This window comes from Pezoporus wallicus, unplaced genomic scaffold (assembly GCF_028554395.1).
Source record: "Pezoporus wallicus isolate ANWC-B61680 ecotype Strahan unplaced genomic scaffold, APGP_CSIRO_Pwel_v1 scaffold_2584, whole genome shotgun sequence".
In the NCBI taxonomy this organism is placed as follows: Eukaryota; Metazoa; Chordata; class Aves; order Psittaciformes; family Psittacidae; genus Pezoporus; species Pezoporus wallicus.
The window spans coordinates 1,737,952-2,013,837 of NW_026642851.1; the positions used below are offsets into that span (position 1 = coordinate 1,737,952).

General features: G+C 39.8%; 4 protein-coding genes across 17 annotated transcripts; 2 read left to right on the top strand and 2 right to left on the bottom strand.

The window, feature by feature from the left end:
- The first annotated feature begins 12,241 nt into the window (after positions 1 to 12,241).
- LOC130611647 (serum paraoxonase/arylesterase 2) lies at positions 12,242 to 36,172 on the top strand. Of its 5 annotated transcripts, none has more exons than XM_057432606.1 (10): positions 12,242 to 12,352; positions 16,294 to 16,364; positions 21,031 to 21,086; positions 21,970 to 22,135; positions 23,290 to 23,416; positions 24,220 to 24,420; positions 25,077 to 25,158; positions 25,688 to 25,816; positions 26,745 to 26,912; positions 34,802 to 36,172. In XM_057432606.1, exons 1-9 carry the CDS (start codon positions 12,279 to 12,281, stop codon positions 26,901 to 26,903), a joined length of 1,065 nt encoding a protein of 354 aa, XP_057288589.1. In that variant the 5' UTR covers positions 12,242 to 12,278; the 3' UTR covers positions 26,904 to 26,912; positions 34,802 to 36,172. The 5 variants fall into 5 exon arrangements, with proteins under 5 accessions (XP_057288589.1, XP_057288591.1, XP_057288593.1 ...); XM_057432608.1 differs by lacking the exon at positions 34,802 to 36,172 and adding an exon at positions 30,632 to 31,375; XM_057432610.1 differs by lacking the exon at positions 34,802 to 36,172 and adding an exon at positions 30,259 to 30,469.
- Positions 36,173 to 36,589: 417 nt separating this feature from the next.
- PPP1R9A (protein phosphatase 1 regulatory subunit 9A) lies at positions 36,590 to 170,450 on the bottom strand. 4 transcript variants are annotated; one of them, XM_057432583.1, is made up of 19 exons: positions 168,835 to 170,450; positions 98,669 to 98,801; positions 98,064 to 98,184; positions 93,093 to 93,197; positions 78,849 to 78,984; positions 70,557 to 70,712; positions 65,230 to 65,283; positions 62,670 to 62,899; positions 61,156 to 61,252; positions 60,855 to 61,023; positions 53,764 to 53,921; positions 52,908 to 53,208; positions 48,588 to 48,675; positions 48,410 to 48,487; positions 45,098 to 45,296; positions 42,430 to 42,549; positions 40,570 to 40,593; positions 39,202 to 39,384; positions 36,590 to 38,279 (listed from the first exon to the last, which is right to left on the bottom strand). In XM_057432583.1, the coding sequence occupies exons 1-19, from the start codon at positions 170,299 to 170,301 to the stop codon at positions 38,067 to 38,069; spliced, it is 4,032 nt and encodes a 1,343-aa protein (XP_057288566.1). In that variant the 5' UTR covers positions 170,302 to 170,450; the 3' UTR covers positions 36,590 to 38,066. The 4 variants fall into 4 exon arrangements, with proteins under 4 accessions (XP_057288566.1, XP_057288567.1, XP_057288568.1 ...); XM_057432584.1 differs by lacking the exon at positions 40,570 to 40,593; XM_057432585.1 differs by lacking the exons at positions 45,098 to 45,296; positions 48,410 to 48,487; positions 48,588 to 48,675; positions 52,908 to 53,208.
- A 39,686-nt stretch (positions 170,451 to 210,136) lies between these two features.
- On the top strand, positions 210,137 to 237,229 carry SGCE (sarcoglycan epsilon). 7 transcript variants are annotated; one of them, XM_057432575.1, is made up of 13 exons: positions 210,137 to 210,259; positions 217,319 to 217,423; positions 221,380 to 221,502; positions 223,934 to 224,091; positions 226,773 to 226,845; positions 227,520 to 227,718; positions 228,381 to 228,543; positions 230,860 to 231,071; positions 231,818 to 231,844; positions 232,554 to 232,742; positions 234,373 to 234,416; positions 235,250 to 235,284; positions 236,923 to 237,229. In XM_057432575.1, the coding sequence occupies exons 1-13, from the start codon at positions 210,145 to 210,147 to the stop codon at positions 236,971 to 236,973; spliced, it is 1,494 nt and encodes a 497-aa protein (XP_057288558.1). In that variant the 5' UTR covers positions 210,137 to 210,144; the 3' UTR covers positions 236,974 to 237,229. The 7 variants fall into 7 exon arrangements, with proteins under 7 accessions (XP_057288558.1, XP_057288560.1, XP_057288559.1 ...); XM_057432577.1 differs by lacking the exon at positions 235,250 to 235,284; XM_057432576.1 differs by lacking the exon at positions 231,818 to 231,844.
- A 3,979-nt stretch (positions 237,230 to 241,208) lies between these two features.
- Positions 241,209 to 270,716, bottom strand: CASD1 (CAS1 domain containing 1). The gene is made up of 18 exons (XM_057432620.1): positions 270,436 to 270,716; positions 262,202 to 262,298; positions 261,398 to 261,518; positions 259,858 to 259,902; positions 257,852 to 257,914; positions 256,172 to 256,216; positions 255,171 to 255,294; positions 253,478 to 253,692; positions 252,077 to 252,502; positions 251,583 to 251,672; positions 250,871 to 250,990; positions 249,762 to 249,918; positions 248,185 to 248,264; positions 247,215 to 247,316; positions 245,720 to 245,860; positions 245,050 to 245,127; positions 243,998 to 244,090; positions 241,209 to 242,956 (listed from the first exon to the last, which is right to left on the bottom strand). Exons 1-18 carry the CDS (start codon positions 270,566 to 270,568, stop codon positions 242,690 to 242,692), a joined length of 2,397 nt encoding a protein of 798 aa, XP_057288603.1. The 5' UTR covers positions 270,569 to 270,716; the 3' UTR covers positions 241,209 to 242,689.
- Between the last annotated feature and the right edge of the window lie 5,170 nt (positions 270,717 to 275,886).

A 275,886-nucleotide genomic window follows, 5' to 3' on the forward strand; every position in this document is an offset into this window, starting at 1 on the left:
ACCAGTTATTACTCCAGGGAAAAAAAATAACTAATGTTACCGTTTACCTCCTGAGCTTTTGAATGACTGAACCAGTAATATATGGTAAAAAAATCAACATCTTACAGCTATTTATATTTTGTTTCTCTGCATATCAGTGTTTTTAACATTATAGAGAATACCTATTGTACAATTATATTCACCTTAATAAGGTCTGAGTTCATTTACTAGAACTGTATAGAAAAACGTGCCTGCAGTATCAAAAGCATTTTCTTTCCATTTAAAAATCTGTTGCCATAGTGACCAATCACAACTTTCTCAGTAGCTTTGTCTAGGAATTGGATGTAAGCTTAATTTTTGCTGGTTTGCTTTTTCTCCTACATTCTCTAGCCAAGTCCTCATTTAACTCATTTTTGTTCTTTTTATAGCCTGTCCTTTTCCAACCATACTCTCAATTAAATCAGTAAGAGTTCTGACTGAGTTTAAAATAAAGATCATGACTTGGGCTCTTCCTTTTAAGTATGTAAGAAACAAGAAAATAAAATGCTGCACACTTTGGGCTTTCTTTATCATCAACAGATCACCCTGACCTAATACAAGAAAGCATCCTGAAGTATAAGAAGCCATGGAAATCTGATACCTTTTAGTATCAACTTAAAAGTCATGTCAAACGTAAAGTGACTTGCTTCTTAAACTGAAAAGCACTTGGAGAAAAGCCTTGATATTTCAAGAAGACTCTTTAAAACCAAATCTTTAAAGAAAATTCAACTCACTTGTCACTCCGTTGCAGCCCAAATCTTAGAATCATAGAATAGTTAGGGTTGGAAAGGACCTTAGGATCACCTAATTCCAACCCCCCTGTCATGGGCAGGGACACCTCACACTAAACCATGTCACCCAAGGCTCTGTCCAACCTGGCCTTGAACACTGCCAGGGATGGAGCATTCACAACTTCCTTGGGCAACCCACTCCAGTGCCTCACCAACCAACAGGAAAGAATTTCCTCCTTATATCCAATCTAAACTCCCCCTGTTTAAGTTTGAACCCGTTACCCCTTGTCCTGTCACTACAGTCCCTAATGAAGAGTCCCTCCCCAGCATCCCTATAGCCCCCCTTCAGATACTGGAAGGGGTCTCCAAGCAGCCTTCTCTTCTGCAGGCTGAGCAGCCCCAACCAAATCTTGTTAATAATGTACCTCCTTCTAAGAAATGATAATTTAAAGTGGTGGTTTTATTCCTGCTTGAATTATGCTACCTTCTCCAAGAGAACAGGCTAAAGCGCCTGCACATCATTGTATCTTCTTGAGGCTGGTGGAAGATTACTGCATAAGGAGACGCATAAGAACATTTCTGAAGCAAGTATAAGTAGACAGGGGAGATGTAGTTACTCATTTTGCCATCATCTTTCCCAAGACCAGATTTTTGCTTCCTTCAGAGGCACAGAGAAGATAGTTTGGAAGATGATGTGGCTCTTGAGCATGACAGCAACTCAGATCAGACAAGAGAATATTCTTCCTCCTTTGTCCAAACATCAATACCTACAGTGTAGATACCTGACTCTTGAGTTTGTCCCATTGTCTCCTGGGAGAATCTGTGGAGATGCCTGTAGGGTGCAGCTTCACTTGTCTGAAGATGGAATTCAAAACCAGATCAGAAATACTCTAGAAATATTAATTTTCCTCCAGGAAGTATACAGTAAGCCAAATATAATCTGGGTTCCTTATAACCCTCTGTAGGAGGGTACTTTTAAAAGTAAATTATAGATGCTTGTCAAAGGCAGAATTTAATCAATATTTAGTTCAAACAGCTGATTTTTAAAACATGTTTAGTAAAATTATGCAGAAAGAAAAGTTAATCAGCAAATAGGGTATGCGCCATGGTGATATTAAAAAATGAATTTCAAATACTATGAAGAAATAGAACATTATTGTTTCTTCTTATATTAGTTAAATTTTGCTTATCTAACACTTGAATCAAACTTCCAAAATCAAACAAAATCTGTTGTACTATTCAGCAGGCTACATTTTTTCCTTAATCTATCTAACTGCTCATCACTGAGCCAATGGAAAGTACACTGAAAGAACAAGTCACCATACAAATATGCCTGATTCCTGGAGGAGAGGTCTGCAGAAGAAATCAGACAATTCTCTTGTGTAAAAAAAAAAATAAATCTTACTTTTCCTTCTAAGACCATTCACTTTTGGTCTTATTTAAAATGACCCAGTAAAATCCCTGCACCATCCCCATAAAACATGAGACTTCAAGGGGTTGTAGGACTCAGAGCAAGACTAACTCTCGACACAAAACTTCAAGGAAGCAGCAAGCAAGAGCCAGTTCTGCGAGTATCCAGCTGAGGATGTTTTCTGTGCTCTGGCTGGGACAGCCTAAGTGCCCATGGTTGCATCTGACCTGCTGTGCAGAGAAGCCCTTAGGCTAGCCGGATGCTGGCTGTCTCATCTGTCCATACTTCCTTTTCAGCTTTGCAAAGCACTTACTTCATCAATGAAAACACTGCATAACTCTTAAAGCCCCACCTCTGCCTTAAGGAAGAATGCTGAAAATTTCAACCATGCGCAGTTTTATTGAATTACAAAATTATGACACTAGATTACAAGAGAACATTCAGTCAACAACTTTTGAAGCTACTAGTATGAAAAAAAAACACCAAAACTAAACCAAAACAGAACACCCAAACCCACTTATATGAATAATAGAATTAAAAAAATCAGAATGTACATATTGGGATGAGACCTCAGTAGTAGATCACAATAATGTTTTATAACAGGTGGTACTGGAGTACTCTACAGCCTTCTGATCTTTGTATGCAAGGTTTCTGAAAGATGAAGGTAAATTAATTTATTTCTTGTTCATTGTGCTGATATTTATAAGTCAAATTAATGTGGTAAAAATTTAGAATACAACATGTTCTGTACTGTGTGTACCTTCATATTGGGATCAGAAAGTTTAAACTTCCCTCAAAGATGCTAATAAAAGGTTTAAAATACATTTGTTGCTTCTTTCTTCATATTAAATAGGAATTTGACTTTTTGCTTTTAGAATTCAAATTTATGCTTGCGGTAGAGCAAAAGGTGAACCATAGAAAGAAACTCATGTAATGTCTCCTAAAACCTGTTGGCAGCCAGAATATAATAGTAGCAATACCACATAGCTCAAGCTGTCTACCTGCTGGAAGGCTGCTGGGACCAGACACCCAGGGCACTCCAAGGAGATGAGGAGAAATGTTGGTGTCTCTGGGTGCCAAGTGCACAACACTCTGCTCTGGGCATCTTCTAGGTCCTCTTTGTGTTTTTCTTGTGATTAAATTAGGCAGAAAAGACACATCTAGCTTCTTTTCTATAAGGTCCATCACAGCCTAATAGGATTCATGTACAACCTGCTCTTCAGCTGAACTAGGTTGAGAGCAAGGTGAATGTCTACACCTGGCCATGCTCTACAGCATCCCATGGGTGCCTTCTCTATCTACCACTCACATGTTGCTTCCTCCACAGAAGAGTGCAAAAACAGGAGGAATGAGGGGGTGGGGGGTGGTTTTGGATGCTACAAAGGCTCTGGATCCACCAAGGCCACATTCTTTGCTCTTTGGCGCATGTTTGCAGAGAAGGAGCTATGAAGCAGCAACTCCCAGTGATTTCAGCGAGTGCTGGACTAGTTCCTAGAGTCTTTTTAACGTTATCTGTTTGCAGTTTATGCTTAACAGTAAAACAGCTTATGAATCCACATAAATTATATATTTTATATATTTATATAAATTATACCTATAAATACGAATTGTATCTATGAATACGAATTATACCTTTTTTGTCAGCAACATCGATTGAGTGCGCCCTCAGCAAGTTTGCCGATGACACCAAGCTGTGTGGTTCAGTTGATACACTGGAGGGAAGGAATGCCATCCAGAGGGACCTTGACACGCTTGAGAGTTGGGCCAATGCCAGCCTCATGAAGTTCAACCATGCCAAGTGCAAAGTCCTACACCTGGGTTCGGGCAATCCCAGGCACAGCTACAGGTTGGGCAGAGAAGAGATTCAGAGCAGCCCTGCGGAGAAGGACTTGGAGGTGTTGGCTGATGAGAAAATGAACATGAGCCAGCTTCAGTGTGCGCTTGCAGCCCAGAAAGCCAACCGTATCCTGGGCTGCATCAAAAGGAGTGTGACCAGCAGGTCGAAGGAGGTGATCCTGCCCCTGTACTCTGCTCTCATGAAACCTCACCTGGAGTATTGTGTGCATAAAATGACAACATAAAATGACACAGAACTGTTGGAACAAGTCCAGAGGAGGGCCACGAGGATGATCAGGGGACTGGAGCACCTCCTGTATGAAGACAGGCTGAGAAAGTTGGGGCTGTTCAGCCTGGAGAAGAGAAGGTTGCATGGAGACCTCATAGCAGCCTTCCAGTATCTGAAGGGGGCCTATAGGGATGCTGGGGATGGACTCTTCAGTAGGGACTGTAGTGATAGGACAAGGGGTAATGGGTTAAAACTTAAACAGGGGAAGTTTAGATTGGATATAAGGAAGAAGTTCTTTACTGTAAGGGTGGTGAGGCACTGGAATGGGTTGCCCAAGAAAGTTGGGCATGTGAATGCTCCATCCCTGGTAGTGCTCAAGGCCAGGTTGGACAGAGCCTTGGGTAACATGGTCTAGGGTGAAGCGTCCCGGCCCATGGCAGGGGGGTTGGAACTTGATGATCCTAAGGTCCTTTCCAACACTAACCATTCTATGTTTCTAGGACTGTATAAGGTTATATGTTGTTATAACAGTGTATACCCATGTATATACTGTTATACCTGAATGAAAGTATTTTTAAAGGTAAATACTAAGAACATAACTGCAAATAGGTGAACTGTCTCTACTTAGCTGTATAACTGCAGGAATTTCTTGGCTTTTTCAGACTTACTGTGACTATAATTTAGACAGCCTCTTCTAGCACGATATTGTTTTCAGTTCACTTTTATAAAGTGAAACTTAGTGGAAAGATTTTACACTTTATTTGGATCTTACTTCCAGTGGAAGGTGGATAATCATACTCTGTGTAGGGATCAGACCTTAGGTTCATACTCTGTATTATTCAGTTGTCCATCCCACCCAATATACCCAAAGGATTAGATAATAGCGGTTTTTGTATGTATATTTTGGGGGTGGGGGTTTGTACAGTATATTTAGTTTTCACATCAGTTTTACCAGAGCAGTTTGAAAATTCAGAAAACAAATCCAGACACAGACAAAAACAATCAAACACCACCTATGTAAAGTTCTCCCCACTGAAAGCAATGATAAGGGTATGTTATTCCCCTTGCTTGTGTTTACACAGGCTCATGGGCTGGGTTTGCAATAACCCAGTTTAACTGCCAAACATCTTTCAAGACTGCAATTGCTCAAAGCTGCCAGAAAATGTGAGCAAATTTGATTCTGTTATTCCTCACGCACTGACTCTTCTGTCTCACTGTCTTGGCCTCCAAACTACTTCCCCTGCTAGGGATAATTCGCCTGCTAAAGTAAATGGCTGTTAGTTGCAAGGCTGCTCTCAGATTTGTACACACCTTGCTCTGTACACTGGTAATAAAACGAATGGTGTGGATGCATGTCTCATTTTATCTGCATATATGATCTCCTGACCACAGCAACTTTGGCTTCTCTCTGCATCTGTGATTGCCACGCTGGTGGCCTCAGTTCAACCTCCCTGACCACGTTATAATACCCCTTACTTCTTCCTATGGGACCACAGCTGAACGTGAAGCTGAGTGTGAAGCTGAACATGAAGCAACCTACACAATACGAGCGTGGCTCAACTACCTACATGAACACAGGGTGATCAGGCCAAATGGAACTATTGAAACCCTGATGCCATGTCACCTGGAGATAAGGATGTTAATTTGGGTATCTCTGCTGCTCCTCTGAAACCCAAATATTCCCGACACATGTTGCATATAGTCCCAGTCCACTCGTACAGTTTCAGGCTATGGCCAGCATCCCTCCAAAGAAAAAGTAGGAAGTGCTTTCCACAGCATTAGAATTGATGATCAGTCTACTAGAACAGTGATTTGAAGGTCTTCTTACCTTTGAGTCATGTAAGAGCCTCCATAGCCAACATCTACACTCATGTATTTGAAGCAACTCAGCACCGGTACCAGGACTTGGAGCTATGAGATAAGGTTGAATTAATCCTGTTAGACTGGATTTACACTAATGTAAATCTGAACATAGGCTGGGGTGTACATGTAGGATATTCCAGAAAGTGAGAAACGAGGTGTAGGAAACATACTTAATGAAGAAATGTGCACTTCTCTGTTGGTTCTAGACTTCCATTTCCTCTTGTTTTCTTTATGCTTCATGGTGCTAATACAATTCGAGAAGCCCACATTTTATTTACAAATAAAATCTTAATCACACTTGAATTTTGTGTAGCACAATACTTCATAGCATAGTATGTCCAGAAGTTTTGCTTGCTTGTTACTGTATTTATGTATTTATGTTACTGTATTTATTTCCTCCCTATCTTTGTGTTAAATTATTTTGAAAGCTATTGAAGTTCTAAATCTCACTTTGTATCTTTTTACTGAGATATTGTATCCTGAAAATTCAGCTTTTGATGTTTCTTTTCTGAGAAATATTTGCAATACATACATAACTAGGGATAGCACTGAGTAATGCTTTATTGGGCATTTCCCTCTTAGTCCTTTTTCGTGTTACTGGGTTGTTCCACTTCAGTGAGAGGCTGTCATGGCATCAGTATGTCCTCCCTACCACAGCAGCCAGCAATGAGCATTCTGTGTTGTGAAACTAATGCCACAATTGAAAATCACTGCTGGATACCTGCTTGTGTAAGCATGTGTTGGACTGCACTTCACCTTCCACCCCACAACACAACTATGCACAATGTTTTGCCTCATATATGCGCCAGTGCTCCCAGCAGTGGAGCTAAGCCTGCAGGAGTCTTTGGCAGTGGTTAGTGCTTGAGAGTGGTTCAAATCTCAGCATTGAGGATGTTGCCCTGACTTTTATTTTATCTGCAAGGGCACTAAAGTTGCGCACACAGGCTGGTCTGAGACTTGGAGAAATTGTTGTGTATCACCTGAGAGACCTACTGTACAGAAGAGTGGTGTTGACAGGAACACGGCTCTCCTTTACTTGTGTTTGAAGTCAGGAACCTCCTTCATTTCATACACAGATTTAACCTTTCAAAAGCCACATGGCTCTCTCCCTCCATAGAATGACCATGATCAGTCATGGTGTTTGATATGAAGAATTTCACCTGCAAGACTTAAGCATTTTATTGCCAAGGCACACCACTGGCTCAGCATACTTCTGGAAAAAGTCAGTGTTATTTGCTTTATGCTTGTGACAAGGCTGAGCCATGACAGTGCAACCAAAGCCATCAGTAATATTCTGCACACCCAGCACACTGTCAGCAGCAAAGGGAACATTAGCCGAGAGGACCTCCCTGACTTTCGATTTAGCCTGGCATCTCTCCAGGTTAGCAATTCTGCCACCTACAAAATAATTAAAGCAGCTCCCTTCACTTCTGCTTCCGGATGCAGCAAGCAGCACTGCTGCATAAAGGGCAATAAACAAGAGCTGAGCTAGGACATAGCCTTGCTTGGGGCTGTTTTTGACAGTGACATATTCTGGCATCTTGTCATCACTGAGAACTTTTGCATTACCTCACACCATCATGAAATAACCAAAATATGCTTACAGACTTACTTGGACACCCAAATTTATGCAGATGCCTCTGGGCTGCTCACGGCTGACAGTGATGGGGTTTTTAGTTAGCTCTGCAAAGGCCAGCTAGAGACATTTGCTCACTTTGAAGCAGGACAAGCCTGAAAGACAGACTGCTTCTGCAAAAGCCTTTTCAACACCCTCACCAACAAATCTATTGATGTCATTTTGACACAGATTTTTCTCAGCAGTTGAGAAAATCAATATACCTTGCTGTGTCTGCAGGAACGTTTTTACCTTTCCTTTGTAAAAGGCACTCTGCATCTGTATTCTTGAACCCCTTGAAATACTATCTCTTTATTTGGCAATTGTGGTGAACTCCAGTTTTCCAGCTAGATGGTGACACTGTATTTATGTATAGTAGTAGGGCGTGAGCAGGGACTTTGCCTTGCCTTGCAGCAGCTGCTCAGCAGCTGTAGAATCTCTGCTCCCTGCTTTTGAACATGGAGCTGAGAAATGGTTTTTAACTCTAGCAGAGCTGAAGAATGAAGGGTTTAAGAAATTGCTGAGGTCTTTGAGAAAGCCATCTGCAATTTCCCTTTGATCAGATAATAGTTAAAGTGGTTTTGGGCCACAGCCTTTGTAGACAATCTTGTAATTTCTATGATTGGCAGCTGGTGAAGCTTTTTTCCCCCATCTTTCAGTATGCAAACCACAGGCTTTGCTTGTGATTCTGCCTTCTTTTGTGGTAAGCAGCTTTCTTGCCTGCCAGTTTTTATTTTTACCTGAAGCTGATGCAGCACCTGCATGTCAGCAGCAATCTGAGGGATGTGCCCTTTTCATTAAGCCAGTCCTAAGATGTGCACTTGGTAAGACTGATGAATTTGGTTTAAGATCTCATCGGACTCTCTTTGAAACTGTCCACACTGTGTTGACAACTTCTCCTTGTTTCTGCAGTTAAACTATAGCAACACCAATGTTGGTCTCTAGATGCTTCCACACGCCTGCTTTGTCTTATTGCCCGCATGTCCTTTTCTGAATCTGATTCAGGTTTGTCAGGCAGGTCTGGGTCAATGAGTGCTGTTTGACTCCTTGCCAGTTGTTGATCAGATTTGCCCTCAATGCCCTCCCTAGTTTGAGTCCCACAATGCCCTCCATGGGCTGAAGGGTCTAGTAAATACTATCATGTCTGTATTGTAGGCTTCTGCATTTAGCAGGCCAGCCACCCCAGAGTGCTCTAGAGTAGTGATCTGATCTTTAATCTTCAGTGTAGATACATAGTAAATACCCTGGCAATGCAGATATTGGTGAATTTACTTCAGATTCACATTGGTATAAGAGAGAGAAAAATCTGGATTAAAAGAGAGTTCCAGCTTTTTCGAAGTTTGTTTGGTAAAATACATTGTGTCTCATTAATGCCTCAAGCATGATGTATTTTGAAATAGTTTGCTGTGAAATCCAAACCTGTGTGTACATATCTTCTGTATCTTATCTCTTAAAAAAAAAGATCCTGATACATGATAGAAAAGCACATGTAAGTGGCGCACATTTCACAAGAGACAGATATAAAAGTTTTTAGTAGGAAAAATCCCCTTTACCTTCAGTCATTTAAATGTTACCTTTTATTTTCCCAGCAGGTTGTCTCTCTTCCCTTTATATGAGCTGGGAGAGAGGGAGGGAGACTAGGCATCTACAGAATGCTATTTGTCCTATTTCACCATGCTTCCCCAGATGCAATAAATCCCCCCCTTGTACATGTTTACAGAAGGCTTCTTTTCTTTCTTTGCCTGTAGAGGAGTCTAAATAGCTAAATGAGAATAAGACTTACCCTGTCTCCCCCCCCCTCTGCTCACTCACTCTGCTCCCAGACTTTGTACATCTCCCTCCACAGCTGATTATGTGCACACAACCTGTTCCTGCTTTTAGTCATTATTCTATATGGCAGAAAGTAATTCCCAGGTCTCTCCTGAGTGCCCCAAAGGCAAAAAGCTCAGGAGAATTCGTAACAGACCTCACTGCAGCCAGTGGGTTGTTTTCCAGCATTGCTGCAGCCACTCAGCCAGGCCATGGGGTGCTGGGGAGGGGAAACCTCAGCAGATGCTAACAGCGCCAATGGGCAGGCCCCAGGCTGGCTGGGATTGTGCTGAGGAGGTAAGCTGCTGAGAAACCCAGGCTCTTTCTTCAGTCAAGGGTGACTTGATGAGCTGAGACTTCAAGGGAGATTCACTCCATCTACCTTCAGGCATCCACACAGCAGATTTCTGCACTTGAATTAGTCACTGCAGGTTCCTTTACAGTGAAATGGCCACTTCTTAGGGAAGATTTCTCCATCTATTTTAGGCACCTTTCATGTGAATTGCTATCTTAAAGGAACTTTTCCTGCCCTGACTATACAGGGTGCCTAGGTAGCTTGACTTCAGTGAAACTATCGTAAAGCACAACTCACTTCAAGGGAAGATAGGAAAGTACTTGGAAGATAAATCTGTTAAGTGTTACTAAATATGTAAAGATCATACTGAGCTGAAAATAATTAGTAGCTGGGAAAGAAACTTGGGGATTTATGCAACTTCACCCCCATTTCTTTACTCTTCCCTATGCTCCTGTCTACTGCATCTGTTGGCTGTTGAGCTAGATGAACCCTTGGTCTGACACAGTAGGGGCATTCTTGCAATCTTATGACTAGCTCTGATTTCTCCATCTTCTTTGTAGACATTTACATTTTAATAGGTAACTGCATCCACCTCATGCCAAAATTGAGACCCAGACAGTAAGCAGTATGTGCTCTTGCAAATTAAACTGTGGTGTAAATAAGTGAAAAATGTTATGCCAGCAAAGCAGTGCTGCAGCAAGCTGAGATAAGAAATCATCCTTGTGTAAGCTGGCAGAATTTTGGGGTATTTGATCATGGGTCAGTTTACACAACACCAAGCTGGCTGGTGACAGACAGGGTACCCTTGTCTCAAAGAGGGGGAAGGATCTTTGCGCAGGAGTTAGCCAGGTTCATTGAAAGAGCTTTAAACTAGATTTGAAGGGGGAAAGGGATAAGACCAAGCTGGCTACAGACAAGCCTGGGGGCAGCATGTGGATGTTTGATGGACATCATGCTAGAGAGGCCCTTTGTTCTGCCGTCTCTGTGGAAGTAGGGCATGGAAATCCACGTGGCAGCAAAGACAAAAGGGTTATTGATTTGTTAGAAACAACAGAAGAACCTGAGAATGGTCATGTAGGAATTAGGTCTTCTTCCCCTCTTCATCCCCCCCCACAGGGAAACATAGTGACAAAGGATGAGGAAAAGGTTGTGGTACGTAATGCCAGGAAGGTTATGGAACAGATGAGTGCCATCATGCAGCATGTACACAACCACCAGTCAGGATGGGTTTATGAAAGGCCTGTCCTACTTGACTAACCTGATCTGTGACAAGGTTATCCACTTGCTGAACGAGGGAAAGGTTGTGGATGTTCTCCACCAAGACTTTAGCAAAGCCTTTGAGACTATTTCCCACAGCGCTGTTACGGAGAAACTGGCTGCTCAAGGCTTGGATGCGTGTACTCTCCACTGAGTAACAAAACAGGCTGGATGACTACACCCAGAGTGCTGGTGAATGGAGATAAACGCAGTCGATGCGGTGTTCCTCAGGGCTCAGGACTGGGGCCAGTTGTGATTAATATCTTTATCAATGACCTGGGCAAGGAGAACAGATGGACCCTCAGTAAATTTGCAGATGACACCAAGTTTTACAAGTGTTCGTAGAGAAGGCAAAGCCCATGGCTACAGGAGGATTGGCAGCATTATAAAATGCTAGCATCTGAGCAGTGGCTACTGGACTTTATCATCCCAAATATCCCCAAACTTTGAACACTGCTACCCACTCACCCCGCCACATACTTCTAGGATTGAAGCAGACTTCATTAGTAAGATTTGTACGCACAGGCAAAACAAACAGAGAAACTAACTCCCTTCCCCCAAGAAAACTCTCAGCTACCTAATATTCTAAAATAATCAAGGACCAGAAAGAAGAAAAGAGGTATTCCAAAACTGACGGGGAATGGCATTTTAGAGTGCCTCCTCTTCCACAACACACCTTACTTGACATGTTACCGAGTGTGGAGAATCTGCCTGGTCCCAAGAACAAGCACAAGAAGAGCAAAGCACTTTTTAGTGATTTCTCAGTCTTTCAGAAAAGCTCAAAGCAATGTGAGCCTTGCAGGTGTGGGCATTCACTGTGCAGAAGAGGGAAAGATAACTGCTGAGGGAGGGTATCAACCCACCAAGTCGTGCTCCCCCGAAAAGCAGAAAGCACATGGAGGCCAGTGCTGCAGCTGATGCAAACGCAGCTTGCTGCATGGAGGAACCCCAGAGCCCCGAAGGTGGGCTCCGTAGCTCTGTTCCTGCACGGAGAGGAAAGCTGTTCGTAGGAGCGTGACAGTGAGAGCAAGCATCATGTCCAAAGGGGCCCCAAGCCGACAGAGCCGGCTTCGCAGAGTACGCTACGCGCTCTTGCCGGCGGCGCGGGCGGGCCGGGCGGCTGTGCTCGGGGGGCGGGCTGGGGGCGGTGTTTGCAGCGCCGTGCCCCCGCGGCGGAGGGGGCAGCGCGGCGCGGCGCGAAGCTGCGGGCGGCCATGGGGAAGCTGCTGGCGGTGGCTCTCGCCGGGATAGCGGCGGCCTTGGCGGTGGAGCGGCTGCTGGCCTTTCGGTGAGCCGGAGCGGGAGCGGCGGGGGCGAGCTGCGGTGCCCGGGTGAAGCGGTCGATCACGGGGGTGCGGGCAGCCGGGACCGGACCCCGAGCGGTTTGGGCTGCGGGGTGTTGGAGCTGCGGGCCCCGGTGCCAGCGGCGCGGGATGCCCGCACGGGTGCACCGCTTCTCGGCACTTCGGCTCCGTATCTGGGAATTAACTTCAACGAGTTGCTGCTCTTGCACAAACATGGTTATGGCCAGAGGAAAAGGGTTCGTCGTCGGCATCATTGCCATCACTGTTGGGATGAAGGGAAACGGCGCTCTCCAGAGAAAACTAGGCACTTGCTCAGCAGTGCTCTTCTCGTCCTCTGTCAGGCATAAACTGACTTCAGGAGCGTTTGTCCAGTGGAAATGCCTATTGTGGTAACAGGCATGTGAAATCCTCCCCAGGAAGATGGTGGTGAGAGGGTGCCCTGGGGCAGGGGGGCTGATACCTCTGTTTTTGCAGAGGTCTGTGCCAAACCTTGTATCCGCAAGTTGACCTCATCTCCTGCCGCCTGGCGAAACAGTATGTGGAAATCAGATTGACAGAAACCTATTTTCTCTCAAAGCTGACCTCTGGATAACAATAGCCCCTGTGTACATGAGGTTTCCTCTGGAGGAGCATGGAATTCTGTGATTGTGAGTTGGGACCTCACTCCCTGTGAGCTAAAATACCCAGCCATATCATGCTCCATATCGTACACCTCCTATCATGAGGTGTGAATGTGAACATTGTTAGAGCAGCTTCTCTCCTGAAAGCTACTAAATACATCGCTGGTTGTTTCAGGCCAGAAAAGTGATGATGAGTTATTGTGTTGCAAGGCAGCTATGCCATTATAATTTTGCTTATGTCCACAAGGACTCCAAATGCCTGACTTCAAAGCAGTGACATCCAGTTAATTGGTTTTTGGGTAGATAGTAGTTACAGCTAATTACAGAGGTAGGGCTGTACTCCTTGGACCCAGGTACCTGGCATGGATGTGTCCACATCTTGCATGAAATCCACCTCAAGCATTAGTGATAACCACGGTGGTAACGGGACCCTCCTGCTCTGGAGTTCCACAAGCTGGAAAACACACCCCAAGCTGTAGTGGTGTGAGCCATTTCAAAGCTCTGTGAGGAGCAGGGACCCCACATCCCCTCCAAATCAAATGAAAAAATGCAATATTGGGAATCTGGTAAAGCAGGTAGAAAGAGAATCCCCATGCCTCAGTAGCTCTTTGAGTTTTTACTGTGTTGTGTTTTCAGCAAACTGCAGCATCGCAGCAGTCTTCAGGCGGTTGCAGAGTTTGGAAACACACAACTTCAGATCACACAGTACTCTATGATCATTTAACACAGTCTTGGGAGGAGAAACTGTGGGTAGTGTTAACTCCTGCCAGGCCTCTCTGTTACCCATCCCCCAGAAGGCAGGAAGCCAGCAAAGCCTCCTTGCTGTTCCTTCTGAGGTTGGTATGTTTGGTCTGTATAGTATGACATGAATCCCTGAAATGAAAAAAAAGCTCGAAGAATTGATACAGATCTCTTACAAACTTAGCTCTTCCTATATTGGGTCAGTTTATGCACCTATTATACTGTTGATAGCTATCAGATGTACTGGAGTAGGGTGCGTGCAGCAGAAAACAAGTGAAATTCTGTGAGTTACAAACTGAAACTGCACTGATTCCTCCTTGGGCATTTTATATTTCTAATTCTTTGAAGAAAGGTCCAAGCTAATTTGTAAATCTTGAATGTGAATTACACTGTGTTTCTGTTTTTCAGTGTGCACATGGTGTTATTGTTCATATCTGTGTGTGTATATTTACGCACACAATGTTACCGTTTCATAACACTGTGTACCGATACAGCTCAGCTTGCATGCTAGGTTCAAAACTGCAACGTGCTTCCAGAAAGATGCTGACGGTTTGAAAAGAGTTGGGAGCAAAAACAAAAGTAGGAGGTGATTTTCATTCCTGTCAGGGGAGAAACCCCTCAGAGATTCCAGGACTGGTTAGGCTAGAGGAGAGGAAAGCTGAAAGATAACGAGGTCTTTGAATATGCAACAGGTTGCAGCTGAAGGGAAGGGAATGGCTGTGGTCTGTGCCCCACGAAGCAGGACAGCCAGTGGAGGACTGAAACTGGAAAGAGAAGCTGAGTGGGAAAAGGTGCCGTGCACTGGGGTGGCACCAAGTAGCAAAATTCCTGCTTTTTTTGGAGTTGCATGCCCCACAGTTTGCAGGTTCGCTGTGTTTTTAGCATGGCCAGTTAGTTATCTAGGCCATCTGGCTTAGGAGCTGAGGCTGGCTGAGCTAGATAAACTGTCACATTTTGGAAAAGCCTCTCTATATGCTCCAGGCTTGTGACCAGCGTCCTTTTGAATAACTCTCATTCCAGCCCATAAAGTGTTTTGCTGGGAATGCTGTTGGGATATCATCATCCCTTGTTGGCTGCTGGCTGAGTTCCTGCTGTGCTTTTGGCTCTGCGTGGCTTGCAGTCTGCCCAGGAAAAGCTGGAGCAAATAGGAAAGGGAAAAGCCCTAAGCAGGCAGCGGTGCAAACTCAGGGCGTGATCACCCCAAGCCACCCTTGAGGCCCAGTAGATTTGACTGTGCCAGACGGGGGTGAGGGGGGCAGCTGAGATCCCCTCTGTGCTGCCTGTGGGCTGGGAGCCAGTGTACTTCTCTGTCGGGGCTCCTGAGCTGCGGGAGAGGGCTTGGGAGAGTTTAACTTGGCTCCTTTCCCTTGCTGTCCTCTGCCCTTTTTACCCTTTTTCTTCCTTTTTTTGTGGCCTTATGTTAGAGAACCTATGTCCGTGGTACAGCACTGAAGCAATTTACAATTCATAATTAAGTGATTAAAAACCATTCAGGGCTGACATACCATACAGTGCTCAGCTGTATCACATATTTTTCATACCACAGACTGATACTGCTGTTTAGTTTATGTTTATGCCTAAAACTATAATATAAACATGGCTATGTTTTGCTATGGGATCTTTGCATTCAGAATTTCCTGTGGTTGGAGCAAGTACAGCCTCAACACGTGTGTATGATAGGCATGTGAAGGAACAATTGTTCCATGCTTTCTTTTGGGGAAAAAAAAAGGAAGAAATGTTCTAGTATGCTAGCTTGACATTTTTGCATAGAAACACGTTTTCTTATGGCACTGCAGACCAGCATGGTCAAACACCGCAATCCTGGTGGTGAGGTGCCTTTCATGTAGAATTGTATATGATTTGGAATGAAGGAGGTGGAGAAATAGAAACTCATGTGTAGTTACCTGTCTGTATCTGCTTGTCTAGTAAAGGGTGAGCCAGCGGTCAGATTTTGTGGGCATTTAGCACTGCTGAAGGTTGATGCTCTGGGTGGGTACCAGGAGAGAAAAGAATGGGACAGGGTTAATTGCTGAAAGTCGTACTATCAACCAAGTCCTACCTGTGGTTGCTGCCTTGCAGCAATGCTATCGTTGCATTTGAATGTGGACTAAGAAATGAAGAAAGCACAACTGCTGGTGGCCTGGCCACCAAAAATAGCTGGTGGGTTGGGGTAGAAGGTCGCCTTCTCGTCATCTGAAATGCTGGTTCTAACTGTGGGGTGCTGCTATATTTAGGTGGCTGAAACCTGAAGAAAGAGTGGCTATGTTATTTTATCATTTGAACCACAGCGGGTCTTGAAAGACTGTTTGTGAAGCTCACGAACAAAGTCAAGTTCCTGAAGTTACTCAGTGTAGGAGAACCACTTAATCCCTGCACATGTGTAGCCATCACAGTGATTTGGAGCAATTGCTGTTGTCAGTTCTGGGTTTTGCTTATTCAGTGTTTTACTGGCTGTTTTGTCGCTGTGATATGGCAGACATTAAAACTAGGTTAAAGCTATGCTAGGAATGTTACCTGTTCTAAAACTGGCTGTGTGCTGTTAACCCCGCTCTTTCCTCTTGCAGGAACAGGCTCAATGCTTCACGGGAAATAGCCCCAGTAACCCTCCCGAACTGCCGGCTCATTAAAGGGATTGGTACGTGCTGAAAATAACCGAGTGCATTGCTTTTGTCCAGCCTTATTTTGCAACTGCTTCTGAAAGCCAGCTTCCAAGCCTGATCCTCAAAAGAAAGCGCAAATTTGGCTTTCATTTGTTACTTGGACTTTGAGGTAGGGAGAAACTGCGGGAAGAAAACTGTATTGAAAACCTAGCTAGTTCGGTATAGCACTTCTTGCCCTTGGTATTTGCATTTCTGCTCCATGTCTTTGCAAATGAGTACCTTGCACACACCTGTCCTTTGCTAAGGCACTCAGGAAATTATTTGGCTTTAGGTGAGGGTGTGCTAGCTCTTCAGGCGGGCACCTACAGGTGGCTGTCAGCTAGTGACAGATTGAAGCCAGGACATGCTGCAAGGGTGGAAGCTTTCGGAAGTGGACTCACGCATGTGCCAAAGGAGAGGCTGGTAAATGCCGACCAGGATCCCCTGCCTTAGCGCCTCATTTTGCAGAGATTTAGGAGCGGACTGGTGCCACCCCATGCAAACAGCAGGCAGGAGCTCGGTGCAGTTGTGCAATGCAGCTGCGTGGTTTCCAAGAGCAAGGGGTCATATTTGACTTCTTAGTATGGTTTGCGAAGAGGTTTAACACAGTGGCTGAAATGTTGACTTTGTACTGTGGGTCATGTGTTCAGCACACAGCGATGTTTCTAGTTTGGATTTTTTTTTCCTTTAGGATAACCAGAGTATCAAATGGATAGTTTCACAATTCATAACTTATTTGTGTCTCCCTTTCCTCCAAATTTTAATTTTTGAGCTTAACACAGGTTTAATAGCTGGGGGTTTTCTCTTCCTTAATATTTTCTCAAATGTCTTGAACTCTGTTGAAATTTGCCTGGATTTTGCATGTGTCATGGGGTGAGATTTGCCTTTGAGTTTGCTGAGTACTGTGTTGATTTCATAAATCTTGCTTCTTCTTTATGTCAGGTATCAAACATCTTTGCAAAGTCAAATTACTGCTGTGAATGAGCATGAGTAGAGTTCCTTTGCCTGAGGTTGTGCGATGAAGAAACTGCATTTGAAAAAACTTTCCAGGTCTTCTGGATTGAGCTATAATTTACCCGTACAAGAGACTGAACAGTGATGGTGATTAATATAAAAATAATTTCTGAGTAATTCGCTTAAGCATCTCACTATTGCAGTCTTTACAAGACTTTTTGCAACATGATTGCCCTGTTGAGGAAAGAAGGAAAGCTGGGAATCACTAATACAGTCGTGTTTAATTTCCAGACTGTATCTCATTTTTGGTGGCTGACATTTACATGGAGAGGAGGTGAATTCTGAGAACCCGGCTGTGCTCAGAGGTGGCAGTGGATCAATTTACAGAGCTTCATTTCTGCTTCCCGCTGGGCTCTCGTAGCAGTGTCCCTTCATATGGAGCTCTGCACCTTGCCTTGCCTTTGCTCTGTTGTTTGCTGCTCCTCAGAAAAGTTAAAATGCCAAAAAATAATTCAGTGGAAAGACAAATAACAAAGGATTTGTGGAAACTTAAGAGTTGCGTGTTCATGCAAATGTCTTCCAAAATTCATTTACTGTGGGTAAAGGGGTTATATTACCCAGGGAGACCAAGAAGCCCTAAAGTCTGGATCCTGCCTAGGTAGCACTATTCAGATGAGGGGGTTTGCTGTACTCAGCTATGTAAGGTTGCTCCTGTGGGTGACTTTATGTAAAGATATCTTTCTACATGGATATCTTGGCCTCCTGGGCCTTTTTCTTGAATAAAGAAATCTGTTTTTATGTTTAAAACAGTCCTTCTGAACTGTTAAGTGGGACATAGGTAATGAGCTCGATCAGCTCTGAACAAAATAATCTTGGAGTATCCATTTTGTATATAAAAGAACAGGAATCTGGTGCAGCCGAGTACAATTATGTTAAAAGCAATGCATCCATAGTAAAGCAAGCAAACTCAGAGTAGGTAGGAAAATTCTCTAGTGTACCCTTTTCCATCCTTTCTGTATCACTATTTATTAAGACTTTGATCTCTTCTGCTTTTTGAATATTGTGCAGTGTAAGCACAGATGCAAACACTGAACAAACCAATAAAAAAGTGCAGCTTGTCCTAACCCTCATTTCACAAATAGGTAGGAAAGTCTGTATTTGTAGAATGAACAGTATCTTCTGATTTTACTGGTGTCTAACCATGTTACTGGTTTATGATAAAATAACCATACTAACTCCGAAAGTTGAAGAAGCTGCTCTAAAAATTGCTGGAAATACTTGCATCTTAGGGTAATTCATGGCATATAGGTGAAAGTCATTTACTTTTGGACATGAAATCTAGGTTGGTTTATTGTCAGATGCACCTGTGGAATACATCATACTAAGATAAAATACAGAAGAGGAGAAAAGCCCCAGACATTTCTGTGGTAGGCAGTAATTTTTCTTGGTATCTTTATTTTTTAAAACATCTCAGATAATCCCATGGATTGTATCTCAGTGGTACAATTTCTCAGTACAGTGTAGATAAGGGATACCTCATAAATCAGGTCTTAGTTCTCCTGTCCCATATAGTGCCTAAAACAGCAGCTGAGAGCCCTCCCAAAATGGGGCCCACAGGGAGAGCCCGGGAGCTTCCCTGTGTCCGACTGTGTGTCTCCCTCCCCTCCTTGCTGCCTCGGCAGTGCCAGCTCACTAGGATGGAGCTGAATCAGCATTTCACTGCTCTTCCAACAGTGCTTGCTCTCTTTCCCGCAGACAAGGACGTGGCTGAGAAGTGGCCAAAATGTACTTTACTGGGCGGTTTCTTTCAGAGTATTTGGGTGCAGGGCTCTGGTTATCCCTCTTCCACCAGAAACTTGTGGGTTTTAAGTATCTGCTCCCAATTAGCCTGCTCATCCTTCCGCTTGGAGCCTCACTAATTCAGTAGCCATAAATGATTATATCTCTTTTATATCTCTGTTTATTCAGTCACCAGAGTGCTCTGCTAGTAAATGCTGTCTGTCCAGCTTATGTCACCGTGGCAGTTGAGCATCTCAGCATTTATTGATACTGTTATCTTTGCAGCAGTCCTGAGAAGTGGGGAATTGCTGCTGATCCTGTATTATAAATGAGCCCAGACTTGGAGAGACCAAGAGCTGGGGCAAAGAAAAGGAGCTCTTTGCTGAAGCCAGGGTGTGAGCTAAGCTGAAAAAAAACCAACCCAAATTCAAAATTTTAGTTGGAAAATGCAGGTTCTGAGTGTCTCTTGGCACGTCAGTGCATGTGTCTGCCTCCTGCCTGAGCCCAGGCACAATTCAGGACACAAACCCGGGTCAGCTCCCACTCAAAATGCATCTTCAGACCTTTGCTCTTCCAAAGGCAGAGATGCTCTGCTTTTTAGTGTAGTGGGGTGGAGTAGGGGTTTGCTGAGGCTGAGGGGGAGTTAGCCCTGTCCCCTCTCCGTACAGCAAAAGTCATGACACCATGTGTCACCAGAGTTGAGCTGGGGAAGGACTTGCCTGGGTGGGCAAATTTGGGGATCTGGTTCCTCTGCACAAGGGCTGTTTGGTGTCCCCAGGATGAATTACAGCCTAGCAGAATTAGCCTGGGATAAGTAAGGGCTTCATAAGAGCTAATAGTAAACCAGCTCGAATTTGAAGGCACTTCCTTGGGAGGAGGTGCCGAGGTGCTCTATGACCAAGCAAGAGAGGATGCGAAGAGATGGGACAGGCTGGGTGGAAAACCTTTGTGCTGGCAGCTCTGTTAAAGAAAACAGGCAGAACAGTTTTATTTCCTCCTTTAAGCAAATGCTCTGGTTGGATTTAATCCAGCCGTTGTCTGGAAGGTGGCTTGTGGGGAATGCTGTTTGTGTTGGTGATTTGGAGAAGAAAGGGTAGGCTTCTCAGGAGAGTGGCAAAAATGTAGGATGGCAAATGTACTTCAGCACCAGACTAAAAGCTCTGTGTAGTATGTGTATGGTTGGTCAAGGCCTAAAGTTGTTCTAGTGTTCTTACTAAAGAATTTTATATTTCATAGTCTATATTTTATAGTTCTTAGTTTATATTTTATATTTTGTTTTATTTTATAAATTTAATTTAATTTTTAAAATTTGGTTTACTTTTATTTTCTTTATTTTATAATTCCTAGCAGGGAAAACTATTACAGGAACTACAGGAACTGACAATACTGGAAATTACTACCTGCAATTAAAAGTGTGGTCTAATTGTTAAAGCCCTTAGCTGTTAAAGATATAGTAGGTTCTGAGTCACTTGAGAGCTTTAACTAAATATTTGGCAATCCATCTTAGTGAAATTTCTCAGCTGAGCTGGAAGAATTAGTGTGTGCAATTCCCAGAGCTGCCTTATGCAAGCATGTAGGCTGAGTGATGGGTATGGTCCTGCCCTGGAAATCTCATCCTCTGCACTGCTTGCTGCAGAACACTATTGTCAGAAGGGGGTGATTCATCCCACACTGCCACAGGGCACGCGGAGCTGGCTGAGAGACTGGGCACCGTGGGGGCACCCTTAAGCCCCAGAAAGAGGTGAACCCCAGTACTGTTTCCTAATCTGTGTGCTGCTGCCTTCTGCTGCCAGTTCTTATGCAATGTGATCTTTTCTGCTGAGCTTCATCACGATGTTCATGAGAGCTGGAATTGTACTATAACGGTGTTTTTTTCAATGGGAAATACTTAATGTTGTCTGAAAAATCCTGCTTATCCCTGTCTTGCAGAAAGTGGTTCTGAAGACATTGACATACTTCCCAATGGACTGGCTTTCATCAGCTCCGTAAGTGCCCGTGCCCCCTCCCCACGCAGGGATTTGCCTGCTTCCTTATCTACAGAAGCTGTAGGTGAAAACTGCAGATAGACTCTTTCTTCTACAGGACTGTCTGGCTCCGTAGGAACAGCCCAAATCTGCCTGACCTTAGGTGGCATTTCGTGACTCAGTTTAGCTTGGCCTCTGCTTGAGCAAGTCCACTTCTTGACACAAGTGGTGGTGATGGCTCTGACACATGTAGCCTATTGTGCTGGCTTAATTGTCCGTGTAACCTTGAATTCCTTCCACGTTGCTTCCTTGAAGTATCCCTTGTTAGGGTGTGTTAACTCGCTACCTTTAAAAAAAATTGGATTATGTGTATTGATTTGGTTGTTCCCGATGTTTTCTTTTTAGCCTCTGGGAAGTAGGTTTTCAAGCTTTTCTTTGCAATCAGGATGGCTAGCGGTTACTTTCTAAAACAAAAGCTGATGTTTTGAGCTACATGTTCCAGGGATAACCCAGGGAATTATAATGTTCCAAATTCATGTCAGAAATTGTGAGCTGTCACACTGCTACTGTTCCTCCATGGCTTTACCACGCTGGACACAGTTGGTGGTGCCGTACTTCCAGTTTGTCCCTGCCGTCTGGTCGGCACACAGGAGCACCCACGCAGGTGCTTGGTGGTGCATTGGGCATGGCACACTGTGCTCCCCACACAGCCTGCTCCCTCTGGGCTGCAGTTCAGGGCTCGCCAAAGGGAGCAGAGCCAGTCCCTCTATCTCCATCACGGCATGGTGTGCTGAAGCAGAGGGACATCCTGGTGCGTGCTTGCATGCCCAAACAAGGCTCCAGCGTTTTCAGCCCTGTGATGCTTCCCGTTACCTTTGATCCAGGAATTATATTGATTTTACAGGGCTTGAAATACCCAGGAATAAAGAGCTTTGCACCAGACAAGCCAGGTGAAATATTTTTGATGGATTTGAATGAAGACAATCCCAGAGCAGCGGAACTGAGAATCAGCCGAGGGTTTGATCTGGCATCCTTTAACCCTCATGGAATCAGCACCTACGTAGACAAAGGTAAAGAGATCTTTAGCTTGAGGTGGTGGCAAATCTCAGCCTAAAGAGCACAAGCAGAAATCCCTTTGCAGCCTTGCATTGCACTCCAATATCCTGTGCTTGCTGGGAGAGAAGAAGGTTTTGGGGTTTTTATCTTTGTTGGGCTCTTTTCTAGATGTTGGCTACCAAAGCAAACACCTTCAAACGTAATCTAAGGCTGTCTGAGACAGAAGGATGTTCTGTATACTAAAAGGAAAGAAAATGTGGGTTAAGTTTGAGGACTTGAAAGCAGCTCAAACCAGTTTACATCTGTCGTACCCTGGGGGCAAGGGTTTTGTGGAGACATGTGCTTCACTGATGAGTAGTGACCAGAATGAAGACTTCTGTGGCTAAACAGTAAATTATCAATTCTCTGTACATGACCAAAATCCCTGGTACTCTGTTGCTAAGCCACGTTCTCCTCTCCAAGACATGTTTTCCTATGGCAGGCTCTGACTGCCAGTAAGATATCTCCTTCATGCTCTCCTTCTTCTCTTTTCCCCTGCCCTGTTCTTCACTGGGTATTTTAGCAGAGCAACTAGAAGTCTGCAGACTTTAAGAGATTAAAGAGAACCATTGCTGCAGCTTTACCTGTGTCCCTGTACAGTCACCCTTTCAGGGAAGGTGTTGGAGAAATCAGTGGTGGCTTATCTAGAAGGGCGGGGCAGAAGAACTACAGCTTTACACAGGGTATGGGAGCAGGATGCTCCTTCAGCATTCTCAAGAGATGAGGTAAATAAACCAAAGGGCCCAAAGGGTCTGGGCTACAAGCCCTCCTTCCCAGCTGACTGCTGCTATTTCATGCAGCCACTCACTGTAGTGCGTCAGGTTACAAAACCTAGTGGCTTGGGCACAAGGAGGAAGCCATGATTTCTTTCTTCCTTGGTAGAAATAGCAAACATAGTTTACACAGCAGTTCCCGCTAGAGTGAGCCCAGAGGAAGAGTATCTGGACATCTGGACCCAGTTGCAGAGGCATCCTGCATTACTTTGGTACTTGTCCTTCCTTTGAAGAGCCCTGAGACAAGTGCACCAAACCCAACATGTGCTGTGTATGAGAGTCTGCTTCAGGGCTCTGTGTGCCCAGCCATACAAACTGTTGCAGAGAATTCAGCTGTTTCCATTTCTTTCTTTAAGATGACACCGTGTACCTCTTTGTTGTGAACCATCCCCATCAGAAGAGCACAATAGAGTTGTTTAAATATGTGGAAGATGACAATTCTCTTGTGCACCTGAAGACCATTCGACATGACCTTCTGACAAGGTACTGGAGCCAAATACTATCTTCGCCCAGAAGAACAAGGCTGCTTTGGTAAAACCCAAAGCAGGATGATTTTGGTCTTAGGGTATTATTAATATGAGGTGCTTTCTCTTTAACCAGCTTTCCTGTTTCTCTCATTGATTGCTTCTTATCTGTGTAATCAAAAAATGTGTTTCTCCAATCTCTTCTGTAAATGAGATTTTTACTAGTTGTATCACTAAATCAGACTTAAGTGCCACTGTGATTGATGCAGTGAATTAGCTTGGCATCCATTTCTCCTTCTGTCATGTAACCCAGTCTCAGGTCATTGCAGATGTGACTCTTCAGATATTCTATTATACTGAATTTGCCACACTGTGAAAACAAACATACTTTTATCTTCTTGTTTTGTGGCACACAAAATTTTCTTGGTCTGTACTACTGCAAAATGATTTTAAAATAAACAGAGCCCAGTAGGTGAAGTTGTCACAACTCCTACCTGTTCTCTGGTTCCCAGTTGAATGTAATCAAAAGAGAGAAGAATTTCCATGGATTTATGGACAGGTAGCCAAATTTCTAGCTGACGCCCTATAGTCCTGTTCAGGTCTTAGCCCTGCAGAGTCCTGGGTCATCTAAAAAGAAAATAGAAGTAAAAAGGATGTAAATATATATATGTCTGTATAAAGCGTCTGTAATTACAGCCCCTTTACGTTTATAGGATGACCATGTCTTCCATGGTTGGATTCTGGGCAATCCTAAAACACTCCTTCGTACCTCTCACTTCATTCTTTTATTGATTTTTCTCCCTCCCTTCTTATTTCTTTTAGCGTGAATGATGTGGTAGCTGTGGGACCAGACAGCTTCTATGCTACCAATGACCACTATTTCTCCGACTTCGTCTTGATGTTCTTGGAGATGTTCTTGGGTTTAACTTGGTCAAATGTTGTTTACTACAGTCCTAAAGAAGTGAAAGAAGTAGCAGCTGGGTTTTATTCAGCCAATGGAATTAACATTTCACCTGACAGAAAGTAAGTGTCTCCTTACCTTAGGTTTTGCTTGATCACACAAAAGAATCCTTAAATCCTAGTTTGTACACACAGTACCTCTGTGGTCAAGTGTATCAAGTGGCTCATGTAAGGCAAGGGGCTGCCTGTACAATGTAAGTGATACGGAGGGTTTGTAGGACAGAAGTCATGTGTCTCAGGCTTCAACTAACGGCAATGTTTGCTGCTTTGCGAGGTGGTTTATATGCAGTAAGGTCAAAGGTTGCTGCATTTGAACCAGCCAGTACAGCAGTTTGTGTATATTGCTTGCAAGGATTAACAAAGCAGGGTTTGTGCCAAGTGGGGAACTCCGCAGTGTTGAAGTCTGCATGACTGAGAAGTACCCAGTGCTGAGGTGCAGATAGATGATTGGAATTAAAACCCCAGCATATTTGTGGATCTCACAGTCCAAGGTCTGCTTCAGAGTTGTAATGGAAGAACTGGTACCGTCTGAAGCTACAGTAGTGTCTCAGCAGGTTGGCTTCAGTTCAGTGCCCTGTGGCCTGCTTGCAATATCTGTTGCTGCAGGGAGCTGTGAGCTGGCATTCCTCATGGGAAGAGCTGGGCTTGCACAGGAGGATCTGGCTGGTTTTGGTGTCTCCTTACTCATACACATTGCTAAGAGGTGCTTTCTTTTGAAGGTTCATCTACATTGCAGATATATTTGATCATAATGTCCATGTTATGGAAAAACATGCAAATTGGAGTTTAACCTATGTGAAGGTAAGGTGCTGCTGTTCCATTAATAAAAAGGCACATGTAAATTTTGGACAGATTAGTCCCCATGAGCGCTTTCAACCTGGTCCGTGTGCAGTTCCAGTCTGGGTGGCTCCTGCTGTGGGTTTGCAGAGGTGCTGTGTGCCCCGTTAAACAGCTTCAGGTCTTCCTGAAGTCACACCAGCAACCAGAGAGGGATCTTCGGATGTGCTTATAGATCTGCAGAGGGAGTCTGGCTAAGCCAGTGTGGGTCAAAACACAAAGCTCTGACTGAAGTAATCAACACAAGTGTGGGTGTGAATGAGGCGTTGGGCGAGCAGCAAGCAGGTTTCTCATGGCACAGAAAGGGGGATGAAGCACCCAGGGGGAAAAGAAATGTAGCACTTGGTGGGGGGAGAAAATATTTCTTAAAAACTCAGTCTAAGCTATGTCAGATGAGAGTCTTGGACGAGTCTATTGGTCATGTTGTAGTTTGCTTCCAGGACCTCTGATAGCTTTAACTCCCCTTTTCTTGTTTTGCCTCTGTGCTCGATAGAAGCTGCAGCTGGACACTCTGGTCGATAATTTGTCTGTTGACCCCTCCACTGGAGACATCTGGACAGGATGTCATCCCAATGGGATGAAGCTCCTCTACTACGATCCTGAAAATCTGCCTGCTTCTGAGGTGCCTTTTGTGAAACGTCGCTGGTCTCTTGGCTATGTCTGTGCCAGAAAGTTGCTCTGTTCAAATCACCCTGGTATAACTTAACTCTGCATTACGCAGAGAAGTGCCTGCCCAGCCTTTGTGAAAGCAAAGACCAAGCTGTCCTCCAGCTTACAGCTTCTGCTCTCAAATGGAAAGCCGGAACAACGTTTATCCACTAACAAACACCTATTCAGATCCTCAGGAGACAACTGAATAATTTCCACACAGTAGCTGAGTCATTCTGGACTCCTCGGGCTGCTTTATGTGCGGCTTTGGCTGTGCAATCACATTTAGATGAGCAGTAATTACCGAGCCAGCACCTCTTTCCAAACAAAAAGTAGTTGACTGAGTACAAAGCGTGACCAGAAATACTCACACTGGAATGATTTATCTGTGCAAGTGTGGCTCATCAGTAGGTGACACTGTAATTCTTTCCTTCTGAAATCAGTGAGGTACTGGTATCAGAGTGCTCTTACAGGTGGCTGGTTGGTACCTGTTTGATTTCAGCCTTGGCTGAGGCTTCCCGTAAGACACGTTTCAAAACTATCATGTTCCATAGCAGTAGATTTATGGTACCAGGCAGTTGTTTACTCTCTGAAAAAAGCATGAAAATAAGAAGGTATTAAGTAACTCTTAGGCTGGAAAAACAGCGCATTCCTAGTGTCTTGCTTACATACCGAGGTGGAGTCTCTGTTGTTGCGCAACCACTTAAAATAATAATCAGTGTTCAGGGACCATGCTTCACTGGAGCAGAACTGTATCCCTGTAACAGGGATCTCGTGGCTGCAGTTAGCAGCAGCTGATCAACGTAACCCGTGTCTTTAAGTTAACATACCAATGTGCCCTCCATCCATGGAGAATTCTCACCTGCGGCTGTCTCAGCAGCTGTATCCCCCTCCTCCGGCAGGTCCTGCGCATCCAGAACATCCTCTCAGAAGAGCCTGTGGTGACACGCGTCTATGCCGACAATGGCTCCGTGCTGCAGGGAAGCTCCGTGGCATCCATCTACGAGGGAAAACTGCTCATCGGCACAGTCTTCCACAGAGCTCTCTACTGTGAGCTATAGCTCGCTGCGGTAAGATCTGCTGAAGCGGGAAGGATTTAGTTCCTTGGGAACTCACTTAGTCTCTGATAGACTTGCTAACAAGAAGACTGTTCCAATAAAGGTAACTAGAGTCATGGAAATGTATCTTAGTCTTCCTCTCCAAAATAAGAGTTCTATGCAATAGTCAAGAAAATTGAAGGTGAGGAATTAGCTTATTTGTGCAATGGGAAGGACCCCATGCCGGTAACAAAGGGTAACCTAGAAATTCAAGTTCAGAGTACAGATGGCTAGACTATCAGACACTGAATTATCTGTTGCTACTGGAGTTGTGGATTTTGTTTGTTGTTTTTTTTTCCCCCAGAGAAAACTTGATTTTGTAAATGAGAATTGCTGACTACCAGTGTGGTATGCTTTCTTGTCACCGACCGCTGGCCTGGCACTGTGCTGAGGGTTCTTCTTCCAGATCCTCCTGTCAGCTTTCCCTAATGCTTCTGAAATAATTGAAAGGAGAATAAATGTTACTTCAGTCTCATTTCTTCCCTCTTCCCCCTTCAAGGTATTTTCCACCATCACTTCAGTTCCATAAATCTGTCTTAATCCGACTGCGAAAGAAAAGGGTGCCACTTGGGAGTGGTTTCTTACTGAGTTGCCCAAAGGGAGTTTAAAAAAGCCCTTTTTTTCTTAAAGAGTGGGGAACAACTCCCAGGCACCTTCAGTGAAAAGTGCATTCGCAGTTACTGGTGTCTGTCACAGCACAGGGAGCATTTCTGGGTGCTTTGCCACAGCGACAACCCCCGAGTGTTGGTTACACATGTTCTGTTTAACCTCCCATCCGCATGGAGCCCCCTGTGCTTCTGTGCATCAGGTACCCACTGCATGTTTATCCAGCAGCAGTTACTGATAGTGTTGTGCACTGCTAGAAGACCTCACCAGGATTCCATCAGCTGGTGATTGTAGAATGGTGTTAGTTAGCAATCACTTGCAATAGACTGAATTGTGTAGTTTTGAAGTTGGAAATAGGTTTTGTGCTGTCCAGTACGCACAGCAAGACTCCAGTCTGGCCAAAGCCCTTGTTTGAGCCACCACTTGGTTTCCTTGCATTAGTATAGACACCCTTACCCACAGAGTAGCTCCTGCTGCTCTTGTTCATCCTCTGAGTTCGCAGCTCTGGTTTTGTGAGACGCCATAGAATCATAGAATGGTCTAGGTTGGAAAGGACCTTAAGATCGTCAAGTTCCAACCTCCCTGCCATGGGCTGGGACACCTCACACTAAACCATCTCATCTCAGCCTGGCCTTGAACAGCACCAGGGATGGAGCATTCACAACGTCCCTGGGCAACCCATTCCAGTGCCTCACCACCCTTACAGTAAAGAACTTCTTCCTTATATCCAATCTGAACTTCCCCTGTTTAAGTTTTAACCCGTTACCCCTTGTCCTATCACTACAGTCCCTAATGAAGAGTCCCTCCCCAGTGTTCTCATAGGCCCTCTTCAGATACTGGAAGGCTGCTATGATGCTGACATCTAGCTAAAGTCTTGGTGTCATTGGTGGTGGCCCCCCTGCTGGGGTTGTTGCTGTGCTGCCTGCGCTGTCACCTCTCAGAGGCTTGGCTGCCTCTCTGAATGATGTCACTGGACAGACCTTCCCTGGGAGCCACCATTCCCTCTGCATCCTTCCTCTCTGCTGTCCTTTCACTCCTGCGTGGAGAAAAAAGGCAGGCTGCTTGTGAAGTGTGAGCTCAGGAGGAGAAAGAGCCAGTTCCTGGGTGCTGATTGATGTTCTAGCTTTGCAGTTCCCTCCTGCAATGTGCTTCACCATCAGCCACAGCACCTTCTAATCTGAAGAGTACATGGGAAGTCCAGTATTTGGAAAACTCAGGAGTGCTTCTGCCTGCAAGATAAATAACCTGCAAATAACCTGTTCTGTAGCAGCTTGAACATGGAGACAGGAACCAGAGTATGTGCAAACCATCGCCTGTGTTTGGGTCTTCTGGCTGAGAGGAGGCATGACTGCGGGCTAAGGTTTGGGTGAGCAGTAGCCCTGAACAGTGTGTGCTGGCACCTTTTGGCTCCTACACCGTGCCTTTCGAATACAAGCCTAATGCCTTTCATCCACTGGTATAAGGAGTTCCTGCTCATTCTGCTAGGCAAAGGGACAGCTCTAACCAGAGCAAGGAGTCAGTGCCAGAGCTCGTGGCTGGGGCTGCATTTCTGTGTGAGAGGGACAGTGCCATCCCCCTTCCTCTGCACAGCTGCAGTGAGCTGCGGGTCTTGCCACATCACCTCCCGTCCCTGGAGAGTATCTGCTCCAGGCAGAGCCCCCGCGCGCTGCTGGCTCACAGGCACAGACACTGGTGTAAGGCACGTCCCTTGTTCTGAGAGGTTCAAGAACTGGGCCAGCGGCACGTCAGCTTGATCACTGCGTCCTTCCTGATGGCGGCAGCTTCCCACTGCTGCCGCGCCAGGCAGCTCTCACCGTGCACAAGAGTGGTGCTGGTATTTGTGATGTTCTGACTACAAATAGCACATGCTGCAGGGGTCTAGTGCTGGCTAGAGGGGCAGACTTGAGCATTAGGGTTAACCATGCAGCCAGGTGAGCCAAGTGACCTTGTATCTTGGGCAAGGCCCTGCATTGGCAGGTCTGTATACAAACTCTGTTTGTAGCTCCCTTCCAAAATGCCCACAGTCATCGTGGGGACCTGAGGGCTGCCCAGGGTTCACTGTGTGCCTATGAAGATTCTGGTGACAGGGACTCATCTGTTCAGATTGTGGTTTCAAGTCTTTTGCTAACCATGACATGCAGACAGCCCTTCCACAGAGCTGAGCTGGCCCTGAATGAGGGCGTCTTTTGTCTCGTGGCTTTGCTGGACCTGCTTTTGGCATCAGCTGAGTGCACCAAGCACTTGAGAACAGAATTTACCGTAGCTCTGGCTTTGCTGCTCCTTCCTTAGCAACTTCTCTCCCTGCAGGACATTTTCAGCTTCCCTGAGAAGTGATGCGCTTTCCTACAGGAACTTGTAATCCGTGTTCAGCCTCGAGGAGCAGATCTTATTCCTAGAGCCCAAGCAGAAAAGCTGCCCTGAAGGAAGCTCTCACAATAAGGAGAGAATGGACTATTAACTTGTTTGTGATTAGCCATCCTATACTAGCATTTTAGAATAACCATTAGGCTGTTGCCACTATTTGTTCTCAAGTAAATCAAGTGCCACCTGCTAAAGAACTGGAGTTTTGCAGCAGTGGCAGTAACAGCTGAAATACCAGCCGGTCACTCCGCTGGTCCTGGGTTTACTCTGTGGTTGTGGAAACATAACAACCAGCATTTCCCTCAGCAGTGGTAGAAGTAACCCATCAAAGCATTAATTTCACATTTTCCAGTAGCTTCGAACATCTTCAGGAGAGCAAATCTACACATTGTTGGATCTTTCAACCTTCTACTTTTTTGTTGGGTTTTGGCCTTTCAGAAAATCATGTTTTCACTTGTCACTGGATTTTTATTTTTCCCCTCTTTTTTAAACCATTCCTGTAGTGGAGGTTTTCCCAGCAGTCTGCCTGCAGACAGAAACATATGCAAGCGATTGGCCTTTTCCTAAAGCGTTTGAGAAGAGAGAGATCATAGGTAGGACTTAGTACCTGCTGCCACTGTGATTTTTACTAATAGCAAAATTTTTAATAGTATTTTTAAAATTATTTTGATAATTTTAATAGTAATAATTGTTGCTAATGGTAAAATTTTGAATTTTAACCTGAGGCAAGTAGCTTGGAAGCCTGTTGTCAACCTTTAAGGGTGTCCCAGCCTCGCAGTGCAGAACTGGGAGTTGAAGCTGAGCCAGCATGCATGAAGATGGTACTGGGCAGGACACAGACAGCAAGCATGCATTCTGCAGCAAAATCAGTGCTGGGCAGAGCTTCTACCCCTGAGCATGAAATCACCACTTGATGAAACTCACCATCAATCAGTCTCAGTGTGGAAACAGCAATGGAGGAAGATGCGCCTCAAGCCTGGCCTCACAATGACAAGGTGACCTGCACAGGGCAAATGTGGGTTTGCAGCCTGGAGGAAAGCATAACCCATCATCTTTTACGAACTGTAGAGCCTGGAGCAGTTCTGGCCATTTCAGACACCAAACTGCAGGAATCTGAGACCACTTTGCACACACAACGGGGACATATGTATAGACAGCTCCAGGCTTAGGAAGCTGCTGAGCAGACACACTTTACAAGCCAGTCATGGACTTAACAGCCCTTAACATACCTATTTTAATTAAGATAATAATTAAGGTGGTACCCATATTAGCAGAATGTAAGCTTTATGGCTCCGCTGCTGGGAAGCACAGACTGGGTTAGAGAGATTAAGTGCAGACGAGTATTTGGCCTAGATTCTGCCAGATGCAAAGCCACTGAAATGACTACACAAATTGGACAATCTGTGCCCTCTGCTTTCTCCAAGTTAATGCTTTAATAAAATAAAATAAACAAAGACGTATTAAACATGCTTAGCAGAAGAACTGCTGTTCTTTGAACGTATAAAATGGCCATTATACCTAACCTACATTTAAGTGTAAAACTGTAAAATGTTTTAATATACCATAACTAATCCAGGTCTTTTGAACAGACAAACATGGACCAGCATCTGTGTGAAGGCAGCCTATTTTTACTGCACACTACTTTTTATCTGCAGATGAAGAGAGAAGGCCATTCCCTTTCCCTACTGTATTGTCTTTTTTACTACTTTTTACATAATTACAGATTGTAAATGAGACCCACTTGGAGGCCTGTGAATGGTGCCAATTTAGCCAAGAGCTGGGATTAAACTAATCTTCAGCACTGAGCAGAAGGAAGGAAAGAACGAGCAGGGCAAGGTCCATATCCCCCTTCACCCCCCCTTATAACCCATGCAGCAACAGCTGTCCAGTTGTGCTCACCAGTGTTATTTCTCCTGGTATGCCCAGGGGCAGGAAAGTGAGGACTCAATACAAATTCTAATAAAGATTCTGGATTTCTCATTTTATTGCATTCGTTGTCTAACAACAACACTCATTGGCAAGAAATTTATTTACACTAACAAATTAACTTGAAACCACAAGGCTTTGTTGTTTGTATTTAAACCGTAAGAAAACAAAGGGCCACCACGATGGTTTGCTTTGATGTGTCCCAATAACTAAATATTAACCAAGGTTATTTTGGGGAAAACGCAACAATCTAGAGAAGTTCATATCAACCAAGCACAAGAGAACAAGCTCAGACATGGCACTACTGTGTCTTCCATGCAGATGATCAGACACCAAGATGTACAAAGAAAAAGTTCAGGATAACATGCACCTCTATACACCTGGCCTCTTTAAAAAGACAAATGAAAAAGGAAAATATCTGAAGCGCAACCACTTCTTCAACCATGTAAAAAGAAACAATATAAGAAGCCATTTTTTACAGTGAGCACAGTGCATGTGAGTCTTTTAGCTGCCTGGTCTCCTAGCAGTATGTCTAACGCTTCAGACCAGTGAGTTACCATTGCAATGAGACTGGAAAATAGGAAAGCAGTTGTTCAGATGGAAAGTGTGTATGGAAGAGTATAGTCAGAAGAGATTCACCATGCACTCCCCACTTCCAAATGGGCTGGTGGCTCTTTACGTCTGGTACTCTGGGATCCCCTTTCCTTCAGGTGCTTCTGCACTGGTACCTGAACCCGCTCCACTGGTGTCAGTGGGAAAGGTCCCACTGAAAACCTGGCAGGAGGCTGAGGGTCCTGGGTTATGTGGGTTGGACCCAGCCTCAGGAGCTGTGAGCCCTCCTCACCCCGCTCTGTAAGAAGCAGCCTAACTCAGCAGACCCTATGGCTTGTTCTTAACACAGTCCAAACTTCCCAAAGAAACAGGCAGCTCAAGGCACCACCGCCAAGCCTTGCAGCAAGAGGTGCATTTTTTAAACCATCACTTCATGTCGACAGCAAAAGCACCAGTTAGTACTGCTGGTAAGTAACAGAAAACTCGTTTTATAATGAGGGACTGACTGGAGGGCTCAGTGTCATGCTGAAGATGTCACAGCTTTGAAAAATCAGTTTTACAGGTGGAAAAAGTTCTGCAAGATCCATACAGGAGGTTAACAAGAGGGGCTGTGTGATGTGCATATGACCCACACTCCATTGTGGTGAATGTGTAAGTCACCTCAGGTGTCACTCACAATCCTGTTCAAAAACGAGCTGTCGAAAGAGCTCCAAGAGAAATCAAAAGTTAGGGCTTCAATTATAAAAAAGGGTTTCCTTCCTAGAATACTGGCACTCCAATGAATCAGTCCTGCCAACCTCCCACCCCCCAAAACCAGCCCAAAGCCAACACACAGGACTTGCAGAGGACCATCCTGTGCGTGCTCTTGGCAAACCTTTAAAATCCTCTCATATGCAAAATACATAAAACCCCACGAGTGAGCAAAACTGCCAGCACAGAGAGGGGTGAGAAAAATCGTGAGACTGAGGGGGGAGTGCTTTGCTTCTCCAAGCTTGCAGATGGTCCCAGGGCCCACCTTATCCTGCAAGGACCTACGTCCCCCATGACACACAGCTGCCCATGTGTTAACTGCTACTAGTGCAGTGGGAATCTGTGTGAATATCCATGTATATGCCTTTGTGTGGACACACACAAAAGCATACATAGTTAGTTAAAGAGGGAATGAAGCCACAAATCACTTAAAGATCTCTAGAAGGCCTGAGTTCATTATTTTCAATTACTAATTTAATAAAACTAAGCCAACACCATCTAACTGCGGTATGCACTCTGCCCATTTCGACTGTTAAAGACTGACAACTTAATTAAATACATGCTGCTTTTCCAAACGTCTGTTTTTTCAGTGTTTTGGACCGTGACAGCTTTCCTGAAGTTTTCAAGTGACGGACAGCACAGAATGAGGGAAATGCTAGTAAAACCTTCCAGCCCCTCTATCATTTATTTAACTTGATGATATTGCGGGGGACAAGGCCACACCTAAAGAGAGCAAGATCAGGTTTTACTTTTGCCTTGACAGTGTTTTATCTCTGTAAACACACGGCTAAGAAATCAACACAAGAGTTAATCCTTGCAAACTTCCCCTAAATTTCAGCACTGACAAACAGTACAGGGTGCAATGCAAATGCTGTAAAGAACTACAGCTGTAGGTGTGCAACCCTTTCCTTTTGATTTTCACTGTTGGTACCTGGAGTACTGGGTACTTGTTGGTTGTACCCAACTAAATTATAACTCTTGTCCTTCCTACTGCAGAACTGGATTCTGCGCTGTTAACAACAGTGGCATTTCTTTCTCTGATTTAAAAGTGGGACACCATTCATTCTCAGAAATCACACATTTTTTATCTCTTACTTGCTAGCATGTGAGCCAGGAGGTGACAGTGGAGCAGCTCAGGAGGAGAAGAGGCTTTGATGGAAGCAATGAAGTATGAGAAACCCAATGCTCAGTGTTGAGCACCTCTGAATGTCAATGAGAGTCGAGGACTGGCAAGCTTCAGAGGAAAGCTGCTCAGTAATTCTAGTGACAGCTTGATTCTTGTGGTATTCCTGCAGCAGACCACAGTCATAGCACAGCAGATGCCTTTGCAACAGTGGGCAATACTCTGTGCACTGCAATAAACAGGTTCAGCTCCTTCCTCACACCCTGGTTCTGATCTGCTTGGGCTGACTGAAACCGAATTGAGAGTTTTAACACGGGAAAGTCACATAGGTGCAGCACCCCAATGTATGGGAAAATACGAGCTGGAAGCGAGTAATGTCAGTATGTCTAGCTGACTTGGACAGAGCAAGCAGCCACCGCTCTTGCCATGATTTCAGTATAAACACTAGGATTTTTAGGTCTAAAGTAACCGGCAGTGTTGTATCTTCTATTTACTATTTTTCAGAGTTCCAATTTTGCTAACTCTTCTTTCTTCACCCTTTCAGAAGCTCGATATATTCACAACCTGGCAACACCGCAGCAATGGGCAGGAGTAGAGCTTACAGAACTGGCCTGCCATTGTAACCAGGGTGGTGTTACTTTCCTGTGCACAGCTGGGTGTAAAAGGTGACACAGACACATGTAGAAACACCACAGTGCCTGCACAGCTGCTTAAAGGTGGCCAGGCAAGCCAGCATACTCAAAATCGCTTTAGCTCCACAAATAAATACACAAAAGTAGCCAACAGTTACATCTGCAGGTGAGCCAAAAGAGAAAGTCCTTCCAGTCATTTAGTACAGAATATTTGTTTCTTCTTATTACATCAAAACCCCACATTAGTCTGACTTAACAATGGTCTACCAAAAGAATGACGAGGCATCCATATATTTTGTTTCATATATGTCATTACACAATACAAAGGGGAAAAATGCAACACAACTTTAAAGGTCCTATAGAACAGTAATAAAGGTTTCAAACTGAGCTTTGTATCTGTTATGCAGCGACATTTCTGCATGTTCCAACGAGTTACCATACTTAATAAAAGAAACCACATAAATCTCTTTTATCACAGAAAGAAGAGCAAAACTCCTGACACTGCTTGGCTTGCTCAGTTTATGTGTTGGTCTAAACGCATTTTATGGTTTTATATTAAATTTAAGCCACTAGGTTTGTGGGTATTTTTTTTAGGTTAGGTTTTTGTTGTTTGGATGGTTGTTTTATTTTTGTCTGAGAATAACCAAATAACATTACCACAAAGCAATTAAAACCCCCTGGATACATAAAGGACTTAAGTCGAATTACTTATTCTGTAGAGCAAGAACATGATTTACAAAGAGATTAACGACGTCCTGTTCTAAGCAGCAAGAATGAAAACTGAATGTATAATGCCAAGTAGTCTGCTCAGGTTTCTAAGAAAACAAAGAACATAAAACAGGGTCACCACCTTAGATACTATATACAAGCACTTAAACATTACGACAATGTAAACATAATTTAAAAAGAAAATCACCATTGAATGCTTTTATCAACATTGTACTTAAAATATTAGATTTCCAGTTTCTTCCAGATAACTTCTCTTACTCAAATATGAATTGGTAACCTCCTAAAATAACAGAATGCTAGTTTTAGCAGGCTATTAAACAGTTGTACAACTTGTCTCCTATAGAGTGCAAAGAGATTCATTGCAATGTGGAATTCTTGTTAGAAAGTATACTTTTTTGCTGGTGGTCTATCTCATCTCAAGAAATATATCATAAGCCTTAGAAATATCAGGAAGTTATCTTTTCTGGCAATTTAATTTTTAGCTCTGAATAAAATATACATCAGAAACTTGCAGAAATTTGATTTGGAAGGCAAAATAAAGCTAATGTTAAGTAGATCTGTTGTGTATTAATTTTGAATGAACTAGGCTCTCTCGGTTTACAGACCATTTTACACATCAAAGAAATTATTAGGCTCAAAAGAAACTTAACTATAAACATTGCACCCCAACTGTTTCAAATCTGATCTTCAGAGAACTTTACAGACACAAATCTGAACGCCTTAAAGTACAGAGCAGAAGGGAAGCCAAGCCAAACTAAACCAAACATTTTCTTCAAACGAATTCAGTATTTGCATTTTTCAGGCCGGAAGACAAAATTTTAAGTCCAAGATTCTAACTTTGCATCAATATCTTCAACAACTTAAGGGTTGGCATGACTAGGTGAAGACTGCAACATCCAGGATGCATGAAAGGGAGGTGACTGTATTCCCAACTGTAAATGCTGTGACATAGTCAGCTTCCACTATAACATAATACCTCTAGCTTTTCATTGTGGATATTTGCCTGTTGTCTGTCTATTCTTCTGAAGAAATATTGCGTATTTTAATACTGTTCTTAAGAGGCAGTAACTCCATGCAGTGTGAGTTATACACTGCTTCTGTCATAGCCAAAACTACAGCAGGCTTTGCCGCTGTCCTCATATACCAGGAAAACAGGAAACGCTGAAAGATGTAATATGACCACTGCTAAGCCATCAAAACATTCTACAGCCTATGCCCATAAATTCAGGTTTTGGTGGGAAAATTCTTTAAACACATCAATCAAAACAGTAATATATGGCAGGCTTTGGATTTAGTAACCATCACCTCCATGGCAGCGTTGATCTTAACAGCAATGTACTACATTTAATTTTAACCTGAATCCCTCGTCTTCCTCTTCTTAAAGTGCACTTCTGTAAAAACTGAGTATCTTCAGCAGACTTGTTTGATAATAATTTCCAACAACAGCTTCATAACAGCACAGCACAAAGCTTATTCTCCCAATGCTTGTTGGAGAATGAATCTGAACATGTGGTGTTTTTTCTGGAAAAAGACAAACCTGAAACAAAATAAGCCCAGTTTCCCATTCAAAACACATGAAAAAGAAAGCAGAGTGTGCTATAAGAAAGTTGCCTACACACTGGGAGCACAATGAAATTTATACAGATATATGAGCTGTGCTCTAGTTAGAAATTCATCCTTGCTCAGATATCTAAAGGATAAATGTTATCCTCAGATTTCTGTGTAAACCCACATAATCATTTAAGGCTTTGCCTCCTTCCTGGATTAACTATAGTACAGTTAACAGAAAGAGTTTCACCTCCTGTCTTTTACCCAGGGGGAATATTGACTCTCCTGTCTTTATCTCCAGTGTATAAGAAGTTACTGAACAGTTGCGTTTCCAGAGCAGTGTCACTTCAAGGTACTGACACAAGACGGAACTTACTCCAGTAGACGGAACTGAGTATCCAACCGCTGTAAAGAAGCTGAACTTCCAGTTAGAAAGTTAAATCAACTCTTATCAGACAGAGCACAACTCCTTTTACCCAGCTGAAGCAACGGTCACCAATCGTTTTGACTGGCCATCCTATTCAGAAGAGGTGAAGCAGTGGACCATGCTCCTCGGCATCATGCTGGTTACTGAAGTGACCAAACACATAGAGCTCAATAGAGTAGTTTGGAAGGGAACACCGCCACACAAATATGAAATCTGTTAGCTGTGAACAACAACAAAACAAACTGAGGGGCTGGGGTCGTTTCACATGGCAACAGCAACGAGCGTGAACTGGATATGCAGGAAAATAAAACTACACAATATAAATTTCCCAAGTCATTCTATGTATAGCCCCATTTCTCTGTACACACTGTTGGGTAATGAATACAAGAATGCTGAAGGGGCACCAGCGTGGATGTGAGTTTCTCTTCCCTTGAAGCGCCTCCACTTTCCTAACACAGCAGCACTTCTGCTTATCACTGCTCATTAGTGCCCTCTGTTGCATCTGATGAAGCCTTGTCTGTTTTCTTCGATTTCCTCTGCAGTTGCTCTTGTTCCTTCTTTCGAAGCTTCTCCCTTTGCTTTTCCATTTTCTCTTGAGCTTTGCGAGCTTTTTCCAAGGATGTTTTAATTTCCTTCAGCTTTTTCTTAATGATTGCTCTATCCTGGGAAGATGTCATACCAAGAGCCTGAGGTCGGGAAAATCAACAAAGACAAATAATTTAATATGGATTAATCTATCACATTTTTTCCCATATTCTAAGAATAACCTTTCTTAGGTAGAAGACTGTAACAACTAAGCGAATTTGAGACAGACTCAGATACATTACTGATGTGTAAGACACTTCCATACTGCTTTTTACCCATGTCTTTCACTTCTAGAATATCGAAGAATCCTATCTCATTGCCACCACAAATTTTATTGATCAAATGAGACAAATAAGGGTTAAACTATCTGCCTGAGGTCATCTAAGCCTACACAGAACAAGACTTCCTGATTCTCACTGCTCTGCCTTAGTCAAAATTTCACTTGCTGTCTTCTAAAACCCCCTAGTTAGTGAAATGCCAGCAAAACAATTCTGAAAGGAAACACTGAACCTGGACCTTCAGAGCTGATGTGCTTCCCACAACTCCTTCCTGTATTTATTTTTGACAAAAGTAGGGTCATATTTTCACTACATGAAACAAAACTGGTTTTAATTCTAACATAGTACAATAGGTGTCCCCTTATGCCCCCAGTCTCCCACTAATCCACTCTGCAGTTGCTACTTCTGATGTATGCCCATTTACTATCTTCTCTGAATCACCCATTTACAAAACAGCTGGAAGAAAAATACATGCATGCAAATACCACTTCTACACATGCAGATAATGGGTACTTTATATACACCCAGGGTTTTGACAAAACGTCCTCTACTCCTGAAGCTTCTGAATCCGTATGGGAATTTCTTAAAGTGTTGCTGTGGCTTTATGCTGTGTTTATTATTCTAGTCTATCAGCACTCCACACAAAGGGATTCACTGCTTTCTGGCTGAATAGTTACTCCCTGTAAGATAAACTGAAGAGACAACAAACACTACAGTTAGCCTTGCAGTCCAGCCAGTCAATTACCTTGAGCTTACTCCCATCCAGCTGAAGAAGATGCTCCCCGTTAATGTTTTGGGCGCTGAATTCTGAAACATACTGCTCAAGGTTCAGGCTCATTAACCAGTGGGACACCTGCTGCACGCTCCACTCCTGAACAGCACGACTCTGATACTGACTGTGCTTAGGAGACTGGCCATCGTCAAGGATCTGTGACAAAAACATGCTGCATTATTACTGAAAGGCAACACAATGAGTATCAACTTTTCTGTGTACAAACCGCCAGCATCACAGCAGAGGTATCTGCGCTATCTTTATGCCACAATAACTATCTCACACTGCTTTATCACATCTGTATCTAACCAGCCATCTAAGAATTGGTACAATGTACCCCAAAAGTCTTCCATCTATAAATAGAAGAAGATAAAGGAACTGGCATTCCTTTTAACCAACAGGAACTGAAATGGCCAGGTGGCACAATTCAAAACAGGTATGCTTCCTCACAAGATTTTTATCCTTCAAATTAGAACATTTCTAAAGGATGCATTGATTTCTGCATTCCACTGCCTGGGCTCATTCACAGACCTTTATGATGTTTTTAAGCTATAAAGCAAGAAATTCAGGGATGGGGAACCTCAGAAACCCACTCTACAGTTCAAAGTGATGACATCAAACAGCCAGTGAGACTGATACTATCTATGGAAGACTATGAGATGACACAGAGGAGTGGTAAGGAACACAAAGCAATTCCACAGCCCTGGCCCTGCTCTCATCATGTTGTGCCACTGCTGCTGCAGAGGAGAGCATGAACACAGCACCAAGAGGGGCAGGTGGGGCATCAGCTGCTGGGGCAGCCCCACGTTCCTGATCTGCCACTTTATTTCACCCAGAGGTATGTCAGTGAGGTCTGAAACAAAAGCTACTGTGTCCCAGCCATGGTCAGAAAGCAGCTGTTATGGGCTGCAGCAGCTGCCTGCTGTTAGAGCAGCTTTTACACTGGGTTAGATGATCTGGGAGTTCTATCAGTTTCTGGCTGACCAGTTCTCAGGGCTGGGGAAAAGATGGTTCAAGCACTATCTTTTCCTTCTCTTATTGCCAGCAGGAACTCGGTGCAGCTGATGCTTGGCCTGGTGGATTTGCTTTGACACAAACCCTCCTCCCCCTTCCAACATAACTGCAAAATCTGCAATTTGCTATGGCCTTGAAACCTCCTAGCAGGAAGGAGAGGGGAACTCAAGACAAGCAGAGAGGAGCCAGTGACATCTGCATGTTCTGCTCGAACAAGGGGGTTTGCCACACAACACCGTAAAACAAGGAAAGTGAATCTGCAAATGATGTGGTATATTGGCACGCGATGGTCACACGATTCACCACAACAGCACACTAGTATCTCACCTCATCATCAATCATATCCAGGCTCTGAGTGAGGGAGCAACAAAGAAATGGGAAAGAAAAGCATTATAGAAACAAAATACAGAACATGTAACAGCATGTAAAAGTTCAGGCAAGGGCAGCACCAAGATTTGCAAACAGATATGGCTACTCAAAACCAAAGAGATTTCTTTAAAAAAAAATACTTCCAGAAGCAGAGAGGTTATGTTGAAAGCTCAGCACAAATGATTTGGCAGCCAAACCTGAGACTGTGTCAGTGAAACCCCTTTAGAGTTTCTACGCTTGACACCCTAGAAGCAGTGGGAATCTTCCTGATAGCTCCATTTCCAAGGAGCAAAAGCTCCTTAATTAGAGGAGAAAAACCCTTTCATTTTTTTTTCATCTCCTTCAAATAATTATGATCTGCCAGAGAAGCCTGAGCAAAGGAGTGCTTGCAGCAATAGGCTAGGAAAGGCTGAGGGGCAATGCTGGCCTAATCCCCTGCCAGAGTGGTTGTGGAAGCTCCCACTGCAGCTCTTGCTGAACACACTGCCTGATTCAGAGGCTGCAATTTGGCACAGCATAGGATGGGGAAAACACATTCATTTTTATAGACCTGTTCCGGCTCAGTATTTTAGAAGTGATAAAGTAGAGAGCTGAACAAGCAAAATGAAAGCATTTTCAAGCTTTTAGTTCAATACCACTGGGAGCAGAGCACTGTCACATTAAAATACTTAAGGAGAATGAAACATGGTAAGAGAATGAAATGTACTACTGAGATAGTATTAACACTAAATAAAGTCTAAAAGACAACTTCGTAGTTTTCAGCTATTCATAGAATACAGAATTCATAGAATTCACTCTATATAGGAGTGTCTACATTCTCCTATGATTGTTATAAATTTTGCCCCTTTACTACCTGCAGGAAGTAACCTCTGAAGAATGGTTGGGTTTATAGACTTGCATGTTGTCAAACGGTGTTGCATGGAGCAGCTCTCATTCTTTAAACCCATGCAAAACATGTAGGCACTAATAGAACAAACCTATCTATCATACAAAAAAAAAACATATGCACTTCAAGTTCCTCCTCTCTAGTAAAAAACCCTGACTGCAACCTCACATGAAAATGTAAAGCTCTTAAGGAGTACAAGGAGAAAGACACAGGTTTCCTGAGTCCAAAGGACATGTCAACTACTGTCAAATTGTGCAACTTCACCAACAACCAAGCTACAAAACTAGTATCTTAAGAAAAATATTTTCAGTATATTATATTCAGCTCAATTATGTCACCAATTTCCAGGGTTTGGAATGCTTTTTCACATTAGCATTCTTTGAAAAAACTCTGGTTTGAAGTAACTGAAGTCAAATCCACTGTGCAAAGCAAGCACGAAGAATGCAAAGTGGATTAACACATATACATTCTAACCAATGTACATACATTCAGGTACAGTAACACACATGTTATTTTAATGTATCAGGGTAAAAATTAGCCTAGGTGAAAGTGCCTGACATCTCAACTATATTTACCAAACTATACTGTATGTTTATTATCTCAAAACTGTCTCAACTATATCTAGTGTACGTTTATATCTATCTGTGGGTCCACATGTACATACTTTGAATGTAGGGAAAACATACTGAAATGTGTGAGGATATAGCATCTCTTAGGAAACAAACACATTCTACTTTCCTACAGTAATATCATAGGACCTTTATTTCAAATCATAATTATACGAACAAGAAAAATAATAATCTAGAAACCAACATTAATTTTCTTCTCCCTTCTATTGCCTAGAAAATATTCCTTTATTATTTGAGTAATTAGGAAGCAAAATGCTAGTGGAAAGGAAACAACTATTTCACACCTTAATTTCATTAGCATACCTCATCTGATGACAGTGCTAAGGAGTGTGAGAAACCTGGGGGTTTAGGTTCTGCTCCTAAACCACTCAAATCAGCTGAACTTGTGCTGCTGGGACTGAAGTCATCGTTGAATGTGAAATTCTGTGGAGAAAAACATAAATGAGTTTGAATGAATGAACAGTCTCATATGCATATCTAAAAGGGAAATTTGCTTTCTGCCTTCCAGGTTGGCATAGCTCAGGAGGGATTTCATTTACCAGACCAGTTATAATACACATGAGGAAGCCTAATCTTTAGTATTGTTAATATTTATAGAATACACTGTACTTTTACCACTGTATACTTCAAGACATTGCCAGTTTAATGAGTCAATGAATAGCAAAGGAGTCTGAAAGCAATTTCCAGACTCCCTCTTTAAGATGCTGGCTCTCATCCTGGAACTGAATTACTGCTTCCGCAGGTTAATCACTAACATTTTACTGTCCTCCAAATATTTAGGACAAGTGTAGCACAGGCAGTAGCACAAAGAATAGGACAGAGGATTAATTAGCTGAGAGAAGTGAAAACTGCTACTGAGAGAACAAAGAGAATATCCTGTGAATCCATTTCTGAGTCCAAATAACCACCTAGAAAAGTGAAAGGAACCTCCCTCTTTGCCTATTCCTTTAGAAAAACTGAAATTGAAAGTATAAGAGATCTTTGGACATTGAGTGTTATTTACTGAACTAACAGCCATAAAACAAACATCACACCTTACAGCAAAGAACAGCAAAATAATGTATGTATTTTCCAGCAATGCAGCAAAATTACCATCAGAAGAAGACAAAAATTAACAAGTATTTCATATTAGAGTGAGAACCATAAAGAAACCCAAATCTCTGTATCTAAAAAAATAATGACACCATTCTTTTTAACTTGAACACACACTTTATGACAGAGAGACCTCTAATGTCCACTCTAGTCTAACAGCTAAATGAATAAAAAATTCAATTCACCTTTGATATTCAATTTCAACAAAAAAAGGATCCAAACATCAAAACCAAAAACAACACTAAAAATATTATCTTTCTATCCCCCCCAAGATACTTCCTGAAAACCAGAAGTCTTTTAAAAATATCAAGTGCTGGTCCTTATAATGTTGATGGAAATCCAACCAAATACTGGTACCATGCTGTGCTTTAAAAATCTGAATGGCAGTAGAGGAACTGTTAATTTAAGAGCCTGCAAACTTTACAGAGAACATCAAAATATTTTTGTAATCAGTTTTCTCACACCTACATTGAGAATTCCTGTTCTGTTTTTCTGAACTCTTTATAGAGGAGAAGAAAATCAGAGCGGCTTCCTTAATATGCAAACTTTTAGCCCCCACAGTGTTCTTAGGCCAGGAGTTCACCAGCTCTACCTCCTGTTGTGTGAAGAACATCTTTTTCTAAGTACTTCGATTTTTCTTTCACCTCTATTTTGTGCAAGCTTCAGCTTTATGATGAATTTAAGTCTTTAAAATTTAATTTTCTATATGATAGCAGGACAATCCCCACAAAACCACCCAACCTAATAGTAACAGTAAAAGGAGGTGTTTTTCCCCATTTGAAAATTGGTGAAATTTGAAAGTTACTTTTATGCAATACTTGTTTAAAGGCACAAATAGGATTTACATGTCTAATCCTCATCTTTCTTTTTCAAAAGAAACTGGGTAACTGATTAGTTTCTCCTTAAACTTCAGAGATTTCACCTGTGGCCTTCTGTATCAGTCTGACTTGGACTGGTCAGCCCTGTGTTGCTCTCCCCACCAGATAACGTAAGCACAACTATGACCTTGCGCACCTTGGTGGACAGCAGAAGTTAAGGTATCAACAGCTTCTAGTATCATAAGAGTAAGAAATGCCTGTGCAAATTACTATTATGTACATGCATGTATTGGCAGAAGACAGAGAAATTAGTTTTCTGATTCATATTCCTCTACATAAAGTTGAGAACCACATCTGTTTCTTTTTACCAGACCAATATAAAAAGTCAACTCCTGCAAGTTATAAGAAGATAAAGGCAGGGAAGTATTTTCCAGAAGTGAAAATAAACATGAAAAAGCTAAGGATATTACTAGAACTAAGGGTTATTTGAGTTATCATGCTGAAACATTCATGCACATAGAAAGGAATCACACAGATGTATTAAATTGCGATAGTTCATGTTTACAGTTCAAGCATCTTCATATAGAGAATTAAACCCAACATCCAGCATGCATGACAAACAGATTACATTACTGGGGGAAAAAAGGCAGATGACTGACGGCATAGAGCATTTCTTCACTTGCAAACATCTCATTTGAACATGGGTAGGTACTCCCACAATCAGTCCTGAAGAATGCAGAAAATACCCGTAACTGAATACACAAATCTAGCATTTGTTCAGTGGATCCAAATGCTAATTTCCACTGGCACCACTTGCTTTCGTTACGGTACAGCACACCACAGTTAGTTTACTGAATTAATGTACATTAAGACAGAGTAAAAAGGTAGAATGGGGAATGGTACAATGACAGAGATGTTCTGTTTGGATGCGCTTTTACCGTACAATGAACATCATGCTCTGTTTATTGTAGTAGTCACATATTGGCTTGTTCTTTTTCCAGGAACATGAAGCCAATTATGCCACTCAACACAGTGGGAATAAGGTAGTTTTTATTTTCTACCTTTGACCCTTTTTTAGCTGGACTTATATTTTCAGAAGAAGGCTCAGTTGAGCTGGCGGATGATGGCAGGTTGCTAGAAGAATGGGATCCCTTGCCACTCTCTCCATACCATGTGAATGGTACACAGTGTGGGAGAGAGGAGGATCGATCTGCTACAGATCTAGTGTTTGCTGATTTCTGCAGCATCTCTCTGATGGTCCTGTTTAAGAGAAAGGAGCAGGAATATGTGTTAGATTATAAAATAAAATAAAACAAAATGCTAGAAGCAGTTAATTGTGAAAAGGGTGACATTCCTAGTAACTGTGACTAAAGAACTGAGTGGCACACGGCTGGTAGAGGGATGCCTGAAATCCCTCTTTTAGCAGAAGAAAAATGTGGGTTCTTTTGATTCCGTTTTTTAACTTAAGCTCTCTTAGACAGCATGCACACAGCAAATGGAGACCAACACCAGCTGAAAATGCCTGTACTCCCACTGCTCAGATGTGAACCGGCTCCACTCAAAAAGCCACATGTTATGTTGGTACTTTTCTGAGCCCCAGCGGTAAATCAGCATGATTAGATGAGACTCAGCACTGACCCAAGTGGGCTCTGGCTCCCAGAGAATGTCTGGCTTGGATTTTGAGCACAGGCAGAATGAATCAGGTGCTTCTCTATCCATCTATGGGGATGTGCCTTTGTTACAATAGCTAAATACTGATAAAAATACTATTATCTTGAATTTATAGTTATTAAATATTAAAAATATTAATACAGAAAAAATTAAAGAAACACCTTTGTGATATTATCAGTTCCTCTGCAGTAACAAGGATTGCAGTGGATAATGTGATCAAGGCAAAGGTAACAGTTATAAAATAAAATAAATGCCAAAATTATTCACTACATATATGTCAACAGTACAGTATGTAAATTAAAAATAACTATGCAAAATATCTGCCTCAAAGAACTTCTGCATATGTCATATTCTCCTTCTTTTATTTATATTAACATATCTATTACTGTTTCACAGCATTGTACTTCTACTGCTCTTATCAGCCACCAGTAAACTGCAAGTATGTAAATCTCCCCTCAACTTCTACCTTCTGGAAGCTTCTAAATCATTATTATCACAATCACTAGACCTCTTTATATTGTGATGCCTCTTTTTTGAATGGATGAAACTGAGGCTGTCAAAGGGCCCTCACCCATGGAAGCATAAGGATTCTTCCTCCCTTTCAGCTACATAAGGAAAGGTAGATGCATCTGACCCAGTCCCGTACTCCTTCCTCATCCGCTAATCTTGCTTAAAAGTAGAAAGAAAAAACAAATGATGTTGCCCAAATCACCTAGCTTCAGACAGGGGAATATATGTTTCTTACTTGAATGGGGAATTTTCTATATATGCAACATCAGTGTTAGTCTTAGGAAGTAACTGAGGATTTTATTCACAGATCGTGAGTGCTACTTTTTGGCAATGGCAAAATAACACATGCAACATCCATCTGACAGTGTGATTAATTCTACCTCAATCAGTCACTGTAATGGACATAATTATAACAGGATGCTGTCTTTTGATCATCACTATCCTTCTTTCAAAGAGCTCGTACAGCACTGGACTGTAAAGAAAACATCCTCACATTTCTTCTGAGGCAAATTCTGTGGAGTTACTAACAAAGGAAGTGACAACGGGTGTTTAAAAAGCTGTACTGAAATAATAACATTCCAGTTTACAGAGGCACAGTGAGAATTACAAATGCTTATGAATTTTGACTTTGAAAACAGTATTAAAGTTTGCTTTTAGTGACTGTATCCAAATACAGAAATATTAACAAACAATATAAATTACTGGTTTATTAAATGGTCTACTAAGCAACTGACCTCTACACTGAGATCTGCTTTCTCTAAGTAATATACCTATGCAGTCTCACAAACGTCTATTACACGCTATATTGCTACAAGGAATATAATCAAGTTCAAGTATACAAACACGTATACATTCCTTTTCCCCACCCTGTAGCTTAGTATTTAAATGCTGCATGATATGTAATACCCTGCTAAGGGCACTAGCTGCCTTACAGCTACACAGCAGGGGAGAGAATTTGCTTTAACAAATCTCTCCCTATCACTAGGGACATCCAGCAGCAAACATTAGTAACTCCAGGTCACGCTGCAAGCAGACACACCAGTGGAACCAAATGGAACAGGTTTTCTGACACGAGCACAGAGGCAATGACTGCTGACTAAGATCACTGAAGGTCCTGCCAGATATTTGCAGGATACAAATGTACAGATGTATGCTGAGGCAGAACATGGCACTTCAGTAGTGTGCCTGAGGGACTAAATTGGAAGTTTAAGGCTTCTTTGCTTTTCTGATTTTCCGGAGCTATGCAATGTACTTGTCACTGTGTCTCCATATATGAGACTGTCAGCAAAACTCTACAAATTGCTACATACTGGCTTTCTAGCACAATGATTTCCTGAGTAGCATTCAGAGTTTGCTTTCTTCTGATAGCTCTTTTATCACTAGGTGTTATTTTGATTGTTTTATGTGCAAACTGTTTCTGAGTTGCTCTGTTCTTTCTAGACTTTCAGAATGTATTAAGTTAGTGCTCCTGACACTAACTTGTATTTCATACCTGGAACCAGCTATCAACCCTGTAGCTATGATCTTGTTAAATTCACCAGTATGTGAGGAGAGTAAAAATTTACATTAGCTTTTGCAGAGAAGAGTGCTTCCTGCCAGTATGAACATTCATTTATTCAGAGTCCAGTTGCTGGTGATGTGGTCTCATCAGATTTCACAAGGTATTAAAAATTCCTTTCCTGAGAGCTGGTGATGTGACAAATGCATTCAGCATTTTTTCCTATCTATTTTCACTTCATGATGTTCACTTCCAGAACCAAGCCCTCCTGAAAGCATGCCTGATGTGGGTGCTGTGAAGCTGCGGTGAACAGCTGCTGCCCAACCTTGCTCTGGGGGCTTTTAGAAAAAATATGTGGATTTGTGTCAACATTTCTGGTTCATGGGTATTATTAACTGAATGTTTGTGCATCTTGTGGGTCAGCTCCGATAACCTATTTCTGCAAATCCCATTAGCGAATGCAACAGCAGTAGCGACGCCACGATATTATAATCCTCCAAGTATTTTTAGATTAAATGTTAGCCTTTTGTTAGTTAAGAAATATGGGTTTGTAAGCTCAGAAGGTCATCACGAAGCTTAACACTTATTTATATGAAGTCAGTGGGACTGTTAGTGTTCCCATCTGCTAGGATGATTAGGTTTTTTCAGTGTTACTGGCATATCATTTCATGCATCCTCAGTGTTTTACCCATACCTACTGCAGTAGGTCACCCTAATAGCTTCTTTCTCTTTCCGCTTCTTGCCCTTGTTTGAACTCCTTCTCAAGGGAGCCCTACAACAATATTAGAAGACATCAGGAAACTTCTTTGAAATTTTACTTTCAACCCTTTTAATGAAAAAAAAAGAAACATTTGAAATAAAAAGATGCTTACCCAAGATCTGCAAGTTTTCGCTTTAGTTTCTCTGTATGCCCTAGAATAGGGCTAGTTGTTCTTGCTGCCTGAGCACATGTGGCACCATCTAGGATACATTTGTACACGGAAGAATGTACATTATTATTTTTAATTGCTACTGATAGCAATTCCATTTTTCATCCAGAACAGTTGTGTATTTTTTCATAATTAGATATGCATACATGTACACAGATGTGTGGGTACGATTTAATTAGGTGAATTATTCTCATGTTTAAGAAGATAGTGTGAAGTGGAATAAAAATAAATATTTTCAGAATTTGAAAATGCACACAAAGAAATCTTATTTTCATTGAAGAAAATGAAAAGTTAATTTTGGTTGAGTTTGAATGAATATGTAGGAAGTCAAACAATATAAAAGATGTACAGGCAAATATTACAGTGAATCCATTCTGAAACTCAGCTGTAGCCACTTAAGTTTCCTTTTATAGAATTCATTTGGTATGTATGATTTACTTCCAAAATGACTCCTGAAACCCTTTCTTGAACTTTGGAGCCAAGAGTACCTTTTAGGATGGACACGTTAGGTAACAGTTATCTGTTTAGCTTGAACATCTTTGTTAAAATAAACATCTAACTTGAAATTCAACCATTCTGAATTACAAAAGCATTAAAAGTAGATTAGTTAATAAATTTGCCCTGAGATATCTAGCAATTTTTGATCTCTTTTGCAAACACTTAACAGCCTAAAGAGGAAACAGCCTGCAGTACCTATAAAGTCAAAACAATGAATCTGAGTCTGCAAAACATCCTGTGAAATCTATATGGCAGCAAAAAGAAAACACAGCAGCTGAAAAATTCAGACACAGTTTCTGTGATTCTTAAACACTGAGTGTCCCCAGATACTCTAGAGGAAGCAAATGAAGGTCAGTCACTCATGTCACTTGCAGTTTGGTGACTTTTACAATGTGACCTCAGATGTACAGTGACTTTGAACTGAAAGCACTGCTGGGTTTGTGGATTTATCCTACTGTAGCTGACGTAAATTGAGCCTTCAGAATTAACCCAAAATCCTGGAGCACTATCGCATAGTCAACTATGTGTACAGAACTTCGTATGTTGCTTTGTGAATAATATTTGGCCAAGTTTTCATTCAAGTAAAAAATTCGATGTGCAACTGCTTCATACATCCCAGGACAAGCAGGAAAATAAGGCTATACCCACACTCTAAAAGCCACACTGTTTCTACCAACTCCTTATATTAAAAAAAAAAACATTTAAGAACAACTGACAAGTAACCTCATGCCAAAAGAGAGAACAAAAAAAAGGGTAATATGAAGAGTGACAAAAGCAAGGCAAAGTCTCCAGAGAAGAAACCCATTCCCCAGGAAGGCTGAGGAACTCACTTTGCATCAGCCCTGCACTTTGCTTAATGTTTATTTTCACACTAACTATTCACAGGGAAGTGGGGCTTGGGGGTCAGGAGGCAGTGGGCTTTTTTGAGAAACTTCTTAAGGACAGTAAATGAAACTCCAAGGTCTGCTGCTTTTGTGGTGGGCAAATAATGAAAGCATTTAGTAGCTGGAGGTTTTGCTGCTGTAGTAGAAGAAACAGTCTGGAAAGCTCAGAAGGGACACGTACTGCTACCTGGTATGGCAAATTTCTATTTGGGCTCTTGTATCACTCTGCTCCCAGTCATACACAGCTTGGCCCAGCTGGGTCCTTTGAATAATGACAATTTGCTAGGGAAAACATTCATGCTGGCTATGGGATATAGTGGAAGATGGATAGGCTGGGTCCCAAAATCAGCTTCAGTGGCAGAATAGATTTGAATCTACAGGGTCTTGCACACAGAATCATAGAATGGTTTGCGTTGGAAGGGACCTTAAAAATCATCTAGTCCCAACCTCCCAGACATGGGCACACATTCCACTAGACCAGGTTGTTCAAAGCCACATCCAACTTGGTCTTGAACACTGCCAGGGATGGGACAGCCACAGCTTCTCTGGGCAACCTGTGTCAGCATCTCACCACCTTTACAGTAAAGAATTTCTTCCTAATGTTTAACCTAAATCTACCCTCCTTCTGTTTAAAGCCATTCCCCCTAGTTCTATTTCTACATGCCCTTGTAAAAAGTCCCTCTCCAGATTTCTGTGCCCACCCTGGATGGGCACATCTTCCCTGATTCCTTCTAGTTCTTCCAAGAAGGTGAGGGAGAGTCAATTCCTCACAACAAATGATGAAGAAGCTGTTTAATACATCGCTTTCAGGCTCACAGAGCTGCTGTAAGCAATCTGTGGCTCATGGATGCGAAAGGAGACTAGACATAACTTTCTACCCCAGTGTCACAAGAGTTGCAGTCAGCCTCAGATCAGCACAGCATTGCCCATAGGGGTCACCTCAGCTGCCTTGACAAAGGTGCTGCTGCACCAAAGAGGCAGAACTGAAGAAAATAATTACACACATACATGAAAAAGTTGTGCTTAAAAGACAAATAAGCAAAATTCCTCATCATTTTGGAATGAAACTTATCACATGCCACTTCAGCTCTTCCTACAACACTGCAGGATTTCATAAGAAAAATACAACAGAGAAGTGTGAGCTCGCTAACACTCACTTTTGCTAATGAGAGATTAATCAGTGGACACACACATGTCCACAGATATTCTCTCTTTCCATGTCAAAAAAATCCCTTCCTGAACACGCAGAACAAACACAATAGCCCTTTTTATTTTCTGACCTGTTATGAGATTGACAGCCAAATTAATAATCAATTAAAACCGCATCGCTACAACACTTGTTGCCACACAACTGCTTGTAGGATATTTCTTTTTGTAGGGCATACTGAATGCAAATTTTCCTTTAGAAACTAAATTGGTCTGGTTAATTTTCATGTACTCATCAGAATCTGATACACCCAAAAGCACTGGCTGTTTACTTAACAGTCACAGTGGGGAAAGCATGAAGTGATATTTAGACAGAGATTATTTTTCAAACCTAAAATGGAAAGAGTTATACAGTGGGTGGACTATAATACGCTATTCCTTACACTACAAGGCTGGGCTCCACTAAATTGTTATCAAGATATTTTTCATACACCAGTTGGAAATGGAGGATTTACAACTCCACTGATAAACCAATCATACACTCAAGTTGACGTTTGGAAAGTCACATTCTTATGTTCACACCCTTATTTTTACTTGCAAAACTCAAATACTGACTTTAACTTTGATTCATTAAGAATTATACAGTTGAGTACAGTTAGAGTAGCAATTTCAGAAACCATGGACTAGCCTGTATTAACCTACCCCAAATTCAAAAAACTTGATTAATCTGTACTTTAAGAATCTGTGTGAAAGCCATGTATGAAGGTGAAGAAAAAAAAGTTGTAAATCAATGGCAAGTCTTTTCAGACACACAGACAAACAAAAATCCTCAATAAATTGTTCTTTTCAGTTAATTTAAGTAAGGCAAAGTCTGTTATGAACCTATCCAGAGGTATTCCCACAGTCCTCACTCATAAACAATTTTTATCACATATTTTAACGTATGTGACAGTTTGAGAATACAAGGTGCATAGCTAAGAATGCTGAAGCTGTGTAAAACGCTATTTTTCACTTCAGAAGGCATCTGAAAAGGAGGGCTCAGTATTCTGTGCTGTATCTTATTGTTAATGCCTCTAATAAACAGTGTCTGAGACGTGCACCTGAGCTGGCTACGATTGCATGATGTTTTATGCATCTTAAGCTGAATTAAATAAATAACAATGCGGCCAAGCTCCCCCAACAAATTACTTCGTATTTTTTTCTGTGAACAAAAAGTCTCCAGACATTAACCTCTTGTTTGATCTCAGACTACGCTGCCTCTCAGCAATTAAGAGCCACAATCTGTTATTCTTGCTTTACACTCCTTTCCCCACCCTTCAAAAAAATCACCTAGTAGTGCCAAAATCACGTAATTCGAGCTAAATACACTGTGTTAAGCATGTTTATAATACAGAAAGGTTCCAAGGTCCAATAATTGTGTTGGTTTGGGTTATTTTTTAAATGAAATATGAGATTTTCTTAAAGGCAACTTCCCCCTAGCTTTTTCAGCAATTTCTAACAAAGACAAAACAAAACAAAACAAAAGAGGAAGGAAGCAGTTCCCGATCCCATTTTAAACTTTGTTCTCTTCTTTTACCATCATACAAGGTCATTTGTAATTTTCTGACCTCCAGATAGGCAACAGAAGTTACAAGATGATGGCCCTCTATTTGCTAAGGTCCTACCACACAACAAAAGTTCATAAAGTAGATTGGAGCAAAATGATGCATCAATTTATTGTAAAAAACAGTAATACCTTTTTCCTGCATAATATTCCTGCCAGGTGGGTGATGCAAAGGAGATGCTTCAGAGCTGTGCCCAGATATTGAAGGAGAGGAAAGTGGAGTGTCCCCCCGAGCATGTGGGGAAAGAGCACCTCCTTTGTGGTGCTGTCCTTCTTCTTGGTTTTCAGTTAGGTTGTCAAGTGAGATTGTTGCACTGCTAGCCACGGGGGAGAGGGAGGAAGCACCAGAATCTGATGCTGGTGAGGATGCTCTCATACATAAGGGCAGTGGTGATTTTGAAATGTGCATGGGACTACTGTAACTGTTTGATGGCTGTTGGTATAAGAGATTATAAAGCAGGTTATACCATTTAGCAACCAATCAGAGCAAGGTTTACTTTGAACATGCAATTATTTTATTCATTATTTAGCCTTCTATTTGTACGAAACGCTTTAGCAATTCATGTCGTTACCTTTCGATACCACACACTGTTGTTTATTGGTATTTGCTTTCAGACAGAAGTCAGAATAGGACAAAACAGCAAGCAAAGTGTTAACAAATTAACAAGTAGAGAAATGCAAGATTCAAGTTCCTTTCACCTCCTCCATACATGAAAAGACTCACTCTGTATTATAAAGCACACATGAATCAGAAAGCCCAGGATTCCTGTTGAAGAAACCAACACAACAAAACCCAAAAACCAGGTGTGCTAACTCAAAGGAGACCAGACTCACACATCACCCAAGGACATTCAGACCGTACTGGCCACAGAGGAATTAAATATTGCCTGTGCTACAATGAAAGGACAAAGACAGAGGATGAAATGACTTACAGGGGCAATCTAGCACTCCATAGGAAGCCTGAAAGAGCAGGTAGAGTCCTTCTCACCTTTCGTTCAAGGCTGTCCTCTCCATCAGTTGAACTGATGCTATCATACAGCCTCGTTCTAGAAGGCCTCTGCCGCTTGTTCTTCACTGAAAGCTGAGCTCGAGTCTTCAGAGCTTTGGAGTCCAGTCTCTCAGTTTCTGGCACTGCTTCATTGAAATCTGTATGGAAACAAGATTTGAAGCTATTTAACAGAAGAGTCTTTGACAACTTTTTTCCTAATGCAGGACCAACAGCAAATATTTAAAAATTCAAGAAATGATTCCCACTGTTATATGAAGGACCACACAAAACCAGCTGTGCTAGCCCAGAAAGCAGGTCCACTTGGATTCCCACAGACGAACTCGCATGTGCGTGGCCTGCAGTTCTCCTCTATAAAGCAAAGGAAGCCTCATCTTACTGCTCTTTGATGGACATTTCCCAGTATGTGGATGAAGATACCAATTTAAACTCAGGGGACTAATTCATTTATCCCCAATCCTGCCCTTTTAAGCCACGTGAGGTGGAGGGACTGGATGGCCATTTTTCCCCACAGATGCCCTACAGAGAATTTTCCTTATTACTTCACCAGTTTTGTTGCTATTCCTCAAATCACAGAATAAATATCTAGAGCAGTCCTCAGGCTGCTCTACTTTTTAACACAATCGGAATGGCTTACAGATTTAAAGAACATGACTTGTTCTCTCCTGTACTTACTGTCCCCAGAAATAACATTGTCCAATACACGCAAAAGATGAACAAGCGTATCTGCAGTCAGTAGCACACAGAGAGTGACACAGGTAGTACCAAAATAATCAGATAACCATTTGTGATCAGACTGATTTACAGGCAGCCTTTCACAGGATTACAAAATGTGTGTTAAATTCATTCCTTTGGACCTACAGTGAAACAGGTTGCTTACCCTATCAATCTGTCCCCCTCAGGAAGGGGAGAAAGTCCAATCCTCCACTGGATTCTGAGGTCTGCTGTTTAAAGGTCTACATGACCTCAATTGTTCACCCCAATCCTTCTGCAAGTAAAAGTATCTTTTCATTAGCACCTGACACTCATTTCTTACTTCCTCCCTTGCCACACTGTCCTCAGAACCTCTTATTTTCTCTTGTAGATTCTTCTCTCATTCATGCAGTTCCTTCAAACTCTCAAAATTTATGTAAACCCTGGTAAACTTAAGTAAAACAACTCTGTCAGCACCAACCATCGTGGTCCCTCATACAAACAGATTGATCTAAGTGACCTAACACAAATAGGTCACTGAGCTCAATCAGATCACTCAGGGCACTCAGTTGCCTCCCTGCACTCAGATGACATCAGAAGACACTCTGCCAAGCCCCCTTCCTTAAGCAGGAGTCTAGAGAACACGATCATTACTGTGATTATCACCATCCACTACAGTTGTCTGGTTTCAGCTTTCCAACAGCAACATGTTTTGGTAAAATCATTAGCAAGGAAGAACCTGCAAGTACTGAAAAAAATTTGCAATGCAACCAGCTGTAAGTGATGCTGCATAAAGTTTATGATGACAGTGAAAATGAAATGAAAGTATCCATCCAGAAGGTTTATGAAAGGCATTCCAAATCACTGCTGTTCAAGGCCATCATCTGTACAGGAGCGAAGGGACTCTGGTTCTCCCTGCTTAGAAAAATTACTGTACTGTGGACATGGACTGTTAGATCTGTCATTATCCTGGTCTAATCGTTTAAAAACTGTCTGAGAGATATGCAGTAAGGCAGCAGTAATTATCACAACAAAATCCAACAAAATGTCACCAGAAGTTTTGGATGAAAGCCAGGAGATGCGCTCTTCTTAACTTCTGTACTTTCTGAACATCTGGGGTTTGCACGGATGTTGTTTTCTACCATATATAGTTAACAGAACGAAATGGGGAAAAAACAAGCAAAATGCCAGTGCTCCAGTATTTTTATATATCATCAGCAAAGAGCTGGACACTGTCACTCTCATGCTTACTCACTGCTGCCTTTGTACGTATAACTTTCTGCTAGAAAAATTGCAAAAACCTATTTCTTTGGTTTTCAAGGGAAAGCGGTTTCAGATCTTTCCCCTTTCATCTACTGCCCAAATACTGTTATGCCATTCATGAAAACTGGAGAAATATTTCACATAAAAAATAGAACAATGAAATCACCTTACTTGCCTAAATTCAAAGCCACCCTATTTTCGAATTCTTGTGAGCAAACCCTTCGTATATGGCTTGTCTCTACAAACAGAGCTAATGTAACTTCACTTTACTTAGCCATCAATCATCCACTCACATGAAATCTGAGTATTTCAGCAAGTTTAGCATTGTACAAAGCTGGAGTAAGACAAAACATATTTTAAAAGGTGTTTTTGCAGTTTACAGCACACAAGGAATAGATTCTTTATGGTTTTCACTTTTTTTCTTTTAATCCTCATAGTACAAATCAAACCAGAATCCATTAAACTTACTTACTTGTCTGGAGGACTGCATTCACAACACACTAATTAATTAGAAGCCGATCTTACAGGCATTTTTGCTTTAAACAAATACAACCAGAGTAATCTCAGCCTCACTGAAGTCAGTGAAAAAACACTGACCCACTTGAGCAAACCTGGAATTTTTCTCACTGCTTCCCACACCATCCTGACCTTCAGGCTCAGAAAATGTCATTTCACCAAGAGTGGAAGCAACTCAGTGACTTTCCACACCCAAATGAAGAGCTCTTGCTCTTCCTCTTGCTGTCACAAACCACGGGCTCAGAGTGCCCCAGGATTTGGACTGCAGTTTGCTGATTCAAATGACTGACCCAACAGACACGATCCAGTTTTAGTCTGACACTCTGACCTCTTCCCCTGTTGGTCATTTTCTACTGTTCCAGTCAGTCAGTGTGCACAGACAGAAGTGTGTAAGTACTCAAACAGGAAAATGTAAGAAGCAGACCCAGATGGCTGGACAAAGGCATGGATGGTGTGGGGTCTGCTGTATCAGCAGCAATGACCTGTCAGTTCAGCTCAAACTGTCTCGATATCACAGCCACAGGTTGAGTTAGTATGCCTGCAAATAACTGAGGGGTAAGACTTCTTCAAGCCCATTTTTATTTTTGCAGATTTCTGTTGTCTTAAAGCACTGCAAAGACTTCCAGTACCATGTTCTGCTTTTCTTCCTTGTGTATGAGTTAAATTCTACATTCATATGACACTACAGAATCATTAGCATTATCTGACTTGTAATTATGCTTCTACTGCAAGTACTCCATAGGATAACTGCATGCTGTTGTGACTTGAACTGCTTGTATTTACTCTTTCAGATGTACACACTTCCACACATCCCTTCCTTTCACTTCTGAAATTATGCAAACTACCGACACAGCACTGCAAATGGTTATTCACAAAAGTGGTCAAAGCAAAATACCACCTGGGCTCCCTTCTCCCCTGAGCTGGGCTGCTTGCACTCCGTGGTTGCTCTCTGTTGTGCTACAAGTACCTGACCATGGTTTGACCTGTTGCAAAATGGAGCTCACTCAGCATCAGCAGGGGTTTCCTGCCTTCACACATCACAGCTGCATTTAAACTGGGCTCTCATTGTTGGGTCATGTGGATCTGGACTCGAGCCACAGCCCATGGACAGACTTCCCTGCTTGCCCTCAGAGCTGCCTCACCACGAGTTTGCCTTGGATCCCAGCTGACCCTGGTTTCCACCATTGGACCTGGCCTGCTTGCTGCGCTCGGGTGCACTGGGACTGGGCTGCTTTTGGGTGGTCTCCTCAAAAGCCACGTGTTGTCACCCTCAGTCCCAGCTCCCTCTTTTGCAGAGAGCTGCTGGCCCTCACTGCTTCCCAGCACAAACATGCACCCTGCATGTTTCCCTAGGAATATTGCAACCCACTGGGAAGCCTTACAAATCTCTCACATAAAGTCTTAACAGGTTTTATTTTGCTCTCAGAGATGAGATAATCACACTTCCTTTCAGCAGGCATTTAACCACTTGACTCCAATGGGCTTCCATCTGAATTATTTCAGTACCATCGTGGAGCAGGAAACAGCTCACCTGTCCTCCTACTGTTTTTCCATTACACAGGCTGATAGACTTTAAAATCTCCTTCTGTGAACTGATGCATCCCTGGGTTTCCTGAGGCACCCAGAAAGTATAGCCATCAGAGCAGCCTGAACAGGCATTTACACAGAGATGAGCAAATACCGTCAAAGTCAGCATCAGCACTGCGCTATTTAGATTTCAGACCACTGACTTCTTCCAGTAAATAGCTTGATTCTCTATTGCAGACACAGCTCATGACCACTAAACCAGAAAACTACAATGACTTCATTTATTTTTTTTGAATCTCAGAATAAATCATGTATTTGTAAAAGAAACACAATCCTTAAGCTTCTAGCATTCTCTAGAAAAGGAAAGGAAGAACTCTGTGTGCCACAATGGTTTTGATTTTCTAACTTCCACTGACGTTACTGGCAACCCCTCAAACTCAGTATGAGGTTACATTACAGCCTGAGGAGTCATAGAGTCTGGCACGATGCTAAACACGGCTGGAGCACCTGCAGCATCAGGGACAGCTATGCTCATACATAAGCAACTGTCAAGCCATATCCTTTATTTCTTCCCAAAATTTATTACCATGCAAGAATGTAATAAACACCTCAGATCACACCGAAGTAAAAAGCATACCTGGTATCATTTTAATTAAAATACATGTTTATTATATAACCTGATTTTTTTGAGGGAAGACAGACATGCAAACTTCAGAACAAAAATTAGGGCATGGGGCTGTGTACATGCAGTCCCTCCCCACAATCCTAATTCCAAGGCCTGATAAAGCAGTGTGTGTTACACTCGATAGACAAAAGCCAGTAAAGAGACTGGAGCACTTGTGCGGATGTCACAGAGTGCACAACACATTGCACCTCGAGGAACTCTGCTCACCCTCCAAAGACATCATGGACATCTCCCCTGCCCTTTATAGCACCTCTGCAAACATCCATGGGTTGATCAGTAAACACACGAACTGTTAGTCATTGGTATTATAAGACAATGGTAAGTTGTCTTCTTAAAAGGCTCACACAAAGGTGATATGGAGACACAGGCTCTTTGTCTGCAAAACACTGCATTACAGCCTGATACAGACTTCAGAGACTCTGACAGAGAATTTACTGGGAAAGGTATATGGAAGTCAAATACTGCTACAGCATATTTAGGGATCTCTTTGTTTTAAAAACTTACTTTTTTCTCATGTTAAAAATACAAATCCAGCCTGGAATCTAAGGTCTAATTATGCTTTTTCTGCGTTCAAAAAATCACTGCTGATTGTTTATTTTCCTAGCAAATGATTTGTGTTTGTATTCAGGTGGTTAAACTTGGGCATTTAAATTCACAGACCATCTACTCTAACTCTCAGAAGTACTGAACACCGGTAACATTTCTCCAGGGGAACATTTTTGCAATGAAAAATGGCAGCTCTTGGAAAATGAGAGTTTTCATGCAAATATATTAATGAAAAAATATAATTTGAAAGTAGGAGCATGCAGAGATGTAATGCTGTACAAAGAATTTCCAAAGTTTGAGAAATAATGTTACAATTTATTATTATTTCTATTTTTTTTACATGTAGAAATTCCTGGATTTCAGCTCTTGAGCCACAGATGTGTGTTGACATTGTTACAACGGTAAGTGTAAACATGGGTTTTGTGAGTCAGGTAAAGAAAACACACTTTCCTCTCCTGATGAAAATTAATGAAAGGGTTTTTGTTAATAGCATTGCCGAATATTAAATATTTTGTAACAATTACTGAGTTTCTCTGTGGCAGAAATAAAGACTTTCTTGTCATCCTGACCATTCAGGAGGTTTTAGTGTAATAAAGACTCGCTAGAAAGAAAGAGCTCTTGGAAATCAACTCAAGGTCTGCAGATCACCTAAATACTGTTTCAGCAGGACTAGTTCTTTTTTTTACACATATTTTGTTGAAAATGTAATTCATATCCATTTGTTTGCAGAGTGATATTGTTTGGGTCCACACATGAAATAACTGCTAAAACATCAATTTTATTAAAACACCTCTGTGCTTGATAGAAATTAATTTTGTTGTTAATGTAATGCCTTTTTTATTTTAACCAGAGAAATAAGTAATATTATTGTTTATTTAAAATTAAACCTGTATAGGAATAGAGTCTGGTGGTTCCTTGTCAGAATCCCAACACCTCCGATACCTGATTCCAGAGATGATACTAAACAGACAGTAAGTACTGCTCTTGTTCCAAACAATTTTATTTCATAGCTGTGGACCTAAAATTGGCTTCAATTCTGCAAATACTTTCAAAGTGAGGAGCTACTCACAATTTTCAGGCACAGCCTGAAACACGGGAACGATCTTTCCTATGCAATACAAGTAAAGATTACAGTCACTCTACTGACAGCATCTCTCCAGATCTCACTGCTGCAACAAACTGCTTTGGCTCTTTGGTAATGTAGAATGAAGTCTTACAAGTCTTAATATGTAAATCAGGCTGTGCTATAGCTGAATAAGACTTTTAAATCTTATTCAGATTATTTAATAGTTTATGCACTACCAAATAATTTTCATTTTATTCACAGAAGGCTCCATCCTGAGAAATGATGAGTGCCACCCACATGGTTTCTTCTGATGTTTGTACCAAGGTGAGATCAGAACCTGCAGAGATCTGCTCAAAATGGTGGATTCAACATTGTTTTTCTCATTCTGGTAACTTTGCTCTTTTGAGATCTTTGGTGGTTAAGTAATTAAGGACAGATTCAGGAACACAGGAGAAAACCAGTTTTCTCCTACTTTATTAACATAACGGAAGTGTCAAACTAAACCTAAATGTTGATGGCATCCCACTGGAAGCCTTAAGGAATAAATAATGCTCTTTGCTTTATTAGCACTTAGTCATTTCCATTTCTGTAAGAATATGCAATGTACAGCTATTCTGGGACACTATATTGGCATGATTTGGTATAATCCTGCTATAGATGTCACTAGATAATGAATTTTGGAAAAAATCCCTGCGTTTTTGTTTCTTCTAAATCCTAAATGGTAACCATGCTATTTACATATGTATTAATAAGAGTTACAGCTTGGTTCAAACAAACCTTGACTTAAGCCATCCAGGCACACTTGCTTAGTATCCAGATTTTCCACCGGATCTCCTCTAGAAACTTCTCCAAAAGATGTCTGCCTTTCAAAAATGTTGTTGTTATTGTTAACCTGGCTCCCATTTTGCTTCATTAGCCTGAAAACTTCTGATTCCAAGTCTCGTATCTGAAAGAAATACAACACAATGTTACCCATAACACACACACACACATATCCATTAGAGATGGTTCCAGCACGACCCAGGAATATCAGACAGAATTGTCTCATTGTTCAAACATGAGAGTAAATACTACTCACACGAGCTTGTAAGCCTTGAACCTCTGCAAGATGTGCTTTCTCCAAATCTTCTATTTTCTTTCGTTCAGCTTCCTGGCGTTTGATGAAGTCAAGTTCTCTTGGGGGAAAAAAAAAAAAGATACATTTGCTGTCATCAAAGCAATCAGATTCAAACAGAAAACAAAATGATCTGATGTATCTTATGCTATGCATCAGAAAAATCTGTCCTTAACAAATAATTTATTACTAACCTAGTAATGAGTATGAAACTGCTATTAGGAAAAAACTGGACAATTACTTAGTTGAAGTGAATACACTAGGTGAAGATATTAAAATGGTAAGAGGAATTCTGTGGGGAGAAAAACCTCAGTTGTTCTAATTGATAATCAAAACAGTTAAAAACCAAACTTATTTTCATAATCTGTATTTACAAATGAAAACTGCTAGCTAGGTTTGTGCTGTTTTCTGTTGTAGGAAATGGAGAAAACCTGTTTTGTTAGGGTATGACTGCGTTTCTTCACAGAAAGGACATCCATAAGTTTCCAGGTACAAATCTAGTTTTCTAGTAAGCTCTAAGGAGATCTGTAGGGGATTTTAGGAGTCTGAGAAAGTTAAAAACAACTGACTAGACCTTTTACTAATATAAAGCAGAATAACAACAGAAAGGCTATCCAAGCTCATTCTTGCTGTTTTCCATATTTCTTTTTATTTTGAAAATCTAAGATGTTTGTGACAGAAAGCACACAATATGCCAGATGGTTCTGCAACAGTCACAAAATTCCAAGCTGTGTGATGACATTTTAACTATTTAAACCCCTTTTTAATGGGACAGTATATTCCAGTCTGCACTCCCAGTTGTCACTTGACAGTGCTGTATGGTTTTGAGTTTTCTTCTTTAAATGAGCACATTTCAGCAGAAAATGGAAACGCTCCTGCAAAAAAAAAACCACCAAAAAACAACAACTGCGGGGAATGTAAGCTGTTATAGAAATATAAGATGTTATTGCTCTTGCTAGCCAACAGGGAGAGGGGACCATATGAAACAGAGGGGCCAGGTAATCATCAGTTAGCTCAACTCAGCTCAAATATTCTTGGCATCTATGAGAAGAAAAATAAAACGTAAAATGTAACAGAACAATTTTCTTCCTGATGTTACATGAGAACATAGCAGGAGTGAATCCAGCTGACACAATACCAGTATAAATTGCTGCAACCTTGACAATCAAATGCTTTATTATGATTACTCTTTGTCGCTTGCTATCACATCATTGAGTTATTTAGTAACTTTCCAAGCTGGAATACTACAGACTAAGTCTTTAGTTATAGTATTTTTTGTCAGTAATACTAAATTAATACTTGAGCACTACTAACATTCTGCCATAATAAAGAGCTTATCTTTTTCATTAAGAAAAGGTGAAAAAATAGTGTTTACCTTTCAGGTGTTTAATAGTGAGTTTCATATTTCAAAATACATCACATATATGTTTCTTATCTGACCACTAAGTCATTTGCTGACCCTGGTGTAGACTGCTTACTTTTGCTGAAAATCCTTGATTAATTTCTTTGCCTTGTTATATTTCTTCTCCAGAGCCTGATACTGGCTTTGCGTCTCCTTGAGGTGCTCATTCACCGTGTGACACAGGGTTTGTGCCTCAATCCAGTAACTCTCTAATTTCATCATCCTTTCCTTATTCTCCTCAATGTTCTGCTGGAGCTGGGTCTTCTCCAATTCCCACCTCACCTTCTCATTCTCAGCAGTCTGCAGCTGAACAAAAGAGTGGAGATGCAGTCAGTAAAAAGCTGCAAAGCAGAGCCTAATAGTTCAGCATTAATTCAAACAACACAAACGGTGAAAATCCATGAATTAATAACTATAATAGTAATATGCTAGTAGTGGAAAGAGAAGAAAAGAGGCTGATACATATATAGGAAGGAAATAGAACCTTTGCTCTGTGTTCCAGTGCAGCCCTTATGCTTCTCTGCATTATACTAACACACTTCAAAATGTCAATAGTGGAGTATTCAGGCAAATTGTGGCATTAATCAGTAAGCACTGGGGATGCATTCTGCTCTGAGCATGTGGCTCAGGTGTTACAAAGCATTCACACACTTAAATAAAATGATGAAATTTTTATTTTGGGGAGAATCTGATTTCAAGGTTCTGTATTTGATTTAAGAACAATTTAGAAAGCAACAGGAGAGAAAGCCAATTGCAACTAATCTATCTGCTTTTTTACCCAAGTTAGAAATCCTACTGAATTCTTACAATGTCTGCTTTCCTGTCATAATCTTGCTTAATCTAGAAAGCCAGATAAAAGATGGAGCATAATTCAGAATTTAACATTGGGTCACAACTTAGAGTCTTTTTTCACTTAAGCGAGCGAGAGTTTTGCATCCAGTACTGAAACTATGCCAGAACTATTACGAGGACAAAGAGAATCTGTTACAAATATATTACTTTTGTTTTCTTTAAACTTGCTTAATGAGTTGTAAGGAGCCAATGTGAAAGGGGAAAACATGTCCTTGCTGTTGAAGATTTCAGGTGCTAATTCTGCCAAACACAGCCCTGTGTAACTCTATGACCAGCGCAGTTCCACTGATAGTTCCACTCTTTGGAACCAATGGAGCCTTATGACCTCTTCCAAGTGACCTCAGAGAAGTCTGAATTTTACTGCTGAGTTTATAGTAAATATTGTCTCCTTCACTAGATTGTTTTGTTACATTTTTTCATGTTAGGCTTCTCACTTCCCAAATGAAGCTAGCTATGGGTTTCAATGTTTGGTACTGGATAAAGGTAGGGTTGTTCAGCAGCTTCTATATTTTAGCTCCAGAATGTTTAGAAAAGAAAAAATGACTTAACATCACTGTTTACTGATCAAGACTGTTTAATTTGCTCTTGGCAGTTCTGCTAGCATCATGAATGATATGCACACAAAGAAAATAACTTGTTTTGCAGTTTTATCAGTAATATACCTAAACTAGCCACATCTTCTTCAGCTCTACTGAAAACACTAGGGAAAGAAGTCCAACATAAAAAGGTACAATAACCCGAGTCTTGCAAATGGATTTGCACAGATGAATGTTTACACCCACACATCATTGCCATCAAGTCAGTGGGGCTCGGCACAATCCCAAAGGATTCACCGTGTGGCTCCGATTCCTAGACAGGAACTGGAAAGAAAGATTTCTGACTTTCTGAACTGGAACAATACAACAGAAATTGTCCTTACAGAAAATAGTTGCACTTTGAATTTGTTTTTAATGATAATTTATACAGATTTGACAAACACTATGCAAATACATGGTGGGTGCAAATGTTGCTAGTAACAATCTAAAATCTTTTTCTGAAGTACAATTTTCTCTTCTTTTTATTTCCTTTATAATAAGAGAAAGATGTCATTATAAAACCTAATATTACTCAACAACTGAATTATCAGTTGACTTCTCATAAAGGTTATCCTAGTACAGAAAATACTATTCCTTTTTATTGCTATAGCAAATTCAATCTAACAACTAGCAACCGATTGTGAGATAATGTTTTCTGTTAAATTGGGAAGGTTTTTCCTTTCTAGAGTATCTTTTAAAGAATACTGCAACAATATGAAACAGCACCTTTTCGTTCTGTGCATAAAAAGCAATTTCTATTAAATACCTTTAAATAATTTAGAGAGTTTTTTCAAATGTCAAAAAAAGGAAACTACCATAAACAGGAAACTTTAACATCGCTGGTAAATAAATAACCTACTAACTTAGACTTGAATATTCAATCCAAATATAATTTAAAAACCTGAGAAAATGCATTAGAATTGTAAAATTATAAATCTGCCATTTAGTCATTATGATACCCCTTAAAACGTACGTTTAATCGAAGCTACATAAGTTGGCAGTTTCTCTGAATAGCAGCACTTAAGATTTTTGTTGAAACTTGGAATAAAGAATATACACTGAGACAAGGTTTAGCTGAGCTCCTGTGCTTCTTAAGCAGCCTTTAATAAAAATGTTGACTTCTCCATCCACATAAAGATACACATGTTCAGATCTGATTTTGCACAAGAGGAAAAAAAAAGCATGTATGAACCATATATTGATTCTTACCTTTGTCTTCAGCTTCTGAATTTCAGCTTCTGTAACTGCATGTTTGATTTGCAACTAAAATTGAAAATATAAAATAAACAAGTCACAGACAGTACTCCAATATTTTTAAAGCCTGTGCTGCAAGTTGAATACCTTTTACATAGCAGAAGGCCTTGAAGAGTGCTGCACTGCAGTAGATTGTAAATTAAAATGTCTAGCTTGCAAAATGACTCAGTCTGTGCAACCTAATTAAAGTTAGGATGCCGTCTAACCACTCATAATTTCAAATCAGAACATCCAATCTGTTTAGAAAAACCAAATGTCTTCTGCTTATAAAAAAAAAAGGAAAAAGATGTTATCCTGCTGGGCTTTGCTCTCCTCTGATGTGAATGTGAAATACGTCCCAGTGCTGCCAGGAAGTCCCATCGCATTGATAAAAGCAGGCACAGTACAAAAAAGCAAATATGGAAATAAGCGATTTAACAACTCAGGAAGTCAGGAAAACCTTGAGGGAAAATTCCACACATTTATTTCATGCAAGAAAAATGATAAACTGATGCTATCCTTCTCCACCATTAGTTGGAATTATCTGCTCAAGCTAGCTAATCTCAATTGAGAGCGGTTACATGGGGAAACCGTAAAAACCAGCAAACAGTATTCAAGCACACAAAATGATTGCAAGTAGATTAACAGACCAGGCAGGGCACTAAAGGTTGTAGTTACATTATAAAGCAGCGTGCCACAACAGCAGTGGATCTGTACAGTGAAAGGGTCAGTGTTGAGGACTTTGCATCCACCTGCACACTTTCCAGGGGAATTTCTTTTGGACTAACCTACATTAGCCTGATCCTGTGGAGCGAATACTCCTTAGCTCTTTGTACGTATTAGGAAAAGCCGAAATCTTTAGTTTTACCCCAAAGGTCTGCATTCACAGGCTTCAAGAACACTCTGAAGAACAAATCAGACCACAGCATAACCCTAATACAAGTGGAAATGAAGATGCACACGCACCCAATCCTGCTCTGCACCCAAATCCCTGCTGCTCTATTTTTTAAAGCAGGCAGCATGGACAAACTTCTGACAGGCCTCAAAACCATTATCTAATACACTGTTTAATCTGAATCAGTGACTTTGGGTGTTGTTGGGTAAGGAGTTGACGGCAAGGGCAAAACCTGAATTACAGCCTTAGCTGTCAGTGACAAAGTCTTTGTCCATTATTTATGAATACCAGGAATAGCTATGCAAACACATGCTTTACATGGGGGTTACTTCTTTTACAAGACTAATGGGAGCCTTTGGGAATAGTGTATATTGAGCTAATGGAGTACGTGAGGCAGCTGTACTGAACCAGAAGTTATCATCTGTGGTGAAGCAATGGTCACGTTCTTGAAAACCAGGCTGTTAGTGAAAAAACATAAAAATAATTCAAAAGAGAAGTTCTTCTGCAGGAGAAAAGTAATTTTCAAAATGGCAGAAGCCATCACAGAACTGATCAATAAAAGAATCTTTGAGAAAAGCAAAGCTGCTTTTGGAATTCCCTTTTCATGGAGCCTCTTGCATGCACTTCTTGTGGCATGTGAAATGCCCATTCTCAGATGCAGTCGGGTTTGCAAGTCAGTCTTACCTGAGCTAGTGAATAAACCTAGTCCTTTCTTGTGGAGAATTACTGAATTTATGCTGGAAGGAATTAAGGAGACACTGATACAACCAGTTCCACCTCAGGAACAGTTTAGGAACACTGTCTCCAGAGGAGACTATAATAACTTCTAGTCCCCAGGATCATCTGCTACTTACACTCATTTTTTGACTTTGCATTGAAGATTTCTATCAATCTTCACATGCTCAGTGAGGGTAGATACAAGATTTCTTTTCAAATGAAGCCAGTCATTGAGTGGTGTTAATGGCAAGAAGCGGGTGGTGGTGCTACTCCACCCAGTAAACCGGGAAGCTAAGAAGGATATATACATTTCTGTAACTAACTAAACACAGTAGAGGAAACTAAGGAGATACTTCGATGAACATTTGCAAGAGGTTACTTGCAATTTTTGAGCTCCCTCATTCCAACCTCTGATCGACAATTTTCAGAGCTGAGGACTATTTTCTCCTAACATTCCATTTCTTTTGGCAGTGAAAAATTACAAAAGAATCACCTCAAAATGTATGGTGTGTATAAAGTGCCCAGGCCTTAATTCTGCTACCTCATTGTACTGGAGTGAGATGAAATCAGAGAAAGGATGGATGAGCTAGACTTTGCCCTTTGCAGAGTTAATAATGAAATCAAAAAGCCAAGACTCAGAGCCTCAGGCTACCTGCTTACAATCCATTCCCATCTCTTCTAAAAGCCCACACACCCATAAGCAGCACTTAAACAGCTTATTATTACATACAAATAATCTCCAAATTGTTGCATAAATGACAATCTGCTCAGGTACAGATGGTTTTAACAGTTATTTTTATACTCTGTTATTAAGTTAAAAAATGAATACTGAGCACCCAGTCAGATCATTGAATCAGTGCACAGCAGAGCAGATCCCACTGAGGCAGAAGAAAAAAGACACTTCCCCGCTGAACAGACAAACGTGTAGCTGGTCATCTACTTTCGTCTTTTCCTTTTTTAAAGAACTATTTATGCTTGCATAATACTAACACATTTATTGGTTAGACTGAACAACAGGCAAGGTCAACTGTTTGGCAATCAAATCTGGGCACTATAATTAAAAATTTTCAATCAAGTTTACTAATAGGGGTGCAGAAATACCTTACTCCATGTCCCACACGACAAATTCTTGGCAGTTACTCTTTTGCATTGTTATGGGGTTTAGTCAATGAAGCTGAAATCAAAGTGAATGAAGCTTCATTTTAACGAAGACATTTTGACTCATTTTTGGCACATTTCCTTCTGAAATATATATTGAAAAGCTGACTAATTTTTTTCAACACTATAAAACGTTTTATAAAAAATTGAGAAAATCATATAAAAATAGAGAAAATTAACTGAATTCACCTAATACCAAAAGGCAGGATGGAAAGTAAAGCTAGCAAATGTTAATATATCCAGAGTACACTGGGGAAAAAAGTACTCAATGGAATTTAATAATCTCCATGGCAATTTTAATGTATTCATTACATATTTTTGCATAATAATCCATTTTTCATATATTTCATTACAATATGAAATGTACACTTAATTCTTATATATGATGTCCCTTCTCCCCACAGATCTTGTCTCTCTTCAAACATCACAGCTAAAATAAAGCTTCTAGCTCTTTCTCTCAAAGCAGTTAGGGAAAAAATTAGGCCCATTTTCTGGTTTTAAAGCCAGGAAAACAAGACTTGCAGAAGTACTGCAATTCACCCATGTCCTGGGCTGCTTAAACCATGACACCCAGAAAAGCCCATCTCTCTTTTGACTTTCATTCCAGAACCAAGGCATTTCAAACAAGCGAGCTCTCAGAGCATGTGAGCACGTTTTTCATTGCAAAGACTGAATTCAACTAATTAGGTCAAACTATTATGCGTAAAGATTACGTCCAACCCACTTGTTTAATACTTTCCTTAATCTCTGGAGTAAGAACACGAAAGAACAGTTATTCTTTAAATACAATTCCAGAAAACACTGTGTGGGCTTTTGCAGCGTGATCATGAACAAGTCCTCTAGTGTTGAAAGAATTCGGGGCAAATACCAGGAAAAATACACACTCTCACTCTGTAGCAGCCAACAAAATGCAGCTGTGTACTGTTAAATACAGTTATTGAAACAAAAGTGGCATATTCCTAACAGCAGTAACTGTGTGGGTTACTGAAGAAGTCTGCTCTTCTGCAGCAGCGTTTTATGTTCTCAGGCTCTTGTCTGCACTTGACTTGGAGGACCCAAAGTCCCTCCACCTGATCTCTACACCAGTGGTTTTAGGCCATTACATAAGACAGGTCAGCAAAAGAGCTTCAAGACAGTTTGGACATGCTGAAATATGGCAACAGCCCAAGGTGATGGAAACTCTATTCAGGCATAGTTTGACAGGTAATCTAGTCAAAGGTGAGGGTTCTGCCCATCACTGTATCTATGGTTTGCACAGCCCTGGTACACTGGCATAATCAGAATGGTAGTGTTTGAGAAAGTATCACTATGTATGATGCACAGTATTAGAAAATGAAGTTAACTGTTCTGCTAATTTGCTTAAGAGCCTGGAACTTGAAATACAGAGCGAGAAAATTATTGGTAAAATAAAAAACTTTCAGGAAACAACAATGAATAACAGTACGCATCCAAAGGCTGCAAAAGGTATCTGCACAAAAGGGTTAAGACTGGTTGCTCATTGACTGATTCCTTTTCATACATTACTCCCACTAGAGAGTAAGATATACTTACAGAAGATAAAATATCTGGTTTGAATGGAGGGAAGGGGGGAGGACAGGGGAAGAAGGATAAAATGGGCAAAGGTTCTGCTGCTCAAATCTCCTATTAGGTTCTGGATACTTTCCATATTCCTGTATTTAAAATGTTCTTTGTTGTCATTACCCAGCCCATCACTGTGGGCTTAGAAAAAGCCAACTGTTTCATGTCTTTATTTGCATCAGAATTCAGGAAAGCTCACAAATAAAGCACATCAAAAGCACAACCTAAAATATGGAAGAAATATTTCTCAGTACTTTGTCATGTTAAGTTATATGAATTCAACGACTGCAATGAACACCAGTGACTCAAGCTCCAGACAGTACCGGTGGATGCTATACAAACTCTGTAAGCGCAGAATTTAATACAACACCAGCTTGAAATATGCCAGCTTCCCCAATACAGCATCTTTCTAAACACATGGCCAAACATATGATGCTGTTGTACACTGACAAGTCGCTACGTAATGGTACAGGATGAGCTCCACATGTCCCTTTTCACTGAAATTTAGATTTGATCTTTGGTTTTCCTGATCACTTTTGACTGGAATCTTACAAAACAAGAAAAAAGAAAAAAACAAACAAAAAAACCCCAAATAAATAACAAAAAAAACCACCCCAAAAGCAGCAGTCTGTGAACAGTGAATTAACTTGTACTCTGTCTTCCTGGTCACAAAATGCAAACTAAGTGCTGAAGGCAGACTAACTTCTCTACCGAAAACTAATTATCAATTACCCTCCATCAACACAGTAGTCACCTGAAATCTGATGCTAAAAAAATCTGAACAGTTCCATTTCTTTTAAGCAGAACTTTTGAAGTCATTCAAAAGTACTGAATATACGAACAGCTAGAAATCAACTCTCATTTTCAAGAGAAAAGACAAGCACTGAGCAATGGGATAACTAGAAATCTAATTCCAGTGAGATATTTCAGGAATATTTTCTGGTCTATAGCTTACCTCTTTGAATTTGTGAGCAAGCTTGCTGGTGTCCACGTCACTCGGGGAGAACATGTCATCATTTTCAGGGAGATCGAACACTTCAATAGCCATGTCACCTCCTGGAAGGACAGGTCCCATGTCGTCATCTTCTTCATCTGTGGCATATTCCCCTGTCTTAATTTTATAGCATTTAAGAAATTCCAGTTATCCTCTTATTAGGCAGAGACTGTTCAAAAAGTAATTAAGCTACCGTGCAAACACAGTACACTGCATACAAAAAAGGTTATCTATTTCTCTGGCTATAATCCCAGTGCTTATGAATTCTACCAGACAAAATACAACTCCACAGTAGCTATTTCAGAATAGTAAGAGAGAGAAGACAGGGTCTTAAGCATGACTGTCTCTGTATTCAATGGTTTTCACCCTTTTACAAGTGAGGCCTGTTTTCCATAGGAAGACCTCTCCAAATTCATCTCAGAGTTAGCAATGAATCTCTTCCAAACAGAAATAAAAGCAGAGCAGGACTGACAGGATCTTGATTAGTCTTTTGCAGTTTGGAGGAAGTAACTCTTCAGTGATATCCCATGGTGAATTTGAAAATCAACTGGTTTGTTCTTTATAAACAAATCAACAATAGAAAAGTCACATTCTCACAGACAACAGCAGGAAAAAGAAAACTCGAGTGCCAGAGACAAGTTCAGAGACTGATGTCAGTTTTTACTGAATTTTTAAGCTGAATAAGGAGCTGCTTCTAGCTAGTTTTAAACAGCAAATGCAGGTGTTTCTTGGGCTCTTAAACCATGAGATGTGAACAATTTGTTGACAAAACAGGATTTTAAAAAATCATAATTTAAAATCAGTATCTCAAGATAAAATAAAAAGATAATATTGAAAAGAAAAAGCCTGCAATATTAATCCCCAAGTTGCCTAGACAATCATTTGCACAGACACCTGTGCTCATCTCTGCCCATGCCGAACGTGGCTGGGTACCACTTCACTTCAGCAGGGCTCCCTCTGGAAGCCAGAGTACATCATGTACAGATCACAAACAGCCTGCTGGCTGTGCAAAAATAGTATAAAGCAAACACTTCCCTCAGGGCCACATCTGGATTTATAAAGCTTGGGACTCAATAAATACATGGAAAAGGAAGGGCGGGGGAAGGGGTGCAGTCCTTCTCATGTTTAGACAGTAATAACACCAAAATTTGACAAAGCTACTCAAGTTTTTGTTTCAGTTCCCAAGATGACACGTAATATCGTTATCAGAAGTATATTCCCAATAGCACCAGGATTATCTATTAGTGTCATTTTTTGTCAAAAGAACTTTTAAAAACAACATTTAAGAACTCAAATGTCCGAACAACAGTTTGAATCTCAACTTCCTACCTTAATTTAGTTTCCCAGCTGTTGTTTAGACTTATGTGAATCTCCCCCAACTAAAAAGCAGTGCATGGAAGCATGTAAGCCCAGGTGCACAAGTAGACATAGAGAAGTTATATGTATGCACCCAATAGGATGGTATACTTGCAATAAACCAGCACCATTTCTTGGACAAATAGCATATAAATCATAAACAGTTTGGGTTGGAAGGGACCTTTAGAGATCATGAAAAATCTATATTCTCCTCACTAAAGTTTTAAAAAGCAAAGAAAGGCAAACCGCACAGAAAGCACAGAATGAGTTAGTAAAATCTTCTGATGTTAAAAGAACCATCAAAAAGAAGGAAGTCACCAACATGCACAACTTCCATATATAAACATCACTGTTAAGGTGAGCCACTTCTTAGGACAGCTATCTCTATCTCTATTCTATATTCTCCAATGACATATACAGTTACAATTTATTTTACATACTTCACATCTACCAAAACTAAGAGCCTGAGTAGCCTTCAGCAAAAAAAAAAAAAAAGTTAACAGCTGATTTTGCTTCTTCTTTCCTTATTTGAAACAGAAGCAAAAGAACACACAATCCATCTCACTGGAGTTTTCAGGCATGTTAGCGTACAACTAAACACTGAAATTAAATTGATCATTCGGTATGTGTAGATCTCACACACACAAATTTCTTCTGTTATGTTACACTTGTAGTAACTTCTGTTCCTATTTTATTTCCCATGGCTATGTGCAGTTACTGTCTAAATGGAAAATTAGGCTGCTAACTCTCCTGGCTTTTTCCAGGAGCACGTATCACTGTCTTCACACACCATCAGGGCGGTGAAAAGCGGAACAACTAACTCAAAAATCCCAGTGAGATTTCAATGAAATGAATTATTGTGGGGACAAAATACTAGCCCAATCCATGTACTGCCAATTTTACAGTCACTTCTCTGAAAAAAAACAACCTATTTAGGTGGTACACAACTATCATTTCTACATGAAAAAAATCATCTTGGCAGGTCCATCAGCAGTGGCAAGGAAATCTCTGAAGTATGCGAAAGGAGGCAAAATAGGGTCATTAACTAGCAAACTTATACCCGGCTTATGTAAAAAAACAAGATCAGCTACATGTGCATTTAAAAAGAATAAATTAGTATAATTAAAAATTCTAATTAGATTTTCCACTTTTGGTAAAAAATAAATCAGATGAATTTAGTTAAAACTGTTCAACATCTTTGTCAGTGACACGGACAGTGGGATTGAGTGCGCCTTCAGCAAGTTTGCCGATGACACCAAGCTGTGTGGTTCGGTTGATACACTGGAGGGAAGGAATGCCATCCAGAGGGACCTTGACATGCTTGTGAGGTGGGTTGATGCCAGCCTCATGAAGTTTAACCATGCCAAGTGCAAGGTTCTACACCTGGGTCGGAGCAATCCCAGGCACAGCTACAGGTTGGGCAGGGAAGAGATTCAGAGCAGCCCTAAAGAGAAGGACTTGGGGGTGTTGGTCAATGAGAAAATGAGCATGAGGTGGCTTCAGTGTGCACTCACAGCCCAGAAAGCCAACCGTATCCTGGGCTGCATCAAAAGGAGCGTGACCAGCAGGTCAAAGGAGGTGATCCTGCCCCTCTACTCTGCTCTCATGATATCTCACTTGGAGTATTGCGCGCAATTCTGGTGTCCTCAACATAAAAAGGACATGGAACTGTTGGAACAAGTCCAGAGGAGGGCCACGAGGATGATCAGGGGACTGGAGCACCTCCTGTATGAAGACAGGCTGAGGAAGTTGGGGCTGTTCAGCCTGGAGAAGAGAAGGCTGCATGGAGACCTCATAGCAGCCTTCCAGTATCTGAAGGGGGGGCTATAGGGGTGCTGGGGAGGGACTATTCATTAGAGACTGTAGTGATAGGACAAGGGGTAACAGGTTAAAACTTAAACAGGGGAAGTTTAGATTGGATATAAGCAGGAAGTTCTTTACTGTTAGGGTGGTGAGGCACTGGAATGGGATGCCCAGGGAAGTTGCGAATGCTCCATCCCTGGTAGTGTTCAAGGCCAGGCTGGACAGAGCCTTGGGTGACATGGTTTAGTGTGAGGTGTTCCTGCCCATGGCAGGGGGGGTTGGAACTTGATGATCCTAAGGTCCTTTCCAACCCTAACTATTCTATGATTCTATGATCCCTCTAAAGACTTACACTAAAGAAAAGTACAGCATACAAAAAGAAAACCAAACACATATGAAGGAATAGGTTATACTGGGGAAAAATTCAAGAGCCGGCAATACTCTCCTGGCCTCCAGAGCCTAACTGTTTGAAGACAGTCATCAGGCAGCCAAAAATGAACACAAAGGAAAATCTTGCTTCAAATTGTACATAATGTGTGTCCGTGGGCACAGTCATTTTTGCTTCAATTAATGCAAAAAGTAGTCATCAAAGCAAAGCACTGCAGTTTGCTCAGGTAAACAAGACAGCAGGATTACACAAACACATTACAGAACACGGAAATAAATGGGACTTTTGCTCTCGTTTTCAAAAGAAAGCGATCTGATCTTGCAATCACATGAAAGACAAATTACAGGTTCAAAAGAACCAGTCTGTGCTTTAAGGAAATATATGTCATAAACTACATGAAACACGCTTTCCCTGAAAAAATTCTCTGCTGACTTTTGTTTCACCAGAAACTACGAAAAGGTTGCTCACACCCTGCACCAGTAAGCTTAGAATGGGAAGGTCAGTGTTTTACTAGGAGCAGCAAGGCACAGACAAGAGTTATTTTGTTTCAAAACAACAAAGCCTTGTGAGGTGAGTTGTTATTGTAGCTGCCTGAGGTTCCTTGCAATACATTTTGCTTTCTCGGGTGACAACAACAGTAACACTTTTTTTACTCGAAAGTCAGTGAAAACTTACATGTTCCTGAAGGAAAACCTCGGACTCTTCAGTCTGTATTGGTGAACAAAATTCATCCATGCAAAAGATCTATTTCTCCTTTCAGTAGTACCTAGGGCTTAAGCTCATCCAACCCACAGCAATAACTTCTGTTATTAGCCATTCAATTTTCCTATATGCTATTACAGCTAATAGCATGAAATTATCTTTATTAGCACAAAATGCAATTCCCCACTTTAAAGGCAAAATGGGTAACTCACATTGTTTAGCTGCCTTGTAAATTCTTGAAATGGGCCTAACACACCCAAGCGGAAAGAATGAGCACCAGCACCAGTCAGAATAATGCAGACAGACCTCCCCCAAATCACCATAACAAAGACTGCATCAAGATAAATGCTTTGTTTGTGCTGAAACTCTCCAAAATCAGGGAACACCACTGCAAGAACTATAGAAATAACTCAAGCCTGCATCTTCATTCGATTTTTTTCATGGCTTTTACTTAATATAGTGGTAAAAATTATATCAACCATCACTTTTACAAGAGTGCTTCATATTAATGATGTTGGAAAAGTACTCTCTGAGAGATTTTGTTTAACAAATGTATTCTTTGGGGTTAGATGTTCAAACAAATTGCAACGTGTGTGTCAAGATTTTCTTGAGTGGTTCTAATGTTGCTTTGGTCTAAGAATATCCTGATAAATAACAATGAAGAGTTAGAAAATATTCAAATTACTATTAGTGATATTAAAATACATTAAAATGTCACTTGCATAAAACTGCTTGTCTGTGGCCACAGAGTGAATAGAATTCTGTGATACATTACTAATTTCACACCCTGCAACAGTGTGCAGCCTGCAGGGTAACAGGTCATCTGCTTTATGTGGCTTCTTCCATTCACTGTAGAACATGGAGAAGATAATACCACATTCAAATCAGAATTCCAAGGAATGGCAGAATTTGACTAAAATGTGCCCAGAACACTGTGTTAACACAGGGGTGTCAAAGGTTTCTGTCAAGGATACAGATTTAGGTCATACTTAATACACTAAGTAGGAAATACAAAGATAGTACCTACTTCAAAGCCTTTTTGTTTTCTGACAGAATACTATAAATTAAAAAAAATGTGGGATTTCAGGAGCTGGTGATGAGCAAACTCTGCAGCAGGTTATCTAGGGGTAGTACCTGAAACAACATACTGTCCAGCTTTACTGTAGTTAGCACAAACTCATCTGGAAATGCCAACGCTGCCTACCCTAAGTAGTACTTGAGAAATAAGTGATACTCTGGGCTCTGTGTGTTCTGTGGGAGCTCAAGAGCACATTGTGAGCTATTGCACATTTACCCTGCTTGTCTTTGCCCACTGTGGGCATCTCTTTAGTGTTTGTCAGTTCTATACAAGGTTCTTTTGTTTGTTTGCAAAGATTTAAATGAAAGAGCATCTGAAAGCATCCTGCAACCCTGTGAAAATCTGCAGCCCATGCTAACAGCAGACTCTGAAGTGCAAGGATGCAGGGCATTTATATAGTAAATAATGTTTCTTTCGGGATCACTTATGTAGCAAATGATGTATTTTTCTGGAAACACTATCTGTATTAGTATGAAATTTCCCCAACAAAGAACTGTCATGTAACATTCCTGCAAGGAAATAGAATGAGGAGTTACAGCAGGCTAACAAGTTTTTCTTAGTGTCTGACTCAAGTCCAGAGCACACTGGCTCGCAGAAGTCAAAATTGTTTCAATAATGCTGCTATTTTAAAGAACACAGATCCTTCTCAAATAGCTAGACCCTGCTTGGGCTATGATGAAGACTGTTCTAAGTTTCAAAACAGAGGTAATCCAGCCAGCTGGTGGCACAGCAAAATAAAACACCAGGACTTGCAAATGCCTGGCACATGTTCTCTGGCTGTGATTTGACCAGCTCTACCAAACACAGTCAGATGAAGTGACTGCAGGACACAAACACAGATCACGGATTTCCTGCTCTGGAAACCTGGTATGCTATTGCTGTCTTCGTGGTAAAGCCTCTGAGGCTCGACAGCCTCAATGGAGGGTTGAATAAAGATCATTTTCTTGTTTATTTATGCAGCTCTGTAGCTGGAAATCTATGTTACCATATTTTAAAAGCTGCCTGCAAATGAATAGGACAGTTTGATAGCTCTGAGACTAAGCAACTCCTGTATAATTCTGTGCCACTCAGCAATCCAAATATTCCTGAATTTCATGCACTCAGAATCACTATCACCTCGAGGAAATGGACTTGAAAGAGTAGGGGATTTTGTACATTTGTGGATATTCATTCAGATACTGTAAACTGAGATTTTCTTGCCCAAAAGATGCCCTGCCTACCAGAGTCAAAGAACACGGGGCTGGCAGTGGTGTGTGTTGTACAGCAACACAAACCCAGCCATGTTTGCCCCCACAGAGCAAGGTGAGCACAAAGTGTAATGCTCCTATTTGACAGTAAATGGAGTAGAAGTGCTTGTGGTGACCAAAATGTTTTTGAACTGCATCTAATGTGCATTAGATTATAGCTTCCATTATATCAATTGCCTGGGAATGGTGCAAGTTATGTGAGTTTACTTGGATGGCAGGAGACAAAAAGAAAAAAAATCCAAATCTGTGATGAGTTGTGAGAATTCTCTTGTCCCAAAGGCTAGAGGGGGTTGTCTCTTCTTGGTAGAATTCCTTCAAGAAATTAGTTAAGATTTTTAATTTTAATTCTAGACTCAACAGAAGCTAGAAGACTTGCATGCTTGTATGGTTTAAGGAAGGAACAGAGAGGATATGGATTTTCTGGCCTTCATGGTTTTGCACAGCACATACACATATGCATCCCTAACACAGACAAGTATGATTTTATTTATATGAATTAAATATGCACCTATGACAGGATTTATTTTAAAACATATAATATTTTTATTTTTAGCATCAGTAATATTATTAATATTAAAGTAAGTGAAAGCACCACTGGGGCTAGATAGGACTTTTACTTAGTCTTCTGGGACACCTGTTCTGACCAATTGCTAGTTCAAACTCTGAGTGTATGCTGATTTTATCCCAGAGTATCGCTTTTCCTATTTCACTGCTTAGAAGCCTTGTCTCAGTACCTAATGGAAAATGAAACTGAAATAAATGCATAGCATAAATTCTCTATCATCATCCCTTCTCTATTGCCTCCTTCCATAAAAAAAAACACAAAGTCTGCCCCAGGACAAAAGCACACCAATACATGGAGTCTGGCAATTTGCATAAAATTATGTAAGATAATGAAAAATGAAGGTGGTATGTTTGGTCTATGTGGAAGGGGTTTGTTACAACACCTGCCTTTTACCTTAACCCAGCAGATAATTGAGGGTATAACACAGACAGTAGTCTCTGAAAAAGTTCTCTCATGAATCTTTTCAACTATCTTGGTATTTAGGTATATTGGGAGTTTTCAGAGAACAGAAAGAAATAATAGAATATTTACTGTATAAAGTTGATAGTTTCAAAACCTTTGTACTGGGACATCAGACACTAATTGTGAACATCAATCTATCCTGTGGAGTATCTGTTCACCCAGAAGTAAAAAGCAAGAGTGTGGAAGGAGGGCTCTTACCTGGATTTCTTGGAGTATTTCTTAATGTTCTGAATTAAGAAGAACATAAGTTCTTCCAGGAAAAAAAAAAAAGGCCTAAAACTTCCTCAACCCTTTAAAAGTTAGAAGTGACTTTTACCAGCTTTCACAAAAACTACTGTTTCAGAAGCCAACTTTATTCCCTTATTTCAGAAAAGCATATGCCTTGAGAGGAAGAGCAATGATTACAGCAGCACTGACCAATTTGCTATTTGCTCTTCCGTAACAAAACAAGTATTTTAAGTTCATGTGGAAAACTTCTCAGTAACTTTGTTCTTCAAATAAGATTCACCATCAAAATCTGTAAAAATCAGCAGCAGAGGTAATGGAGAGGGCCAGAAGCTGACCTCTGAGTGACAATTAAAAAGAAGGAATTAGGAACAGAAAATAAAACATTAAAAAAAGAAGAAATAGTGAAGTGTTAATAGTCTGTTACCTCATCATCATCTGCATCATACTGTGCATAATGCTGCTCCAGCAGCTCTCTCTGGCGGCGTTCTTGTTCTAGAGTTTGGCTGATCAGCTGCGCAACCTCACTCACTTGTCCTGGTTTTTCCCTTCCGATTACAAACCTATACAAAATAGTAGTAAAAAAAAATTAGTCCTGTTGTTTTACCAAAGTTCTAGACATTTAGCTGTGTCTTGTACAGAGGGTGGCCTTTTCCTCCAAAGCTGTGATTGTTTTAAATGTGTTCTGTGGATGACATTCAAAAGAAAGGCACTACGTGCAAGACAAAGAGGGATCAGGCCATTAACAGTATTTACAGGAGGGTGAAAAAAGCAGTCAATACTAAAACCTTCACTCCAAATTTCAATAAAAAATATTCTCTGAACTTTACAGACACAGACCTAGAGCTGGGTCATTTTTAAAAAATATATCATCAATTCCATTCCCTTTAGAGCAATGCACTTCCTAGAAGACCTAACAGCATGGACATACGTCTGGCAGCTTGTAGCGAAAGGAATTATGTACCAGAGTGCACTCCTTTCCCTATCTTGACTTAGAAGATGTTTCTGAGCTTTTATATTTGCCTTCCTCCTGTCTGTAACAGAGAATCTATTTCCACATTTTTAAATCTGACAGACGCTATTTCCCTAATTTTAAGCTGCATTTAAATCCCTCTTTTATTTCATGAACTTCTGTTGCTAAGGAGCATTTTTCTTCACTGTTAGCTATTGCTGAACACTGTGAGCACATTTTTTTTTGCTTAACAAAAGGCAAGGGAAGTGCTTCTTCCTTGGTTGGGGTGTACAAGACTGCTTCCTAGTCTTGCTTTCAGCAACTGCAATTCAGACTTGGCTTGGATTGTAACAATTCTTTTCAGCACAGTGGCATAACCATAATTAGATATTTTGCTATCTATAGTATGAATGATAAACACCCATTATACAGTACCAACATACTGTAAACTACTGAACAAAAGCACAATTTAAAGACATCAAAATGAAGGAATATTTTCTTAGCAGGCTAGAAAGACAATTAGGTAATTACCGGTGAAAAAAGCATTATGCGGAGCTGAAAAAAAAAGATGACACTGAGATACTGCATATGGTAGATTATTTGTCTCCACAACATTTGGTTCAAATTGTGAATTTAATTTATTATTGGAATGAGAGGTAGAAATGTGCATTATATCCCATCTAAGAAAATGATTTTCATTAGTACTGCTTATCGCTGTTGAAGTCATTTGGGATTTGGCATTCATGTGTAAACCAGCTTCCCATGAGTGGATGACCCTTGAGTCCATTTCCTATGCCAAACAATTTGTCAGACTCTACAGAACACAATTCGGAGATTATTTCAACATCATCAAAATACCCAAGTCAATAATTACTTCCAAAAGGATAAGAAAGGTGACAGTGAGTGACTGCATTTGATATAACAACACAAAGTGCTCTGAAAATATTTGCAAGGAAGTCTCTTAGCTTAAACGCATTTATAGAAAATACAGCAGAAATTAGAACTAAATCAAGGAAATAACATCAGCATTTTAATCCTGATCAAAACAGATCATGGTCTGGCACTCACATCCTACTATTATGCAATATGACATTGATTCTCAATAATGATAAAGACCTTGGGCTGAAAGAAAAAGAATGTTTCTTCATGGCCCCTATCCTTCACTGTTCTGCATACTGACTCATAGTCGGATCCTGTTTCCTCTGAATTTTAATTTTAGAGCCAAGTATTACAAAGATTAAATGAGCCATGTTTTCAGTCTCAGCTGGGAGGAACAATGAACTTTTGATATTACCACATGAAGTTAAAAAGGATTCAATCCATATTTCCTATGTATTTGTCTCCTGTAATGTAAAAAACAAATTAGAAGAAAATATGGAAAAAAAATAACTTCTAATTAAACTTCTATTTTAAACAAACACTTTAAGCAACATTATGCATGAGTGTATTATTTATACATGTACTATTTATACACAGTAGAAAGAGAATCACATCTGTAAACTCATGAGGGAGATCACCTACATGGTAAATTATGGAACCACACAAAGTAGTGTAAATATCACATCCCCTCTTGCCCACTGCCTAATAGTTCACTGTCCTTAGAAAATAAGACTCAAAATACCTCATATACTAATTTTTGTATGCTGAAAACCTAGAATACCCAGTATGTAATGCATCTGAAGTCTGGTAACTCTTGACTATTTAGGAGTGGTTTTGACACATTAGACTGTAATGAAATAATGTTTTCATACAGACAAACAAGATTAGGTAGGATGTAAAAATGCAAAAACTTATTGATTTTTTATTCTCATGCCAGACCACTCACAGGCTATTGTAATTTTCAAGGCTTGCATCATAAGTCAAAATGAAGTTCCTCAATGATACCTGAAGCTGTTACATGATAGACGAATAAAAGCCTCAGAGCAATGACAAAGTTTAAAGCAAATGTTTCCAGAAGAGAAATACACAAGGAATGTTTTATTTTCCCACAGTTTACCACTTTAAAGTGAGACATTTCCAAAGCAAAAGTAAATATTTAGAAGCATTCAATCTATGACTGATGTCAGTTCTAGGGAAAGAATTGCAGTTGTAAAATGGAATACTCCATTGACAACAATTACAGCTTTTACAAACTAAACTAAACCAAAAGCCATGTCACGTTCCATGACCTGAAGAATACCATGCTACGTATAATCATGTTTAACTTGTAACTAAAATAAGCCATAGATTATAAGTTTATAGAGATGAACATTTGTCTCTTAGAAAACCATAAAGCAGAGGCAGTTATTAAAACGCTAAGCACGAATTAGATCTTTACACCTAGAATAACTTTAAATGCAAGAACTATCATAATGTGAAGTGTTTAGATATGAAAAAGAGTCGTAAGGTTGTCATTCACTGACCAGAAAATCAGGCACTGTACCACAATATGCACACTTCAACGAAGTGGCTAATTACGTATTTCACATCACTCTGGCTCACCAAATTAAGCCCATGCATTTAAGACGTGATTAATTAGACTCAAGGGCCAAAAGTACTATAATGGAGAATTGTAAGTTCTATCAGCAGTAATATTTTTAAGAAGCTGGTCATGTTTCTGGATATGAGACAAATGAGGGTTTTGAAGCCTTTAAACCTCATTGTGATATTCCCCTTAATTATTAAAGCCAGCAACTGCAAAATAAACCCAGCAAATCTATGATGCTGTACCACAAGCAGTCACTGTACTAAATCTCAGGCCATTACTGATTATTTCTGATGTCCACAAAAAGAAGAGAAGAGAGAACATCACAGAAAAGCAAGGCATAAACTGACCTTGATATTCAGATACACATAGCAGCATTACCAGCTGTGAAATATTCTCTTTGGTGGTTAAAATAAACAGAAACAGAGTTAAAAATATTGTTAGTATTTGACTCTATCATGGATTTAAAAAGATCTAAAAGAATCTGCAGAAGTTGAAAATTAAACTACAGTAATGGTGGCTAAGAAAAGAAGTCTACTGAAATTGGCAGCAACTCCTACATCTCCTGCAATGCAGTTATGATTTAATGTTTTTAAAGCACACCTGATATATGGCTTTCTGAGTATTTCCAGCTTTTATTAAATGAGGATCTGCAGACCTATGCCTCTTGTAAAAACAAAAAAGTTTTTTACCAACTATGAGAACCAGAAACATTATTATAAGAACTGATAAAACATATTTCCATTTTGAACAGAACTTTTGTATTAGAAAAATGTACAAAGGCACCAACTCTGTGAAACAGAACTGAAGTTCTACAGTGTAGATTTTTAGTGACAAGAGTGGATGCTTTCACCTGAAAATACCTCAGGCATTAAGTGCTCAGTTAAAAATAATTAGCATGGATTCCTTAAACTGAAGAAAAATCAAGTAAGAATACAGCAGACTCATCCTAAGAAATAAAGAATAATGGGTTTGAGGCAACAGGATTCACAACTTTATCTTCTAACCTTTCCTAAAATACAGTTTGGTCAGTAAAAGTGCACAGTAAATTTCATTGTATTTGGGGGATTTTACAGTTGGATTTTAAAAATGGTTTTCCTCTGAGCTTTAAGCACAAAGCTTCTTGGTACTTTAGAAAATAGATTTATCTAATTTATTTCAAGATGTCTTCAATCACCTACTCTGGCTGCTCCTATTAGGCTAATGGTCATATAACTAATCCAAAATGCTAACAGTGGTGTGAACCTGTAAGCAGGCAGTCTTATTTAGTTACAGCAATGTGAGCTGGAATTTGTCAGGTTTTCACAAACAAGATCAAGCTCTCTTAAAGGACAGCAGCCTCAGATGCAGAAGTCACTGACTGGACATAAGGAATTCACAACCTATGAGCTTCCATTACACTTCTGCATAATTATTTGAAATTTAAGAGTCATAAAGACTCTGAATCATTCAATAATTTAAGTTGGAATAACTGGGTTGGAAGATCCTCTGGTCCATCCCAAGCCACCCACTTTAAAGCAGGCTAACTTTATCATGTCCTTGATCACTTATAAATCTCTCTCATGATGGGATGCAGCCTGCTCCAATGTTTGAGAAACCTCATAGTATATTTTTCTTTCACGTGTGTGAAAATATCTAGTCAGAATTTCCCTTGCTGCAGTTTCACTGCCTGTTATCTTGTCCATCTACCAAGATGGTTCATAAAAAACAGTGCCCACACTGCAACATCAACTGCAGAACCAGGGCCCGTCCGGCATCAATCCTACCTGACTGGCATTATCAAGAAGAATACCTTTATGCCTTTCCACTCTACCCCCTAGAGTCCTGTGACACACAATCATAACACAGTTCAGGTTGAAGGAACCTTTAAACATCATCTAGCCCAAACCCCCTGCAATGAGCAGCAACATCTTCAACTAGATCATAGAAACATAGAATAATTAGGGTTGGAAAGGACCTTAAGATCATCAAGTTCCAACCCCCCTGACATGGGTGGGGACACCTTACGCTAAATCATGTCACCCAAGGCCTTGTCCAACCTGGCCTTGAACACTGCCAGGGATGGAGCTGGAAACTTCCCTGGGCAACCCATTCCAGTGCCTCACCACCCTAACAGGAAAGAATTTCCTCCTTATATCCAATCTAAACTTCCCCTGTTTAATTTTGAACCCGTTACCCCTTGTCCTATCACTACAGTCCCTAATGAAGAGTCCCTCCCCAGCATTCTTGTAAGTCCCCTTCAGATATTGGATGGCTGCTATGAGGTCTCCATGCAGCCTTCTCTTCTCCAGCCCCCTCTTCTCCAGCCCCAACTTTCTCAGCCTATCTTCATACAGGAGTTGCTCCAGTCCCCTGATCATCCTCGTGGCCCTCCTCTGGACTTGTTCCAACAGTTCCATGTCCTTTTTATGTTGAGGACACCAGAACTGCACACAATACCCCAGGTGAGGTCTCATGAGAGCAGAGTACAGGGGCAGGATCACCTCCTTTGCCCTGCTGGTCACGCTCCTTGTGATGCAGCCCAGGATACGGTTGGCTTTCTGGGCTGTGAGCGCACACTGAAGCCGCCCCATGTTCATTTTCTCATCAAGCAACACCCCCAAGTCCTTCTCTTTAGGGCTGCTCTGAATCTCTTCTCTGCCCAACCTGTAGCTGTGCCTGGGATTGCTCCGACCCAGGTGTAGGACCCTGAACTTGGCATGGTTAAACTTCATGAGGCTGGCATCAACCCACCTCACAAGCATGTCGAGGTCCCTCTGGATGGCATTCCTTCCCTCCAGTGTATCAACTGAACCACACAGCTTGGTGTCATCGGCAAACTTGCTGAGGGTGCACTCAATCCCACTGTCCAGGTTATTCAGAGCCCTGTTCAACCTGACCTTGAATGTCACCAGGGATAGGGAAACTACCACTTCCCTGGGCAACCTGCTCTGGTGTTTCACCTGCCTCATTGTTACAAAATTTCTTCCTTATATCCAGGAAAATCTACCCTCTTTTAGTTAAAAGTCATTACCCTGTGGCCTATCACAACAAGCCCTGCTAAAAAACTTGCCCCGATTTCTCTTCTAATCCCCTTTAAGTACTTAGCCCTCTTCTGGACCTGCTCCAACAGATCTATGTCTTTCTGTACTGTGGACTCGAGAGCTGCATGCAGTACTCCAGGTGGGGTCGCACAAGAGCAGAGGGGCAATTGAAATTTGTATGCTCCCCTCCATTCGGCAGCCTGTAGTAAGACACCAACCACAAGGTTCCCTTTCTTGCTTTGGTCTCTACTTCCTACCCATAAGCTTTCAACCTGCCTGAGGCTATTCTTCAGAGGCATACTCAAGACTTTCCTTTAATGGCAGTGGTACACAATCAGCAAAGTAATAGCTGAAGTGCCTCAGTCGACTCTCCATAGCATTTTGGATACAAGGCCTTGGAAAGCTATGCTACTATCAACACTAAATGGATACTGAATCAGACGATTAGGAAGTCATGTAAAAAACCCACACACCAATATCAATGCACTTAGATTAATTATTCCCACAGAAATCCATTGCAGCCTAGGGCCTCACTGACACATTAGCTTTATTCAAGAGTACTTCAAAATTAGCCAAGGGTTTCAATATTTTGGCATCTCTCCAGGTTCTGCTCCTTACATTGCTCTCCTCCTATGACAGCAGGTAGAGAATCTATTCCATCTCTTTCAGACAGCCTGACAGTATCCGAACACAATGCTTGTGTAAAAGGTTTCCTTCAAAACATGATGATCATTTAATTAGCATTAACTATAGCACCACGCAATTCTTATGGGAATGGCCAGCTCAAACCCATTCGTATATGCTTTAACATACCTCAGTGCAAGTGAAGTACATACGGCAGCTCTGTTCAGAAGGTGCAAGTGCTACCTAGGAATGTTTCTAAAACCTGACTGCATTTTGAGGTGACATCTGCCTTCCTTCACCCTTGCTGCCATCCATGGGAATGAAATCCAGGAAGAAAGTACAGATGGGCTACAAGTAAACTGCTAAATTCAGACCATGTCCTTAATCTGGATTATCAGGTGATCCAGATACTAGGCTAGCTGGACCATCCTCACAGCACAGGCCAGGAGTAGCTAAATGCTTTTAGAGCACCTCTGCTGTGGCTTGGTGAGTTATCCTGCAAGGATGAATGGTGGCGGCTACTGCTGCCCAGCTGTCACAATGTTCTATCACATTAACCAAGGTGCACCAAAACTGGGTGGGAGCTTCCACAACATAACATTATGTACTTTGTAAGAGTGAAAAAAAAATAGCTAAATAAACATGTGTGATGATATTTTAGTTACAGGGGTAGGAGTTTATGTTTAGATGAAGTGATTCAAAACCTGTCAAGTTGTTCCTTGTTCCAGGAAAGAAAAAGGACTCCTAATGAAATCCAGCTCTACTGAAACTTATTAATTCATGTTACAGTTAATTTAAAAAAAAACAACTCTAGATACCTAGCAAAATGGCTTATAATTCAGCCAAAATCTTTTAAATGAAGATTTCTCTCTATATTTCATATGCAAACTGTCCAAATGCGAAAATATTTTGAGGAATAACTTGCCATAAAGTTCAGATTAGCAAGATCTCAGGACATAGGGGCTATGTTTATGCCAGTAAATTAAGCAGTGCCAGGGAATGCTCCCAAGCACTAGTAATTGATCATCTACACCATTAAATCTGAAATGCTCTCTGGAACAGTTTAGCCCAAATTAACTAATTTCTACCAAATAATACTCAGACACAGTCCAGGAGTTAGCAAACCTAGGAGTTAGCTTGGATGTTTCCAATGGACAACTTGGATATGGCCACTCTGCTCTGAAAGGTAAGAAAGTTCAACAGGATGAGCCCTGATCCCTCAGTGCCAGCTGGCCTCAGCACCAAAGAACAGTCCGAGGAACAGTTCATGTACTACAACAGCCACAGCCAAGGAACACAAACCAGTGAAGCAGTGATGAATGGAGTCTTACCTCACCACTGCTAAACGGGTCACAGTACTTGTGAGTAATTTTTCAGTGTTCAGCAAGCTACTCCTGGTAGTGTCACAGCACAATTACTAGCATTTGTTCTTTGCAAGAGACCAGAAAGAAAACAGCTGACCTTACGGACTCTTTAGTATAACCACAGAGGAATAAACAGGAGAAATTTACACTATTTTGGCACATGGCATGACATATTTAGTTTCTCCTGGGTCCATGATTCAGGTTTATCAAAGAAGCAGAAAGTGCACCAAGCACACATAGCTTCTTCAGCAGCCCTTTCGAAGTCCCAGCTCAGCCATCAGCACTGCAGAGCAAAGGGCTTTTCTTTCTTCTTTTTCTCTCCTTGGCACTTGGATTCAAGGAAAAAAAAAAAACAAAACCCAAGAAGAAAAAAAAGACAACATAAAAATGGACTGTGCTATCTTTTACTTTTGGGTCCTTTCTCATAACCCAGGATTCAGAAGAACTACAAATCTCTCCTGCCTCTTCCACAATGTGGATCTGCAGTATGGAGAATGCCTGCGAATGTTTAAAGGATACAGCTGTTTCACAGCATAAAAACATAGGCAGGGAAAGTAAGACGGAGCAGGAGAAAATCTGTACACGTATGTGCACTGGAAGAAGAGAAGATGAATAGGGGAAGGAATCACAAAAATAAAGTGATGCTGTTCACTGTCACTGTGAGCAAACAGCATTCCCACAGTGCTATACTACTGCTGGCTAGATCCCGCGGATGATTTCATCTGTCCTCTATACTGTCTTAGTGCTTGCAAAGACATGACTGTATAAATGACCTTTCCAGATGTTGTGATGTTAAACAAAACTAACAGCAGGAATGTAAGTACTGTTTTCTGAGACAGCATATTTTCCATAAGAAAATCAGCTCAAGATGGGGTGTCAACTGAAGAAAGCATAAATGCTCTATCAAGTTGGTGTTAATTAGGAAGTGAGTATTTTCACTTTTCACTCTTTAATTGCTCCTTGTATCACAGTTATGTAACAGAAAAGTAAAGACTTGATTTCTGTCTGAAAGACTGCATTGGCAGTACAGTAAGAGATTAAGAAATTAAGCTGTGAACTGGAAGCTGAGACAAAACTCTGCTTTGAACTAAAACTGTCCAGGTAAGAAAAACAAAAAAAAATGGTAGTAAATGATTCTTTACTGGAACAGAGAATAGTTCATAGTGGAAAGCCCCAGGGTTTAACAGTTATAATTCTATTGTTGAAACCTACTCTTCAATGCTCTAGAAGACTAATTAAACATGGCAAAATTTGCGACTTATTTATAATCTTTATTAAGATGGGAAGAGTTTGACACATTTCAGCAAAACTTAATTAAACAAAACCTGGTAAACTCATCAGTTTAGAATTAATGCCTTTCATTACTTTCAAGGTGGTGCAAATCATGAGAAACCAAACAGGTTTTGCACAGGTTCTGTGTGGTTCTCTAAGAACTCAAAAACAGCCTCAGAAAGCACCATGAGAGCATCCGTTCAGTGCCTAGCAACCGTTTGGAAAGCTGAGAAAATGCTTAGTCACATTCATAGAACAGGATACGGAAGGAGGACATGGAATTTAAAATTCGTCTCTCCAGTAAAACACTGAATTTGGTTAACTTCTTTAAAAGAAACCTTTCAGAGGAAAGCAGTAATAATAAAAGCATATACGCAGCTTACGAAGGACTGGGATTTTCTGATGACTCTCTCTCATGAAAGACCCTCTTTACTTATCAACACAGTAAGTCTTCCCAGGACCATGTCCTCCTTTCTTGGGACCAAGCCTCTCCCAGAGCTGCATGGGCACAAATCTTTGTATCTGGTAAGGCAGAGAAGTGCAGTCCCCACTGAAAGCTCCTGTATTTGTCCTAGGAGTGACAGAGACTAGGTAGAGATGGTAAAAGGACAAAGTTTTCTCTGTAAAAGAACTAGATGTTCTCTCTTGTGGGCGTGTTCAAGAAAAAATAGAATTCCCTAAACACATACAACTCTCTAAGTGAGCTTTCTCTGGGAAAGACATCCCCTAGCACCCCTTCATTATGGTTAAGAAGACGGAGAAAGAGTGGGAGCACAGAGGCTTAACATCACTCAAACAACTCAAAAACTGCAGATCTGCTACTCAGCACCACAGGAGGTTCTAATGAGCTCATGGGGAGACTACAAGCAAAATAACATAGGAGAAGCTCTATGACAGATTAGGATTCCCACTGTCAAGCTGCCTCCTTATCCTATTGCTTATGACTGTAGCCACCACTCACAAGTTTCAAGTTGATGGATTACATCTCAAATGGGATCAGAAGAAGAATAGAACATTTAGAGATATTAGTCTGGTGCTGCCCTCTGACTGATCCATTAATCTTAGAGCAGGGGCAAGACTCAACAATACTGAAAAAGAACACCCATTTCACAGGAAAATCCCTCCTGTAAACAATCAAATTCCACAATCCACTAATATATTAGTAAATTAAATTGTTAAGCAAATCATAAAGAAGACTTGACATTTTCAGCAATTGAAATAGCATTCACAGTCATATTTGCCAAATTAGAGTCACGAGGACACTAATTCTCATCCTTAAAAAACAGAAGCCAGCTGGGATTATGAAAGAATTCCCTGATTTTCCCTTGTCACATAGGCTACCACAGTACATATGGCGGGTGCTGATTACTTTCCTATAAAATATCATAAGAAAGAATAATTGAATTTATTATAAGTGGAGAAGACAAATTGATTGGGTCAGTGATCTTCTATTATGGTATGATGACTCTTTTGAATAGTCCAATACTTCAAACAATCGATAAAATAATCATAGATGCCTCTATTTGCTCGTTTTCCTCCCTCACCATAACAGTTCAAAAGGTAAAAGCCATGTCATTTTCACAACTTCTTTGCTGCATCAGCTACAGACAGTCTGGATATATTTTTCTGGCAGAAGCACTGCAAAAATCTATTCCAGGTCAACGACTTCCTTTGTCAGGATCATTCAAAGTGTTGAGAAGGCTCAAAAGAGAAAAATAAATCACTAAGTATTGGTACTTCAGCTTTCAGCTCCCTGAAGAGGTATTGACTGCATTTATTGCAAAGAATTAAGAAGTAGCTTTAATGTTGTTCTGTTCATGAATGTCCTCTCTTTGTACCTGATCTCACGTAATAAACCCTATTACAAAATCTTGCATTCACTTTGACTATATTAAGGGCAAAACGATTGTCTATATGTAATGCTGTGGGTTATATATGTGAAGCAATGTTAGTGAGATGCACATAAATCTCTGTGTGTACAGGACACCCGGCAGAAGAAAGGTGCACAGAAATGCTATAATCACAAAGAGAACTATGCTTATTAAAGCAGTTCTATTAAATCCATTAAACTGACACTATTAATTAGCAGATGTGTTAGCATGTATGTGATTTCTCTCATGAGAGAAAGATTCATGAAGTTGCCTTGCCTTGAATTAGGCTAGGTGTGTGACTGAACATTGCCTATACACTTGAAGTTCAGCCGGGTCCCCCGCTGCAGGAACTGCATAAGGTATTTATATAGCAACAACGTTTTCCACTGCTCCTGCCTCCCTCAGTGACATGGATCATTAATGGCAGCTGCCTGGGGAATGGCACACTCAAACATCAGTAGCATCACTCCCTGCACCGCCAAGAGGCAGGAGCTGACGGCTGGGGGCAAGCAAGGAAGATCCTCTTATGCTGTCCCTAAGGTTCTAGAGCAGTTCAGGTGCAGAGGTGAGCACTGCCTGCCAAAGAGGGTGGAAATGAGGGATTTCTCCATCCCATCCCCAACAAATGTGTAAGTGGGAAAGAGGATCTGTCAGAAGACAACTGTTGTCTGCACAAAACAAGCAGCAGGCAGGGCTGTTTTGTCATGTAGCACAAGGAAAACAGCCAGCAAAATAAAAAAGTCATTTTCTCTCACAGCTAAATGCATCAGTATTTTACAAGCAAATGTTTAAACGTACAACAAAGCCAAAATGTCAAGCATCCTGAAATCTCTATCTCCAAAGTACAGCTTTCTGGAAGCACTTCTGATTTGGAGTAGCTAAAACCAATACAGTTCATCAGCGCCAGCAGAGCAATGCTGATGAAACTCAACATTTGCTGGGACAACTCACCAGCTGAGACAACACAAGAGTCCAGGACCTGACCAGAAGCCAGGCAAGAGCCTATGTCACACAATGAAGTGTGTGACTTCTCATGAAGTCTTGCTCCCAGCCTACCACACCCCAGGAAAAAAAAAACATGCATTTCTCAGCTGGCCTGTGTAAAGCAGAAGAGTATTTCTGAGGGTTTTTTCTATAAAATTTTAAGTGAAATAAAACTAAGGGGAGTTGCACTGAATTCTACCCATTCCTTTCATCTAATTACGACACACACATTAGTAAGATGCTGCTAACCACACAGTATGCCAGTGTGTATATAGATTCTTATATATCTGTTTTATTCAGTAATATTTTATATTAAAATTCCTATTTTAATTTTTTAAATTTTATTTTTAATTTAGTATTATTTTATGAGTTTTTTAATCTAGTTGTGACACTAACACACTGAGTCATTTATCCAGTGGAAGCTCAGTATCTTAAGCTGAATGCAGAAACTCCCGTATCTCTCCAGCAATCCCAGTGCACAGGATACGTAGTACACTTGACAATATGAGCTCAACAACAATGAAGAAATACTTCTTACAGTTCAGACAAACCGGTCTAGATTGCAACCAGTCTGACTGTAATTTGCTTCCCAAGAAAAGATTCTGGGAGCATTCTGTGTGAAAATTGTTTTATATTTCTTCCTTCCTCTAAACCCATTAGTTTTCCATGGAAACATATGCTATTCTGTAACTTATGCAATAATAATTACACAAGCTAAGCTGATTATAAATATATATAATCGCATATTTATCTCAGTGCTTTCTTTTGGCTAAAACATCAAACACAAAATACACATAGCATTTTAGGCTTGGATTTTATGTTCTAAGATCCCAACTGAAAGAAATCTAATAAAATATATACTATTTTTTATAGTTAACTCAGTAGGAATACTTACAGCATGTGAGAGTCTTTGCAGAAATAGTACTGATGAAACTAAAATTGCAAATGTTACACAAAAATACATTAACCTGTAATTACGCTACAATTTCTGATAACATTTTTCCTAAATAACCTCTTTCAAATCAGACCTTGATCAACCACCCCAAGATTCTCTGCAGAATCCACATTCCAACATTATTCTTTAATGTCATGCGAGAACAGCTATGGAATTAGAGTGGAAATGTGCATGCCAGCATATAGTACCACCACCTGAGGGGGACTGCATATACAACCACCAGTAGCTTAGTTATGGTTCACAAGAAGTCAGCTCATTAATTAAAGAATTCAGCTGTATTTCCTAGAGAGAACTTTGAGAGAGAACCCAAGGGTGACTACAGAATAGCTGTTACTTTGCAATATGCAAACGATATTTATGGATTTATTTTGCAGAGTTAAATCTTTACTGAAATTAATAAGCTATTAAACAGAAAAGCTATGTGACTGCACAGGTTTTTAAATAGCAAACCAGTTCATTTCTAGGGAAATACTGTTCTTATTAATTTACAAACGTTTTACAGACTTTATTTATGTAAGTAAGTTCAGAATTTTGTTTGCACTGTATGTCACTTTTTCTAGCTTATTCTTTATTGTGTAGATTTTTTCTGTGATGACTTTCAGCGAACCACAGCACAGGAACAGAGAGAAACCCAGAGATGGTGCAGGTACTTGGGGAGCTGAGTGAATTAATGCTACTCTCCTCAACTTGGTAGCTGTTAACACTTCTGCATCCAGTACTCTCCTCTCCTGTGTGCCGAGGTGGCATCTGTGAAAACCAGAGTGTTCATGACCTTACCCCTCCAAACCTGGGGCAGTAACACAGCCAGTCTCTCCACTGAGAGAGTAGGGAGGAGATCAGTGGCAGCAGTTTCCATCTGATTAACACCCATGACCTTCACCATTCTAGCTACTACAAACAGTCTGAGGTCCATGCAGATCCTGACCAGTGAAGAGTCATCTTCTGTGTGCAATGTCAGGTTGTTCCATTGGTCATATTTTAAGAATCTAAGTCAAAACAAAAGTCTGTAATACCACAGCTCATTCCAGTCTTGGAATAAAAGGAGGGAAGACACAGAGAGGCCAAAAAAGCTGACTCTGCTTGGTTGTACTGATACTCCTGTGAAAAAGGCCAGGTAATCTTAAGTACTCAATCACATCTTTTTTTCCTCTAAGATACTCACCTGACTTTCCCTTTGGTGTTTCTAAGAACAGTTGCAGCAAAATTTTGTGTAACACCAACCAGGCTGATTCCATCCACTTCCACAATTTGGTCATTCACTTGGATCCTTTACAGGGAAAACACAAGTATATAAATAAATGTGTGAATTGTTGGTGAATTTTCAGCAAAACTCAGCACAGAGAGATCATTTTAGTTTATTTTAAACAAAGACTTTAAACAAAAAGTCAGTCATAAAACATTTGAGGTAAATATGAAAAATTCATCCTTCCTTGCACAAGTACATCTCATAAATCCAGCTTCAAAGTTACCATTACAATTAAAAGCATCAATCATCCAATCACTTCCCTTGTATATAAAAACAGCAATACAAACTCTTAAATTTGTCATATGACTTAAATTAAATGAGATAGTTGAATGGTTCTTCTATCATTCTTTCCTAAGCCAGTCTTGAAAACAGAATAAGACATAGCTCTGGTATTTCATGCTAATAGCAAAAAAATGCAGCATTTAACTAAAACAACCTGCTCATCTGTGGAGAAAAGAGTGTCTGCATCAGACTTAATTGTGACATACTCTGTTCAAATATTTCATCTAACTTGCTCCAAAAAGATAAATTCCCAGTATAAATGTTATCTTGCTGCAACCAATAAAAATAAGACCTTCTACAGTTTTAATGAGGATTCCCTCTGAAACCAAACACCTATTGACAGTCAATATGCTGTCTGGTGCTGGAAAAGTTAAGCAGAATAAAAAACATGTTGCTTTTATCTGAAGCAAGCACTGCTGCAAAATCCCTAGAGCAGGCACTGGACTCATTTGGATTACAAATACTTGGAAAGAGGACTGCGATACTAAAATGTCCTCTAGAAATGCACAAACTCCTATCATTTCAAAAATCCTTTAAAAAAAAAACCAAACCCAAACCAAACACATTCAAAATTAATCAAAGGGAGCAACTTTCAAGTACTTACATGAATGCTACTGATCCAAACTATACAGTTTACAAAGGGTTCAAGAAATAGTTACAGGAAAATCCCATTTAAATTATTCAAATATACCTAAACCAAGTAATTTAATATCATAGGACATCACAGTGATAAGACTTTCTTTCAAAGAACAACTGAGGCTTCAAAAGGGGGCAGAAGCATTCTGACTTAGAGCACCAATTTCTTTGTCAAGTCTGAGGCAGGCAACTCTTCACAGTTCTATATGTGTTCAAGCAGTATCTGCAGTTCTTTGGACTCCATTGATGAGTAAGATATACAAGCTTTATTCTTTGGCAGCCTCATACCACAGAATTTCACTGTATTCTGGGCAGGATCTCCCTTCTATATATGAGAAACCTTGAAAACATTGTCTTTGTGACAGCCCATAAACTCTTATCTCGAAAACCAAATCAGGCATTTTGATCTCAAAATCTTGTTTCAGTTTTCACTGAACCATTTCATAAATACACCAACCATACTAATATCTGCTGTATGTCAATACTGTAAAAAATTATTACACTTTTTCTACTTTAGCAAACATGAGGTGCAGTCAGATGGATGCAGGAGTTCCAAGAAGAGAAGTTTAAGAAGTTGGTGCCCACTGAGTGGGAAGATGTCACCCTCTTGGCTGAAAACTAAATGGTGGCAGAACAACTGATTCCTTTCTTATGGCTATATAAGTATAGCTACAACACTTTATAGTGTTCTAGCGGTGTTCACACAGATTCATAGTTATAGTATTTCAGGTGATGAAACCTCATGTTAGGGAACTGTTGCCTGCAACTTTGTAGGTGGCTCTATCTCGATCTGCTGCAATTCAGTCTGATTCCATCTGTTTTTCAAGCATATTTTGTATCTTCTTCTTTCTTGTTTGTACACCTCCTAAATAAATTTCCAACTATTTTTTATGGCCACTGTTATCCAAACCTCCTATCTTTCTATACATACATATATTTAATTATATATAAACATACAAACATATCAAGAACCACATAATGAACTTAATTTTTATTCATATTATATAATCACATGTAACTTAAAAAACAGGTTTCCTGCATGCTGCCATACATATTCTGCACTGCCCAAACTAAAACACTCCCACAGCCATATTCTCCTGCTTCCTTCCTCTTCCTTGGGAATCCCCTCTCTAGCCCCATTCCAACCACACCTCTATAAGGCTGTAGCCTAGCACAAATCCTCCAGACAAGCCACCCCAGGCACCTTCTAGATCACCATATTCTCACAGCCATGTTCTGTGGAGAACCTGCCCTGCAGAGTCCCCTCCATTAGGAGCTCGAGGCTTCCTCCGACTCTCAAATCTGATTTCAAATATAAACAAAAAACTGGCTGAGGATGGCAAAGCCTGAATTACAGATGTTTAACTGCTTTTGCCATTAATTAAATTGGTCATTCCGACAATTATTTTCTAATGCTCATAACAAATCTTTGCCTATGTGAAGCAGCACTCCAATGAGGTAGCAACTACAGAAGTGAACCAACTGAAGTTACTTGGATAATTACTGCTCTGTATGATGAACTGAAAATTTAACCTAGAGTATTTTTCAAGTTAAGAACTGAAAACTGTTTTGAAGTGATGAACTGTTTTGAACTGTTTCAGAACTGTTGTTCTCAATGTTATCAAAATACTTTAAAATGTGAATGACTCATCACCAGAATAATTTGAAAGAAACAGCTATGAATTCATCCAGTTAAAGATTTTATTTTTCATCTTTAGTCTAATTATTTATTTCATATTTTATACACTATTAATAATCTCTCTTATTATTTATCAACACGCTTGCCTTTGGATTCATCTCAAAGCACCCTCCTCCCTGGTTAAATACTGCCACACAATGCCTTTTGATAGGACAACTAAACACTACCTGTTTGCTTGTAGCAACATGAATCAAGCCAGTGGTGCTTAATCACTGAGAAACCTCTTTGTACAGATTTTGGGAGGCATGTACTTTATATCATGATTTGATGGGTCTTTCAGTAAAAGATGGGTGTTATCCTACAGACAGTGTAATGTTTTAAACTGTAGTTTCAGAAGAGCCTGTTTGAAGATTGCTATGTGGTTACTCAGAATATCTGATGCAACTGCTGAAATAAAACTGTGTTTTCTGTTAGGAGACTTTGCTTTGCTATCAATGTTAATGATTAACTAGGCTTTTCACAAAGATGAGGTTAACAGGACCCTTTACAGTTGATGCACTTTATTAGAGAAGCAGCTGCTCCTGACTGAGAGGATTACATACCCCTTTCCCAAGTGAATGATCAGTCAGGCTCTCAAAGAGAAAACCAGAGGGCTGTTTCTCAGCTGACTGAACATTCAGCCAGTTGAAAACCAACGCAAATATTAGAATGGTCAAAGAAAGCTGTTATTTTATTCTTAGCTGACAAGCTCCTTTCAGATGCCATCTCAGGAAATGAAGGAAGAGACTTGTAATTGAACAGTAGCTTCTGTAGCCCACTCAAACACGTAAATAATGAGAGGAACAGAAAATACATATAATAGACCAGTAGTGAGCGACTCTGATTTTCAGCCAGAGACTTTCACACAGAATGCCAGTTGTGAGCTTACTGCTTTCTGGCTGAGCTCAAGCATACCTTTCAGACAAAAAATTCACTTAAATTTACAGTAATGGATGAAGTCATGACACCTGGAGGTGTCAGCTTCTTCACTTCCCTTCATAATTTTTAAGCCTGTGATAAATCAGTACTTGGCCTTCAACCTGGTATCTTATTGCCCAGATCAGTAAAGATACCTGCAAATGAAATCTAGTAGAGGGTATACTTTAGTAGTCCCAGAGTGATGTTATTAAACTTTGCATCCCCCTGTGCCATGTAGAGCCTTCTGATTTAATTTGTGTGGGGTTTCCACAGCAGAACAAACTTTTGCCTGGTTGAAAAGTTACAGGCGCTCATCAGTAAAGAACATGTTACTGCACTACATATTTTAGAAGACAGCATAAAATGTTTAGAGTTTATTGTTACTCTATTTACCTGCGCTCGTGTTTGGTATTATATATAACTAATATAACAAATCAGTAACAGTTAAAAATAGAAGTAGAGAGGTGTGTAAGCAGACTTAATTGCAAATGTATCAGCTAAGTAATATGTTATTTGCATGCAAATTTAAAAAGGGTATGTACTGGGACAAGCCAATAAATGACATGGGTTGGAAGATGTTTAAGAATACTTTTCATTATTAAATGATTACACAGTAAAGTGTTTTTCTAACTTTTAATTTGAAATACTGGCCTGATTGTGGCAGGTATTATGTAATACACAGATAGCTCTGTCCTGTATGATAGGAAATATTGTGTGTTCAAAAGGAATTCTTTAACCTGCACATACCAAGTAAGCAATTCTAGAAGCAACCAGGATTTATATGATTATCATGTAAGAATACAAACACCAATGTACTTCTTTAAAGGGCAAGATTTATGGTGCAGCTTCTTATTTCAATTGACTAACCCACTTTCAGTGCTGTAGGGGTGAAAACTGAACTCTGGAACAGAAGAATATGCAGAGTGAGAAATATAAAGTAACAGCCTGTATTAGTAAACTTGAAAAGAGGTGTATTTAGTAAGACTTTAAGCATTCAGATACACTAACTATTTTCCACATGTGGAGCAGACGTCTTTTTCAAAAGTACTGATTGTTTAAACACCTTTAAAATCTAAGCTACCTTCAGAAGTGATAGACAATTTTGAATCACCAGCTTTCCTTATGCTAAAGCATGGGGGTTTTCAGTAGTCATGAACACACATCTTTGGCAAATCTGTTCTCCTTAAGGAGACTGTTCAACCGTATGTCTTCTCATAACCACACCAGGTATTTGGGCCTTACCAATGAAGTCTTCAAATTTTACAGCTTTGAGTTATCATGACATACACTGAGCAAACAAGCCTTCCCTTCGAAAAATCATAATTGATACTAATTATTGCTGGGAAGGTTTCCAAACACTGAATCTGGTTTACCTGCCATCTCTTTCTGCTGCCCCACCTTCTGTTACTGTTTTGACAAATATTCCCAGCTTTTCGAGGCCTGCATCTGCTCCAACTCCCATTCCAATAATGCTTATGCCAAGTCCATCTTCATCTGTGAAAAAAGAAAAGCAAAAGCAGAAACTTCTTACATTTGATTTGTACAGTTATTTGGTAAGTAAACATATATGCTTTGGCTCCTCTTGGTTTCCCATGTCACTACTATTAACAGTATTTTGCTTCCTTTTAAGAAATCTATTAAATTACACACAAAGAAGTGTCACCTTCACCTTATGAGTAGCTTAGAATGACAATCAAGATTTTTACTCTTCCTGTGGCGAGTGAACACACCGTATCAAGCACCTTGTAAAATCACGTGTTAACAGAATGTCACAAAACAATTCTCTTGGGGAAGTAAAGAACTGCATGTCCTGACCTGCCTCTTTAATTCCTTTTTAAACAATTTCTGAAATACAAAAAGCCAAGGTGACTAAGACAGATTCATGGAAATTCAAATTAGGCTCTGTAGGCATGTGTGGACTTCCTCAGGCTTGCAGATCAGTGTCACAGGAACTGAAAATGTCACACAGGCCACATACCTTTTTCTAGTTCAACTGGGAAGAGCTCCAGTTTTTCCACACGCTTCTCGAGTTCATATTCAGCTGATGCAGCCACTGGGTCAACTTCATCATTTCTCCTGTCATAGTCTTCATTAGAATATGTATTGAAAACCTGTGGAAACAGAACAAAAATCACTCAAACACCTACTCAAAAAAGACTTCCAACTTATGAAAATAACTACTGTTCTAATCCTGTGATGTTGCAGAGTTTGAAAAGGCTTTTCAATGACAAATTGCTCTTGTTCATTCAAACTTCAGGTTTTTAAATTTGTGCTTTTTCATTCACTTAAAGCACAAGTTTTGGTTGTAAAAGTCAAGTGAGTATAAATGATTGTTTTTTATTGTTTGTGATTATAAATGCAGAAGGTGACACTGAATAAGTCGGTCTACACATGTTAACATTTAATTCAACTCATTAAGATGCACTATTATTAAAGATCCACAGACATGAAAAAGCAAAATACACTGAAATTATGATCTGTATACAGCTTCTGCTTCAGTCTTTACTCCTAATGATGTTCTAATTTGCATTCATCTAACCAAAGCTAGACCTGAAGATTACTGATCCACATTTACACCACTAATGGATATCATTAGAGATTACACTCCATATTGTGTATTAACTTTTTTAGGGGAGCAACATACATAACCATGGGTATTTTTATTTTTTTAACTAACCAGGTTTACAGCTTTATTTCAGCTTTAAAGCAGTAATTTTAATACTGACTGTATGAACCTTATTATATTATTTATGCTATTTTCTATCATACTTTCAGCATGAATATGGCCTTCAATCAGAGATTATTCAAACCTTCAGGAAATTTAAACAGTCAGGAAAAACATATTTTCGTATTTTAAGAGGTCAAAGTCTGCCAGCCTAATTCACTTAACTGTTCACATTTAGCAGTGATGAAAGGATTAGTGGTAGTAATTTTACTGAATTTCAGTTCCATGCATATATCATATTCATTACTTCTAATAAAGGAAAACGAGTCCTCTTCCTGTTTTACAGGCACCATACAGAAGACACAATTATATAGCCATGTTTTTCTGTATTTCTCTTACAACATAAACCACAGCACCATGCTATGTAGCTATATGTATATTCAGAAGAAGCAGGCTTGCTTGGAGTCTTCTTAATGACTGCCCTTGGAGCAAGCATACCAGCTTGCTGTCCAGTGCAACAACAGCAGCTGTGCTCATATGCACCTGAGGTTTCACCTGCCCAAACAGCTGTTGGTGCACATTAACTTCTTTGAAGTAGTAAATATATTAAATGTGCAACACTGAAATACTATTAAACACTACCACAAGTACAGTAACTGTGTTATGGCTAGCACAAAACCACTTCAAAAGAATTCCCAGCTTTGTACGAAGTAGTGGTCAAAACAGAAAAAGATGTTTGTCACTCCAAGGAAATTTAAGTCCTGTATTTTACAATGCACAGCATTTGCCTCTTCCAAGACCAAAAAAGAAAAAAAAGTTTTACAGGAATCCACAAACCTATCTCACACTGCTTTGCAGCGATACTGATGCAAGACAAATGCTCTTTTAACTAAATCATGTTCTTAAGAAGCCTTAACAAAAATATCTAAATGCTGATTAAAATAAGTCCCGTACTAAATACTGCCCAATGCTGCTGAACATTTTAGGCTGCTTTAGTATGTATAAGATTGGAGAAAATACAGTGATGCAGTAATAAGCATTAAACGTAACAATTTACTTGGTTGGAAATTACCTGCAAAATCTATGTCCAAATTATGTCCACGCAATACACAAACAGGAAAGCCATGCAAACAGCCAACACCTTCAAAACGTAAGTGATCACCTTCAGCTCCTTCCTTCTGTTTGTGGATGCAATAACTGCACCTGCATCTAGTATGTTGTAAAGACCTTGAATGATGTATTAATTTCTCCTCCTGTTATTAACACCACCGGGTGTTTGAACTCCCAGTTAAAATGGAAAACAAAACACAGGGTGTCCATATCTGCTTAACAGCCCAACAAAGGAGTTCTGAAAAGTCTTTTGTTACTCCATGTCTTTCACAAACCTCTTACACAAGAAAAGGCTTTTTTTGTGTAGTGTACCCCTGGCCTCCTGTTTCTCAAAACACTTGAAGACAGGAAGAATCATAAACATGGTTTTCTATGTAGGCCACATCAAGCTAGAAAAAAACCCACAGATCTAATGATGCTAACGTGTATGTAGTGAAAAAGAAGTAGGTGCAAGACAGAAGGCCATCCTATTTATCTCTTGGTTGAGATGTACAACTCACAGCAACCATCTCTAACTTGACATGAGAATAGATCAAACCAGTCAGTGCCCACACAACAGTAACAAAAAGCCCTGCAGCATGGGGATGGGTAATCTCCCCTGGCAGCTTCCCTTCTTCTCGTTTGCTGTCACAGGTTTGCTGCACATCCACTGAGGGCTCCATATCCAAACCCAAACTCATTCATCCTGACACCAAGCAAAATAAGGAGCAATCAGCAGAGCCAGACCCAACGAAAACATTACTGCGCAAAGGTTTGACCAACAAACCTTTAAGACTGAAATGCAGCACCCGTGAAAACAAGTACAAGTTATAAACAACAGCTGTGAGTTTAGTTTGGAGTGTATAAAGCATGACAAGGGTGACCTGTGGAATGTGGAACACGGACAGATGTCCTAAAGAAAAATGGAGATACAGTCACTAGCTGTTGAAGGATGGCAAGACAGGCAGATAAATACTGCTTGCTGAAGACAAAGAACAGATGAGGGTAAAGTGTAAGGAAAAAATATGGCACAAAATGAGTTTATTTCTGGATTCTTTTTCATTATGTTAACTGGCCCTGTTCTTTTCCATGTGTTTAATGACTGGCATTAGTGTATTGTGGCAGCAGTTTCAAATTTGTTGCAAAGTAACTGGATAATTTTTTTTCAAGGCATCACACCATACATTGTGCTCTTGTTTGGGATTATCCTTCTTGAACCAGATTAGACAGAAGAAATGGCTTCTTGAATCTTGCTCGCTGCTGCACATGAAAAGGGAACTAAAGATGCTGTTGGTGTTGAACACAGTTACAATTCTGTGTTGAACACAGTTATAATTCTGTCTCCAAATACACTGTGCCTCTCTTATCTAGTATCTTACCTAAGCATTCAGAGATTGTAGGATCACTGATATTATCTAGGTAAAATAGTCTGTGTTTCCTACCTGCCATTAACTCACCATCTTTTGAACACTGGTCATATGATCTCGCCCACTGCCTTCAACATATCTTTTGACTAGAGGAAGGAGGATATTCTTGTATGCCATTTACCTCATTTTGCACAATCACATTTAATGGCTGACTGCTTCTATTAAATGAATCTCTGAGTGTTAAAAGGAAGAAAAGAAAATTTGTGCTTGGCAATTTTCTTTCTTTGTGAAACAGTCTATCCACCATAGTAACAAACTGCTTGCTCAGTACAGTCATGAGAAATGTCACTCAAGATTTTACATTGCTAAAAATAAAACAAACAGTTACAACTTTTTCGTCAAAGTATGGTTAACTTGATTCAAACAGACCTACTTCGTCACGACTGCTGCCCCTGTGTTTCCTAGAGTGTGTGTGTGATTTCAGACTCATGGGAATTCTCCCATTTCCTATTATTTAACAGATTTGGTTATGCTGCCACAACGGCCAAGTACCCACTACAATAAAGTCCACTGAGCCATTACTTAAAGAAAACGGTTTTGGTTTTTTTTCAGGAAAATCTCTGGTTGTACCTCTCCAGATATTTAGGGGGAGAAAAAGTTTCCAGGGAATTCACTTGCGATGTTTATTAGGATTTACAAGAGCACCTGTAATCCAGAAACAGTGGAAATAAAAAGCCACCACCAGTGGTGAGAACACATCAGATACCAATGCTTATACTTCTGTATTCTCCCTCTAGGGAGGGGAGTAGGCACCACAGCCACTACCTCACCATAATGATGCCATGTAACATGAATAAACTACTGCTTTTCCTCAATATTTTTCTTATTTCTGAAAATTCAGGATAAAGGTTTTGTAACTCTGGTGTGATAGAGGCCATTTAGAAAGTGATGCTAGGCATGGAGTGGTTATTACAACCTGTGATCCCAACCCAATCACTGCCATTACTATATGTGCTGCTGGTGGCCACCAACAAGCTGAGCTTGACATCATTAGTTAATCTTCAGGAGTAATCTCTAGGTAATGTAGACTTGTCAACGAGCAGAAGATAGCACCTGCCAGCAAAAGAGACTGGTATTGCCTGTGTGAACAGTAAACATTAATGAAACCCATTCTCAAAACTGCACAACAACCTATCTACCTCTTTTCCTTCCATCACAGTTCTTGGGGAAGAGAAAACAAAGCCATCTATCAGAGCACCTCCTGTCCCGCTATGGAGAACTGTGATTTTCAGGCACACCTGCAGGCATAAAAAAGCAATGCTGTTAGCCTTGGGATGATCCCAAACCGTCTCATTTTTTACAACTATCAAGGCAAGACCAAGGCCAGAATTTGGGTTTCCTGGATCTTGCATGGAAACAAGTTCCAGAAACAGCAGTCACATACTGTAAAGGGACTGAACGTGACTTCCCAGTCAGAAACACCAAATGCTCACTCCTTTAGTGCATGATGCTTGCTTTAGTACATAGGAGAAGTTCCACCAGAGTGATAACTAGTATTATTAGCCTTCTTGTGTACCATTTGCAGAATGAAAAATTTTGAACACCTTTGTTCCATGCCTTCTTTGCAGACAGCGCAGAAACCAAATGGGTCATCTCTCCATACATCCAGGTGAGAAGCCCCAAGAATGATAAGGTCTTCTTCTGGCCGTACCTCATTACTGTGCAAACATCCAATGCAGGAAGATGAATAATTACAGAACTACCTTATAGTTTTATCTTTTCGTAAGTCATATCCAGGGTGCACTGTGTATTTGCTGGAAGAGTCACAAAGTACTCTTATGTGGAGGGAACAAAACTTGGCACAGCCAGTGTCCACATTCAAAGAGCATGGATCTTAGAGCACAAACTCTAAACTTTCCTATCACCCATTTACTTCTCTCAGTGAAGTTTGTCCTGCACTGAAACTGGGAGAAAACAGAAATGTACAAACACTAAAGGGAACTAATCAACCAGGCACCATGAATGCATCTTTTAGCAACCTTAATTATAATAGGTTAATTATATAGATTAATTGTAATAACAATTTCCTCTGAGTGGTTCTACCACATGCATGCTGTAGATTCTGGGAAAGATGAAAACCTAGAGGTTGCCTTTAATGCTGACATGGATGGAAATCAGCTGGAATTTCAGATAAGTTTTGTTGCAATTGTAAGGAAGAACCTAAATAAGGAAACCGTGGCTAAGCTGTTTGGACATAGGACATTCAGAAAAACACTACAAGTTGTGGATGACACCGTCAGTACTTTCCCATTCAGAGAAGTCTCTAAGTCTAGAATAGCACACAAAAGCACCTCCCTACCCTCCAGGAGGAAAAACAGGTACCTTTGCAGGGTTGCTGCCAACTTCTTCAGGGCAGTGTTACAATCATCTCTTGTTTTGAATATACTGAACTGGACTGCTGGATTTCCTCCACTAACGATGAGAAATTCTTTCGTGGGGAGGGACAAGCCATAAGAGTGACATAGGAAGAATCAGACACATTCATGGATGTCACACTGACGTAAATTGTTGTACCTGAAGCTGTGAGGAATACCCCTGTACAACACCCCACAAGGGCAGGAGACAGGCACAGCACTGGGGGTAACCTCTCTGGCTCTGTTGACAAAGCTAAATGAGAGAAAAAATAATCACAGTTTGACCATTCATAACCTTCTGCTTCAAAGTCCCCAGCATATCTCTGGGGACGAGTGAACTTCTGGCACCTGAAACAGGTGCTTCTTTTCTTTCTTGAAGAGTCTTTTCTCTACAGTATGGTCGCTTTGTCACAGTCAAAGGGAGTGAGTCACTGAGGAGAAGCCACCACAGGTTTCCTCTAGATTTCCTGGCTTCGCTCTCCCCTAAAGCCTGCGTGGGCATCAGCTGTCAGTAATGCTTCACAGGGAAGCACCAAGGAGACAAAACTTCCCAAGAAGCAGGGATGAGACACAGATGGGAATTAGACAGTTGCAATACTGAAAGAAACTGATCATCTTAACACCAAAACTAAGCCTGGGGTTTCCCTCAGAAAGCTCTTTAGGAGAAGTAGCTGTTTTCAGTTATGATGAGAGGACATATCTGCTTGTTCTCTCTGACCTCTCCACTGCATTCACTACTGTCAAATCAGAAGGTCCTTCTGTTTCAGCTCAGAGAGGCTGCAGAGACTGAAAGTAACACAGCTAAAATGCCTGCATCCTTCCAAGAAGACTGCACCAATATACAGTAGTGCATTGAACTGCTCCTCCACAACAATCCCTTACCTGAGCATTTTAAAATCTATGCAGCTCAATACTGACATACTGGTATAGATATGTGGTCTTCCTGACAAATCAAGTAGAAAGTCAAAGCTTCAGATTTCTCTTTTTCTCTGCCATCTCAAATTTTCTGCATACAAATACCATTTTTTACCCTGTGTTTCTGCTACTTACTTTCGTTTCAGGTGTGACTTCGTTAAAACACCTGTTTTCATTATGTAAATTCCTGGAATTGGTAAAGTTTAATATCTATCTTCATTTATTATTTATCCAGTTTGTACTTGTTTTATTGCTGATGTACCAGGTTTGTTACAATTCATGTCACTACTTGTCTACATAGCAGAAAAATCTAAAATAACTGTTGCTGGAAATGAGATGTGTGCCCCATGTGAAAACTTCATGCTGTTACTCATAATTACAGGTCAGAGTAATTAGCAGGTACAAATAAGCCCTGGTACTGAAGAGTCAAACCAAAGCTAATACTAATCTGCTCTTATAGAGAGATTTCTAAGAATAAGCACGGGTGCGTGTGTGTGTGTGTTCCTGCAGTTCAATAATGAGTTACTCCAAGTGCTTTTAGTGACAGCAAACTTGTGCTGCAAGAGAATTGTTCCTAGGCTACAACTTTGACCAAAACAAATTTCATAGTGGAAGAATGTGAATTTTCTCATGCTGCATCCATTTATCCCGTGGTCCATTTGGACCCATGGATTTAGGGTCCAAAGCCTTTTGGAAAGAAGTGGGATGGTAGCCCTACACCACCACCTCTTCATACTTTAAGGGACTTGAGGACAACATAAGCTTCTTCGAAAACAAGTTATGTACTTGAGCAGCTATACAAAATGCAATGCTGGTCTCTTGAACAATGAGGACTCTGTTATACAACACCTAGTGCCCCTGTTCACAGTTGTGATCTGGCGCACACTGAAGAGATGAAAAGTGGAGACTAAACTGTCTCCCATGAGCATGAATCTTTGCAGACTAGGATTACCCTTTGGAGTAGCAGTCCTACTCACATGAAACTTCAGGAACATCATGGCATGAGAAACACAGATGACATGAGTCATTTCTTTCTTTTCTACACAGGCAACAAATAACGGCCTCTAGGCTGCTGAGAGCAAATATGCCTCTAAGCCAATCCTGGAAAAACTTCAAGTATTTTCCCATAGTAACCCTAAAACCCCCCAGACTGGTCACTCACTGGCAAATACCAAATTACTTCAACAAAAAAAGGTTGAGAGTATTTCTCTGCTCTTTTTTTATTAAACTCATTTTCCATGCTTTCAGTAAGCAACCCTTAGACTTACCTTTTGCTGAAAGGCAACCTAAGTAACTCAACTTGGCCAACCTGAAAGGGTCACCCTGGTCAGACTTAAAAAGATTCACTGCTATCGAAATGTGGCTCACATGGTATTCTCAACTTGCACAGCTAATTAGGGTTGCTGCATTTCAGTTTTGTCGCAGTGAGTAAAACAGTGTGGTGCACTGAAACCTGGAGTTGACAAAGACATTTAAATAGTCTAATCTGAATATTCCTGGAGGGGGTTTTTTCATGTAAAGACTGGTTACAACTCAGAGGTGTCTTTTTGTCCTTTCCATCCTTCTCACTATAATTCTTTTGTTATACCCATTATTACAAATGGAGAATTCCAATACCGTCCTGTTTTTCTCTTACATTAATGGTACATACTAAATGATTTTCACTGAATTCTGTTTTATGAGTTTTGCAGACCTGAACCTAAATCTTCTTGGGCATTGGACTGTTTTTTGTAATACAGCAGCTTGGAAGCAACAGTATAATACAACTATTAAATGAACAGTAAGGTGACTCCCCTGAGTTTTACTGATCATATATGAATCCTTAGGAGAATTTTCATGTTTTGTGTACTTCACAGGTACACTTCATATACAATTCATTCCTTCGTTATTACCTTGCCTTTTTTTTTAACTTTACTTTGTATTACTGGAAGTTACTGACAAAAACCCTGTTTAGATCTTCTACTGTCTATTTTTGGTCAGTGATCCACAATGTAGAAATAGAGAATAAAAATTAGGGAAAAAACCCCACCCTTGTATTTTTCATGACAGTAGCTTGACAATTGCAGGGAAAAGAGCCAAGAGAGAAGCTCCACCATACTGCATTCCCATAAAGCTCAGGGTTCCTTAGAGAAGTCTCTCCTGCCAGACTTCTTTGACAGATCCCAGACAGATAAGAGACCTAGGTGCTGCAATTTAACGTTACTGCTTACCGCAGTGCAGTACTGACCTTTAAACCTTAATGGCTTTGGCTGACAACTGCACCCCTGTTTCAGGGTGAAGTAAAAAAAGAAATTGCCTACACCTTGAGAGTGTCTCCACCCGGTAGAACAAAGAAGCACTTGCAACAACAGTACATCAAGAGTCACGCTATACAAAAATTATAAAAATATCAGCAAGAATGTTTAGGAAGAAAATCTGCTTCCAAGCAGATTTATTTTATCACTCTTTTGGAAATCCCCTCTATTGCCAAGGTAACAAACCAGCATGCTTAAGAACTCACTGTATCTTTGATCATGGAAATAAGAACGCAAATGAGAATATAGCGAGCTGAGTTTCACAAATTAATTATAATACCGTACAGCCTCAAGTCTGGACCTCTGGTGTCTAAACAAGTTTAAATGGATAGGACAGCGTGAGGCAAAGTTGCAGTTTCTGTCCTTAGACATTTATTCCTGAATCTTCTGCAGTGTTTCTTCTAGATCCTTGCATTGATGCCAATTCACATCATAACTGAGGGCGCTATTTTTCTTCTGCCTTTAAGAGTGTGACACATGAGCCAGCCAAGAGTAAATGCTGTTCTGGTACCAATTAGTACAGACTGCCATACAGTAGCAATGTCATCATGAATCAAAGTGTCAGTGTTTCCTCTCCCAGCAATCTCGCTCTCCCTCAGCCTACAAATCAAGATGTGCAAACACAAAGTAAAAATGCTACAAATGTTCTGAGAGGCAAACACCTAAAAAAAAAGAACACTGACTATTCATAAGACATTCTTATTTCTATTTTAAATAAATCTCAGCAGAGATAAACTGTGTAACCTGAATGTTCACTACAAATGAATCTACAAAACCAAAACTGCACAAGAAATTCCTTTTATTCATTTACAGATGTCAGAACTGTTAAGAAAATAATTCAAAGGAAAAAAGCAGCACAAGAAATTGATCACAGGCATTAATTTAGAAGATTTGCTGAATAAATTATAGAGATAATTCATCCAACTATAGTTTTACTGTGAACATACAACATATTTTATAAACTGAACAAAAATGAATACAATGCTTTTATATATATAGAACAGATACAGAGAAAAAACATAAATAGCGCATATTTCTATCCATCCCTTTACTTAAAGCAGAGAAGAGAGCAGAGGTAGAAGAGTTAGGCAGAAACAGTCTGATTTGGTGTCCAATTTTCTCAGTATTACATCATAAATACAAATCCTATTCTGCTTTTTTGTGGTGCAAAGATGCAGCTGCCCCAAGGTTTTTTATGACTCTCCCATCTACCTTGCCTCATTCCTAGCAGCTACTGCATTTGGCAATCTTTCCACCAGTGCCAGAAACCAGAAAACTTTACTGCCATGTCTCAGAGCAAGGCACAATAAGCAAAAGCAATTCCATACCAGACCACAGTGGGAGTCTTTCTGAACCTCTAATGCTGTGCCACCAGTACCTTTCACAATAACTAAGTTCATATAAAATGACTAAATTCTTGGACTTCTTTTAATGAGAAATTCTTACTTAATAAATTCTTTGACTGAGATTAGATTACTAAAGAAAGATGGTTTCATGGTCTAAGATGACTGTTATTTTCTAGTATAATAATATTATAGCTTCATTATATTCTATTAAGAAATACTCTTTAAGAAAAACTCAGAGATGTGTCAAACTCTTGCTTTGCAGAGTGCCAACGCACAGACTATTCGTTACTTAAGTACATAACTTACAAGTTGAAGCATAGCTTAAGTATGACACTAGATGTTAGACAGCCCTTCAGACAGCCTCTGTGCAGGGAAAATATAATACCTTGATTTAAGGTGGCACATATTACAGAGGGTATTTATTCAGTTTCTAGTACAAGCAGGTATTTTTCTACACCAACTAAAATGCTTATGACTCTAAGGAATCTAAAAGCTTTGGTAAGCTATTGCTACATTCACAGTAACATCACCAAGCAGTGATATAAGAGACCAATTAATGGAGTGTTGTGTTAATTTGCTAGGAGTGTTGCACCCACTCCCACCAAAACCCAGCCATTCAGCCTGTTAATGCCATTGCTTGTACATGAAACTGGACAAACAGGCAGAGGCTAAGAGGATTAACAGAAAAGCTTCTGTAATACACCAGAAGGTTTGCTGTATTTTGTAAACATCTTTCAAATGGGAAGTGCAAGGCAGCATTCTCAGAGCCAGATCACTACTCAATTACTTCTATTGTAGACTTACCAATCCTTTAATTGCACCTGCAGGCAGAATTAATTTTGGCTGACTGTCCTTTTTCTAATGGTAGTCTCACATTCACCCAGTTTAGCACAATGAATTGCATCCTAGTAAGATGTAAAACTGCCTAGAGCAAGCAAAGAATGTTTAGCCATTAAGCATTCATACCTAATGTATTGCATTACAGTTACTCATACCAATGCCTCAAAAATCAGACAGTCTGTATTTCCAGAGGAATTCAGTCTCCCTAATGCCTCTTAATAAGGTACACGGGGTAACAAAAACTCTAACACAAGCCAAGAATACGGGTGCCCTCCTCTGACTGCATTACTGGTTCAAATGTGCCAGCTCTAAGTGCAATTTAAAATATGTTATTAGCGGAGCAAGAAACAGAAGGTTACAAATGTGTGCACACGGTATATCCAAACAAATAGACAAAGAGAAGGAAGGATCATGGGGATAAGCTGGTATTAATGGATAATGCTAGGTCGGGATGAGACTACAGCAATAATGCCACAAAGTGGGGATTCAAGAGAAATACATTTAAAGTGACTCAATACACTATTTCTGGACATTTTTCAACGTCAATGTTTGCCATGACATCAGGCAGAAAGCCTGATATTATTCCCTTGAAATCAATTGCAAAGTTGATTTCATCAAACCCAAGAGAAGAAGTGGGAGTCTGTATTATGATTGGTTTTCACTCTATCCCTCATACTGTGGAACAACTAAACAAGCGTAGAGACCTACAATTAGTTTTGCTCGCCTGAAGTATTTATGCAATTCTACTCCTTGTGCCTAAATTTACTTTGCAAATTCAGATTTTATAGACGCTTCCTACATAGCAGTCAGCGATGCATTTGAAATACTGGAGAATCAAACGCAAAATGTAGCACCCAGTGCTGAGAAAGCATTTGTGGAGCTCCATAGAGCCCCCCAGCTTTTGGTACAAGGCTTCACGTGTCTGTGCCACAGAGTGCCAAAGACACTGAGGTAAGACTCAGCAACGCTGCTTGCAGGGCTGTTATTGCTGTGCCTCTAAAAAGCAAAGCAGAAGACCTTTGTTGGCCCCATCTACACCATCTCCTTACGTTGAAGAGTGAACATGAACCTTCTGCACTGCCACGTGATGGGAGAGGAAAGTTCTGACTCTTTGTCATGCTCCTGTCATTCACATACAGCAATACAACTTAGGGAAGCTACAGGAGTAAAATAGATGAAGAGTGGGAAATACATCCTTTTTGCTCTCTCTTGTAAAGAAAGAAAACGGTTTCATCCTGGCTGCTGTGGGAAATGGGGAGGATGCACTTGTGCGTGTGCATTTTGGCATTTAGTTGTAGGGGGTTTGTCTGATTGTTTGTTTTCTTAAAGAGTTCTGGTGTACTTTTTTTCCCCACAGGAACATCCTGCTTTACTATTCTGGGGTTGACCAAGCACCTCCCTGGGCATGTCCTTAACAGTCCCAGCATGCACGGCTCTATTTGGGCAGAGCACCATGTCCGTACACATGCATTACTGGATATGAAGACAGACATGGGGTTAAATGTGAGCCCACTGTTGTCCCTGTCACATGCCAGCAGTGGAGACATATGGCAAACAGAGACCTTTATACCTGCCTTGAGTCCTCTGAGCTTTCTGTCTTCAAGAAGGCAAGTTTTTTTGCCCTGCTTCAGAGAGAAATAACTGAAGCTCAGAACAAATATTCCACCTTCTTGGAGAAACTAAAATATAAGGCTTAGCTTTCTGTCCAGATTTGTCCAAGCAAAGGAGGAAAAAGTGCTGTTTATCACGCGCAGAGATGGAGAACTGTGAAAGCTACAGAAGAACCTCTCTATATGTTGTGTCAATGTAGTGAGCAGAGCAGGGGGATCTACAAGAGCGCTGTTCAGTTACTACACCAGCTGAAGTGTGCAGCACACAGCTGGTATCGCTGTCACTCACAGTTACTGTACTCTGGTTACAAACAGCTGCACTTTTCTTTTAAAAGTAAAACAGACACCATTTAGTGGAAGCTGGACACACTCCAGATAACAAATTAAATCGGGTATAATCTGTACACGACAGGCTATAAACACAATAGAGTAAGCCTTTTTAATAATGCTAGCATTATTTTAATGGCTACTCCAGTCTAACGTAACGACTAAAGAGAACATACCCAAATATTTTAAGAATCCTGACATTTAAATATGTTTAAGTCACCTACTCTTTGCTATCTAAAGAAAATAGCAAGGCTGTGAATCTTGCCTAAACTAAGAGCTGTGAGTGAACAACCAGAGGAAGACAGCAAACTGATCTTACAAAACTCTGCTAGAACACATTTACACACACAACCACAGCTATTTACAAGAATCCATAAGCAAAATAAAAAGTACATGTCCAAGTTTTATAGAAGTACATCTTCTAAAAGACTTTTATAGCTATGGTTTCAAGAATAGCTGTCAGTGCTGAGAGGCTTCTTTTCCTGGGCAGTGCTATTACTCTTAATCAACCCTCCAGAGGTTAAACATAAGGAAAAAGAGAAAACAATTAGAAGCAATCTTTCCAAGTCCTTTATTAATATGCTACTACTAACAAAAGTTAGTACTAGCTCAAGAAAACCACAAGAGATAACATTAACATTCACTGGGAAACCACACAGCAGACAGTTGGTACAAAGCACATGTAACTCCTGGCTTCTTCTTACCACTAAAAAACCCCATAGTGGATAAAACCACTGTCTTGAATGAGGAAGTTAGTTAGATACAGGCAGTGTGGGAAAATAAGTATGTGGCTGGACATCAAAACAGTCATGCTGGTAAAACGTTAATCTTGAAAACTTTAATTCTAATCTTACTGTTATTGATTAAACACTCTGAAATTCTAATTAAAAAAAAACTTAAAAAAAACTTTAACAAAAGAGCACCTTTTACTTGCAAATAAACTATCTGGAAAATAGCCCCAGATGACAATTTTAAAGAGCCTTTTCCATTGTACTCGTAAACAGAATAACCACAAACACAGTTCTGTCTATAAATCTGCTCAAGTTTTAGCTTTCGATTCTTTGCAGTAAAATAGGAATAAAAGCCACACTGTTTAAAAGGATGCTATCAACCATATTAGCCTTGAAGGGAAGAAATGTTTCCACAGACTATTCAAGAGGAAAACCAATAAAAGTGCATGCCAGAAGGTAAAAATTCATCCAAATGTATTTATTGCTTAAGACCAACAGGCTCAGCCATAGATACAGAGCAGCTGCAGGAACATGTTCCTGCTGCTTAAGCACCAAAGTCCATCCACTGCTGGGTGAGAAAGCTGGGCAGAAAAGCCACACACAGGTCATACAGGCACCCCTCCTGGGTCTGGACCAAATAACATACAGGTTTTTACCTCTGCTTTTCTTCAGAGAAAAGGGAAAATCTTGTCTCTTTAGAATTCAAACACCTCCAGAAGCATGAGTACCCCAAACGCAACCATCACGGAGTTACCATAAAAAAGGAGAGCAGTGCACAAAACACGGAGGAGAAAAAGGCCATTGAGTTTTAAAATGCAACTGCAACACTGGACAGTGTAGGGCATTCATCATTTTAGATAACTTTCCAAATGACATTTCAACACAAAGAGCTAAATGGTTTTGGTAACACAGAGAACATCAACGGTAGGTGGTTGTTACAGAACACAATGCAGAGAACTGGTAATCCTACAATGACAGTCAACTACGAAGTGTCTGACAGTATTTCAAATTAAAAGCAACTTGAATATATCATGCATGTTTTTTGCCTACTTAACCTGAAAGGTATGAGACATCGCTTCAATTCAAGTCTTCAAAATTATTTTATCTGATCAGGCAAGCTTCATAAAAACAGTATTAAAGTAATCTTAGCTTACCAAGCTTTAGGTCAAAAGCCTATCTGTCTTGCCAAAAGGGCAACTGCCATAATCTGCCTTAAATTAAAACTTTGGAATGGTGAATATACACTGTCTTCCATGCCCTAAGGTTAATTTTATTTCTGATAAATGTCATAATGTGACCCAGAAAAGAAGGCACAATAAAAATACAAACTGTAACTGTTGTATCTTTATGTTATAGGAGGCAAATTTATGGAAAAGTCACTTTTAGAATCATAAAACGGTTTGGGCTGGAAGAAGCTTTACAGGTCACCTAGTTCCAAACCCCTGCCATTGGCAGAGACACCTTCTACTAGACCAGGTTGCTCAAAGCCCTGTCCAACCTGGTCTTGAACACTGCCAGGGATGGGACAGCCTCAACTTCTCTGAGTAACCTGTTCCACTTGTGTTTTATTAACCTAGCAGACTTTTCTGAGCTTTTTCAAGGATAGGTGCTTTAAAACAAGATGCACAAAATGGGTTATATCACATGCGCACAAAATGCATTTTAGATACAAGAGCAGTTCTTCATACTGAAGCTTTTTTAATTTGTTCTAACAAACTTTTAGCTGCCTTATGTTTTATACTGATTTCTGCAAAAACAGATCAGGACAAAAATCCTTCCACTGAGTAGTAAGAACAACTTAAAGGCTGTCACACTGCCTTTCAAAAAATGCTTGGCTATCTAAGGACTTACGTAGGGAACCAGAATGTAGTCAGCAAGATACTATTGCTACATGATAACCACCTAGATGAAAATCCCTCTGTGTGTAATGCAAGATAACTGAATCCAGGTTAACCTTCTTGGTTAAGCTCCTAAACTCAGACTGCAGCCGTCACAGTCACTGTGTACAGCCCTAAGTGCTAGAAACAATGTGGAAGAATGTAAAAATAATGGCTATGAAAAAAAAACAGTAGGATAGGTAGTAAAGGCAAGCAGTAATTTTACAGTAAACTGTAGTTTTCACTATTTTCTAATCTATTACTATTAACAAGGTAAAATAAAATACATACCAAGTAATGGTGAAAGAGACAGAAGCCTCAAATATGGCAGCTTGCAGGCATTGACTAATAAAGTAATAGAAATACCAGCATTCTCCATGGACTCAGTCGCATGTGTCTGTCTTCAATAAAGTCTTAAATTAAATTTGTAAAAAGAAAAAAAGACAATTCAATCTACTCCAGAGCAAAATGTTTTCTTGCAATGGTCTCCTAAGTGCTGAAAACCCCACAAAGCATGACTTTGCACTTTTAACTTCTTTTTTTTTGACTGCAGTTTGAGTATTCACATGGAATGAGGTGTCCCAGCAGTTCAGCAATGTGCTTTTGTGAAGCGCTCAATAAGCCATTCAAACTCTGCCTGACCACACCACAGATTACAGTAAGGAGACATCCAGTGTTGTCTATCAAATAAGCATCTGGGTTACCAGCTAGCAGCAAGACTGAAGGTAGTCAGTTAGTACACACCTTGCATGACTGCTCAGTACCAGAGAAAAGTAAAGGTTGCAGATGCACAACTCAGATTTAGCCAGAGGGAATGTAGCAGCTCAATTTGCTGCATGAAGATTGTAATTCAAAAGCCGAAATCACAACTTCAAAAGAAGAACAGCAGTGGGGTTTTTATTGGTGAGATTCAGAAGTATCTCTAAGAGAAATGAAATGAGAGAAAAATAGTATATAAGGCTAGCTAACTTAAGTCTGGCAGATGGAAACACATCTAAGAGCAAAATGACTGAAAGATACTAAAATGTCTTCATACAAAGCTACAAAGTTACCCATTGCATTTTGTATACTAGGTCAAAACCATATAGCTCAAATAAAAGTAAGTAGTTTTAGAAAATTAATATATAAATATTATTCCCCAAATCAGTATTTTATTAATGATATTCCCCGTTTGTTTAAAATCCAGTCAAGGTGCTACACACTATCTTACCCAGGAAAAGGTATTCATTGGTTACAGACAGTGGAAGGAACAGCTCCAGTTTGACTAAGGCATAGCTCAAGTACATTCAAAGTCCAAGAACACTCTTCTTCTTGCCTGAGGACCCACAGCACTGTGCTGTGGTCAGGAAAAGAAAAGCAATGCTTCCCAGAAAGCACCTCTAGGCCGCTGCTGCTCACCTCCCCTGCAAGCAAGAGACAAGGCCTGGTGCCAACCACAGGCAGTGTGGGAGGGAACACTTTGCCTTCCTAATGTCCAAGAAACAAAATGAACCTTATGCTTCTGGACAACTTTAAGCAGAAGGAAAACAAATCCCTTATATTTATTCAAATAAATGTAGGAAGGTTAATGCCATTACCCAAGGAGCTCTGTCAGCCTTAAATATTATTATATTTTACAATTGTCAAATAAAGGCATTCTAAAAGCAACATCTGGCATGGACTGCAATGCAAGTAATCCATTACCTTTACCACATCTGAAACAATTTTTGTTTGTGTTTAGAACAGGCAAGTGAAGGAGACTACCTGGAGAGCTAGATCACATAAGGCAGGTAGGCATAAGGGTTCATCCTACTTAACCATTGTTTTGACTGCTTGACCTATGAAGAACAATTTCAATGCTAAAGCAGCTGCACATTACATCATAACCTCATGCATCTGTAATGAAATTAATGGCACTAACTTCTAACTTAAAAGTTACATATGTTATTTTCCTGCAGGATGAAAGAAATGCAAATGAAAAATTTATTATATGCCTTATGGTCCTCTATCAAACTGAGCTGAAGAGGTCAGAAGTTTATTGCATTTCATCACATGTTCGTAGCAGGGATGAGATCAGAACTGATTATGATCTTTTTTTTTCCTCTAGAAAAGTCAAATGAACCTGACTTAAAACATTACTGTAGATACCCTCTAACAGCTGATGTGTAAGAAAACCTGTCCCATAACATGTTAGTAGCGTAGTATTTCAAAGGAAGAATTTACAATTGTCCAAATATCAATTATATATTCTAATAATTCTACATTAACTTATTTATACTCTCCTTTAGCCATCCATTAAAAAGACTTTATTAAAAAGATTTGTTTCCCTAAACCACAATTTCTTCTCTGAATTAAGACAGATCTTTCTACATCAAAAAAAAGCAATTCTCTCTCATGAGACTTCAGTAATTTATTGTCTCTATTGTCTCCCCTTTGCATAAATATCTTCAAAATATTTAAAAAAAAATCAGCAAATTGACCATATAATATCACTTTTTTTCTTCAAACTCTTGCAGGATTTAACTGACGCGTAAGCAGAGCATCTTCACATGGGGTACAATGGCAGTCAGAAAGCATGATGCCTAATGCAAAAGTATTAAACCTACTGATAACACTGGAATATGAAAAGTGCCCAAAATTGACATCTAAACAGATATATTTTAAGCCAAATCTGGAAAACAAATAAACACAGGAAGGTGAGAACAGAGCAATCATTGTATTTTCACCCTTTACTCCAGTTATAGTCAGTAAACTCAAAATGCTGATGCTCACCAGTTTTAAAAATCTTCTGTGGTAAAATAACACAAATACAAATGTTGATGTAAGTTCATCTTTGATAAAAACAGAATTAACAGAGTGACACACCCCTGCACAGAAGTTTTGGTGCGAACTATGACTGTCTAAAATGTTCTTTCAACAGAAAGAATTGAAGAAAAGTAGGCTGTAATAAGAAGGGATTTTGGAAGCCACCAAGGCATAGTAAGATACTTGGTTTGAAGATACTCGGTTTGAAGATACTCACCTACTATGTTCTGTTGTAAACTGAACTACTGCTTAAACTACATAAAAGCACACACACAAATCCACTAATAGCCCAATTGTGCCTACAGGCCCTCCTGAACATAAAAAAAAAAACCCAAAACATGCAAAGTGAACAGTTCTTTGCCCAGTTCTCCAAATCTCTCTAGGGACAGGTAGGCAGCCTGAAAATGCAAGGTGTAGGTGAGGTGTCCAGGAAGGAGACACCATTAGAAGTACAAGACAGAAGAATTAATTAACACAAAGAGCCAAAATCCAACTTTAAATTGAAAGCAAATAGTCAGTGATGCATCTTAAAGTTAAGAAATGTATAGGTCTCTGGAATCAATATACCTCTGCTGAGAGAAAGCCGACAAACTGGCAGTTATCAAAGAGCTCCAGGCTTAGCTGGAGGGGGTCAGAGAGACAGCCAGAGGGTTTCATCACAGCCCTGATCAGTATGGAGGCACACACAGAGGTTAGTAGAAATGGATAAACCAGGCAAGAATCCATAGATCTGAAATCTCTATTTGCTGCCTTTTTGAGGCTTCTCGATTCACGTTGCTTACCATGCCAAATGTATAAAAAAGATTGAACTGAAATGAAATTAACAAGACTTTTCATTAGGCAACCTCAACAGATCTTTTAAAGGAAACAAAATGAGTGGAGAAGAAACAATAGACCAGGCACAGCAAATTTAAAGTCACTCAGAATTGCTTTCCAAAAAGTCACAGAGACATCTCCAATTAATTTCAACATAATCAGTATTAGGCCAATATCCAGTAGCTGGAAATTCCTGCTGCCCTAGCACAAAAAATTGTTCCTATACCTAGGAGTCATAGGCTTACACTGAATTGTAAAATTGTAAAGCTCTTCCAAAGGTTCATTGCCTGCTAAGATACCAGTACTACTCCAAAGGTTCCCAGGTAAGGCATAGGTACCTCTTTTTAGGGAATGTCTCCCCTGAAGTATAATCGGTCTTTGCTAGTTCATGAACTTCCCTGTTGCTAATACATGAAATGTGAAGAAAAAATAATAGGCAACTGATGCTTAGGGAAGGCAAGAATGTTGATATACAAACAGGAGTGCTACAAAGATCTTGACAAACTCCTTTTTGCTGTCTTGATCCAACCATGACAAATACTGTTAGCAATTTCTAATTCAGAATTATTTTCTGCATTTTATAACACAAAGAGCAATTAAACAAGGCTACGCCACTGTTCATTCTCTTTGTCAATAAATAAGGGGGGGTAGTTACTCTTTTATAAAGAACCATGTGATTTCTTCATCTAGAGTCTGATACCTTGCCTCTTCTATTTTTCTTTCAAGTCTTCTCTCTTAAACATTTGAGAAGCACGAGTTATTATTCATTTGATGCAACTTATAACAGATGTTTTTTCTGTTCTTCAGTTATCCAGATAATCTCTTAATTAAATATCTGCATACAGCACCCTGAGAATTGGATTGATATTTTAATCACATATTTCTCTACTTCCCTACTTCACTTTTACTCTGGCACATCGGTAAACTGCACATGGCTGTAAAAACCTGTGCATGGCTAAATTCTGTAACAGACAAACCATAACAATAGAATTCTCACAGTGATAGGCAGAAACTAACTCCCAAATGTTGTTCAGACAGCAAAAGCTTAAATGCTAACCAGCAAACAACCCTCACATTCTGAGCCCTGCACTCCCACTCCTTTTTTAAGAACTTTTAGAGAACATGCAAAAAACTTGTGGGTGACACAATCCTCTACTGAAAAAGCATCATATATCAGTGAACAAACACTGAGATGATCTCAATTACACAAGCAGTCTTCAAAATACATTTCCAGTGTCATAGTGCTCCATTTTTTCTCTACTAACTTTCAAGGAAAACATATTTTCCAGACATAATTACACATTTATACGTTATAGCAAACCAATCTCAATGTTTTCTGTTACAGATAGATTTATTTAGCCTTCATGTGGGAAAACAGTTTAGAGCTCTAGTACCCATCCCTCAACATTCTCTATAGTAAAATATTGAATAAACCTCCCCCAACACAGTTTCGTTGAAGAGGGCTGAAGGATGAAGTTTAACTATCTGAATCCCTTTCTAAGGTGTCAGACATTAGCGAATCCTATTATTTTCTAATGCAATGACTGATTTATTTGGTATGTTAAAAACACCAGATCACCTTTACCCGCTAGGCAGGATCCTTGCTATGTTAATTTTAAAATATAACCTTCCCCTCAAGAAATGTAGTGTTGTAGTAAAATGCATGTTGAAGCTATGTAAATGTAATAATATAGTTTTATTGTATTAATCTCTAGAATGGTTCAACATTTTTATATATGCTTGTTTTTAATGCTTTGATCTAGATTTTATGTATTATGTATAAATATTTAGCATTTGTATATTGCTATTTACTATCAATATTATTGTATGTCTTACTAAATATTTAAACATGTAATATATGAAATATTACTAGATTTCAAAGTGAAGGGAAATTGTGATAAAACATTACTAAATCAGTAATGTATCAAAAAATAAATGCTATACTCCTCCTCAGTGGATTTTCTGGAGTGTTTTTTGATTGTTTGTTTCTTTGTTTGTTTTTTACTTAGAAAGTGATCATTTGAAGAGTTTCCCAGAATGTCCACAGAGATCCCAAGATAGAGCAGAATGATCCCCAACAACCAGCAAGGTGCACTTCCAGCAGCTCAAGATGCCAACATACCTGCTGAAAGGATCTTGGCTGGCATCACCCAGTGCCCCAACCCTCCTACATGTGGGATTATGTCCAAACCATGCACTAGCTGACAGCAGGCAAGGGTGGATCTTGCCACTGTCTTCAGCTACTTTACGGATGGGATTAACGAGGGATCACAGTTCCCAGGGGAGCGGATGAGAGGCCACAGACACAAGCCTTCCTGTGGAAGATTTTTGTTAAAAGTAAGGCAAGTTTTCTCTCTCTGAGAATGCTGAAATGTGGGAAAAGGGTGTCCAGGAAGACTGCAAAGTCTCTCTGGCTTTGGGGAGATGCAAAATTGGAATGGGCAGAGCCCTGAGCACACTGGTCTGCCTCTACCTGCTCTGAGCCAGCGGATGGATGAGAGGATGTCCTCATGTCTCTTTCAAGCTCAACTGTTCTGCAATATTATTCTGTGCTTCTGTGGAGGGGCACAGGAAATTTCTGTATCGATGCCACAGGTAATAGGCATTTAGTCGCACACTGGTGGTCAAGACAATCCCCAAATGAGAACTTTAGAACTTTTTTCTGAAGTGCCTTGTATTTAACAAAAAAAATCCAACACATTAGGGCTTCAGGCAAAGAACATTCAGAATTACAAACAGCGTGCTGTCCAAATCAGAAGACTGATTAGATTAGGACTAGGAAAATTTGTATTTGTATCCTGTAGTTTATTATATCTAATCAGAAGTAAACAAAAGTCTATCTATCTTCAGTATAAAGTGAACCCTATGTGTTCGGTGAAAGGCTACGATATATCAGGAAAGGCTTAACCTAGTCTATCCCCATCTGTTGAGTACCTAAGTGGCTTATCAACTTAGTTCTTCCCACAAGCACAGCATTAATTATCGTGTCTGTATGCAGTTCTCACAGCACTTCTTTACACACAGGAATCTAAAGATTGCTAATGATCTGTAATCCAGCTATAAACAGAAAAAAGTGGATAATCTCTTTGGGAGGTACTCTCCTAAATGTTAACAGATGACTAGATCGCACAAATACTAAGATCGAAACCCCAATGACAGTAAGTAATTTCCTTTCTTAAACACAGGGCAGTGTTACATTGCTTATAATTAATTAGCATTACTTCTTCATGACAATTTCAGGTAATAAGTTACCCAAGCTATACACCAAGTTTTGCCAACTAACGGAAATAAGGAGTTTCCAGCATTAGTTCTTGATCTTGACACATACAGAGGACAAAAGACAAGAATTCAGGACGCACTTATTAATTATCCAGTGCAGGTATTCCCTTACTCCTCTCTTCACCTTCACTGTTTGGAAGAGCGAGGATAGGTGACGCTGTGGGTGATGGAAATACTCTTTCTTAACCTTCTGCAGTCCCTAATCTGCATTTTACATTATCACTGCTCACAGACACACTGTGTCTTTTCAAATGTCATCACGGCTGGCTGCTACCACCCCAGCTTGACGTCAGAGACACTGTGGGGGTCAAGTGTCTCACATAAAATTTTAGTGTTTCCAAAAGCATTTATTTTGCATCATCATCTATGCACCTTCCCAAGAAGCCCAGAACAAAACCATATACTTTAATCGTTTCACTAGTTTATTCAGAAAATGGCACCAAATCAAAGCACAATGTCAGCAATACCCTATCCAGACTAAGATATTCATAGTGGACTGTGGGATAAGCAGTGAGGGCAAGAAGTAAGGAAAGTGAAAACTATTAAATAAAAACTGGACGCTGAATCAAAAGACAAAATAGAACACTGTACAGCATTTTTTTAAAGTACATTGAGAATAATTTTTTAATCTGACACTGGCCATGTAAAGACTGCCACTGAAAGATACTTCATATTAGAGACAGGCCTTTCTGCTTAAAACACCTAGAAAAGAGCAAAGGCAACCTTTGAGCTGTGCCACAGTTATGACTGGTCTCAGCAAAAGGCCTCACAGTGGTTTATATCCTGGCAGTTCAAATGCTGACTGTGAGGTCCAGATCTCCTGAAGTACCTGCAGAACACCACATTCTCTAACAGGCCTGAAAGCAGTAGATTGACTATCTCTGTTTCTAACAACTCCTGTCTATTCTAAAACCTGGATGACCTGACCTGGGGCTAGTGCACGTGTGCTGTTCAAACCAACACAGAAGCTGCAGGCAGCATGGCCAGTACTGCCTTCCTACGCTATCACCAGCACAAAACAAGGCTGGGAAGAGATTTGTGAGGTCCCATTCGTCTCTAAACACAAGACTGCCAGGAAAGGATGTAGACACACTTGGTGATAGGACAAAGGATCTTTGGGTAAAGAACAGCATCAATTCATTCACAGCTCCTGAGTAGATCCATGAACTCCCCTTCTTTAAAGCTTTCTCTAAAAGCTTTCTTTGTATCCTTCTCTATCCATACTCCTTTCTGGGCCAGCCACATGGAGACCACTCTCCTTTCCCCACCTCTCAGCTCTCCAAAGCTCTTGCAAACACACACTGGTGACCGGAGATGCCACTGTTGATTGCTATGTTCATGCTAGAGCTAGTACTCACAAAAAGTCTGAGATTTGAGGTTTTATCTATGTTAGTATATAACTAACACTAGCAATCTAACGGTACAGATGGATGACTGCATGCCAGCACTCACACCTATATGCCAGCCTTGCTCAGTTTCATAGGGTAGATACAGCTTTGTAGAGAAATGCTTCTACAGACATCCAATAGTCTACAGTCATTTAAAGGAAATGGATATCAGAAGTGTACTTAAGGCTTGTCCTATTAAAAAGACATGGGTAGAACAAAAAGTCAAATCAAATACGATTAACTTTCAGAAAAGCTAGCACTGTAAGATAAAACAAGAGCTGAACACATGCAGAAGGAATAGGTGTCATAAAACTTAACCTTGAACTGAATATTGCCAATAAACTAAAGCCGACTTCCAGTACATTATTGTATGCTTCGAGGTCTCTAAAGGCCTTTTTCACCCTCTACAATAGTCTGCTGTAATTGTCACATGGTAATCAGATCTGTTGAGTATGCAGGAACTAGCTCCCTTTCAAAATGTTATGGTGCTTACAAAGGATTTTATTCATCAGACAGATTAATAGCTGTTCTTTGAACTCTCTCTCCTTCACACAAGTCTGTGCTGAGTGCCAGCCCAGTGCTGCCTGGAGGACAGTGGAGAAGGGCTTCAGAAATTCACCTGTGAGAAGCAAGCTCCTGTGAAAAATCTTACTGGGAATCGTAACTGAAAATAAATTCTCAAGCTAACATGATTCTCTTAATTGTTACAATAGACAAAACTTTAAAAAAATTCCCAGTAATAATACAAGAGGAATCTGACCATGATCTTATTCTTTCTCCTTCTCCCTCACTTCAGAATCAGATTATTCTGATTTTCAAGTCTAATTTCAGGAAACTTCCTGGGTATCATGCAAAAAATATTACAGAAATCTCTGCCACAGACAAGTATGTAAATATCTCCTTGTGTTACTTGGATATAACCTAAACACAGGTAATCTGCAAGAAAGCAAACACGGGCGCACTTGTACCCTGTTGATACTTATTAATCATCTACCTTTCTGGAAAGGCCTGTTAATGTAAGTCACCTGTGAGGGTGGTGAGGCACGGGAATGGGTTGGCCAGGAAAGCTGTGAATGCTCCATCCCTGGCGGTGTTCAAGGCCAGGTTGGACAGAGCCTTGGGTGACATGGTTTAGTGTGAGGTGTCCCTGCCCATGGCAGGGGGGTTGGAACTTGATGATCTTAAGGTCCTTTCCAACCCTAACTATTCTATGATTCTATAATGTAGGCTCCTTGTACAGATGTGAATTATTGTTAAAGCTAACAAAGAAGTGATTTTTATGTTTAATGTTTAGAAATGTTCTATTTGCAAAACTTATTAAATGGCATTTTAAAATCACAGTTAAAATCTACTGGAGGAAACACACACAATAAATTTTCATTTATTCAAGTATAAAATTTTATATGCACTCTTATGTTCATATTGTTATGGAAAAGAGTCTGAAAAAGAACGTGGAGGCTGTAGATAACTATCCCTCATTGCAAGCATACTAAAGTGCCTACACTCTTTGAAATCTGAATTGAAATATGTATATTAAAATAATTCAAGAAAATGACGCTATTTGGAATTTCCTCAATGTTCTTAAGATGTTAAATTTATTTACTCTGAATTCAATCCCAAATAAAGGGACACTTGTATTTGAACAAGCTTGAGAAATGACATCCTATGACTGTATTTTCCCAGGGATGCTTTAACACCTGAAAATGGTAGCTCACTGCAGGTTTTTATTTTTTAACCCTTCTTGAATCTGTAGTGTTGTTATTCTGATTTTGCTAGAAGAAATAACATTTAGGGAAGCCTGGGACTCCTGTTTTAAATTAAACTGGACAGTTTCCAGTCTTGAAAAATCAAAAGGTAACACCACTAAAAAACTTCACATTACTGTAAACTAGTGGCTTCCAATTTAATAGAATGCCATCTTGAAATGCCATCTGGGGGTTTATTCAATTAATCTTTCCTACAGTTCCCATTAAAGACAATGAAACACATACCATATACATCACTCTGGCAGAATATCACTGACTGACATTAGCACTACCACACTAAAGGCTTGGCTCAATACTTACAACAGGAGCTACCACCTAAATGATGAATTCGTCTAAAATGAATGCAGTCATAATTAAGTATGGACAGAAATCAAACATCTAGCTGATTTACAACTGAACTGCATATAGCAAAATAAAAGCAGCTATCACAGTGCCAACAAATATGTAAATGAATGTGAAAAAAAGACTGTAAGCCTAACATTGTAAAACTGGTATTTGAGGTTTGTATTTCTTCATCATTTCTGTGATGATCTTGCTAGATCCATTGACACAGCTTGTGCCATGACAAGAAAAAAGTAGTTGTTATTTGCAAAAAAAGTGAAAACAAAAATTAAAATGGACTTCTAAGATGTTTTGTCCAAATGCGAGGATTCTTCCTGGCAGAGCAAAGGGAAAGCAGTCTGAGGTGCTACACTGTGGTGTCAGGCTGACCACAAACTCTTCTATGATCATTTGAACACCTGGAATGCAAATAAGAGGCCGTACGGTTTCATTTCCTATTTTAAAGGACAATAGCAAGCTCTGCACTTAAGAATTAACACTCAAAGTCCGGAAGTAAACAGCAATCAAGGTATTTTGAATGGATAAATCACATCACAATCAAACCCAAGACAATAGCCAGTTATGGCTTCCAGAATAATTAGAACAATGACCAACAAAAATAAGGGCATTGCTTTTACTTTATACAACATGTACATAAAACGACAGCAAAACTTCATCAAAAATATCCCATATGCATTACCAGTCCTTTCACGTAGGAGGAAGCATATCCTTACAAACTGCCAAGAGAGCAAAGTGCTTACACTGCTGGGCAGGGGGGCTGTGGAAGGAGAAGGGCTGCTGGCCACACCACAGGAGGCAGAAAAAACTCCTTATGAAAGAGAATTTGGGAAGACTGAGACAGACAGAACACCTGTAAAGTACATTTTCTGTCTGATAAGAATTCATTTCAGCTTCTGTTCCAAGTCAACAGGAGACTTCCCAGTAATAAAATGGTTGCTTAATTTCTGCTTTTTGTTTTTAATCTGTTTATTCTAAATTAGATCCTGTCTTTAGAACTTTTTTCTCCCTTGAGCACTGAGAATTAAAGGAAGTCTTTAGATTCCTCTTCAGGTCTAGTAATACAACTAGTAATACACTAGTAATACAACTCAGAGATGTAATGAAAGACAATTTGCCATTTAAAAAATATAGTTACGAGAAATCCTCTCTCAAGCATAGAATGACCAAACCTTGCAAAGAGTATTTTCCTGCCATATACCTTAACTGTGTCTCAATAAGACCTTCACTTAGTATCAAAACAACCTAAGAGTGGTATCCAGCAAATGAGAAATCATGTCACAGACTGGGAGGATCCTGACAGTGCAAGAAGGAAAATTGTGGAGAACAACAGTTTCAAGTAAGACAGCTGCAGTTTCCCATCATTTCACCTTATGCTCTGCGCTCTCCTCATCCCTTTCCCACAGTTAAGTTTCTCGCCACACCTTCTCTTTTAACGCTTTCCTCCACACTGAAGCAACAGATCAAATGTTGTGTTTTAGCAGGCTTCTAGGAGTGACATTTGGTGCAATGGAAGGTGACATGGGAGAGTGGCTCCCCCGCAGGGATACTGCTGGGAAACAGGCCTGGACCACTGCTGGCTGCTGTCCTAGGGATGGACTTGAGCTACAGTTCCTTGAATATAGGCCAGACTTACCTGTATTCCAATGGGTAGCAATTAGTTTTAAATCAGAGGTCTGCATAACTGTGTTGTACAATCTTAGCAGCAGCAACAAAGCAGAAGGTTGAAAGATAAAGGTTTTGCAGGTGTCTGTCTTGCCAAAAGCCTGACCAAGGTAGCAACCCTGACACCCTCTGCATCCAGTGAGCCAATGATACCACGATGAAGGGCTTTCCACAGTCAGAAAAACCTTAGAGTTAAGCAGGAAAAGGGTTATTTTTGTTCCATCAAAGTTGCTTTACTGTCTTTAATTTTCTGTCAGCCGTTCATTAACTCAATACAGTGTTCAATCTTATCAAAGTCTGGTGACTTTCATGAACATAATAAACCTTAAATAGCTGAGAAATGCCCTAGCTCTAGTCACTGTTTCTTCTACCCACCCTTGCTCCAAAATCTTTGTTGTTTAAAGCCACCACAGTCACGCAGTAAACATCCCACCAACCAGGCTGACAGACATGCTAAAATGCCTTGAAGCAGCCCACGTCTGTATTACGGTAAGCGCTGCAAAACTGCTGAAGGGTCAGCTGGCTGAGGCTACACACCCCACATTTTCTTTCCTTCTATTGTCAGCCATTAAAAAAAACACAAAACCAGAAATACATGCCAGAGAAGGATAAGAGATATAACTGGTCTTTTAAGGTAGATAAACAAAGAACAAGGAAGTATAACACACAACAGAAGGAAGCAAAGCAGCAAAGACACCTCAAAATCTTTAACAATGAACTATACTTATATTTAAGAAGACAATAAGACAACCAAGCCATGAGGTATAAACTTGGATGCAGACAATGAAAGACTGAGATATTATTGCCAAAACAAAATATGCCACTAAACCTTTGGCAGGAAGGCAAGTAGAATCTCCAAACAGGAGTAATTATACTAACAAGCAACTTACACACAATAAACACTGAAAAAAGACAAATAATAATTAATTCTTTGTGACAGCTGTCACTAGATTATAGCAATCACATTAGCACTGTAGCTACTCAGAAGCAAAACTACAAAACAGTCACCAAAATGGCCTTTATTTTTCAAATGTTTTAATTAACATAGCAGATTTGGGTACTGCTTAAATCCATTCCTAAATTAATCACAATTCTGAGCTATGTGTACTTCAGTGCAGGCAAATCTCACACCTCTCATTATGTCAGTGAAATAACAATGGCACTCTTGAAAGCTAATTTAGAAAATCAATTTCCAGTACAAAACAGATTTAAACATTTTGGGGAGTTTACTTCCCATACAACGTACCTTCAAGATCTACGCATCTGGCTTTGGCCATGCACAGGAGCTCTGTATTTTACCAAGCAGACAGGGTTCTTTTTTCCTTATTTCAGAAGATTAAATGAATTTCACACATATTTGATTTTTTTTTCCCTAACACACACAGAAAAGGAATGTGTCGTGACCTCTGCTGCTGCTCTGGAAAGGCATTTTTTACAAGCTAATTGCCATACAATAAGCTGAAACTTCATGTTCTGAAGCTTAAGCACCTCACTGATTAGTCAAATTTCATTACAAAAGCAACTGGGAAAACATATTATGACAGTTTACTAATTCTAGTAAAAAAGAAACTATTTTTTTATGCTTCCTGTACATCCTGTATTTGGCTTCTGCTCTGATGTTTGTGAAAAGTGGGAGGCACTGCAGAAAACCAAAACAAAACAGGACTCTCCATATAGCTGTGTCCTGGGTTCAGCAGATCAACAGATAATCCCAGCATTCTTCTTCCCTAATGGTTTTGTTAAATCCATAGGTCTCATTGAAAGGCTATAAAGAAAACAATTAAAAGTCACATCCATCTTCTGAGGCAGAAGGGGCTTGGTGAAATCTAACAAAATTCTACTGAGGAATTAACATCTTCAGTTACACTAACATCTCTTCTACCTTTTAGGGACTTTGCAAAAAAAAATGTAAAAAGTATCCCATTAGGAAGAAAGCATCTGCAGAAAGAAATCCACAGAAACATCTTGAGGGAATGAATTCATGCACAGCTTTCAAACTCACCGTTTCACTTTCACAGGAACAAGCTTGAAGTTTGTTAGCTTTGGTTTTAAACTCAGGATATTTTTGTTCACTTCTGTAGTATTTTGGGGTTTTCTTCTTTCCTGTCTGCTTGTGCTTTAAATAGCACTCAGTGGCCTCGAAAGATACCGAGTCAGATTTCCTGAAAAAGGACTGTGATTTTAATATCAGCAGCATCTGATCCTGTGTGTTTCCGGCAGATAGAGCAGAAACACCACCTGATTTCTGCAGTTGTGCTCTGGGTGTTAAGAACCATCCAAAAGCCTAAGAGATCAGGAATTTACCTTTTTGTGCCAGGTAAAACGATCTCTACGTGTCTGTAATAATTAACTCCTTTTTATTTGCAGGGTTACTTTTTATCCAGATCAGTCCTGTGGCTCAGGTCCATGCTGGGAGGTAATGGCATGCAGCTGCAGCCCAAAAACGTGGACTGAAAACTCCCGGAGTGCAAGGAGAGAAAAGAGAAGCTGCTTTTACCATTACAGCACCTGCAAGAGCAACCCAAGCAGTGCCTCCAGAGCTCTGGGTTTCCACTGGGAAGACCTATCTGCATAAAAGGAATTGCTATTTCTGGAATACTTACCAAAGTCTTACACAACACTCCCATCAGTTGCGCTATCTGCTTCAGAGACGGCAGTGGTGTGTGGTACAGCATGCTTGGAGAACCAGGGAAGATGCTTTTTATGGCACAGACTAAACCTTAGAGGCCATGCTGCAGCACAGATTATATTCACGAGTCAACACAGTGCCTGATTTCTAAAATATAGTGACAGTAATAATGTGGAGATGATGACGGATTTATCCAAACCCTCATGTAAACAGGATTCAGAAGAACAATGTTAAATTGACTTACGTGACTTGATACAATCAACACCATTCAAAGTCTGAATCAAGACAACACACCGCAGCATTGAGCGAAATAACTGAGCTCATGCACAGGTTATTCCCCACACCTTTAGTCAAAATATCAGTCCCTTGGAAGGTATTAATTTCCTTGTCTGTTTAACCTCACTGTTTAAAAACAACTGATTACCCAGCTCAGCTGGTCTTTCAAAAATCCCAGCTGGCAACCAGTGTTATAACTGATTATTTTTGACAGTAAAAGGTGCTCCTCAGACTGCTGAGATATTTTTGGATGTCAGTGTGTCAAGACCAGAGAAAGAGAAACCCCTGTGCGAACCTCTTCACTTCCTTTCTGCTACTGTCTTCACTGATCTGCTTTCATCTGCATTTCTTGTATTGACTCTGCAATCCTCCACCAGTCATCCCCTCTGAAGTCCTCATGCCTCTTCTCTTTTGCCTTATATTCTCCCGTTCTCCTTAAACGACATCTCAGGGGAGTGTTCACACCACGTAATTTCAGGTTAGGAAGCTAGCTTTCCTATCGAAACAATGGCTGTAGCATCTCCACCCCAGAGCTGAGAAGAGAAGCCTCATTAGGAGCAGAAATGGAAGCCCACGCCCCAGAGTTGGCTGTCACTCAGCCCCAGCCCCGCAGGCAGACGAGCCCGCTTCTCAATACCTGAAGGAAGGCAGGCAGGCAGGCAAGCTCCCACGCTTCAAGCCTACTCTTTGAGCAGTATTTAAGTCTTCTTGAACAAGTAAAACCTAAAAAAGGAAATACTTCTGAAACATAACTACTGTATAACCCTTCAAACGAAGGACTTACTCAAGAGTCTCACCACCTCTTCTACTGCCCAGAAGTGGAAGCTGGCTGAACAAGCACTTGCTTTCCTTAAAGGCACGAGAACTGTATACAAATTAACACAGGAAGAATGTGATGGCAGTTTTCCAACAGGTACACTAAACCTTACAGGTGAAAATCATCCTAGTGCAACAGCAAGGCAGAGCTATGGAAATAACAGAGGAAAGGGCTGCATGGGGCCGCAGACAGGAGAGTTGGGGTTGTTCAGCCTGGGGAGCAGAAGGCTCAGGGGAGACCTTATAAAAGCCTTCCAAGTGGCTAAAGGGGGCCTACAAGAAATCTGGAGAGGGACTTTTTACTACTTTCATGTAGTGACAGGACAAGTAAGGACTTTAAACTGAAAGAGGGAAGATTTAGATTAGATATAAGAAATTCCTTACTGTGAGGATGGTGAGACACTGGAACAAGGTGCCCAGAGAAGCTGTGGCTGCCCCATCCCTGGCAGTGTTCAAGGCCATGTTGAAGGGGACTTTGAGCAACCAGGTCTAGTGGGAGGTATCCCTGCCCATGGCAGGGAGTTTGGAACTGGATGAGCTTTAAGGTCCCTTCCAACCCCATGATTCTATGATTTCCAGGTAGACAGAGACAGTGTGTATTGAATATGCTCCTATTTCTTCCACAGGGCACAAGGAGGCAATCTTAGAATCACAGAATGGTCAGGGCTGGAAAGGACCTTATGATCATCCTACCATTCGGTCATTAATTCGAGGCCTGATAAAGCATATATCACTGCCTACAACCACTGCTAAAGAAAGTAGACAGTTTCTGCTTAGAATGAAAGGTGCAGACTTAGCAACTTAGAAAATGAGTCCAAACCAACCAGTCTTCTTTTTTTAGGAGGTAAAAAAAAAGGTTCTGATCAACACATATGCTGCTCTAAGACATGCCGGTCTGTATGATAAGTGATCTGTCAGAAATTTATTTAGAACAAGTTAAAAGGCAACTTCAAAGTCTTAACTATAAAGCAATCACAAGAATGAACAGCTCATATTCAGCTAAGTCCACAACAAGCCACTGAGACTCTTCCACACCATCATCAAAGCACACTGTAAGAGTTTACCTGGACCCTTGGATCACTAATTGTTTCTACTTGTTTCCCCCCCAGAACATGCTGAGCAAGCAGTGGACCACCTCACACCTGGACCTTAGAATAGTTTTTTTTGTAGTGTGCCATTTGATCCAAAGATTTACCTGAAATATTAAGAGATGTATTACCTAATTTTTAGTTTAAAATAATCTTCATCTGTTATTTTCTAACAGGTCTCAGCTGAAATGATTTAACATCTGATTCTATTGAGATTTCCTGATCCCTGCTGCTTTTTTGCAGATTCCTGGAATTCAAAACCCGATGCACCCATGTCTCTGTTGGCTTTCCACCCTGACATACTGTATTATAAACTAGCTTGAAGCAAGTACTCACAGCTGAATTAATATCTCCCAGACAGAGCTTAAAATGGTTAAATCTGACATAAACTACAGCATAAATATCAAGGTGAAGTTCCAACAGCATCTGACCCTTTCAGCAAGGTTTTTGCTCATGAGTTTGACTGTATCTTCTATGCCCAGTGATTTCCAAACCCTGTTTGGCCTGCATGTGCTAGTTACCATCATATGAAAGTGGTTCTTAAACTAACATCACCATTCCTCTTACCACCAGTAATATGCTTCTGATACTTTTAAAGGTAACTTCGCTTGGAATTAAAAATAAGACAGAAAAAGCACATAGTTTCATACAGCTTTTGTCTTCATTGACAATCAAATACAAGTTTTTTGCAACAGAAGATCCAAGACTTAAATTTTAAACCACAAATGACTTACATAAAAACATTAAAATATTTTTCTCCATATGATCTGGTTTTCTCCTGTACTAAACAATATGAAAATTAATAAAAACAGAGGGAAAAAGAACACCCTTCTCTATTCACCCTGTCCCCCAGAAAGTGAGAAATAAATTACCTTGTGGTAAATACACTTATTTGTGTGGAGTACATAGGGCATATTTAATTTAAGCAAGATCACATTATTTAAGTATTAATAGCTATTGGGCTTGCCTGAAGTCATTTTCTCTCCATGCACTCCCACACAAAGTTATTAAGGACAGAATGGTCAGGAGCTTTTTATATGGTATTGATCATGGTTGAATACCACAAAAAGCAGTAAACATTCAGGCCTGCATTTAATGCAGAGAATTCTATAAGAGCAATAAAGAAACTCTGGAAAGGTCCCGTTACCATTTTTTCCACCTGTTTTAAAGCATAAACTACGTATAGTTCTGTAGTAGCAGATATATTTTCCAAAGGATACATTTTTCCAAAGGATACCATTGCAAATTGTTCTCTTCTTTAGACTTGACCTAATGCTTCAATAAATTTATTATACCACTTACTCTACAGTGCCTTCCAGGTATTTGTGTGTACTATACAGCTATGTGTAATATACAACTATGCATAAGCACGTACATGCTTTCTATGCTTAATTTTTCAAAGTCACTCTTAGCATTTCAGTTAAGGTCTTCCACCATCAAAGAGGAAAACTTCTATCATCTCCTGCAATATTCTTTCAAATTACCTCAAAGAGTTATTTAGCTTTTTTTTTTTCTTAAATACATAATAGTTATTTCTTGAAATTTACTTTCTCCAAGATTCCTGGAAGTTTTCCAGCAGATAACTTCTCTTACCTCTCTTTTGAAGGACTGCATTATTCGATTCTAGTTTCTCTGCTACAGGCTCTTTGTGTTCATTCCTCTATCTTCAATTAAAATATATCAGGCAATAGAACAAATCTAAAATCTCACTGGAGAGAGTATTTCATACATACACACACTTGCTTAACCCCAGCATTTCACCACTTGATGGCAGGCACCCAGATCACTGGGTAGCACTGACACGGCTCTTGGATGCTGGCCGACCTGCTCACCAGGCTGGCCAGAAGCATGCTGCTCATCAACCTCCCTTCAGCCCTCGGCACACACACACTGCTGTACATGATGGAAGATCTCCCTGAAGGTTTTCTTTGTCAGCAAAGACAAAGAAAAGCAGTAGAGTATGTGAAAAAACTGGCACTGTGTTATTCCTATTTGGGAAAATGACACTGAAGGAGTTTCTTCTGGTTCCCGCTGTGCCATCCACAACATTTAAAGTATTTTTCCTTTTAAAACAATTACGATATCAAGATAATAGCACATCATTACAGTGTCTACCAGTAGCTATTAGGAACCAGTCAAATAGCAAAAGCCAGGGAAATACATCTGATTCATATCAAGAGTCACTCTAGTATTCTAAAATAGGCTTGGTATACTTCTACAGAAATCGAAAAGTTCAGAATTTTTCCTTGTTTTTACATAAACCTTTGAAGAACATGTCCAAAATTTTCCCAGAGAAAGAGCAGAAGATGCCAGCCTTTCATTTTGAAATAAGAGAGCAATTCTGGGCGAAAATAAGAAGCCAGATCTATTTTTACTTTTTCAATTACTGGAAGAAGAAATATTGCAAAAGAAAAGGGCTTGTTTCCCAAATGGTTAAAAAACACTGCAGACCTCATTTAATCTACCTGAATTATTACTTACAAAACCAGATGCAAAGCCTTAAAAATGATGAATAGCTGCACTCTCTGAGATCAGTTTTGTGTTCTACATAGCACTTGTCTTCGATTTTTCATCTCCTGAAAGCCACAGTGACACCAAGCCAGACAAATTTAATTTTCTGGTCACTGTTGCAAATGCTGTTGGTTTGTTTGGTTGTTTTTTTTTTTTTAATTGAAAGTTTGATTTAGAACTAGCTTTTTTTCTTTTAAAATAATACACGAGAATAGCCAGTAGAAGGCAGTTTTGAAGAAAAAACATGTAATGAAACTGTGTTATGTTTTCTCTGGGGCTTTTTTTCAGCAAACTCCACAAGGAACTTCTGATAGCAAATTCTTCATCCCTCCAAATTTATCTTCCCTTTTCAAGAAATAATCTTTCTTCAGAACTTGAGACACATTCAACAAACAAACAAAATGCAACAACCTCCACAAATCCCTTCACACAGGAAATGAAGCTGAAGCTTGCGTGATACTTCCAGACAAGCTTGATGAAGATGTGCTGAAACCTGCAGGTTTCTGCCAAGAGGATGCCATTCTCTTTCACCCAGAGCTGTGTATTTCTCACTGTTTCCTCTGCATTCCAATTGGCAACTGTGTGATCACAATTGTGTGATCAGATGTCAACAGTTCAGAAAGAAGGGGATAAATTACAGTACTTGATAAACAGCCAGTTCTCTTTGAAAGTGCTGATCTATTGCAGTTTAGGAGGCTGAGCTGCTTTTAGAACCTACAGGTACTTCCTTCTGCTAAGATGTAAGAAAGAGGTAATAGCTTTGGAGCTTGACACAGTGAATATACTTCTCCTTTTCTTAGTTACTCTTTCGGTGTTTCCCAGGAAGATCTCTCTTGGAGACCTGCTGCTTTAACACCTCTATGAGACAAAAGAGCAAGTGCAAGTAGCTTGTCTACTATGATTTGACGGCTGCACTGTTAATATCAAGAGTTGTCACCAACCTGTCTTAAAACCTGTACTGTATCTCTAATCTAGGGAAGGTGCAAGACACAGCCTTACAGCTCTTGCATGAAAATTTTATCAAGGCTGTATTATAAACAGAGTCCGAAATACATCAAAGAAGTGAAAAAGCTGTTAGGTGTAAGTGGCAGTTCAAAAATGAAGCAAAAAGCATTCAGTCATCTAAGATAACATTTAAAAATTTATTCCAAGGAATTAGCAAGATGTCCAGAAAGAGCAAAATAACTCCCAATAAAACAGAAACCTTGCTGTCAAATAAACTCATTCTATTAGAAGGGCTCTGAGTTTCAAATAAACCTGAAGACATCCAAACAGATACATTAACCGGAGTCTTAATGAAATATTTTACATTTTCTCCAGGCAAACTCAAGAATATTGTAAAAATTTACTTCTTTCTGGCAATAACGGGGACTTGAATTCATGCAACTTGACTGGAATATACTACTGGCAATAGTGGAAGATGCTTTCTACTAACATAAATCCTGTCCTGAGACAGGAAGAAATTGCTGCAGTTGCTACACTTGGATCTATTAAAAAAAGGCATTTCACATGGTATATGATAGATACTAAATAATAATTACAGGCACACACAACCTGGGGCTATATAATTGCTTCTTACAGCATTTCCTCCAGCAAGATGTAAATTAAAGTTCCTTTTTTTTTTTTTAAAGCAATCATGAATTTAATGAACTTTTGCTCCATTTTACCCATGAGACAAGGCTGAAACAGCAGCAAGCTGCAGTTACACACTCTACTCCTCAAAGTCTCTGTAGCAGAGCAGTTGTTCTGAATTCCCTGAAACAACCAAATCATGATACAACATTTTAAATCCATTATTTTATTTATGTATACTCCTAATTCAAGAATTGGCTGTTATTCTGTGGAGACATTTTAGAAGCATGCTGGCCTAATGAGACAAAGATACCATTAAAGTGGGTCTGTAGAAACCTCAGTAAGTATCGTCATAGACTCCTCATCTATAATACCTAATAAAATGTTTATAATGGCCACAGTAATGTATTTCTCAACAAAATGGCCAGTCTGAAGTTTAACAGAACAAGTGCAGTTTTTGACATATAACATGAAGAACAGAGTATCTGAGCTAAAAAACATGCAAAACTGAACTAAAACTAGCTGAATACTCCAAAATAAGAAGCCTTAATAAGACACTTTCTAAAATAATGCAATTTGTTAAAAAACCCAACAAAACCTTTCTCAAAAATCTGTTCTATTTTAAGACCTTACATTTAAATACACCTGGATTCTTCTACATTATATTCTTCTCTTTTGTTTTAGATTTTTATCTTTAGCACTGCAGCCATTACAGTTAAAGAAAGGAGAGTGAAAACATTTCCCTTTGTGCCAGTGGTTATTATGCCAATTTTGTACTGCTGCCTATTTCAGATCTCATTTATTACCAGTGGTCATAGAAAGGACCTTTCTCTGCGCAGATCAGAAACACTTTTACTTCTATTCTACTTCATCTTATGCATTTGGTACCTACTGCTTTGTACTGAAAAATAAATCTGCATAGTACATTCTGTTTTACATGAATTTGTAAATATTCAAGACATAAATGCATGGGTAAAAGATTACTAACATTTTTCTTCTCTAAAAGCCTAATACTGAAACTGTATTCCCCTTTGCCATTTGAGACTTTATAATCAGTGAATTCCTGCTTCCCTAAATTGTATTTTTTCATGATACAAGTACATAACTTCACTGTGTAGGCTGCAAATCTGGTGGGGAAAAAAAGCCATTTTTTAGAAATGTCGAGTACTATCCGATTATTATTTTGTGGCAAGTTTTCCACCTACATTAAAACCCACAGATAGTAAAAGTCAAAAGGAGCTGTGTTACACACCAGATTGGCTCCAGAGGGAACGTAGTTACTGCTTTTGTACTGAGCTTAGTGGCTTTTTTTAAACCACTTTACATTTCCAAAACTGAACCCTGAAACAACTGTATGTTACACTATTTGTGCTGTGTGAAAACAGATGTTTCACAGCAGACATGTTTTGAATTTTCTTAGTTACTCTGGATTCTGAATATTCCCAACTGTCCTACAAATGTAATGCGATTTTTGGTTGAAGATTAGTGCTTAAAGATATCTAAAGAAGTCTTATATATATAAAGGACCATAGGTCCCTGAAATAAAATGTACATGTTTCAAAATGCAGAAGGCGCCTAGTCACGCAGCTCTGTTCAAAGTATACATGAACCTGCCCCTCAGGACTTTATTTTTAGGGGATCTAGGCTAAACCAACTCTGTGAGAGCAAGGTTCAGGGTAGATTCTTCCTTTGACTTCTATTATACAATGTATTCTCCTGCAAATAACAGCATTTTTATCTTCAAGGCATTGCAATTATACATGTTTTAAAAAGAAACCCTTATATAAGCCTTTCACAATGGAGGAAAGAGTAATTAACTTGCATAATTGTTAGTTGTGACCTGTAGTTTCAGTAACGCAGCTCAGCAGGCCTTCAAAATGGTCAGACACAGACTGTTAACTAGCATTTGCTAGGAAAGGATGCAATCACAGAGTTTCACTCTCCTTTTCATGCATACATATCCCCATCACTGCAGTAAACAGCGGGCAGATGTAAGCCGAGACGACCTTCAAGAACAGATCTCAGATATCAATTTTATTTCCATAAATTTTATTCCTGCCCTCAAGAGAACATTTCTCCACGGTATTATGGTTGGCTGAGCAGAGCAAGAGGAAACAGAAATTAAAAATCCTGTTAGAGTGGCATACATGTAACTCCATACAAGTAATGAGATACAGGAATTTCCATAAGATGCATGGCTAAACAAGCATCAAGAGAGGTTACAAATGTGAGTTAAAAGATATACATTAATCCTAGAAATAAACTAGAAAATGTGAATGTAAAAACTGAAATCTGAAGTAACACTGAAAGAAAGGCTATCCATGTGAAATATTCCTGGCAAAAAAATCTTGTCCTATTATTTCCAAATTGCCAGATGTTTAGCACTTCAGTTTATGACTCAGAAATGCTCTGAGGCAATGCTGTACTAGTTGCATTACCTCCTCTCCACCGCACCTTCAAGCAGGAAGAACGGCTAGTACATTGGACCGACTGCCCTAGCATCAACTTCATCCCTAACTCAATTGCTCAATTTTACATTCAGTAACTCTCCTTCTGTTTATTCTCCTTTCGGCATTTGAAATTTGTTTTGACATCTAAATGTATTATTTACGTACCAAAGCAGACATACGCTCTTGCTCAGTAGCTCTTCTGTACAATTAAGTGTGGAAAATGTGGTGTGGAAAAGCAGAACAACCTGCACATCAGCTGCTTACCTGCCTTTCTTAAAGAAAGGTGCAGCCCTATCTCCACTACTGAAACTCTCCTTTTGATTAACTAAATCAACTACCTTAAAAGATACATAGGCATGCTATTGCAACACCAGGCAGGATTCTAAAGCAATGCCATCCCCCTACGTGTTACCCATGCTCAACTAACATTGCTTTGCATTGACAGAGTCTATCTGCCCAAGGAGCTCATCCCTGCAATCGCTCCAGTGAAGTTACCTGGTTCAAACAATCCCAGTACACCCGGAGCCTCTGATCAGTACAATTCCCCGAGAAATCCAGGCCTGCTCTGTCACCTCTACACATCACCACATTAAAATACGGGATCTTAAACAGAGGTTCTTTATACTTATCTCTGCTGGATCCAAGTCCAGTAGTACAAGCCCTCCTTGTGCTGAATCAGACTAAGCAGCCACAGCCACAGAATAATGTGAGGGCACACAGGCATGGTGAAGGACATCAAGCCAAGCAGTTATGGCCTCTGGTGCTGGCCCTGGGCTTTCATCATTCCTCTGTCCTTCACATCCCCCATGATGCATCCATGCCCGGAAGCCACCCCTCATCCCAATCCCAATTCTCTTAGAGAAGCTGATGCGGAATCAAACCAAAATGAAGCAAATTCCTGCAGAAATCCCACTTCAAATATAGGATTGTATTTTCAAACGCAGCCTGCCATTTCTGGAGCAACAGCTTTTAAGTCCTCTGCTGGAGACATCTTGAGTGCTATTTCTATGAAAGCTGAACATTTCCAGCTCCCATGGAAATCAGCAAGTGAGGTGGGTGCTGAACATCTCTGTGAGCCATGGCAGCGCTTTTGCAAAGAAAAAATGTTAAAACTGAATCACTTACAATTAGTAGGTACTAGCCAATTTTAGAAACCATGTTAAAAAAAAAGGTCCTGGAGTCAAAGGAAAAAAAAAAAAAGATAAATTAACTCAAAAGAAAATGTAGGGAAAAAAGCAGCATTTGGAAACGCATTTAATTCCTGCATCCCCAGACTCTCGATTTTTCATAGCCTTGGGGATGTGCCAGCATGTTGAAAAGATGAAAGATAACATTTTTGCAAAGGGGTCACACAGACAACATGCTACTAACCATCAACAAGACAATAATTACAATGGCTTTGCATTTATTTGAGAACATTTTTTGATTATTAACAGAGATCCTTAAAAGGCTGGTAGATATTTTGTTACAGTGACATTTCTACACTGTGTGCAATCTGTACTCTACAAAAGATCTATTTTAACACACCAAAAGACTCCACTAGAACTGGGTATTTAGGTCATTTATATTACTGCAGTGAAGCGTCAGTTATTTTGTCTGATACTCCCAGCCGTTTTGTAATTTGCCAAGAGTAACATTTTCTGTCAGTAAACTCTGGCAAGTCAATAAACATGGCCTTGATTTGACTTGAACTGGCATCAGGTTAGAAATCTAGAGGGCGAATGTGAATCTTCATTGTAAAAGTAAATGCCCCTTTCTGCAGATGGTTAGCAGCGCTTTCTGCTCCTTCTCACCATACTGCCAGGATCCCCTCTTAATGGATAGAAGGAAAAAAATCATTAAGAAATTGCTTCTTGTCAATGAAAATATCTATTTAATCAATGCTATCCAGTGAATCATGAAGCAACACAATCAGAATATGCTGGACAGTTAGTAAAGGAACAGGAGTGACCACTGAGGTGAACTCTTGAGTAAGAGCAGAAAGGCAACAATCATTTGACTTACAGGCACAAAGCAGAAACCAGAATTGTTTCTACTTGCCTCTTTGTCCCCAGAGGGGCAGGTTGGTCCCTCTTAGCTCCTGGGTACCCCAAGTCTCCCCCAGTTCTGCCCACTGTAGCTGTCGGATGGTTGCCTAAAAACTGTTACGATATTGTTCATAAGTATACAAAAAGAATAAAAACTTTTAATTGCCTCTTCCTTCACACTTGGGGAATCAAAGGATGGAGACATCACCAACAGTATCCTCTTCATGCTAATTTCCAGATGAGCAGAACTCAGTCTTGCCGGATGGACTAGGAATAATCTTTCTTTACCCCTGTGCTGTGAGAGCTCTTAAGAGGTTTTGGGGAAGACGTGAGGGCTCCAACATTCAGCATGTTTTGAAGTCTTTGGGCAATAATAGCAAATAAAAAACAAACCCAGGAGTTTGCAAATCTAAACCCCTAGGTGTCAATATGTAGGTAGAACTACAATATTTATTCTAAAATCTAGTGAATTGTGCATTATGTTAATTTAAGCACTGTCAACTAAATTTGCTTGTGTCTGCCTTTGGGGGAACAATATATGGTGCCAAACCACAAACTGTATCCATGTAGGACACAAGACTAGAACAATTAAAAAAAACAGAACATAAAAGAGGCAAGGGCATACAGGGTTATAACTGTAACAACTGGCCTACAAAGTCTTAATTTTCACTAGCCTCTGGATGTGAGGGTGTGTATGTAAATGGCTGCCGTTCTTTTGCTTCTTGTTTCCTGTCAGTATCAAAAAAATGGCATCATCACAATGTACCTGTATTTTTGTCACTCTCATCTAGCGACCAGACCAATCTATACTGGCATTTCAGTCAATAAAATTACTCCAAAGCCCTTTCATTAATGGACAACTAAATAACAATTTCTCTCAAGTAGTAATACTTCTTGTCATTTCCCAAGAACCCTGTACTGTTATAAACATCTATGTACTATTATAAACTATAGCAGCATTGTCGGTAGCATAGTAATATCCTTAATAGTCTTCAAACTGCTTTCATTTGAACAAGACAAACAAAAGAAATCCATTTGCTTAGACCTTTCATGAACTGCACATTTTCAAACTTCAAGTCAAAGTAAGGGGCACAGATGCTATGATCAAAAGCAGCTGCTTGCCTAATCCATCAGAAAAAGGATCCAAACAAAAGCTTAAACGAGCAAAATGACACGAATTCAAAGGTTGAGGTTAGAATTTCATTCGCTTTCAAATAACTGTAGGGAGTTACTTGAAAACAATAATACGCAGACATTATGATGTTGATGAATTCCCAGCTTCAAAACACTCCACTGACAAAGCCATTAGAATTTACTACACAGCAAACGTAGTGTCTTCCTGGTGATTCAAACTAGTCTCACTTCACTGCTGCTACAGAAACTGTCAGATTGTTTGGGTGATGGGATTGGGAGAGTGTAATTTGCTTTTTTTTTATTAAATGGCTTGTGCATCTAATTAGTTATTTCATACAACCAATGGTGCATGCAGCCAAGAGGAACAGGTCTTATTTACTAAATTTAATGAGATCATTTGTTAGGAAAAATTACTGGGAAATGCTTGAAAGAAAAATGCACTAAAATTACAGTGTGAGAAACTCAGGTTATGGTCAGCTAAGACATACAGTATTAAGCAAAGGAACTGAGGACTCTCCCCAGGCTAGCACCTGAATTAGAGAGCTGGGTCCATCACTAAAGACTACTTTTGTTCCCAGAGACTGAAAAAAAAAATACTTGTAGCAATGAAAAGTTCATAATTGAATTGCTGCAACTATACTTACATCAGCAAGAACACACAACACTCAATTTATAAAGTCGGCCAGCTCTGTTGATCCTTTTATGTTGTTAGCGCAATGTAAAGTACCTGCCAAAATAAAGAATCCAACCCAAATTAATGTTTTAAAAACTCTACAAAATTTGAACTAGAACAGGAAAGAAATCTAGACAGTGGGAGACACATGTCTCTTCATCCATTGGCATGATGAACACAGAAGATCAGGAGTCAGGAAGATGGTTTAACAAAGACCTCCTTACACTATGAAGCACTGCAGGCACTAAACATTGATAGTGTGAGCTCTCAGCCCAGAAAGCCAACCGTATCCTGGGCTGCATCAAAAGGAGCGTGACCAGCAGGTCAAAAGAGGTGATCCTGCCCCTCTACTCTGCTCTTGTGAGACCTCACCTGGAGTATTGTGTGCAGTTCTGGTGTCCTCAACATAAAAAGGACATGGAGCTGTTGGAACAAGTCCAGAGGAGGGCCATGAGGATGATCAGGGGACTGGAGCACCTCCTGTATGAAGACAGGCTGAGAAAGTTGGGGCTGTTCAGCCTGGAGAAGAGAAGGCTGCATGGAGACCTCATAGCAGCCTTCCAGTATCTGAAGGGGGCTATAGGGATGCTGGAGAGGGACTCTTCATTAGGGACTGTAGTGATAGGACAAGGGGTAACGGGTTCAAAATTAAACAGGGGAAGTTTAGATTGGATATAAGGAGGAAATTCTTTCCTGTTAGGGTGGTGAGGCACTGAAATAGGTTGCCCAGGGAGGTTGTGAATGCTCCATCCCTGGCAGTGCTCAAGGCCAGGTTGGACGAGGCCTTGGGTGATATGATTTAGCGTAAGGTGTCCCTGCCCATGGCAGGGGGCTTGGAACTAGATGATCTTAAGGTCCTTTCCAACCCTAACGATTCTATGATTCTATGATACATAGCATGTTGATATATGCTACATAGTGAGTTTCAGAAGTTACATTTAAAACTACAGGCACTACCAAGAAGGTCTCCCAAAAGAGATCTGTTTAAATTTCTGCTAGACATCTTGTCTTCCCAGTGTCCATTCCTGAAATCAAAGTAGCATATGCAGCATAAGCTCAGTTTAACCATAATAATGTAACAGAGGTCAACAAATAATATTTTTAACCATTAGACAGTGTTTGGATTTTGAGAACTGGGAAAAAGACTGAATATTAAAAATGTCCTTAGTGAGTATGATGCAAAACATAGCTAAAAATACTCATTTTTGTCTATATATAACAGTTCAAATGAAAAATACAAAAACATAATATACAATTTAATATTCCTTGGCTGAAGATCTCCTGTGACACTTGGGCTTCCCACTTCCTGACTCACCACAATCAAACTAGGAATCACTTGGCAGCAATGAATTATTAAACCCATAGTCCACCTGTGTAGCCTAAGCCATAAGGGAGGAGGAAGACATGAAGCATCTAACCGTGGCTGTCTTCGGACATTAAAGAGGCTGTCATATTGCCAGATTGATTCAAAAAAGTATTACCTGGAACTAATACAACTTTCTGATATTTTAAATAAATGCTGAATGCTTCAGTGTCTCCTGGACAGTTCTTTTTAGCTCTACACTTGGTTTCACCAGAGCTAAGTAACTGCAAATTACTTTTTGTGGAGAAGAAGCAGTTTGTATTTTCCAAAGAAGGGAAATACTATTGGCAAAAAAAAAAACAACAAATCATTTCATTGGAAATATAATTAGGCCCAGTTCACAATTCAAAACTATAAATTCCATGATACACAGTAAATAGGTGTGTCACCTAGAAGTAGATTAGCACACCGAAAAAAAAATGGACTTTAAAATGATTCACGCTTCCAAGATTAATGCTCCATCATTTTAAAACTAGCAGTGATTAAAACTATCAGTAAGCAAAGTTGGACTTTGTCAGAAGAGATCTGTCATCCACCAGAAGATATGGTTGAAGAAACACAATCTGGACACTCTACAAACCTAGCAGCAATTCACAGACCATTCCAGACTGCCTTTAGATTGATCATATTATTAGTTGGTGTCAACAGTCTTACCTTAGGAAGTACTATGGGTATTACTGTCTGGTATGCAAAATTTGTAGCTTTTTGGAGCACACACATAAAAATGGATTTATACTGAATCTGCTTTATATTTTTATATATCTTTTATCTTTTTATTTACTTCCAATGCCTGTGCTACCTATATTGAGTGGAAACCTGTGCTTGACCTCACAGCTACCGATAAAGAAGCCATTATCCCACTCCACTCAGCACTTCTCAGGCCATACTTGGAATACTGTGTTCAATATTGGTCCCTAATATACTAAAAAAGATGAGGACAGGATGGAAAGGGTCCAGGGAAGGGCCACAAAGATGATCAAAGGACTGGGAAGCCTACCATGCAAGGAAAAGCTGAGTGAACAGTGTTTGTTCAATCTACAGAAAAGAAGACTCGGGAGAGACCTTATCACCAGGTTTCAGTATTTAAAGAGTGACAGAGAATAAGGCAGAGATTCCCTTTTTACAAGGATCCACACAGAAAAGACAAGGGGTAATGGATGCAAGACACTCCCAGGGATATTCCAGTTGGACACAAGAGGAAAATGTTTCATGATGAGAACAATCAGCCCTCGGAATAATCTAATCTCTCCAGAGAAGTGGCAGACTCCCCAGCATTGGCCAGTTCTAAGATTCGGCTGGACAGGGTGCTGGGAAATCTAGTCTAGACCATGCTTATGTTACGATAGGTTGTTCCAGATGTTTCCTGAGGTCCCTTACAACCTGGTATTCTATGATACTTCAGTACATAATTTATTCAGACATATAGCACCTTGCAAAAGGTAAAATAAATGCAAGTATGTGGTAATGCAGTAGAGCATATTAATAAGAGAAAATTAATGCGCTCTCCCACTCTTGAGGCACTAAAATCATTTTAACTTATTGAAGACTGAAGAAGTAAAAAGCTTGTGAAATACCTGAGAGAAAACCCTGCCCAAATTATTAATACCAATTTAACACTAGAAGTTGGGGTTTTTTTTTGTTACTTCTTCTCAAATGCTGTTTCTAAATTTTGGAACGTACATCTATATACTACCTGTTTAAGTACTTTGGTGTTTTACTGGAATAAAAACAGTGAATGGTTCCAGTTACCAGGGAGGTCTGAAGTTGTGCAGAAATGCACCATTAAACACTATGTGTAGAAACCCCTCTGTTGTGACTGCTCTGACAAGCAATCAACATTTAGAAAAGCCCAGCAGAATATGACTTTCCATTTCCCTGTGCATACCTAATTTCACATTAATGATACTTTTCCATCAAGAACCTAGGAACTGAAGAAGTGAGGTCCAAGAACAAAAAAAGATAAATCTCTTTTCAACAGACCTGTGATATAAGACCCAAACCCAAGGCTTAAAGTTGTCAATGACATAATTTGAAAAAGTCCATGTTAATTTTGAGTTCTTTGGTATCCAGACACTGAATCTAATAACCCTGGGGAATTATGTTTCTACAGTCTACAATGTTATCGTAGTTAAAAATGCTACTAAAAACAGAGCCTTAATGCATCTGAAGTTCATCTTACAGAACAGTATGAACTGTCAAGTACATAGATAGACTCTCTGATGGCAGAGTCTATCCCAGGTGACCTATCACACTTCAGTTTTCTTTGATTTTCAGTATTGTAATAGCTAAGGCCAACTTCACAGTCAATGTAGACAAGAAGCAGGCTCATCTGCAAACTAATTCATCTGTCTGAGACATCTCCCCTAGGATGACATTAATTACACTGACTATACTGACTAAATTGTCATTGACCATAAACCTTAAAGTGACTACCTCACATTAGCTTTTACCTACTTTCCTACCATATGCACTCCTAGTGAAGTAATATTCACTGTTCTACAATCTGGTGGGTTTTTTTCCTGTACTTCAGAATACAAAACTAGATGGCTCAGAACCATCTCAAACAAAAATGGAGGTATTACATCTGGATGAACTTCAGAGATGTTTTACTTGCCTCTACCCATAAATATGTGAACACTCTGAAATATCAACAAAGAAGAAAAACTTCCTTTCTTCTTTATTAACAGAATAACTTTATTCATATTATTCTCATTATTCAGGCTTGTCTGTGATCTGGAGAGACTGTGAACCTGCTGTTCAGGACAGAAAGCTGGCCCACAGTGCATTTGCCTAAAAATGCTTATGGGGAAGAACGCAGCAGAAGGCAAGGTGCTGAGCTGTCCACTGAAGTATTTAGCTCTGTACATTGAGGCAGCATCCACTTGTGCAACCACATCAGAAATCCCGGGTTGCAGGTTTCTTGGTTCAATTTAATTAATTCCTCTGACAGAAAGCAGGATAGCTCTACTGTAGCTTTTTTTATAGAGAATAAGCTTTGCTATGCAAACAGAACTATACTTGATAACAGTGGCATTTTACAGCTGACAACTTTGTCAGTTCTAACACATTAGAAAAATCCATAGCTCTTGTGTGATAAAACTGCCAAAATGAAGTGGAAAAGCATGCTTCTGAAAGCATTGATTTATTCTGTCTCTGGCTTGATCCTGCACATAGAGAGAAACTAAGACATTTAATTTAGGACACTGCAACATGAACAGAAACCAGAGGTCCCTTTTGACCAAACCCTGCTCCTTCAGGGTACTTTATAATCTTTTTCATTAAATTATTATCTCTTTACATGAATTAAGTCCACCTTTCTATGTATGTCTCTACCTCAACATGAAGATTCAAGGGACACTGGTATGGTATTAACAACTGTCCTCTACTTTTCCATCCTAAATTCACTCATGGCTTTCTTGGATCCCATTATTGTAAGCTCTGTCCACCCATTCATTTCAATGCAAAGCCAAGTTTCTTAAATGCAAGATGCTGGAACTGTAAACAGTCACTCAGGGTAGGTTTTCCCAGCACTTCACTACCTGTACCAAAAATACCTCACTGTTTTCTCTCTAACTACACAATTGCTTTGTACATGGTTACACAGCCTCAACAGACGAATCGTTCTAGTTCTGTGATAAACAGCAAATCCAGGTAATTTCTCCTTTCTCCTGAGTTTCCAGGAAGTGTCAGTCATAAACCCAAAGGTGCCTGACTTCATTGCCCTCTGACTGACTGCAGTTTCACGTATTTTACACCAATCTTCAAGGTCAACCAGTTCTTCTATTTCTATATTGTTTACATCTCAACATTTCACACAGTTAGCTACCTCTACAGTTGCCTTTTTTTGGTCAGCATCACTAACAAAAACATTCTTCAGCTCCTGAGAACATCTACCCAGTAATTTAGCCTGACTGCTCTGCTTTCAACCTACTCACTGACATGACCTGTTTGCCCAGCTTACTGTCTAATTTAGAATTCTATAGCACTGGCAGGAAAAAAATGCTGTTATCTATTTGAACTGAAGTTACAGAAATGCTTTAAACGAGTTTCACAGATTCACAGAATGTCTGTAGGGACCTCTGCGGATCATCTGGTTCACCCCCCGTGCTGAAGCAGGGCCACCTATCCCCAGTTGCCCAGAACCATAATTAGATGGCTTTTTAAAAATCTCTGAAGACAGAGATTTCACAATATCTCTGAGCAACTCAGTGCTCAGTGACCCTCACAGTAAACAGTTTTCCGTCTGTATAGACAATGGGACATCAAGGGCTCACATTCAACTTGGTGTTCTCCAGGTCCTCTTCTGCAAAGCTGCTTTCCAGCCAGGCAGTCCCCAGAATATACTGGCACATGGCGTTGCTCATCTCTGGGTGCAGGACTTTGTTCTCGCTGGGCTTCACAAAGTTCCTGTCCACCCATTTCTCCTACCCAGGTCCCCCTTGATGGCATATCAGTCACCCCTTCCAGATTTGTGTCATCAGCAAACTTGCTAAGGTTACACTCTGCCCCATCATCCAGATCATTAATGAAGATAATGAACAGGACTGTGCCCAGTATTGACTCCTGCGGTACATCGCCAGTTACTGTCCTCTAATTAGACTTTGTTCCCCTGAGCTCAGCCATTCAGCCAGTTTTCAGCCCACCTCATTGTCTGCTCAGTCAGTGCAAACTTCATCAGCTTCTCTGTGAAGATGTTATGGGAGACAGTGTAAAAAGCCCCAGTGAAATCAAGATAGACAAGATACACTGCTCTCCACTCATCCTCTAGGTCAGTCATTTCATCATAGGTGGTATCGGGTTGGTCAAGCATGACTTCCCCTTAGTGAATCTATGCTGACTATTCCTGATGACCTTCTTCTTTAGTTTAAATGCTTTCAAAACATTGGAAAATACCACATCTGCAATCAGGACTTTAGTAGATAAAAATTAACAGAGTTAAATCTGCTTTTGTGTAAATCCACACCTACTGAGAACCTATCATTTCAGTCTATAGCATGTTTCCTCCTGGTTTCAGGAGTCCTTTTTTCCCAAGTAACAAAGAAGTACAAGTCATGCAATTCACACACTTATTTTCTCCCAGAGGAGTAGGAAAAAATAAGAAGTGATTTATCACAAAAGATTCTATACACACTTTCCATCAACATCTTACTTTTTCAAGAGATTTTCAAGCCTAATAAATTCCCCCTCCCTCGAATCCTATCCCCAAGTCTTTGGTCACTAATTATTAGACTCTTAGCAGGTAACAGTAAGTAGACTATTCAAACAAGAAAAGCTGCATTTCTTTCCAGCTAAGTATATAAATCCTGCTCTCTAATGGTTTTCCTCCCAATTAAACAATTTGTAAACATTATAAAGCTTTTGGCAGGGAAAAGATCCTCTCAAAAATTCTAGAAACTCTTTTACTCTACATAAATTTTCAGGATGAAACTTTGTTACCTGAATTCTGGAATAAACATATCTAACAATATATGAAAGCCCTGATCACCCTCAGGAAATGCTTCAGTGACCTAAATGTGTCAAGAAGAGGGAGAAGCAGATGACCACACTGAAAAAAACTTGAAGGAAAAAACAACAGATAAACTATTTATTGTACCACTGCAAATAAAATACTTTAACCACAATTCAGCATATGCTTAAAATAGATTAATTACTCTAAAAGAAAAATAATTTGTGTCACACAATGTATGATTTTGCTATATAAACTGTCAAAAAGCATCATCTCATATATACTGGAAGACAAAACCACAGACAGTTCTGCTTAGAAAGCCTGACACCACAGTGAAGTCAGGTGGGAGACAGAGCTTTCTCTTACCAATAGCTTAATTTTAAGGAAAGATTCCCAGAAATAATAGATAAACTTATGTTGAAAAGAAAACATTATTCTGATTTTTAGAGTAACATTATTCAACTTCTACGTTCCAGATAAAACCTGAAAACGATAGTTTAATAAATCTTTACATCCTTATAATAAACTAACAGAAGATCATGAAGAAAATTAGTGTTTCTATACTGTGCCCACAAAACTGGAGAAAACTTTTGCTGCTCACTTGTTATGTAAGTTAAAAAATTAAATCATAACAGTGTGGAGATGAACACAAGACACAGTAAAAACTAAATGAAAAGCTAAAGGAAAATAAAAATAGCATCTTTTTGTTCCTGTCTCACTGAAGACAAGAAAAACACCGCTCTGGTGATAGTCCATTCCAAGGAAGCCTGAGCTGATGTGGGTAACAGACCAGAGGCGCAGCCAGTGCTCCTCACCAGCACAAATGCCTCTTTGCAACTCTGTGCAGCAGCTCTGCCACAGCCACACAAAGAAACATTTCTGAACTACCATTACACAGTTAAATTCTGCTGCTGAACTGATTCAACAGCTGCATGATGTAGCCTCAACCATTACTAAACAGCTTAGTGCCTCTCCCATACTTTTAAATTTTATTTGCAAGCAGTTGGCTGTAAGACATATTTACATCTTTTTCAAAATACATGATAAGGTTGATCCTCTTTGCCGTGTTTTCAAGGCCTAAAATGAAAACTGAGCACAACATTTTACTTGAACCTAAAAAAAAAAAAAAGCCACCTTTGAAATTCTGATACTTCTGGAACAAAGAGATTAACATTCTTCAATGAAGACAGGAGAAAGCTTTCTTCAAAATTGATTTGCAGGCAGTATCTATTATCTCATCAGCTCAGAGATTAGATGTGCCAGTAAACTGGTTTCCAAGGTAACTGGACTAACCATAGGGAAGTCATCAGGGTGATAAGTAACTCAAAAAAAGGTACCATGCGAAAATACAAGAGAAGTTGCTGAACTGTAGCTATTTGGATAAGCCTAAGATTTACTCATTTTACACAAAGCATAATAGGATTATTTAGAACAGTGTTTCTAATGTTTAAACTGCAAGTTCATGAACGGTGACTGAAAACCCTGATGTGGGGCCGGAAAGGGTACTTCTCACTGGACCCTACAAGCATGAGCAGGAGATCAAGCCCTTCAGAGCTCGTGCAACCCAAATTGCCTCCCCTGATCTGCTGCATGGCTATCAGCTATGGTAAATCTGGGACAGGGATCCTGGCAGCAATAGGGCATCTCAAAAGTGTTTAAAACACAGTAGATGGCTGAAGTATGAGGCTTAGGCTTTCACAGGTCCCCACCAAAGTTTCACAACAAATGCTGCTGGAAACCTGTGAACTCAACAACACTGAACTTGAGAAGCCTGATGATTTTCTTCCCAGGTTTTAGAGCTTTAGGCAGTGCAATGGCTAGAAATCCAGTTAGGTAGCAATGCAGCACAATATTTTGCTTATTTATGTTTAATTCCTATGTGCAGACTAAAGTATCGCTAAATACAGTACTTGACATTTGCAATTTTTTATTTGGATGCTGTGATTCAGCAAATGTTTACATTGACTGTGCAAACTAGAGGCACAAGTGCTTCAGCCACAGAGAAACCCATCATTTAGAACAATTAAAAAATAACTGAAGTAAAAATAGGTGGCCTTACACAGTGCCTTCTAGGTGTTGTTCTCTTTTTCCTCTTGCACAAATTGCTCAACATATATGAACCTGCAATATCAATCCACACTGCAATGTGATTTCAAGGCAAAACATGAACAATACATGTCTGTGGATAAGTTTTTTATCTGAAGGCATGCACATATCCACAGAGGCAGTCTGAATAAAGATGATTTTGTATGCAAAAAGGACAGTTCCTCCCAGCCTGCTGCCACTGGCAGCACAGGGAGGAGAGGACCATTTTCCTCTGCAGAGGTGGAACAAGGGCTTTCTGGAAAATGTGATGAGTTGCTGCCAAGCATCTGCTGTTTTCCAGATGGAGAAGAAACTGACATGCAGCCAGGGCCCAGAGCCACAACACGGGGGGGGTGGGGGTGTGCACATGAGGGACGAAGTCTGTCTTTCTCTCAGGGCGTAAATTGGGTAGTTCATTTTATTTATTTTAAATACATCACTGTGGCATATTATATGCAATGGTCTCACTTTTGTTACTCTATACTGTGGGGAACTATGCTGGTTTTCCTTTTCAGTGCTTCAAACAGCATTTCTGAAAGCATTTGAAAAGACTTAGGAGAGAAAAGACAAGCTCATAGTATCTGAAATACTCAATCCTGTAAGCTGCTTCTCAACTAGAAACACTATAATCTACTGCAAAAATTCAGGGGGCTTCTGTAAAAATATAAACTGAAATAGCTTTGCACAGCTTTGCACTCATTGCAGAGTCCTAAATCACACCAAATTCTTGTATGTTGTTACATGTTTCTTGTATACTGATTTCTTAATTTGCAGTACCAGAAAGAAGTTTGATAGAGCAGCAAGACAACCCCACATAATGGCAAAAACAACTTGTGCAAATTCAAACACAAAATCCTCAGTGACTCTAAAAACTACTTGAAGAAAACAATATGGAATATTTTCTTAAAATATCCACAGAGAGGAAAAAAAAAAAGAAACAGAAAACCACCAAACCCTGAAGTTTTAGCTTGTCTAAGGAGAATTCATTGCGCTGGGAGGAGGCGTTAATTTGTTTCTCACTAACAGCAGGATTCTACCATCCTTCTACATCTGCCCACAATTTAGCAAAACAGAAACAAAAAATCAAATCAAAGTCTGCGGCACACAGTAGCACCAAAAAAAAAAACCCAGGCCTTATTATCCTATAAGATACTTAAAAAGAGTGGCAGCCCAGAGAGCTTCTCAATGGGATGGAATAGTTTTCTTAGCTTAACATCTCTGCATCAAGCTTCCCAGCACCTTCAGAAATAGGTTAGCATAGCAAGAGTCGCTGTACTTGAGTGTAAACATGCTTTAAACCACTACAGGAAAATAAAAAAAGGCCACCATCTGTAGAAGACATAAAACAAGATACAGCTGCCTCTACAGAGTGACATAAAGATGAACCAACCTCCCATCCAATGGCAAGAGAAAAATCTCTCATCCTTCAAATGCTGCATCTTGAAAACAAGCTTACCAGAAGTCTGCATCAGTGTCTTCTCGTATATGTAGAACAGACACTTACTTAGTTGCACACAGGATCCTAGATACTCAGTTCAATCATAAAAGGAATATTGTCTTCAAATTGGATCCTAGATACTCAATTTAATCATGAAAGGAATTTTGCCTTCAAACTGAAAGCTTTCTAAACTACATCCTTGAATTGTCATAAATAAAATTCTGTGAAAGAATCAAGCAAGTTCACAATCTCTTGTTGTGAGGAATATGTAACTATTAGCAAATTCTATACCCATCCACCAGCAGTTAGCATTTGGACAGGCAGGCTCAGTAAGGAGAATCTGGTTGGCCAATTTTATGTAACACATAAAATAAGACAAAGCATATGACTACACTGCAGCGTAAATTAGTCTTTCATTCAGTACCAAAGAAAGAGCTACACCTAGACTGCTTCTGGTACCAACCCATCTTGCTTAATTTTAATTCAGGTATGGCTAATTTATACTGCTGCCTGCTGTAATATATACACCCATTCCCCATCACAGTCCCCCTACTCCTAAATCTCTTTTGTTTCCTGAGCATAGCCTGATACCATTATATAAAGGAAAGGAGTACAGTTTCTGGGAAATGTAATTTGTTTCCAACTTCTATTGGCCAAGCATATAATTACATTCATGACAGATAATATTTTCAAACAGGTATCAAGTCACACTGAACTGCTGCAGAGAAGAAAGTCAGAATTATCATAAAAACACTGGGAACTCAAAGCACAGGCTGAAACCACTTTCTTTTACTTCCTCTAGATTAATTTCAGTTTCAGTTCTGCTGAAGCTATCGCTGACAACAAACCCACTCTCGTCAGCCAGAATTATACATAAGGTACAATTCTGTCCACAGTAGATTACCCATTTTCTTACGATTTCTGAAACCTGCTTTCACAGTTAGTAGAGAGCTATGACAATGCGGGACGTGTGTTTTGGAGATGGTGATCTCAAATCAAGATGTTGAAGGACAGAGCAGTGGTGCAGGCAGGAGGTGAGAGCACTCCAGCACAGGTAGCTGCAGCACCTGGCTTTTTCCCCACATCTCACCTGTACCTCAGTTACCTGAAGGTCAGTGAGCACACACAGTAAACAGCAAGCAGTATTTTACTTCTAAACTTTAATATTGTGACACCCATTCACCGGTATCATAAGATTCCTCAAAAGCAGTTATCTACATTTTACAGCTTCTAGTTTCCATCAAAATTTGAAGGTCTCAGTTCTACTACTCTCTCTTCCACTAATCCCAGTTTCATAACTGAGCATTACCATTTTCCTCTATCTCTCTCTCAACTATCTTATCTGTTGAGCTTATTTATATTCATTATGCAGACAAAGAGACATTCTAGCCACAAAGTGAATACCTCGATAAGGCTGTGTATCAAAACCAGGGCAGCTTCAAGACATGAATAAGAAAGCCTATCCTGGTTATCCTGGCTTTAACATTATTCTAGCTTCTTTATTCATTGATGTTTTATTTATCTTTTTTCCTCCCCTGGGGAATGCTACATGTAAAAGTTGCTTTACAGTAGCTAAGTTAAATGTTAGTCTTTGCCACCTCCCAGCCACTACTTTCAAATGGCATAATGGGAGTGACAACCTCAAAAAGAAGAAAAAAGCAAAAAAGCCAGGTTTTAATTGATATTGCAGCTGAAGGAAACAGGAGGGAAAAGCACCCAGAAGAAGAGTCTGAGAAAAAAAATACTATTTATTACTATTAACTGGGACTGCAATCCAGTGAAGTATTTATGGCTGTGCCAGTTGGTCAAAGCAAAACACAACACTGACGCACCAACTAAATTAAAAATCTAGAGTTGAGCACTTAAACCCCCCCCCAAAAATCCAACGGGAAATTAAGTTGCGCCAGAGGTGGTGCTCCACAAAGTAAGCAAAAACACTGACCAAGGCCCTGCATAGAGTCAAGAATCAATTTACTGAGTTCTGCAGTCTCTCTGCGTTCTCCCAGCTTACAGCCCTAATAAGAGATACAATAGCTGCCTCTCTTTACTCAGGGCTCAAAGCCTACAACTGCCTCCTGAAGGCAGGCGGCTGTCGTATTTTATCAGAAAAACTGGTAAGAGAGAGCGGGTAGGCTTTGTGAGAGCCTGTCCAGGAGAGGAAGAGATGACAGTAGTGCACTTCATATAAAAGGCCAAGCGGTTGTAACACTCATCTGCTATGTGGGTATTAAAATTCAATTCCCTTTAAGTCAACGATCTCTTTTTAAATCTAATAGCTCCTTATATATGTCATCTTAACAGATCTTTCAGCACATCTCAGATCCCAAAGCTGCCCTCAGTGCCGAAGGAGAAAAGCCTTAAATCAACACAATCTTATTGGCTCTTGTATTGTTTCCAGTGGTGGGACCGGCAAACTCGTTCTGTATAGATGCTTCTTTTGGTCCCATGTTCAACAGAAAGGGTGGAAGAACACAGTGTAACCTACAGCATAATGTTTAGGTACATGCACTCCTAGAAAACGACAGCAGGAGGTCTAAGTCCCCTTCCTGGGCAGAAGATGGTTATCCTTTCTCGAAGCTCTTTTATTAACTGCATGGACAAGCCAAAACTGCTGTAAAATTCAATTATAGCTTAGCAACACACCTGAAAAAGCTGCCAGCCTTCATGAGACGATGTATGTATACTCCAAGATCAGTAAGTAAGAAACCCCATTAAGTGGTAGCAAAGGTTTTCTGAGCATCAACGTGATCAGCTTATGCAGCTGTGATGTGATCACACAAAGGAGACTCGCTGACTAGAAATTAAACTCCAGAACTGCTTTGAACTGAAAGCACTACACTCTTTCATGAAGCTGATGCCATTTGTTATAAGCTGTTACCCAAAAATGCAGGATTTTTTTTTTTGTTATACATCAGAAGTACCAAAAGTTAGGAACTTTTAAGTAATTTGTTTTCTTATAAAAATAGCTTTCAATTTCCTTGGATGCTACCAGATATTGAAACTGGTCCAAGGAAAGCATCAGCTCATGGTTTTGTTACGAGATCTACCTGAAGTAGATGTTTTCTGACACAATTCTTGTAACTGCATGAAGGGACCACCCAACCAGCACTTAGTACAATTAGACAGCAGACTGTATCAGTGTGTTCAGTGCAAAGTTTCAGGCTTCCTGCAGAATGGACTGCCATTCCCAGTGCTGGCTGCACTGGGAAAACAGAGCAAAGTGTAAAAAGGCCAGTATTCCCCACACTTCTCAGATTTTGTTTCTTCATCACAGATAGTTTGATCTAGCTTCCTTTTATTTTTCCTCTCGTTCACTGTATTCTAGCTGATCAGCTGTTCAGTCTCTTACAGCAGATTGTAGACAAAGCTATACCATTTTCCTGAACCTTGATGTGAAGTTAACAAGCGTCCTTGTAGCTCAATCAGCGCATCAGCAAGATGAAACTGTAAACCAGGCAAAATACTGCTAAGTCACTGAAGTGATTCTACAGACACATACACATTAAACTGCAACAGTGCTGTGGTTACACCAAAAAGAAAATCTGAAAACCCTCAATTCCATGACATAGATGTTGTTATGATTTTAGCTAAAAACTACCCTACAATCTCACTGCTAAGCTTTAGCAGAGGTGGAAAGTGTACTAGCAATACATGCAGAGGTTTCCCCTCAGCTTTAATGGTCATAATTATGCTTCTGTCTTTAAGAAAAGCTCCCCTATGTCATCTAAGTTTGGCAAGCTTTTTAACATTAAATGCCTCCTTATTTTGCTGTATTACACCACTCTCAAGTTGTGTATGTGCCAAACTTTCCCATTCATGCTTGCTTCCTTTTTGAGTTTACTTGCTGCCACACACCCATGAGAAAAGACCTGTCAGCTCTGCAGCTCTCCTGATGCCCACTCTGTTCAGCACTGCCAAATGTGGTGCAAAAGCAAAAAAAAAAAATAAATCAGGATCTGTGCACTTCTTTCCTTTGGGCCATTACCATCACCATGTCTGTCCAGTTGCCCTGTTATCAGTGCATGCTGATACCTTACTTTCTATTCCCTATGTGCTAACCAAATGGTGCAGAAGATGACACATGATTCGGTGTTGTAATAATTGGTTTCCAGCACTGTTGTCTGCCAATCTTGCACAGTATAGCTTGTATACTATATGTACTACAATATAGTTTGGTTTGATACCCCATCATGTGCTGTTAGGAATTCTTGCATGCAAACTCAGTGAACTGAGTCACAACCTGCAGCGTAACTCTTGGAAATCTGCTATCAGCACTACTAAGTTAATTTACTGCTCCAGTTCATGACAGTAGCAGGACAAAGGGCTGCAGAATGTCAGGAAGTCCCAAAATATCTTATTTCTGATAGTATCACTGATGTCTGCACCAAATACAGGGATACGGATATTAGCAGAAGCAGCTGATTCAAAGTAAGATATTTTAAATGCAATTTCTTCTACAACTGCATGTGTGACTTAAGACACTTAATCAAATTTGAGGTCTGAAAAGGGGATGAGGGACAGTCCTCCTTTTCTTCTGCTGCTGGTGCTTATTTCAGATAGGGAGACAAAAGATAAAATTTTGACCTTCACTTTTAAAGTAATCCAAGCCAGTCATTAAAAGACAACTACTATTCAGCAAGTCACCAAATGATGTTGTATCTTGGAATTCCAGTGCTAATAAAAGACAAAGAATTTGATCTAGTATTTCATGATTATAGTACCACTCTTGTTTAAAAGAGAACAAAAAATACCTTATATTGAAGAGAAGTCACACCATGCTTACCCTTAACAGACATCATTGCTACACCCTCCTGGCAGGTTTTCCTTGCACTGCAAAAATTCTTGTAGTTAAAGCAAGCCCAGCTCCCTTGGGAGCATTATGTTTATTATGTGAGAATAAATTACAAAGTTTTTAAGACACAAATTTCTATGTCAGTCTTCTGACAAATTACTGCTACAGTAATTTATTAGTCAAGTATCCGCATGAACAAGTAAGCTTATTCTTTTAGCTCGTACTTTTCTAGGTGTACAAGTGTATCCTTTAAGAAGGGGTGGCAGCATAAAGCATAAAGGCTGGCCAGGTGAGATACTCCACACAACACAGCCCAGAGAATATGCTTCCTCTCCTCTTAGGTGACAGCCACAGCTTTAAGGAAAATTGTGACGAAACATATGGCACATCTAGATTTTGTTGTCTCACACAACAAAGAAGAAAGTTATCAAAAGCACAAAGTGAGATGAGATAGAAAGATCTAAGAAAAGAACAAGAACAGCCAGAGAATTAACAGCATTTGCAGAGCCTCTATGGATATGATACTATGTATTTCACACATTATTTACTTGTTAAAAACAATAAAATACAATAAACAAACCCCACAGATAATGCTACAACAAAGTAAACCCAGTGGTAAAAAAGCACCACAGTACATTCTTCAGTCTTTTGAGTGAGGAATATGCTCTGTGCAAAACAATGACAAAAATCCATAAATTGGCAATTAAGAAAGAAGCTTCCTTTTTTTTTTTCTTTTCTATTTTTTAATGCAATCTAAAATGTCAAGTATGTAGCCTTAGAAAACTGAGGATAAAAAAAGGAAATTATGTCCTAGGCCATCAACAAAACTAACTGCAGTCTGGGAAGTGTGCAGAATCAGTTACGGGGAAAAAAAACACAAAGCAGACAATCAGAAACTACATTTAAAAAAATAATAAATCTATGAGGCAGACTACAGTGCTGAGATACCATCAGGAAGTCAATTGAGAAAAAATGGTGAAGAAACAGTTCAATGGTGTATTTCAGATAACACTATACTGCAGGACTACCGATGCAGTGGTACATGGTTAGCTCTTAAAAAAAGGCCACAAACCTACTCTATGGAATCTTTCAGTCCGAAATACTAGAAGTTCAGAGCTACCGTGTACCTGCTACATTGGGTTATGGAAGTTGGGCAGGACCCTGTCAGGGTAGGACCCTGTCAGGGCAGGGTGCTGCTGAGGCTCCTGGCTGGAGTAGGATATGCTCACCGCTCCACTACCACACTGGCTGAGCCCCCATGATTCTCATCACTGTGCTGCTGGAAGCTAAATCCAGCTTTTCCAGGCTCAGAAACCTGCAGTTCTTAATGGCATGGATTAACTACAGGGGTTCTCCAGGGTTTAGAGACACAAGTGACCCTCTGGTTTAGGAAAATAAAATATGGTTCATCGCATATGGGCACAAGAGGCTTGCTTTAACAGATCTACTTTTATGGCAAAAGAGTGAAGAACAATTTACTCACTCAGTTTTAATCCCCTTATTCAAAGTGCTACTCAAAAACTTCCTGCTAACCTCTTTCATGTTGTATTAATCATTGTTGGTCATCTTCAGACATACACATTGGCCTATCTTCTGGGAGTTCTTGACCTTTACAAAATCAGCAAAATGCCTCTATCACTATCAGAAGGATCTCATAGATAAACTAGACAATGTTAGTAGCTTGGTACATTGTATGAAATAAGTAATTTTGAGATTGCACTGAAGGTGTACAGCAGAGTGTGGAATTACTACCAGTTTGACCAGAGCTTTTGAGTATTTGGCCTCTATTTAAGCTGTATTCAACAAGCTCTTTTTGAAATACTCATATTTTAACCTCTGGATTAGCAAATCCATGCACACTTACAATATCATGAATGAGAGGTCAGTTGGAATATTTTGCAAATAATAAAATCAAAATAGTTCATCTTGGATGCAATTTAGCTGATTCCTTTACTGAAGTTCAGGAAAATCAGGAAGATTTTTTTTTTCTGATTTAAGTGAAGCCACAGAATCGCAGCACAGCTGACACTGGAAGGGACCTCTGGAGATCATCTGGTCCAATCCCTCATGCTCAAGCAGGGCCATCTAGAACTGGTTGCTGAGGACCATGTCCAGATGACTTTTGCATATCTCTTAAGGATGTAGTCTCTAAAACCTTTCTGGGCAACCTGTGCCAGTTCTGAGTCACCCACACAGGGAAAAAGTGCTTTGTGATATTCAGAGGAAACCTGTATTTCAGTTGGTGCCTACTGTCTCTGGTTCTGTCACTGGGCAACACTGAAAAGAGCCTGGCTCTGTCCTCTTTGCACCCTTCTTTCAGGTATTAATAAGATTCCCCTGAGCCTTCTCTAGGCTAAACAGTCCCAGCTCTCAGCCTTTCCTCCTAGGAGAGATGCTCCAGACTCATAATCACCTTCATGGGCCTTCTTTAGACCCTCTCCAGTCTCTTGTAGTGGGGAGCCCAGAGCAGGACCCAGCACTCCAGGTGTGGCCTCACCAGTGCCGAGTAGAGAGTAGACCTGCTGGCAACACTCCTCCTAACACAACCCAGGATAACATTAGCCTTCCTTGCCACAGGGGCACACGCTGGCTCTTGTTCAACTAGGTGCTCTCCAGGGCCCCAGATGCTCTTCTGCAAAGCCACTTTCCAGCTGGATGGCACCCAGCATATACTGGTGCTTTCCCTCTCCAGGTGCAGGGCATTGTACTTCTCCCTGTTGAACTTCATGGGGTTCCTGTCTGCACACTTCTCTGTTCAGCCAGTTTTCAATCCACATCATTGTCTGCTCATCCAGCCCCTACTTCATCAGCTTTTCTTAAGGAAGTTATGTCCAAAGTCTTACTGAAGTGAATGTGGACAATATCCATTGCTTTCCCCCATCTATGAAGCCAGTCATTCCACTGTAGAAGGTTATGAGGTTCATCAAGAATAAGTTCCCCTTTTCACTAGTCAAGCGTTACTGGTAATGACTGTCTCATGCACTTGTAGTAAACTACAGTAAGTCTCAGCAGTTATTTTGGACCTACAGCTGTTAAGATTGAAAACTGGTTTACTGACCATGCAGACAGAAGGGGAAAAAGAAAAAAGCCCAAACCCTCTATTTAATGGTATTTCCCTCCCCACATCTTAAATTAAATAAATGAAAGAAATGTGCAAAACAATTGAGGTGGCAGTTTTTAGTCAACCTACCAGATTAATAGAGGGAGATAAAACCGAGCAACTGCTTCAGAGAGAAAGGCTGGATAAGGACAAAAAAAGAGCTATGTGGCCTGGTAGCCTCTTGCTCCCAAACACCATACTGAAACACTCACATATTAGTGCACTTTGCCACGCTCCTAGATTAACAGCTTTTTCAACAGTGCTCTAAATCTCTACATTCATGAGTTCTCTCTGGTTTGCCCTTGTGAAAAAATACATTATTAAAGTATTTTGAGTATTCTATTTAAGCAGTCCATGAACAGTAAGATCTGCTGGGCAATCACCCAAGTCAACATTAGCAAACACATATCTTTGGACTCCCAAGAAGGCACAGCTAACAGGTAAATATGTAAATATGTCAGAACCTATATAACTACAGAATCTAAGTATGTCAGATCGTATGCTAAAGATGACTGCAAGCCTGAATAAAACCTTGGGATGTTTTTTATCAGAAAGGCCATGATCTAGATGAATTAGATAGGCATTTGATAGAATGACTTTTAAAAGCCTCTGTAGTTTAATGCTTTTAAACAAATCATATAAATAGTAAATTTGAAATACAGGTATTTCTTGAATAAAAGGCCCTAAGGTCTACATGCAGCATAGTCTGAATATTAAAAGATATCTTTTCAATGTGAACCAGCATCTTATGACCTTGAGATTACACACTGAACACTAAGGCAGATGGAAACTGCAGAGAGGAGCATAAAAAGTTACAGACTAAAAAGTGTAGTTGTATGTGTAGTGTAGTAACACAATGCAAACGGGCCTCGGAGATAAATTCTGCATTCACACCTTCCACTGACTTTATCATATGGAAATATCTGAACGATCTGACAGGCCTCTTGAACCAAAACCAGTGAGTAAAACTATCTTCTGCTCTCAATAGAATACTTTCTACACAAAAAAAGGACATCACAGAGTAACAGCTATCCTTCTGTATCATTTAACTACAGGAATGTCAGGTGCCTTTTTCAATAGATTATTTGTGGCCTGTGAGTTCAACGGTGCTGAAGGAAATTCTAACCCTTAACAAAATTAATAGTGTGTTAGACAATACAGTAGTCTATCAGGAACACAAGAAAAGAGTGCCTGCTATTACAATTATTTCATTTTAGTCGGAAAATGCTCAATTTCACTTTAAAAGTGGAAAGCTGCCCCTTTGCCTGCAGGGACTTTTTCTTTATGAATATAGCAGAGATGCAACTGTGCTCTTTTTCAGGCTTTCAGTGAGCAAGATACATTTCTTAAGCTCCCTGTTTTACGACAGAATTAACCAAGAAAAAGACAAATAAGAGCAGGAAGTTGCTACAGCTTTTCCTCCAAACTCACTCGCCTTAAGCAGAACCCACCAGACATGTTCCAGATGAAGTCTCCTTAGCAAGTTATAAAATGACACTCACAATTTCCTACCGCTACCACAATATTTTGCCTCATATATCCAGAATGCCATTTTGCTTCCTCACAGCTGCAACACACCATGGGTTACTGCTGTCATTCGATGCAAGCAAGTCACAGAGCAGCTTTCTCCTTAGCTGCTGTCCCCTACAAATGAGTCACTAGTTTACCGCGAAACTCCTTAGCTCACAAATCCATCCCCAATACTCAAGTCCTCCCAGTCACCCGTATTTCCTGTAATCCCATGCAATGAGAAGGCTTTCCCACTTTCCGTCAGAAGCAAGTGTCATTAGTGTGCTCCAACTTTCTGAAGCAGAGCTACTGAAATTTTTAACAAGGTCTTCTATCTTACTAAAGGCAGATGCTAATTCAGTTTGACATATGCTACCTCTCACAAATCTGTTTACAGGTACTCCACTTTTCCATTTGCCTCCCTGCCTTGGATTCTTTTCAAAGTTTTGTTTTACGGCTTCACTATAGAAAAATAGAGATTAATGATTTTCAAGCTGCCAGAACCACCTTTCCTCTGCTTACTAAAAAACAGCTACTGCACGTGCTCTTCTGCAGTTGAATACCTTCCATATTTTGATAGTCTTCTGTTTGTTTTGAAATGTTACAAGATTTGTACATGCTACAAGACTTTCCAAAACACTTCTTTCACCCAGCCCTTATAAACCTGAGCACTAGGGACTTCTAGGTTTCATCTTATTTTCACTTTAAGAATTTCACTGTAAGAGTTTCCATCTGTGTACATGTATTTAGCTCTTATTCTTGATTCCATGTTCAACAAGACCAACTGCAACAAAAATGAAGGCAAAATGTTAATATAAACTGGGGACGATAGCTCCGATCATAACCTCATGCTGACTGCACAACGCCCAGCTTCCTTTCTCATTTCATTTTAAACGGATAAATGGATTTTTACTACTTGGGATTATTTTCCTTTACAAGGTCAAACTCAGCTTGACTTCTGGCAACACCTTATTCACACTTAAGACTTCTGAACTCTATGACAGTCTTTCATTTTATGTACAACCCCTTTTGCCACTCCTTGCGAGTTCTTGGCTGCCTTTTGATACTCTCTTTGGACACCTTTTCTTCTGATTAGGTCTGCAATTATTCTGCTTCTGTACTCTGCTTTTTCTTGGGACGCAAATCCTACGCACTTTTTCTAATTCTGAATCAAAGAGGTTCCAAGAACCCCAACTGTTACCTCTGTTTGCTTTTTGGTTTGGCTCATTTCAAATCATTTCTCTACAGTTTCTCAGCCTGCATTTTTGAAATTGAAAACCCTTACTTGGAAACCCCATTCAACCTAAACCGCATAAACCTCTGATGCCAATTATTCAATCCAAACTCGGTTTATACAGGCAGCTCTTCCAGAATGTCCTCAATGCTCATAAAACCCAGTTTAAAGCAACATTATTTCTTTTTAGCTCAGTAACAGCGTGTGAATATTACATCCAGGAAAAAATGGTCCCTAGAATTAGTAGTGAAATGATGACCTACACAAAAGTCTCCACAGCACACTGCATCAGGCAAATAACTTTACCCCAGCTACTATATTCCAATAATTCCACATATACTTAATGCAAGAAAACTCTTTGCACCTGAAATTACAGTGTATGAAAGACTCATCCAGTGAAGGTACGCAATTCCAACCCAGTAATACACTTCATGTACAAGATAACCACGTAGAATGCACTGACCTTTTAATAATGAAAACAGCTACTTGTTTTGGAATACTTTATGCCTTCTTCCTTGCTGTTCTTTGAGGGGACCCAGTTTTTCATTCTTTAATATTTCCCTGACAGATATATATAAAATGTGCTGCCTTTCATAAGAAGATATTTCATTACAAACATGGTTTACTGGTGGAGTTGTCAGTCCTGGGGAAACAGTTGGACTTGATAATCTTAAAGGTCTTCTCAAATCTAGTTGATTCTATGATGCTATAAATGTAATTGAAATAAATGACCAGGTTCCAGAAACGCTCTATATATCCTGCCACCAGAACAAAGACTCTGGTTTTACATTGTTAATTTTTACAAATAATCAAAGTTAGCATCACAATCCTTGCAATACAACACATTGTATTACTGCTTAAGTCTGTAGAGTTTCCTATACATCACAACACCCAAAAAAAGTATAAGGACATTTTATGTAGCAGAGTACACACATTTCAAGCTAGCCAAGCAATAGCTCAGTATGTCAAACTGCTTCACAAGTCAAGATTAATGGAATTAATTACCAATTTGCTGCCCATTTTACAGAATGCAAATATCAGCACAAAGGTTTAGTAATTTATTCAGCACTACAGGAGAGAGAGCCTAAGCCTACTTGATGCCTTGATGCTTTAGCCAAAACTACCGTCCACTCCTAATGTTGTAAACAAAGCTCAGACACTTAAGTAAAGACAAATACTTCAGAAGGAAGCTACACATCTTTCTTTATCTGTAAGGTTTCTTAATTGACCATTCAAAAGTGGATAAATTTTTCATATTCTGTAATCACTTTAAATCCTTAGAATTTTTTTGCAAGTCCTGTCTGCCACATCTGCCTTTGGCAAGTGTCCCAACACCCTCTGGGACTCCTTTATTTACAGATTTATGGGCCACCGAGGTTGAAAGGGAGATCTGGAGCTCATCTAAATACAACTCCACTTAAGTAAAACACAATTAGAAGTGGTGGCAAGTTTGGAGCCAGGAACTGTACAGTGCTTGCAGATGGGTAACCTTCACTTATGACTTCCACGATGCAAAACAGTTCTCCAACATTTTAACAATAGGTAAATACCATACTAAATATTGAACCAGGCAAAGAAATACTTTCTTTTGCAGCACTAAAACTTGCAAATGTTTCCAGTGTACTTTACTTTAATACTTAGCTGACAAAGAATAATAATATTTTAGAGTGCAATTTCCAAAGCAATTACAGTGTCAAGATTGTTTCAGATTCTTTTTTTTCCCACTATTTACATTCCTGAGTACATTTTAGTGAGAGAAATGAAGAATAAATAAAGACTTGCTCCTTGAACTGATTTTTTATTTAAAATAATTACCATATAGTTCATAATATATTTCAAAATAACCATTAAATACAAATGCCATTCCTATCTTACACTAAACTACAGTCACACCACTCCTTGTAAAACCTCTTCGAAAGCTCTCTTTATTAAAGAGAGAGAGAAGCACAAATTCCAATTCCTGAAGACCATTTGAACAAAATACCATCAGGAAAACTGAGGTGTCTTAGCATGTAAGATTCAGTCATCCTACGTGACAAAAGAGAGGAAGAACACACAAGGCACAGGCACTGGTGACCATAATCCCTTTGTACGGAGTTGGCTGAAGCATGGAAGAACCATTTGCTCTATCCCCTCCATTCCTGTTATCCTTTCTCCCACCTACCCCAAAATTCAAAGAGGCCTGCAGAGAGGTCCCTTCACCGGCACTGCACCCTAAGGAAGCTTTATGGAACCCTGAAAACTGCAGCAGCAGCTTGGGCTAAAACCCCTCACTGCACCGCAAGTCACCTGTCTGTTATACAGTCTGTCTCATACTATCCCAACCCCTCAGCGAGGTACAGCCAAGTCAGTATAGCAGAAGGTCGCAAAAGGAGGCTCAGCAGGAGACAAAATTGCTGCTAACATCTTTAAATGGTTTAACCTGTGTACCAGGTGCTAGAAGTAGGGCACTAAGCACAGACACAGCCACCAGCTCTCAGGATACCAGACATTCTGGATTTGGAGAGAGAAGAGGTGAACATTACTCCTCCATCCCAAATCTACCCAGGATAGAGGAAGCAGAGTCCTCAAAAAGGACTATGATTTGAACAATCAATAAGTTTCCACTTGCTAGAGTGTAGAAAGCCATGAATGAATGAATTCTGCACTACTAGCAAAAATTGTCCAATTAGCCCACAACATTTGGGAAGCAGCATAGAACCTAACCCTCAGGAAACCCTGCAAAACTCAACAAAAGGCCAATAAACAATAGAGTTTCTGCTTCTTTTTTGTCTGCTTTTTTTCTTTGTAGAAAAGAAACCCTGGCAAAAGTAGGGCAATTTTTTTCCTCATCACATTTACTTTAATTTTTCACTTCTTCCACTTGTCTTGGAAAGTTTCAGTTCTACCCCTGAGCAGAAGCACTGGAACAGGCTGGCGCTGATGAAGGCCTCTATACAACCCTCATATCAACTGCTCTATCAACGTGCACACGCCTTGTTCAGCAACGCACTCATGCCCGCTGTCACTAACAGCACCAACTCTTGGGGCCTTTTAGGCTATGTTTTATTGAATACTGACTGCCAAGCTGACTTAATCTTCCCAAACATGCACAACTGCTCACATCAGCTATGCCACACTCCAAATACCTCAAAACTCTCCAAGCCTGCAGTGGCCCCTAAGCAGCCACCTACTCCTAAAGGGATTTTCAACAGAGATGCGATCAGCAAACAGAGCCCATAATCCCAGAACAGAGTAAATGGCCCATGGAGCATGGGATCTGTGATAGTGAAAGTACAGACCATAACAGAATATAATTTCCAGCATTTGTTGACTTGAGCCTTTCTCCCTATAGTAAGTTTCTCAATAACTGGGTCTTTTTCCTGCTTGGGAGATGAGTAGAATTCAGTCTTTATAGTTTTATGAGTAAAATTTTATTTATTCATCTTTTTGTCTATACTTTATTACTTCTCATAGTCCACAGTACTTCCCCTAAAGGGACAGAAAGGATTACCCTTGGTGGTAACTGCAACCTCTTTTCTCTTCAGTCTCAGCACCCTTCTTGTTTACTCCTTACACGCCTACCTGAAAAATCCCCTGGAAAAATAGCTCAAAGGTGTTTAGTGAAACCCGGTAAGACCTTCAAGTAACAACTCTGTGGCAATAACTACCCACTCATCTCACCGGTTACACATTCAAATGCCAATTTTCTTCATTATCTTAGAGCTCACCTGTAGGAAGGGAATGCATGTATGATACCATGAAATCAGCACTAAACACCGAGAGGTTAGGTTGGACTTTCTGCAGCACTATCTAGCAGAGTCATTAAGTACAAACTGCTTCACTTTAGCAAAGACAAATCACTTTTCAATGGCACAGAAATACTCCTACATTGCTCTGTATTTTTCTCTCTCTTGTCACAGTACGCATGAGATGACGTTAGGAATGTATTAATGAAACCACTTTTTGCCCACTAACACACAAAATTACCTAGAACAGAAAAATGTTTACATAGTTGCAGCTTATTCACCTAGCAAACATCATCCCTATGTAAGAGATGGGTAGAGGGAGCGACTGGGTAAGTTCAGCCACTAGCACTGCCTGAGGGCACAAAACACAAGTCCCCCCCTTGTCCCCTGCACTGCTCACTGATACCAATCTGTCGGGCACAAACTGCTTGCCAGAACTGGTCGATGACCTCCCAGCAGCGTGCCAAACTGGCGATGCTGTCCCAGAGGCAACACAAGAGCAGAGAGACTCGCAAGCTGCCGGAGACCCACCAGGGGATTCTCCTCCCGGGTCCCTGCCCACAGCAGCATGGCCGGGCAGTGACCTGATGCCAGTGGCAGCCTGCCCAGGCCTACGCTGCTTGGCACTGCTGAGGGAACTACAGAATGCTGTGGAGGAAAGGGAGGGAGGCTCCAGAAGCAGCTTTTCACTTTCCACACCTTTGGCTGCACTTCTTCCTCCCAGTGCAAGCCTTCCTTCCACATGGTCTCACTTCTGTTTCCCCACACAACTAACAGATTGTATACACTGGAGGCACCGGGGACAAAAGCAGGGGATCTCCCAACCCTCCCAAGCCCTCCTACACTGTTCTCTCACAATGTGGCTTTTATTCTGTTTTCTTCCTATGTACAATTAAGATGCTAAAACAATTAAAGCAACGATTCTTTTACTTTGGATAAGCTTGTTAAGAGTGCTTTATGCCTAAAACCATGACAAATGTACTCTTTTACTATTTACACAAATGACTTTTAGAGCATTTTCCTGATGGACTGTTATTATTACTTGATAATACATAATCTGAAATTAACATAGCATGAAAAACTTCAAAAGAAAAGAAAAATTGTATAACTAAATAATTGAGAGAATACTGTTATAGCACTTGGCATGACAGCATGATTCAGACAGATGACAGCAATATACTGAAGTGAGGATGTCACTGCTAGCTCTTTCAAAATAGAAACAGCAGAAAAATCCAACCGTCTCAAGAATAAAATCAGTGGAGTCACTTTCTGGATTCTTATCTGTCTGAACTGTAATAAATACAATGCAACAAGCCTCTGCACATAATTGGTAGATCTTTCAGAAGAGAGAACATCATCTTGTCTGTTAGTACAGCCTGAGGGAGAAGGCAGAGGAGGGGGGACACAAACTTCTATAATCCTTTGTAATAAAAGTTTTCTCTACTTCATCTCAAAAAATACTCAAGCCAAACCCAGAGAATACCAGCTAGTTTCCCCCATTATGAGAATAATCTAGAAGGAGCACAAACACAGAATTTTTATTGCATGATGCAAGCCTGAATAAAATACTAACAAAACAAAATTTAAGAAACCCATTTTCTTAGCTTGGAATATTTTGTTTCAGTGTAAAAAAATGGTCTTTTCAAAGTATGAAGAACACAAGGCCATTCCCCTCCCTCCAGCCCTCAATAAAGATGTGAAAACCTGGTTGCTTCATTCAGATGAGAATTTCCTAATAGAAATAGACATCTTTCCCTAACTTAAAACACAGGTGGTGTAAATGCACATTTTGTAAATCACATTACTTCAAGTTGATAAACTCCCACAATGAAAAGAAAGTTAATTTAAGTTACATATTTTTAATTTTAAAATGTTTAGATTTCAAGTACTCCATCACATATGGCTGCTTCAAGAGCCATTTCTGGAAAAATTCCTATCTTCTCAATTGTCCATGTGAGACCACATGCACTAAAACCAGCTTGGAAGTAAAACACTTTTATACTTAACCCTGAAACTCAGCAATGAAAAGCTGGTACAACAAAACATGACTAGCTATTCCTTCCTGAACTCAAATTACTTGAAAAAAACATTCTTAGCTGCAATTTGAATGTACTTGAAACCAAACCAGTAAAAATTCTGTGAGAAACCCAACCTTCATTAGGTATTTCAATCAACTGGCTTCTTTCTGTAGCACTGAGATACATTAAATATATATATATTAATGTTTGAAAGTTTTAAAGAAGCGACTATGCTACTATAAAAGGTGATACTAACAGCCCTCTACTAGTGAGACAGGATCACACTGTATTTCATGACACAGTGTTTAAATGCGGGGACTTTAAAGAACATCAGATGAGAGCTAAAGAAAAGCCACATGATCTACAGAAGCTGTTATTTCAAATGGAAAAACCAAACAGCACAAAGGCCACCAGATACCCACTTCCACGTTCCACCATGTGGTTACAGTTCAGTCACATAAGTCAAATCATGCACGTTAGAATTGTCCAACTTCACAAACCCAGCTGTCATTCTCAATTTCTGCTGGCTTAGTCAGCCATCAAGCAGTCTAGGAAACGACACAAGCTCATCAGAGCTCAGCTTCCTTACTTCATTTAAGATTGTGCTTGCTGACTGTAACAAAAATGCGTATCAAAAGATCCTCTGCAATTTTTTCAGAGCCTAGATCAGCTGTCAAGATGTACTTCAAATAAAGTGGCATTCAAAAATGAACCCAACTGCAGAAAAAGAAAGGAAACTTTACCTTAATTGGAGCACGGCTAAACTGTATCTTCCTGTTGGCTGGGATTTCATCTTCATCTGGCAATCCATTAATTTCAGAATATTCCATATCAGGCTCATAACAGTTATTTTCATCACTGTCATCCTGGTCATCCTGTTCTGTACCTGTCTCTCCCCAGTCAGAGTTATATCTCGATCGTACCCGGTACACATTGTAGTCAGAGTGCATGTACACGTGGGAACTCTGAAAATCATTCACATCTTCATGCCCTTCTTTTTCACTTGCCTCATCAAAATGGGACTCGGTAGCATCTGAAACTGCATCTGTGGCAAAATCACCACCTGAAGCTACATTTCTTGGTAGTTCTGAAGCTTCGGATCTATTCAAGACACCCTCTGCATGTTCCAACTGTTCCTTTTGTTGCAACAAAACTTCTGCCTCTGTTTTTGATTTGCTCCTAGAACAGCTGTCCATGGATCTTTCACTGTCAAGCACGCTGACCAGTTCCTGTCGACTCGCTCCAGAGCTCTCAACAGCATCAGCACTTGCCTCTGTACCCTTCTTTATCTCTTCGCTTGTTTTTGAACCCGCTGAAGTGCCTGTGGAAGTCTTCTGTCTCAGTGCTGAAGACACACTATTCTGCTGAGAGTTCTCAGCAGACATCCCACCTGTACCCTGTTTGGCTGTGGGAGACCACGTGCTGGCATCTTTCAAAGGACTGAAGCCCTCAAGGTTTGCAACCGGGGAGGAGATATTTGCCACAGTGGAGGAGAGGCTGAGCGGATAGTGACCAGTTACAGAGTACTCTTCATTGTTCTCCGACTTCTCTACGACGATCACGTTGTGTGAGTCAGTGTTCTCAAAAACTGCACTGAGCTGACTCACGGTTGGAGAGACGGTCTCTGTCCTTGGGCTAAGGCTGTCCAGTGAATCGGTGCTGCCCCTTTGAGACTTGGCACTGCACCACTCATCTGGAAGCTCGTTGGAAACAACTTTATCTTTCTTTGGGGAGTAGCGATTGGAATGTCCAGTTTCATGAGCATTTCGCTCAAACATCTTCCGAGTTTCAGTAAACTTGGAATAGGAAGGACCATCGTGGATCGTATCAAACCTACTGATCCTTTCTGAGACAGACGATTCCAACTTTACAATTGAACCATCAGCTTTTTCTACAAATTCTTTGGGCCTAATTCGTCTCTGAGGTGATGGAGGACCACCCTTTCCTCTGGTTTTAGGGGTAACCCCAGCACTTTCAGTGGGCTCCATGCCCATCTGCATAAATAAGTTCTTAATCCTATTGACATTTGAGCCATATTTCCTTCCCCTGCTCTGTGAGGCCTCTCCTTCCTCTTTCGCTTTCTGTTCTCCATCTGATTTCGGTTTGTCAAAGGTGCTTTTCAGCGCCTGGAACTCAGTTCTGTAAGCGTTCCTATGAGGAGAGGCACTTCGGAGGGTTGATCTTTCCCCTGAAGACTCCGTTTTCATCATGGTTACTCCAGGAGTGCAAAACCAGCTTACATAGTTTCTGTGGTACTGCTCTCAGTGGTCTCTCAGCTGTGATTCTGCCTGAGGAGTGCTCGCAGGGGGCACTGCCCTTCAGCACGGCCACACTTGACAGAAGATCTGGAGGTAAAGATCTAAACGCATGCGGTCAGTTCTGACCAGGCAGCACAACCGAGGACATTCAAGAACAACAGCGGATTTAATCTGCAATAGAAGGGAGGGTTTTCTGAATCATGTCAGGTACTCATGCATCTCAAAGTCTAAGCCATTGTTTCCATTTACCATTATTTGACACGTTTATAATAAAAATAGTAAAAAAAAATAAATAAATAGAACCTAACACTGCATAGACACATGAAAACTTGTCAGGGCAAACTTTCTCAAACCGACTGTTGCATAACTTGCAATGTATAATATTCCATAGTGCAAGCACGGATTATCGCATCTTACCCTTCACAAACTGCCATATGATGCCACAAACATGCATGCAAAGGAAAGGCAATGTGGCAAGAGAAACGCAGGCACTGCAAGACGACCCCTGCTCCCTCGGATGAACCATCAGAAATACCATCAAACATGGTATATCCAGAAAAGGCAAATCAAACAGCAGCTCGAGGGGAACAGAAAAAACTGCACCCAAAGTTAACACCCCCGGCCGACACGGTAAGGGAAGCGAAATTCCGTTAGATAAAGTTGCCCCTTGACACTGGCAGCGGTTTTAGCACCTGGAGGCGCCTGGGGTGCCTAAGGAGGGGCTGCAGAAGCCGAGCCAGCCGGTGGGTCCGCTCCCGGGCCGCCGTGCCGGAGCTCCGCGGCCCCAGGAGCGGCAGCGCGGGTCTCACCGAGATCCGAACCCCTCTCCCTTCCTGCCCGTTCCTCCTTCCCAGCCGTCGCCGCCCAGAGGACGCCTCATTTCGGGCGCAGCTCCACGCGGTGCTTGCCCCGGCGCAGGGGTCGCCGCCGCCGCCGCGGCGGCGGGAGACACGCGCCCGCCTCGCGCACCTCCGCGGCCCGTCCCGCAGCCCTTGCCCGGGCGGGGGGCGCCGATCGCCGCAAGGGGCAAGGAACGAGGCCACGCGGCAGCAGCTGCCGCTCCTGCCCGCCGTGCAGGAAGCGATAAACTTCCCCCGAGCGCGGGCGGCGGCTGCTCCGTGGCTGTGCCGCGCCGTGGGGCTGGAGCCGCGGGGCCCCGGCCGGCAGCACCTTGCGGTGGGGCAGAGCCCGGGCAGGCGCCTATCGCCCCCCCGCGGCCGGGCCCCGGGAAACAAAAGCCCGGTGACAGGCACGGCTGCTTCTCCGCCGAGCCCGGCTCTGCTCCCGCCGAGCGCGCACGCCGCCTTACCCAGCGGAGAGCCGCGGCGAGCTCCCACAGCCTCCCCGCCTCAGCGCTGACCCCGCTTCTCCTCCGGCCCGCGGCGGCTCGGTGCCTCTGTGGAGAACGGCCGCTGCTGCCGCCGCCCGCCTGACAGGAGGCACCAACCGCCGCGGCGCCTCAACGCCATTGCAGGCAACGGCAACAGCAACGGCGGCAGCTGGGGCACCGACGCGGCTCCGCGCGCACACCCGCGGCGGCAGCGCGGGGGAGGAGAACCTCCGCGCCTCGCCGCAGCCGCGCTCCCGCCCGCCGCCCTCCCCTCCGCCACGCCGCGGCCGCCGCGCCCCCCCCGCCGCGGGACGCGCCCCGAGCCGCCGCCGCCGCCCGCCGCGGGGCCGCCCGCCGCCGCCGCCGGCGAGTGACAGGTGCCTCACCTCCTCGGCGAGCCGCAGTGGTTCGCTCCGCCGGGGGAAGGGAGGGCTGGCGGCGGGGGAGGCGGTGAGCCGAGCTCCCGCTGCAGTCCGGCCCCGGGCGGTTACCGCCGAGCGGCTGAGGCCGGGTTCGGCCACAGCCACACCGCCTGCGCGCCCGGGCGGCGGGCTCATCCGCGCCGCGCCACGGCCGCGCCAGCGCTGAAGCCCTCGTCCTGCCCCCGGGAACGCGTGTTTGCAGCCTGACCCCTGAGGACCGGACCGGTTGGGCTCCCGCCCGTTGCCGAGGATGGCAGCGGATGGGGGGAGCGGGCCCCGCGTCCCGCAGCCGGGAGAGCCCCGCTTCTTCACGCGGCAGAAGCCCCGCGGGGAGCAGCACGGCGCAGGGCGCGGCGAGAGCTTGGTGCGGCTTGGACACGGCGTATTCCCGCCCTCGGTGTTCGGGCGTTTAACCCGGCCCACACGGGAGGGTAACGGGCTGGTAGCGACCCCGGGTAACCCGCTGAGCAAACCCGGTTCCGCGGTTGCTGACAGGGCCGGAGAGCGACAGCGGACTGGCCCCAGCGTACAACCACCGCCGGAAAGCCTTTATTGTTCCTTAACTGGGCGAGTTCGCCACAAAAATGCTTTGGCTTGATGCGGTGAATAAGAAAACTTAATTGCGGAACATGAAATCTCTAGGTGATTTGTGAAATTGGCAATGCGAGAAGGTAATGACTGTTAATCACATAGGAGCTCCTTAGCAAAGTTCATTAAACTAATTGCATAAATATCCAGAAAATGGCCTGGGGCTGTATGCTGCAGACTCTAAAGACTAATTATTATTCACACAGAATGAAGACAGTAGTGACTGCAGATAAAGACATCAGGTGTATAGGTTCACAAGCTTACTTCATTAGTTTTAATGCGGCTGAAGCACAAGTACTGTACACTAGTCCAAGTGTTCACAGGTGTCAGTGTCTGGTTAATCTAATTTGCTCCAAGGGTATGCAGCTCAAATTCTGCCTCAATAAAGCTTAAATAAGCAGCACATTAATACTGACAGGCAAACAGCAAACCTTGTACAGCAGACCAGACCCCAGCATTTTGATGAATACCTGCACAGGATGCCAAGAACGGAACAAGTATGTTCCCAGAGCACATTTCCCACTGCGGCAGGACACCTGTCCTGGAGCAGGGCAGAGTCTCTACACAGGCCATCACCAGCAGAAGATAGGGGTAGAAGAGGATCACGGGGGGATCTGGGGTGCCCTGTGGGCTGCTGGGCACTGCCATGCCATGTCAGGAGAAAAGGCTATCGGAGGATATGTATAATGAGCGAGGATATAGGCAGCCTCCAAGATTCAAAAGCAGTTGCAGAAAGCTCCCCCTCTGCAACCTTTTCCCAAAGCAGAACAATGAGGGAATGCTGCTTCCCAGCCAGCTGCAGTGAGGAGTCCTGCAGGTGATTCCCCATACAAGGACTAAAAATATTGCTACTATGCAGAACATTCCCTATTAAATTCTAAACATAAGATGACATGCCAGATCTGAGGCCCAGCATCCCTGGCAGTGCCTTTCGACTGGTCTGTGGTTCTGTAGATGTGGAGCTGTAAGAACACTCAGAGAGCCGCTTGACTTCTGGCGATAAAAATAGATAAGAGAACTTCAAGTGTCATTGAAGAAAAGAGACATAAAGCAGAAATTTAAACATTCTATTTCCTTTGTGAATTTAGGCTAAGCATGCAGAGTGGCTGAAGAGCTTAGCATGTACCAGTGTGCTTAGCATGCTACCATGTGTAGCAGGAAGAGTTTTATAATTCACATAGAATCACAGAATAGTTAGGGTTGGAAAGGACCTTAAGATCATCAAGTTCCAATCCCCCTGCCATAGGTGGGGACACCTCACACTAAACCATGTCACCCAAGGCTCTGTCCAACCCAGCCTTGAACACTGCCAGGGATGGAGCTGGAAACTTCCCTGGGCAACCCATTCCAGTGCTTCACCACCTTCACAGTAAAGAACGTCCTCCTTATATCCAGCCTGAACTTCTGTTTAAGCTTAAGGCCATTGTCCTATCATTAGAGTCCCTAATTAAGAGTCCCTGCCCAGCATCCTTACAGGCCTCCTTCAGATACTGGAAGGCTGCTATGAGGTCTCCATGCAGCCTTCTCCAGGCTGAACAGCCCCAAATTTCTCAGCCTATCTTCATACAGGAGGTGCTCCAGTCCCCTGATCATCCTCGTGGCCCTTCTCTGGACTTGTTCCAACAGTTCCATGTCCTTTTAATGTTGAGGACACCAGAACTGCACACAATGCTTCAAGTGAGGTCTCACAAGAGCAGAGTAGAGGGGCAGGATCACCTCCTTCGACCTGCTGGTCACGCTCCTTTTGATGCAGCCCAGGATACGGTTGGCTTTCTGGGCTGCGAGCACACATTGAAGCCGGCTCATGTTCATTTTCTCATTGACCAACACCCCCAAGTCCTTCTTTAGGGCTGCTCTGAATTTCTTCTCTGCCCACCTGTAGCTCTGCCTGGGATTGCTCCCACCCAGGTGCAGGACCTTGCACTTGGCTTGGTTGAAATTCATAAGGTTGGCATCAGGCCACATCACAAGCATGTCAGGGTCCCTCTGTGCCTGTCAAAATCTTGGAGCAGATTCTCCTGGAAGGCATGCTAAGGCACATGAAAAACAACAAGGTGCTTGGTGACAGCCAGCATGGCTTCACTAAGGGGAAATCCTGCCTGACCAATTTGGTGGCCTTCTATGATGGGGCTACAGAACTGATGGACAGGGGTAGAGCAGTTGATGTCTGACACTGTCCCACACGACATCCTTGTCTCTAAATTGGAGCGACATCAATTTGATGGATGGACCACTCTGTGGATAAAGAACTGGCTGGATGGCTGCACGCAAAGAGTTGTGGTCAATGGCTCAATGTCTGGCTGGAGACCAGTAATGAGTGGTGTCCCTCAGGGATGAGCGTTGGGACCGGTCTTGTTCAACATCTTTGTCACTGACATGGACAGTGGGATTGAGTGCGCCCTCAGCAAGTTTGCCGATGACACCAAGCTGTGTGGTTCAGTTGATAGGCAAGCAAAAGAAGGGACACAAGCAAACATTAAACAATCTGTGAAACAATTGAAGCAATTTTAAAGAGACTAATTCACATCCAATTATGTAAAGTTAATTAGGAAAGTATCCACTACCATATTTACAGAACCAGAGCCAGAAACATTAAATCCTTTTTCTAACAGAAATTTTGCAAACAAAGTGGCCATTTTAAGCCATAACTTATATTTTAAACAGTGTACCCAAGAAAACATTTGTATCATTTCATGGCAGAATATTATACTTCAGTAGAAAGTAAGGCAATGAAATGGCTCGCTTATGGTGACAGCCAAAGTACACAAGAAATCTCAAGTTTTCCACAATGAGAGATAATCACAGAATCACAGAATGGTTTGGATTAGAATGGACCTTAAAGCTCATCCAGTTCCAACCCCCCTGCCATGGGCAGGGACACCTTCCATTAGATCAAGTTGCTCAAAACCCCATCCTTGACCACTGCCAGGGATGTAGCAGCCACAGCTTCTCTTGGCAACCTGTGCCAGGGCCTCACCACCCTCATAGTAAAGAATTTCTTTCTAACGTCCAATTTAAATCTATCCTCTGACAGTTTAAAGCCATTTCCTCTCATCCTTGTAATAGATATTTATGTCCTCCTTAAATGCATTATAAGTAGACTGTGTAGACGTTCAAGCAGACAATACCCAGCTTTGACACAGATTCAGCTTGGTCACTGACATCAAAGATACTCAAACTTACTAATCACTTACAGAAAAATTTTTAATTTACATCCTAATTTTCTCAGCTCCTGTGGTAAAGAATATTATTATAATCTCAAGGACAATATATTATATTATATTATATTATATTATATTATATTATATTATATTATATTATATTATATTGGTTTTTTGTTTTGATTGATGTGTCACTTTTCAAGACAAGACTCCTCATTATGAGCATGGCCATGCAGCTAAGTATAGAAATCAGAATTCTGTGGCCTTTTACATTTTCAGTATTTCTGTGACAATCTATTTGACTAGAAAGTATTTTTAGGCTCTTCTAAAGCATGATTGACATTTCTGTTAATTCCTGAGCAACACCAAAATGCTGCACAGAATACTTCAGGGAAGATAAGAGACCAAGGGCCTCTTTACTACGTTAGCATAAATTCAGAGTAACCTCACTGAAGTTACAAAATTACTCTGCTTCCCAACTAATGGGAATTAAAAATCTATTCATCTTAAGATTTACATATGATACAGTATGACTGTTATTTTACTTGCACTGGTGTAGCTGCACCATTCAAATGACTCTGAATTTGCACATATGACAGGGAGAGAGGCCCAAGCTGTTTAATGGGACAGCATCCCTTTAAATTATACCTAGTATCTTTTAAATTGAGGCAGTCCTCCACCACTGAAAATAATCGGTTTTCTATTATTTTGAGATGTGTGAATTATATTTACTGATAAACGTGACTGTTTGGGTGCCACTGAGGGGTTGTTCTGAGTCACTTCCACGCTTCTAAGCCACTCAGGTTTTGAGATACGGATTTATTTGTGTAGCAGAGCAGCAACACAAGTTTTTCCACATGGCTCAGGCAAAAGAAAAACGTCATTCCATCATGTGTCTCCTGTCAATGTCTTTCAAGTCTTCCAAGATAAAATCTGTATGTACACGTACAAATGGAAACTATTTACTTATCCTGATCTTTGGCTAAGAAAGCCTCTCTCTGCTATCCCGCCAAACCACTGGCAAGGAGGAGGTTTTTCTTCTTTATACATATCACAGCATAAACAGAATTGAGATCTCTTTTTTTAACACTCAGACATGAATTCTTATTACATAATCCAATTTAAAGAGAAAGATCTTGTCTGAACAAGATACATACATTTTGGCAGATGAGGAACGTTCAAGCTAGGGTTCTCCTGTACCAGAGTAGCAGGAGTCTAAAAGTAAACAGCAAACAGCTGTAATGACGAGTTGATAACCTTTAGTTTCAAACATAAGCAACCTGGGATTGCAGTTAAGTGTAATTCTTTTCTATAGGAAGTCATTAATAGTTTAAAAAGAGGGCTCATTAATATCACTCATTTGGCACCTTCAGAAGATTACACTGGTTTTACATAGAACATCTCAAACTACTTGCAAGCTCAAGAACAGTGCTAAAAAAAAAAAGAACTTTGTCCTGAAAGATCTGAAGAAAATCTCTGATAATGATAAAAAAACCTGCATGTTCTAGTAGTTTATCAGAAAGGCAAATATTAGCACTGTGAAGGCCTAAACTCAGACTTGTAATAGCCTTTTCTCAGTTACAGTGAAGACTATCACATCCATTCTTAAACATTCTGCTTCTAAATTACTCAAGAAATGCATGGTTCTGGTTGGACAAAACCAGAATTTTTACAAGGGAAATATATGAATTATACACTTCATACAACTACTTACAGAATTGCACTATTACTGTATGCACTATTTCATACAATAGTGTATGAAATGGTGAGTTTGCCTAGATGAAAAGCTAGAAATCTTAAGAATGGTCAAAAAAACTGTATTTCACATAGCTTTCTCTCATGGGCCCTCAACACTAAACTCTGAATTGATAGCACAATGCAGACAACTTTGAGTTACCAGCTTAGCTAGGGTGATGCCAGATAGCTGCAGAAAATATATAGTCTCACAGGAAAGGAAAAGCCTAAATGTTCAATCTGTTAGGAATCAAATTCTGGCAAAATTTCTATTTCATATTAAGCTGTTCAGGTGGAGAGATTGCTAGGAAACATTCCCAAAACCAGATTCTTTAACAAAATGAGTAAGATACTCCAAGGTAAATGATACCTGTCATGTACTTCATTCGTCAGACAAGTCTCGTACATAGATACATGGTATAGAAAACTCTCCTTTCCAGCATCAACAAGAAAGATGTAGTCTTGGAAGTATTACTAACACAACTATTCCAAACCAGAAAAGCAGAAATAATGGACAGTTGGAAGCCTTATAATAATTTAATAATTAATACAATTTCTTAATAGAAAATATTCTAACAAATTTCACTTTCTATTGAAAAGAATTTTTTTCTTAACAGTCAGAATCTAGAATACAGAAAGTAATGGGGTTTGGCAGCCTGTGCAAAAGCAATATCTCAGAGTATTTCTTGTGCAGTAAATATCCATTGTTATTCTGAAAGAACTCTTAGTGAGCCAAACAAACTGGCAGAAGATGGAGAAGTATACTTTACGAGTGTACTTAACACTGTCAGTATATAACACACAAATCTGATTACCGACTTTAGCAATCCTTACCTTGCCAAATCAGGTAAAGTTTTGTGCTGTGAAGAGAAGACAGCAAGTTCAGCTTTCCCCTTTTCCAACTGACTGACTATTTGAATTCAGTAGCACTTTGGAGCCATCCTGGAAACAGCAACAGGTGACTTCTCACAGAGAGAGAAAGGCTCAAGTTCACAAAATACAGCATCCTACCGGTGCTTTGCAGTTAGCAAGTGGGAAAAATGTTTGTCTGGATTGTTCCACTGTTAAGCTGACGTATATGCCTCTATTTGAGCTCACACTGTAGGTGTCCCAGGTCCTCCCAGTATAACGTGAATGTGGGCTGGTTATGGTTATGTTAGTGAAATTTGTTTCTCCTTTTTCCTTAAAAAAAATATCTAGTAATTAGAAGAAATACAAATGAGAAAATAGGTGTTTAGATAAAAACAATAATCTGTCACTTAGCGTAGAACCAAACATAGTTTCCCATACTTTGGTTCCCTGCTGCATACTTGGATTGCATTTCCCCCTACCTTACAGGTACTGTCTTGCTCGTACACCCTCAGTGAAAACTCCCTCTTAATTCTCTCAGGCTAGATTTGGTAGCCAGTTTAATTTAGTGCATAAAAGCATTAAATACGTAATTACTATGTTCTGTATGGCATCAAATAATGAATGCAGGCCAGCTAAAAATATTCAGTGATTTTGGAAAAGCTGTGTTTTTTGACTAAGCATAGAAACCACATCACCATGCCACTGTAGAAATACAAGTTACCAATTAGAGGTGTCTATAAATAAGCATTCTGTGCTAACAATAAAGCACTTGTATAAAGAGAAAGAGAAATCAAGAAGGGTGACCACTTCATCACACCATGGAAAAACAAAATGAGAACACTGATCCATCCGTGGCAGTGTTCAATAACAGGCTGGACAGAGCCTTGGGCGACACGGTCTAGTGTGAGGCGTCCCTGTCATCACAGGGGGTTTGGAACTAGAGAATCTTAAGGTCCTTTCCAACTCAACTATTGTTGAAACACAAAACAGAATTAATGAATTAAAGTCCACAAGTTTCATCATCTTTAAGAGAGGGAAGGAACACTCGCATTAATCAGTATAGAATTATAGAGGAATACAATTACGTAAATATTTGCCTGAAACAGAATAAGTAATTGCATGAGGCAGAAGAAACAAGCTTTTGAAGGATCTAGGCCATTGCCCAAGACAAAAATACACAGGAATAGTTGCTATAAGGTAGCCAGCTTTCCACAAGAAAAAAACATCAAGCCACCGGGAGAACAGAGAAAAGAAACAGCACAGCTCTACATGCCAAATAAGTGGTCTAATATTAAGCTTTCAAGCTTGTAATATATATTAAAAAAAAATTAAAATGCAACCATCAAGGTCAGTGACAAGAAGCTCTTTGGCTCTTGCTGTTGGATGACAGGGGCAATGCCACAGTTGTGGTTTCAGTGCCTTTTTGGGAAACAATTTAGCATGGAAAATAATACCGAGTTTCTTTACTGTTCTGAAAAATTATGTTCCATTAGCTCTGTAAGTACAAATGAAAAGTGCATCATCAGACAAAGGGAACCTCTTGTCTTCTGACTACTAAGTCAGTGGCTAAATCCATGTAAGATACCTGGAAAATGAAAATATCCATTATTTAGAAGCTCCACTTCCTGTGCTTCAAAAAAAGGATGGCATTCTGGAAAGCTGCGTTCTGCTACGATTAGTCTGATGTAATACATATTTCTGGTAATAACAAAGTAGGTGCATGCTCTCTTAGAAGGGAAGTGACCCATCTCTAGAAGAACTCCTAGAGAAGTTAGAAGTTAGAGAAGTTAGAAGTTAGAGAAGTTAGAAGTTAGAGCTTCTTTAACTTCTATCAGAAAGTGTTGGAATACACCTGCACAAGGGGCATAGGCAACGGATCCTTGGTTCTGCAGAAGAAGCTTCTGTCTAAATGAGAGGTAAACAGGATTCTTGCTACCAAGGAAAGGTACATTTACATACAAATCACCCATCTTTTTTCACCAAACAAGTTATGTCTGATCCCATCATTTGCAGCTTTACTATGAAATGACAAAGAGACTGAAGAGCTCCAGGATGCATCTGATGAATGGCACTCAGGGCTGAGAGAGCCATTGATTATTCAAGTGCCCCTGTTTAAGGGGGACCATTTTCATTCAGTCAGGCATGGAGTCATGCACACTTTAGCATAATAACAAGGTCACTTAAGATGGTAGCAGGGCTTGGACCTAAATGTTTGTACGTGCTAGTGTCTGGGCAGCAAAAGCAGGTACTGCAAGGACGCTGCTTGATAGTTTAATAGAAGTAAACATACCAAAATCAGGAGTCTACAAGTGAACTGGAGGGGATGCAGGACCAAGAAGAAATAAGATGCAGAATTTTAACTGTTTTTCCAAGGGCTTTGCATAAATTTAACAGTTACGGTAAAATTCTTTACAATAACATCACATAAGTAGTTTTTCCTCTGTATTGTGTTGGAATTGCTTTGCGTAATACACCTCTTACAAATGACCAACCTCTCTTCCAAGCACTATACTGTAATCTGAGAAGAATGGCTGTAAAGAGAGGGGGAGAGAGGGCTAGAATGAAGGCTGAAGGAAGGAAAGTGAGATTACAGGGGTCTAAGCTAGTGCAGACCTACTACCCAGCTGTCTGCATTAGTTTCATGCTGTGCCGCATGAAAGAGAAAACAGTGTTTAGGAATAGATGGTGAGCAGGTGGAGGCAGAAGGAAATGCAGACAGGTACAAAACTGACAACAATCTGTCAGATCTGAGAAGAGGGAAGTTGTAAGGAGTGTATGAAGAGGAACTTGACCGGTTTTGTTTATCTCTTTTGGATGTAGTGGAATTTTCAGACAGGGAATAAAATGATTGAAACAAAAGAAGATAAGATGGCTGCACGTCCATGCCTCTGTACAAGCAGCTTCAAGAGTTCTCCCAATGTCTTGACTATGATGATGAAAACTACGCTAACAAGCAATGGCATATGAACAATAAAATTTTGGAACGCATCATGTACTAGCTCGTAAGTGTCTTGGCATGATGTAGAATCCAATAAAAAGAAAGAAAAAAGTGACATATATTTATATCTCTACAGAAGCTCTGTCTAGAATACAAGTCTTCTCTCCCATGTCTGTCTTTCCTATCAGACATGAAATCATCGGCTCCAGTTGGGGTAGGTTGTATGGTAAAGACACCATCTAATCAGTGGCCCAAAATCCCAGCTGTAGATAAAGTTTTGCTTTGTACTTCAGGAGCTCCAGCTTGTCTCATAATTGGAATAGATAAAAAAGTTTTTAAGAAGGAAAAGGAGGGAACCAACTCAGGCAGAGCAACAAATGACTGATTAGCCTACATGGCAGTGCTCCTCCCAGATTCCACAGAGGAACGACTAAGGGCAAAACCCCAGAAACAACAGGCAAGTAACTAGGGTGAAAGAGGGGGAGAAGAAAAGAGCATTTTCCTAGTCTCTTGTATTGGAGAGCCTACTCAATCAGCTTTGCACAGCTGCTCTACAAGACTATATATGGGGAGTGAAGAGACTAATCTCATCAGGCAAAGAAATTTGTTATTTCACTGCAAGAAAAAAAATAAATGGATATTTAATATAGCATGAGATAGTAGTAACTCGTGGTGCTACTACTGGTAATGCACAGTGCCATTCAGAGAGGGAAAAAGAACACAGTGCACCAAGTCTTCAGAAACAGCTGAGAGAGTGGGAGTTTAGATCAAACCTAAATTCACGTAGCACTCCAGTTTCGCCCATGCATGATGTTCTAAGCCATTTGTAAGTGCTTTGGAGGGGCCATCAAAAACTATACATAGATGTATGCCTACAAACAGATACCACATTACTATTTTACTATCTTTGTAAAAAAATAAGAGAATGCTAGACATAAGTTTAACTACATTCATTTTTTCACTTCCCACAACTGTAAAGCTGCCAACTCCCTGCCAGATGCCTGAATAAGATTCATGGAATGCTGGAGGGAGTATGCACCAAGTAAGGGAGTTTGAGATTTTGCTTTATCTGGGTTTCATTGCTCTCTCTCCTCCCCAGACACCAGATGGTAGCATTATCATGGATGGATCATTTGTTAACAGGGATCTTCTCATGACTTCTCAGTGTAAGAATCATTTTATTGTCAGCACACAGGGCACACGAGGTTGGTCTTGTATATTAGCTGTTTGAAGTTTAAAAGGACAGCTGAGACAACCTCCCAGAAAAAAAAATAATGGAAAAATTCTTTTTCATTGCAAAGAGAAAACACTGAATTAAATTCTGTCTTAACCACTGTAAATTTACATTGCGTCAATGCATGAAATTGGGTTTTATCAGGATGAAGATTCTTAAGTCATCAAAATATTCTACAGCTTCCTTGAATTCATTATGTTTAAAAATTATGAGATATTCAGTAACATTGGGAACTGATAAACAGAATGAGGAATGTCTTTCTGACTATACTGAATCATCCTGATCACTAGAAAAGGAAATGTCAGTAAACCTCCCAAACTGTGAAAGCACTGAGTTGTTTGAAAGTTACATTTAGGACTCTGAAACTATACTGTAAAGCTAGAAGTATGGGCAGTACACGCATACAGCTCAACTACCTGGTTTTAGGCAAGCTTCCTGGTTGTTGCGCATAGTATTTTCTATAGCTCTTAAATGCCCAAACCACTTATTTTTCTGAAGCTTGCTTTCAGTGCTGCTATAATAGTGAACTTACTAAACATCCAGCAGAATTATCTGTTGGTGGTAGAACAAAAAATGGGAAAGACTGTTGAATAGTGAAAGCAAAATGCGATTTTTAGGGAAATACAGATGTATATATTGCCACTTGGACATTTCTTTTAATATGTTGAGTAAAATTGAGGTTCAGTGGTAGTACGAAAGGGTAAGTAAAGTATCCCTCAAAAGACAATGTGCATCACATGTTACTGGGAAGCAGAAAGAGAAAAAAATATTATGATCAGAAGACAGGCTGGACAAGGCACTTCAGGATCTCTAAGAGAAAGTAATCCACTTACACTCCTCCCTCCCTCCCCTCCCCCCTTAATTTTTATGGGTCTGTTCATACTGATGTTTTAGAAAACTTGCTTAGCTTGAGAATGAACAAGCTTATACTGTTTTATACTGTTTCCATTCATACATGACACTTACAGTTTCTGCCCTTGTAGCCTGCAGTCTGGCAACCAGTGCCAGCAGGAATTTCAGGGATTCAGAATCTTGAGATTGAGGCGTTCATTTTCATCTGCCTTCTTTCATGAAAACCTTTGCTCTATCGAATCAACTTATTGCAAAGATTGACTTCTGCTACATTGCACTTCTGAGAAGATCAACCTTCTGCTCCCCTCCATTCTTCTGCCTTCCCTCTCAAACTGTCTTAACTGATGTAAAGCATTTGATTCGGCACTGAATGGCAATCACTGACCATATAGCCTTGTTTAACTTTTTGCCTTTTCCATTACATTTGTAGTAATCCTGAAAAGCATAAACTTGAAATCAAATATCCAACCATCTGCAACTACTACCAGAACTGAGATACACACTATTCTCAGACTGAAACTACCTGTAATACCTTGTACCACAGAATATAGAATTACCCATGATACATACCAGTTGTCCTTGTAGTCAGAGTCAGCAGAGCTAGAAATCTTGAGTTTGATCATGCCATCCATTTCAGTGGTAACAAGGTCCTCATGGATACAACATCAAAAAGAAGATTAAAAACTTGTTGCTGAAGAAATGAGAAAGTTTGCTAGGAGATAAGTCAGTAGGGGTATGATCCTCAGGCCACATAGGTGGGGAAGTTCAAGAATTTTTTTTGTAGGAATGAGTCATGAATTCTTCACTAACTGATTCATCTGTAACACAAGAAATTTTAAAGAGGACACATACAGAACAGTCTGTGTTCTTCACGGAAGGCTCAAAGTTGGAGAAGAAAAATAGATGCCCCAAAGGAGAACTGGATTTTTTAATTAGTGTGCTAATCTTGGGCATGATTAAGAGAATATTTGTTAAACTTTTTGCCTTCTGAGAGCAGACTGTAACTCATCACCAAAGAAGAGACTGGTTTTTAAGTAAGAGCAATTGTTGCAGACTGTACTGCCTTAAAATGTTCTCAAAGTACAGATCCACATTAATTAGAAGATTGTTCACGTCTCACGCACTACTGCTTGTTCTGTATTGCTTCTGGAGAAAGGAATTGATTTTGTATTTATTTATTTTACCTACCTTATTTAGGTGTAATTGATTCTGTTATTTCAACCTGTGCAAAAATACGTGTATAAAGTAACACGGTGATAGAAGCTAAGAAAGCAGCAGTCTTAAATATTGGGCAATGCCGCAATTACTTCTACGTACACTTTGAAAGCTGACTTGGTATGTGTTATCAATGGCAGACAGTAGGAAATTACAGAGATGGTGCTAATTTTCCTGTGCTTATTTCTTTGTTTGTACAAGCCTGTACAAAGAAATCCAGTAAAGTCCAGACCAGCATCCTGCATGAATTTTTAAATTTTTTCAAACTTACTGAATAGAAAAGGATATAGACCAAATTCAAGAGTTCTGCTGGTGGGCTGTGCCCATGTCAATAGATACATTATATAAGCAAATACGCACCAAAAGACATTACCTTCTTCCCAGTAGGTAGGTGCTGGAACTCTTCTTTTTGCCTGCTACTTCTTAGTTGAGCTAATCACAGCACCTAGTAAAACCACAGGGGAAAGCTAACTGCTAAGCACCTCCTGTGGCATAATCTTATCCCACTGCATATGCAGTGGCTTTGCTCTACATGGTTACAGAGCAGAGAGCAGCATGAGAAAAGCTTCTGCACCTCCCACATTGGGATGCCATGTTTATACAGAGAAAACAAGGAGGAGGTCAGCTCCATGCCCCTTGACTACAGAGTCTCTTGTACAAGCTTGCTCATAGAAGTGGGAGCAGAGCTTCCAGTATTGTTCTCTCTTCTTCTCTTTACCCATGCACACAGACAAGGGTTAGGTACATAAGGCCACTGAGGGGTAAGCAGACAAGGAGGGGAAGCAACCAGAGCATTTTTCCCCAAGGCTTCTGTTTAGAGAGGTCAACAAAGCCTGACACAGTGGTACAATCGTGTCTCACAAAACACAGTCATGGACTCAGTTTTCCTAGAGCTCGTGTGGGAGTGCTTGCATGTGGTGGGTTGACCCTGGCTGGACACCAGGTGCACACCAAAGCCTCTCTATCACTCCCCTCCTCAGCTGGTCATGGGAGAGAAAATCCAATGAAAGGGTCATGGGTTGAGATTAAGGGCAGAGAGAGATCACTCATCAGTTACCATGAGGGGCAAAACAGACTCAACTTGGGGCAGTTAGTTTGATTCGTTACCAATCAAATCAGAGTAGGATAGTGAGAAATAAAAACTGAATCGTAAATCACCTTCCCCACACCTCTCCCTTCTTCCCGTGTGTCACTCCTGATTTTCTCTACCTGCACCAGTGCAGGGAGATGGGGAATGGGGGTTGTGATCAGTTCATCATGTGATGTTTCTGCTGCTCCTTCCTCCTGAGGGGAGGACTCCTCACACTTTTATCCCACTCCAGCATGGAGTCCCTTCCACAGCAGAGAGTCCTCCACAAACTGCTTCAACGTGACTCCTTACCACGGGCTGCAGTTCTTCCTGAACTGCTCCAGCGTGGGCCTCTTCCATCGGTTCAGTTCTTCAGGCACAGACTGCTCCAGCGTAGGTCCCTTCCGTGGGTGCAGTTCTTCAGGAACATACTGCTCCAGTGTGGGTCTCCCACAGGGTCACAAGTCCTGCAGCAAACTTGCTCCAGCGTAGGCTTCTCTCTCCATGGGGCCACAGGTCCTGCCAGAAGCCTTCTCCAGCGTGTGCTTCCCACAGGGTCATAGCCTCCTTCAGGCATTCCCCTGCTCCAGCGTGGGGTCCTCCACAGGCTGTAGGTGGAGATCTGCTCCACTTCCATGGGTTGCAGGTGGGTATCTGCTCTGCTGTGGACCTTTGTGGGTTGCAGGGCACACAGCCTGCCTCACTATTGTCTGCACCATGGGCTGCAGGGGAATCTCTGCTCTGGCACCTGGAGCACCACCTCTAGCTCCTTCTCCATTGACCTTGGTGTCTGCAGGGCTGTTTCTCTCTCTGGCTGCAGTTTCTATTGTGCAGGTCTTTTCACCTTCTTAAACAGGTTAACCCAATGGCACTACTGCCAGAGCTGATGGTCTTGACCTTGCCCAGCAGTGGGTCCATCTTGCAGCCAGTTGGTATTGACTCTGTTTGATACAGGGGAAGCTTCTGGCAATTTCTCACAGAAGCCACCCCTGTAGCACTCCCCACTAGCTATGAAAACCTTGCCACGCAAACCCAATACATGTGGGAACATTTTGCCTCTTGAAAAGAGCACAGTACAAATCCCTGGCAGGCTGCTGCGTAAGTCACAGCCATGTTGCCAAGGACAAAATCGTAACCCCAGTTATTAGCCTAGATCCTCTTTTAGCATAAGTCAGCATTGCTTGAGTCACTCTGCATCAGCTTAACTACATAACACCAGAGCATCTGCTGAGTTCCTGTGAGCCTAACTCCTCTGCTATGAAGACAGGCTTTAACTTCCATGAAATCGGGAACAGATCAGTCCTGGGGAAGGTCATGCTTCCAAATATATCAAATTGCAGTTGGGTCTTGGGTGCTGCTTTTACTTGCTCCTGAACAAATTACTTGCTGGTTGCTCTAGGATCTTCTGGTCTACCAGTCTTTCTTTCCTTAAAAAAAAACAGACTTCAGTGAGTTTAACTCAAGGAGTAGTATGGTAAAGGAAGGGCCTGATATTTGTTCAGATACAAACAGTATGATGTTTATGTAGTAAAAATAATCCTGGGATATGTCATACACATTGTAATATCTATCTAAAATACAAATGAGTAATGTAACGGTTCAACCAGTAGCTCTAATAATTATCAATGGGTTGGAATTCTTGAGCTGCTTCCCACCTTGTAGGAGTTGAAGTCAAACTCTTTCGGGATTAAGTCTACTCTTTTCTCCTCTTACCTAACCTTACTTACTTACACTTTTAGGTTTCATTAGAAAATTTCATAGATTTAACAAATTCCAGACAGACTTCTTTTTTTGAAGGATTACTTAGTGGTCACTAAGTTACTTCTTGCCAAATTCTCGAAATTGGCTCAAAGGTTTCTGTAAGGTAAAATATATTTGGCATGCATAATTGGAAAAGACAACATAAACCATACATCACATCCTTTAAATAAACAATTACAATAAGATTGGTTTACACAAGATGACATAAACAAGTATGCAAAATTTGCTGGCAGACCTATCTGGGAAGGTCATTAAAATAATTCTACTTTCATGCTTCTACCCTTCATTGGGAATCAGGCTTTTTTGTTTTATTTATTTATTTAAAATGGTTACTGTTATTCTTGCAGATAAAAACCTGCCCAGCTTACTGATATTAGACATGAATGTCACAGTAACAACCTTCTTTTAAAGGACTCTTGCAACATTCTGAACAGTGCTTTTTCTAACCTAGTTTTCATTTTACAAGCTACAACCTAGTTTTCATTTTACAAGCTTTTCATCTCTTAATGAAGTTCAAATAGTAAAACTGACAATTAAGCATATCAGAAAGTAAGCACAGAATAAACGTATTTGTAGTGATTCTAAATTAGTTGATGCTTGTATTTCTTCAAAGAAAAGTTTAGATACTGAGAATACATTCCTTCCTTGGATGGGCAGGAAAAAAAAATGCGTATCTGCTAGTTTTGCCTCCTGCTTGAGCAGTGCACTTTACAAAAGAGTGAATTTTATATTAGTATTGTTCTACCAAGATTTTCAGCAATAAGAACTATATAGTTAACCCTGACTTGTACCACATCAAACTAAGATAAATTCCAGCAGTTTGAGAAGAGTGTGGCTGTACATTCAACAGCCAGGATTACACAAGTTCTTCTCTAACCTAGTAGAAATATAGGCTCTCTGGGGGAAAAAGGTGCCTGCTGCTTCAGTGAAAGCTTTCCTAAAGCACCTTCATTTGTATAATAAATAGTGAGAACTAGGGGTCCAATGTAGAGAAGACCACAGCATATAATCATAACTGCTAGAGAAAGTCACTGTAAATTTGATGGGACTTCAGGCCAATTTAGCAGCACAAAACATTTATTTCAGTGAGCGTGACAGCAACATTTACAAAAAAAATGAGTGTGTCATGCAGGTCTGTAGATTAGTCTAATTAAAATGAATTAACCAACTTAAAGTTTGATTTTAAGTACAATTTTCACATGAAGACAAGCCCACTGTCTTGGAGCACTGCCCACAATTATCACACTTGGACATTTTGTTCAGAGCAGACATAACATTTTTTGATAATATACAGTATGTAGGATAAAGCTGCAGCAGTTTGTCATGGGTGGGCTGATCCTCGCCCACTTGAGTTAGACAGGTTTTGGAGGACTTGTGAGAACAGCAGAGATCTTCTCTCATGATTAATAAGCACGCAGCATTGTTCAATCTCCCAGGAAACGATGCTTTTTGATTTGGGCACGCTGTGATGAAATGGCAGTTGGATCAGCCCTGTCCTTTGTTCCACTGTCTTCTATCAGATGTTTATCTGCTGTTCTTATATGATTATCATTACTTTCTCACTGCACCATCCAGACCTTCATGACAAGCAATAGCCCCGATGCCTTTTTCTCCAAAAGGATAAGTGCTTGAGATTTATGATTCATCAGTTTTAACAGCCTTCAGTTTCTCCTCTAGTAGTCATCCTGCCCAGCGTCTGTGGTCAACAATTAGGGATCTAGCTCAGAGAACAGTAGGGAACACAGTGTTAAGCAGCCTACCAATATTAACATTCAGTGGCTTGTTATATTCCACATCCACAAAGACCCTAGACTGTAGGAAAGAGAAGGAAAGGTCTTTCCCAGCATGACTTCAGTTTGGTCAACTGGTCACAGGAATAAAGAATTTTGCTGATGTTCTTCATGCCTGAAAGTTGAGGCAGCATACTGCAGAGAGCAAATTTAAGAACTAGGTAAACATTTGTCTCAGTCAAGCAGTAAGACGTGAAGAAACCCTTCCAGGCTTTAGAAATACAGAAATATTCTTCACTTGTGTTTACCTTTAATCACCACACCTGTACAGGGCAGTAATTTAACACAAAGTCATTTTAAAGCACACAGTAGGAAATATGATACTAGAACTCAGGCACATAGTGAGCACTAGTTTAGACGGTTAACTGCACACCTCTTGCTTGCAGGGTTTCTGTGCACATGGCTAAGAATGCCCAAACAAGGTCACCCAAACCCAGAGGGTAACAGCTTGTCAACTTCATATAGTCCTGTGCCTCATATGCCTCATGTAACTGCGCCTCATCTGCCACCCATCTTCCTCCTGTATTAGCTATTCTTTGATACTGGCAGTAATACAATTGGGTTTTTATCTCATAAACCAAACAAAATACTTCTTAAATGCAGAAAAAGCCTTTTAACAGATTTTTTTAATGCATCTCGTTTTATTTTAGCTTCATCCACAAGCTAAGAAAAAATATCTTAACATTTGAGTCCTCATTTTTAAATAGTCATTGCCTTCAGTGTTTATAACATACTCATTACTGGTAAGAAACAGAAATGGGATTTCTTAATTTAATCACTGGATTAAATCACTAATCACATATGTTTGATATATTATACAGTGCAGAAATAAGAACAGCTATTCTCCCTCAGGATCTATTATTTCAACCAATTGGGGGGGGGGGGGGGGGGGGGGTGGTTCCAAACACTGTAATATGCTCTATATATGCACTTTATTTTGTTCTCTCTTGATGTTTGTGAAATAGAGATCAAAATAATTACAAAGGTGCATATTAAATACTTAAGCTCAAAACCACTGGAAAATCAGATGTTGGTATGATGGTAAAGAATACAGAAAAGAGTACTGAGAATACAGAGAAAATGTACTTCTTTATACCATACCTTCTTTATACCATACCTTGCCATTTGCCCTCTTATAATTCAAACTTGACTCATATTACATTAAAGCTACAAGGTAATGGTTGAATTTAACTCTCTGTACAGAATACACTTCTGGTCTTTTCTGTGCATCAGCATTTACAGAAAATTGGAACTTCGCTGCAAGATTAGTGGAATCTTGTTTTCTTCCCCTTTTGGAGGTCCTCTTTTCGTAACAGATATCACAGACCTAAGAAAGGGCAGACACTGCTCTATCCTCTCCACCTTTTTTCTCTACAAGAATGAAACACAGTATCCCCATCTCTTCTCAGTATTTCAGGAAGATAATCCCAATGACTATGGCAACCAAATAACAGCCAGTTTAGTAGATCATGTCATTGGACTTCAGTGTGACTTTATTCATTACCTAACATCACTCTTGAGGGAGTTTGCTGCCTCCCACAGAATCACAATAAACAACCCCCATTACAGCTAATACTGAGTCATGGTAAGATACACTCAATGTTGTGCAAAACCCAGGACAGGTCAATTCTGGACAAGTCAGTGCTAGCACCTGGAATGCCATCCCCAAGGCTGTTTCCTGCAGGATCATTCAGTAGCCTCTAAAATGCTGTACTCACCAGGTGGCTCTATCCATACATGTAATCGAGTCATCTCCCCATGACCACTGCTCCCTCCTCATCTTCCATCGACTATGAGTATTTAGATTTAACAGAGTTTCCCTTTCTCTCATTCAGAAAGTCTACAAAGAGGAGAATATAGTGGTTTTCTCTTTTAATACAGCTAGTATGAACCCTACAGGTACACAAAGCAGCACAAAGCAGACTTGGCGCCCTTCCAGATGTCTTTTTTTTTCTCTCCTTCAAAACATAATGAGCTGTGGTGCCTCCCATTAAACACCGAAAAAGTAAATCTTTGCCCACTGGTAAAAAGCAAGATTATTATTTGACTGTTTCAAGACTCATCAGTTCTCATTCTCTGGTTCCCATGGAAATGATCCCCAGTGAAGTTTGAGAGGGGCTCTGCACAGCAGAAATGCTGATAATAATTGAGAGAATTAAGTTTCTGCAGGGGAAAATCTTAAGTCCTCTCCAAATGTTATGCAGGCCCTGGATGGCAAATCATCTGCTAGTTTCATTTTTGCCAATAAGAAAGTAGAAATGAGTAGTTTGCCATGTTGATTTTTAGTTCATGAGATTTTTTTAGGGAAAAGTGTACTGGAATAAGGAAGTTATTTTCTCTGAACAGAGACCAATGTAATCAGCATAAAGTAAAGAGTACCCTACTAGGCTGATATTAATCTAGTAATACACAATGTTTTCTGAGAGATTTTGTGTCTAAATTTACAGATAAAAATTATGTCAGCAGAGGTACATCTACAGTCTCCCTTGAAACAGTGAGAATGTTTCACTGAACCTGTACTACAAATTAATCTGATAGAGCAAGAAGTAATACATTACAGTTGGAAGTGGCCCAGCATCCTCAACAGAAGAACACAGAGGTAAGGGATATGGTAAAAAAAAAATAAAAATAGGAAAACAAGTATTCACTTCAATACAAAATTTTCTAAAATTTATGAGCACTCTATTAAATTCTGATCCCTGATGAATGAAAAGCAATAAGCTCTATAACGACAGTACTTCAAAAAAATCCTATGCTTAAAACTATATCTATTTATCTTCTGTAGAAAGAAGTTACATGGGTTTAAGACAAGCTGGATGATTGAAAGAAGCAGTTACAATGATAAACAACAATGCAGAGACATGATTATCAGGTAAAGTATTACATAAATTATGATTAGCAACTATTTTATATCTTGTTTATTTTTACAGATTTGGAAATAGAGTACGCAAAGAAACAGAAAAAGGAGCTAGGGCCCTAAAATGGGGCCCTAACTCAGTTAAGGCTACATTCAACAGGGGACTGAAAACACCTACATAACTGAATAGTAATTCCAAACCCATAAACCAGGCAGCTGCAAGTACCTGCTCCAGGGGCACCTCCCACTCAAACAAGGAAGTTTTCTAAAATTTCTGCTGCTGTGCAAGCAGAAAATGAAGCATCTCAGCAGCTGTGTCACTTTTCTGTTCTACCTGAGACCCAAAGCCCCCCGGTGTTACCCTGACCCCAAGGAGCCCAATACCTGTGCTGAGAACATACCCAGCCTACAGCAGGAGCTCAGAGTCCTTCACAAACACAGCCAGAGAGGAAGAAATTGTTGCAAGTTTTCATTTTCACACAGTATCCTGCTGGTTACAGCATTCACTGGAAGAAAAGAAAAGAGGCACCTGGGTGAAAGGCCTCTTCATCAGGAGGAGGTTCCCCTCCTGCCTCCTCTCCATCTCCTGTCTCAAAACCATGCTGAAATACCAAGCTGGAAGGTAGACTAAGCATGGGGTGGGGAACAGAAGACGTGAAGTCCCCTGAGTAGTTAGAGCTGTCATGTGAATTACACAAATAAAGACTGCATCCCTCACTCTAGTTTTGGAGTTGCATTTAAAATGCATGAACAAGCCTGGAAGCTGGAGTCCAGAAGTGAACCCTCCCTGCCGGGAGAGCCAGGCCAGAAGTCATTCTCCTCTGGGCCCCAGGACTCCTGCATTCCTCCCAGCCTACTCACACAGCCTTGGCAGCGCCGCTCCCTCCCCAGCTCCAGCCTCCTGCTGGGGCAGTCTGCTCTGTTGGGCACTCACCCAGGGCCTGGGACATGCAACTTCAACATACAACTGCCCAAGTGAGCAGCAAGCCCACACAAACTTCTCAGATTAATGCTTATAAATCAGTGATTCATGTATGAAGGGTATGAGGAAGAACCACCATGGGTTTTGTGGGTTTTTCTGTAGTTTTGTTTTACATAAAATACACAGAATGATAAAAGCATGGACCAGAACTCAGAGAACAAGCCTTTCATGCACTGGCAGGAAAGGCAGTGTGCCAAGGGAAGGAGGTGCCTATTGCCCACGAGAAGCTAAATGCCAAAGCTGCAGAAGGAGGCAGGATCTCAGAGCCGTCCGTGTTTTCATTAATTGGCTCAGAGTGGCTTCCTGCTGAGTGCTGACTCTTTCAGATCACCCTTCCCCATATGCAACATCTATCACTCCAACTGTTTAACAGAGGTAATTAGGGTGCCAAACACTTGAAAGTTATGCACAGGAGCCCATTTTCCATTTCTTCACTCTGTTTTTTCATGTAGCCTTCAGCCTCTGCCGACCACTGTTTTTTATTTGCTAAAAAAAAGATATAAAATAAGCTTTCTGTTGCAGAGGGGTAGCAAGGATGAATATACTGAACATTCTAATGCTCATTACTATAGTAATGAGGTTTGTAGCACAGGATAAACCTCAGAGATAAATTTGCTGTCTGAAATCTTACCTATGCAGGCAGTAAACCTGAGAAGAAAAGCACAGTATACAGCAATACCAAGTGATTAGAATATTGAGGTGGTTAAAAAAGACTGACCAACCAACATCTGTGGGAGGAAAATACCCCTACAGGCTATGCTAAAATCACAAGCTTTCTGCACAAAAGCAATAAGCAGCAAAACCACCCTCAAAATTCTGGCCCAGTTCTGCTGCCTACATGAAGGAAAGACAGCAATAGCTTAGGCCAGTACTTATCCCTTCGCAGCGGTGCAGCACAAGCAAGGAAGGGGAAATCACAAAGAACTGGCACAACCAAAATGATATACAATTTTTCATCTCCTTGGTTTGGGAGGGGAGGAAGCAGATGAACAGTTGCAGAAGTGAAAAGCTTTGGCATAAACCAAAATGGGGCTCAGACTTCGACCCTGCTGCCTGGAGAGACACATGTCTGCTTCTGAAAGCTGAGATTTCAAAATCTGGCTTTAAGACAAACCAAGATGGAATTTTCCAAGCTAATGGTTTCCAAACATGACTTCTGGAAAATAAGCAAAATGCTTAATTTTCTATCAAGTAATGATCCTGTACAACACAGGACAAGAACACAGAATTTAGACTTTAGTAACAGAATTTTCTATTTTTGTCAATGCAACTTCAGTGAAATCAACATGACTTGATAAACATTCTAAAATAACTGCCTTTTTTTTTTTTTATTAAATGGTTTGTGGAGTTTTTGTTCTTCCGTACTCACAAGTAAAATTAATGATAAAAACAAAACCACAAAAAAAGCAGGAACTGAACACAAAGATCAAGTCAGAAATTAAGTACTAACAACCAAAAAAAAAAAACAAACCCAAAAGACAGAATTTTAAGGATACAAGAATGAATGTAGGATGAAGAGGCTCTGTACCTTATAATGCCTCAGGTGAAAGAGTATATCTATCCAGAGTTATACAGGGTTTCAAAATGGTAGTCCTTGCCATTTAAAGTACATTGACATGGACAAGATTAGTGGACTTTGTATAAATCCTTAATACTTCTGGAAGCCAAGAGCAAATACACTACAGTTTATCAAATTAAATAGTTACTTTCTGATGCTTTTGCTGAGCTGCCTTTGCTTTATCACTGTGCCACAGGAGCATCATTTCAGCACAGATTGATAGCAGAGCCTCCCTCCTGTAGATAACAGAAGTCACGGGCTGAAACCCAGAGATAGAGAGTTTCCTAACCTCCCCTTCCTTCAGGCACAGAAATACATTTGGGAAGCTGCCCATTTTTTAACTGAGTCACATAAATTCTGTTTTATATGTAGAAAAATATGAAAAATAGGATAAATGGATAAAAATTAGCTCAGTCTGCGAGAACCCAGATTTTTCTAACATTCACCATTATGAATGGCTAAGAGCTGCAGAGGTGTTCAGCAGAAGCCCTGGTTTGGAAGCCAAGGTTGCCATCTTTTGGAATTGCAAGTGAAGTGTGCAGCTCTCAAGCAGTGCCATTGCATGAGGTCAGGAAATGGCAGTAGCTTAGTGAAAGAAAGTTTTGATCAGACAAACCATATACATTGCTAAAAAGTCTCCACCTCAAAGTGTTTTAATCAGTAGTAGCATCTGACTTCAGAAGAGATGCCCACGCTTTTCCTGTCATCAGTACTTACAACACCTAGGTAAGTTCAATACTGGTTCTACAGTTCAGTGTGAAGGATCCCAAATCAACCTGTGCATGGAAATGCAACATTATCTACTTTTTGAAGGGAGCATATGGCATGGTTTTCCATTTTAACCTCCATCCAGTTCTTCCCCTTGTCCCCATGCTCTTTAATTCACCTCATCATCATCCTGGAGGCAAGCTGGCCCACTGCTGCTTACTTGGGAGTTTTTCCATCTCCCACTTGGTATAGGGCTCCAGCTACCACCCTTACTCTCTTGCATGTCCCATCCCACACTCCAGTCTCTCCTAACTGTGCAGCTTGTGTTGCTCTTACAGAAGGTGCCATCTTCACTCTCCCGCATCCAGTGCGCAGCAGATGGGATAACAGGCAGCCTGTTTCCTCTCATGGCCAAGAATCCCTTTTTCCAGCTCAGGAGCCATAAACTGTCAGCAGATTAATTAAACCATTTCCCAGAATCATGAGATTCAGTTCTGCTCCTCAATTTCAACCAGAGTTGTTCTGAAACCCAATAAAATTTTCATTTGAAGATACTATGCAAAGGTCATATGCACAACTGTGATGGAAATATCTGTATAAAGCAACTCCATCATTTCAGATACTCAGAACTGGACATGGCCTAAGCATCCTGCTCTAGATGACCCTGCTCTAAACCAGGATCTAAACTTCCCATCAGTTCACAGTGCTACATATTTGCTTTCCAACCATATGTCTCCATGCTTTTTTCCCCCTCAAAGGCACTCCTCTGAAATATCCACAAACTTACAATTCCTTCCAACCTCCAACTCACTCTGAAAAGCCCTTTTGCTATGATGTCTGCAAAACTTGATGGTTGGTGGGTTTGTTGATGTGTTGTGACCCAGGCACTCTCACTGCCCTTTTTAATCCTTCTGTGCTTCTGCAGTCTTCTGTCATCTTGTTTTATACTTTGGGTATAAACTCTTGGAATAGGACTAGCTTTTTGCTCTGCGATTATATAGCTTCAAGCACTTTATGCATACATATGTACTATGGTAAAAGAAAACAGTACTAAAACCCATCTGATGTAAGTTTAAGAAATTACATTATCACTCTTATTTAAGTACATTGTAACTCTTATTTTATCACTCTTTTTTTTTTTTTTTCCCAAGTAGGTTTTCATTCATTTCACTTAAGTTTAGACATTTAACTGCCAGAGACCTCACGGAAAGTCAGATAAGCATCATCAGCAAGGTATTCATCTCACTTACCTCAAGACACTTACCTCAGCCTAGTATGATCTACCTCTCTCTCTTCATTTATTAGAAAAGGATCATAAAGACATAAAATCTAGCCAGCTGAGATTATGCAAAAGGACAACCTTTTGACTAGACACAACCCATCAGTAAGCATGTAGCTTTGACAATTTTTATTTAGATGGCCTGGACAAAATCCCATATTTTCTTTTTCCCCAAAGAATGGAAGAGAAAAAGGTCAGTTCTCTTATAACACACCATTGATGCAATTTAGCTACAAGTTTATGCTTTACTATTTGGAGTCTTTCTTCAGAGAAGCTGGGAGGAGATTCCAGTGTGCATCTACTTGTTGCTGTGCATTGACCCTGCTTTTTGGGAAAACCACCATTTTTTTCATCACAGACTGTAAAGCTGCCATGAAACAGAAAAAGCCACTCAACTGAGCTATTTAAGTTTCAGTTAAACATGCTTAAGACCTGGCTTAGGCATTCCTAAAAGATACATAAATACTTTGTAACTTAAGACAATATTGGAACAGCACCAGTAACCTAAAATTCTGTTGAGGACTGAGAAAGTACTACTAGAGTAACTCCAAAAGTTCTGGTAATTAAGCTCTCCTGTAAATGGCATTCAGTGTTCTGACATTTATATTTGGGTGAGGAAACAGCCTGTTAGAAGTAATAATGGGTAAGTGTTGTGATACAGAAAATACGGAACTCTAACAGTCTGTAATTAACAATTTACACAGCCATGCAGTTAATATCCTGCCTTTTCAATATAACAAAGTTACACAATGACAGTGAGAAAAATGAGGTTTTTTCCCCAACAAGCTGACCAAAGCTGTGCAGTGTCCTACACAATTTGTAACTAATATTGAATAAAAGAGATTGAGAGAGAGAACTTTTTGTTTCTTTGTTGTGAAATTCAGTCATGCAGAGAGAGAACAAGTGTTTACTATTCTCTCTGAAAAAAAAGCATCTGTGATGATTGCCAAGAAGGACTCGCACACTAAATGATGTGAAAAATTTTGATCAAAGGCTGGAAATACTTTAAGTTGCATTTGAATTTCAGTAGGAACAGCGATAAAACCCATTTGTGGATATATAGTGGTCATCTCCAGGGCTACTCAACGGAGACAGAACTCATTCTGGAGCTTGCTATGCTTTGTAAGTTTATCATAATGTAACTGCACCACTGACAAAGATTAGAGCTCTTCATTATTTTTTGAATGGGTGGAGAAGGGGGAAAGAGGCAGGTGGGATTTAGTTTCAGTTTCAGCAGCTTTAACTCGTATCTAAGCATGATTTTACTCACTAAATAGTCTTAGTGATCCTAATATTGAAGTAGTTACAAATAAGTAGCATTCTTCATATATAAATGTAGAGGCAAAAAAAGCTCCAAACCAACAAACAGACTTTCAAACATAAATATCAATTCAAGATTTAGTGGCATCTTAAAATCAAAGGACAACCTTGCTGGCAGCACACTGCTCAAGATTATTCTAAAGAATCTCATTTGGAATACAACTTACGTTCTTTTGATTGATATGAACTCATCAAGCTAAAGCTTTTCTGAACTGTTTCAGGGCTGAGTTCAAGTTACAGACATTAAAAAGAAGGTGGTGATACAAAGTCTTCAGTCACTGGCAAAGAGGATAGAATAGGATCATAGAATCATTCAGGTTGGAAAAGACCTTCAAGATCATCAAGTCCAACATTACCCTAGCACTGACAAGTCCACCACTAAACCATGCCCCCAAGTGCCACATCTTTTAAGTACCTCCAGGGATGGTGACTCCACCCCTTCCCTGGGCAGCCTATTCCAATGCTTCACAAACCTTTTGGTGAACAAATTTTTCCTAATATCCAATCTAAACCTCCCCTGGTGTAACTTAGGGCCACTTCCTCTCATCCTATTGCTTGTTATTTGTAAAAAGATACTGGCACCCACCTCACTACAGCCTCCTTTCAGGTAGTTGTAGAGAGTGATAAGGTCTCCCTTCATCCTCCTCTTCTGCAGACTAAAAAACCCCAGTTCCCTCGGCTGCTCCTCAGCAGCTGATGTGTGCTCTAGAAAATGCTAAATGTTCTCATGAATAATGGCTCACTGAACTCAAGGTAGGCAGCTGAAGCAAAACCGAACATAGCTTCCTTGGTTTTGTTTCTTTAGTAATTACAGAGGATCAGTAAGATCTTTTAGAGATCTGCATTCTGTGAATGTTCCAACATTTAAAGCTCAGCCATACTGTGGCAGACACACTACCAGCACTTGAAAGTTAGGTGTTACTATTACTCAATTTGTGAATATGTGAGCTCTTGCTGCAAGCTAGGGCCTGTGTTGTCACACTTAGGCAAATACGCTACACTTTCTGCTTGAACAAAAACTATGCACTTGGTCTGTACAAGCCAAACACTTTTGTTACATGATTATTAAATATTCTTTGTACCTACCTCCAAAGCATAAGCAATAGAGAAAGGCACAGAAATGCCAGTTAAGAGGCATCATTTGCTATGCCACACCTACTTAAATATCAGATCTTCAGTCTGGCAATTCCAATAAGAATATTCAGCTCTGTTCAACTATACTTACCACGTGACTATGTTTATAATCTTACAGCAGTGTCCCCATTTAAAAACACTCTTCTGTGCTTTTACAGCTCCAGCATCCTCCTGTTTTTCAGAACAACACATCTATCATTTGTAATTGCTCCTCTCTCCCACCACTCTGAGTATTTTGCCAAGTTCTATTGAGTCCCACTTTATAACATGTCCTTGAAAAATAAGCAAGTCCTTTCTCTCACTCTCTGTGATTGGAACCTTTCTCTGAGCTCTGACAGTCTTTCTTCTCAAGTTCCTAAGCTACTGCTACCTCCTCTGTTTCTTTTTCTAATTTCTACTTGGTACTCCCACAGTTGCTATAAACCCTTCCCACAAAAGCATTCACTCTCACAAACCATGAATCACCTCACTAGCTTCCTCCATCCTAGCAAGCAAATATTTCCAGTTTTGCTTATCCTATTCTTTCGGATACTGCCAATTTTTCTTTCAATCCTATATTCAATTGTCTTCACACTTCCAATCTGACTCCATTCTGGCACTGGTAATGCAAAGTCACTTCCTTCCCCCTGCAGCAAACTTTCAATATCACCTTCTCAAAATATATCAATACCAAACATATCATTATTCTACATACATTCTTCTAGGAATATTATTTTGCCCAAGAAAAGTTAGGTTTGAGCATTCCTTAACCAAACAACAGGAACTTCCACACACAGCTTTCTACACAGCCTGTGTGGCAGGTTCACATTAGAACTTCACAGTGAATTAAATACTGTAATTTCTAGCTTAATGCAGCTGATCTACTACATAAAGGTCCTCCTACACAGTAAGCTCTCTCATGCAGAGATTTTGTCTTTGTTCTGACAATTTACTGAGAACATGTATGTCTTTAGTTCGTATAATATAGGATGCCTATTCCTTGTAAAAGCAAAATAACTCCCTGCCTTTTCCTTCCTTCCAAAAATACAAACTATCCTCCCTCTCCCTGCACACGCCCCACACCCCCCCCCCCCCCAAAAAGCTAATCAACAAACCTCTAATTAAACTGAAGGACTTAGCTTGCCTGGTGGCAGGATATTACAGCTCAGGGGATGGTATATGCTTAAAATGAAATGTTAGTTTCACAGGGAAAACATTCACACTTCTTCTTCAGATTGACAATGTGAAGTGGTGTAGCCTTTATAAAATCGTGTCTCCCCAACAAAATAAAAATTTTTCTTCCTGTATTCCAACTAAGCTTCTAGTTTCAAATTAAACTTTCCTTACTGGAAAACAAAACCAAAAAACCAAAACAAACGAACAACAGTCTTCTGTATATGACACTGCCCCAAACCTCCCATGATTGGGAAGGCTGGCAAGGCTCCGACAAGTTTAAAAAACAAAGTTGACAAGAGTGTTCCCTTGCATTATGGCAAAAAACCCACCCCAAAATCTTTTAGCAATTTCCTACTTGCCGCAGACATTCATTAAAGGTCTCTCCTCAACATGACAGCACAATGACAAGCCCAAGAAACTCCGAACTTGCTGTGAAATCTTGATGTGGCAAGATGGTTTGGCTACCTCTAAGAGGAGGAACAGAGAGGGGCGATCAAGAGCAAAGAATAAAAAAGCATCAAACAAACAAGCTTTTAAAAGCAGCCTGGAGGGAAGTCACTCACAGATAGGAAAGGCAGGCTGGGGTGTCAGAGTGTGGTCTGGGAAACATTTTATAGAGGAATTAGGAAAAAAAAAAAAAAAAGATAAAAGCAGCTTCTGCTTCTCTCCTCTGCCTTTGGAGTTTTGCAAACTGGAGGCAGGTATACCATTGCCAATTCAAAAGTCACCTGAGCTGGCCTCTGAAGCATGGTGGGAGAGAGACACTCCAAATCATGTCCTGACTGTGACCAAGTAACTGTGAAGGGTAAACACTACCACGTGTATGCACGTCTGTAACACAGACCTGTAGGCACACTGAAGATGGTCAGCATGGTCCAGCCCAGACTCTATGGTGAGGTGCTTATTGTGCAGGCTCTGGTTGCATTGCCTGCCCCAGAGTGGGTACTCAGCCAGTTAAACAGAAGCAAGATTTAAACCCAGAAGCACTGTAAGAACTCATCACACAGTAGAATGTAGCTAGAATGTAGTAAGTTTTATAGCACCATGTTGATTTCCCTTCACTGGACAGCATTACCATACTACAAATCAGAGAAATGCACAGGCAAAAGCCATAATGTTCCTTTGAAATGAAAGCAGAGTAGTGGCAAGAAAAAGCAAGAGAGATTTCACACAGACAAGCAGAGAGGTCTAAATACTGTTCTACACTGTTTGCAAATCTGTACACGAAAGAGCAAAACCATTTCTGCAGGAACACGTTGAAGAGAGCACGGTGTATTTAATACATTTAAGGATATACAGTGCATGCATTATCTTTCAGGGTTAAAGAAGGAAGAGATTGACAAAGAACCTATAATTAAAAATTAGAACATTATTCTGAAACTTTCTGTACTAAAACTTTATGCAGAAAATAAAGTGGAGTTATAAATATTTAAAGAGAAGCAACTGAGAGATTTAATGGTAAAAGTTCTAATCAGATTGGAGAGGAAGATGTGTGTGTGCTAAACAGAGATTTAAAACAAATTTCAAAATAATTCAGAGCTACCGTGGGAAATGGAGGTCTTACTATACAGTTAAAACATGCAAAACATTCAGAATGTCAGCAAAACCAACCTCTGATATTAAATCAAGAAGCTTTATATCTATCGTCTGTGTTTGGCATAGAATTTGTTTTGCAAAAGAAAATGGCACAGATCAAGATTTTCAGTGTGCAGAACAACACTTTTGAATAATGAAGCTCAACCTCACTTAAAATCTAGATTTGCTAACAATGCAAGAACTATGGAAATGACAGATCACGACCATAATTTGACTTAAAAGTCTGTAATAATGCTGTGCTAAAGTTCAGTCTCTTGAAAATGACTTCAAAACAAGAGACAGCTATGGTCTATTGGAAAATAATATGAAAATGCTTAAAAGAATTCTTACAGAAACCTGAGGAATCCATTACAGATCTTATTTGGAATTACTGCATGACAAGACTGTCAGGTAGGTACTAATGATGTTTTGTGCTCAGATTTATTAGCCTGATATTGCAATAATATACAATACTCAGCTTTTTGCACTAAAAAAAACCCTAGAAAGATTATAGTAATATGGTTTGCATAATCCAAAACCTCTGCATGTGTATGAAGGCAAAAACAGGAGGCTGCAACCAACCTGTCCAAGATTGGCAAGTGAAAATATTGAAACATGAATGCCCAGAAAAAGATGCATTAATGCATTAACTGTTTGGTCCCCCAAATTTGAAATTACCTAACTTTCCAGGGTGCTAGATTCTAAATTACAACTGAAGTCAATAAGAGTAGTAAAGCACAAGACCCTATGTAGGCTGTTCCTTCTCAGATTCTATCTTCTCTGATCACCTGTCTTCAGCTGGCTTGTCCTCCATCTCTCCAGATGAAATCCTGCATTTCAATAACTCTTTATGTTATTTTTTTCCCCTCATAGAATCATAGAATAGTTAGGGTTGGAAAGGACCTTAGGATCATCTAGTTCCAATCCCCCCTGCCATGGGCAGGGACACCTCACACTAAACCATCTCACCCAAGGCTCTGTCCAGCCTGGCCTTGAACACTACCAGGGATGGGGCATTCATAACTTCCTTGGGCACCCCATTCCAGTGCCTCACCACCCTCATAGTAAAGAACTTCCTCTTTATAGCCAATCTAAGCTTCCCCTGTTTAAGTTTGAACCCATTACCCCTTGTCCTGTCACTACAGTCCCTAATGGAAAGTCCCTGCCCAGCATCCTTATTAGCCCCTCTTCAGATACTGGAAGGCTGCTATGAGGTCTCCATGCAGCCTTCTCTTCTCCAGGCTGAACAGCCCCAACTTTCTCAGCCTGTCTTCATACAGGAGGTGCTCCAGTCCCCTGATCATCCTCGTGGCCCTTCTCTGGACTTGTTCCAACAGTTCCATGTCCTTTTTATGTTGAGGACACCAGAACTGCACACAATGCTTCAAGTGAGGTCTCACAAGAGCAGAGTAGAGGGGCAGGATCACCTCCTTCAACCTGCTGGTCACGCTCCTTTTGATGCAGCCCAGGATACGGTTGGCTTTCTGGGCTGTGAGCGCACACTGCTGGCTCATGCTCATTTTCTCATTGACCAACACCCCCAAGTCCTTCTCTGCAGGGCTGCTCTGAATCTCTTCTCTGCCCAACCTGTAGCTATGCCTGGGATTGCTCCAACCCAGGTGTAGGACCTTGCGCATGATCTGTGACATTTCATAAGCTGAGAGGTTTGGCAACTGTTAGTTACCTACTTTGCCAGTCAGACAACACCGCAACACAGTGATACATGATTAGTTTCTCCTAAATCAAATAGGGCTTATTTGCCAAAAAATATAAGCGCTCCATGTGCAAAGGCATGGCAGTTAACCAACAGAGTCACCTGAGCACAATCTTGTTTATATGTGGCATTTCTCCTGAAAACTAAACACATCTGGCTCCTTTTGGTACTTATTCTCTGGGGAATAAATGTTAATGTTTGCTGCTCTCAAGTCAATAAACATCTCATAAAACCACATCTATACAAGACACAAAAGCAGCCCGAGATCCTGGCTATGAAGTGTACACTCATCAAAACTAGTTCAGATATGTTTAGATAAGGCACGCCTTTGGATCTCAGTTTAGAGAGAACCACATTCAACAGCCCTGAAACTACAGCCTCCACATTTTTCTTGCTACAAACCTGATTATTGTGCTATGTGGTATACTCTTTATTTTTTTAGTCTGTCTTAGCTGCAACCCTTGAACAGCTACTTTTGACCTGGTTCTCTCCACATAAAGTAATACCTCACACAAACACACTGGAAAGCACATGATACTTATTTAAAATAAAAAATTAAAGTATTTCACTGTTCCACCAAGCAAAGCTTCTTCTGGAATAGAAAGACAACTTGTTCTTTACTCTCTGAAAATCTTGGCTTTTTTTCCTAGCATCACTTTAAATTTCATGCCTTCAGGCTGAAAGCATTCAATTTTTCATCAAAACATTTTCTTAAATGTGCACATAACACTCACATCTGTCACAAGTATTTGCTCTGCTCCTTTGAGGTGTTTCTGCAGCTCCCACACTCTTGGCAAGAACTGACTCCAGGTACAAATCCAACACCCTCCTTTATTCATCATCTAGGATGTACTATTAAATTGCTTTTTTTCAAACTTGTTGCCTTAAGCCCTGGGTGTTGAAAACCCCTTCTGAGGAACCACATCATATTCAGTGTTGGCCCATGTTTCCACTTCTTTGGGTTGAGAATTCATAATGAAGCTGGATCTGTGTGTTGCATAACCCGGTCAACATGATGCTGACATCAAAGGCTTGGCACCTGCAAGAGTTCCGGCTAGGTGTGTTCCATCCGCCCATTTATTTATAGACTCCATCTTGACATGGAAACTACTTCTCCAAAGCACTGATGATTTATTGAATCAAACACAATAAAGGACTTAAGTTCACAGACATACACAGTCTCACTGATGTCCTAAATAGAACATTTAACGTTCAGTCTAGATTACATATCCAAGGGGCTAAATTACATTTGCTACAAGTGCTGGTTCTAGGATAATGTCAGCCCTTTCCAGTAAATTTTGTAATAAATTATTTGGTCAAGGGAGAAGAGATGGACGTTCATACAATGAAAAAATAAAGATAAAATAAATCTTATTGCCAAAGATGAGGATTTACTCACTCAGCTTGCATGTGCCAATGTGCTCATCTAGCCCATTGTTTTCTCTAATAATTCCTTTTGAACTACTGTGCATCCAGGGAGGGCATCATTATGCAGCTGCACTCCAGGGCCTATGCTCTGCTAAAAAGAGGGGGAAAAATAAGAAAATTAAATAATGCAAAGTATAAATATTCTTGTTTCCGCAAGCAGGAATCTGAAGTACAGAGGACCTTACTCATTACAGTATCCACAAAAGGTGCATAGCTTTGGGCAGCCACATGTTAGCAGAATTTAGAAGCTCTCATTTTTCAGCCATTAACTCTGCTAACTGTATTTCACATATGCTTTTGAACAGACACCCACTCTTACCTTCCCAGGTGGGGGAGGTTTGCCTTGATGTGGATTACAAGAAAAGCTGAAACAGGAATTCTTGTGGATAACTTCAGAATTGATGAACAATGAAGATTCGAGAGTTAGTTCAGAATTTTTAACTAATTTAGTCATCAGACTAACTTCTCTATGTAGAATTTACAAGAAATTATGCCAAGTTAAAACCTAGAGATTTAGAAATGACAGAATTCCCAGGAAGATGAAATAAAAAATAATTTAGTGATACTTACACTGGACTAAGTAGTCTAATCCAAGTAAGACAGGCAGACATTTTAAGAGATTCAGATACTGGTTCTGGTATTCTGGTACTATTTTTTGCCCCACGATAAATATGTAAACTATTTATCCTCTGTGCCATTCTACAAAATGCAGCCTTTCTCAATACAGAGCAAGAAGAGAAAAAAATCAAACTTGGTCACTGTCTAGTGGTATTTGTACTTTTCCAGAATAGCAGCTAGAAGTACAGAAATATTAATTCTTTGAACCACCATGTTCCCTAAAAGCACTGACCACAGGAAAAAATGTGTGACAGAAATCACAGTCAATACTTCTCTTGTAAACTAAGGTATGAGCAATCAGTAATCACCCAGCAGCAAGTATGTCTGAAATAGAAGTCTCATAAAAGAAAAGCACACCTCAATATTGTTTCACTGTCTGCTGCCCAACAGTGCCCGATGAGGGAGAGAGGGGCAAACATGGGCCATGTGTACATACAAAGAGAGTGAAAACTCTCCTATAATGCTAACAAGGACCAGTGTTTCCGGTGCACTAGTGCATGTCTAAAAAGCCACAAGTACTCTCAGACATGTGAAACCATACCCTCTATAATAAGGCCAAAGTACTGACACAGAAGGCTACTGGCTATACAAGTGTTGGGTCAGCAAACTGAAGTAAGTCACATGTGGTCTGTTTTAACTTAGAGTGCACTTCTTATTTCTTCCAAGTTCTTGTTTTTTAATTTGTTCTTGTTTATCACTTCCATATTTGGCCATATATAACCTTCTTTCTCCAAAGCCATGGTATCTTCTGCAGTACTACATTACATAATTCAGTCTTCTGAGCTCCTCCTAATCACTTAAAATTCCAGGAAAAAAGATAAAATACATGGGCTAAATCAGGTAAAAACACAGCTCATAAAAATCTCCGTTCAACTCTAGAAGTTAATTTTGAATACTGTGCTTTGTTTCAATAAGCATCTGTTGGGTACTTATAAAAATTCTTAAACCCCTCATTTCTGAGGATTTTTTTGTTGTATGTAGTGTCCTGTAGCATAGCTACACATAAAATCCATAGTTAAACGCTGCATTAAAAACTAGTAATATACCGCAGGCACAAATTACCAGCATATGCCTACCAGCCAAAAGTCTTCCAGTAAACATGAGAAAGACAAAAGTACAAAAGAAAAATGTAAGAATCCTTGGAATGTAATAAAAGGTGTTGTTATGAACTCCTAAGGTCTTGCAAACTGGAACACGAACTGTAGTTGTTCTTTTTATGTCTTACATAATAACTTGGCATACTAGTCGTTACCCTTACTAAAAGCTATATACAGATACACAAATATTTTCCCCACAAGAGTGCCTAAAAAACAAAAAGGAAGAAAAACCCCACCAACTGTGCTTCCTTCTTTTAAACAAAAAATCATGTGGGCTCACCTCTGAAGCACTGAACACTTGCAAGCATTGAGTATCTATAAAGATCAAGCTGGAAGCACCTGTACCCTAAAAGACAAATGTACAAATGCATTAGGTTGTATTGCTTCTGCATGAATCTGTGAAGAGTAAAATAAACCTTCAAACCCAGTGTGCAGAATGCATGGGGAAACAGCAACTGTCACTGCATCCCTAGAAAAATTAGGCGTTTATACTCTGGAATTAAAAAGTTTTAGCTAAAAATTAATGCCAACTCTTTTACTCACCAAAGTAAATGCACTATATATGGAATATGGAACAATTTCTGTAAAAATGTCTCATCACTACATCCCTTTCCATTCATTTCTGTTACAGTCTGTTAAATTACAGTATAAGGAGAAAGAAATACAGAGGGAGTATTTCTAACCAATATCAAGTCAGTGGTGGCTGACTTAAACAAGTTGTTTTGCCCATATCACTTCATTTCATGAATGCGAGGGTAGAATTCTTAAGAAGTGCATAGAATTACCCAAAGTTTCTCAGGTAAATCAAAGTCTGTCTTGCAGAGCTGGGTCAGTTCTGTATGCTTTGGAATCCCAGCCTCAAGATATGACTACCAACAAAGACATAGACCCTCACTCATGTGCAATGGCTGCTGTGAAGGAAGCAGTGGAACAAGCCAGGCCTTTGTGGCACTTCTCTATGAATCAGTAACATGTCTTCTCAGGCAGTGCATCTCACAAGCACACTTTAGACAAACATAGCCTTCTTTCTACGCAGAGGTGGCAGAGCACTGAACACTACTACACTGCTGATACCGTATTAAAAAATGATGGTGGCAGTTTTATAGTGTCTATAGAAATAACATCTCGACATTACTTGGAAAGAAAATGGTAATTAATAAGCTGGTAATAGTACAGATGTTCACTCAAGACACTTCACTAGCATAAAAATTGTTGGAAAACTACCAGCATTCTCACTTGTTAGTCTAAACATTACCATCACAGGATGAGCTAGCTATCTGAGATCATTATGGCACAGTTGCACCTCAATGGCTTTGTATGCTTCCATAAGGGAATGAATCAAAAACTCTCATATAACTTCAGAGTGGAAGCAGGCCTACATAAAATTACAAAGTCTCATGAAACAGAAGAGTACTTCTAGACAGAGGTAAATGAAAGAGTGTGATTTCTGCTCTTAAATATCTACGTACTCAAATTAAAATGTGAATACATTCTGAAAGTCACAGTGGAAAGAGAATAAGAAAAAATCCTTTATCTGGGATAATGAGCTGGCTAAAACGCCAGGGTATCCTGCACCTTAGTATCTGGCAGAACTTCTGTGCTGAAGAGCCTCTTACTACGTAAAGTTCCCTTTCCCGAGATGGATTACTGGAAATTTAGAGCTGTAACAAGCCTAAAGCCAGACAAGGTAAAGTCTTCTACAGTGTCTTTTTATCCCTTGCTTATAAAGAGTTCAACACAGTCAATACAATTTGAGTAAGCCAGGTTATATTTCTTCCTTCCAAACCTCAAAAGCAGACAATCATTATTCTTCGCAAATACATTTGGCTCACTAGAGTGGAAATGCTTATGAAATATCATGAGAATCAAACTTCTGTATGCAGAACAAAAAAGGGAAGGTCATTTCCACAGATAATGGAAGACTTACTGCAGTTTGCAAATATCAAACATGACAATCCACCAGAAGCAGAAAATAAAAGGAGCAACATTTATTCGTTGAGCTGGGGTTTTATTTGTGGAAGGTAAATGAAGATCTTCAACTGCATTCTATGCAATTAGAAGCAAATATTTCACAGAAACTCTCCATGCAAGTCTTGCCCCTATTTAAAAGGTACTTCTATACTAGGCCATACAGCAAGAGTCACAAATTATTTGTTAAAAAATCTACCCTCCCATGCATAACTAAGAAATATCAAGTTTTAATAATGTGCTAATCAAACTTACTAAATAATAAATAATACAGGTATGGGTCTAGATGTGGTTCTATACGTAGTTCTAGCACAGGGATTACTCTGATATGTAACATATGTAAAACTGAGAGGGCGCAGCTCCCTGAAATAAATTGCTGTATTTACAGAGCGCTGCGTCCTACTGAAGTGGTTATATATGACATACACATTCACCCACCCACCAAATACATCACCTTTGCCTGCTTTTGACAATATTCTTCCTTCCAACATAGAGCTTTGCTTCCACACTGGGAGCAAATACTGTGCTACAGACATGAAATGGCAGTTAAAAATCAGCAGTTAGTCCAGAAACCATAATGTGTGAAGTGAGACAGCACAGGATGATCAGACTTGACTTAGGAAATTTGGTACAACCTTTAATAGAGGACACAAAGCTGCAAGACAGCAATGTGAGAAAAGTGACAAGCCTCCACACTCACTGCAGCCTGGAACTTTGGACCCCTGGCCATCCCCTCCACAACTCTTGACAGCTGCAGCTGCTGAACACCAACAAACAAACCACTCTGGACTTATATGAAGAATAGTGATATAGAATTAAAAAGGGATAAGATGTTCAGAAAACTGATGTTGCAAGGACCTTAGCCATGATGTCCCTGAAGAGCACACCACACCTGCCTGCACCAGCCAAGCTTCCAAGGTATCCTGCCCTGCCGCTTGTACCCTGGCTTCAAAGGAGGGAGCTGGGCTGCAAGAAGCCAGTAGCACGGTACCACAACTGCTGCCTCCCCTTTCCCACCGGGCGCGTCAATCGCGCCTCGCTTTACCGCGACTTCCCCCCCCGCCACATCTACACCGCTGGCCTGAGGCAAGAGCGGTGGGAGCCCGCCTCTTCGCAGAGATAGTACCAGGGCAGGGCAGGGAAGGCACCGAACCCTGCCACAGACCCACAAGCCAGCCTGTTCCCACCCTCAGGGGAAACGGGTCCTACGGACCCCGCTCTACGAAAGCCCCCCACCGAGCAGCCCAACTCCCCCGCGCCCATCCTGCTCCCCCCAACATGGCCGCCGTAGCCGGGGTGTGGAGAGAGACTCCTCCCGACATGCCCCGCGGGGCAGCGGCGCTGCCTGGAGACCGCCGGCTGGGTGGGGCGGGGAGGATGTTGTGGACGCCGCGGGGCGAGGCGGCAGCAGGGCACGATAGGATACGGTGCGGCGCTGCGGGGTCCGCTACGGAGGATGTGGCGGCAGCGCTGGCGGCAGCAGCGGCAGGAGGAGCGGGGAGCGATGCGGTACTGCGCGCCGGGGCCCTGGCCGCACGGCGGAGGCGCGCTCACCACCCTCCTGCTGACAGGTCGGTCACCGTGGCGTTTCACCGCGTCAAGCGGCCACGGGCCTCGGCGGCAGCCGCCGGCCTGCTCCGCGGTGTCCCTCTCTTCTGTAGGCTGCGTGTCTCCTCCCGGTGGTGCCGCTCCCTCCCCGTGTTGCCCTCAGATTGCGGCTCGCTGTGCCCCCTTTTCCCCCGACGCCGTCTGCTGTCGGTGCGGGGTTCGAGCCGCCCCAGCATCCCCCTCTCCGCCACTGCGGCTCCGGTGGCTTCCCGGTGAGACGGAGGGCACCCGTAGGGGGTGCAGGGATGTCGGCCTGCCCGCCCCTAGCCTCTGCCCTTGCGGAGAGGACCGCTGCGGTTGCCCTTCCCAGGGCGGTGCGGCGGGGGAAGCGCCCTAGTCCAGCTGGGGCCGTGAGCTGAGAGAGCTCGACCGGGGCGGGGGACGAGGGAGGCCTCGCGGTGTGTGAGCGGGTTTGATGGCGGGGCGCGGAGCGAGGCCTGCCTGAGAACCGCGGGATGGCGGGGCCGGCTCCGCACCCCGGGCGGGGCAGGGCAGAGCAGGGTGGCAGCGGCCGCTGCTGTTCTCCTTTCTCTCAATGTGACAGGGCTGGTGCGCGTCTCCGAGGGCAGGGCTGTTTTGGGTATGGGGGGATTTTTCATATCCGCTCCGAAAATTATTTTCCGGTTTGACCACTTACTCCAGTACTATCAGAATTAAGACTGAAGAAAATCCTGCTCCTTAATGCATATAAACAACAGCTCTCATGCAGTAGGCAGGTTTCACACCCCGCAAGGTTCTTCACAGTGAAGTACTACTAATGGGAAACTGCTTCATAGGAGTTCATCCACAGGAATGCCTTTCTGAGACTGTTGTTGCTACCCCAAGAGCAAGTTAACAGCAAGAAATCTATTTCTTTAGGTTATTTTGTGGTCTGAGAGTTTGGTGGTGGGTCGTCTAAAAGCTAATAGTTTGCTCAGTATCTTCTCAAATAATGCCTAGGTACACTTGTAATACTCCTTCAGTGCATAGCCTTATTTGTCATAGTTTACGTATATGGTAATAGGATACTGGTTCAGAAGTGACATTAGGCATTGGGTGTATTAAAGATGCAGTTAGCGCCTAAGTGTTAAATTGCTCAGTGTGAGAGTAAAGGTTTGCATTTGTTAGATGTAGTATACTGCTTTCTCCTTATGTGGAAATTCTTCCTGCCTGTTCTGCCTGCCTCTCCTATATATGCCTGTTGAGATCAGTTGTGGGATAGCAGCTGAGAAGGAACTAGGGCAGTCAAGTCTTTGTACTAATCTGACCCAGATTAAAAAATAAAATATGTTGTCAACAGTGCTTCCTTGAGTGTAGTTATAGGAGGGAAGAGCTAGCCATTCCATTAGCATTGCTTTTCATTAACATACTAGTAGAGTAGCATACAGAAGCACATTATTTATGGGTGGTACAGCTTACATGGAGGCATTTTAGAGGTCCTAAAGCCAGACATTAAGAAATCAGTTTTAAAGCAGAAATTTATCTTCTAGGCATAACTTTCAGTGTGTAAAGAGAGGCTTATTTTTGCTCCTTAGGTTTTCAGATTTGTTAGAAGTCCATTAACATACTTCAGGAGTTACAGTCACCAAAGTGAAGCCCTTTCTCCAGAAGAAAGATTGTTTCCAATGAAACTAAGAAAAAAACCCCTCAAACCTAAACATAATCTATTTTGGTACAGCTTTTGTACTCTTCTCAATTAGGTATTGATATATTTACAGCAGACACTATCATTGTAGAGTTCCTTTTTTTTTTTTTTTTTTTTTTGGCAGAGCTCTAGAAGTAGGGAGGGAGTTGCTAATTTGTAATACTTCCAAAGGAATTTGAAAGAAACAGAAGAGCCAAGAAAACAGAGAACACATAGTAGGTTCCCTCCTAATCAGTTCAAATGCTTTTGAAGCAAGCAGTAGCAAGAAGTAGTAGATCAACCAAGAAGTGCTCTAACCTGAGAAGAGTTTTTACATGACTGTCTTGCTGTAGTGTTTTCAGTGTGACACAGGGTACTACAGACTGAGACTGAAAGCTGAAGGTGTGGATTTCACTATTCACTGCCAAGTGTTTCTGTGTTGGAATTAGCATGAACATGTTACATAGATCAAAGTATACATTGTTTTGTTAACAGTGTAGTTATGGTGCTCATTATGTAATACCAAAAAGAAAATGTTGTTTATGTAAACATAGAGAGTGTCTCAATGTTGTTACTACGGCAACACAAACCACCAAAATGCCTTTTAAATGCAGCTAATTTTTAGTGGCAGTCCAAGCCATGAAGGTGAGACTTTAGAAAGAACAATCTAGTGATCAGACAGAAGTCTCAGTGTCTTGAAATACATGACTTCTGAATTCCTTTAGTCTTTGAAATCAGTTGCCACCTCAGAAATTTGGAATGTAATTGCGGGGATACTCTGATAATTTGTATCAAGAGATTACAGAAATATAGGGGGCATCATGGAGTAGCAGGTTTACAGGGTGACCATTGATTACACAGGGTGAGTTTGAGCTGGATTGCGGGAACTAGCACTCTTTTCCTCACCTTTTCATGGAGAAACTAACCTAATTTGGTTCTCTTCTCAGGCCTGCAGTAGGAGGGAGAATGGTGGTGGGTAAATGTTGCTATTAATAACACATGAGGTTTTTTGTTCTCCCAGTACTTAATTTGCAGCATTCCCAGGAAAGCAAATGGTGAAGTTTCACAGTAAGACTGACAAAATGCCTTATTCAGTTACTTGTCTTAAATGATCTCAGAGAAATATTCAGATGTTACAATAATCAATGGGGAGCACAGAAACAGGTAGAAAAACATTACCTACTGAACAAATATGAGTAAGTATAGAGCATAGAAACATTTCTTGATTTGGTTTGAACTTTTAGGTGGTTATAATCAATGGAGTGCAGAGGAACCTCAGCAATCCACAATGGAGAACTAACAAAAATTATTTCTTATGTAGTAGCTATCACTGAAGAGGATTTAATCTGTTAGAAAATACCTAATCTTTATGTGAATTTCCACTGCGAGAATCCACTTTAATTCATAGTAAATTTCTGCAGTTATGGTTGCTTATTAGGTATTAGGTAGGAGGAAGGGGTATGGAGGTTGGAAAAGGAGGGAGAGTAGGTACAGTTTCTGCCTCCTCTAGTGACCAGTGGGGCAGGTATCTCAGTGCTGACATCAGTTAGTGGATCCTCAGTAACAAGAGTGAGTGCAAGCTCTGATTTCAGCTGTGGGTGAGCACATTGATGCAGATGGCTTTGTTTTCATTTGTTTCATTTGTTTTGAACGCACATTGACAGATGTTTTGTTTCAACTTGGTGGCATCAGTTTGTAATAGTTCTGCTCTGCAGTTCTCAGTAGCCCATCAGAAATCTGTGTTTCCAGCTCAGGATGCAGGAAGGACTCTGAGCCAGATGGGATATGTGGTAGAGGAGTGCAAGGGTATTTTTTTGGAGCAGGGTTGTACATTAAGAGAGTAGGGGGTAGTGGAAGAATGGCCCAAGGTCCTGGTCTGTGGCATAAAAGCATGTGTTTAGGTCAGGTCCCAGGTGAAGGTATAGGTGTGAGAGAGAAGGGAAATACTGGGTTTTGGGAGCTGGAGCTGTGTGCTGCTTTAGTAGTGGGAGAGACAAGCTTGAGATCCTACTTCAAAGAAGCTGTTAGGAGGATAGATAAAGGGTGCAGGATGGTATATGGATGTTAGAGGGCAATAAAGGAATGGGGAAGGTGAAGTTGGTCCATAATCTGTGGGTCCTTTTTTTGATTGTGAGGTGGCAGAAATTGTTGTGGGTATCTTCTCTGTTAAATATTTTGTTAAATATTAATGCTTAAAATCTTCTTACATAAAACCTGTGCCATACAATTAAAGAAAGGGAGAAATAATATTAAATGATGTAAATATGATGTATAGTTATAATACAAATATAATTAAAGAAAAATATTGAACAAAAATTTCTAGGAAAATAAATCTATTAATTAAAGAAAAATATAATGAAATAAATAAAAAACAAACAACCAGCAACACTGTAGCTGCACTTCACCTGGGCACCTTTAAGTCCCTGGCACAGAGCTGTGAGTTGCTCTTGTTATAAGCAGTGGTGGGTGCTTCAGTAACTACAGTTACATGTGTAACAAGCTGAGGAGCCTGACACTATTCACATTTTTTTCAGCATGAGAACAAGGCTGATCAAATGAATTCTAAACTGTCGCTTTGATAAAATGCATAGTTTGGTTCCCTGTATTCTGTAGTATAAGGCCTTTTTCGTTATTCTTTAATCATATTCACAGATCTTCCCTGAGCTTTCTTCCTGTCACTGTGCTTTTTGAAGCCTCATTGTAAGTACTAGACAGCATTTGAACACTGATCATATCTGTGTCAAGCACGAAAATAAAATCTCCCTGCTCCTCCTTGATGTTGCTGTTTGCATATCAGCCATTCTAACCCGTCTTCTGCTGAAAGCTTCTGTTCAACCAGTTATTACCTGATGTATGTCCCTAGTTTTTTATCAAAGTCTAGCATCCCTGAGGTGAATGCTCTGTAGTGTGCATATGGCACGCTGCCTTTGTTGCTGGGTATGCGACTACATTTTATTCTATTGAAGTTCATATCACTGATCACCTTTTTACCAAACAGTGCAGACTGTTCTATGTTAGCAGCATGTCATTTCCATTATTTATCAATATCCTAGCTTTTGTTTTTACCTGCAAATTTTATCAGAATATATTGTACATCCAGGTAATTATATATATATATATATATATATATATATATATATATACATATACACATACAGATATGTGTTCGATTGAATAAGGTCATTGCTAGAACCTTGTGAGGCCCATTAGAAATCTCCTATAATAAATTAACTATCCAGTAGTCCTGTTTTCTTGCTTGAGATTGCAAGTCAATGGGCAGTGTGCTTCTGGATTGTTTTATTTCACACATGTTATTTGAAATTAAATAGATGGTGGTATATATTTATATGAAAACATTACACTGTAAACTCTAGGATGTGAAAACAAGCATACTGTTTGCTTTTCCAGTTCCCCTGTGAAATGCAGTGTAGGATAGAGGTGGACAGGTAACCTCTTTAATCCCCACCTCTTTAATTCCCACAGCTAAACATAGTACAACTTGTGAACCTAAATCGAAGACACTGATCATTTATATTAAAAAAAATATTTTGGAACTTTTTTTTCCTTTTTTAAAATTCCATTTAAATATGCTAGAATGATTTTGTATCTAGTTTCTCAGTGCAAGTGATGCACTGTGTATCTAAAGGTAAAATGCTGCTATCTTCATTAGAAAAAATTGTGGGCTTGTCAGAAGTATCTGAAAACATGCATTAAATCCTTATTGACTGTGGTAATACTCTTCTCCATTTAATTCAGTAATCAACTTTTGTACTAATTGTTTTGTTTGATGCTGGTTTGTAGCTGGCAACCTTCTGATTGCCCAGCTCATTCTATTGGAATATTGGAACAACTTTATTTTACCTTTTTTTGAATTTCTTGAGTCTTCCAAGAATTACAGAAAATTTACACTAATGGTCACAGGTAGTACTGGGTTGGATGATCCGTAGGATGTTATGATATTAAGACTTGCAATGTATGCGGATCAATTAATCAGGGAGAAAGTTGTCCATCTTACAAGGCAGACATAAACCAGTGGATGTGAATAGAACTTTTTGTCATATCATATCCTTTGTGTGTATTGAAAATGTAAAGAAACTTAACAAATATTCTTAATTTAGAAACGTTATGGTGTTGGTATGGTAATTTGAACACAATTTTTTTATTACATTTCATCCTCAATTCAATTTTATATTTTTTTGTGTATATTACCATTTATAAATGGCTTACTCATGCATAGATTATTTGTGTATCTTGACTATTGCTTAAGCCAGATCTGTTGGGCTTCCTAAATTCTGTTCAGAGAAGGCAGTATCGGTAATGTAGTATCTGATTGGTGCAGCTATGTCAGCAGAAGTTTCCACAGATGTTTAAACTTCTAATATAAGCAATATTTGCATACTTTGAGTGTTTCTAGTAAGTATTTATTTCTTCCTGCAAACTGGTGTATCTGTAGGCAAGTACTGCTCTTTGACGTTTCAGTGTTTATATTTTTACAAGGAAGTTAAGATGCTACTGATAACATCTTTTAACTGGGGTTTGGCATGAGTTCTCACTCCCAAACTATTTCAGAAGAAAGGCTATTTATTATGGCTACTTTCCTTTTCCCAGCATCTGACTGCAGTTGCTCCCCCCTGCACTTTCAGTTGGCATGTAACTATACAAACAGCTAATATATATACATAGTCATCACAGAGGAAAGGGAACAAAAGAACAAAAAGTGGGAAGTAAGGAATTTTGCTACTGGTGAAATGGAGTCATTCTGTCAGCTCCACAGCTGCTTTCTTTCTCCGGTAATCATTTGTTCCTCACCATATTTAAACCTTCTTGCACCTTCAGCTGCACTTCAGCTGTTTTCAGGCTGAGTTCTGGCTGTGTGGGTTGAAGACAAACATTTTTAACTGGCTCTTTTTTCAAAATTGGTAATTGGTTATGCCTGCAAGGCAATCTGTCCCATGTGTCTTTAGATGAACAAAGTATCTTTATATAAGCAAAATGGTGCTCTTGGTTATATTACTTTCCCTATTTTGGCCAAAATATACTATGCCAGTGAAAGTAACTTTAGCTATCTCTTTGGCTGTATAAGAGATTTTTGCCAGTGCAAATATATTTATCAGAGAATGCTTTTCATCATCTTTAGTATCAGTATAATTATGTCAGCAGAAGTGTCTGCAGAGGTTTAAGCATTTCAAGTGAACTTGGCTTATTTGGAAAAGTAAGTGTCAAAAAGCTGACTGTCAGGAAGATTATTATATGTTTGTATATACAAATCAAGCACTACCATTTTTTTTTAATCTGAGGTTCTAAACTCTGACTTAAACCAAACCCTGGTTTAGAAGGCATCTGATCCCATCTGATATTTTCTTTGTGGGAGTCTGTTGATCTGACTAATTTGTTTTTGCATTTGTTTTATTCTGAAAAGCGTTTTTGTTAAGCTCTGCTGATGGCAATAGCGGAACAGTTAACTGGACGACTAAGCAAGCCCACAGTTATATTATCAGCAGAATAAAGGCTGTTGAGAAGAATGGTGAGTTTAGGTTGCAAATTTAAATCCCATGTTGGTTCAGTCAAATCTGCTTTTAATATTACTCTTGCTTTTTCAGTCATGTCCTTGTTTTAGGAATAGATTGGTGTTAGTTCAAGGTAAGTAATTTGGGAATTTTTACATTTCTTCAGTCTTTTAAACATTCACAGACCTGCGTGTCTTTGTGAGTCTTCCCCAGCTTTTCCTGTTCCTGTAACTTTGCTTGAAATACTGTCTGTGTGTATACCTAATATTGCACATTTTCTTATCATGGCTGGTTGCTTGGAGATATCTCTGCAGTTTGCATAATACAATAACTTGTCTGTAACCATAAAAAAAACAAACAACTTTTAATGTATTTATGTAAAAAGACTTTTACTGTCATTTGTGCAAGTACACGTAGAATATTGTAGCTAGTTACAGTAGCTGAGAAAAGGCTTTGCGCTGATTGGCCATCCAGGCAGGCCATCTGGATTGGCCCCCAAATGAAGTTATTTCTGGGATTGTGCTTCATCTGCTAAAACTCAGTGGGGAGAGAGCCCATTGAAATGACAAGAAAAAATTTCCAGGTGGATGTTTTTTTCTGAAGATCATCAATATACAGGCTTCAGCTAACATGGCAAATCTTCTGAAATTTCTTAAAACTGGGATCACCTGTACCTGAGAACAGGTTCTGGGCTGGAGGCTGATACAGTCTTAGCTGAATTCCTGGCTCTGCCAGTGTTCAAGACCTACAAGAAGAACAACCGGGACAGTTTCTGTACATGTGTCAAAAAGAGTGATGTGTGTTTTCCAGCCTTCAGTTGCCAATTAATATACCTCTTTCCCAGTCTCTGGAACTTCAGTCTTTCTGCATCAATATATCTTATGATCTACAGGAAGTCCTCCAAGTGATCTGGAAACAAGAAAGAAGAAAGTGCTGTCAAGTTGCTGGTAACTAGTTCTTGGTTTTTTTTTTTAAATATTTTCCCTAGCAGGGATCTGTTGTGATCTTATATGGTGAAGATTTTTAATTTACCACGTTTAGTTTTACAGAAGCCTTTCACAGTTCCCAAGAATTTCATGTACCACAGGGAGTTTGGCCAGGCAATTCACATCTGGCAGTCTGCTGTATTAGTATCTAGAAGTTGGTAAGTATATTCATTTTCATCCCCAGATCACCTAAGATGGCTACACATTCATCTCCAGTCTCAGGCAGTGCTATGAAAATAATTGAGGGGTTTAAAAGCTTCTGAGGAAAATAGCATTTCACTCACTTCATTATTGAAAAGCAGTGATTACTGTAGTGGGCTGAAGACTCGTCATTTTCCTTCTGACTTTGAAGTAACTTTGTAGGGAAAAAAGAAGAGGGCTTCTCTGACAAGGAGGGCAAGAACTTTTGAATTCTTAATCTCGCAGCTGGTGTCATTACAATGTGTTTGTCATTATAAGATAAAATAGGTTTGTGGGGGTTTTCCTTCTGAGAGGCATTTTTAAACTTTCACCAAGATAGCTGTTTTCTATCTACATTAAATCCTTATTTGTATGTTTATTTCAGCATTCAACATCTCATTACTAGGAATAGGCATTTAGTACTGGCAGTAGTTCCTCTAACAGACAAAAGAAATGTGTTACTTTTTTTTCTTTGGTAACTGCTGATTCTTATTTTCCCTCCTTTCTAAAACTATTGCTTATGGAGAAAATATACATTACTTTTTTCCACCATTCTTCCTGTTTGAAATAGATTTTCATCATAGAGTCAAAGCATTAGAAATGGAAAAATGGATTTTTCTAGATTTGTGACACATTTTCAGCCAGCCACCATGTTTTTTTTTTTGTCAGCTTTTCCACTTTGAGCTGTTATAAATTACATTTTTAGCTTTGCGTGAAAATATTTTAAAGGAAATTAATTCGTTTCCATGCTCTATTTACAGCTTATTCACAGAAGTGAGTACAAAAGTTTTTCTGGTCATCAGTTAACTCATTTTAATTATACAAATCTAGTAGTTATGTTATGGTACTTAAGTTTACATAACTAAAATTAGAGTAACTGTTTTATTAACCACACGATATTGTAATAAACTATGTAAATTTCAGGATCCATTTTAATTTTTGTCTTTAAGGTAAAATTATTAGAAATATATTCTGTTCAGTACTGTGTTAAAAGCAGTTTCCAAAAGTGGGAAAAAGCAACTGCTGTAGAATCTGATCAATAATATATTCAGAATTTGAGATTATTAATTCTGCACTACCAGGCTTGAAGACTGGGAAGTATGTAACTAAATGTGGATGTCTACATTACAGATGTCTGCATCTCCTCTCAGCTGCCTCTGCAGTCAGTGGAGATCTAGTCAGTGTAGTCAGGAATCTAGGTTATGACTCATCTCATTTACAGGAGAAATTAAATTAATCAAGCCCTTGAAGTGTCTGTTTCTTCTCCATTGACTATAAAAGGAGCCTGACTAACTCAGCAGTGGATGTTGTTTCTGTAGGCATCTAAAATTAGGTGAGATAGATTCCACACAGAGTGCGTGGTTCGAGGGATGGAATGTCTGTGATTAATGCCTAATTAGCAGTGGCTTTTCAAGTGGATCTTGAATATGAAGGTTGGTATAATAAGGCTGGAGAAATTACACCAGGATTAGATGAGGTTGATCCACATTTCAAATGTATCTTGCTTATTAAAATTAGCCCTTTTATCTTCTAGGAGGCAAGAGTTTGTTCCTGTGAGTTTCTTACGACTCTGAGGTCTTTCTTGGAGTTGCTCTTCTCTGTGACAGTACCCCTGTATTTTATGGCCTATAATCTTTGGAGATACGATTTATCATCAGGTTTCTTTCAGTTTAGCAAGCAAGGCAGGTAGCTGTGTGTGTCTCTTTATTTACTGCTTGTGTAATCCTCATTGACAAAATTTATCAGCAATGATTGATTCTTTCAGGGCATTAGCTTAAAATGCAATAGGAATATGGAATAGTAATATCTCCTATAATCAGTCCTGTTGAGACATGATGAGAAATACCTATTAGATCAGTATTCTCCATTTACATTTAAAATTCAAAACTTGTTGACAAAGTAGTTTCTTATCCATTTAATATATCCTAATGATTTTTTCTTTAATTCTTCTAATTCATTAGATGTGTATATAGTACTTGTCAAATGTGTTACAGCTAAATAAGATTTGCCTTTACGAACTAAATTTGTACCTACATAAAGAACAGCATATTGCTTTTACATATGCTGGTTGTTCCAAATTAGATTTGCTTTGAGTTTTTTAATTCTGAGTCTTGTAAAATGTGGCTTCATTTTTTTGTTTGGCATCAGTGACACCTGGCTGGCCTATAATTACCCATGTCCTTCTGTTTTATCCTACAATAGAAGCACAACATCTTCAGTAATGACTTGTCTAACCAGATTCTTAGATGCATGTTACCTGAATGTGCTGGGCTAAGAAAGTCTAGCTTTAAGAACTAGAAATCCTCAACTGAAGTAAATTGCGTTGTCTTTCGCTGCACAGGAATTGAAAAATCTGCCATTTCTGTTCAGTGAGGAATCGGTAGCATTGATTGGTGAGGTTCCTTGCGTTCCTCCTGCTCCTTATTTTTGTGTAAAATATCAAGAAAACACGATTGTATCTTTCACTTAATGTATTTTTATTCATGTAATATTACAAATAAACCAACTATGACATTACAGTAGCTTTCATTGGTGTTTTTTTTTTTATTTGCCATAAAAATAAAAACTTCTGAAATCCTAACATAGCCAATTTTGTTTATTGTAGTCTTGTTGGCAAAGAGAGGGCTTGCTCTGCGTTCTGTTCTTAAATCTATGCAACCTTTTAAAAGCCTTATTAACAGGTGTCTAATATTTGTTGCTTTCCTTCTCCCAGATACCCACATTGCTGTTGAAATGCATGCTGTATTATCTTGAGCATGTCTCATTTTTGCTTTTTTCTGTCTCTTATCTTTCCTTCTGCTTTTCAGTGTACACGATTCTGTCTAAGGTGCACTCTGATCGGAATGTATACCCTTCTGCTGGAGTTCTTTTTGTTCATGTTTTGGAGAGAGAGTACTTTAAGGGGGAATTTCCTCCTTACCCAAAGCCTGGTATGGGATGCTAAGATCTTCCATATTATATAAAAATGTAGTGGGTTTGGGGGTTAAGTTTTAAAAATTTCAAATCTATTTAGCATACCTATGGTTCAGCATATATTGTTCAAAAAACCAGTTTTTAGTTTCTATTGAAATACATTAAAATGAAAGTATTTGGTCCTACAAGTTTAAAATGTTCTGGTTTGTGATTGTCATTTGTGAAAAATGCATGTAATGTGTATAGTGAAAAATGCACTTAATTTGGGAAGGCAGAATAATGCATTATATATCTAAGATTAGGAAGTATACCTTTCCTTCAGTTTTGCATTATATATGAAATTGTGAAAGTTTAATAATTATGTCTCTTAAAAAAATGTTATTTATTTGATCACTATTTGAGACTTAGTGTGTATCAGGCTATAGGAAGCAGCACTTTGCAAGTGTATAGTAAATTTGAGACAAAATGGAAGATTAAATCAAGTATGAGATTATGCAGTGATGTTTTCTTTCATTTAAAACAAATGCATCTTTGGATTCAGCTGCCTTCTTATATTTAGGAACAGTTTAATGTTAGTAAGCAGTGTGATCTCCTAGGTATGGTGTTTTAATGTATACTAAGGTAAAGCTAAAGGCTTGATCATTGGCAGGTTAGAATATGTATAAGCAATCTGGGGGGTGGGAACAGCATTCTGCCTCATATGCTTATCAACAATGAAAAGGAATAATAAAATTGAAATTCTTTAATAAGCTTTTAAATTTATTTGAGAGTACTATTTTCAAAACTCAACTTTAAAGAAAAAAAAAGCTTCTGTTAGCATTGGTTAAATTTTGTTATGGATAAACCCAAATGTTTTAAAAATTTAATCTCCTTGAAAACTGGAAGTTTTTCCTGACACTTATTCTGGAGTCTTCAGTTCATGTAACAGCAACTGTCAGATTTAAGTTTGCCTCTGTCCCAGTTTTCTCACAGTTTTGTCACGTATATGTAAGGAATCTGGAAGTTTTACTGCTGGATTGTCTTTTGAATCTTTAGAGCCCCAGCCTGTCTCAACATCTGTGTGATTCAAAGGCCGTATGAATCTGATTTCAGATACTGCTGAATTTGCCGTGCCCATAGAAGAAGGTGATCATATCAGAAATTCACTGTAAGGCCAAATGTTACCATGGTTCTTTTTTTTTTTGTCGGCTGTGCTGGATCATTAGCATGGCCTGCCTTGGTGAAGGGTTAACCAGAATATGTCCCAGGCAGTTTTCACAGTTTTCCCCAAATCATTTGTACTGCTGGAAATTTTAATTACAAATGAAATAGGTTAAGTTACTGGGATGTCCCAGAAGAACTGTAAGGAAAGTTGCATGGCACCCTGGTGATGTTTTGGTGTGGTTCTGGTCCCTCTTACCCACAGCCCAATGTGTAAATACATACCTGAAAACTAGTTACCCTTTGGCAACAGGTCTTAGTCTCTTTGCTCCTGTCTAGAGGTGACAGACATTCCTTTCTTCATTGGGCTCAGTTTCTGCCTTCTGTGCCAGCCTGCCTGTTACCTTCTCTTGTCAGTTGGCCTATGATGGTTGCTGTTGCCGTTTCTAAGCTAAGTTGGAGGAGCACAGACCCTTGCACTGCGCAGGCTCAGAATGGATTTGCTGAATTCTGTGCCTCAGCTGGACGGTGCTTATGCCTCAGTGGTGAGGGTCTGGTAGCGCTTAGGTGTGTTTGACTTCACTTCCAAAAGCTAAAATAAACTGAAGACATAGCCAGACATTTGTAAGAGTATCGTTAAGAACCACAAGACCTGTTGTACTAGTTTGATCTGAGGGGCTTTTACAGGTTGCATCTGGACCATTGTATTTAGTAGCCATCAGTGGATCCATTTTGCAGGTCCTTTTTTGAATTTATTTCTTCTTTAAAGAAAAACTGCTGCCAGGCTGTTAGTGCTGAAGACCTGTGTGTATGTCCTGATGCTAACAGAAGCTTTTGGGCACTGTTGATTACACAACTACTTTTTACATTAAGCCCTCCCAGGTACGTTTGGTCCCTGGAGCCATCATCAAAAACATAAATAAAAGAAAGTTTGGGCAATTAAAGTACTGAGAACTTTACGCTTTTGTCAGTAAGAAGGTTAGATGCTTCAATTCTAGGTGAGAACTGAACTCTGAAAATCAGACCTACTAGTTGATGAACATGAGCATTCAGTTAGCCAGGATTCTACGAAGTACCAGTACATTCATCTGTGCAGTTGATTATACTTTTCAGATATAAATTTCTTACTACTTACAAGTGCTAAATAGGAGTTCACAGATTTCTGACATGGTAAATGTTAGTAATTTTTTTTTTTTTTCTTTTTGGAAAGGTTTAGAAAACATAGGATAGGACTTTCTAGTGGAAACATCAAAATCAAAGCATATTGCATTTTCTATTAAATATTCTAATACACCTTTTCTTATCTAGGTGAAATAAGTAATGATCCTATAACATTTAATACCAATTTAATGGGTTACCCTGACAGACCTGGATGGCTACGCTATATACAAAGGACACCATACAGCGATGGAGTTCTGTATGGCTCACCAACTGTAGAAAATGTAGGCAAACCAACCATCATTGAGGTATTTTCTTTCAAAATTTCATAAAGATGTATTTGGTTTAGAGTGTAAGGTTCAGAACTGTCAACAAGTGTTGCCTCTTATTTTTGATGTTAATTACAATAATTGAAAAAAAACAAAAAGGGCAGGGACTTGTGACGTTAACATTTTCTTTTAAATACCATTATTGGTAGGTACCAATAGGTACCATTATTGAGAGGAAGCCAATTTGCGTGACATTTCATGTTTTAAGGTATAACTAGTAAATAGCAATAACCAGTTAAGCTTAATATTTGTAAATGCAATACCTTTTGATTCATAGAATGGTTTGGGTAGGAAGGGCCTTTAAAGAGCACCTGGTTGCAGCCTCCTGCTATGGGCAGCGGCACCTTCCACTAGACCAGGTTGTTCAAAACCCGACCAACCTGGCCTTGAGTGCTGCCAGGGATGGGGCAGACACAGCTTCTCTGGGCAACCTGTTGTTCACCACCCTCACAGTAAAGAACTTCTTCCTTATATCTAATCTAAATCTACCCTTGATTCTTGCCCTTCATCTTTCTAAGAGGCATTTCATTTCAGTAAATTACGAATATATTAAAGTTTTATACAAAATACAGGGCAAAAAACTTTGTAAACCACTGTGCTTGAAGAGTAATAGAATTCTGAACTTTGTAACATTCTGCCCTAAATATCATTCAGACTTTTCCCCAGTGGAAAATAAAGTGTTCAGTCAATAAGCAGGTGTTTGTTTGTTCTTTTGTTAAATTATTTTTTAATCGAACATTCCGTGGTTCATTATTCATGTTTACTGAATTAATTTTTAATTAGCACTTACATGTATATACTTCTCTTCTTAAAATCGCAACAATAACAAAACCTGCTACTTTATTTTTTACAATTAGCTGTCCATATATTTAAAAGCACTAATTCTTAATTGAGTAGCGGTTGCAAGGATTAAAGGACTGCATTTTCTGCCATGTATGTCATAGCAGACGAATCAGACACTGTGTGGTTCACAGTGTTAAGGAGAAACCTGCTCATTAACTTTCTTTAGCCATTTTGCTGCTTCAGCAGTACATTTGTCTTAAACCCTTCATGAGTGTGTTGGATTTTTTTCCTAAATGGCATTTGATATATTTTTTTCTTCCTCAAGAATGACATCTCTAAATGTTGAGTTATACTGTAGATAATGTCACCTATGCTTAATTTTATACACGATTCAGTTTTGATTTCAGCAGGGCTAATCACATCTGTATAATTAATCATGTGCAGAAGTACTTGCAGACTCTGCTTAGAGAAAACCATTATTTAAAATTGCCCTTTTTTAAATGGCATGTGCTTTCAGATTCTACGATCTTTAGAACTCCATTCCAAGCATGACCCAAAGTCTACATTTGAACTAAATTTTGCCTAGCATATAAATTATTCTTTGTGGTCCCCCTCTTGGATGTGGCTTTTGAATTTTTTTAATTAATTATATAGTATGTGAGGAGGGCAGATTGCATTTGATCCGCTTTCTTATAGGAATGGTTGCGTATTCCTAGCCTGAATATAACTTTGATTGTACTGTAATTCCTAAGGTGATGTTATGGGTAGGTCAGTTAATTGGAGGAAGCCTCATAATTAGAAAAGCCTGAGATGATGCATAGCACTGCAGTAGAGCAGGTAACTTTCTCGAGCACAGGCTTTTTTGAGAGCTGCACAAAGATGGTTTGTGTCTGCCTCTACTGAATATTCATTCAGTCTCCACCACTGTCACTAGGTACAGGTGCATGGCCCACAGTGGCAACTGTTGGAGTGCAGCTGCCAAGTGGGTACTGCTGCATTCCTGTATAGAACTTGTATAACCACAGTTAGGTTTTCTAAGTATTAATGTTTAAACTTCTGTTGAAACAACCTTTTGAAAAATTAATAGAATCCAAGATTGGAAACAATTTTTTTTAAATAATTTTCAGAATTTATTTTCTATTAGTTTTATAATAAAAATGTTACATTATATAAGATGTGATTGTGTCAGGTAAGCTTTTCTTTCTACACTTAAAATGAATCTGCAGAAGATATTCCAGGGCATTTTTCTTTTTCATTTAAATCTCTTAAAAGAAGTACAACATCTATTTTTGTTTAATAATCAATGTCACAATGCTTTGTAGCTCTGTTTGTGGAGAAACAACGTAGTTCTGTCACCGTAGCCACTTCTCTGCCTCTCCTTTGTCCTTGAAATGAATGAACTAGAGTCTAAAATAAGGCAGAAAGTTAAGTCTCTTTCAATTTGTTTTATGAAGGGTTTACCACGTTTCAGGGAAATCATAGAATAGTTAGGGTTGGAAAGGACCGTAAGATCATCTAGTTCCAGCATTGCTGTTTATGGTTGCTTTTAAAGATAGCAGAAAAGAAAGAATACATGTGTATATCAGAACACTTATCAAAATACATTATCTTCACATTTATGCCTTGCGTAACTGTATTTGGCTATAGATTGAGAAAATTCCAGTATCCTGACTTGAAGGTAGTACTGCATCAAGTAAATTGATTTTACCTTTCAAATTCTATATTAATGAATAAATGCTCATACATTTCAGTATAAGGAGGCAAAGCATTTAAAAGGTGGTATTTCTAAATTATCAATGTAATTTTCATTGATGTTTCATTTACCTGATTTTCATATTTGCATTGTTGTTTTGCAATTGTTATCTTTTTCACTCTAGATCACTGCATATAACAGACGTACCTTTGAGACAGCAAGACATAATTTGATCATTAATATAATGTCAGCAGAAGGTATGTACAGAAACCAGCTTATTGTGTTTTGAACTGAATAAGTGAATCTATCTCATGGGCTCATGTTCTTTTAAGATAAAAACTCCTGTGAAATAGTAGTCTTGTGTTCAAGCCAAATGCAGGGCACAAAAGGGGAGTAAAAGGGTTTTCTCCGTTTTGATTCAATTTGTTCCTTTTGTCCAGATTTTTTCTGTCATGTAGGACTGTTATTCCTCAGTCAGTATTAAAGTCTGTTTGCCTTTTTTTTTAATTAATTTGATTCTCCCCTTTTCAGCATGTTTATATATTTACAGTCTGGAGTATTGCAGGTTGGAATCCATTGTTGCTGCAGATCAATTTTGACCCCCAAATTAGCATGAGTAATGATAGTCATTTTATTAAAAATAGTAATTTTACCTGTTTAATAAAGATTTGCCAGCTGAGACTCCTCCTCTAGCCTGTTCCTTCATCTCACAGGTGTTTTATAAGTAACCAATGGTTTTCAGCTTATGTAATAGCTAATGGTAGTGTTTGATTAAGTGTAATCACATCAGGTTCAAAATGAGTTAGTTCAAATAGAAGATTTTTGGAAAGGTTAATCAATCTTAAGATGGTATTATGTTAATCATGATTTCACATTCTTTGTTACGGAGCCTTTGTTTACGGCAAAACTCTTCCTTTTTCATCACAACTAGATTTTCCTTTACCGTATCAAGCGGAGTTCTTCATACGGAATATGAATGTAGAAGAAATGTTAGCAAGTGAAGTTCTTGGTGACTTTCTTGGAGCAGTGAAAAATGTATGGCAGCCAGAACGTTTGAATGCCATAAACATTACTTCAGCCCTCGACAGAGGAGGGAGAGTTCCACTTCCTATTAATGACATGAAAGAGGGGTAAGCACATGTGTCAGTCTAATGCTTTTGCTTTACTCGTCTTCTTTTTCTTTTTCTTTTATTGTTTTTCTTTTTTTGTTTGTTTGTTTGTTTTTTCTTACTGAAAAGCTTAATATTTCTTTCAGGTTTTCTAGGAACTTTGCAATTACTGTTTTATGCTTCAGGATTAGATATGCAAAGTTTACTGATGCTCTGAGCCCCTGTTATATCATGGGTTTATTGTGTTAGATACCATTTCAACAGTTCTTATATATTGATTTTACAATCCAAGGAATATTAATAAATCCCATTAATTATAAAACAGTTGGTAGTAAATATGCTTATTTCTAATTCTGGTCTTATTTCTGAGCAGTTGTTTGGCATGCTTTTCAAAACAAAGGTGTGATAGAGCATAGATTACAAAGAGAGATTTCTAAAAGCATTTAACATGTAACAGTGTCATTTGTAGTTGTGCTCTTACCTAGTGAAATTTAGTTATGTGTTTCAGGAGCACTGTGGACTTTCATCTGAAAGTGATAAGCTGAAGTATTGGGGGAGTTTCAGTCACTGAGTGTAAATTACAAGAATGCACTATTTCCAGTTGTGATTTCTAACAATTAACAAGTCCTTTGGGGAGTTGTGAGAGGTATCCTGACAGCCTGTCCTTTCATCTCTCTCTGCAGTGTGTATGTTATGGTTGGGGCAGATGTTCCATTCTCCTCATGCTTACGAGAAGTGGAAAACCCGCAAAATCAGCTGAGATGCAGTCAAGAAATGGAGCCTGTAATAACCTGTGATAAAAAATTTCGTACTCAATTCCATATTGACTGGTGTAAAATCTCTCTGGTGAGTTATTTGATTATTGCATCAAAATGATATTTGTAGGAGTGCAATATTTTATGCTAGCTATAATTAAGGTGAGAGTTTTGCCAGCCTGGCCAGACAACCCTGCCAAATTATTCTTCATTATGACTGATTGACATTATTTTCCATCTAGCAGACACTCTTAAGATAGTGAAAGGATTCTGCTATGTAGGCGAAATTCTATTAGACTTGAGCACCAATGCAACTGCCATATTAGATTTCGCTAACAGTGGTTTATATAAATGGCCAGAGAACTCTAGAGTTTACAGAAGTAAAAGTAATAAGAGAATCATTTAGGTAGGTGTAGTTCATTAATTCAGTGTGCTAATACTGCTAGTTACTCTTGCATTGCTAAAAAGTGTGTGTCTGTATGCATATATATATTGTTTTCTCAAATACTGAGTCCACAGCACTGACCACTTCAATAATTTTTCTATGCTGTTAAAAAAAAAATCTCGCTGAAAATTGTCTACAACGTATTTAATGTTAAAAATGAAGCAGGAAAAGGAAAGAAAATACTGTTGACTAATGAAATCAGAATAAATGGTGACATTCTTCTCGGTCAAATACAAGAAAAATGATGACGGAACACTAGGCTATTTGCTATGGAAGGAGTATAATACCCAGAGAGGCTTTTTAACGTTATTTGCCTTTAGTTCTGGTGAGGAAGACCAAGAAATTTTACAGTAGTGGAAGAGAGCATTGCAGATAAGTTTCAGCAAAGATGGGGAAAGTACATAAAGTAGGCTTAGTTGAGTGTTGAGCTGCTTCAGACCTTACCCAAGAGGAACCTGAAAGGGAGGCTTTTGTACAACTGAAAAAACATACTGAGTATGAGAAAAAGTATTTATACATAAAATCAATTAGATAACTTCCAGCCCTTTCTTTCTATTCACTTTTAAATAGGAAAGCTGGTAGAAAGTTGCAAAACACTTGTTAAAAAAAAAAAATCGATTTTTTTACTGTTTACTGGTTTTCTGTTGAGAAATTGCAAAAGGTACCTGTATACTCAGCAGTACTTCCAGCACCTGAAAAGTAATAGAAGGCAGTCAGTCTTTGTCAAGAACAAACTTTGTCAAGCCTTTGATTTCCTTCTACAAGAGAGAAGTAGGACAAAGGTGCAGCAGCAGATGTAATTTCTTTTTGATGAGATTCTTTGATACTGTCTCATAAGCAAACTCAGGAACATGGCCTAGCTTCATGCTAGGATCTAGTGGAGAGCTGGTTGCATAGCCGTAATCATAGTAGAATTACTAAGAATTCCTTGCCGTTCTTCATTAGTATGGAATGCACTTATTAGACGGAATGCACTTACTAAATTTGTAGCGCCCATGAAACTTCAAGGATTTGCAGGTGCATTAAAGGACAGGACAGAATTCAGAAAGGTCCTCAGAAATTGGAGAAACAGCCGTAGAAACATGCTCTCAGAGAAGCATCGTTTTCTGCAGCAGCCTGTAACCCATCCTTCTTGAACTTGTTACTTGTTTAGGTGCCATGTCATGATGACATGAAGATATCAAGAAAATAAAGGTAGGAAATTGAAAAGTCATGTATGAAAGGGAGTAAATTAAATGCCTAAATATGGGAAATTCAGTAGCAAAGAAAAGGGTTGTATTTCTAGGAACATTCGATATACAAAATAAGTTAAAAATTACTTGTGACCCCAAATGCAGCTTCCTCTGGAAGTTAGTTGAATTAGGAGGTAGAAAAACCTTGGAACTCTGGCTCTCCTGTTGTGGTGCTTCCTGCATCAGGTGGTTGGGTGAGGCAATGGAGCTGCTCAGTCCTCAGCACTCGGTTCAGGCCTCTTGCTTCTTTTGAGCAATGTGAGGGAAGAAGGAGGAAGAAAATCGTAGGTACTCCACTCTTCATCTCTACCACCCTCATACAAAAGAGGGCAGTATTGTTATTAAGGAAGACTAGTCAGAATGGATGAAGTAATCAAAAAGAAATCTGTTAATCAAATAATCAGTTTCCAGTAAAAATGTTTACTGAATTTTCACTCAAGTACTATTTGTAGTTAATGTTTAAAACCAGCATATTTGGTAGGCAACAAATAAAGTAGTAATAGTAGAGTGTTACTGCATTGGTGAGAAGCTTTCAGCAAAACGTAAGCTTTTATTGTTTAAAAAGAAATTGTTGGATGAAATTGCATAGCATTTGTCCAGTGTGTAATACAGATTCTTTTCTATTGAATGGTTGGTTAAATACTGTCTCATTTTACCTTCTCTTACTTTGTTACATAATCGCATTTTTTTTTCCTTCCTTTTTGTTTTTTTTTTTTCTCCTGGTTATCAGGTTGACAATACAAAGCAAGTTTCCACCTTTCAGGAAGTGATTCGTGGAGAAGGGATATTGCCTGATGGTGGAGAATACAAGCCACCTTCTGATACACTGAAAAGCAGAGACTATTACTCAGATTTCCTAATTACACTGGCAGTGCCCTCAGCAATAGCACTTGTGCTTTTCCTAATACTGGCCTATATCATGTGCTGCCGACGGGAAGGAGTGTGAGTACTTTAACAGACTAATAAGTAATTATGGATTTTTCTAAGATTATAATTCACAGAAGTTTGTTAGAAGAATTCCATTCAGTTCATTAAAAACATTTATAACAGGCCAAGACATACCTGCCTGAAATATTGAACTATTCCTCATCTAAACACAAAGAGTAATTTCCATGAGAGTGGATATAGGGACTTTAGTTGTTCAGTTGAAAGGGTTAAAAATCTCAACATACACACAAAACTCCACAAAATTGTGCGCAACTCTCCAAAATGCCCCAGACAAATAAAATACTAATAAAGGATCGCTGGTTCAGGACAATATTAAGTAATTTCTAAAATGCTAACTTCTATAAAATAGATTTGGTTGAGGAAATGAACTTAGACATATTCTAAAAGAAAAACACATAAAAGGAAAGCAGCAAGTAACGTAATTTCTGCCATTTCTTACACAAACTACAATTTCATTTTGTCACAGAATTTATTTTAGCCAGAAGCTTGTTCTTTAACTTGCATTTTCATTTCTCTGTGTATATGTCTGTGTGTGTGTCTGTCTCTGTCACCAGTATCACATCTCTCTATGTGCGTTCATCAAGGCCTCACCATAAACACAGCTGCAAATGCTGCCAAGTTGCATTTAGCAATAACCTTGTCAGCATTTCTACATCACGTACTGTTTTCATCATCAGACAGATTTAATGTTCCAACTATCAATGCTATTATTTAATTCATAAATTTTGTTTTGTTTTTAGGGAAAAGAGAAACATGCAAACACCAGAGTAAGTGTCTTCTTTCCTGTTATTTTTCTTTTACCATTTAATTTCCATTCTCAGTAGCTTGTCATGCTTCATACTGTGTGTCATAATCTTCTTCCATTCTCTCTAATCCATGGTTTAATTCATAAATGTGAAAGCTGCTTTTAAATCAGAGTCTTGGCAAGGGTAGAAGACCAGAATAAAAAGGGTTTGAAATTAACTGTCAATTCAAAAGTAAACAGTGCTGTTAGAATAAATATGATAATATGTAATTTATACTTCTGGTCGTTGGACTTCCTAGCCTATATCTTAATGGCAGTGGACAGGAGGACAAATAGCCTGGAAGGTATCCAGTGCCTATACTATGAAGCGTTTTAAAACTAATCTATATGAGTTACGAATCTACCACTATAATCAGGAGTTAACCGAAACTTTTATTTTAACTGCAGCCAATAAATGAAATATTAGCCATAAATTGCATAGTCTTGGATTCTATAAAAAATACTTATCCAGACAGCAAAATCTAATGGAATAATTACTGCTTTAAAAATTAAATAAATCCAATATTGATTAAATTAGCTGTGTAATGGTTTACTGTAATTGCTGCACTCGAGAGTCTGTAGCATGCATCAAAGTCCTTGTATTTTTAAGAAAAATAATAATTACAAAAGTCTGTCCGTTTTGATAGAGCACTTACAATATGTATTTAATGTTTTATTTCCTTTTGACGTAGCATCCAGTTGGTCCACCACAGTGCTATACAGAAATCAACCAAAGAGCTTCGTGACATGTCTAAAAATAGAGAGATAGCATGGCCTCTTTCCACACTCCCAGTGTTCCACCCAGTTACTGGTGAGATTGTACCCCCCCTTCACACAGACAGCTACGATAACACCAGTATGCCACTGATGCAGACACAGCAGTAAGTATTTAGGGTTATTTTATTCCTTAATACTATGTTCCATGATTTAAATATGGATTCCAGTGCTTGTCATCTGAAATCTGTTTATTATGGAAGTATCAGTAATGACTCTGTAGTTCAAGATTACACTGATATTTGCATTTCAAGCAGAAAGAAAGGCCTTCTGTTATAAAATTAAACAGCTGGGTTTCAGTCTGCAGACTTGGCAAGCAGCTTTGCATGGAACAGTTACATTTCTGCATATTTTGGAGGAAACCGACTTTTGACAGAGGAATCAATTAAAGCTGTTTTATTTTAGACATTCTGCTTCTTAACCCATGTCTCTGGAGTCCTGGTATAAAACTACCGCTGGGTCGGTGGTAGTTTCATACCTGAAAATAGATCCGGACTTTGTAAGTAGTTAGTCATGTACCTGTCACCCAGGGTTTATGTTTGCAATGTTAGCATTGAACAGAAGAGCATATTCCATTACACAGATAATAAATGCAGACTTGCCAGTGAAAACGCTCAGAGCTCTCGGCTGTTTCCATTGTTGCCAGCCTTTCTTCAAGACAGAAACCAGAAACACCAGAAATTTCAATTCCTTGAAGTCCATTTATCAGCAACTGAAGAGAACTATTAACACAGACCCACCTAGAGCTCTGCATGTGCTCTAATCCAGACAGGCTGGTGGTGCTGTAAAAAAAAGAAAAAAAGAAAAAAGGCATTTCTGGATAGGTTTGGTTTGGAAAGGAAATGTTTGGTGTCTGGGTTGAGCAGATGTGAGGCAATGGTCTCAGATGTAGTTGGCGTTGCTTTTCAGTGCTGTGCTATGGCACCAGCTCCAGTTGGTAGGTCCTCAGCTGGCAGGCCTGCACAGCCTCAGTGATACTTGCCCAGTGCCAGCACTAACTTAGTGCTAGTTTACGCGTGCTTGCCTTGAATTCTGTTCATGATACAGGTGTGTGCCAGAAGAGTATTTTCTTCTCCGTGTCCCAAAGCTAAATGCTACTACGGGAAGTACAGCTGTGTAAATGATCCTTTATACCACTGCTGTGAAGTGCTCTACCTTGTCTTTTACAGTTTCCTCTCTATTCAGAATGGCAATTTTTTATGGCTGGGGTTCCAAAGGCTTTCTTGAGTAAAGTATTTATCTGCTTTACCCACATTCCTACCCCTAACTCCTTTCTGTACAAATAACGCTAATATCTGGTAGCTGTTAAAATAGACACTTGAGCAGGACACAAAAACGTAACTTTGCCTTGGTGAGTGAAGTGGTCCAGTGTGTAAGACTAGCTGACCATTCATTCCACAGGTAGTAATTGAGTTGCAAATGCTCTCACCTTTTCTGTAACCATCACAGAAAACAACTTTGCATAACGTCAGAAACCTGCAGTGACTCGTTACCTCTGTTTCACCAAGTCTGGGCCTTTGAACCTAGTTGTCGAGTGGAATAATAGGAACTACACCATAACACTAATTCTTTCTCTGGCATTGACTTGGCTGGCCTTTTGACAACTCTCTTTACATAGTGAAAACGGGTTATTGCTTCATAAACAAATAAATGATTTTTAAGTACTGAACTTCCATGTATAATATACTTCAGACTTTGTGCGGAAGCATTAAAGATATTCAATTGTTTTTTTTGTAGGAACCTGCCGCATCAGACTCAGATTCCACAGCAGCAGAGTGCAGGTCAGTACTGAGAAAATAATGTAACTATTAAGTGTCTGGTATGAAAGAATCACAAATGCATACAGTATATTGACAATGGAAACCATTTTCAAATATAGTAAAGTGTAACAGCATTGTCATTCCAATTTTTTTTTTTGATACATCAGGAAAAATTTTGGGATGTGATTGATGGAACAAGTAGGGGAAATGGTACATTAGGGCTCAGCATGAGACCCTGGAATATAATACACTTAACTCAAAAACCTCCTCTTATAAATAATTTTCTATTAAAACAAAAGCTACAACCAGGTTCCTAAATGCAGTTATACTGCTCAGATTCTCTACAACTTGATAGGAAGTCAAAAATTCTAATCCTTGCCAATACTAGTTAAGCTCTGAAGAAGGAGCTCTTTATTTCTGTTATTAAGCATAAAGAGTCGACACTGGGGAACCTGTGGTGAGGCATATATCCATGCTGGAGGTTTCCCTGTCTTAGTCATCGCTTTTACAGCATTTTCCCAAATCCTGATGACTGAGATTGTGGATGGCCCTATCAGTGTATTGACTAGGTGCTGGTTGCTCTTTGTAGCTGGTGTATCAGGTATGAGAAAAAACAAAGCCAAAGCCATGTAAAAGGGGATAAGGATCATACAAGGAAAATACAGAGGCCGAAGTTTAAGTTTTGAGTACTGAAAGAGGTATTTAGGCAGAACTCGAGCAATATATACGTACTGAGCATAATACAGGAACTACAGCTCCAAGAGGAAGACTTGTTTTAACGTAGGAGTTACATAAACAACTCTTTCTTTTCATTCAAAATCCTTCTTCTTCATTACTGCTTTCGGGGATTAAAGGAGAATTTCGTATGACAACATTTCAAAGATTTGAGGCAAGTATATAATAGATGCGTCTGCCCATGTGGGGTTTATTTTGTGGTTATCTGGAAATTAGAAACACATTTATAACAACAAAACCTGACTGCAGTTTTGCTAGCTTTCCTATTTGTATGCTTTATTATTACATGTGCTGGAAATGGTGGATGATGCTGGCAGTTAAAGCCTCCAGCGCTGGTTTGGGTTGACATTTAGCACAGCTCATAACACTCACTACTGCAGGCATTTAGAAGGCAGAATAAGAATGTCGCACAGTTGTCCATTCTGTCTTGCAGTGGGAAAGGTGCGAAATCACCAGGTAGTGCTGTTTATAGCAGTGAGATGTTTTACGGGGTGCGAAGTACAAGCTAGCATGGGGTTATCGCTTGCAATTCGCACTGAAGAACTGTTGTAAAAATAGGTCTTCAAACCCCTGCTGTGTCTGTATTTTCTCTAGTATGTTATTTTTGGTAGAATGCACCTGTTCTTTTACATTCATCACAGCTGCTGCCTGTGACAAGCTCTCAGAAATTGGGGCAGATGGGGAATGTATTTGGGACAGACAATGTTTCCTCCTTTTAGTTCACAATGATACCTTCCTTTGTAACTCAGGTGCAAATGAGCACTTCCATGCCATGATGGCGTGTTCCGCTGGCAGTTTGTCTTCTAAAGGGTATCTATGACTAGTGTGTCAGCAAGTTAGAGTTTTAGAAAGTTAGGATTTAAAACAAAATTCAGGTGCTCCTGAGTTGTTTGGGTTTTTTTTTTCAGTAGCATCAGTACAAACATAGCGATCAGTTTTACTGATCTGTTCAAGTAAGAAACTTACAAAACTGAAACACTTCAGGCCAAAAAAACCCTAATGAACTAGATGTTCATTGTTTAATTTTCTTCCTTTCTTACAGAAAATTCCCAATAATATACTCGGGATTATTAACATACTAATAGTCACCATTATGAATAAGAAGGTATTTCTATCTTAAAGCTTCAGTAGACCATATTTAGTCATTTGAAGAGCAAACCATCTCTAATAACACCTGTCATCTTCAGGAACTATCTGAATCCCCGATAAGAAACACTTTTTTTTCACCTTCACTGTAGACTTTAATAGCTGACATGATCTCACAAAATTAAAACCAAATTGGGAAATTATTGTATGAAAGATAATGACTCACACCTAATGTTTCTATTGCACTGCTGAATATCGCTGCTGGTCTCCAGTATGAACAGGTACATTAAGTTTTATAATTGTCTTTCTGCTGATTGGCAAAATTAATGAGGACTATTTTAAGGGAATTAAATGAAAAAGTTCATAGCGTATTCCTACAATGCAAAAGACTAAAGAGTGCATGTACACTGCACTGCGTTTTCCATTTGGAGCTACACAGTCCATTGTGAAGTCCGTTAGATGCCAAATAGAAAAATTCCAAGCTAAACATTTTTCCCAGCTCTCTCCCTTCCCAGAAGAGTGCAAGCAAAGCTTTTTCATGTCTGTGCTGTCTTTTGGTGCAGGTTGTATTTGTGTTTCTCCAATGTGGTTGTTGATAAGGGACTAATAAATACTGTTTATGTACTGTGTGACCAGTTAGCAGTTCAGTATTGTTGAAGCATCATCTGCTACTAATGGATTACATAAAGATCTTATCTACTTGCAGGTAAATGGTATTCCTGAGGAAAGAAAACTAACAGAAGCAATGAATTTGTAATTGGAGAAGGCAGCAAATTGTCTTACTTCCTTATTTGTTCTGATTGATGCATGAGTTTTTCTGGTGTACATTGTGCATGCCCACAGTATTGAGATGATTTCAGTGCCAGAGAGTACAATCACTTCCACACAACTAATGTACTGTATCCTTTTGTACTTTGGACGTTTTTGACAATTTGTAAACACTGATAACTTTTTATATTTGTTACATTCAGAAAAGAGTCTTTCAAATATATGTATTAATAAATATCAGACTTTATTCTGTCTTGTGAGCTCCCCTGAAAGATTTAACAGGGAAAGCGAAGCTTCGAAATAAGCACCAGGTTTGAAGGGTCGCTTGCAGATTCTGTTGGATGGGATGATACAACTGCCTTACGTTTGCACACAAAAAGCACTTGTGTGTAAGCATGAAAACTTGTGCGTTATCCTGAGGCTCAGAATAGGATTCCAGATTTAGTAGGCTTTAGTTTTTTAGAGATTATCAAAATTTAATGAGCAAAGTTATTTTTGGAAGGAAAAAAAAAACCCTAACAAAAACCCCCAAACCAAACCCTAAAACTACTCCTGTTGAAAATTGGATTTCTGTTCCTTTACCAGATCTTTACTCTATTTGGAAGCAATAAAACATTTAAAATCTGTCCATTCATTCATCTGGTTATGTTAGACAAGACTGTTGAAAACTACTGTAGGCAGAAATTAGTGACTGCAGATAAGCAAGAGAAACTTTTGTTACGGACTTTCAACTCTTTAAACATACCCTTTACATTTTTGTGTGTGTGATGTTGCTGATGCCCCAGTGCAGTTTATTTTTTATATCATCTTCCACATTCTTTGTTCTTTCTGGAGCAGAACTGTGGGAGAATGAGTGATCGAATAAACCAGGGGTTATTTTTTAGCATCTTAAAAAGGAATTGATTAAACACACACCTTTCCAGAGGTGCTGATTTTGAGAGGTGTTTGTGCAGCCAAAAGCTTAATAATCCCAACTTTGTTAAAAGGATCTGAACTGAGGTTGCCTCATTTTTCAGTAGCTGGTGATAATTTATCTCCTGACGCTTTTCTGTGTATTTTAAGTGTATTTTTCTGATGCTTCTTTAAATCCTCAAATACAGCGTAGCACAGGACTTCAGGGTCTCCAGCTCACACCAACAGCTCTTGCACTTCGAACTTGCAGCACTGTACTGGTTTGAGCTGACACACTTTGCCTTTTCTCTGCAGTGTTTTCTCTTTCAGAAGCTTTATGTTTATCAGGACATTGCCATGTAAGCAAAAAGCTGCATCTGCTAATTGCTAAATGCTGGCTGCATCGCCTTAGCTGAGGTTTCTGAGGTCTCTGCTAAGATAAATTGGGAGTAACACAGGAATTTAAGACTGAGACTAAAAAGAAACTGGAAAATAAGAGTTTAGTCTTTTTACAAAGTAGTTTTTTTTTTTCTTTAATGTTTTATGGTTATGACCCTGTTTATTCAAAGCACAAAACTTTATTTATGTCAATTTTTAAGCAAACAATGGTGTGTTAATAGGCTTAGACCTGAATGCAACATCTCTGTGGATAGTTAAAACAAGTCATGAGCTGCTTTTTTAGACACATTTTATGCAATGAGTATGACTGTTGCAGTAAGGTGTACAGTCAGCACCCCATACATTTTAGGCACTTGTATATTGTCAAGCCTTAAACGTCAAGAATTTACAAGGCTGCCCTAAATGCCAAGCATGACCTATAGAATGTGTTAACAAATGCCCCTAGCCACAGGCATAATGCTGGTGGTTGTTATGCTAGAAGAGGTAGCTCAGCTACAGCTGCAGAAGTTGAAAGCCGAGGTAGTTATTGAAACAGTCGGAACAAAGAGCCATTCCTACTTGCCTCCAAAGCAGCATACATCATGCCCACCTACCTCATCCAAAAGGGACCAGGGAAGGGGTTTCATCAGGCAGCCAGCCTCCTAAGCCCTCCTTTTTCCAGCAGCTTGGATAAGCGAAAAGTGAACTGGGGACCTGCACACTGCGATATATAGAAATTACTAATGTACAACTTTTATCCCTGCTGTGAGGAATCCGAGTCCAATAAATATTTGTTTTTTCCCTTGGTTCGATTAGTTTCTATGACTGTTTTCAACCGATGAGCTGTCAGTGCTTTCAGACAGAAATGAATGGAATGGATTTTAAATAATGATTTTTAATGCAGTGTAAGATGAAACTTTGTAAATAGTATTGGGTCTAGATCATAACAATTTCTGATAACTTGAGGACGATGACAATCAATTATCTACCAGTTGAGCTGCTCCCCTCTTACCTGTATTAATATGTAACAGTGCCAATATACCTATGGAAATTTCTGAAGCTGTTATGTACATATATGAGGAATCAGTGTGTGCCGGGGGGGGGGGGGGGGGGGGGGTGCTCCACCTGTTCTGAAAAGAATCTCCTGGTGTAGGTGACTTGAGTATTAAGCACACCTGAACTATTTCATGACTGAAAGGTTCATTTATTTGAGGCAAGTTTAATAAAATATTTATTTTTTCATTTTAAAACAATTACTATGGAAGCATAGATTTATAAAGCTGGCTAAAGACACTTAATGGTTAAAGAATTAGTAACAGGTGAAAGCGGTGATAGTTAAAACAGTACATTCCCATCCTCTTTTAATGATGTACGATGACTGTATGAAACTGATAGTGTTGATGAAGTGATGGTTGCAACCAAATCAAATAGAAAGCACTACAGATGTCTTTGTAAATATATGAAATGTAAAATCTAATAAATAGAAAAAAATGAAGTAGTGATCTTGTTGCCGCCTCATTATTTTACATGATGATGCCTGAACAACTTTGTGGCACAGTTGTTAAAAGTCTGGACAGTGACAGTGGTGGTAAGAGTCCAAGAGTTGAGGTGGAGCCAACTGGGGAGATGTTAGCAGCAGAGAGAATATTTGCGCCTCTTGGCTCAGGTGCCCATGTTAGTTGTTATTTTCCTGATCACAAAAGGAGCTGTATCCTTTGCTTAAGGAGCCCCTTCTTCTATGTCGTGTGGGACTCAAGTAGCTAAATTAAAAGATACATTTTTTAAGATAAATCTTAAGGATTATAGAATCATAGAATGGGTTTCTTTACATTGCCAGACTGAAGAAAAGCCAAGTCCATTCCTCTGCTTTCATGCAGAGCTCTGCAGCAGCTTCCAGCTTGTAACCCAGTATGAAAAAGTATCTGACCCCTCCACTCCAGAATTCTGCTGCTGTCCCCTGAGCTCCAGGGGTGGTTTTGGCTACTGGAGCTGGAATTTCATCAGACCCGGGACACTGTGATTTACTGCAGGAGAAGCTTTCTTCCTGCACTGTGTTACCTGAAATAATTTGTGATGCAAGCAAATATCTGCCCTTCAGTTGAAGTAATTGAATCCAGAATACCACTCTGGGGAAACCACAGTACTAACCTGTAATTTAAGGCAGGCAGGATAGTGAACTGTAGCCCAGCTGGAGTCAAGCAATAAAGAGTTTGTACTTAATTGATGCTGCTCCCATTACAAAAATAAGCATCCACAGCACGTTTATTTAATGTTTAAATTACTTCATATTTTTACATGACCTGAAAAGAAAATATATTTACCCCACATACAGTAATAGTAAACAAGTGCATTATTGCAAACATTAAAAATAAATCTTTTAACCAAGTCTGTACAGAAGTTAAATAAAATTATATCTACAATACTTAAGTTGTGAAGAACAAAACAGAAAGTCTCTCTCAAACTCACAATTTCCCCGTTGCTCCTAATACTGGCATAGATGGAGGTTATGCATCCTCCCCCACTGCAGCGTTTGCCAGCACCATTTCTTGCAGCCAGTTAAGTAGGTTGACTTTCCAAGTGTTGGAAGTTACACATGCGAAGAACAAATAGCTGAGTCTCTTTCCCATAGCTTCAGAATAGCTTGCAGTAAAACTGCTGAATTTGGGGGAAGTGAATGATTTCTTTTTTTTATGATGAGCTGGTCAGTCTTTAAAAGAAACTGTTCCCAACCAAAAAATCTGAAGCCATTCTTTTCACTTTTTTTTTTTTATTTTTCACACACATTGGTGGCTGCAAGTTTGAATTCAGTTTTTAAACTGGGATAAGATCAAAGCCATGTACATGACATGGTGAGACATCGGTACAGGTTGCCCAGAGAAGCTGTGGCTGCCCTGTCCCTGGCAGTGTTCAAGGCCAGGCTGGACAGGGCTTGCAGCAACCTGGTCTAGTGGAAGGAACTAGGTGATCCTTTCCAACCCAAACCTATTCTATGATAGTATGTAAGGTACAAATTAGGATTCATATTGTTTATAATCATATGTAATTGCACAAATGCTTAGAAAATAATACTGTGTTTGCGTTTTTGACTGATAGTAAGTGATCAGTAGAAGAATAAAATGAAAAAGCAACCAGAGGTCAAGCTGTGACATGAACCAAAACCACAAACACTAAAGAAATGACCATAACTTCACTAAGTGGAACATAAATTGCAGCTTGTCACTGCCACACTGAAGGGCCATTCTTTCAGTTTTAGTTTTTATGCTAAAGCAAAGAGTTTGTAAGAAAGATGGGCACTCTTAAAATGGGTGGGGGAAAAGGTTCCTCCAAGTAGCTCCAATCTCATTTCATTTGTAATTCAGAGACTCAGCCATCTGCACGCAACAAGATGACCACAGTCCCTCTTCCTTGTGATATCAATAGACTGACTTGCATTCCTGAAAGTTAAAGTATTATTACAGGATAAAATATGGCACCAGTTCCCCAATGAGACCTAGTTCAAGGTCACCCACAACTCAGAGATTCAAAGATCACCATTCCCCTGTTCTCCCTTCAGATCTGATGGAGTGGTTACGACGGCATTCCCTCTGACCACAAACGGTTGGAAAAAATTCTCCATCTTGAACTGAGTCTCTGAAAATTATTAATCTGTTTGTTCACCGAGATTTTACAAAGAACTGCACAGAGTTACAGGAGTTAGTGGAAAATATATGAAAAAGCAAACAATTTTAGGGAAAAAAAATCACCTCAGAATTCACCGTATTTGCTGAAAACATCTCAAATTTAAAAAAAAAAAACAAAAAGAAAACCCCATAAACTGTTATGTAAACTTGTATATAATCTTAAATTGCTGAATTGGTGATGACTTTTTATTCCTGCGTATAAAGGGTTTCACATAACATACATACACTACCTCCACCCAAGGTACTCATTTCTACATTACCATTTTGTTCAGAAAAATGCCCTGGTTTACCAGTAACTTCATGTTTCACATCAGCTAAAGGTGACCGTTACTGAAGCATCACACGTTTGCTCTTCTTTATTCCTTGATGAGAAGGATTCCGGCATGTGTCACGTGAGGGCGGTTCTCCAGTAACATCCACTCTTTGTTCGGCTGACCCATGTTAAAGGTAATTCCATGATATGCCCACGGTAGTGCTCAACCATTTAACTTCACTTCTTCGTGTCACGTTTAAACATGTATGTAAACAGGAACATATATCCAGTAGAAAAGACTCATTTTCACATGCAATTCTGTACAGTGCATTCTTGGCTCTCAGATTGTTTGAGAAGGCTGTTTCCACACAAAATATGTACATTTGCACTATATACATTTATTTTCCACACAATTTAAATGTCTTCTTGTGTCTCCAGTTGAGAATTTTTGTTCAGGCAGACACAAAATAAACCTGAAGAAAGTTTCCAAGAATCTTTTCAAGTCAATGTCTTGACTGATCTTGCATTGCTGAGAAGAGGTGTAGTCCAGAGAAAAATCCAGCTACACACAGCAACCTTTTCAGCAGAGTTGAGTTGTCTTTAGGAACCACAATCTGTGCCAGATCATTGGTGATCTGAGAAATTTCATGTGCCACACACACAAATATGAAAGTGCTGACAAGAACATTAAACATCGGATATCCAGGAATGAGCACCAAGATCCCCTTTGTGTCTGCTGCCAGCCAAATATGGTACTGACAAATGAAAAGCTGAAAGAAAAAGAGAGTGTGCTTATGTTTTCTTACATAAAAGCATGACTATTACTATTGCATCAACCGACACATTATACTTCTGCTCAAGTCACATTAAACATACTCGGAGAAGCTGTTTTCCACATACCTTTCTTTGCTCTTAAGACAAAACTATTAGTCTGTCACAGTACATAGCAAAATGGGTTTGCCTAGTCCTTAACCAAATAATACAGCACAGGGCAGCATCACCTACACTATGTCAGGAGAGATGAGGAATACAACTCTGCTCAGCTACTCTGTCTGTGGCAAGGAACTGAACTAATATGCTTGCAAATAGAAGACAATACTGCAACTGCTGATGAATGCAATAGCTCCTAGAGTTGGTCATGATCAGCACCTTCAAGTTCACCGGGAATCACAACAGTGAAAATGTCATCCTTTAAAAAACAATTCAAAGTCATGCACTGCATAAGTGTAGTACCACAATGAGTTTGTCCTGTAAGTTCGTTTCCCTTTTTAAAATGCATTTCAGTAAATACAATAAAATGAAACATTTAATATTATTAGGCAGCAAATCAAATGGAAAGCAAGGTAATTCCTACTGTTTCAAAACACACACTCAATGGAACAAGATAACATCTGCACTAAGAAGGGTTTTGCTTGTAATGTTACATTTGTTTATTAATGCAGGAAAGCTTTCTAGGGCAAACACGTAAGTGTACTTGCATTAGTCAGATTCATGATGATTCTTCAACTGTCTTAAACTTTTATCTACCAACTGCATACACACCACATCTTACTGCAGCATTAAATCCCCATTCTCACAACCGTAAACTCCCCCCACAAACAACGTAAGAAACAGCTTTGCTACTGTGAGATATTTCAGCTATGATTTTTAAATGTAGACAGAACCTACAATGCTGAAAGAGGTCAAACACAGCAGCATGGTATTAAATAAGCCAATAAATGTTTTCACTATTTATGTGTTATACCACAATTAATAAAACCACCTTACACTTCTAAGTTTCAATTCACCATAGTTCTGATTGCTCTACTCACCTCTAGAGAAATTTTGCCAAACCAGGCAAAGAATGAGCTATACACAGATCGGATGTAGCCAGGAATGTTCCTGATGAGGATGAAAGCTAAAATCTATTTTGAAAGAATTAAAAGAAGAAAAAGTGACTGTGGATGACAAGCAGGTTACACATACACACACAAAAGGTTTATTCCTTTTCACTGTGTAAAGTGAAGTACATCATGCATTAAATTGTCTTTAAAATCTGATAAGTATATAAGCCAAACAAAAATCCATGCAGTTTATACTTAAAGTCAGTCTTGAAACTGCAAATCCCGCACATGCATTCTTATAGCATAGCAAATCATATTTACATCTTCAGTACAATCACAGTCTTGATGTTGATAGGTATTACTATACACTTACAAGGTATGGTCATAAAACATGTCAAACCATGCCAGCCCAAAATTAAGGTGGTCACAAATCTGAGTTAACCCTCAGTTTTTAAAGAGAGGGTGTCAAGATGGACAAATTCATATTAAAAAATTAAGTCATACATACTGCCCCCTCAAGAGGGCAGGACACACTGCTAAGCAAAGGAAACAGAGAGGGAATAGTCAGACAGCTGTGGTATAGTGGGGCAGGGGACACGGTAAGAGGAAAATATGTTTCAGAAAACCACACTCATGCCTCTGTGGCCAACCTCTTCCCTGCCTAAAAGGGACTAAAGAGTCCCATAGGTGCTTCCTACACTAATACCTCACAAACACTTTTTCTTCCCCACAGCTGTCTACTTTTCGACTGCTATGCAAGTACTCAGAAGTTTGGTCTGGACTTAAACAGTGCCTATAAAACCTACACTAAGGACATCATGGTTAATCAAAAGCATAATCACAGTATGCGATTCCAGTGCTTTGAGGCAATGAAAACCAGCAAGCAACACAGTTAAACCCTTTTTCACTTTCAGACATTTGAATGAAGCTGACATTCCATACTAAAACAAAAATATACTTAAAACCAATTTCTAAAAGAGCTCAAACAGTAACAGAGTAGATTTTACCACTGTAAGGAAAAGGACCATAATTTTAATTACCTGCACCACAGAAACAGAAGGGTGTAGCTCATTGCACTCTGTCTTGTTTTTACAGCTACTAGCCCAAATAGAGTAGGCCTAAAAGACACAAACTTCAGTCTGTGTAGCAATTCTATGTACTATTCAAAAATTAAACAAAAGGTAAGCTATTTTGAAGTATTTCAGCACTAATTTGGCTTACTAATACGTGAGACAGTAATATAAAAAAATACATTTTGCTTAGTAGGAAAAAGTGAAATATTAATACTAGAAAATATTTCAATAGAAAAATTACATTGTGCATAATTTTGTGTTTCTCTCAAATTACTCTTTGCAAGTGACAAATACTGAACTTAGTCATACCCTAAGATAAAGGCATACTGTTGACAATTTTTTTATCACAAATAGACAAGCAATCGAGAGCAGAGGTAAGAGCTGCATTATCTACCATATCACTTTTATGGACCGATTTTCTTGTAACCTTTGCAATGAACTGAAAAGAGTGATGACATTTTCATCTACAGTTGACTGAAAGGAAAACTATTTCAGTGAGTAAATAGGTCAGGCTGTGCAAAAAAACACAGATCAAGATTTGACTTTTTAAATCAATGTATTTTCTAAAGAAGAACTTTGGAAAACTTGCTGTTTAGAGGTTTACAAACCTGATCATACAGTTATACTGGGTACGTACCAAAAAGGATACAATTGAAATAAATAATAAAACATTTGAAACTCTGTTGGAGAAAAGAGGATCTCCTTTTCCTTCTGATATCATCTGACGTTTCTGCAATGCCAGATAAATAAAAGCGAACAGCATCCCATGAAAAACCACCTGTAAAAGACAAACAGACAGCAGTGAATATTTCACGGCTTTTACAAGGACTTCAGGTACAAACAGAAATGCTACAGGATAAATTATTTGTAATACCAAAGCTTAGGTTTCAAAAGATCCTTTGCCAGGTTTACTGAAGCAACCAAAAACTGGCTTTCTAAAATAGGTCATCATAAACTGCATTTTTAACTCAAAAACTACAAATAGAAGTACTGTTACTAATGCTTCACAGAGCATTAAAGACATGACAATGAAATTTCAAGAAGCTTTCAAGTACTGACTATGCCCTCTGCAATCTATGCTAGCACTGAAAAGAGCTTTCTCTGGGGAAAAATCACCAGTCTCTGGCCTTCTCCCAAGCTGGCAGGTGAAATCATCCAAGAAGCACAAGTGCTTCCCTGTCTCACAGACGCAGCTCTTCAGAGTGTTTTACGATCTTATGCCAAGTTCTCATTAGCTAGCTACACAACACTGTTTCAGGCCCATGTGGTGCTTGTCTTCACTATTTTTTTTTCTGAGACTTCCTCTTCCTCTTGATGCTGCTGCATCACAGAATACACACTGCTCACAACAGCAAAGCTCCAAGGCTGAAACATCTTAATGCAGCGTGCGCTGCTGATGGGAGCAGCCTGGGACGTGACAATAGTGTGTGCTTCACAAATGAAGAATGCCAGAGGGAGAAGTGTGCAAGCAATCCCAGTAAGGATAAGCCTAGCAGATAAATGCTCCCATCTTAGGAACTCCACTTACCTTACCAAGAAGGCAAAAAAGAAGACCAGTGTCTCCCTGTTCTGTCCCCCTACATTTTAGGGTCAGTAACTGGAAAGTACTTTGCCACTGGAAAACCATTTTAAAATATCATAGAATCACAGAAAGGTTTGGCTTGGTAGGGATCTTAAAGATCACATAGTTCCAACCCCCCTGCCATGGGCTGGACATCTTTCACTGCACAAGAATAGTCTGGTTTGAGCATAAAGACCCTGATTTTAAGAGTGTTTTGAAGGTTACCTTAAAAAACAAAAAAAAAATCCTTAATTGATACAACTTTCAAAAAATACGATTAGGAAAGCCACCATGATAACCTGCCTTGTATTCCAATAGCCTGAAGTGCTACAGGTGTTAAATTTTCGCAGTCAAATTTTTGAGAAAAAACAAATCTAGGTCACTTTATGACTTTTTTAAAAGCAGGATCCAACAGCAAATAAATCAACATCCCTCTTTTAAGCAAGGCTTTGACAGACATTTGCAGAAACAACCAGCTGGGACAAACTCCTGCTTTCCCTCACCACCCTGTTACCCTAGATTAAAAAATACACGTAAACCAGCAGTCTAACTTTATACAAATGTTACATACATAGCGATCCAACTTCCACCTAAACCACCATTCATAGACATTCCCATTCAGTTCAAAACACTTGGACAGTGGCCAAAAGGAAAATATCTTCTCGAATGCACCCTGTAAAAAATAAACAGGGCAAAAGCATTAACACTGATGTCAACTATATTTACTACTAAATCAATACGCTTTCTTTTAGTATTACCACTTATGTGTTTCACTAGCTGGATGACATTACCTAAGTAACAGGCTTCTTAGAAGGCACTCCCCCAAAAAAGAAAAAAAGCCCAAACAAACAAAACCAGAAATACTTCTTCAGATGAGAAAGACTTTCAGTTTTGCTTCCTATAAAGGTCTTCCCATTTTGTGCTTGCAGGCTTAAAGGCAGAGATCGACTGATGTGTTGGAATAACAAATGCATACTCTACCAAAGACTACAGTTCAACAGGCTTAAAAAAAAAAATGAGGGATTAAAACCACACAATCCCCCCTGTAACATCCCGGAGTGACAAACTCTGTCTTTATTTCTGTCAGCTACACTTGCGGCATGCAGTAAGTCACTAAATTAATTTAGCATGAGAAGCAGTCTTTTGATAAGGTATTAAAGCCAAAACCCAGTCTCTAAGAGACACTGATCTTCATATCACCGGATCACCATGTGTTTCACCGTATGCTAGCAAATGCCAGTAACTTTAAGCACATAAAAGAAACCAACCCACCCCAAACCCAAAGCATAGACCTTTGTATTTATTAAGTTTGTAACAGTATACTGAAAAAATGTCAAGCATTACAAATGAGTAAGACAGATACAGAATTGTGTTTTTTCCAGCATCCGCACCAATTCAAATATGAAAAGAAACAGGCTCCTTTTTTTCCTTCTATCTTTATGATACAGGAACAAATGTACAAGCTATGAGCACATTAAAGAGTAGGGATAGGCAATATACTCTAAGGTTATCAAGGATAAAAGTAGTAAAAATTTACAAACCTGAGAATATGACAAAAAATATATACATGTCAGTAAGCAAATCAGTTTCAGCAGTAAACCAAAGTGCCACAAGCAGTTTCCTGATGAAGAAATAAATTAATCAGTATATGGTCAGCAATTTTTCAATGGCAAACCCTAGGACACATTAAATAATCAATGTTCAAATATTACCAGCAATATTTTAGCACCAACCTCATTCACATATTAAATTTTGCTTTAAGCAATTAAATGAAACATTCACAGCAATTAAAAACCTATTAATCCTAAAATAAGTCTCATGTCTCAAAGAGGGACAACAGACAAACAGAAAGAAGAGAACCTGGGTGTTCAAGGAGAAACACTATTTTAAAGCATGCTTGCCCAAACACTGCACAGCAGTCCTTCTTCCAGGAGAATGTAAATAAATAAATAAACTAAAATGCCCAACAGCTTTTGTAATGTGAGATAAGTAGAGCATACATTATTAAACACTGAGGTACCAGCTGTATTCCAAAGCTCAACTGCAGGTCATTAGGGATAAGTATCTTGTGAAAGGAAGCCTGAAAAACTGCTCCTCAAAGCTACTGACTGATATTAAGCTCTATCAAGCCTCAACATTGCAACAGGGATCATCTCTCCCTCTCTCACCATATAAATTGGCAGCTGTAAATTGGGGCATAAACAAGTGAAAGTAGTCACTGAAAGATTTTCTAGTTTCGCAAGACACTGTTAATCTGAAGTACACAACAGTAATTTGTCTGTATCTGGAACAGAAGCGCCTTCGCAGGAAAAACCCAAAACACTAGAGCTATTTGCCTTTGAAGTATCTTGCAAAACTACTCTCTAATTATATTTTTACATCTATTCCTAGCATGCATTTGTTATATTTTATTGTTGCACCTGCAGACTATAAAATTTGGGTATTACTCCACCAACACGGAAGGAGGACCTAAGCCTCTGAAGGTTTTATTTCTAATTTAGGTGAATTAAATAAGCATTTACCACTTGATGACAGCTTTTCAATGAACTGCAATGCATAAAATAAGCCAGGATTTCACTTTGATTTTTACTCAAAATACCCGTATCACAAGTCATACTGCTGATAGTTCACTTAATCTAAGATAACAAACCCCACATTCTTATTTGGCAGGATGTGGCAGAATTGGCGCTCAAGATGGATGAGACATATTGGTGATGCAGAGTGGGAAAGTCTAAACGCTCACTGCTCATGCCGTACCCATTAGTACATTACAGCAACAACAGACAGCTCAGCTAGCATGGACAGGGTAACCTATCATTTTAGCTTGCATTCAGTAATATTACAACTTTTTATCACACACATTTCTGATTTTCAAAACCTATTAAAAAGTATTCTAATATGACTGTAACCAGAGTCAGACTTTATTTATCAGCTGTTACATTTTCTAACTGACACACAGTTCATCTATGACAAACTGTATTTCTGCGAATAGCTGGATTAGCATATTTTGACTATGTTACAAAGAGACTGAGATCCAACATTACCATTTTCTCTATGGCTATCACTGTAATAACATGAAAATGCTTTATAGCAGAAATAAATAAAAAAATAATCTTACCATTTGCCTTTTTCTGGACTATCTGAGGCCATATAGCTAAGGTGGCATAAATGATCATAAACCAGACAGTGACTAATGGCACAAAGTAGTAAAACTGGTAAGGTCGGTCCATCACTATGCACAATACCACAACCAAGAAATTGAGACGAAATAAAACCTGGAGAGTGTCAGAGGAGAGAAGACATAGGATATATAAGCTGGGAGGCAAAGCTGAGAGAGATGGGGGACATGTTTTTCTAGCACTGTATGAAAATATTTATGTATTTTACATCTCATATGCTGATTATATTTCAGCTGAAACACGGCTAAATATCTCAGGGAATACCAACAATGCAATGCAAGAGTGCAGGCCGATTATGTAGTAGTGGGCCTCCCGTTCTATACTGGCCTACTTGGGTAGAGAGAGCACTGAAAACAAGGTAAACCAGAACCGATTATTCCCCAGGCTGGGGACTGAGTATTCCAGTTGCTGGATGTGTTTAAAGCCTCCGTGCTTTCACTCCCACAGCTACCCAGCTAGATCTAACACTTGGGTAATGCCATTACCAGTACCACAATCAGGCTACAGACATATTTTTAATGAGCACGATGACCCAAGTTACATGACAATATAATACTTAACAGAAATAAAAGATATATTTTTTAGAAAATAATTTTAAACTGCTACAGCACACACTGGGTAGGAAACTTCAAAAGTAGGTTAGTTTCTCCAGTATCATTACGGTATGGATATTCATTTCCTTTATTAACAAATGTAGGCTCCAACACACTGTCTTTGGAAGCATGCCTGGATCACTGCTTATATATTGTTATATATTGGATATTGCTACTGCAATGAAAACTCCATTGCTATATACTGGAAAATATTTGTCTTGATATTTTAAAGCTTACATACTTACATTTTAAGTATCATTTATACACTACATGTTAGTATGAGATAAACATTACCAATTAAACAGATCAGCTTACATAGAAACAATAGTCATTTTCAATGTGAAAACCTTGGTTAAGTAATCTGATATCAAAATATTTAGGGAGTAAAAATACACTATGGATATTGCGCTATCTGAATAAATTTCTTTATAAAAGCAGTAAATAGATATTCTTACCTGACAAACTCTGTATACACCAAAGTCCCCTTTTATCCAAAAATATGAGAAGTGTCCATAACCTGTTTGGAACAGATATGCAGCAACCAAAACTCGAATGTGCATGTACACAGGCAAAAACTGTCGAGAAAAATAGAGTACCTTTTATAAATGTCCACATAAATGCTTTTGGCTTTCCATTTTCCCCCTCTATTTAATGCTTTTTCTACATTGCAATATATCAGGTTTAACTAAGAAAAGAAACATTATCCTACAATTCCCTGTTTCTTACTAAGCTCTGATGGTGCCCTAACCTCTTCAACGTTAAAATGAATTTGTTCATTTATTGCTCTACACTTTCCACATTCTATGACCAGCTAAAATAGACTTAAGAGGGGCTCTTTGAAAGCTTGCCTTCAGCAGGTTCAAGTTCACAACATAAAAAGGAAGTGTTGCCAGCAATTAAAAATAAATCAACATAATATTCTACCTTATTTAGGGTATACTTTTTCTCTGGTCAAACAATGCATAAAGTGCTTGTGTCAATGAAATCTACACTTACATACAAAGAAAAACAAATCCTGCTGATAGCGTTTAAAAAACTACAGGTACAGCAGCATTAGTTATTCATTCTATTCAATTTTAATACACATTTGCACTGTCTTTCTTTTGAAGTAACATACACCAATTGCACTCCCATTAAAAAAGAAAAAGATAAATTCAAATCACTTACAGTGCTTGCTCCAGAGATATGATAAATCAAAATAACAAGTTGCATCCAGCCCTTCCATTCATCAGTCTGCTCTCTATTTAACACTTTAGTCTAATGCAAAACAAAACAAGAGTGTTGCTATTCCAAAAAGTACAAGGAACATCTACAAAATGAGGAGAGAAAGTTCAAAACAATAAACCACTTTATGGGTAAATAGGTCTCAACTTAAAAGTCTTCTGTCTAGCAAACACGGGTCTATCAGATTTTAATGTGATATATACGCTCTTGTATCTGAGCTATCCTCAGTCCCAATTTAACTCAGTGACAATGGCTAAAAGCACTCATATCCATTTGCTTTCAAAAAGCTTTTGCATCTAATTCCATGCAACCATTACACTGCTTGCGAATGCATTTTTTTGCAGATGAGTTACACTGACTTTCAGTATTTAGCATTTAGTTATTTACACTCAAACTTGGAAACAATGTTATAAGCCGAATGTCAACATGATCATTACCTCTTTAGTATTTTCAGTATAAAATACCCCCAAAACCAAGATATAGACGATTGGTATGAAGAAAGATGAATGTGTATAAAATTTATTTTCCTTCATGAAAAGATTTGCTCTGTCACATAGATAAAAATAGGTCATGATTAGACCAAGTTTGCAGAAGGACTGTAAGAGCATCTCTAAAGTAGAAACATTAGGAGTGCTGATGGCAGGTTTCTTCTCCTCTCCACTTTCCAAATCAGTGCATGATTTGCTCTTCCGATAATTATTCCGATGAATTAAACTGATAATTAAATATCCAATAATGGACAAAGTAAAGAAACAGAAAGCTAACTTCTGTATCAGAGTGAGAGGAGGCTGAGGCTGGCAGCAGGAGCCATCAATGGGCTTCATTATCTTATTGCAGTAGACATTCATAAGAATCATCGCATTCTGTCAAAGAAATAAGCAGTTTTGTCAATTAATCACTAATAAAAACATTAACATTTTCATTGTAATAAGTCTTCAAAACCATGCACTGGCATAAAACATATACAATTCTCCCCTATCATTACACACGTAAAATTTCACTGTGCCCCCATATACCTAGTTGCGTTCAACAGTGCAGCCAAAACACCTCTTCCAAACATGAAACCCTTGAGCTTCTTCAGGGAAGCAAGAATATCTAATCCTAATGCTTACAATAACAGGGTTCTCTCTACTGGGTATAAAGCTATGAAGAGCTAAAGGGAGTACAAATGAAAAACAGCTCACAAACTTGGGCACTAAAGGGGCACAGTAATGAAACTCTAAAACATGGCAATGAGACTGAAACCTACGGTGCAACGGTATGTAGTTCATCCAATACTTTAAATAAATGGAAATCTGGGAAGGAGTGGAACTAGAAGTGACCCAGTGAGAGTACACTTTCACAAGAACACACTGACAAGGCCCAGACATGCTGTGTGCATACAGACATTTGTAGGTTAAAGATAAAATAAGAAATAAAGTCAGTTGCAGTCCACACAATCAGGAAAACGTATGTATTGTTTTCTTATCATTTTTATACTACTTACTGAATAAAATTATGTGAGCACATAGGTGAAAAATTTAAGACTTATTTCTTAGTACTGCTTTACAAGTAATTCTCACCCTAACTGATACATGCAGATGAAGGCATGAAGTTTGCATGCAGGATCTAGCCAATTAATAGCTATTTTGAAGTAGCTACACACTAACATCTTTGCTGTTGTGTGTTTTTTTAACATTGTCTGTAACTGACTGCCCTCACACCTACCGGGAAATTTTGAACAAAATTTCCTGAAGAACGTGGTCCTCATTCCATTCATATCGTCTGCTATTTCAGAACATTCACTTAAAATCTCGTTTTACTACTTTTCAATGTTGACTGGTGATAAAAGCACTTACTGTATCTCTGCTTGATTCAGGCAGATGCAGACCATCTGTAGACTTCATGATAGTTTCTTGTGCTATCAATTTCGATACACTGAACACTTTAACTTTAGCTTTGGAATTTCTGGAGCTGCTGTTCAGAATATGAACAGCTGCTTCATTATAAGCATCTATTTTCTCATTAGTGATCATTTTCCGACTTTCGCTCAGCATATCTTCATAAACAGGATCTGAAAGGACAAAGAATGAGCACATTAGCCTTCTACTTGACAAAGACATTTGCTTAGCTCAAGATCCACAGGCATTTAGATAGTCACAACTGTTTAAATGTACAGCAAAGAACGAGAGACTGTTACAGTAACTAGAGTTGTTTAGGATGAAATGTTCTTATTGCCAGTCCCTAGTCATGCATATGTACTTACAGATTATAAAGCTTTGGCCAGACATGAATGCCTGTTTAATTTTCCCAAACCCATGAAAAGCATATAATGCTTGAGTACAGAGCTGCTTATGTCTTTGGAGAAGGCAAAAGCAGACTCCAAAACCAAGAGAACAGAAGACAGGCAGCAGAATAGACACATGGAAAAAAGAAATGAATCTCTCAAACCCATTAGTTACTGCAGAAGAAGCCAGCTTCTCCTTTCAGAAAACAGAACACCACTTAACTGATTGCAGGCTTCAGAAATCATGTAGAGCTTAACACAAAACTATACAGGGTTCTGGATCAAAAAGGTCAGCTGGAGATCAGTAAGTCGCCACAAAAAGCTGCTGATGTTCTCACTGACGAAACACACCCTATGAACTGTAAGGTGATTTACTTCAGCTACCTCATGCCTGTTTTTGGACAATCAATGTCTAGACAACTCTCTGTACAGACACCTCTTCTTACTTGTTCCATTAAAGAGCTCGGAGATGACTTAAATGGACTGCATCTTTATCAACAGAATGGTGGGCCACGCCTGACAGCTAATTGCTTCTAATATAAATAAACACAGTTTTGAAAGGAATGCGAGAATTCTGAGATTATGATAACCTAAAATGCTATGTTTTATGGCAGATAAAACAGGAACACATTCTATCTACCAGCTCACTGTTCAAAATCAGGGATATATTATGGTTTTACTTGAAAAAAAAGCAAAGAAAGTAACCTTGGTGCCCATAATAAAAATTTCACAAACTCATTGTGAACCATGATTTCTGGCCCTTAATCTTAACTCATCAGTGCTCAGAAGCAAGTTTCATGCTAGAGACTTAAACTGTCCCTGTTCTCAAGAGTATGTCCATTCCAGACACACACAGAGAATGCACTTGCTGAACCTCTCTTACTATTTATGTAATCTGAAAACTTAATAGAACACAAACACAGGAATACAGCTGGTTTATGCACTGTGTTCTTGACTCCCAGGAGGCAGGTATGGAGCACAGCACAGGGAGGACAGACCTACCATAATGAGACTGAGAGTAAGCTAACAAAGAATTAAAAGAGTTCAGAAGGCAAAACATTTTCCTGGGTGAGTTTTAAATTTCCATCACTACGAACAGCTAGTTAGGTTCCTGCTAGTTAAGGCTACAAGAAAGGCCAGACAGGACTTCAACCAATGCCCTTTTCACTCTGCAAGTAAGCCATACGGACTAAGTCTCCCATATCCTACAAGGCAATGATTCAACAGATATGACAGTACAAATTATTACAAATTCATTACTTTACCTTGTAAGACCCAGTAAACATCACTAGTTTTCGCTAGTTTTTCCAAAAGAGGTGCAATTGAAGTGATATTGATTTTATACTGTGTGAGGGCTTCATTGCTGCCATTATGAATCTTGATAGACCACTGGAGAAATAAAGAAAGAGATTCAGCACCTGTATGTCTGAGGACCCTTAATTAACTGATTCCTTTGCTCTTTAGTAGCTGTTTTTCATTATTTTTATAAAGCTAGATTATTTTTCTTAATATTCACTTTTAAAGTGCTAAATATTTCTTTTGGACTAAGCAGCTGTTTATAGACAATTACATTTAAAGAGACCATTCAAATGCAGAGTATATAATATTCAACTTAATGTATATTTGATTTTTCAAAAATCAAATGAGCAGTCATTCAACTCTTGACTCCCAGGACCAGCCAAGTACTAGAATAGATGACTTCGGGGAGCTGTTGAGATCTGTCCCTGGAAGTTTTAAAGAACTTCTTATCAAGTGCAACACAAGTATAACTGATCCTGCCTTGTGTCACACTGATGGGTTAGGAGACCTCTTAAAGTCCATGTCAGCCTTGTTTTCTGTGATGCTGCAGCCCATATAAGCCTAAAAGAATTATGCATGCTCAAATAGAGCGTTCCAGATTGGACCATGATCCAAAGCAGTATTTTGTGACTGAAATGTGTTTATTAAAAATTATTCTCAGTTAGTAAGCAAGTACTTGCATTTAACTTTTTTTTAAATGAACAATGCTACTTTATTAGCTAGGTTCAAGCTAATCAATGTTATCAACCAGTATCGCTGCCAAAAAGCAAGTACTGTACATTGCACAGCTATAATAAAATATACCTGATATTTTAGAACTACTTGTTGTAACAGCAAATTCACTGAGAGTATATTTTTATTATAAAATGAGTTTTAAAACTTTATTATGTAACCAACTTGGCAGCATTAAAGTCATCCTAATAGGACTTTCTTCTTTACTAAAATGCCCCATATATGTGTAACTTACCGTGGCAGCTCCTGCTACAATTATATGAGGTTTTGCCACAGAACTCTAAGACACAAAAAGTAAAAAGAAATTAGGTTTAAAATAGTCACAAATTATTATTATACTCAGCAGGTTAATTAAGACTCATCTCTTAATTGTGACTCAACTTGTCCATCAGTTGACAGTTATCAAAGAATAGATTACAGACATATGACAGAGACCATCAACTTGTGATACCCTAGAATTTTCACATAAAATGTGCAAAAGTGCAAAGGATTAACAAGCACTCGCAATCATTATCAATTTAGCAGCATAAATTCACTTCAAGAGCTATCTAAACAGTATCTCCTACTGTCAAGTAAACTGTAGATCATACTATTGAAGTACTTTTTCTCTCAGTATCTTGCAGCATTGTCAAACATCAGTTTGTGCTGTTGTACTGACTGAAGTTGTTGCTCCAGAGGTCTGAAAGTTAATTCTAGGACAAGAAACAGAACATGTCCTCAAACAGAGGAGCGTAAGGAAACAACAATACTGACCACCTTAGTATGAGTTTTGCCTTGGCATTTAGCAGCTCTCCATTTTTTGTAGTAATCACAGAAAAAGAAAAATGAAATTATAAGTGCAGCTATCTTGATAGAAGCTGTTGTGCAAGAATGACCAATAGAGTAGCAAAAGAATCACTGGGGACCATTATAAAATAGCTCCAGGCTATTTAAACGTCAACAAAGGAAGAAACAAGAAAAATTTACTTGCCGATCTGTAAACGTATTACTTGTTATCAGAATTACATGCATAATTTTATGCTGAATAACATGAGAAGTTGAATCATAACTGAAACATAAAATAACTAGTATGTAATTTGAAGGAAATATTACAGAAAGATAAATTAAGGCATTTTTGACTTTCCAAATTGCCTCTGTCCTTCAGTTTGGAACACTGAAATTGATATACAAAATCATAGAATACCTTGAGTTGGAAGGGACCCACCAGGATCAGAAATGTTTGGTCACATAAAGACAGAGCCATCACAGACAAATAAGCAGTGAAATGCCAGATCTGAATAAAATCCTTTCAGCTATTAATGGGAGGGCTGGATTAGCAGAATTACCAGCTCAATCTGAAACCAGGGCAATGCTGTTGTGTGTCCTAAATTGTAGGTGAGCAACGGTGGGGAATCACAGCAAGACCCTTGTCAAGGTGGTCTGAGATGATGCTTTTCAGAAGTCACTCCTCTTCCAAAAGCAACAGGAGAACACCTGTGTGATGACAGCCTCTGCCATCACTGCATCATCATCTCATCACATAAAATGTGTAGAAGTGAAGAAATCTGGTCCTGAGATAAAGGTTGGACTTGATGATCTTAGAGGTCTTTTCCAACTTGGTTGATTCCATGATTCTATGAATCAACTTGCTCCAAGGAAGTAGGGTTTTACTGGTTTGATCTGGGGTTTTGGGGGGCCAAGTGAAGCCATCTTGGGACACTAGGAGATGCCCAGAAACATATACACTAGTAAACATCCCCTTTTCACTATTTCGATGTCAAATTTCACATCCCTGGGACGTAACTGACTGAATGTATGCAATATGCTACAGCTGCTGGTAATTATAGCTGTGTATGTAAAAAAAAAACAAAATGGGAAGGTAGTAGTCCTCAGACAGTTGCTGTATTTTCCTGAACCACAGTTTTTTAAGACAAACCTCAGTCCAAGATTTGATACGTTGTCTCATAGAGCCATTAACTTCTGGATACCACAGGAAATCCTGTAAAACAAATGCAGGTGTACTCTGTAAGCTTAAAGACAAGCAGTAGAACAATTGAAAAAATATAAAAAAACAAATTAATTACCATCAATTCAACTGTGAAGGAAAAATCATTTGGCCTAGTCAGATTTCCTTTATAGTTAGCATGAAAAGTCAGACATCCCCCTCTAGCACGCAAAACAGAAAGCAAAGGAAAAAAAAAAACAGGGGGAGGGGAGGCAAGGAACGGGATGATGACTAAAAACCCCCACAAACCACAAAGCTTTGCTCCCATGAAAAAAGAAGAAATTTTCATTCAGAGTTCAAGAGTTGGGATTTCACCAAGAAAATGATTTTTCAGTTTCTGCCAAACGGGCTGTCCTTGGACTTCTAACATGATCAGGGATAAAATCAAGCTCACAGCTATAACTTATTTGTTAGAACTTCCTTTTGCTCAATTTTGCACAGTTTTTACTAACAGGTTTTCTTTGTTCCAGAACTTACTATAATTGACAGCATGAAATAATAATTTTTGAACAGAAAGGAAACCTAACAATTTACTTTACACTTCAGAAATTATCAGCTGACATTTTTCAGACGTCAGGAGTAGTGCCCAACTTTCACCTAGAAGGACAGGCAAAACTGAACTCTCCACTTGCTCCCAGTGATTTTCGCTTTTCTTGGTCAACTATTTTCCACATTTAGATTACTGGGTCACAGCCACTAGGATTGTGAAAATTCAGCTACCATACCAATAATGTCAACAGCAATACAGTATCAAAACAAGGAAGCAGCAGACTAGGAATATATTCTTAACTATACAGACATCTCCCAAAAGCCCAAGCCTGACAAACTCAAATCTTGGTGGTTAGATACCTGCCAAGGCTTAAGGAGCTCTGAAGATGTAGTTATGTGTCAGCCTAAGCCAACATAAATCACACTGCCTCAGCCCCTTTGTCCTGGTTTGTGTTCTGCTCTCTCTGTTCTAGCATTCAGATAACCATATGATGAGACACATCAGACCTGACCTAAAAAGAAACCTATTAGGTAAGTTTTTGGCTGAATTGCTTCCTAAAACAGCAGACTCCACACCTGTACCAGGGCTAGTCACATCACGAACACAGAAGCATGCTCTGAAGGGCAGCAGTGGGACAGCAGGCCTAAATTGCAATGAACTCACACCCTAAAATGTTATTTTGTACCCTAAATCTTGACCACATACACAAACAGGTACTGAAAGCTCACTTGCAGACAACTCAGCAAATACACTGCTTCTTTGGTTTTCATGAACAGAGAATGAGTTGTCTCCAGGGCATAAACAAAAACATGACCAGCAGAATCCCCGCGCAGCTGACAGCTGTCATGGGAAGCAAAGAAAGCTATTGAGGACACCGGTTTCATTGCCAAGCAGAGAACAGAATCCTTCATAAAACCTACCCTCAAGTACTCTGTTTGTTTTCTTTTTTAAAATATCCACATTATAATAAACATTGTGGTTATTTCTCCATGTAAAAATAGTGGAAGGAATACTTGTTGGGATAGCACAGAGAACTCAATAGCAGTTACGACAATTAACACTCCAAGTAAGTTAGGCCCAGATACATATTCTTACAGCAGTGGAAGAGTAAACTTCCCGGCAAAAGCTATTCTTGGGAAGGCCAAATTATACTATCTGACAAAAAGAAAAATCAGAAATGCTTCCAGGACTTACGCCCAAATCTAAAACAGAATCGAAGTACTGAAAGCCAAAGTCTCTCGAACCATCTTATTCAAAATATAATATGTTAAGATACTCTCTGATATATTTTGTGGAAAATTTATAGTGTTGATGGTCTAGAGCTTCTTTTGACTTTTACAGCACTTGCGGAAAATTGAAAGATCCAGCTCTGACTGTAACTTGGAATACATTGTATGAAATAATAATATGATGATGACTTGCAATTTCACACTAGATAAAAACTTACCACTTTAATTGAAGCAGATTTATCTTCAAATGGGATATTTCCATGCTGCCAAAAAACCCAAAACAATAAAACCAAAGTGAGACAAACTCTTGGAACGGAAAAAAAAATATTTACATTTGTATGTTAAATTGCTCTCACCCGGAGGTTTATTTATCCTCAGCAGAAAGGATTTTTCTTGTATAAACTTGTCAGTATACTCATGAAAAATATTTATGTTACTTTCTTGATAAAACAAGGTACTCGAGTGAAGGTTACTTTTCCTGTAAGAAATCTATCCAACAAAGTCTGAAAGGTTTTCTATTCACTTTGTTAAAAAGGCATGAAATATTGATCTACACTTAGCCTCTCAAAATGAGAAAAAGACTTTTTTTTTCTCTTTCTTTTCTTACACTGCCTTTCCTCTAGCCTTCCTTTTCAGCTGCCCAACTTCTTTACACAAAACAATCAACACAGTTTTAATTAAAAAATAAAATCATTTCAGGCAGAAATAAAGTCTGGAATGCATTATTAAATTTGCTGAGTGTTATTGTAAGAAATCAGAAAGGAAGCAGTCAGATGCTGCATATATATTTGTCCTTTAAAGTATTACTAAAATACAATACTAGTTTCAGTCCTGATCCAAAAGAACAAGTGCATTTCTCTTCCACAAACTGAGATCTTGATTTCCTAAATATTTGACAAAAGATATGCCTCAACTCAAAATCCATTATAGCACTCCATCATCTCACCATCACTTTTGGGCAGCAGCTGTGACCTAACCAACAGATGAGGAACATCAAACATCCTGTTTTGACCGTAAGTGACTGCATGCTGTCTGTTGGAGAAGGCACCAGCTTGCACTTCTAAATGACAGAATTACTAAATGACAAATCTGATGTGCAGTTAAAAGTGAACTGTGTCTTTTCCCTCACATATGTACTTAGATCTATGAAGGCATACGCCTAAGCATGATACAGCAACAGAAATCAATTTCTGTTCAACACATGATACAGCTAAATCCTTTCTTACTGCTTCCACCAAACAAACTTACATTCTTCACCTTATAAAATTCAGACAGCTCTTCAGCAGTGATTAAAAGGAAGGTAAGACCAGAAGTTTTTTTTAGTTTCAGCTTCAAGTTAGATCTGGAAATCTGTCATTGCCCTAAGGATTTTTAGGAACAGATTAGATCAGCAATTCACTGACATTTAAAATGACAAATGATAACCCACGAATTACTACTATTTAAAAACACACAAAGGAGCAATCTTTTTTTCATCAAGAAGCCAAATAGGAAGCGCAAGTTGCTATGGGACAAGTCAGCTTCATTAATTTATTCCCACACTGCCACAAATTTTCACTCAAGCTTCCTAGTTCACTTATCTGTACCCAAACAATTACCTTGGTCTAATCTTGCTCTCCTCCAAAAGGCCTTTTTGAGGTTCTTCTTCCTGATGGCTAGGCCAGCAAATGGTATAATTTCCCGTTTGCTTTTTTTTTAATTCAGAGGTAATTTAGGAAGGCAGAAACAAAGACATCATCAAAACAACGATTGCCTCACCTTATTTCCTTCTTCTTTGACTTGAGGATTTATGAGTTTGATAAATGAATAGAACAGCTGTCGAATTCTAGAATCTCCTATAAACACAACATGTTTGTCTATGAGGCAATTTTTTGCTTCACTGTAAAACAAAATAGCAACATTCATGTTACAGGAAATTTATATTTTAGGAAAAAGTCTTTAGAAAATCTACAAAGCAATACAGATAATTCTAAGCATTATATCCAGCTCTAAGGAATTGTAAATCTTTTTTTTAAAGCATGCTGAATTAATAAAAAGTTTAGCACAATTTGCACACAAATGAAAATGAACTCTCCTGCTAACAGGCAAAAAATAAAGCAAGCTTTTCTATTCTGTGGTGCTACAAACACAGCAGTTTCCAAATGGCAATAAAAGCATAATTCTAAAAAATAAAAGTCTCTTACTAGTAGGTGAAAAAAAAGTGAATGGTGATTTTATTTAGGATTTTTTCACTCATGACTCTACACATAAAATCAGCATTTTTCCTTTCAGCAATCTGAAAGTGACACATGAAGCTATGCAGGCTCTCCATAACATGTATCAGTACTAATATCACCAACATTTACTTGAATTCTTATATAAAAATCTAACTATGGTAAACACTGTAGACACAGAGGTAATCTACAAGGAAAAAGACTTCCTTCTGACAAATGCTGCACATTTTCCAAAGCCTAGAGAATCAGCTATAAAGAGAAAAATATATGACACTGCGATCACTACAGCTGCAGTCAAACAGTGACTCTTCTTTCCAAGCAGAAAACCTGAAGACATGAGTTTTCTTACCTGTTCTTATACTTATGCATCATACAACTGTGGGGTTGCCATACTTTTTCTCCAAGAAATCTCCCACTGGACAGAAGATACTCACACGTATCACCACCTTTAAAACATTAAGATCAGATTTCAGACACATGAAAGTTAAAACATAGCCCCATTGCCATTAAAAGCAATCATAATTTGTCAATATTTGAACCACAGGACTTGAAACAATCAATAGCAGCAATAAAACCAAACTCATTGTAAAAACTTCTTGCACAAGTTTCTGCAAATTCTGCCTTCTCACTTATCATACCACACTTCTCTGTAAATCATGTTTCTATCCACAAAGGTTAATGATCCCATTTCTGTTGTCAGAAAGATGTGGTGACCTAGAACGGCATTTCCAACAACAGGTGCCAATCCACTGTGTTATCTACTATCCAGAATACACTAATATGAAATCAAAGAATACAATAATTCAATATCCTAATCTTCTACACTGAATCACCATATACAGACAGCATCTTTTACAGAACATGAATGTCAATGTGAGATTTGCAAGAAAGTCTATCTCCTTGTTCAAGACATAGCAGTCACGTCAAAAGAGGTGACATTACATGCTGGGTTGATAAGCATAACAAAACCCATTTATACCAGAACTTGCTGATCATTCTCAACTGCAGGTACCTTTTCTAGTCAAGAAGTTTTACACTAATTAGGATTAATCACTTTACAGGTGGTGATGTTCCAGGTCATTTTAAGTTCATATAAATAAAATACTTCAGTTATGATATCAGGGACTGTTATCTCCCAGCAAACTCCATGTCAGATTCTGTTGCCTTATAACTGAACACAGCTGAACATGGTTCACTGCAAGAGAAGTTGCCCACCAACATTTTTGTCATACTTGTCATTTCAGACAAACAGAGGAACGGTTGTGAATGAAATGGCAGGTACCTGTGCTAGCTTGTTCAGGAACAATATATCACAGGCCACAACACTTTCTGTGAAACCTTGACTTCCTTAAACTCGACTAAGAGCTGCTCTTTTACTCCACCAAAACTTGCACTAATCCTAAAGAACAGGGCGTTTTCCACCTGCTCTTTTCAGGGCTGCTGAAAGCCACATACTGTAATGAGACAGAATTTCTGCTTCAATTACTATGAGGAAATCTGAAGTATTATCTAGAACTGTAAATTAGACGAGGTGAACAGAATGAGATGCAAGTACCCTGAGGTCTGCAGAAATGAGAATTTACAAGGTACTGCTGCCTCTACCGAGACCCAGGCTCACAGTCCTCAAAGATCCTCAAAGATCAGTACAACCATAAAAAGCTTTTAGTAAAAAGAGAAAGAGCCATGGCATCACTTCCCTTGCGCTGAAACAAAGGCTTCCACAAGACCACAGTCAAATCTATCAATAAATAAAGAAATAAAAAGTGCATCAGGTAAAGAGAGACCTTGTGTAACATTCTGATAAGAAAATATATCCTAAGTTATGGTCCTAAGATCACAGTGAAAGCTAGTTAATTATTACAGGCACTGAAGCAACTCTTCTTTTTGGTTGCTTGGTTTTCAGATTTTTTGAGTTGGACATAAGATAATTGGGAAAATTACTTATTTCCATAGTTTTCCAAAGTGTCCCTGCCCATGGCAGTAGGTTTGGAACTAGAAGGGCTTTAAGGACCCCTCCAACCCAACCCATTCTATGACACAGAAGCGCAGATAATGTGCTTTCCTCTCTGAAACTCCTCCTACCTGTTTTCATAAAAATCTGAAAAAAAGCGATGTACAACAGACTGTATTGTAACTGTCACTCCTTGGCTCATTTTTCCACCCAAACCCAGCAGTAGAAACACGATCAAGTTATTGTTTACAATGATTTAAGGCTACTCATTCCAAAATGCAACTTTAACAACCAAACTTGCTTTCTCTCCTGGAACTTCAATTACTTTTCACTGCTGTTGCATTGTGACTTCTAAAAGAGCTGGAATAACATGAAGAATTGCAACAGTCTTGAAAAAGGCCACAACTCTGGGCTTGGGTTGGCTGGCTGTGAACAACCCACACGACATACTCCTAATATGCAAGATAAACTGTTTTTCATTAAAATTGTCATCCTTTACTCCTGTTTTTGGAGGCAGATTTTGACACATGGAAGAAAAATCTGTTAAAAAATTCAAATAAAATATATATACATACTGATAAACTCCTATTTTTATCATCAGTAAGAGTCTACTAATCACCCCAGGGCAGTTCAGGAATTCTCTCAAATTGGCTGGTAACGTCTCAAGCAAATGCTTGAGATACCACAAATCAGATCAACACTTCCTTCCTAATTGCAATGCACATGTACTGTCCATGTCAAACTGATTAGCTGCTACACAGCAGCAATGAGATGTGGCAAATGGCCAGATGCAGAAGGCTGCTTGGTTCTGAACATTTAAAGAAGCTCTCATGGAAGTATGCTGAGACCACAGATGAAAGGTGAACTCCAGGGCTTTCCAGAAAGGTAGTCTCTGTAACTCTCCGGTTTTTCAACCAGCATAGGTTACTCCAGGTCAGCAACATCATTTTCTTTTTCCAGTCTGTGCCTGTTTCATTATTCAGTTAAGTGCGATTTCTGAACAGATTACAGATCTTCCAGAAGAGTCTTTCAATGCCTTTCTGCTCTTCTTGCAACTACTGCTACTTAGAAGAAAGCTGCTGAGACTGCTGCCAAGATTTCTGCAGAAATAATGCAGAACACAGCAGATGACATGGAAAGCGAACTCTTTATCTACTTTTTAAATATGTTGGCATTGCTCAGCTATGCTGGACAGGCATCTTTCTAGTAGAAATAATAAATTCAAAATTACCATATTTTCCTTTATTCTTAATTTCAAATAAAATCCTTTTTCTATACTCTGGCTTTCAAGCAACATAATTTCCTCAATTCTCAAACATACACACTTATGTCAAGTATCATTCTGAGCAAGTTGCATAAAAATCAAATTGTCAGAAATAATAAAAAGCATCAAACTCATTTTGCTTGTGATCAGATTACGAGAATTGGTGATTTACAATTATTACAGCTACTGCTACAAAGCCCTCCACCATGCAGATGATGAAAAGTAATGTAAGAGTGAACTATGTAAAAGAAAATCCTCTACTAACTCGAATCCCTCTGAAATCCATTAATTTGCTGAGGAAGATGCATAACAAAGTAAGAACAGTCATGCATGGTCAGACCATGACCTAGGTCATTCTAGCCTGATATTCTGCCTTCAACAGGGGCCAAAAGCAGATGCCTGGGGACTAGTAAGAGGGCAAGTAAACATTAAGTTCTTGTCTAATATTCTTCCATGTTCAATTCAGCGACTTCCTGAGCTGGATGTGGTTTCTCATATTTTGCAGAACCTTCCACATATTTTTTCTGACAAAGTCATGCAGTCTTCTCTTTGATTTTTTAGCTTCTGCAGCATTCTCCTATGAGAGGTTTTCATACCCACAGCTGCTGCTTGAAGAATCACTTACCTTTAAATATGGTTTCTCCTAGATTTACTTGGTACACCCTAGTTCTTCTGTACAAAAACAGTTCACACTCACATCTATCATTTTTAGATCACTATCAATCCTTCCTCAATCAAGTTTTCAAAACTGAAGAATCTTAGTTTACTAATTTTTCGTAGGAGAGCATGTTCCGTATCTTGAGTTCATAACCCAAGCTTGGAAGCTCTGCACTCCATGGCACTCCCATTGTGATTACCAAGAAATAAAACAATCCTCCATTCTACAATATGTTTAAGGAAATAACATTCCAAATACCACATACTGTATACATTGTAAACATAAAGGTATTACTTTAGGCCAAGGAATTATACCTTCTTTCCCAACTCCAGCTACTGGGTATCTCACTATTTCCCTGAGCAATACCAGAAAGCTCCTGAAACTCATCAGGAGCATTACTGATGTCTGATATCTTAAGTCTTTTGTCTTTCTTTAAACATAATAGTAAAAGGTTCGGGTTTTTTGGTTTTTTTTTTTTTTTTTTTTCTGGGGGGGGGCAACGAGGGAGGAAAGTAAAACAAGACTGAAACAGCAGCCAAGACAGTAAACTGGAGGTTGCAAGTAAGAGTGCTTCCAGAAAAGCCCAAGTCTTATTTAGGAGATGAAATACACAGCAGCCAAAGAATCACCCTCATTTTAATATACCACTCCTTCTTCTTAATCCTTAATGAGATCTTAAAAGAAGATAAAAGGAAAAAAAACAAACTACCACAACAAAACACGAGGAAAAGAAATCTATTCTATACACAAGTGCTATTCTATACACAAAACACAGAACATTCTTTTTAAGTTCTCTCTTAATGCTTTGTGTAAATAATCCTAACAACATATTACGCTTTATTTTCATCACTTTACACGTAGATACATTGTGATATAGTTACATAAAGTCCATATTTCCTCTAATTTTATTATGCTCATTATTCTATCATTCTTCAAAATCGTGGGTTTCCACTGAAATTCTGAAATCTCAATCTCTCCGTTCAATGGGAGAACAGACTATGCTTCACAATGCTTTCTCTAAAAGGCATACACTATTTTGAAGAAATGGTGATTCAATTGTTCCTTATTTTTCAAAATAAAAATGTAGTTTTAAACAGGATATATCACTGCTGATTTTAAGAATGTAAAATTTAAAAAAAAACCACTTATTTCCAGCAGGGTTTAAGACTTCTGAAACATGATAACTGAAATACGCACAGCACTAACTTCACTGGATAGCTTATAAACATTTAGTCCACTTAACTCCCCACTGAGTATGCAGTTTAAAGGCAGTCTTTAATGTCTCCTAATTAAAGTTTTGCAAAGCATGTAGGTGACCCTTAAATATGATAGTCCCCCTGAACATGAATTTGACCTTCCACTACCCCAGTTCAAGATTTCTTTATACAAGTAACTTTTACACACGCAAGTTTTACTGGGAAGTGCACTAACCCATTCCCATCTACAATATGTATTTGCATGACTGAGGCAAAAATTAGCTGAAACTTTTATATGTGAAGACAATCGGACAAAACAAAGGAGTTCTAATTAAAGTCTCAATCATCCAAAAGCTCCCAAAGGAAGCCAAGACAAAACCAACCACTTTATAAAACATATGCATATTCTAAACACTGATGCCTTTGAACTTTTCAATATTGCAGTTGGAGAAGAAAAATAGATGGCAATCTGGAATTCTAAACTGAGTGAGATAAACTAGGCAAACTACCAAAAAGTTAAATCATCCAATTGCCACTGTTTGAAACCTTATAAGTACAGATATTCTGAAAACATAGAACATCAATACTCTCACTCTTATCCAGGGACAGTAAGAAAAAAGAAAAGGTATGAAAGCAGCAGCCTCTATGTGCCTTTATCACTCCCAGAATGTCTTCCTCGCAAAAAACCAAACCCCAAAACAACAAAGAAAAACAACACCCTCAAACCAAATAAAACAATCAAAACCCAAACCCCACAAAATTTTAAAAGTAAGTGTTCTCACTCATGTAGTCTTTGCATACCCATGCTTGTCCCACAGAAAGAAGGATTCACTGATGAACCTTCTTCACATGTACCATTCTCTGTCTGGTTATATATGTTCTCTGTGGCTTTTTACTTCTGGCTGAACTGTCCAAGGGAAAAACTGCAGTAAGACAGGCTAGAACATCATCAATGTGCTTCTGTGGTATAAGCCTGATTTTGTAAATAATAAAAAACATGAGATAACAGAGTATTTTGACTTAATACATTATTTTTCTGCAAAGACAGCTGTGGTCTTTGCCACCTTTTATATGCCTTACTAGACACCAGGATCTTGTATGTGGCTTTAGACATGCCTAACTCTACGAATGACATGTCCATTTTCAATCCCATTTTCTCCATTATTCAAGCAGTTGCTGTTTCAACTAATGAAAAATTTCAGTTATCAGGTTTAAAGATCCAGGTTTTGGTGGGAGGGGAAAACCCCCCACATCCCACAAAATAGATTTCAGCCCTTTTTGTTCATCTGCAGCTCTCTTTCATTTCATCCAGATTCCGGGACATCTGTGAAGGAGAGACAGTACTCACATGGGTGGTTAATTCATTGTTAAATTTCTTGTTTGCCCCACTGTGGCAGAACATATGTTCAGGCAAGAGAGTCTGTCTTGTCTGCTCTCCTATTCCTGACAGCAGCTAAGGACAGATATTCAAAGACAAAGCACAAAAGCATGACAAATAGAGAGCAATTCATTCCCTAGAATGGCCGGGCTTTCATAGCCTGGCAACTTCGAGCCACAAGTGCAGCACATTTACATCCCCATCTCATCCACACTCTGCAAATCAGAATAACCCTTTCCATGGTATTTTTGGTATAAAATCTTGGCAACATGTTTCAAAATGCCTTGCATGCGGTGTGGGGGGGGGAGGGGGTAAACAGTGGTTTCTTCTGATCATTTTAAATGTATTGCATGCTAATTTAATTTTCAGTTGATACTCTCTGTGTTATGACACAATCACTATGAATTCACCTTCCCCCAATAATTCATAATATTTGAAATCTTCTGGTTTTTTTTTTGTATAATTGCCAAAAATACACTAACATTTACTGAATTTCAGATGTTTGAGGTCACTGAAGGGTTGTAGAATGATCTCTCAAACACCTCTGCTTTTTTGTTTCCTGAAAACTTTTGCCTGCTATAAATGCCCCACCCTCCTTTTCTAAACCATTTGTCTTCTGAATGTTATTCAAAGCAGCCGAAGATGGTAACTGTATTCACTCCCACTCTGTCTTATCTTTTAAAGGGTTACAGGAAAGCCTCACCGTTACTCTTAATAGCTTATAGAAACTAAAAGCCTTACGTAAAGGAACTTGTTGAAAGCTTTGTGAAAATTCATATATACCATATCATCTTACATAAAGGCCTGCTGATTCTCAGTTTTGCAATTTGTGACTCACCCCTCTCATTAAATCTCCCACAATATATATCATTTATTTATATTATGGCTTCATTGTAATCTGCTTGATGTGGTAGTCCCTACTTTCTTACACCGGTGTTGCAATCCCTCTTTAAAAAGAATCACACTTGCCACCCTTCTTCCATCTAGTTTTGCCACTGTTTGTGCCTTATGGAATACAGCACAACAGGCAAATTCAATTACTTCATGCTTGAGCTCCTCTAGAATTCAGTGAACGCTTCCTTATCTTGCAACTTAGCACTAGTCAGTTTATCAGACTTACTGACATGCCAGCCAGGGGTGAATCTAGAGAACTGTATCCATAAAGATCCCTACCCCCTTTCCCATTTCCACAATAAATCTCTGCAGCCTTATCTTCTGTGAACTCTGGCAGCAAGTGTTAGAACACCAGCTGTCCTACAGTAAACACATCTGCAGTGATCTGTCTTTGGACCAACTTTTTGATTTACCCAAAAAGACATACCGCATTTTTTAGCGTGAATCGGAACTAAGCAAGAAAGTATTTCCTTTAAGCAGTTCCACTGCATTTACAGATCATGGCAAGGTTCACAGCCTCAGGGACAAAACAACCCGAATGAAGAGGCATAGCAAAGCTCCCCGCACGCCTGTTACTGACATGCGCCCATATGCAGCCCTGACACGTTCTCCAGCTGTGGTCACCAGATCGCGGTTACTGGCTTGTCCACAACCAATAGTAACACATGAAACCAAACAACTCTTTTATTTTGCTTCATATACCAAAGAGTCTGGATTTGGTTATGAACGGTTCAAACAGCAAAATACGATATACCGAGCCTTACACCAATTTTAATCCTTGATTGCCATGTCAAGGCCGTTAACCATCCTGTAGGGAAACAAGTGACAGGGAAGAAGTCACCCCCTGGCCGCCGGCGAGGCCCCCGGTATAGGGCTACGCTCACAGCCAGAGCTCCGCGCCACCACAGACCCCGCCAGTCATGCACGCCCGACGGGAAGCGCCGCAGGCTGGGCCCGGAGGAGGGGGCACTGCTCCCCTCCCGCCGCTGGTTCCCCGCCGCCACCGCTCCCAGGCTCGCCTCCCGCAGCAGCCGCACCAAGCCGCACCCCCCGCAGCAGCCCGCAGGGGCAGGGGTACGAGCGTCCGCCCCACCGCCCCTCGGCTCCGCTACGGCTACCCTGGGCGGGCGAGGGACCGCCGTCCTGCCTGCACGGCCGCGGTCCCCGGGCTCCACCTGGGCTCCGCCTCCCGCTGCCCGCCAGCCGCGGCCCCCCGCGGAGCGCCCGCCGCCGCCCCCTCACCTCGGTAGCGGCGGGAGGCAGCGTGGCAGGCGGTGAGGAGCAGGACGGCGCCCAGCGCCAGCACCTTGGCGCTCCTCACGCTGAAGTAGTAGTTGATCTCCCGCTTGCCCCCGGTGTAGGCCAGCGCCGCCATCTTGGTTCCTCCATGACAACAGTGTGCGATGGAACGGGCGGGCGCTGCGGGGCAGCACTGGGTCCCCGCTGGCGGCTAAGGCAGACCCCGCCGCTACTGCCAGCTGCCACCGTCCGCGCCGGAGCGGCTGACAGCAGCCCGACGCCTGGCTGCCGGGGCGGAGCCGCCGCCCGCCTCCTGGCGCCGCTTCTTTCCCTCGCCCTCCAGCGGGCGGCCCCAGCGCTGAGCTTCCCGCCCCGCGGCGGAGCGCCCCGGGCCAGCGGCTGAGGGGCGGCGGCGAAAGGGGCATCTTACCGGCCCCCGGCAGCTCTCTTCTCGCCGGGGTCCATTGGGACTGGGCTCCATAAGGAGTATCGGGGTGAGGGGTTGTTCCTGACCCGGTACGTGACTGCTGGCACCGGGCAGTGCTGGCTTTCCTCCCAGCGATGCTGAAATATTACCGAAGGGAAATCCTGTTCCTCCACAGGGAGTTACTCGAGTCGTAACTGGGGAAAGGTGCAGGGCAGCAAATCTGCTCTCCGCGACGTGCTCCTCATGGTGAGAAGCTGCCCATCTGACCCGCCGGGCCTGGAGCAGGGCAGGTGTCCACACTAATCACACTGCCATAAAATAAGGTGACCGTATATAAACCGTATATACACAGACATAAAACTCAAAAAAGGTGTTCAGTGTGTATTCGCATAAACATGGGAAACAAGCAGCGAGCAGTCGTCTCTGGTTTTTATTTCACCATCCTTCAATTTCCTTGTCATCCAGAAAACGCTGTTCTGAATGTTCTGCGAATCACTGAATTTGATTATTCATTGAATAATACATGAAAAAATAAACATGGGGAAAAGAAGTGAAACTTTTGAAACAAAACAAGGAAGTTTAAACACTACAGGCAAAGTTTTATTTTCAAATATCTGAAAACCATAAGAACTTAAGGTATTATGCAAACGCAACGTAATGTACACACAAAATCTGAGTTCTTCTATTATGTGCGGTTACTAAATATTCCATTTATATCCCATTTCCACCCAACCAATGTTTTCACTATCATCCGACATACAGCCTGTATTTCTTTCTATTCAGTTCAGTCTTTTAATTAATTCACTTTCTCAGCAATGTTTCTAAATAATAAAAACACTTTGCAGTGTTAAAGTGTTCAGGTTTATTCTTTCAGGGAGAGAAGGGAGAAAGGTACCAGGTAAACTCCCAAGTGCCCAGATTTGTAGTTACTGGATCGGTTTTTTTTGAATTTCAAATTCAAATTTTTCAAAACTAACTTTGGTTCAAAAACCAAAACAACAACAAAACCAACAGAACACCACCCCCTCCCCCTCCATCTGGTCCTAGTATGGATTCTTTTACCCCATAAATGAAAAATTCACATTCATGGCTTATTTTTTGGTCACACATCATTCAAAAAGTCAGGAATTTTCAAAGCCTTCTTACTGTGAACAAACTTTATTATTTGCTAAAATATTCCTGTTAGTGCTTAGCTTGCTTTGTCCTCATTTCACATGTGTTCAAGGAACAGCTGCAAGTTTTTACACTTTAAGAAGCAACTTAAATATTAACAGCTTCTCAAACTGAAAGTATTATGGCAGTATATTTTGTAGCTTTTTGCACTGTTGCTCATTCATGATTCTGAACAGTCTTATGAAATGTGAATTTCCTGCAGTCATGGGAGACCACAGACACTCTCCTTCATTTGCTTTTATAACATGTAAACATGAATGAGTAAGACTTTTCATCTGACCAAAACATATTTGCTTCATCCTGGCTCATTCTGCAATATAACTGTGTTAAGCTTGCAGGCTGTGTTGCAAGTTCACAAGGTGAATTTATGACTGTGAGTCTAGCACTTCAAAACTTACCCTAATTAATGTGGTTACTGTAAGCTGTATAGATGCAGAAAGGATGGAGTTCAGCTGGAGCTCCTGAAGTGTTGACTCAGCTTCTCAGTTAGGTACAGTGTTTGAACAGAGAAATATAACTTTTCCTCTCAAAAAGAATTCAGCTCTCTAGTGCAAGGTCTCTCTGGAGGATTTCAGGGTTCATAATTTGAATCAGCTTCTTCCAATGAAAGAACAGCAGAAATTAAAAAGTTACCAAAACAACTATATTACAGATATCTCAGAAAATGACAACATCCAGAAATGCTCACTCCGTCTCACAGCCTTCAGAAGGCTCTTTTAAATGTGCTGCCTACTGCTGGAAGTCCCTGGGAAGTCCTCATTTGTCATGAAGCACTAACATTTGCCTTCAGTGATGCTTGAAAATGATGTGTGGATTACATGTCTGTTATTTTAGGACTGTTCAAATGCATACTGATCTTGTTGCAGGTTGAATATCTTAATAAGAAAAATCCATCAGTGTATATTAAATATTTACATGGATGTAAGGCATCTGCTTTTGCTTCATCGCTCCTTTGGAGACATTGCTCAGGTGTTCAGCAAGAGAGATCTCTCTCAGTTCAGTCAGAAGCTTTTGGCTGAAGTGCCATGAGTTAGGAAGTGTTCTGCATGCATGCAGCCTTGCTTCTTACAGATACCTCCTTGTTTTTCACAGGCTAATTGAATTTGGCATGATATAACTAAGTAACTCACACCGAAGCCACTATATATAACAGAGCTGATATAAAAGGCTAATTAGGGATTGCAAAGTACACTATGGAATCAACTCCAGACATGAATTACTATTAGCTAGAAGTAGCTTTGTAAATTATGTGCCTAACCTATTTTCCTGTCTGCCGATAAACTCAGAGTGCTGGAAGTAAACTAGAAGTCTGCCAGCTCTTCTGATCTGTCAAACCTCAGCTTTTGTTTTGCAAATGCTAAAGCTTCGCATTGGTTTTCTGCTTGAACTGCTGGAAGCACCAAAGGCTGTCAGCAGGAAGAGAATACCTACAGCAGCTGCAGAGAGAAGACCCAGCAAACAGAGAAGCAGGTCCTTTGGGAGGCAGAGGAGATATAATACTACTGCATGCATGGGGTAACATCCATGAATATTAACATCTGTGAATATTAGGAATGAAAAGCATCAGGAGGCATTTCATGTTTCTATTTTCTACAGACATAGCCTTGGCTTAACTAAATTCACTATTTTCATAAGAGTGTGGTGGTGTGTATGGTCAGTAATGACAGAAGCTAAAAAGATTTTTGTGGGTTTTGGCTGCACTACTTCCCCTATGTGTCAATGTAATAAAGCAGTCAGGAAACGTGGGGTTCATCTCACATAACTCCACCACTTAGAGGGAACCAATCCGTTTTAAACTAATCATTGATCTGCCTCTGTAGAATGGTGCAAGTAAGGTGCCAGTAATTTACTCATTAAGTTAGAATTAAGGTGGATGATTTACCATCAGGAATGGTGACTCTGTTGAATTTAGATATTAAGTTTGAATTGAACAGATGCTACTTACACAGGTCTAATTTTGGTGAGATAATTCTTCCTCTGCTGCTTCTTCACTTTGCTTGTCAGGCTCGGTGTAAACAGAAGGAGAGCTTTGTGCTGTGGATCAAACCTGGCTCACACATACGAGATTGCTGATCAGCTTAGTTCACAGTAGATCCCCTTCTCTTGATTTTCCTGCTTTCAGCATTACAGTCACATGTAGCTTAGATTTAGTTAGATTTACTGTCTTTGGTCAAAGGCGCACAGCAATCCCAAGGACTGAGCATGTAGGAACAGATGAAGTGACTACTACAGTATAAAGTCAGAGAAATTATATTTAAACAGTCTCAGTCAAAGGAATACTAGGGCATTCTTGTGATGTTTTCCCTTTAGAATTTTTATATCTGTATAGGAGTGGAATTATTTTTGCAAAAGTATATCTAGCAAGGAATGTAGGCAAATATACTTTTTTTTAGAAAAGAGCTGGAATTAAAATGGTAGCTTACCTCTAATCTGTAAATTCAGTAAGGAAAATGTTCATATGTTTATAAGGAACATACTGCTTGTTATATACTAACTGAATAACCCCTACTTTACCTTAGAGGTTAAGTGTTAAACCGTTAATCAGTAGCAACAGCCATATCCCAAACCATTTCACACCCTAATTTAGTTTGTGCAGCATTGTTAGATTGCTCTGGTCATATTCTAATTCCAGAAATAAAGCTGTGTCTCCAACAGATTCCTGAGAAGGGTAATATTCTCAATACTGCAGCTTTTGTTTCAACAGCTTTTGTGTACTTGCCAAATGATGGCATCAGGCATTTTAATTGCTGAGTTTTCAGCTTTGTAGGGACAATCAACCCATAAGCATGAAGTTTCCACATGGCATGTTCCAACCCAAACCATTCTATGACTCTGTGTGCATGCATGGTAGCTGTTTATTGCAAATACTTGATTGCATTAATGAAGAGGTTGTACAGAGAGTAAGATTTATTCTCAGTAGACCTAGTCAATCAAACAGCGTACCCTGAGTACTGTCTCAGTCAAATAATGAAACTAAAATATCACCAAACCTGTAAGATCTTAGGAATTCTGACACAAATTGCTGCTTTTGCAGATTTCTGATTTTGTAACAGTTATAAAAACGGTTCCTCAATAGTCTGTACTAAAATCAAGCTCATATTAAGTGAAGTAGTTTTGAAATCACATCTACAAAGGCTATATTTAGCTTTATCAGTAGTAGATAAATACATCTGTGGTTCTATAACATGAGTCTCAATAGTGTTTCCATTTCAGGTTTCTGTGGATCTAAAATAGAGGTGGATTGAAGGAACGGAGACAGGGAAGGGAAATGATGATGATGATGGCTTGGCTTCGTGAGCAAAGATTTGGGAATGGCTTTAACCAAGCTTACCATAAGCACTGTGACGAAGCGTAAGTGGGATATCCAAATCTGATTGGAGAAAAAGGCTGTTTAGGCAATCAGGAAGTGTCCAACCATGACTGTCAACTGAGCTAACTCGAGCTGCTCATGCACTGGTCCGCCCACATGCAGCGTTGGATCTTCAGCTTCCTATGCACCTTGTCACCTACCGTTTAGACCCTCACATGTCCATAGACAAGTGAGAGTGAGAGTGAGCCCTTCCAGCCTGCGCAGTGGATTTTTTAGGTGAAGTGCAGCTTGCGCAGAACTGGCCGCACCCTTTACACCTGAGGTTTAACTGCCATGGCCTAGTTAGCTAGGATGGTGACAGCAAAGTCCACAGGTCATAGGTTTTTTAAGAGTGTCCTTCTCTTTGATGGAAGACCATTCAAGGCTAGAAAGGAAATAGCCAAACTGAAAATGTTTAAGTCATCTGTCCTCTTCCATTAAGGACAGTGGAAAGGTTGCATCTTTCTGCATCACAGGGTGTAGTCAACATGGTGCAGTTAATGCA

Excerpts from the sequence above, each read along its gene's own strand:
- LOC130611647 (XM_057432606.1), top strand. The coding sequence starts at position 12,279 with ATGGGGAAGCTGCTGGCGGTGGCTCTCGCCGGGATAGCGGCGGCCTTG. Across the intron at positions 16,365-21,030 it reads CCGGCTCATTAAAGGGATTG|AAAGTGGTTCTGAAGACATT; the intron begins GTACGTGCTGAA and ends CCTGTCTTGCAG. Across the intron at positions 25,817-26,744 it reads AAAATCTGCCTGCTTCTGAG|GTCCTGCGCATCCAGAACAT; the intron begins GTGCCTTTTGTG and ends CTCCTCCGGCAG.
- PPP1R9A (XM_057432583.1), bottom strand. The coding sequence starts at position 170,301 with ATGATGAAAACGGAGTCTTCAGGGGAAAGATCAACCCTCCGAAGTGCC. Across the intron at positions 98,185-98,668 it reads CCCAGTTGAACTAGAAAAAG|ATGAAGATGGACTTGGCATA; the intron begins GTATGTGGCCTG and ends CTTTTTTCACAG. Across the intron at positions 38,280-39,201 it reads TGGATGGGAGTAAGCTCAAG|GCTCTTGGTATGACATCTTC; the intron begins GTAATTGACTGG and ends TCCCGACCTCAG.
- SGCE (XM_057432575.1), top strand. The coding sequence starts at position 210,145 with ATGTGGCGGCAGCGCTGGCGGCAGCAGCGGCAGGAGGAGCGGGGAGCG. Across the intron at positions 210,260-217,318 it reads CACCACCCTCCTGCTGACAG|CGTTTTTGTTAAGCTCTGCT; the intron begins GTCGGTCACCGT and ends TATTCTGAAAAG. Across the intron at positions 224,092-226,772 it reads GCAAACCAACCATCATTGAG|ATCACTGCATATAACAGACG; the intron begins GTATTTTCTTTC and ends TTTTCACTCTAG.
- CASD1 (XM_057432620.1), bottom strand. The coding sequence starts at position 270,568 with ATGGCGGCGCTGGCCTACACCGGGGGCAAGCGGGAGATCAACTACTAC. Across the intron at positions 261,519-262,201 it reads ATGCATAAGTATAAGAACAG|TGAAGCAAAAAATTGCCTCA; the intron begins GTAAGAAAACTC and ends TTTGTTTTACAG. Across the intron at positions 245,861-247,214 it reads GGTGGAAGTTGGATCGCTAT|GTGGTTTTTCATGGGATGCT; the intron begins GTATGTAACATT and ends TGTCTTTTACAG.